Source organism: Cyprinus carpio, chromosome A1, assembly GCF_018340385.1.
Source record: "Cyprinus carpio isolate SPL01 chromosome A1, ASM1834038v1, whole genome shotgun sequence".
Lineage (NCBI taxonomy): Eukaryota > Metazoa > Chordata > Actinopteri > Cypriniformes > Cyprinidae > Cyprinus > Cyprinus carpio.
The window spans coordinates 12,739,574-13,027,931 of NC_056572.1; the positions used below are offsets into that span (position 1 = coordinate 12,739,574).

The 288,358-nt window shown below is 35.0% G+C and overlaps 1 protein-coding gene and 1 pseudogene across 2 annotated transcripts; one reads left to right on the plus strand and one right to left on the minus strand.

Moving 5' to 3' along the window:
* The first annotated feature begins 12,901 nt into the window (after positions 1-12,901).
* Positions 12,902-222,589, plus strand: LOC109112091 (glypican-5-like). 2 transcript variants are annotated; one of them, XM_042744560.1, is made up of 9 exons: positions 12,902-14,460; positions 14,682-17,756; positions 27,776-27,937; positions 74,340-75,034; positions 77,473-77,609; positions 78,649-78,774; positions 120,104-120,224; positions 153,102-153,252; positions 221,807-222,589. In XM_042744560.1, the coding sequence occupies exons 2-9, from the start codon at positions 17,606-17,608 to the stop codon at positions 221,947-221,949; spliced, it is 1,686 nt and encodes a 561-aa protein (XP_042600494.1). In that variant the 5' UTR covers positions 12,902-14,460; positions 14,682-17,605; the 3' UTR covers positions 221,950-222,589. The 2 variants fall into 2 exon arrangements, with proteins under 2 accessions (XP_042600494.1, XP_042600420.1); XM_042744486.1 differs by having other exon boundaries at positions 12,902-13,309.
* Positions 222,590-258,709: 36,120 nt separating this feature from the next.
* Positions 258,710-288,358, minus strand: part of LOC109065683 — a 196,628-nt pseudogene continuing 166,979 nt past the window's right edge.

A 288,358-nucleotide genomic window follows, 5' to 3' on the forward strand; every position in this document is an offset into this window, starting at 1 on the left:
ATAGCGTGGCGTCGTTCACACTGAGGTGACGCGGAAGGGAAGAAGCATCATTCGTCTTGCGTCTGCCAGTGTGGAAGATGCATCCTGTCACTCTGAAGGGGGTAGATGAGGGAGACAGATGTGATTATTGTACTGAAAAATAGAGCGTCTCATGCTCTCAGACAAATGAGTGCAAACGAAGGCCCTGCCAGAATTCCTAATGCTCTTTTAAAAGTGAAGCCCAGCGCAGTCAAACTTATTTGATGCTGTCGTTGCATTTAATGCTTGTTTGCATTGCGATGCTCAAAACGGACTCAATCGTCTGAACTGGCAGAGGAGCGAGTGATCTTTGTTGACAGTATTTTTCTTTACATTGACACACAGATTTAATGAAAACGTCATTCTAAATAGATTTAAAAGAATAATTCACCACAAAATGAAAATTCTGTCATCGTTTACTCTCTTTCGAGTTGTTCCAAACATGTATTTCTTTCAACTGTTAAACACGAGAGAAGATGTTTTGAAGAATGCTGGTAACCAAACAGTTGATGGTAGCCATTGACTTTGATTATATTATATTTCGTCTATGAAATTCACCACGTTGGCCAACAGAAAGCTGCTTTGGAAGTGACTTCTGTGTGAGCTGTGCTTCATACGTTGCTACACAAAGTAATAGACAATCCCAGCTAACAGGAAACGTTTCCAGAATGTTATCACCTCAAAGTTATAACCAATTATTCTTCCATTAACCAGAATAGAACATTTGTTCAAAGTTATCTTGTCTCTAATAACGTTCTCAAAATGTACATTGTTTATTTATATAATTTTTGAACTTTTTAGTTGAATGTTCATCTTACTTTTTTAAATGTTAATAATTATTAGTTTCAGATGGTTAAGAGAACATTCAAAAGCATTATTAAATAATAAATTCAGAAATAACATTTTCGTAACTTAATAGGAACCTTAGCAAAATGTTCTTAGAATGTATTTTTTGTGAGCTGGCACAGACCTTTTTTTTTTGCACCACAAAACTTAATTATAAATAATAAGACAATAGGGCATAGAACATAATAATTTAATAAAAGGTACAAGAAAATACCAAATAGAGCGAGAGAGAGAAAAGGGGGTTGCCTTTTTTAATTTCCTTTTATATACATGTGTATGTATTTATATATATGCTGTTGGGTGCTCTTTCACTGATAGCCTTAAATTCAAATGCATTGTCAAGACTCCAGATTATATGCATCAAAATAATGAATTATGTATTTTTTGTGGTACAAAGCTTGTAACTTTTGGCAGATGGCTTCACTGTAAGTGCCACTGACCTTCGGTTTTGAGCTGTTTTAAAGTGAATGGCTCCTGACTGTTGTCCAGGTGATATTGCCAGGAACGTTACAGAATCTTGCATCATGCTCAGAGTAGAAAAGCAGACCAAATCGCAAAGTTGCTCTTCCTCAAAATGTCTGCAGTGAAATCCAATTTTAAACGAATTTGCAGAATAATTGATTAAAATTATATGAGGGTTGCATAAATAGGAAAAGATTAATGTTCCAAAACCTAGTGAGCTTCCTACATAGACATCATTTTAAGGCATGCATATTTTAATACATGTAAGTGTGTCCCCTATGATGCCCAGAGTCTGTTGTATCCTTTACAGGGATGGCAATCCCAGAATGCATCTAAAATAATAAATAACATTAGAGAATAATTCATTATAAATGATCAGTGACTGTTCATTGCGAGCTTGAACTTTAAACTTTTCAGTTCCTACTTAATAATATTATTATATTAAATTATTAGTATTATTATTATTAAGGAACTGTGTGTGTGTGTGGTGTGTGTGGTGTGTGTGGTGTGTGTGGAACTGTGTGTGTGTGTGTGTGTGTGTGTGTGTGTGTGTGTCAGTGTCTACTTAATAATAATAGTAATTATCAGTATTATTTAATTAAATAATTCTAATTATTATTATATTAATCGTTATATTAAAACATAACATTTAAGTAATGAATTACAGAAGCTTTTAATACCTTTACTCTAAAAGTGGATCATTATAGTGAATCGATTCAATTCCTTGATTCATTCAAATAAATGATTCACTGATCAAATACATGACCCAATCATTTAACGGCCTGCTTTTTCTGCTATAAAATAATGAGTTTTTGTACTTCTATTGGTGATATTTATTGTCAGTTAATATTATCTGTTCTTGTTTTTTGTGACATTTATATTTATTAATAATTCTATAACAGAAAGTTTCAAAGTCGCTTTCCCAACACTGTACCACTCCGTAATCTCTTTTTTGGACTTTCAATATATTTTGACTAAACTGTGCACATTTTATCTCCTGAATCCAGTTTGGATGTTTTCTGTGCTAGAAAACAGTGCCAGCATTTCTGACTTCTGTTCTGTCACCTTTGACCTGTTTATTTCTGTATTTTAAGTCCAAGAGAAGATGCATATTAAGGTTTAGCTTACAGCTATAAAAATTATGCTTAAAAAAAAGTCAGGCATAAACTATCAATAAATATCATAAAATCTCAACTCCAAGATGGTAATAATTTACAATAAGGTCTCATCAGTTACTGTTGGTTAGTGTATTAACTAACAGTGTAAGAAAAATACATTTGTTAATGTTTATTAATATTTGTTCGTGTTAATTTATAAAAATACAACTTTACTTTATAGTTGTTAACTCAGGTTCGTTAAAAAATATTGGAAAATTATTTAATTTTGTCACGCATTTTGTAAAACAAAAGAAAAAAAAGTTGTATTTTTTTGTGAACTATTCAATTAAAATGTGAACATATTATTTGCTCATAAATATATTGTGCAATCCATTGAAAAGTTGATGCACACGTTTAACTGAATTTCATTGTCATATTGTCCTGTTGCATCAGATGCGTTTAGTTTGATTTCATCAGGTTATATTGCAACAAATGCATTAGATTAGTTTGTGATTGCAATATAAATACCCATAATGTTTAATCAATAACATTTCATGCAGAGTATATAAATATTGTATATATATATATATATATAATATATATATATATATATATATATATATAGTGACATAAATTTTGTGTTTTCCAAAGTTTGCTGCTTCAGTATTTATAGATTATTTCTCCACGTTTCTGTGGTACACTGAAAAACCTTGAAAAGCATATAAGGTTTAAAGGCTTTTATTAGCAAAAAAAATATGATTCAATATTTAGTGTTGACCCTTGTTCTTCATAACCTCTGCAATTCACTCTGGCATGCTGGATTTTAACTTCTGTGTCAAATCCTGACTGATGGCAACCCGTTCTTGCCTTATTAGTTCTCAGAGTTGATCACAGTTTGTGGGCTTCTGCTTGTCCACTCACCTTTTGAGGACTGACCACTGGTTCTCTCTGGTATTGTGATCCGGGGAGTTGCCTGGCCACAGATCCAAAGTTTCAATGTAATGATCTTCGAGCCACTTCTTTGTCACTAACTAGTACTTATTCACACTTTCACATGTGCTGCTGTTATGATTAGTCAGTTAATGATAGCTGGTCATTTTGTGTCAAGTTGTGTTCATCATTTTGGCCAATGAAGCTCTTAGCAATTATTTAAAATGCATCTGATCACTCTACACAATTATCTAGAAACAATGTGAATGAACACCACAACAGCTTAAGCAGCATACTTTGCAAAACACAAAATTATGTCACTGCCATATAATGTATCTGTAAACATTAGTGCAGCTATCATACTCATGGACTGCTGAAAGTGTCTTTTTATGGATTTAAAAGTAAACACTTGAAGGCACTTGAAGATAGCAGGATATCTGCTGAGGATTATGTGATAATAATCAAACGCATCTTGTTATACATGTTACCAACCTGCTATCTAAATTGTCAAATATACCTGTCTTATCTTGAGTTTTTCATGTGCTCTTCAGAAAAAAAAAAAGTATGTGGTGGACACTTTAAAATTCAGAGATAAGTCAAAATAAATAACCTTGAGAGATATTTATTTTAAATTACATTAATGCATTTGACAGATGCTTTTATCCAAAGCGGCTTCAAGTGCATTCAAGGTACACATTTAATTAATCCTTGCCTTGAGAATCGAACCTATGGCCTTGCTGCTGCAGCATTGCACTTAAAAAAAAAAAAAAAAAGTACTACTTTGTTTTTTGGATAGGTACCATTCATGTAAATTCTACTCTTTTATTGTCTGATGATACTTTAATATAGTATCAGTGACAAGTAAACCTGCAAGATTGATGATCATTGAAAAAATAGCTGAGTTGAGATATACAAGATGCAAAGTGTATGTCACCCTACAGCTGCTGCAGACATTCTGTGAAAAAAACTCCTAGTTGGTGAGATGATAGATATTGATTTAAATGCTAGTACAGCAGCATGCTATGGTAAATCTGTCTAAATGAAATAAATTGAGGCGAATGAGCCAAAGCTTTAGACAATTTATCATTCTTTTTCCCTGATGCCAAGCCCTCCATCTCGCTTATTGAGTCTGCTGCTGCTGAAACAAGTATCTAACATGTATAGTGCACAAGTTAAAATCATTTACAATGTGAGTTTGTAGTCATAGTCAACGAGTAGGGCGTCCACAGAACATGAAACAAGGCAAAATTATTATATACATTGTATACTCATTATATAAACAACCAGTCAAACGCTTAAACACATCCATGATGTGCAAAAAGCTGATGACCTTCTATCACATTTTGACTGAAGCAGTGAATGCTCACGCAAAAGCAAAAAGATGGGACATAATAATAACAATTTGTTATTAATGCAAATATTGTAAAGAGGTTACAGTAATAAAACATATAATAAAATACGTATTAATTGAGCACAATGTATTGGTTGCATAACTTTTACAACGATTGATGGTGGGATTACAAGACAATTGTGATCTTTCAGACTTCAGTACCCAATAATGACCAGAAGAGGGGGCCATTAAACAGAGATTCATTCCCACAATAATCAATGGAAATTGTGGCCAATGTGTATTAGACAAAAACACATTTATTTCATAATCTGATTCATAATGTCATAATGTTATCTCATAATGTGTGATTTTACAATGCCATATTTAGCAAGGGTGCCAATCATTCTGATCATATCCTCACAAGTATAGTTAAACATGTACACACACACACACACACACACACACATAAATACTGCTGTTCAAAAGTTTGGGATGAGTAATATTTTTGATGTGTTTTAAAGAAGTCTATTCTGCTCATCATGACCAAAAATGCAGAAAAATATTCATATTGTAAAATATTATTGCCACTTAAAATGATGTTTTTCTATTTTAATATACTATAATAGAGAGAGAGAGAGAGAGAGAGAGAGAGAGAGAGAGAGAGAGAGAGAGAGAGACAATATAATTTATTTCTGTGAGTCATAGCTGAATTTTCAGCATCATTACTCCGGTCTTCAGTGTCACATGATCCTTCAGAAATCATTCTAATATGCTGATCATATCATCAGTGCTGGGAACATTTGTGCTGCTTAATTTATTTATTTATTTTTTCTTAGATGGATAAAAAGAACAGTGTTTATTTAAAATAGAAATCGTTTCTAACAATATAAGTCTTTATTGTCACTTTTTATCAATTAAACACATCCTTGCTGAATAAAAGCATTAATTTCTTTAAAAAAAAAAAAAAAAAAAAACTTTTGAATGGTAGTGTAGATTGTTACAAAGATTTCTATTTTGAATAAATGTTGTTCATTTGAACTCTTTATACATCTAAGAATCCTGAAAAAAAGTATCACAGGTTCCAAAAAAAAAAATGAAGCAGCACAACTGTTTCCAATATTGATATTAAATTAGCATTTTAAAATTATTTCTAAAGGATCATGTGACACTGAAGACTGGAGTAATGATACTGAAAATTCAGCTTTGACTCACAGAAATAAATTACATTTTAAAATATATTAAAATAGAAGACCATTAGTTTAAATTGCTATAATATTTCACAATTTTACTGTTTTTCTGTATTTGTGATCAAAAAATGAAAAAAAAAAAAAAAAAAAAAAAAAAAATTACAAATATCACTGATACCAAACTTGTGTGTAGCAACTCAAGACAATAGTTAAATGTCTAACTCCAAACAATAGTTTAAATGTCCAAATATCTGCATAGTACTGTATATTTACATGTTTAAAGTGTGTTCGTAGTGTCGTACCGTTCTGTACCACTAGGTGGTAAAATGGTTCAGTAAACTGACTAATCAACGCTCACTTACATTAAATCCAGCCAAAAGATTTCTAAACAAATGCAACTCACATCAGCACAAGGCTGCTGCATTTTTACAGTCATTCATAAAACAAAATGAAGCAGTTTTATATACTAACTGGAAAATAATTACACCAAAGTTACTAAAATTTAGAGTCTAATGTGCAATACTTAGGCTAATTGTTTTCTACCTGTGTTCATTTGAAACACTGTGTTCAAAACGGTCTTGGATTAGGACATTTTTTGTAAATTTTGTCCTCCAAACTAAAATGTCACTATTATAATGTATGTATGTTTGTATTTTTACTGAAAGGTTAATTGTGTTGTTAGGACAAGGATAATTGACAGGTCTGGGTTTATACAGATTATAAAAATCATTAGCTGTTCCTTCTTTTTATCCATGTTTATATATATATATATATATATATATTATAACATTTTTGTATGCTCTCTTTATAATTTCATGAATTGTTTTCTGTTTTCTAATAATTTAAAATGATAATAATTAATTTCATTGATTATAAAAAAAAAAAAAAACTTTAATACGTTTTAATGTTAATGTTTTTGTCAAGAATTATGTCTTTATTTATTATTATTTATGTCTGTGAATGTACATAACAATTTATATGTGGGAATATGTGTGTGTTTTTTAATGATTATTTTAAGGTTCAGTACAGGCACTGAAGAAACATTCAGTGTGACAACTAACCCCAATTTACCCTATTGTAAATGTTATATGTTGGAAGTACTGAACTGAAAATGACAACCACCAATTCCTTGAGTAAGAATTTGCAATAGCAAATGACAAATAAAGGAAAACATACAAATGAGATAGAGACAATAAATAAATTAATTAATATTTTAATTTTATTGTTTCATTTCTGAATTCAATGTGAACTGTTTTTTCTGTTCCTTTGAGCCTAGCGCTCATGTTCTGTCGCGGTCTTAAAGTATTGGATGCTGTATGTAAAAATAATAATAGTAACTTCAAAACTGACATATTATTTTCCTTTCAAGTTGTTTACTGTTCCTCTGACCAAAATCTAAATCCAGTACAGATAATGAAGCTTTAACCATTTTGTTTTGATGAAGTAGATCAAGTATGCTCTAGTAAATGACATCTTAGCATGTGAAAATCCATACAATCTTGTAAAATAATGTTCTAGACTTGTCATTTCAAGCATGAAATTAAATTTTTGTGTGCTTGCACTGATTATAAAGTGTTCATAATCAGTTTTCATAAAACAAATAGCCCCTTACTTTGATGTTAAGTTTGATCTTAAAAGGGGTTTGTTGTGTCTCAGATGCCAAACAGAACATAAGGATTCTTGGGAGAATCATAGGATCATTCCACTTCTGGAAAGTGTCCAGTTCCTTTAGTCCTCTGGAATGGACTGGAATGCTTCTGACAAATGGTGGCTGATGACGTTGCTCTTCAAAGTACATGCTTATGGTGTTCAAAAACATGTTTGATCACAAAATGTTCCTCAGTTATGGAATGTTAAAGGCTGAATATGATCTGGAAATCACTGATAAGGGTGGATTTCTCATTGGCTCGAAACTCATAAACACTGACCAACTCACTGTTGAGTTTCTGACACAGAGATTGAAGTGGGATGGAGAGAGTTCAGATGCCATTTCTTCATTCAAACCTTAAAATATTTCAATAATGATAATCTGTTTTTTTTTATATATATACATCAGGCTTTTATGGCTCATATAAATTGAGAATATGGAGCTCACCTCAATTTTATTCAGAGACCCAAACTGTGCAAAAAAATATACCGTTTGGTGCAGATGCTGATATTTATTTGGCCAAAAATGAGATGAAATTTAGATTTTTTTTAAATCTGCTTTTAATGTAAATCAGTGAGATCTTTATAACAGTATAGCAGACTACTTACATAAAATTACATAAATAGCATCACTCTAAATCTCACAATAATATGTCTTGGTGAGATTTTTTTTTTTTTTTTAATGCTTAGTTTAAAAACATGTAATGCAATGCAGTACAATGATAATTGAGAGATGAACAAATAAACATTCTTCAAAAGCCTGATGATCATACATAGCTGATACTCATATTTGAACATGATTTTTCTAAAAAAAAAAAAAAAAAAAAAAAAAAAAAAAAAAAAAAAAGTATGAATATTCAAGTAATCCTAAATTGCTTCAGTCCAGTAAATGTTCATCTTGAAATATTACAAATAATATTTTTGTTATTCTTATGTTTACTTTATAAAAATCCGATTTCACAGCAAAAAGCAACCATGACTTGAAGGTGGATGTTTTAAATTTTGTATTTTAAATGATGTATATATACATCAAATGGAATCTGTGAATAAAGTCAAGTGATCATATCATGTTGTACCCTTTACCCAAATTGTACCCTTTTCCCAATTACCCTTTTAAAAATTATTTGTAAATCTGTCCTTAGTTCTTGAGTGAAAAAACAAACAAACAAAAAAATAAAAATTCAAAGCATGTTCCCTCAAAAACCTAGGTGCATAAACTCAGATTATTGTGACCTATGATCAGTCAGTTCCAAAAAGAAGTACAAATTCTGTGCTGATTGAAAAGTTGACAAAAAAAGAAGAAGATGGAATCCAATATCTGTTGATAGTACAGTATGAGAGATTTACAAGTAATTTTTATAGGCCTGTCCTTTTTAACCAAAAACACTGCAAGGTGGGGAAATAAATTTAAGTCCACCGCTTAACTACCATTTTAGGAAAAAAGAAAATCCTCTCTAGGTCAAAATGACTGTAACGTGGCTCACTTTTGTTCTGTTTGGTGGAAGGGGAGAAATTCTGAAATTCTGATCTAGTGAGATAATTTTTGTTTTCAAATGTAAATAACATACCAAACACATGACATATGATTACTCCCAAAGATGCTAAAATACAACAACACAGTTATACAAAGAAACAAGTTCGAACAGGAAAACTTCCTTCACCCTCTTAGAAAAACTACATTCTATAATACACTTTGCATTGAATAGAAAATACAATAGAAAAGAGTTGCAAAACAGTACCTCAAAAGAGCATGGTTGATATTTAAACTGCAAACATTTACAATTCCCATTTGTTGTTTTAACCTAATGTTGTCAGTTTGATTCAATCTAAACAATAGCTATGATTCAAATAAAACACAATGAAATAAGGGACCATCATGGAATTTAGCATTTACTAAAAAATTTTCTTTATTAAAGATCAATAAGATAATACAAAAAGTAACATAGAAACAATAACATTTGAGTTTCTATCATTTGTGCAAAAAAAAAAAAAAAAAAAAGAAACTCCATAAACAAATGCAGCCAGATTACAATAACAACGTTGCATACTGTCTTCATAAAAAACAAACAAACAAATATATTTTGTAAACACTGACAGATCAAATACCGCTGCCATGTATTTACAACTACTTGCAAAATGTATTTGAAGTGCTTATAAGAACAATGAAATCCTCCATACAGTATATATATTTATATAAAATATATAGTGCCTCTTCAGCAGATGGTATTTGCATAATAAAGATTTAAATCTTGAAAATAACTTTAGGTTTTATGAAAAGCTGCTTCACTTCTAATACTAAGATGAATTAATACAAAAGTTCCTACACTATAGAAAAAAAAAAAAGAAATAAAACAAAAACTACTAGAGTACATTTTACAAGAAAATAAACTAAGAAACAAATCTGCAAAATAACAGAAAAAAAGTACTGGCAACTCATTACCTGGACATTATCAATTAAAGCTATGATTCAAATAAAATAGTATTTACTAAAAAAAAATGTTTAAATTTGTGCTTTTATTAAAGATCAATAAGATAATACAAAAAGTAACATGGAAACAATTACATTTGATAAGTTTCTTTCATTTTGTGCAAAAAAAAGAAACTCCATAAACAAATGCAGCCAGATTACAATAACAACATGTTGTTTAATGTTTTCTTCATAAAAAAAAAAAAAAAATATATTTTTTGTAAACTGTGAGAGAGAATATACCGCTGCCATGTATTTACAGCTACTTGCAAAATGTATTTGAAGTGGTTTAGCAGAGACTTATAAGAACAATGAAATGCTCCATACAGTATATATATTTATATAACATATATAGTGTCTCTTCAGCAGATTGCATAATAAAGATTAGGCTATTTAAATCTTGAATATAGTTTTAGGTTTTATGAAAAGCAGCTTCACTTCTAATGCTAAGATGAATTAATACAAAAGTTCCTACACTATAGCAAAAATAAATAAATAAATAAATAAAACAAAAACTACTAGAGTACATTTTACAAGAAAATAAACTGTAAGAAGCAAATCTGTAAAATAACAGAAAAAAAAGTACTGGCAACTCATTACCTGGACATTATCAATTAATTTACTGGACATTTCCATTAACTCTAAAACACAAAAGAAATGCAGTGTAAATTTCAAAATACAGGTAAAACATAAAAAACAAATAGCCAAATTCCTAGTACATTGTGCCCTTTTTTTTTTTTTACATTTTTTTCCCAGAGTGTACTATTTCAGTCTTTCTACTTCAAAATTTCACACAAGTACTTGCAATTCTACATGAAAATAGCATGAACAATTTCTAAATGAATATCTTACACCGTTTTTTTTTGTGTAAAATATAGTAATAAATTTTGTTCTTATCGATACTCTCTCTCTCTCTCTCTCTCTCTCTCTCTCACACACACACACACACTTTTTTTAATAAAATTCAATATTTTCAATAAATATAATATTTTATCTTTTGAGCAACACTGCCAAAATACAAAAATAAATATTAAATACAGATTATACAACTCCATTAAAAAAAAGCTAAATAATAAAACCACATTAAACCCTCAGTTCATCAACCTAAATAAAATTACAATAAAATTTACACCAACTGTTTAAAGTTTATACACCCATTTTTCATATTTTGAAATTTTGTTGATTGAATTTCTCCATCGGAGATGACGTCTGTAATATTTCTCAGTTGAATGGACTGTGGTAGAGAGAGGTGAGTCTGCTTGACCTCAGGTCACCAACAGTGACAATTCCTGGCCTTGCTTTTCTCAAGACAAACAACAAATTTTGCCTGGCCCCTGAAGTGGGTGGAGTCTGCTGCCATTTTAAGAGAGGAAGAGACAGAGAGAGGGAAAGAGAGAGAGACATAAGGAAGAAGATACAGTGAGGGAGAAAAGGCAAATACAATAGAAAAAAAAAATAAAGCAAAGAAACAGGATGGTTCCTCTTCCTGCTTGTCCACCATTCTTCATTCTTGAACAATGAACTTCCTTCTTCATCCTCCTTTTCTTAGATGCAATCTCCGAAATGGTTGAAATCATCTATAATATCTCTTTCTTCTTCCTCTACTTGTATTTTTTCGTCTTACATCAGTTCTCAGAACTATGCGAATGATTTTTTTCTCTTCTCTTTTCTCCAGGACTCTGAGCTTCATCATATCCGCCCTCCTTCCCTCCCTCCAAAATGGAATTGCATCCTTTGTCCAGAGACACAGGGGAACGGGGTGTTGACCAAGAGGCAGCCTTAAGCCAAATGTGACCCCCACATCCATGTGAGGCCTGAAATCTGTCCCATTGAGCAAAAGAGCCTGTTCTCAAAATCCTGAATTGGAATGGGGGTTGGGAAGGTTACAACCCAGCGATCAAGCACAAGACCTGCCCGAAACTCATTCCAACTCTTGCTGTCTGAAGATTTTGTGAGGAACAAAGAGGAAAACATGCACTTTTTCTCCTTAATCAAAAGGAATTCCACCTATTTAACACGAACACGTTATGTTTAAACAGTAGAGCAAGATGCACATCATGAAGTTTTATGTTGTTTCTCTCTTTGCATGTCATTGCAATCCTTGCTATATTTACAATTAACTAAAAACATGCCATACAAAAAAATAAATAAATAAAAAATAAATAATAATAATAAAAAAAATTCTCTCTCTATTATTATAGGGTTATAAATATATAGGCAAACCAAATATTTACATACATACATACATATATATATATATATATATATATATATTTATATACATATATATATATATATATATATATATATATATATATATAAATTTAATAATCAATTTCCCCACTCACTGAAAACAGATTCTCATCTAATTTAATGCACTAATTTCTAATTTCATGCTATGAATGTAATTGTTCATCATCTGAAAATAAAGGGGTATAAAAATAAGAGGAACAGTTATATTATTGCTCATTTTATTATACATTTTATGATTCACTTAAAAAAATATTCTGATTCAGTATACATGCTATTGTTAAAGAAATTATACACCCCACAGAGGGGTGGTCTTATTTTATTTTTCATTAGAAAAGCTGTAAATGAAACAAAAATTATAGGAGTAGGCCTGTGTTTTACAAGAAAATATTTTCAGTCTTTCTACTTCAAAATTTTCATGTTTAAGTCAATTTAGAGTTTCTTTGTAATTAACAGCGAAACTAGCAATTTCGGAGTGAAAATTGTACACCAATATTCGATTTCTATTAAATAAATTTTTTATAATACACAATCTGTATATATGTTACTCAAAAAACTTATTTGTACTTTACTATTATTATTAGTGGTAGTAGTATTTACATGAAAACTTTTCAGCTGGGCTGCAACCACTGATCACATCAATTCTCCGCATTTCAGGTTTAACTTTGATTTTGGATTATTATTATTATTATTATTATTGCATCCAAGCGGTCGTGCCTGTTCGCTGGTTTTTTTTCCCCTTCGCCAATGCTTTCTTTTCGATTGGTTGGAGGGCTAAAGATCGGAAGTAGTTTATTTATGCTAATGAAGGAGTTGGGGGTTGTAGATATTTACGTTCAGCGGGAGCCGCCCTTCATTCACCCACATGGTTCAAGGCAGGTCGCGTTCGCGCCACTTTTGCAATTTCACTACGATTAAGAAAGTCGTTTTAGCAGAAGTTTCACTTTGCTTTGGATGCGCGCCGCGTGCGTTACGTTCGACCGCGGTCTACTTTTAAGTTTACGCACCAGTTTCGCAGATTTGTCCAGAGCAGTGGCAGTAAACGGCAAGTGAGTGAAGATGGTGGATTTCACTGGTGAGTGTCTTACTGTGCGTTATTGACTAGGAACCTGTTGTTACATTTTTCTGGCTTAGTCTCACAAACTCAACCGCGTTTTCCCGCTTAAACACATAAGAGGTGATTTCCGCGCAGGATTGTGTAACTCTGTTATTGCAAGCGACAACGATGGTGATACAAACAATGTAGTAAGTGGCGCATGGTAGTCCTCTCCACCTCCATACTTGGGGAGAATGTGGGAGATTTGAAAAGCATGCTTGCTGCAATGCAACTACCAACTCTTTTATTTCACCGCACGCCTGCGCAGTACGCTTAATTTCGCATCGTAAATACGCGTTCGCGTAGTCAAATGCGAATTAAGTTGTTTTTAGACTTCTAGAGTGATGTTTTCTCGTTCTGTAGAGCGTGCGAGTTAAAGTGCCTCCAGAACAAAGCAGCAGCACATGGGGGGACGCGTAGGCCGCGCGCGCACAGGCTAGCTTAGCAACGGCGCGCTGGACAAAAACATCCCCCCTTTTTGCTATCACTTTCTGCTTTAGGTTTTTAAGGATACATGTGGAGAGGTGTTAAAATTATTAAAGTGAATTAGCCACACAATGAGCTTGTTGGTTTTTATCGACTTCTTTTAATGGGGAATGGATTGAGCTAGCAGGACTAGTCATTGTAGTTTAACTATTAACTGACTAGTTTCTCTCAGGAAACGCTTCGTGTAAATACTATGAGCGCCTTATTCGTTGACGTTAAGACATTTAGTTGTTTTTGTATTCTGAGTGCACGTTTAAGCCACAATCCAAGCCAGTTAGCTTAGCATTAGCAGCTATCCCTGTCCTCAACATCGGCTGAACGCTAAAGCAACAACCCGCCACTTTATTTCCCAGACCTGTTTTGTCGCTTCTACCTGTTTGACAAAGTGAACATATTAATTGTTGTCTACTATAGTAGTTTTTTAAGCGAAGACTGATCCGGTTGGTAAACTCAACGGCGCCATGTTAGTGCAGTTTGTTTTAGGTGGGGGGAGGGGTGACCGGGGAGCGCCTCAGTGCGCATGCGCTACACAGACCCACGGCGCGGTCCGCAGGCTGCGCAATTCATTCACCCGCTCAGCTCTAGTTCTCATAACTTGGAGATTGGTAGTGAAATGCACCTTTAAAACGGAGAGAGCGAAGTAGGTAATGATGGTCTGGTGGAGTTGGCTTTTTTTTTTAAAGAGCGATACACCGTCAAAGTTGTATATGAATAGTACCGCAGTGCCAGAGTGACATGTGCTTTGCCATGAGGCCCTCGCTTTTGTATTATAGAAAGTCAATCCCATTTATTATTTTGCATTTAAATTTGTTTTAAAATATAGGCAATGAACTAATTCAAATATTTCTGCCCTTTCCCCTCTCAGAAACCTCAAGAAAGATGGGAGTAGTTTCCCGCAAGTTCTTTGGAGGCTTTCGTCCATTGGACTTTGTTGATGGTGTGGACATGGTTGGAGTCAATGTATTGTCAAAGTGCTTACAGTGCAGGTAGTATTATGGAATATCTACTGCAGTGGAGGCACTTCTAGCAATATACTTGGCAATTGCCTTTTCCCTCCGCCAAACATCCTTCACCAAGACACCATACTAACGGCTTTGTGCTAAGGTGCATCTAGTGCAGATAGTGAAGTAGACTAGCACCTACTGCCCTAAGTGCTCCTTCTGGCACGAGGGACTGTGACTTTCATCCTTGTATGCGAATGAAGTCATTTTTTTTTCTTCCTTTTCTTTTGGTGCAGTTCTCTGCTAGTTTTGCATAGTTGCACTACAAGAAAACAGGAGTTGTGCAAATCTATGCAAAACTGATGGTGGCCTGCTGCTTCTCCACGTTTCCCAAATTTTGGTGTGAAATCTGAAAGGAGTTGCCCCCCCATTCTTTTAAATAAAACCTGGCATTGTGTTAGAGTTTCAGCAGTGCTAAAGTGCTTATAGTGCAGGTAGTATTTCTATAATCTACTGCAGTGTGAGCACTTGAAGTACTTCTAGCTAAATGCATCTGGGATCTAAAGACTTCTGCGAACACTCCTGGGTCTCTGTACGCTGTGTAGCCTTGCTGGACCCCAGTCAGTTTTGCTGGTTTGCATTCAGCTTAAGACAGTGTGCTGTGCAAATCCATGCAAAACTGACAGTGGCAGCACATCCAAGAACCTCTTTTGGAGCGGTTTGGTCCCTTTCTGCACAGGTTGGGATTGGTAGCAATGCTGTGTGTTTGGAAGGTATTGCACTTGTCCCGGCCTGTAGAGGATTGTGGAGATTGTACCCCACAAGTAGGTTTTTTTTTTAAGTTCCCCAGAATCCCCATTCTTTTTCATAAATGCAATTGTATTGTTATGGTGTGTTTTTTTTTTTTTTTTTTTTTTTTTAATATGAATGAGATTGAATATTCATGAGGTTTGCTATTATTATTTTTTTTAAATGCATCAAATGGTATGTATTTAAATGAAAGAATTGTCAATAAAAGATTAAGATATGCATTGTCTTACTGTGTTTCTGAATTCTATCATATCTTATCTAACACTAGTCACTTACCGCATGTGAGACATACAGGTGTAACTTGGGGCTGATAACTTTTAACCTCAATGCTTTATGTGGTGCGATTGGTATCAGCTTGGATATTGTTTTCTGGGGTGCAAGAGTTTGATGTTGTTCTTAAAGAGGTGACCTTTTGTTTATTTTGTACCAATTCCATGGATCCAGACCGTTTTACTGGATCAACATGAGCAGACAAATTCAGCACTGTCTATCAAGCTGTTCATTTGCTTTGTTAAATACAATTATTAAAATGCAGAGCAAGTTGTGAACCTGCTTAATGCAGAGGGGTGGTCTTAAAATAAATATAACAAAAGGAGTAAATATTTTAGCCTTATTTTATAAATATTTAATTTGTATTGATCATTGTACATGTGCTATGAGATGAGAAGAAAACTCCCTCTAAATCCGCAGTAACAATTCTATTGTGCATTTTCAGCTGAAGTTCTTTCTAATGAAACATTACCATGGTGTCCAGCTACTGTTCAGAAGAATGTAGGGAGGTTTTCTGTAACCCACTGTAAAGATGAACAAGTTTCCTTTTGAATAAAACAAGTTCTCTCAATGTTTAAAATTTAAAATGCATTTTAGGTTTATAAGGGAATGCAGCAGACCTATGAGTATCCAAAACCTTTAGTTTAAATTCTGATCAGTTTGTGTCGTCAATGCGTTTTAATGCTCTCTGCAATATTACAGATACTAATCAAAATGGAATGAACTGTGAGGTTATGGTTGTTTACCACTTATGGTTATAGTCATTTAGGAAGTATGACCACGTGAATAGCTGTTTTATAATTTATTTTTGTCCAGACAAATTATTACTATTATTATATTAACTAGATGCCAAAGTCAAGCTCGAGTTAATTGAACTCGAGAGTTGAGATGTCTGTAGTTTCAGTATTTGTCCAATAGATGGGTCTATTGCAACCCTTTTGAGAGACTGCTCGCACTTCTCTGGAAGTTTTTCTTCTTACTAGCACGCAATTTGATTAGACTTTTCAGTTACAGCCCTCAAAAAATCACTAGCATTACCGTGTAAGGTCTAAAACATTTTTACATAGAAAGCCAATATATACAATAGACAGGTTTGGGCATCAACTTTAATTAAAAAAAAAAGTATTTTGGGGGGCGATTCTAGCTCGGTAACAGTGTTGTAGTCGTAAAACACATAACTAAACAATGACAGTATGTTGGTATATCATCCAAACGGGACTCGAGGAGCTGTTGCTATGGTTACAAGCAAACGCGATTTCTGTTTGCGCGCGTATACGTTTAGCGCACTCTATATGTAACGTATAGTAAAATAATGTATCTGACTCATCTCAGAAGTATTTTAACCTTTAAGACTCCCAGAGTTTCATGGTACAAAACGCGCCAATTATTCGGAAAATGTTGACACGCGACAAAACTAGGTAAAAGCTCTCGAAACTGTAGTATTGTTGCCCGCTTCGTTAGTGTAGATAGTGTGTTGAAGGGCAGCGGCACTGCTTTTGCAGTCTGACTTACTACACTAATGATTCCGCCCATCCTCTCTTGACAGCTCCGTCTTTCACTAACACACTCTTTGAACACTTTTTTTTTTTGAAGGTCCTGCGTGAAAGCCTTTCCAGGCGCGTGACAGGCACAATATCTCGCAAATGTTTTTCTTCACCTAAATCTGCGCTGTTTTCATCAAGCAAGTTTTCTGACACCTAAACAACGCCCGCGTTTCTAGTAACGTACTTTACTCGAACGGACAAACTCTCCTGGTCAGCTTCTGGAGATGGGGATGCGTGGAGTTTTGTTCTACGCGTTTTTAGCGGTTTTCATCGATCCATGTCGGGGGACTTTAATGAACTGCGAGGAAGTGCGCAAAGTTTTCCAAATGAAGGAAATCGGACCAGTAAAATCAATACCTGAAACACCGAGAACAGGTAAGATCTAACCGAATCTGACAGTGACTGGGACAGTGATGATTTTATGTCACCTATTCGTTTTTTTCCTTTCCCAAGATACCACTGTTGATCATACAAGATGATAATTTCAAATATAAAATTCCCAAAACAATCTAAAGCTCTATGATGTTAGATTTGTTTTTCTGTCTATCTATCTATCTATCTATCTATCTATCTATCTATCTATCTATCTATCTATCTATCTATCTATCTATCTATCTATCTCAAAGATTTAGAACACTCTTTGGAGATTTATGCATTTCTTTTTCTGTATCGTAGTGGAAGAATAGCATTATTGATGCGGAAGTCTTGAAGCAAAATCCAGTGGGAAGCCTGTAACGTTTCCACGTATCGAACATGTCAAAGATTTGAATTATTTTATTAACTGCGCGATATTCACCCAAAGTATTTAATCGCTGGATATAAGTACTTCAAATGACGCTTTAGATCAGTCATAGCCGTAGGGCGCGTTTACCGGCTTCAGGCTACTGAAAGACTGACGGGCATTACTTCTTTTCAAATAAACTCCGGTAATGAATGGTGTCTCATGCAGGAGTTAACAGCTTAAACTTGTTTCACTTCCCTCGAAAGACTTAAAACCAAAGATTTTCAGTTAACTTTAATGAAAATCACATTTACGTGTAACGTTAGAGCCTCTGAAGCTGGCTGAAAGATTATGCATATCGCTGCTGTTTCAGGATTTGCACACGATTTCTCCTGACAGGAAATTGAGATGAAGGGTCCCTTGGAAATATTACTTGAGTAGCCTAATATTTTGAGCATATTTTGAACTTTGAGTAATAGGCCTATTGTGAACACTTAATAGCCTATAACCCTTTCACTCATCAATCCCAGCAGTTTAAAGTGGTTTACTTGGCATCTTCTAGCTGAGTTTTAAAATCAGCTGTTTTCTCAAATCACATACTGTATACAAGGTCGGAAACGAACTTGTGCCACTTGACTGCAAAACACAGCTGTAATTAGTCATGAGAAGATGTGCTGTTTGGTTTAAACAGCTGTCATGTGTATCTCTGAGGACTGTTTGGTTTGTGACCTCTGAGCCTCTGAAATGGTCTTTGTCAGCTTGTTTAGATAATAGTCCCATTTTGCTGTTGCTCTTGTGATCTGAAACTAGTTTTGTGATCTCACAAATAATGGACATTGATAGTCTTCAGCTGCTCATATCAGGGGAAAGGCAGCCTCTAACCAGTTTGACAAACTTTGCTGCGTTAATGGATGTTAAGTGGCTTGAGGAGAATGGCTTGTACACTGTTTCCCACAGAGGTCATCAAATGGAGATCACTTCAAAGTGCTGCTTGGAAGATGTTAGTTTTACAGGAATTTAGAGCTAGAGGTTGTGTGGATTGCTTTTAAAGTCTTGTGCTACTTAAAAAAAAAAAGCTCCAAAGATTTTGGTTGAGACTGGGAGCAGTTAACATTTTCATCCAGTTTTCAGATTAAGTTTTAGATTAAATTTTTTGCTTAAAAGGAGGTCTATTTCTTTCTAGCCTCATAGTCACTTTTTTAGTTACTTTTACTTGTGTCCTCTTTAATTTTGTTTGGTTTGCTAATGATCTTTTTGGAAAATAGGTAAGTGTTCACAGCTTTAGAGAAAACATCATTAATAAATTAATTGTTAGTCTTATGTTGAGGTCAGTTATGCTGCAAAAACAGGAACATTGTTTCTTTCTTTCGTTATGCAGAGACCATAACATAAATCATTACAGTCCATGTTTGACCTTGTTGAAGATGTTCATTAAGCAGTTTTCCCACCTTAGGTGTACTGTCATCAATCTTGAGATGGAATTGCTTTCTGCTTCTTTTGATTTGCTGTCTTTCCCATCACAACACTTTTTCCTTCAGGTTTCATTTTATGAAGCAATATGTTCAAAGCATGCATGGCTTGTTTGGTTTTATTAAAATGTTGCGGAGCAAATAATAAACAATCTTGAAGGACAAGATTCTATTGCAGTTTTCTAAATGCTGTAGTGTTTTTCTTCTCTCTGCTTCCAATCTTGGATGTTAGTAGCAATGCAAACGTTTGATGTCCAGCAATTTCCAGGCCAATTCAATGACCCGTGTGAGAGCTTTGGTCCTAAAACATCAAATAATAAACTGACCACCGTAGTTGGTAGGTAAATAAAAGATTTAAAAATAATCATGTTGATATTTAAAAAGTCCCTCAAAGGTGTTTATTTCTGTAAGTTAGCATTACTCTAGCCTTGGCATGTGTGCCAGGCATTTTTCTTGTCAGAGAAGCTTGTAAAATGCAGTGACTGTCTTTTCTGAATCACGCTTTTCATTGCTTTGCTCAGACAACTGAAACACAGACTTGCATGTCACTGCCAGCAGATTGAAAGCCAAGGCCTCAAATTGCATTTGTTTTGATTTGATCAATCATTGGCTTTGTGGGAATTCCTCTGTAAAGCCTTCATGTAAGAAAGTTAAGCGGCTTCAAAGAAGCATGAGCTTTAGAGCGTTTTCTCTTTTGTTTGATCATAGAACTTTTATTAACAAACCGAATAAAATACACCATGCTATAGGCCTAATATAAAATAAACAACTTAGGCTACACAAAGTTTATATATATATATATATATATATATATATATATATATATATATATATATATATTATATATATATATATAGTCACGGGGTGGAAGGAACACACGACAAGGAGAGCTCAAAATAAATACCCCGGAGGGTGGATTTATTCACAGTCGAGGGTTTTAGTGAGTAATGTGCGTGCTGAGTGTCCGAGTGCTCTCCGTGTGGGTCTCCCGGTGCTGGGTGCTCTTCTGTGCAGTCTCGCTCTGGCATTCATCTGTCACACACTAGTGTCAGGAGAAAAAAGGGAGCAAATACAGGTTAGTTATCAGCCGCTTTGGAGACATTAGACTCCCCGTTGTCGGGCCTTGCATGGCTTATCTGGCCGCGGGCAAACGAGTCTCAGGTGTGGCCGATCAGCCTGTGATGACTTTCTGCAGGTGCCTTGTATTCGTTTCCAGGGCAACGCTGATCTGTTCTCGGGATGCTCGTCACAATATATACAGGTCCTTCTCAAAAAATTAACATATTGTGATAAAAGTTCATTATTTTCCATAATGTAATGATAAAAATTAAACTTTCATATATTTTAGATTCATTGTACACCAACTGAAATATTTCAGTTCTTTTATTGTTTTAATACTGATGATTTTGGCATACAGCTCATGAAAACCCAAAATTCCTATCTCAAAAAAATAGCATATTTCATCCGACCAATAAAAGAAAAGTGTTTTTAATACAAAAAAAGTAAACCTTCAAATAATTATTGTTCAGTTATGCAACTCAATACTTGGTCAGGAATCCTTTTGCAGAAATGACTGATTCAGTGCGGCGTGGCATGGAGGCAATCAGCCTGTGGCACTGCTGAGGTGTTATGGGAGGCCCAGGATGCTTCGATAGCGGCCTTAAGCTCATCCAGAGTGTTGAGTCTTGCGTCTCTCAACTTTCTCTTCACAATATCCCACAGATTCTCTATAGGGTTAGGTCAGGAGAGTTGGCAGGCCAATTTGAGCACAGTAATACCATGGTCAGTAAACATTTACCAGTGGTTTTTGGCACCGTGAGCAGGTGCCAGGTCATGCTGAAAAAAACGAAATTTTCATCTCCATAAAGCTTTTCAGCAGATGGAAGCATGGAAGTGCTCCAAAATCTCCTGATAGCTAGCTGCATTGACCCTGCCCTTGATAAAACACAGTGGACCAACACCAGCAGCTGACATGGCACCCCAGACCATCACTGACTGTGGGTACTTGACACTGGACTTCAGGCATTTTGGCATTTCCTTCTCCCCAGTCTTCCTCCAGACTCTGGCACCTTGATTTCCGAATGACATGCAAAATTTGCTTTCAAAAAAGTACTTTGGACTGCTTCTCTGTAGCCCAGGTCAGGCGCTTCTGCCGCTGTTTCTGGTTCAAAAGCACACGCCTGTGCACGGTGGCTCTGGATGTTTCTACTCCAGACTCAGTCCACTGCTTCCGCAGGTCCCCCACGTCTGGAATCGGTCCTTCTCCACAATCTTCCTCAGGGTCCCGGTCACCTCTTCTCGTTGTGCAGCATTTTTTTGCCACACTTTTTTCCTTCCCACAGACTTCCCACTGAGGGTGCCTTGATACAGCACTCTGGGAACAGCCTATTCGTTCAGAAATTTCTTTCTGTGTCTTACCCTCTCGCTTGAGGGTGTCAATGATGGCCTTCTGGACAGCAGTCAGGTCGGCAGTCTTACCCATGATTGCGGTTTTGAGTAATGAACCAGGCTGGGAGTTTTTAAAAGCCTCAGGAATCTTTTGCAGGTGTTTAGAGTTAATTAGTTGATTCAGATGATTAGGTTAATAGCTCGTTTAGAGAATCTTTTCATTAAATGCTAATTTTTTGAGATAGGAATTTTGGGTTTTCATGAGCTGTATGCCAAAATCATCAGTATTAAAACAATAAAAGACCTGAAATATTTCAGTTGGTGTGCAATGAATCTAAAATATATGAAAGTTTAATTTTATCATTACATTATGGAAAATAATAACCTTTTATCACAATATGCTAATTTTTTGAGAAGGACCTGTATATATATATATATATATACACAAACATTCATTTCCAAAAAGAAGCTGTCTGTTCAAAGAGTGCTGTATACAAGCATGTTAAGCGAAAGTTGAGTGGAAGGAAAAAGTGTGGAAGAAAAAGATGCACAACCAACTGAGAGAACCGCAGCTTTATGAGGATTGTCAAGCAAAATCGATTCAAGAATTTGAGTAAACTTCACAAGGAATGGACTGAGGCTGGGGTCAAGGCATCAAGAGCCACCACACACAGATGTGTCAAGGAATTTGGCTACAGTTGTCGTATTCCTCTTGTTAAGCCACTCCTGAACCACAGACAATGTGTCTTACCTGGGATAAGGAGAAGAACTGGACTGTTGCCCGGTGGTCCAAAGTCCTCTTTTCAGATGAGAGCAAGTTTTGTATTTCATTTGGAAACCAAGGTCCTAGAGTCTGGAGGAAGGGTGGAGAAGCTCATAGCCCAAGTTTGCTTGAAGTCCAGTGTTAAGTTTCCACAGTCTGTGATTATTTGGGGTTGCAATGTAATCTGCTGGTGTTGGTCCATTGTGTTTTTTGAAAACCAAAGTCACTGCACCCGTTTACCAAGAAATTTTGGAGCACTTCATGCTTCCTTCTGCTGACGAGCTTTTTGAAGATGCTGATTTCATTTTCCAGCAGGATTTGGCACCTGCCCACACTGCCAAAAGCACCAAAAGTTGGTTAAATGACCATGGTGTTGGTGTGCTTGACTGGCCAGCAAACTCACCAGACCTGAACCCCATAGAGAATCTATGGGGTATTGTCAAGAGGAGAATGAGAAATAAGAGACCAAATAATGCAGATGAGCTGAAGGCCACTGTCAAAGAAACCTGGGCTTCCATAAAACCTCAGCCGTGCCACAAACTGATCACCTCCATGCCACGCCGAATTAAGGCAGTAATTAAAGCAAAAGGAGCCCCTACTAAGTATTGAGTACATGTACAGAAAATTAACATACTTTCCAGAAGGCCAACAATTCAGTAAAAAGGTTTTTTTTGGTCTTATGAAGTATTCTAATTTGTTGCAAGACCTGCTTCTCATCCTCCTTGACCTTGCACAGTGTCTGTGTGAGAAGGTTCACTGGGGGAACGCATACTTGCGCAGGCCCTGCGGCCAGCTGTGTGCTAGTGCGTCTGTGCCAGGTGTTCCCTCGGTGAGGGAGTAGAACATCTAGCAGTGAGGGCTCTCTGGAGAGGCAAATAGTTCTACCTGAGCGGCTCCGAAACTTCTCCAAACCAGCTGGACCGTATGGGGATGGAGTCGCCACTCTCCTGTGAGCGTAGCTTGAGACAGCTTGTCGGCCATAAGGTTGAGCAGGCCCGGAATGTGAATGGCTTGAAGTGACCTCAAAACCTTCCGACTCTAAAGGAGGAGGTGGTGGGTGAGTTGCGACGGGAGCACGGACCACCTCGTTGGTTGATGTATGCAACAGTCACTGTGTTGTCCGTTCGGACCAGCATGTGCTTGCCTCGTAAGTGCTTTTTTAGATGGTTCAAGGCAAGGCGCAACGTAGAGAAACGTAAAATCTGACCATGGGGTGAAGGTTTGGCGACAGGCCGATGTAACTTGGACCTGGTGAGTGCTGTGACGCGGAAGGAGAGACACATGAAAGACATGCACTTCAGTGACTTGCCGCAAATCGATCAAGATTTGGATGGAGCAGAATGATGCTGTCGCTTGGCTCCGAAGCGAAAAGCTGGTATGCATTGCACTTGCTGCCTCTTAATGCTCACACTGTGATCAGCTGCAGCTGGATGCAATAATTGCATGCCAATGTGCATTGGTTCGTTTAGTTTACACTCAAAGTAGATTGGTATCTTGAAGCGAGATCCCATTTCGTCTGTCAAAGATGTGAGGTTGAGAGTGACCGACTGAAAGGAACCAGTCTCCTCTTGGCTTATATCGAAATCCTCTGACATTTTTCTTTACAATCCTAGTTTTGTACTTCGTATTCATGACCGATGTTTTGTTTTGTTTTCTCCCCTGCACTTCAGCATCTGTCACTTCTCACTGGAGCTTACACTACTACGACTACGTCCTATTTCATCTGCTGGAACGCCACTCTCTTGTGATCGCACGTATGACAGTTAGCAGAAGCTAGAGATGACAGTTTAGAAAATTTTAAATATGGATTTTTCTTACACAAAAGAATCAGTTCACTTCAGGAGGCCTTTATTAACCCCCCGGAGCCATGTGGAGCACTTTTGTTTAATGATGGATGTATGCTCTTTATTGGAATTCTATTGGACTATTGAATATTACACAGTCACTGCCATTATAAAGCTTGGAAGAGCCAGGATATTTTTAAATATAACTCTGATTGTATTTGTCTGAAAGCAGAAAGTCATATACACCTAGGATGGCTTGAGGGTAATAAATCATAGGGTAGTTTTCATTTTTGGACTAACTACCCCTTTACATTTTTAAGTGAATGGAATAGAAATATGCATTAATGCTAAACATTTCAAAAACACTAATGTTGTGTAACTATTTATTTTATCTTAGACTTACAGAGCTTTAATAATGAAGTTATAGATAAAGCACTACTTTCTCAAAATATATAACATTGAACACTTGAAAATAGTTCCAAATAGTAGGCTAGTTTTTATTACATCTGTAATCAGCATCATAAACTAGTGATATATGACTAAATTGGCCCCTGCCAGAAAGACTTGTAATAGGAGTCAAATGGTGTAACTGGTTACACCTCTTGACATTTCGATTTAAAAATCAAATTGACAGGCATTATTAAGGGCACCTATGTAAGCACATGGCCTTAGTGGGAATATTTAAAATGTACTTTTTAAAGTTCATACAAAATTTTTTTTAGTAATGGTGAATTATCAATGCATTTCTGGGGTCATACCATTTGACATGCATACCTGAGAATAACTGACCATACCCTAAAAAATGTCAAATTATATCACATTTTAAAGAGAGTTACTAACTTTTGAATGCAGAAGTTAGTGTCACCAGGGGTCCTTCTCTGTGATATAATTTCCTGTCACATGGTCTTCTTGCACAATATTAACAGAATGGCTCATTGAATGGTGGTTACACCACCTTGACACTTAAAGAATTTGACTTGATTCACATGAATCCCCAAATTAATTATAATATTCAGAACAATGGTGGTCCATTTACATTTGCTTACTATTAAATAGTTCTAATGTAAGATTTTTTAAACAAGATCAATTATTTGGTCCAAAGTTTTTATGGTTACAGCAAACTGACATTTTTGCAATCATCCCCTGAATATTTTCTCAAAATAAATGAAAACCAGACATTTTAGAAAAAAAAGAATGTAAGCAATTTGCAAAATTTATTTTGAAATTTTAACCCTTGTATATTTAATTAAACCATATGGACACACACACACACACACACACACACACACACACACACACACATAATTATGACACACAAAAAACACAAAAAAAAAAAAAACACAAAATAGAGTAAATTGATTATAATCTTTATATAATGAAAATATGGGATACAATTGATTAAGAATAAATAAGAAACAGAACGTTTATTAGCAAACAAATAAGAAAGTTTGGAGGCACAGCATACTCCTTGATGTAAAATAAAATACATAAATTGCACAAAGTTTAATGTAAAAATCAGCAAACACTGTGGAACCAAAATAAGGGGGGAAAAAAACCCTTGCAAAATCACCTTAGATAAACCGCAAAAGTCAACAGGCTTTACAAAATCCAAAATAGCCTATTGCCAAGCAGCTAGATGCTTTTGCATTTAGTTTCAAAACTAAATTTTCCATCATCATTGTCTTTCTCTCCTCACTCTCCTGATGTGATAAATGAAATCTGACTCCTGCTGCTGATCTGTGATGTGACTGTCGTTCGGTGTCTGTTCTCTAACTGAACTAAATGATTTTAACACCGCAGACTATCGCAGCAAACCTACTATACACACAATTCACTGCAGTTTCAAGCTGAAATGAATGCTATACAGTTAAATACCAACAACCTTTATTCCTTTTCACACAAATTATGATAATTAATCAATAATCTGTCCTTGCAAAACCTTATTCTCATGCAGTTCCTTGCATAATACATCAAAACACTTTTATCGAAGTGCATGATTTGTAAACTAATACATTTTGATATTTCTGTCACATAACCAGGATTGTTACTTATCAAACATGCACTGAATGCACTTTTAGCGCCACTAATTGCCATTTCACTTTGAAAATGTCATGAAATATGCAAAAGGAATGTAATATTTGCCCCCAAAAAAGTGACACCATTTTGAAACCATTTCAGCAAGGAAGTTCTCTATCTGTGGGATGACCTACACAGAGTACCTTCTTTCAGTCATCTATAACAATTCCAAAATCTCACAGCCTGTTGAATCATTTGAAACCGGGGGAAAAAAGAGAGGGTGGAAAGTTCACAGTTGGATGCATTTATTCTCTCAGGTGATTACACTGAAACGTCTAGTGAGCTGTGAGTGAGAAATAAACACTGGGGCACTTTCATTTCATTTTAGTGAGACAGAGATTAATTCCTTTCCTCACGCCATCTCCTTTGCATCTTGCTCAGGAACTCAAAACATTGCATCGCGGCATGGTGATAGTGTCTTTAACAACACTTGACTCGTCCTGGCATGTCCCGTACTGATTTCCAAGAGCTATATCCCCCTAGGTGCTGTCATTTGATTTGACCTTTGGGGGGGGTTTGGGGGGGTTTGTAGTGATGGAAAGTTTTCATCGGCTCTCAGTAGGTTAAGAATTTTGAAGGCTGGAGATATCAGTTCTTTCTTCCTCCCCACCCTACTGGCCTGCTGTGGCTTGTAACCTGGAGATTCATGACCACCCTGTGGGGGTATGAGTCTGATAATGGTCCTTGAGTGGATTCGTAAATGTAAATGTAATAAGGTTATATCTTATATATCAAGTTTTTTATCACTCAAATATCAAGTTTTTTTAAATCAAGCTGTGTTTGTCCATACACAACCACTGCTGCAACCCTGTTTAAACTGTTTTGGAAAATGTGTGTGTGTGTGTGGAAGATTTTTATTATTTTATATATATATTATTATTATAGTATGTATAATTATAGATCTACACACACACACACACTCATCACTATGGGAAATATTACTATATATTCTTTTGGGTAACTCCTCTTTGAAATCAAACTATATAATAAATCTAATATAACCCTCCCTCTATAAATAAAATAACGTATTTTGGAATAAAATTATTTAGAAAAAAAAGTATATTAATAGTGATGCTGGCCTTCACAAGTACCTCTAATTGTTGTAGTTTATTCAATAAATCCAAGGAACAAATCTGTAAAAACTGACTGTACATATCCATCTTTATTAACAATCCCATCTTTCATCCCAACAGGTTCAGACCTCCAGGTTTGTTTGTCAAAGAATCTAACGTGCTGCACCAAGAAGATGGAGGAGCGTTACCAGGTGGCGGCGCGACGGGACATCCAGAACCTTCTCCAAATGTCCAGCTCTAGTCTGAAGTTCCTCATCTCACGCAATGTGGCTGCTTTTCAAGGTTAGTTCATTGATTTTGGAGACTAGAACTGGTTTATTGTCTGCAAAGCTCAGCAGATGCCTTCTCTTACCACAGAACGTGTGTTTCTACTAGTTTGAAAGATCAACAGTTTATCCAAAACCTTAGTCACTTTCTACCTAGCTGTTTGTGGTGATCTTGTTTGGTATGATATCATATACACGGTACAGTAAAGCATTGTCAGTGTATACTTTCCCTGAGACCCACAGTATGTGATTTAGTTCCCTGGTGGCTCTCCAGAGGCTTCTTTCTGCTGTCTTTTCAGTACATTTCAGGTCGACCAGTTTTCATTTAAGGTTTGTGAATTAATGGCTTCCTTGATGAGTTGTACACCAAGATGCTTGCTTTGTGGCCTTAATGAAACCCTTCACAGCTTCATAATATGAGGATTATGAGGAGGAGGGTATCCTTCATCTGAACCAAATGACAAACCTGGATAACCTGTAATCTCCTATAAGTGCTGTTCAAGAAGATGCACTGCTCCTGACAAAAACCTCTCTGTCGCCTATACTGCAAATTCTCAGCAGAGGCTCAGTTTCTGGTTTCACAAAGGTGGTTAATCAGTGTGTAGCGGCTCATGATGGGCCAGTTTACTGTGAGTGTGTTGAGTTCTTGGATTGCTGCGAATGTGCTAGGAGAGTAAAGATTAACAGTCTCCGTTACATTAGAAGTGAAGTGTCACTTTTTATGCTGACTTTGAGAGTTATGTAGTTTTTCGTTTGAGTAAGATGATGCTTCATGTGACTTTTTTTGTATACTTTAGTCAATCATTATTTTCATTTTTTATTGTTTATTGTTTTTATTTTTATTGTTTTTGACTGTATTTTGAGTTATCACACACTGAATCTGAAAATAGTTGAGTCGATTCCATCCGTCAATAGCCAGATCATAGTCTAAGAGATATGATCATAATCGCCCCCCCCCCCCTTTTTTTTGGTAACTGTGTTTTCCCTTTGTATCCCAATTGTAGGGCAAAAATTTCTAAATTAAATTTTATAAGTTATTATATATATATATATATATATATATATATATATATATATATATATATATATATATATATATATATATATATATATATATATATATAAAATACTTTATACATATGTATATTATGTAATTTTTATATAATATAAATGTATAAATCTAAAATATAAAAATATATTTATTATAATAATAAATGAGTAATATAAAATAATAAATATAAGTAATATAAATAATATCATAATAATGATCCTACATATATTTCAGTAGTAGCAGCAGTATCTCTCTCTCTCTCTCTCTCTGTGTATATGCACCATTTAAATCAAAAAAAAAAAAAAAAAAGATTATTGTCTGCTTCCAGTATTAGCCCAGTCTGACCAAAGCTGAAAATGTCCCGATATCAAAATGGTCACTGATATATTTTGCAACCCTTTCTCTCACTGAATGTATACAGATGTGAGAAACCTCTTGTTTTCATATCTGTTATGAGAAAACAACTTTCAGTTTCAGTATACAGTACAATTTATGGCATCACAAAGCTACTCATTTGCATGGTACTTGCATTTCTGAGTTGTGACTGACAGTTCAAACGCAGGTGTAGACATGCTTCTGTTTACTGCTTACATTGGTAGACAACATCACTGTGAGAGTTTCCCTCAAATTTGAGACTTTGTCATTAAACCAAACCTCTTGCGTTTTTTCTCTTGTGGTTTGGGGCCTTTTTTTATCTCAATTTGAGACCTGTTATATCACATCATTTGGAAGAATGTTATTCAGGTGGCAGTTACCATAGTACTTTAAACATTTTGCACATTTTGTTGGGCGTAGACTCGGGGAGAGCCCTGATCTAGTGTCTAATCACAAGACTCATTTTATGAGATTAGGCCCATATTACAGGGCCCAGTCCCAGCCTCCTGCTGTCTAACTAGCTATTACCTCTTGCCTATGATACTGAACATTGTTGTCTTGCAACAGATAGGAAAACAAGGAATGAAACAATATTTAGGTGTTAAGTCTTGGCTTTGTTATTTATAATTAGAAAACTTGCGTATATACTGCACAGGTATATCCAGTGAACACAAACCATATTGATATTGGCTATATATATATATATATATATATATATATATATATATATATCGAAAATATATATATATATATATATAAATATATATATACATTTAATGTAAACATTTAATTTAGAAAATGCTGGAAAAACACATAACCAGAATCAATCAAGCAATCTTTTACGCTGTATTCTGTCTTTTGACATATGGGTTTGACTCAAGTATTTTCTAATTCATAGAGTGTGAAAACTGATGTTAGATCAATCAAAATACTGCCAAAAGCCCCTTTCTCTGTTCCAGTGTTGCTGTATTTCATGCATTTGTCTTTTGTAGGTAAGTGTATGTTTATAATATTGACAATTGCATTGGTTATCATTGGCTATCAGTATCTGCAGAAAAATCCATGCATCTATTAGTAAAAAGTCATGCTTCCCAATCCTTCCCGTCCTGTCACTTTATTTCTCTTTTTCCATGTGTTCTACTCTCTTTAAACAATGCATGTGGTTTCTGTCATTTGGGTTGTTTGGAGCACATCACCACATTCATATAGTACAGCGCTGGAGAAATTACAGTGACATCTTGTTTCACTTGCATTGATTTCGGTGGTCCATTGAAATGCAGGTTTGCTACCATTTTTATGAGGTTAGACAGAACCCAAATTATAATGTGGTTTATTTTTGAGAAGCATGGATAGTTTGGTCTTTGAAACAAATGTGCACCTTTTCCTAATTAAGCTTCAGTTTCAGTTGGAGGTTTATTCAGTGTACATGTTGGGAAGATTCCATTGCTAGGAATTGTCTTTTCATGCACATACTGTGAGAATTTAACCACAAGGTGATGGTCTGGTAACCTACAAGACTTGTTAGCATTTTAGAGTGTTCTACTTCCCTACTATAAATCATGCAGTGGTGTGCGTACAATGAGGACCATTTGTTTGCACAATTGTTACTGAAGCTGTGTAAAATTTCCTCTATAAAGGTGCACTGCTTGTCACTACATATATATATATATATATATATATATCAGTGTTGTCAAATGATTAATCACCATAAATCGCATCCAAAATAAAGGTTTTTGTTCACATAGTATATGTGTGTGTACTGTGTATATTTATTATGTATATATAAATACACACCCATGCATGTATATATTTAAGAAAAACATGTTACGTTTATATATTAAATATATTTATATATAATATAAATTATATGAATATATATACATAAATATTTTCAAAATAAATGCTGTATGTGCCTGCCTGATAAGTAAATAACTGAGCGCAAAATATTAATTTGAAATATTTTAATTACCTCAACATGACTCGCAGTTCCTGCTTGAGCGTTTATCCATTATCAGTTGTGGTTGTATCAATAACAGACCACTAGATGGTACGACTGAATCTGTGTTTTACTCACCCCAGAGGCATCCTAGGTGTATATGACTTTCTTCTTTCAGACGAATCCAGTTGGAGTTATATTAAAAATTGTCCTGGCTATTCCAAGCTCTATCATTGCAGTCAGAGGGTGTTACAGTGCTTCAGTCCAAAAAGCGCCCATCCATAAAACAAAGTGTCTCACATGGCTCCGCGGGGTGAACAAAGGCCTCCTGTAGCAGATCGATGAGTTTGTTTAAGAAAAATGTTCATATTCAAAACATAATAATCACTTTTATCTAGCTTGCGCTCACTGTTGTAAACGGAAGCAGTTCCGGGCGGATGACATATGAGTTTGGCTTTGCGCATGTGCCGCTCAGAAGTGACGCACACGGAAACGGAGTGGAGAGATCAAAACAAAACAACGGTCAATAATCAGAAGTACAAAATAAGGATTTGTAAAGAAGAATGTCAGAGGATTTCTATATAAGCCAAGATGAGACTGGTTTTCCTTTGCAAGACTTTTTTTTATTGATGGGCGCTTTTTATTTCACCTCTTTTGGACTGAAGCACTGTAACACCCACTGACTGCAATGAAAGAGCTTGGAATAGCCAGGAAAATTTTTAAAGAGCAGGACATGTGGGTTTTCGAAAAATATCTCTTTTGCAGTTTTTAAGGTAGCTATCCTTCAATGTAAACAGTCTGCAAAGTTGTTAATCAAAAAAGCGCATGATAAATAAAGATATTGTCTCTCAAAAGAGTCAACTCAGAATTGGCTTAATGAGTCGTTATATTTTAGAAAATTTTGCCTGTATACGTCACTGGGTAACACATTAGCATAAACCCCGCCTGCCCACGAAATACGAACATCCTCTGTGTCGAGAAGATGCTGTGTTCCATGATACCACAGCAATACAATTCGAACCTTTTGTTGTGCTCGTCATTTTACAGAGGACTGCTTCTCTAATCTTGCCTTTTATCTTCGTTGGCTTCTAATCTTTTTTATTTGGACTAACAAGCTCTCCAAACCACAACCTGTAAGTACGATTGATACGTTATGTATGTGAGTGCTCAAAATATCTAGTTTTTTTTTTATGCTAATATGTGATGCATACCTAGTGCAGCTTTAGGTTTCCAGGTAAAGCACGATATTAGTTTTACTGAAATAGTTCTGATAATTCGCTGTGAACCCACTATTTCCTAAGAATGTGTCGATTAATGTAGACTGTCATTGTTCTAATTACTTTGTTTAATAATAAAGAATGTAGTGTAGTGCACAGACTTTATAATCATTGTGAAGGTGCTGTTTATGTAGTTAAAGGGTTAATGCAGGGAGTAAAAGACCCGGTAGAGAGAGGAGTTAGGCTGGTGCACATGATACAGCTGTTCTGCATTATAATTAAAGGTTAAGACACGGAGCATCTGTTGTCTGTTGTTCTTCAGAGATTACATATTTTGGTTTTCGAACTGTATTGTTTTATCAGTTAGTCACGTTAGCACTAGACTAACATATCCACCATTATTGTTTTGTTAAGTGTTTACAGTTTAGCAGCTAAACTTTAGCTGTGGGCATGATTCGCTTGTGTAAGTGTTAAACAAAATGTTTTTATGTCATTATTTTAAGAACTAGCCCAATCATGTTTTGAGGGTGGTCCCCCTTTGAAAAATCACATTCTGGGATTACACGATTTCAGTCGGGGTTCCCCTGATAAATTTGCATTCCAATGCCTAAATATGACCTTATTGGGGTTGCTACAACCTGCGACATCAAAATCAACCGCGGACATGGCAACACGTAGGTAGCGCTCGCTAACTTGCTCAAGTGCTCCTCTTTGTGCCAATCACAACAGGCTTGGCCAGCTGACCAATCAGAGCAGAGTAGGCTTATGGAAGGGAGGGGTTTACAGACATTTTGCTCAGAACTGAATCGAATGAACCATTTCGAAATCATGGACAAATGACTCTATGTATAAATGTATATTCTGGGAAAATTACAGTGTTTTCTGACCTTAGATGCATTTAAACCTGTTGTAGTGGACTCCAACACAATATTAGGACACTTTAAAAAACCATATGACCTGCTCTTTAATATAACTTCGACTGGATTCGTCTGAAAGAGGAAAGTCATACACCTAGGATGCCTCTGGTGTGAGTAAAACACAGCCTAATTTACATTTTTGGGTGAACTAACCCTTTAATTTTCCATAACAAAATATCTAAATCAAGAAACAGGTTTGGGTTGCCTGATAATATTAATAATAATAATATCATGTTTTGTCTCTTAGAAATGCACATTTGAAAGTAGCTTGAGTTAGGATGCCGAGGTAAATATTTGTTCATTAGCAAAATCAGTAACATCTGTAAAAATTGTAGCAACCTCAGTTTTATTTGGTTAAATTTATTCTGACCAATTTATTTATTTATTTTTAAATTAAGCATTGGTCTCCCATAGTAGCATACATTTAAATAATGATAAACATAGGTTAACACCACACATATAGCACCTCAATACCATGGTAAAAATATAACTATATGGTTTTTAGGTAGCCTATTTGTATGAAAAACAGTAGCCTAAAAACAGTATAAATGCACACATGCTAAAGCTTAATCACAAATACATACTACAATTGTATATCATTACTCCTTTAATAAAATTCAGTGTGAATATTCACAAATTTATGCCACAATACCATGGTGCAGTGAGTGTTACTACAATAAATCCATGGTGAATGAAGACGATGTGTAGATTAAAAAGCCTTCTGACTGTCTCGTTGCACACAGTGTTTCTCCTGTTTGGCTTTAAACTAGTTTAAATCACTGAGTCATTTGTGTTCATCGCTGAATTCAAGCACTGGAACTCACAGCACTGTTTAGTGTCACGTGACCGAGTAAACACATCTGCTCTAGTGAGATTATTTACTGTACCCTTAAATTAATCACAATTATATGATGAAAGCCATAAAAAAAACAGACAATTAATGGTGATAATCGGCATAATGTGTGTGTGTGTGTGTGTGTGTGTGTGTGTGTGTGTATATGTGTATAATATATATATATATATATATATATATATAAATATATAATATTAAAATTAATAATAATATAAAAAAATAATACCCACCTGTTACCCATATGTCTTCTGATACTTTTTTTTCATATTTTTTATACATATAGAGAGAGAGAAATGTGTTGACATTTTATACATTTAGAATAAATGAATTTATAATTTGAAGAGCTGGTGTATTTTTATACATTTTTTATAAATATATAAAATGTTATAAACTCAAAAGTTAAATTTATATTTACATATTGCCTTTTTAAATATATATTTATAAAATGTTTAATTTTCATAATGTCACAAAAGCAAATGCTCTGAAAAATAGGGCTTATTTTCTTTATGCAAAATATTTCTTCTTTAAGTGTGATTTTGAGGTAAATACAGTTTTCTTAGTCATATTGATAGTGATTTGTTGTACTTTGTTGTTTGTTTTCTTTTGAATTACTGCCTAAAAGTCGTAGAGCTGTGGATGGTGGTTTATTCCTAACCGGTAAGATTAATAGTTGTGGTTGCCATGGAATGATGGGAAAACTTTCTCAGAGCGAAAGAAAGAGAGTTGACCGCCGTCTCCCTCAGTGGGCAGCAGCATATTTGCACATTTGACGCAAAGACCCTTTACGGCTCTAGGTTAAAGACAAACAAACTCCTGTGGAACTGGAGTCATGGCCTCTCAGTCAGCTGAAGGTTGCTTGTTGAAAAGGCTGCTGGCCAAACTTATTTTTGCCTTATTTTATGTATGTATTTATTTATTTTTTACAGCATTGCCAAATGACATCAAAGTGAGCTCTGCTTCAGTGGAGAGTTGATATCGTGAAATGCCCATTTAGGTGATGCTGAAAACAGCAATCTATTGCGAGGCGGAGGCTGGGATAAGTTAAGAGCCCCTCAACTAGTGAGAGTGAAATTACACTGTTGAGTGAGCAAAATACCTGGAAGCCAGTTGTTGAAAGAGTATTCGAATAGGCATACTTTTTAAAGTTGAGGGGGAAAATGAGCAGAATTTGTGCAGAGGCCTTTAGCTTATTCAGTTTGATTCAAAGCGAATCACTTTGAAAGTGTGTGAATCATCATTTTTGAGGTGTTTATAATGTTTTTCTACCAGAGTTACTGCAAATTTATTGATGTTTTGTGGTTTACTAGACTTACCTTTTCAGCTGTGAAATAGTCCTTTTCCCTTGCTACTAATATCTAATTTTTTCTTCCTAGAAAGCAAAAACATTGCATGTAGGAATAGTTTACCCCAAATTATCAACTATTACATCCTTGCTCCTCTGCAGTGAATGGGTGCCATCAAAATGAGAGTCTGAGCAGCTGAAGATGTTTTTCATCTTTTTGACTTCAAACCTTTCCTTCCGGCCAAAAAAATACCAGTCCATAGTACATAATAACGCTTCCTCCAGTGAAAAAGTAGCCTCATTTGAATAAGATCAAGCACCGTTTAGAAGCGAATACAGTCCAAAACAGTTCTAAACAAATATGTTGGTCGGTTTTGAGGTGAGAGGTCAACATAGGTTGGACTTTTTCACTGGAGGAAGCATTATTATGGATAATGGACTTGCATTTTGGCCAGAAATGACAGTTTAAAGTTAAAACTTCTTAATGATGTATTTGTTTCTTACAAACACCAAGCTTCACAAAACATTAATTGATGGACTGGAGTCATGTGGACTCTCATCTGACAGCACCCATTTACTGCAGAGGATCCATTGGTGAATAGGTGACGTGATTTTAATTTATCTATTGGATATAAAGTGTGACTTAATCGGGCTCTTTCTTCATATTTCTTCAAAGCTATCAGATGCAGATATCAGATGCTGATGTCTGCATACTCTTATGATGATAAGATGTACACTAAAAGACAAAATGTGTCAATTGGTAGTCCACTGACCCCTAGTCTTGCGTAGCCAGACTGAAGGTCTGGAATCCATGGCAGATTTCATTGGCCAAGGCCCGCCCATGAGGCCTTTTGACGGACATGTCAAACAACCAATCACAGTTCGTTTCATTCATCGTCACGTTTCAGGGCGTGGAAATGTTGCCACAATAACAGACCTGTGTGTAAAACTCATATTTTAAAGATTCTATGCCGCAAACTTTAAAAATTTCACATACTTTTGAAAATCCAGCGTTTAGTTGATCCTAATAAGCGCTTGTCGTCACAGTTGTAAACACGGCGGCTTTCTTCTTTCGTGAGGGGGTTTGGAGGAATGGTATCTTTGATTCCAGGTGGAACGTTAAAGAATGCGACACACACACTTGTTGCGGAAATCCTGTAGAATTCAACCAATCCGATGACGACTTTGACACTCCTGAAGTGTTTCCACTTTTGTGACCCATATGCATCAGACATTTGGCCAATCAGCGTACACCTCGCTTTTCAGAACGATGAGCTTTGTAAAAATCGACACGTTTCAGAAAGGCAGGGCATGGAGGAGCAACAATAATGTACAGTATGTGGAAAATTTGTTACACACAAGTCCTTCAATTATGCATTTTTATTTGATACAGATGGATACAACTACCCAAAAGACAGTTTTATTGCTCATATGTTGGTCTTTTGGATCAAGGCTAAATAGATTTTGAAACTGTGCTTAATTAGGAGTCATAAATTAAATTTGTAAGCAATTTTACAAGTAATGAACCACGTGCTTGAATGGTACCTCAAAATCTTTAATAATTTATATGTATACATTATTATTATGTACAGATTCATACAATTTTAGAATTTTTGTATATATATATTATTTTTTTTTTTAAATAAAAATGTAAAATCTCCATTTCATTTTTTTTTTTTTTGTAATTTCTTTATTGACTCATTTATACAAACTATTTAAGTATGATTAATTCAGATTTATCTTAATTTAAATTCAGGTTTTGAGGTGATTTTAAACAAAACTGCTTGGAAAGAACTTGACATCAAACCAAAAGGTAGAAAAAAATGTGCATCTGTGGTGCTTGGACAACAGGATGAAAGATGCAAAGCCTGTCAATTTATTCAGCTGTCACAGGCCACTTTGAGCTCATAAAACACGTTATATGCATGACTTGTATTTCCCAATGTCTCCTGGTTAACTTGCATTGTGGTCCCTTAATTCCTCTTTGTGATTCAGGAAGTCATCTTGGCAGGATCGAAACGTCCCTCCGTGCCTTCCATGCTTATGTGGCCATAAACATTTTCAGTGTGGAAAGTGGAACTTTTTGACTGATTGTTCTTAATAGCAGGAAGATACAGTGCCATGTGGGTGGTAGTGTACGCTGTGATGGGCTGAATTTAGAATGTTTATGTCACAGATTGACATTCCCTGGAGGATGTGGTCAGAATCCCTTTATCTCACATTTAGAGTAACAAGTCATTTGACATGTTTGATTGGACAGCCTTGCTATGTTGCATCTTGTTATTCTCATAAATAATGAACTGGGATACATTTCCAATCAAAATTTTGGAATAATTAAGATTTTTTTTTTATGGTTTTGAAGGATTACTCTCGCCAAGTCTGTATTTATTTAATTAAAAATACAGCAAAAACAGTATTATTGTGAAACATTATTACAATTTAAAATAAGTTTTCTTTTTGACTGTATATTAAAATATAATTTATTCCTGTGATTTACAGCTGAATTTTCAGCAGCCATAAAACCAGTCTTCAGTATCACATGATCCTTCAGAAGTTTGAAGTCTAAAAATTATCAGTGTTGAACGTTTTTGCTACCTAATATTTTTATCGAAACTGCGCTACACCAAACATTTGAATTGAAATGCAAGTAAGATATAAGATAAAAAAAGAAAAAGTTTTATTTTTTATTTGGAAAGTTAAATTTATATAGATTAAAAGTGACAGTACTACACATACAATACTGTTCAAAAGACTTAGTTTGACAAAAGATTTAATTTTCAATTTAATGCTGCTCTTTTGAACATTCTATTCATCAAAAATCCTGACAAATCAGTTTCCAAATAACAAACAGACAAACAAAAAAACAATAATAAAGCAACAATAATAATCAGAATATTAGAATGATTTCTAAAGGATCATGTGACACTTAAGACTGGAGTAAAATCTTAATTATTCAAAATTTTGATAGTGTATACAACTGGATTTTTTAATTTTTCTGAAGAAAACTGTTGTGCTTGTTCGTGCAATACTCTGCCACAGTGCTAGGATGTTTCCAGGGTGTTGCTGTTGATTTCCAGGTGATATCTAGAATATTTTAGACTCTAAATATGGCTTCTTTTGCCTGTTTAATTATCTTGTAGTTGATAATCACATTCAAGTTTTCAAAAACAAATCATATAATTTGAGGTCTCATTCATATGGCACAAACAAAGCCATTTTAGATTTTCATTAGCTCTTGCATATGTTCTCGTTTTACCAACAGGACAACAGTGGCATCGTTGCATTTAGATAATAACTGTCACACCATTTGCATGAAGAGCGCTGTCCACTGCATTCCACTCACATGAACTTGCCCATGATTTACTATAGACTTCAGGCAAATGACCAAGACCAGCCTCTCCGTCCCCAACCATTTACTAATCAGAACCTGTCGCTGAAGCGGGTAACTAAGGCAGCTTAATGAAAACAGAATGCCACTGTTTAAGACGGCTTCCTTGTAAAGGACTCTGGTTAGAGGGCAAAGACATGCTTTTGTCCCATTACCGCTGCTGTGTGGTCTTTGCTGCATTTTTGCCTTCTTTAACTCATGAATCAGAGGTTGATGCTGAAGTGCCATTCACCATCCACCCTATTAAGATTTCCCATCTCCAGTGGGTTTTGCACAGAGTTAGCAGGGGGTTTGGGTAGTTGTGACATTATAACCTGACATTGGCTCATCATGTGTCCCCTTAAGGGTCTTAAACTGCAAATATTTGGCAAGTAAACAAACACTGGAAATTAGCAGATGCATCCGTATGGATGTTTTATTGTTTGTCAGCAGGCTTTGAATTTGATTCACTCCAATCTGTTAACTGGGAAATCTGTTCAAGAGCTCTTTTCACAAGACTAAAATCCTAGACTTGTTATTTATATTCTGGATGAGAAGAGCATGCAGTCTGGTTCTCCGTTTTTCATGTCTAGTATTGCTATCACTGCAGATGCTGACAAAGATAAGCCATATTATGATTACAATGTTAGTTTCTCATTTACTCTATTTATATACACTACTGTTCAAAAGTTGAGGTGGGTAATACATTTTTCGAACTAGTCTTTTTATGCTCAGCAATGCTGCATTTATTTGATCAAAACATGTAGTAAAAATAGTAATATTGTAAAATACAGGGCTTAAAGCTCTCCGGCGTGCAGCGATTGGCTGCGGAAAAAAAATTGTAGCGAATCAATGCGTTTTTGTAAGAAAAATATCCATATTCAAAACTTAATGATCACTTGAATCTAGCTTGCGCTCACTGTTGTAAAAGGAAGCAGTTCCGGACTGATGACATATGGGGTAAGTACCACTGCGCTGGTGAGTCTCGTGAAAACCAACGTTTGTTAACAGGAGCGAAGGAAGCAAAGTTTCCTTACTTTAGCAAAGGAAAACAAGTCTCCTTTTGGCTTATATTAAAATCCTCCGACATTCTTCTTTACAAATCCTCATTTTGTACTTCTAATTAGTGACCGTTGTTTTGTTTTGATCTCTCCTCTGTGCTTCCGTGTGCGTCACTTCTGAGCGGCGCATGCGCAAAGCCGATCTCATATGTCATCCGCCCGGATCTGCTTCTGTTTACAAAAGTAAGCGCAAGCTAGATAAAAGTGATTATTACGTTTTAAATATGGTTATTTTTCTTACAAAAATGCATCGATTCGCTACAGGAGGCCTTTGTTCACTCCCGGAGCCGTGTGAGACACTTGTTTTTTTTTTTTTTATGGATGGGCACTTTTTATTAACTTCTTTTGGACTGATGCACTGACACACTTGCTGAGTGCCATTAAAAAGCTTGAAAGATCAAAGACAATTTTTAATATAACTCCGACTGGATTCGTCTGAAAGAAGAAAGTCATATACACCTAGGATGCCTTGAGGGTGAGTAATTTATGGGCTAGTTTTAATTTTTGGGTGAACTAAGTTGGTTATGTTCATGTTATGTATACGCATATTACATTATGTATTTTAACAGTGTTGTTCAATAAAACCATGTAATTACTTGGTTTTGATATTTCATTTGAGCCAATTATTAATGCCTCATTGGTAGTTTATGTATAAATAGTTATACTAAATCCTGGTTTTCACTTAGGTCTCTTTGTGTTACTAAAAAATATCAGATTACTCAATTGTCAAAAATAATCAGTAGATTAATTGATTACCAAAGTAATCATTAGTTACAGCCCTATATTAGATCAAATATTTCAAAATACAACTGCATTGTTTTACTTTTTGTAATTAAAAGACAAATATTTTGTCATTGAAAATTTCTTAAAAATAGTATTAAAATATTGTCTTGTTCTAGTGAACCAAGTATCTGTATAACTTTGCCATAGTATCCTTTCAAATGTTTAAGAAAGGACCCACCTAGGACCCGTGTGGGTGGTGAAATAATCCTTTGACATGGTTAAAAATAATAAATGTTTCCTGTCCCTGATTATGATTACGTTTCCCTCCAGTGGGCTTGGTTCTCAGAGTAATATGACACGTTGCACTCTACTTTTGTGTCCTAAACACATTTTTTTTTTGGACCAACAGCTTATAAAAACGTAGTTCTGTTTTTGTTTTTTTAGCTTGTTTCCTGTTGCCAAAGTCCAAAGTCAGAAATGAAAAGGAGGCAGCTTCCCGCAATACAAAGGCAATAGAGAGGGTTTGCTTTGATTGGGTTGGATTGTTTTATATTTAGTGTAGCACTTACACTGCAACCTATCTATCAAGAATAAAAGTCTAAATATTATTAGTTTGCTAATATCTTATGCAATTAGATCAAACTTTACATTTCTTGTTAAACATGTTGATTTGATAGAAATAAATTACTTAATCACATCTGATTATCATCACTTTAACATTAGCATGTTCATGGCAAATCCTTAAACATTTTAAGTTATTGTAATTATGTAACAATTCATTTTGTTTGTTTCCAAAAGTTTGTTGACAATATTGAATTTTTAAAACTACACATTCTTCAGCTTCCCCTCAAGTGAAGATAAGCAGATTCTACTGTATGCAGAGCTAATCAGCATGTCTGAGGATATTAGTTAAGGATATTATTAGTATGCATTCTTGAGGAAATAAATGCTTTTGCACAACCATTATCACAAAGTGTGTGTCATGACTTTTGTTTGTAGGGCCCCTAATATACTCTTGTGTTTGTGTGTTTGGCTCACACCCCTTTCAGAGCCGCTTCTAATAGCCCTGTAGAAGTGCATGTTGTTAAGTGTGGTTTGCTCATTACTGCCACGTTTTGACCACAAACCAGACCTCTGCTGACAGACCCCGGTGTGAATACGTTTGGCTTTTGACACACATGAGCTGTGTCCGAGCTGTGCTCTTCGAAGGACGCAGACTTCAAAAGCCACACCTTTGAAAGCCGCAAAGGTTAGACTGAGCATTGTTAAATGGGATGGTCTAGCCTACAAAGGATTGATCTTGTTGCCTAGTAACTGTGACAGCCGCCGTTGATGAGTGGCAGTAATGTTTGTACTTGACTTTTTTGAAAGTGATATTAAACAGTCTTCACAAAACCCATCTAAATATGCTTACCTTGGTCTATTTATGTACAGTATATAATAATTAGTATAAACCATGTATAAAATTGCATCTCAGTAAGATATGTCAACATTTAAACTGCTTTAAAGTTGTTGTTTTTTCCCTTTGTGTCTGTAGATATTCAATAAAGTGGAAAACCCAATACTTACATTTAAATGTGTAATCCTGCATTTTCTCTCTCAAAAAAATAAATAAAAAAAAACAAATCCTGTCGCCATTAATGTGCAATGAATCTCGGGATAGCATGGGCCACGAAGGATCCATCAGTTGTACCATGCCAGGTGGTTTAAAGATGTTTTAGGTGTTGCGATGCTGTTGGAAATGTTTTGTGCATAGTTGCTGAGTGCTTTTCTAAATGTGGTTGATAGGGAATTTCTGTGGTGTTCTGAGTGGTTGCTAGGTTATTTTTAAAGTGTTCTGGGTGGTTCTGGGTATTGCTAGAGAGTTTTGGGTAATGCTAGGAGGTTTCAAGAAGTTGGGTGAATGCTAAGGTGTTGCTATGCAGCTATTTGAGTGTTCAGGATGGTTGCTAGGCAGCAAAGTTTTTGGATAGTTGCTGGGGTGTTTTGGGTGGTTGCTAGCTGGGGCATTGCTATTCAATAGCTAGACTGTTTTCTGGGTGGTTTCTAGGGAAAATTGCATGTTTGCCATGATGTTGCTAAGGTGGTGCTAGGTGGTTTAGGTTTTCAGGTTCTAAAGTGTTTCTAGACAGTTGCTAGTGTGTTCAGCTTGTTTTTATATTAGTGTTCAGCATGGTAGGGTGATGCTAGGCAGTTGAAAATGCTTTATGCATAGGGTGTTCAGGGTGGTTGCTAGGATATTGCTATATGATCGCTAGACAGGACCATGCGTTTTCTGGGTGTTTGCTAGGAAGTTTTGAGTGGTTACTATTACTTTCTAAGTTGATGCTAGGTGGATTCAAATTCTGGTATTGCTAGGCATTTGCAAAAGAGTTTTGCATTGTTGCTAGTGTGTTCAGTGGTTTCTAGGGCGTTGATATGTGATTGATAGACAGTTTCCGGTGTGTTCTGGGTTACTAGGGGGTTTCTAGTTGATTGCTATGGTGGTCTTAGATAGATAGACAAGCTGTAAGAGATATTGTCAGGCTGGGATTTATGCATATTTTCCTGTCTGTGTCAGTGTGTTGAAATCTAAGCTTGCCCATAGATTTAGAGGCTGTAGACGGAGATGGGGTGAAAGAGTCCTGAAAGAGACTGTTTTCAGCAGCCGCGCAGTAAATGACAGGTTTCAGCAAAGACTGCATTCTTTTCCATTGAGAGAAAAAGAGAGAGACACACACACAGAGAGAGAGAGAGAGAGAGAGAGAGAGAGAGAGAGAGACAGACACTGAGAGAGAAAAAAAATGGAGTTGTACTTTAACATGTTCAGTTGTTAGAACAATTAAGATGTTAATGAGATCTAATCATGACTCTTTTGTTTCCTGTGTGTAATAAGCTGCCAGGAATTCCCAGTCTTGACTTCTTTCTTTTCTTCATAAATGGCTGCTTCAGGATTTCTCTCTGAAATAAACTGCCAACTGGGAAAGTTAACAGGCATAAATAGTAACACAGTGTTATTCCTGTGGTTTTATGTCTGAATGTGTCTGGTTTTAGCATCTTCAAAAGCAGAATACGGTTTGTGCAACTATCCAACCCCTTCCTCTATGTCTCCAAAGACGTGGCATAATGACCACGTAATTATACCACAAGCAAACAAAAGACACAGACTTGGTGGCAGAGTAGCTGATTGCTTGCAAACATGGGAAGTGTAAGTAATTTAGGAAGAGCTGATGTTTTGTGAGTCTGAAATGTGAGCTGTAGGTTTCCTGTGAATAAGAAAATATCAGCTCACTTGGTTTCTGTTGTACTGCTCTATAAAAATATAAACTCTTGAAGGTTTAAGTTACAAACAATGAAATTCAAGATCCAACAGTCACAACTGTTTGAAACACTGATAATAATCAATAATGTTTCTTGATCAGCAAATCAGATCGTGTGACATAATGGCTGCTGAAAATTCAGCTTTGCATCACAGGAATAAATTACATTTTAAAATATATTCAAATAGAAAATAGCTATTCTACATTATAGAAACATTGTGAAATATTATGTTTTAACTGTTTGTTTGTTTTTATCATATAAAGCAGCGTTGGTGAACAAGAAGATACTTTTTTCCCCTTAAAAATATAAAAAAAAATATTGCCAACCCCAAACTTATGAATGATAGTGTTATTGTTGGATGATACAACACTTTATATAACTGATAGTCATGAACACCTATTGTAGTGCAGGAATTCAGATGAATTATCTTTTTGTCAACCAAATTACTGACATGAACTGTCCAGATCTTTGTACACTTTCACATGCTTTTAAATTCACGGTCTTGGTGTTATGTTTTTCAAGAAAATATAATTGTCTGTTGCGCTTACATCTTTACACCTTTCAATTTCTAGGACTAAAATGAATGATTGAAAGATGGATTTATTATATTCTTAATGAAAGGAACAACAACAATAAAACAGTACAGTCACAAAGTAGCTTATGTTGCAGTGGGCAAGCAATGCATTCGGTGTACATACAACCGAACACCAGGTAATACCGGTAACACTGACTACCACAGCAAGCCTACTGTAATTGTTATGTTCCTGAAAAATGTTGTTTTGGTTTGCTACTTTTTAGTTAGATGCTCCACGAAACTGACTTCAGATTCTTGCTGCATCTGCCCTTGGCCTGATTTTCTTAAGATTGGCCCTGATGAACTATGTTTTACCGGTTCTTTCTGAGTGATGTTTATTTTAGAGTAAAGACTATCTGGTCCTGTCCTGCTGTATGTTCGTTAAATATCCACAATGCTTTGCTTTTTATATTTGCCACTGTAATATAGTCTAGGAAAGCTGAAATAAAACATAGTTTTTTTTTTTTTTTTTTGCATTTCTATGCAAGCTTAGGTCAGGCTAGCATTTGTAGCCATTAGGCATGCTAGTGTTTTATTGTATTAAATAGCAAAGCATTTCTGTGATCTGACAGGACACACTCATGAACCTGCTGCTTTCATCTTCATTCTCTGCGTCTCCGTTTGGCTAAATGAATTCTGATTGATCAGGTCCTCTGTCGTTTAATCCTCTTCTGTTTCTGGGGTTTCCCAGACTTTATTGTGATTTGCTATAAAATAATAAAATATGTGTGTATCTGTTTATAGAGAGAGAAACCATTATTTTAGGTCTATTATTGCTTCCTTTCGAACTGAGAAGTGCCTTTATGACTTGTCTGCCGGGCTATAGCATTTTATTTTATCATCATTATATAAGGTCATTGTTCAATCAGAGCCATCATTTTCTCACCCTCATGCCATTTTTAAACCCATATAGTTTGCTTCTTGTGGATGAAACTTCCCTTTTTCTTGGGATTAATGTCTTTCTTGCAGTGGTATGATAATTTATAAAACTCTCTCCTCCTCCTGTTGACCTCCTCCTCCTCTCTCTGGCTCCATTACTCAAATGCTTCCTCCAGGTCTTGGGCATATTGAAGATATAACGACATAATTGCTGTCGTATACCATTAGAGTATCCGTCCCTGAGTGACAGATGGATATTACTGAGCAATTACAGAGGAGCTCCGGGTCCTCCCTAACCTGTCCTGTGTTGATATTCTGATTGTCTAAACATTCCTGTGTTCTCCTTCACAGAGTTACAAGCCTTGATTTGTTTTTCCTGTCTCTGAAAGTCTTGTGTATATATATATATATATATATATATATATATATATATATATATATATATATATATATATATATATATATATATAAAGCGTGTATTCAAATTGTGTTTCAATTTAGTTTAATTTTTTAAAAATGCATCATCAATGTCAATGCTTTGGGTGTGTGAAGGCTGAACTACTGAATAAGGTCAAACACAGTGAGATCCAAACATGGACTGGCATAAGAGGTCAAAGGTTGTAAAGACAAGGTGTGAGAATGGCTACATGAATAGGATATTGATGAACAGCAAATTATAATTAAAGAAACTTTAAAGCATAGCTCTGTGCTTCATTGGCCACTGGTCAAGCATTCCTCTTTCCCATTGTTGCTCCGGCACCATCTGGGAGCTGTAATACCCCTGAAAGCTGTAAGGAGTTTGAGTCTTTTTAATCATTTATCAAGATTCTCTTTGAACCTGTAAGCCTTTGCTTTGGCTCTTGGACAAGACTTTGTTTTATCGGACTAAATCAGCCTTGCACTGCCTTTTTATGACTACAGGGTAGACCTGTTTAGAAATACAGCATGGATGGTTCATGCTTTATCACGCCACACGCAACCCTCTCTATCAACAATAAGGTGCCATCAGCTTAATGCACAGAACAAATGTCCTGCATCTCACGATGAAGCTTTGAAGTTTACTTGATAAACAGATTGTTCTGTAGACAGAGCTGGGCTATTGTCCTGCACAGTGAATTATAAGGATGTAAGGGCTTTAAAAAGGACAGATAACATCTTCTATTCATGTGTTTTTCAGCAGAGCATCATTCAGGAGAGCAGGAGCACCGCTGGCCTACTGCTGTATGTTTCTTTATTTAGAGGGATAGTTCACCCAAAAATGAAAATTACTCCATGATTTACTCATCCTCAAGCCATCATAGGTCTGAATGACTTTCTTCTTTCAGACGAATACAATTGGAGTTAACTCTGGTGAGAAGTGACTAGGCATGGAGGCTTCAGGACAGCCCACAATTCAGCAAACATTTCAGAAACCAATCAAAGAAAAAAATAAACATATACTACTGTTCCAAATATTCTGTATGTTGCTCAAAAACTATATATATATATATGTATATATATATATATATGTATATATATATATATATATATATATATATATATATATATATATATATATATATATATATGTATTTTACCCAGTCATTGGAAAATAAATAAAAATAAATTTTGCTTAAGGTTATCATACTGTCAAAATGTCATACCGACCCATGCCTAGAAGTGACAAACGTGGAAACACAGATGAGAGAGCAAAACAAAACACTGGTGCCGAATTAGAAGTACAAAAAGAGGATTTGTAAAGAAAAATGTCGGAGGATTTTGGCATAAGGTTTTCCTTCGCTGTAAACAAAACTTGCGAGAGATCATATTCTCACCAGAGCTTACACTTCGTCCTACGTCATCCACTGGACGGCACTCTCTCGTGCACGTGCATACAACAGTTAGCAGAAGCTAGAGATTAAAGTATATAAAGTTTTAAATATGGATATTTTTCTTATACAAACTTATTGTTTTGCTTCAGAAGGCCTTTATTAACCCCCTGGAGCCATGTGGATCACTTTTTATTATGTATGGACGCTAGACTTCAAAATCCCGACCCCCATTCACTGCCAGTATAAAGTTTAGAATAGCCAGGACATATTTTAATATAACTCCGTTTGTACTCTTCTGAAAGAAGAAAATCATATACACCTAGGATGGCTTGAGGGTGAGTATATCATGGGGTAATTTTCATTTCTTTGGGTGAACTATCCCTTTAAAGCTGTGCAATAGTGATGTTTTCCTGCATATCACCGAATAGGGTTTGAGTGTATTTAATCTCGTTTCAGAGGATACTGTGATACAGTGTCTGTCTTTCTGATGTGACATGACAAAACTTCGATTTTATTTCCACAATATAACATAAATTATAATGGCATGGGATGTTCAGTGAGGACTATTATTGCTGTTATAATAATGAGCATGTGTCTTAAAGGGATAATTCACATAAAAATGAAAATTCTGTCATAAAATTTTCATTTACTCACCTGAATTATTTTATTTTTTTATTTTTATGTTTATATTTTTTATTGCTATTTTATATTAACAATATTTATTTGTATTTTTAATTAAAATATATTTAAAATGTATTTTTTTACCCTGTCAAAAACAGCTCTTTTCAGAGCAAACAGTTTTGTAACATTTTCCTTTAAATGCAAATTAGCTCTGCTGACCCCGCCCCTCTCTTGCGAGCCGCTCTCAGAGTGACTGTTTACTTTAGCCGCATTCATCGTGAAACTTGCTAATTAGCACATTATTAGGAAAGGCGATTTGCAAAGATTCATTAAAAAAACGTACTCACTTTTTCTGTTGGTGAAGCTGGACCATGAATGTAGGTAGATCGGGGGCGCATTCCCTTCAGAGACAAACGTAATCTACTGCGTCTTCAGCGGTCAGGAGTAAATGATGACTGCTATGTTCATCATTACGTTAAACATTATGACATCACACAGACAGGCATCTGAGATCGGCTCGAGTTGAGAAAGGGGAAATGATTTAACGAGATTAAAAAAAAAATACACTGTGTGGAATTTTATAATTATAGGGTGGTTGTGTACAAACACTGCCAACACACATTTCAGTTCAAACAACTTGTAAAAGTGCATGTAGCATCCGATGACTCCTTCAATTGTGTTCCGAAGATGAACTAAGCTTTTATGGGTTTGGAACGACATGGAGGTAAGTGATTAAAGACAAAATTGAACCCTTTAAGTAACTGTATGGCTTCAGAAGTAACACAGAATAATACACACAATCTCAGATATGGATTGGCCCTCTGACCGATACTCAATCTGACAAAAAATGGCGGTATCGGAGCCGATACACAATATGAATATAGGATTGGCGCATCCCTATTCAGAAATACTAGCATTGCTTGTCACAGTCATTCGTAGGAGGGTGAGAGCAAGTTTTTTTTTTTTCTTTTTTTTTTCATGTGCACACAAAATAACATTTTATCTGTGATCTGAGCAGCATACCTGTGCATTTGAGTTTGTTTATCGTGGACTGTAGAAGTCAAACACTGAGTGAGATTTAAAAGCTCTCTAGGTTTTTTAGAGGCTTTATTGTTTTTCTGTACACAGTGGAGACTGGGCTAATTTACTGCCACGCTGCTGCCCATGGATGAATATGTTGATATGCATCCAATCAAAGAAACACTGACCAGTCAAGCAGCATTGTAACTGCCCACACAAACTCTGTAGTTTGTGACTTTTTTGTCTTCTTTCTTTGTCTTTGTTTGATATCCCTACTCTTCATTAAAGTCAACATGAAGTCAAATTTGACCTTATTAACTTTGCCCAGGGCTTATTATTTCAAAGGAAAATTACTTTAATTTCTTTTTAAGGTTATTAGTTAATGTTAACTTGACTCTTTAATTTGACTCCATGGCAAAATTTGCATTGTAATTGTGGGTTATAAACACTGCTTCATGTTACTTTTTTTTTCTGTGACAGGATAGTGATCTTAAAGTTGATAAAATATTAAAATGCCAACTGCTAAAAAAAATAAAATAAATTGGCATAGAAATCAGTCAAATCAGTTTTGTGGTTGATTTTATGCTTGCATAAGATTATCTTTAAAAAGATAAAATTGCATATCTGTAGCCATTAGAATGGTTCTGTGATCTAAATGCTGTTTAACTATAGGAAACATTCTTAGATAAGGATTTGGACACCAAACAAACAACACAGGCAACTTAGTTGATAGATATGGGAAAGAACTTTGCAAACTAGCATTTCCCTGCCTTAAAGTTTGTAGAAATTTTAGAAAAGATGATGTTTTAGTTTTATGATCTTTCATTTCTAAATGATAAAGCTTTTCCTGTGTTATAACCATAGATTGTATAAAAGCATGGACGTAATGTCCGTGATGTCACCCATAGTTTTCTGAAGGGCGTTTTTGAAGCTTAAATTTGGCGAGCCAGCCGTCGCTATCTTGGCAGAGTGTCACCATGCGTCACTCCTGGATAACTGAAAATGGGCAAAAAGGTGGGAGCTGGTTGCTGAAGCCACACCCACATAGCTCGATGGCAGTGTCAGCAGCGGCAATCCACCTGTCACTCAAGTGGCCATGCCCTTAATTAGGCAGAACTTTAAGGCTTAATATAATTTAAACGGATAAGTTCTAAAAAAATTCACCCCCTTCACAGTTTTCATGAAGGGCAAAATTTGCTATATAGATCAAAATCATGTTTTGAACCAGGCTGTAAATATGTTTTTTGTTGTTGTTTTTTTTCTGCTGTTAAGTTGGGCATTTTAACATGGGGAGCCTATGGGATTGACTCTCTTTTGCAACCAGCCTTTAGCGGCCAGCTAACGAATTACAGTTTAAGTCACTTCCGTGTTGGCTTCATGAGAGAGAGCGGGAAGTTGCCGCTTGGTTTTAACTGACGAAAACAAAAGAAAGTCAGAAAGCCAATAAGGTTTGGTTCAGAGCCATGTTTAATGCTTTTATATTAATATTATTGATGGATCATTCTCAAAAAGACCAGAAATGTGTTTTAAAGGGATAGAATTTACTCTGTTTATTTATTTTATTTTTTATTTTTAAATATTGATGTTACATAAAGCAACAAGTTTGATACACAGTGACCATTGTAAATAAAAGGATACATACAAATAAATATTGTTAATGTACTATATTAAATTGTATGTTAAATTATAATGTATTAACGTACATATTCTGACATTTTGAGTTGTGCACTTTTGGGCAACAAAAATTTGAATACATAAAATATATAAATATTAAAGGATAAGTTCACTTTCAAATTAAAATTTCCTGATAATTTACTTACCCCCATGTTATCCAAGATGTTTATGCATTTCTTTCTTGAGTCGAAAAGAATTGAAAATTTTTGATTAAAACAATCCAGTATGTAGTAGACGTCATGGACTCCAAACGGTTGAAGGTCAAAATTACAGTTTCAGTGTAGCTTTAAAGGGCTATAAATCAGACAATGAATAAGGGTCTTATCTAGCGAAACGATTGGTCATTTAAAAAATAAAAATAAAAGTGTATATGCTTTATAAACGCTTTTCTCTCACTTCTGCCGACTGTCAAAACCGGAAGCCGCTCCAGTGGATGATGTAGCATGTTGGCGTTGCGTGATTATTGACGAGCGCAGAGAGAGTACAAAACAAAACACCGTTCACGAACTAGAAGCACAAAACGAGGATTTATTAAGGAAAATATCGGATGATTTCGATATAAGCCAAGAGGAGACTGGTTTTCCTTTGCTAAAGTAAGAAAAAATAGTTTCCTTTTCTCCTACATTTCCCAGAGGCGCATGCGCGACCCATATGTGCTACGGCTTCCGGCTTCACGTCGGCAGACGTGAGAGAAAAGTGTTTATAAAGCATTACATTTATTTATTTTTTTTAATGACCAATCGTTTCACTAGATAAGACCCTTTTTCATCGTCTGGTATCGTTTATAGCCATTTGAAGCTGCACTGAAACTGTAATTTTGACCTTCAACTGTTTGGAGTCCATTGAAGCACATTATATGGAAAAAAATTCTGGAATGCCTGGGGGTGAGTAAATTATCAGGAAATTTTCATTTGAAAGTGAACTAAGCCTTTATATAAATTGGTAACACTTTACAATAAGGTTAATTAGTTAACATTAATTAACTACTTTAGTTAACATGAACTAAGCATGAACAATACTTCTACAGCATTTATTAATCTTTGTTAATGTTAATTTCAGCATTTACTAATGCAGTATTAAAATCAAAAGTTGTGCTTGTTAACATTAGTTAATACACTGTGAATTAACATGAACTAACAATGAACAACTGTATTTTCATTAACTAACATGGAACATGGGACCTTACTGTAAAGTGTTACCAAAATATCATAAACCCTCATTAAAACTTTCAGCCAGAATTGCAGTCCACAACACCCTCTTTTTTCTCTTTCCTCACCTAACTTTAGCTACTCTATGCTGGTGAGGTGAAACACGTCTACAAGCAACAAAAAGACATTTTGTGTTTGACTGCTCTCTCTTTGACTAAACAGTGACTCATTTAGGCAGAGCAGGTCAATGCTATTGAGAGGGACATTGAGACACATTCATACACATATGCTGCAGATATTAGAGCCAGGGGAGTGTTTTTGATGTTTTGTTTTGAATATATTTATTTATTTAGATATTTAGATATCATTATTAATATTATATACAATAGTAATTATAGTTTAGTGTTAATATTATTAATTTACATATTTTATTTTATGGTAAATACTCTTAATGACTGAATGATTTTGAAACCAGAGGCTTACTAATATTGCAGTAGCATCGCTGTTATATTTGTTCTCTAAATATATAATAATATAAAAATATAATAATATTTTTTTTATTATACAATTTTATTATATAAAATATTACTTATAATATGTATTAATATGTGTATATATAATAGTAATTGTTATAATGTATTAATTGCTAATATTATTAGTTAACATATATTATTTAAAAACATTTATGGCAAAAATTATTTTTATTTATTTATTTTTTCCCAACCACATGATTTAGAAACTAGAGTCTTAATAAGACTGCAGTATAGCATCTTTGTTACATAATAATAATAATAATAATAATAATAATAATCATTTATTTTATATATAATACAATGATTGCAGTAGCATCTGTGTTGGTTATATTTGTGGTTAGGGGTTTACTGAACCATGATAATTAAACTTATGCATGTAACTTGTCTCATACCATTTGTTTTATGGACTTTATAAGCAACCAGGCTATGATTTCTGCTTGGCGGGTAATAAAATGGGCCAAAATCCTAAAAACCCACTCAGAAATGCCAAGAGCCATCACATTTTTTGTGTATCTTCCTCCTCTTTTATTTCCAGTGTGTTTGGTCTTCCAGGTTGTATGTGTTTCAGATACAGGCAGGTCACTGTGGTCGCAGCTCCAGGTATGGCTGGTATTTGTTTTCGGCCATGTTCTGGTCAGCGCTGGCAGGACTGCTGTGTTTTGGTTGGATGGTAGGAGCAGCTTCTCTAAAGCGGGTGATAATGGTGATGCTTGCTCAGGCTTCCCTTTTTCTACTAAGTCCTCTCCAAAACCAACATAACCCCCCAAAAATATACTAACCACTCACTAGTAGTGATACCACTCCCTCTTTGGAGGAAATAGACGTTTGGTGAATGGTTTGGAAAGCTGCTCTTGTAGAGGACACTATGAATGGCATGTCTCTTGGGTGAGAAGGGTCCTCAAACGTTCAGCCAGATCTGAAAAGGATCTCTAAGCAACTGTCATAAAATGAGCAGAGCCAAATGAGGTAAAAGTGCAAAACTGTTTTCCTTGTTCGTTCCAAAATATGACAGGTGATTAAAAATGACTTTATGGGGAAAAACAAATGTTGATTTGATTTTTAGGTAACACTTTATTTTAAGGTGTCCTTGTTATACGTTACATGTACTTACTATTTTAGTAACAATAAATTCTGCATAATTACATGCAAGTAACCCTATGCCAAACCCTAATCCTAACCATATATTAAGTACATGTAGTTAATTAATATTACTCTGTACTTAAATGTATAATTACACTGTAACAAGGACACCTTAAAATATAGTGTAACCGATTTTTATGATTTGATGGTGACTGGGACATTATCACCTGGAGCTTTTGCATCAATGTCTGTAGTTGTTTTATTTTTTTTATATGTTATTTTATTTTACTTTATTTTTTTTTCTTTTATATTTTTCTTTTTTTATATATTTAATTTAATTATTTTTTATTTTATATCTTTATTTTATTTTACTTTTTTAATGTAACTTTATTTGATTTATTATTATTATTATTTCATTTTTTTTTTTCATAGAACTTCTTATTACTAGTTTCCATGTCAGTGGGGTCCAAAGTAGTTTAGGCTATAACATTCTTCAAAATACATAGTTTTTGTGTTCCAAAGAAGAAAGAAATGGCAACAGGTTTGAGACAACATGAGGTTGATTAAATGGAAGTAGAAAATTTGGGTCTGTTTTGAGTTTACATTGACTTTAAAGCCTTGATCTGTTTGGAGAACCTTTTCAGTGCTTTTGCAGGAGGTAGAAATAATCTACTATTATTTAAAAAAAAAAAAAAAAAAAAAAAAAATTAGTTTAGATTAATTTATACTGATGTGTGATATTGTGAGTACTTTTAATCTCCAACAAACCATATACAGCCAAAACTGGATAAACAGCAGCTTGTTTGCTTTGACCTTTATTTGTAATAGTGTAGGTTATTTCCCTCACAGCTGAAGATTCATATGCCAGCCCTGCTGTCATTTTGCTTGAATGAGAACCCTCACATTCAGACCATTTATTGCCTTTAAATAGTTTATCTCCCCTCGCCTGCTTCTCTTCTCTGCATAAGTGGGTTAGGCTAATTTAATTCTACTTGACTACTGCTGTCAGATTGTTGTACGTCCTTATTTTGTCCTTGTGAGCATTGGTACTCTTCTGTTTTGTCTCATGTGTAACATTGATGAATTGAGCTAATGTCTTACCTGAAAGATACCTTTAATCGCATTTGTCTGGATTCTCTTCACAGTGGCTCATGAGTGTCAGGGCTCTTTTGTACAGATACAACCTCGTTGGGTTCTTTAAGAGCATCTAGATTGTGCCATTAATCACAGTTTCATGCAAATAATAACTTATGGTTTTAATTAAATGATGGCCAGAGCAAAATGACTAAAGACAGTATATACTGTAAAAAAAAAAAAAAAAAATTCCACCAATTTCAACATAAAAACATAAGCTCAGTTGGACTTAAATTCCTTACATTTTCAAGTATAATCAACTTGGTTGTAGAAGTAATTTCAACTGAAATTATATTAAACTGACTTTAAACTGACTGGGTTCAATCTTAAATATAACTTACATAAAGTTAAACTTAAGTTTCCATGGCTTACTGATCATATATCTATGTGAGCTATGTGCCTTGCTTTCAAGCATTGTTGCTTTCCAAAATTTCTTGATGATGTTATACGGCACTGTGCACTTGCAATGCATTGGCCAAGGATCTGAGTGTGTTCTGACTGTCTTAATAAAGGTTGAACCCAGCTACAGAGATGATCACTCACGTCTCCCCTGGGTCTCAGCAGTATCTCATGTCACTAGTGGTTTTTCTTGTGGTCTGAGACCATTCAGAAGAACTGAATCAAGCCAATAAGAGTCATCTTTATGTTTCTCAACATCGAAGATGGCCAGGTGGCACAAAAAGTACTTTGAACTCTGTCTAAACGCAGTAACAATGAGGGGCCTCCCTTGGAGCTCTGGAGCCTTTCAGCGCGGATTAGGCCATCCCGGGACAAACGGCGGATCACAGAACGATGTTATAAATGGATGTGGAGATTGGCACGACCGAAGTGGCATTGTGACAGGCAGCATGTCTACTCTCACAGTAAGCTAAAGAAAAAGAGAGTCGACACTATTGTCTCCTCGCTGTTCTGTTGCTGTTGTGGGACGCTGTTTTAGGGGAAAGAAATGGAAAGGAGCTGGAGGCTTTGGGAAGGTGACACTAATGCTACAGCATGTCTGGGCACAGTGCTCTTTGTTTGCCTGTCTGTGTGAGTCAGAATTGCACCATATTTTTCTGTTTGTATCATATACTTGTGTACCACAACATTGTATATTTGTGCATGTGGTTTGTATGAGTCACAAAGTGAGTCACATCTTTGGTACTTTAATATTCGGAGAGTTTCGGTGTCAAATACGACATTAACTCAGAGAAATCATCTCAAGCATGTTATATGCTTAAATTCTGATACACTGGTACACTTTTAAGTCATTTCAGTATATTATATTATATTATATTGTATTGTATTGTATTGTATTGTATTGTATTGTATTGTATTGTATTATATTATATTATATTACAGAAATAATTTTTTTTTTTTTGGGACAATCTGGAATTAAATACTTAAAATCAAAGGCGCTACATCTTATCTGAAATTGATGGATGTAAACCAAATGATACCAAATGAATTTGACTGTCAAGCAGTACATACAGTCGTACTGTTGAGACCATGCCATGTAATGTCCAAAAATCATGGCATTTCCGTGGCACCATAATGATTTAATGTGCACACAAACTCCTACAGCAGATCACACACATCCGCACGAGGAGATTTATGGATCTGACTGTGCTTTGATTAGTATGAGCAATGTGCTTCATATGGGGGAGATTTTCTGCTTCATTTTTCAAACATGTTTTGACAATACTTTTATACCACAATGCGATTATTTTTATATTGGTTTTCTTTTTTTTCCAGCAATCCCACTGGAAGCAGAAGTTGTCAGAAATTAAGCTGTCGCACGAGGCCTATATCGCTTATCGAATTTCACTTGCTGTACAATCATGCCATTGATAGCTGTGAATTCCCCTCCCATTAGATGTCAGACCAAACAAGTATGATACTGATTCACTCGTTTAACTCTTTTACTCCCATTATTTATTAGAACATGTTCTGTTTCATTTCTAAACAGTGCATGAGGTGTGAGATCTGTAGGAAAGAAGCACCGCAGACTGTTTTAGGATATTATTTATGAGAATTGATTGTTGATTTAATTATTTATTTAGTTTGATTCAGTCCATGATGGAGGTGACTTTCGTTCTTCAGTAGAACAATGAAGAGGATTTTTTTTTTAGCTGAAACTGTGGTCCTTGGCAATAAAATGCAAGTCAATATCTACTGTTACTTTGGGAATCAAAAAACAACAACAAAAAAACAAGCCCAAGCACAACAAAATGAATACCCTTGGCTCCGTGAAGTGAATCGATCGGTCTATGCAAGATTCTTTTCTGTGAACTGGTTCTTTTGGACAGTTTGAATGAACTGGTTCAAATAACCGATTCACCAGTTCATGTAATAACACAATGACGTAATGTATGTGCAATTATATTATTAAAGCACACAATAATAATGTGAAAACATGCTGATGTTTTACATGTTTAAAGCATATAAAGTGAATGAACTCTTAACCAACCCAACTTTTTACATAACAAATGAGAAATCATAAAATGTGAATTTCACCCCTTCATTCAAGTGTTTGTTTCATGCATGCACTTATCACCCGCTCATCAGTCTTGCCTGTATGCTTTAAAGTGACAGTAGCCAATGACTTAGATTGTATGAATCACCAAGGACCAAGGTTTCAGCAAAATAAATAAATAAAATTATGTTAAAAAAGGCATCTACATCTTGGATGGCAATTGACAGCACATTTTCATTTTAGGGTGAACTATTCTTTTAATGAAATTAACTTAAAATGGGAACACATTTAAGTCACCTGAGCAAAGAAAGAGCATCATCAGACCGATTAAATGTTGGTTAGGTGTGTTTGTGTGTTTGTGCATTGATGGTTTGTTGCCCAGATTTGCTGGTGGGCGAGAGCAGCAGTGTGAGTTGTGACCTCATAACACTGCACTCACTGGCCACTAATTGGTGCCACACCGCTGATCTGTTATGATGGGAGAAAATCCATACTGACAATGATTTGATGCGCTTGTGTGGGCGGACGTGAATTAGAAGAGCTTCATCACCCAGGATGGCTTGTTGGTGTCTGTAATGAATGTAGGAGTTTTTTTTTTTTTTTTACTTTTTTTTTTTTTTTGGTGCAATTATTCCTTTAATGCTTGTCTTGAAATAATGGCCTTTTTTAACTACAAAGGGTCAGTGGAGTCATGTAGACAAAATATTTAATAATTCTTGTAAACTTAGTTTAAACAAAACCCACTTCAAAGCTTTATTTGTAAATATTGTATATGACATTACTCCTCATATAAATAACCACATTAGGCAAATATTTATGAAGTGTAGCTCACAGAGGATGTTTTAAGTTCAAGTCTTAATGTGGAGGATATCTAAAAGTATCTGTGGGATTTTTTTTACTTGTTTTATGTTGTGTCTGATCAGTAAAGCTACTATTTGAGGAATCATTCATGTCTGGAGCATACAATTGTCAGTTGTGCATCACAGTTTAATACTTAGGGTTAGAGGTTTGTTTGCAAGCACAACAAAATATCCTTGTTCATGTACAAGCACATGCAACTCCCCCTGGTGGACAGATGTTTAGTTTTATTATTTTAATATTACTTATATTTTAACAAGAAAAATTTCAAATATTTAAATATATTTGAAATATGCAATTTTATATTAAAATGCTTTAAGTTCTAAATTATTTATTTTAAAAAACATGTATGTTTTTTTTCTATTCAGCATTTAAGTATTTTTGTACTGAAACATTTTGCTAAACTGAACTCTGGAACACTGACATGTAATACTATAAGTGATTGAATCATTTGCTTTGCCATTTTAGTTAAACTTCCCCTCTGTAAAAAATTTATATTAGGACATTTTTATTTAATAAAAAATAATAATTTACCTTTTCTTAAAGGGGTCAGATGATGCGATTTCAAATTTCCCTTTCTCTTTGGAGAGTTACAAGCTGTTTGTGAATAGATAAGATCCCTAAAGTTGCAAAGACTAATGTCTCAAACCCAAAGAGATATTCTTTATAAAATTTAAGACACGTCCACGCCCCCCTAAAACAACTAGTTTAAACACGCCCCCACATGTCTATGTCACGATGTGGGAAGGTTTGCATAACACCGCCCAAATGTTCGCGCAAAGAAAGAAGGCGTAACTTTGATTCTTGCTGTTGCTGCCGGTGCCATGTTGTGGAGACGCTGTTTCGTTGTGAAAGCAAACATACTTTGTTTGGCCTTCCAAATGAGGACACAACTAGAAATCAGTGGTTAAGTTGTATAGGGCTGTGACTAGGCCTGTCGCGATAGTCGCTAAATCAATTAATCGCACAATAAAAAAAAAAAAAAAATGAGCTCGATAATTTTTCCGGACACGATTTCTTTTTTCATTTTTTATTTTTTTTTAAATGTAACATTTCATGATGTGGGGTTAGTCTGGAGCGCAGCCTGTGGACACCCCGTGGCAGAAAACCCTCTCCGGTGGCACAGATGTCCCGGGAATAAAGAGATAATGTCTCGCTAGAGTGGCCAGCTTTGGCAAGTGCTTTTCATTTGCTTGTGGATGTTGCGTCGCAAGTGATATTGCATTGTACTTGCACTACTGCTTCATTTAAATACCGCGTAGCATATTTTGCAAGTAACTTCGTTGCCCTTTCTGTCGAAATGTTCCCACATAGTAGCCTACTTTTCGCTCGCTTCATTATTTCAACATAGAAATATAGATATTATTACCATGCAGCAAAAAAGAAAAGAAAAAAGAAACAAAATGTTCACATCACGCATAAAAACGCGTGGAAAACGCTAGGCGCGCCACTTTCTCCACCTTTCCAAAGCGCTTGGGCAGTTGCGCTCCTGAGGCATCTGTCGTTGCTAAGCATCCATCAGCTGCGATATCTGTTACAAGCAAATTTCAGCATGGATTTCCACCACCGAAAAACCCTTGCTGTAACTCTGCTACAAGATTTATTTACGAAGAAAAGTAAAAAACTCCGCAGTGTTTGGGTGCACCCCATTTAAAAAAAAAAACGGGAATTTAACCCCAAAGAAAGCTGATTCTTGGTTCTGGTGCTCTTGCATCATTCTGAAAAGTTGAGATGTTTTTGCGCGTCGCTTCTATTATGTTCGTGTTTTGAGCGCGGTTTATGTTTGTAATTTTGAAATTTAGGAACTTGAGCACATCACTTCCTTTATGAGCCTTCATTGGTCAAAATGATTACTTTCGATTTACGGTTAAACGGTCAATATGAGCATCCCTAACTGGCATATAAACATTGCTTGGAATCTGCCATAAAATCTCTCTCTCTCTCTCTCGTCCTTGGTGGACATAAACGGTAATTCACTTTTGCTTTATTTGAACAAAGCTTTATGCTGGAGAAATTATTTGTTCTGTAAAGTTTTTTTGCATATGGGCTGTTGAGGCTTTGTTTGTTTACAAAGGTCATAACTGGCACTATTTATGTCTGAGTTTAATTTTTTTTTTGAAGTGCAATTTTGTTTACATCCATTTCATTTATTGATTTTGGTTGTTTTTGGTATTTATTCAAGTGCATTGTTTTAACAGAGACTGACAGTCCATTGCTTTTGTTTTGTTTTTGTTTTTTTTTTGGTTGTTTTGTTCATTTATTGTGGATATTTAAAATGTTTTCCCTTTTCAGTGTTAAATATTCTTTAGAAATAAAAGTTTATTGATCTTTGAAAAGGTTTACCTGCATTAGTATGCCGTTATCATTATATTAGTTGAAACTGGTCTTAGAACGACAATATTATCGTTTATCGCAATAATTTATTGGACAATTTATCGTCCAGCAAAATTTGTTATCGTGACAGGCCTAGCTGTGATGGTGGCAGATTTTTACGTTTTTTATGTATAAAAAAAGAGTATATATATATATATATATATATATATATATTAAACACAACTAATAATAAATGAAGCTCAATCATCTATTAACAAACGTGCATTTTTATTTTAGCACTTCCGTCAGTGAATACGCAGCCTGGAAAACACTAAAATAAATATCATAGAAATAATAGTTAAACAAGAAAGTAGCCTAAATAAGAAAGTTGAATACACCTTGTCTGCAGGACACGAGCGGCGTGGCGCAACTATGGGCGCAACACGACAAAATACAATAGAATTCATTATAATCGATCGGTGATGCTACACTGAATGCAGCACTACACGACATGACAAATCCCTGACAGTAAACTGCCTCGTCCTATTTATGATGTACTGACACAGAGCTCAAATTTCCTGGGTAGACACTAGACAAACCTGTTGAGACGCGGTGTCATGTCTGGTGTAGACACAGTTCACTGAAAAAAACTTGTCCGTTTGGAAAGGTGTACACGTAGTCAGCGGAGGCTCACGAAGCGGAGACAGGCAAAAGTATAAATCCCACAGGCACATTAATTCCTCGTCTGCATGCACTCTCTTTGAAATAGGAATTGTTGCCACATTTATTGTTAACATCTTTCATTTATCACAGTCTCGTTTGTATCTGGCCAGTTTGGAGAAACTAAGCCTCACCAAACCTGACCAGACAGGCGTTTGTGATCACGGGAACTCTAAGACACTTTGGGTTGATGTGTGATGTGGATTGGAGATGGAATATGGAGTATAATGGTGTGTGTTTTGTGTTTAGTTTGAGACTTAAAGTCTAAATAAAACAAGAGTATGCCAGTGGTTTTCAATCCTGTTCCTCGGGACCCACTGCTCTGCACATTTTGCATGTCTCCCTTATCTGACACACTCATTTGAGTTCATGGAGCTCTTTCCTAATGAGCTGATGATCTGAATCAGGTGTGTAAATTAGGGAGACATGCCAAATTTGCAGAGCTGTGGTCCCCCCCCAGGAACAAGTTTGAAAACCACTGGAGTATGGCATTAGAGTATGTGTAGAGTATGTGATGAGTAGACAACCGCGATGGCACCGGCCACCGTCACAGCCCTAAAGTTGTATTTACAACACTGTTCCAGAACAGTCCAACCCAAATATTCAGATGTGTGCAGCGCATTTTGTGGAGGACGGTTTTCTGAACTTGGGAGAGTAGACTACAATGCCAGCTGTTCTGACTCACAGCCTGTAAGTACGTTTTCATATGTAAAGAATTTGCCACTGATGATTCAAACATGAGTTTTGAGCAGTGTAGAGTAGCGCTTGTTGTTTGTTGTTTCTCTGATCACAAATGCAGATAAGGTTTTATGTTTATGCGGCGTGATGCAAAAAGACAGTATAACTTATTATAATCCGTAATTATGTCCCCACTGGATGCAACAAATTGTTTGTAATGGGTTTTATTGTTTTTGTCTTGTTATGCCGGTGTTCTGACCGGGACACACATCACAGTATGGTTAGGGGCGTAACATTTCTGTCAAGCTTGAGGCATTAGGCCAATCACAAAGCACTGGATAGCTGGCCAATCAGAGCACACCTCGCTTTTCAGACCGAGGAGCTTTTTAAAAAACAACTCGTTTCAGAAGGGGGGGGGGGGGGGGCATAGAGAAGTTTTGAATTATTAGAAAAATAATGCACACCCGTGGTGATGCGGCCACGACGCGAAGCGGATGATATATTTAAAGGGATTTGTCCGGTTTTTGTACTTAAATCGCTATTGTGAGTAGGATTATTTCTTCCCACCCCTCATTTGCTTGTTCCAAAACGTTATTTTAAAGCTGATAATGGAGGCTTGAGCCATCGATAACATTCTAATGCAGTTATTAATGAAGTTATAAAGAAAGAGAGTGAAGAGAGACAGAGACACACAGAGAAAGAGAGAGAGAGAGAGAGATAGAGAGAGAGAGAGAGCTTGTGTATCAGGCTACCTCTGTGCGTCCCTCAACAGTGTTCTGCAGCAGCGTCTCTAAACAGCACCGTTATTACTTCGTTAGTGAGAAATGTCATGTGTATTTACTTTTGGAAAATCGTCTGTCATGTTGTTGTTTTTGTTAGTCCTGTAATTTCCGTTATTACAGTTTTACTATGCGAAGTGATATGGAACTGTAATGTGTCAAGAGCGCTGCCTGGAACTACGTTCGCTGTGCGTTTCCCAGAAAATAATTGCACACCTCAGAACATTCGTCAGCCAATCAGATTCAAGCATTCAACGGCCCCGTAGTATAAGAAACAATAATGTACTGTATGTGGAAAATAATGTGTTTTTTTTTAACCTTAAACCACATAAACACATTCATTACACCAAATACACAAAATAATGTTTTTTTTTTTAGTAACATCATATGGCTCCTTTAAGATATGTGAAGTTAAATGAATGAATTAATTTATTTGTTAATTTAATTTTTTAGGTGTCATTATCAAATAAGTTATTATTTGTCAATTTTAGTTTAATTATTTTATTAGTATTATATTATTTTCTTTAATTCAAGGTTAATACATTTCATTTCATACATTTATTTGTAAATCATTTTAATTATTATTTGTTAAATAATGTTTTATTCTTAGAACATTTATACTTTTTTTTTTTTTTTTTTTTTTTTTTTTTTTTTAATCCTTCAGCTCCGTTTTGGTGAACTGAACTCTGTAACACTGACATGTGATCCTAACAGGGGTTGAATCATTTACTTTGCCCACAGCTTCACTTATTGCAATTCATCAAACACTGATGTAACACAGCTTATGAAAGCGCCTGTCCCAGACGTAACCCCAGCCCCTATAAAAGCATCAACATGCACACCATCCGCTGTGCTAAATAGGGGTGAAAGGTACCAGCATTTCATCATCAGACACATGTGAGTTTTCACTACAGTCCAAAGAAACCCATGCCACCTTTCTGTTATCCCGTTCTTTTTGTACTTCAGTTAGGATGGCGTAATCCCAGCCAGCCATGTTGATGTTTGCAGAGGTCAAGAAGGAAACTCTGTGCCAAGAGCTACTCCTTTGCAGTCAAACCCTTGTGAGAGAAGCAAACAGAAATGCTGCCAGTGAACAAGTGTTGGTCCAACTCAAACAAACGTAGCAGTCAAGCCATACAAAGCTGCTTCTTTCTTCACACTAGAGCTCTGGTTTCAGGTCAGACGATTACAGAAGCACCTTTAGTGATGCCTCGTTAATCAGACCATCCTGAAGCCGACTGATGTATCTTGGCTGTGCTAGAATGGGTTGATGAGACATATTTAGTTAATTCATTTCTAAGCACAAGTAGAACTTTAGTAGTTGTAAAGGATAATATAACAATGTTAAATCTGGCCTCTTAAACATTATAACAGTATATATATATATATATATATATATATATATATATATATATATATATATATATATATATATATATATATATATATATATATATATTTATTTATTATTTATTTCTTTATTTTATTTATTTATTTTTAACGAATTGTAAGTTTTGGCCTGTCTAATTTGGGCTGTTAAAATTTTGTCTTCCCCTCTATAATAAATCCAAGATAAGTCATTTTTTGTACATTTTTTTAAATCAAAATGTGAAAGTATATACATTAAAACGATAATTTGTTTTAAAGTGTGTGTGTGTGTGTGTGATTATATTTATTTATTTATTTTAGTTTTTCAGGTGTCATTACCAAACAGGTTTATGTGGTTTATGCTTTGCTTAAAATTTTCATTTATAAATTAGGGATGCACCAAAATGAAAATTCTTGGCCGAAGCCCAAACTGAACAAAATGAAACACTGGGCTGAAGACCGAATACCGAACACAGTTTTACGAGTTTTTTCCCCCATTTATTTTGCCTTTTTTTTTCACTATTACACAAATTAAATAGCCAAAATGTGCTTTTTAAGGTTTTGTCTTGCTTTTCAAAGAAAAAATCAAATACAAAACAACAATTTAAAAAATATTTAACACTTAACATTTTTTTTTTACATTCTAGCAGACATACCAACAAAGCACAATTTAACTTAAAATTAGGGCTGCCCCCGACTAAAGATTTTTCTGGTCGATTATTAGTCATTTGTTTTAAGCATTAGTTGACTAATTACACATTTATTAATAAAGCATTTAAATCTTGTAATCTCACAAGGCTCCGGGGGTGAACAAAGGCCTCCTGTAGTGAATCGATGCATTTTTGTAAGAAAAATATCCATATTCAAAACATAATAATCACTTGAATTCTGTCGCTGAAATCTGTCACTGAAATCTGTTTATTCTGTCTTTTCACTTATTCGGCCAAAAACCGAAAGAGCTTTTTTTGCTATTTTCAGCTGAATATTTTCGGTTACCAAACATTCGGTGCATCCCTATTATAAATTTAAAGTTCATCGATTTTTTTTTTTTTTTTTTTTTAACTTGTAGTGCTAGCACTATGTTATTTTTGTATTTTAAAATTGATAAAGATTATTGTAAAAAAACATTATTAGTTTTTTATTTTAACATTTATAATAAAAATACTATATAATTTCACACGTTGTTACCATTAGCGATTCTCAACAATTGCATGTACATAAGCATAGCTATTTGATTTTATAAGTATAGATATTTGATTTAACCTACTGTACTGGTCCTGCGAGCCGTGCCGTGCCATGCCTCATAACTGAATTAAATAATATGCTGTCATGGCTAAGTGGATTACTTAGCATTATTGCAAATGAGTAATGCAGCAATTATGGGTCGAGGGATGAGAATGGGGTCTGGAAAAGTCTTTTAGCAGCCAGTCAGATTCATGTGAGAGGGAGGAGCTGCACCAAATAGGATGAAATGCATTCCTGATTGTGCTACGATGGACAAAGATGTCAGGCAAAACAGCTGCAAACATCTTGGATGGGGCAGAATGTCACTACGGCTAATTAAATGTTGTAGAACGTGTACACGTATGTGAAATTGGTTGACTGGAGTTGTAAAAAAAAAATTTTTTACAAATGCCACGACAAGGCTTATTTTGACATAAGTCAACAAATCAAAATAAACCCTTGTTACTGTCTTAATGCACATTCCTGCTCTTACTGTGAACAATTTGTTGTGCACATTAAACTATAGAAAAAACAAGCTTGTCTTTGTAATTACTTATTATATAATTGAACTTTTTTAACTTTTTGATCTTATTTGAATAGCGCTTTTTGTACAACAAATTTAGCTCAAAGTATTTTGAAATAAAAAGCATGACAATAAACACCAAGTACTTCAACTGAAAACAAGTAAAATGCCATAAAAATACACAAGTAAATACTGTATTAAACCCAATTTATAATGTTAAAATAAGATTACAAAATGGATAACAAAAATGTAAATTAAAACCAAAGACAACTTAATACATCTTATACGTCAAAGTGTTTTTATTGATTGATTGATTTATTTATTTATTTATTTATTTATTTATTATTGGTTAAAAGCTGAAAAAAAAGTTTTTTAGATATCTTTTTGAAAGATTTAGCTTGCTGGTGTCCTTATCTGTTTTGATTGTCTGATTTTACAGGTTCCTCTTATTTAGCCGTATTTGGATATTTAATGCCCATTTTACATAAATTAAGCATAAAAATAAAGTCTCCTCCTATATTTTTCACATGTAAATGCATTAGATTACTGAGCTAAATTAAGTTGTAAATTTTGCTTTGTTGACTTTAAATGTTGTAAAACAGGTTTCTGAACAAAGACAAAGCCATCTCATTTGTAGCATATAGTTCCTTTGACATTAAACCACAGGCCTGATTTTTCAGTAGCCTATTGACTGTTCTTTTAAGAGCTCACATGCTGTTTGTAAATAAAAATCAAGTTTCCACCTGGTTTTGTGGTATTTTATGAAGCGTCTTTATGTCCTTTGACTGTCCATGTCATAGTAGCATTAACCTACCCTTTTTACGAGGCCTTACAAACATCACGTCATCTGTCTGTATGAAAGCTCGGAGAAAAGATATTTGGTCTTTGCTGCGGTTGTGCCCTTTATCTGATGAACAATGCATTAGGGCAGCTAATGCAGTATTCATGCGCCCGTCTGAGCATCGATGCATTGTTCTTCTACTAAAGGCCACCTGTAAAGATCAGTCCCGTTTGGGACATGCACGCTGCATTGGAAGATCAAAAAAGCACTCTAAGCACATTAAGAGGCAGAAATACAAGAACCCAGGCTGTTTTATGATAATTTTTTGGGATAATTAGCAACAATTGAACAAACAATGCAACTATGCAGACTCCATTTCATGCATCGTTTTAAAAGAATAGTTTATCCAAAAATGAATATTTGCAGAACATTTACTCACCATCGGGCCATGAATTTGTTTCTTCATCAGAGAAGATTTGTAGAAATTTAGCATTACATCACTTGCTCACCAATGGATCCTCTGTAGTGAATGGGTGCCGTCAGAATTAGTCTAAACAGCTGATACAAATATTACAAGAATAAACAACAAATAATCCACATAACTCCAGTCCATCAACTGACATCTTGTGAAGTGAAAAGCTGCATGTTTTCAAGAAACAAATCTAAAATGTCACTTCTAGCCAAAATATGAGTCCATCAAAGTCTCACGTCTCACATCAAAGTCGAACTGTTTTTGCTTGTAAATGGTGCTTGATCTGTGCGTGTTTCTCTCTGATTCTGATGAGAGGATCCATTGGTGAGCAAGTCATGTAATAAAAAATTTATCAGAATATGTTCAAGTGTGGCCTAAGTTTTCTGCAAATTAAAATTAAGTATGTTCAGTTACAGTTAGTTAAACGGTTTTGCTTGGAGGATTCTCTTCAAACTGGTCCATCAATGACTACATTCACAATATAGCATGTCTTTTTTTTATTATTAAAAATGAATGTTTCCGAGCTCAAAACACACACATTATATCCTCCTACCTCGTTTGATAACTGTCAGCAAAGGCACATAATGCAGATTAAACTCACACACAATGAGTTAAACTCATTGTGGTTAAACTCACAGACAATCCTCACGTTTCTTCTCAATCCTGCCCCCATTTGTGGTTTGCAATATGTATAGCTGCGGATGCCTGTCAAAACATCAAGGGGATTTTAATGACCCTTGAAACCTCCGTAAAATGAGTGCGTCGTATAAAGCCTCTGATGTTTGTTAGAGCTTGTATTGTATGAATCATAAATTAAGACAGTCATTGAGAGTCTGTCTCAGAAAAAACTGGGATGATTCTGCTAAAAAAAAAAAAAAATAAAAAAAAAAAAAATTGTTGCTGAGTAACATTCTGTCTGGATGCTGAAAAGATAAAGCTGTAATGAATTTATAATATTATAGACTTCTAATATTGTAGAAGTTATAGATATATAAATATACAAACAAAAATGTACAATAAACATACTTATAAATATAAATAAACAAATTAAATGTATATAATGTGTTCATTAATATGCATTTCTAAGTATACTATTTATTAATTTCATTATTATTAATTATATATATAATATTTTTCTAATATATATATATATATATATATATATATATATATATATATATATATATATATATACACACTACCACAGATGGTCTTAGAGCTAGAATATATGCAATAAGTGTTATAAAACTTTATTTTTTTATTTAATTGGATATTTAAATAAATCCCCAGATTCTTATTTAACATTTAAAAGTTGGCAAACTTTAATTTCACAGTTGGGATCATCAGATGCCAGCTCTTAATTTGGTCCTGAATTTATATCGACCCACGCAGAAAGAATAGGAATGCTGTTTAGTAAATAGTTGTGACATTTTCTATGGCTGCCAGTGGATTGGTAATGAAAAATAGTCCTGTGATATTCACGCTTGAGATGGCTCCTGTTGAAACTCAGCATAGCATAGCCATCCTTGAGTCTTTCTCATGGGCTTTTCTTGTCTAGTGTCACGCTATGAAGCACTCATATGGTTCCAATCTGAGGTGACACGAATCTCCTCTCCCTCCTGCCTTCCTGTCCTCCTCATGCTCTGAATGAAGGAAATGCCATGGTTTTACCCATCATGAATTGCAGGTGTGCTTGCCACGCTCTCTTCGTCTCAGTTCTGACCAGTTAGCACTTTTGTCACAATTTAGTTTGACCTATCCCGTAACTCTTTGTGGGTTTCCCTGAGGTGTCCCCTCATGGAGACATCAGCAGAAAATGTTGGAGCCATCGGCCAGGATTCAGGGCAAAACAGTTCAAGGTCTCTAGTTCTCTAGTTATCCTGCTGTCATGCTTATAGTTTGCCTCGAGAAAGCAAATGTGTAAAATGAAGGCAAGGGAATGGCGGTGACCGTGATTTCACCAAGTACAACATGTTCTTGGATCAACATTCCAATTAACCAATCAGAACTGAGGGATAACTTTTCAGGAAATATTTGTTTTAGGCTTACGATCAGGGTTAGGTGCTTTTACACCCTTGTTAATCAGCTATCATTTTACACTGATTTTATGAATAAATTATGGGTAGGGTTAGGTTTAGAGGTAGGGTTTGGGTTTAGTCTATATTTATGGACAGTAATGTTGATCCAGGAACATGTCTTACTTGGCAAAATCATGGTGACCAGGGAATGGATGGAGTCAGAGATGTTAATCAATACATCCTGTTGTTATGTTGATCATTCATGAAATATAATAAACTAAAGGTACTATGCTTTTTGGAATTTTTTTTTTTCTAGTTATGCTCACTTTTTAAATATGAAATAAGTTAGAAAACATTCTGTGTTAGCATAATTTTTTATAAATTATTTTTAAAAACATGGAATTAAAACCTGAAATTGAACATTAATAATAATAATAATAATAATAATAATAATAATGACATTTTTTGTGTTTGTTTATTTATTTATTTATTAGTTAAAAATGATGGAAGTCCATATTACTCTCTGTTTGTGTCATTTGTATAAGATTAATTTGAAAAACCTGTAACTATAGCCTATTTTTTCATTGAAAAAACACATGTGCTTGTTTAAAATAGACATTTTTATTATTATTATTATTATTATGTTATTGTTAATAATTATATAGTATGTGTAATAGTTTGTTAGTTTAAAAATTAGGGAAATCCAAATTTCTCTTTGTTGGTGTCATTTATGTAAAATTACATTTAAAACATGTAACTGTAAAATTTTAACTATAGAATTGTAAAAATGTCAGCCCTGGAATTATTTATTTATTTATTTACAGATGTCAGCAATAAATATTCAAATGACTTTTTGTTAGTGTAATTTTTGTAAAACGATACATATAAACTGGAATTTTAAAAATGTCATTTATTTATTTGTTTGTTTGTTTATTTATTTACTTATGGATGAACAAACATATGCAATAAGGGAACCTACATGTGACTGGGAATGTCAAAAATAACCAGAAAACTCATAAAAACTCACTGACCAGAGAGTGTGGGAAACCATGGTACCTTTAGGGGTGGTCGCTTAAGGTTTTGACTCTGGATTAACCACGAGAGCAATGAATTTCTTGGAAATAGCCACTCAGCGTGTCCTGCGAGTTTGGTTCTCCTTGACTACGACACGTAATGAGCCATTAAATGAGACTAATAGCCACAGAGAATATAATGGGTTCTACTCTAGTCACCTCGTGTCAGTTAACTCACTAATCTTTTCATTTATCCTTTCATTCTCAGACTTACTTCTTTCTGGGGTCTAGTAAGGAGGATCCATTAACGCTCAGTGGTAAACAATCTTCGGTGACCTCTCTCAAGCAACCAGCCCTTAATCAGCTGTGTCTAATCCCTGTGAACCCTCAATAGTCGGCCAAGACCAAATGCATCGAATGCGTTTAATCCTCACTGCATGACACCTGCTGATTTGTGCTCTTTTTGTTCTGCTACTACAACCACTTGAAGGGATACTAGTATACACTTAAAAACTGAGGTTCTTTATTGGCACCAATGGTTCCTTGATGAACCTTTAACATCCACACTCCAATAATGTTCCAATAGGGGTGTGATGCCATAGTACAGTGGTTCTCACTTCCAGTCCTCGCATGCCACCACTCTGCATATTTTGCATGTCTTTCTTATTTAACACACCTGATTCAGGTAACCAGCTTGTTACAAGAGAGCTCCATGCATAAACTGTGTTCCAATTGACATGGTCCCTACACTACTCCCTGAGCACAGAAATCCGAAATCCACTTCGGAACATTCATTCATGGATTTGCGCTACACCATGGCCTATAGCGTCTTCACTTTCAGACAAAACTTACTACAGAAGTGTGACATAATATAGCCCTGTAAATAAATCCAATTTAAATTCATGTCTTGCACACTTTTGAACATATACTGTACACTCTGTTCAAACTGGAATTATGACGGAATATCCTGTGATGTCCACTTCACAGGGAACTTACGGTTGAATAGAACAAATGTCAGAAGTGATTAGAGATACTTACAAAATGTGCAGTCCAGAAGCGTGGACTGGAATTGAGAACCACCGCCACAGAATTCAATTCAATTCAATTCAGTTCAATTCAATTATAGAAAAACCATTTTTGGTTCCCCAAAGAACCTTTCAGTGAACAGTTCTTAAAAGAATAATTTTTTCGTGGTGTGAGGGACATTTTAATTTAAAGAACCTTAAAGGGATACTCCACCCCAAAATGAAAATTTTGTCATTAATCACTTACCCCCATGTCATTCCAAACACATAAAAGATTTGTTCGTCTTCTGAACACAATTTAAGATATTTTGGATGAAAACCGGGAGGCCTGTGACTGTCCCATAGACTGCCAAGTAAATAACAGTGTCAAGGTCCAGAAGAGTATGAAAGACATTGTCAGAATAGTCCATCTGCCATCAGTGGTTCAACCGTAACATTATGAAGCAACGAGAATACTTTTTGTAAGCGAAGAAAAAATAACAACTTTATTTAATAATTCCTTTGTCAACAGTCTCCTCTGTGTCTGTCTATATCTATGCTGTGTATGCTCTTCTGTATCATCCGCGCCACAAGGATGCGTTGTTTCTACGTGTATTTAGCTTTGATTTGAAAGAAAACAGCGCATCCTTGTTGCTGAGATCCCGGAACCATGCCATTAAATAACCTTTATTTTTCAGAGTGTGGAATCTTTCCATTGCACAAAAGGTTCGTAGAAGAGCCATTTTTGTTCCCCAAAGAACCCTTCTGTAAACAATTCTTAAAATAAACTTTTTTTTTTTCATCTAAACAACATTTTTCTTTTTTTTCAATATAAAGAACCTATGGTGGAATGGAAATATTCCATGGATGATAGAGGTTCTTAATGGAACCAGCAGTACCAATAAAGAACCTTTAGTTTTAAATGTGTATAGAGGAAAAAGTCATCATTAAAATGTTGACACTAAGAAAAAAAAAGAAAAAAAGAAAAGGTTATTTTAAGAAATGATCATGCAACTTTGTATGGGAACCCAAAATGGATCTTCTGTGGCATTGCTGCAAAAACTCTTTATCTTCAAACCTTTATTTTTCAGGCTATGGAAACTTTGAAAGTGAAAATGGTTGTTTAGATTTTTAGAATGGTAGTTTGAATAAATGTTTGTTTGAAGAACTGTTCATTTAAAGGTTCTGTGGCAAACCCAAAAATGGTGGTTCTATGGTTGGCCTATTGCTATGAAAACCCACTTTCAGAACCTTTATTTTGAAGAGTAGAGATGATTCTGATGACCTGCTCTCATGATGCAGCTAGTAATTCTTTTACCAGTCAAGGGGATTGATAGCCTCTAGTGCTGAAGTGTGCTTGTGGATTGTTGTCAGAGAAGGTAAAATTACATTAAGGTCTCAGTTTGTACTGTATGTTCTCAGGGATGGAGATGATACAGTAAAGTTATTTAAAGAAACACCACCACCACCACCCTATTTTACTCTCTCAGATCTCTCTTTCTTTGCCCTGGCACACTCTTTCTTTACTTGTCTCGTCCTCATCACATACTTACACCACAACCCATGATAGGCACATGATGTGCTCGGCTCTCAGACAGACATATTTCTCTGTGCAGCGGTATTAGGGCAACCTCTCACCCTTCTATGTGATTTGGCTCCAGTCTCCCTGACCTGTCTTACCCTGACAGATCTCCATAGCAAATCCAAAGCTGCAGTCAGACATTTATTTAAAAAGAATCATGCCATGGATAACATGCTAGCAGTGTAATGTGCAAAGCTTTAATAAGCTTAATAACATTAGCACTTCTCAAGCACTTCTCAGTGTATGACAAGGGGGAAACCTTGGGAGAAACTGAGACTCTACAACATTTTATAGTATTTCCATTTAGATAAATTATTCTGGTGTTAACAAGGAGACGCAGGAGGTGGTTCTGTGTCAACTGAGGTTCTGTTTTCCTTCAGGTAGTTCTCGGGGCTCATAAAAAGCACAGCAAGGATTTTGCTAACTCTGCAAGGCGTGCTTCATCCATAGACAAAAAAAAAAAAAAAAACACTTAAGCAGGAAATTAGATGTCCTGCCGCGCTGATCCTGTAACCTGCATCAGGTTATTTCTGCTTATCTGGCCCTTCTCCAGTCTTCCACTCTGTCTTCCTCATCCTAAATGGCGATGGCATGTGTTTGTACTCTATGTAGAAATATCCTCCCAGTGGTCCTCAGATTGTAAAATGTGTTTAATATAATTTATTGGCTGACATCAAAGCTGAAGGATTTAATCCAAAAATATCATTGGCCTCAAGTATACAAGTCTGAAATATCTTTTGCCAAGATTTATATACACTACCCTTCAAAAGTTTTGGGTCTGTAAGAGTCATGTTTTTGAAAGATGTCTCTTCAGCTCACTAAGGCTGCATTTATTTGATCTAAAATACACATAACAGTATATATATATATATATATATATATATATATATATATATATCTATATATATATATATATATATATATATTAAATATAATTACAATTTAAAATAACTTTTCTATTGTAATTTTTAATACATCTATGCTGAATAAAATTAGTAATTTGTTAAAGGAAAGAAAATAAAAATACAGACTTTAAATGTTTGAACAGTAGTATATATTTCCTCAAATTTTTCAAAATTATAAAATATCCGCATTTATTTATTTATTTTTTAAACAAGAAACTGCAAACAGATTTAAAACTGAAGTAAGAAAACTTACTTAAGTAAGAAAACCCATTAAAACTACAATAGCTATGAGTTATTTCCAGCATAATGCTCTCTCAGTTACTGGAAATGTAATGGAGTGTTTGGAAAATTTGCACAAAGATGATTTTGGGCATCATAAACAGAGATAATAGAGAATAACAAAAAAAGACAGATGATCTTTCAATGCACTCTTTAAACGCAGAGATATGGAGAATGCTTCAAGGCATCATTGCACCCTTGTATATTCAAGCGCTCTGTGTCTTGTTATCAACTTTTTTATTTCTCTATCTCTCTCTCTGGACTGAGGAAGCCCTTTAGATCTTGTTGCATACAGATAAAAAAACATTTCGTATTGGGTTTGCCTGCAGGAAGAGTCATTCTCTGATCTGCTGCTTTAAAAAAGGGCCTGGGACTCATTTCTGTGTAGTGGGCTTTTATACACTCAAAACACAAACAATATTGCAAGAATGCCACTAGCTTTATGACATTTTTATGCAAATTTCAGAGGTACACTACTGTTAAAAAGTGTAAAGTTTTTTAATGTGTAATTCTCTTCTGCTCACCAAGGCTGAATTTATTTGATCAAAAATATTATTACAATTTAAAATAACTATTCTATTTTTATATATTTTGAAATGTAATTTATTCCTGTAATGCAAATCTGAATTTTCAGCATCATTACTCTAGTCTTCAGTGTCACATGATCCTTTAGAAATCATTCTAACAAACTGAATAGACAAACTTATGTATCGTGTGAACAATTCTGCTTTATTAATTTCTAAACATTGCAAGTCAATGTGAAATCGAACAAGACTAATTCTAAATGGACCAGGGCTTATTGCCTATATTTTTTCCAATCAAAAATCATGTTTTAAATGTAATAACTTTCCTTCGAACTGTCTTTCACATCTTTGTTGTCTTTCTTCCAGAAACCGTGGACTCCCTGGTCCATCAGGCGGAGAACCACACTCATGCCGTCCTTCTGCAGACATACCGTGACCTGGCCAGTCCCGCGGCGGCTCCGATCGGGGAATTTTTCACAGACGTTGCTCTCTTTGTCTTGGGCTCCGAGCTCAGTCTGGAAGAAGCTTCACACCGCTTTTTCAACGCCCTTTTCCCCCTGGTTTACGAGCGGCTGGTGGAGCCGGGTCTCTCCCGCTTGTCTTTACCATACGCGGAGTGTGTCCGCGCGGCCTGTCGGGATCTGGCGCCATATGGTGGAGCCCCAAGCCGCCTCGCCGCGCACATCTCCCGTGCCTCACTGCCTGGCCGGGTGTTTCTCCAGGCGCTACACTTGGGCGTCGAGGTCATCAATACGACCGACCACATTCAGCTCAGCCGTGAGTGTAGACGTGGGCTGCTGAGGATGAGCTACTGCCCGCACTGTCAGGGTCTGACCGCCAGCAAGCCCTGCATGGGCTACTGCCTCAACGTGGTGCGAGGGTGTCTCGCCAGCCTGGCCGAAGTGGATGCCCATTGGAGGGAGTTTGTGCGATCGTTAGAGATGCTCTCCACCCGCATGCATGGAGCACAGGACCTGGAGCAAGTGCTTCTGGGAGTTCACGAGCTGGTGAGGGATGCGGTGGCCCACGCGCAGATGAATGCACCGCGACTTTCTGCTCAGGTACGCAGAATATCTGTGAGATAGTTTGCAGAACGGGCATATATTTAAAAAATAAAAAAATGATCTAAAGATCTAAAGTGATCATGCATATGCCAGCACTTATTTTTTTATTGGTTTATTGTCTTTCAGATTATATTCTTTGATGAGCAAATATTTACATTTACTTTTATGCATTTGGGAGATGATGTCATCTGATGCAATTTCAAGATATACACTTTTTCAGTTCATGCATTCCCTGGGAATCGAACCCATGACCTTGGTGTTGCTAGCGCCATGCTCCTTATTGAGCAACAGGAATGTGTATTTACTACATTTATTTGGCTATATTTACTGTAAATTAGGAATATTTACCGTATGCATTTTTTTTTTTTATATGTAGGCAATTTTGCTGCATGGACTTCTAGAAAATAAAATATGTATAAATTAAAATGCCAAGGCTAATTTCAAAGCTATCATTTTAAATAGTCTAACTAAAAAGTATATATATATATTTATATTAAGTCCTCCAGAAAAGCCCTGCTTCAGTGATTTTGGCTGGAATAAACTGATGCATGTGCTAATTAGATACATATTTATGTTTTTTACAGAAATTATAACATTCTGACACGACGGCAGCATTTGACTTTGAAATTTTTAATTTCATTTGGTGTATGAAATCCTGAGGGCTCAATGTTTGTTTACTTTTATGGCTGTGGCATGTTGAAAACCTTGCATTCACAATTAGGTGAACCAGAAACATTTTTCTTCCAAACCCAAACATTGGCCTTTGCCTTTTTGCGATTTTCATTTCAGAATTTCCTAAGCAGCATCTTAAACCTGTGGTGTAGCTACTATATGGACGGCGTGGAATGCGGTACAGCCTGAGCATGAGTTGCTCACAGTCACACATGCCATGCTTTAGCCAGAGAGCCCAGAACATTCCCAAAATACTCTCAATGTGGGCAGCTGCAGCGGCACGGCTGGCCACGCTGATGTGTGCTGGACGCCTGCAATCATACTGGGCTTCTGTGGGATTCAGTACGCATGTTTTCAGATAGTTTTGTGGTGTTGTTGAAATGTGAAGGTTTGCAGATGCAGTGTCATGTGTGTGTGTGTGTGTGTGTGTGTGTGTGTGTGTTGTGTTTGTTTGTGTGTGTGTGTTTGTGTGTGTGTGTGTGTGTGTGTGTGTGTGTGTGTGTGTGTGTGTGTGTAAATAAGCCTTTAAACCGTATGGCTTTGTCAGCGATTGAGTGACACTTGATCAGCAAGGGACGGGTGTGTGGATCAGAATCTGGATCAGAATCAAGTCTCTAATAAGGTTTTCGACATTGGTTAAGGTTGGTTGGGGGGGTCACAGCTAGTATTAGATCAATAAAAACCTGTTTAATTCCAGACAATCTCGGTTGTTCTGGAGGAATAGATCTTTATAAAATGAAACGAGTGTGTACATTATTATTAGTGTCTGAATAGTCTCACATTGTTTTGGATGGTATGACCAAAATATCAGTTTGTTTATCATGATGTGCTTATTTTTGTTGGAAATTAAACAAAAATTTACTCAAAGTACACAGCCATGTGGTAATACCTATTTTTATACCTAAAGTACTTTAGAATTTAAATATTTTATTTATTTATTTTTAAATCAAAATCATTATAAATTGGTCTTTTATATATATATAATTAGTAATATAATATATATATATATATATATATATATATATATATATATATATATATATATATATATATATATATATATATACATATACACTAAATTAACCATAGTTGTATTTTGAAAACATCTGTTAATAATAATTTAAATTAATGTTATATTTAATATTGATATTAACGCGATAATAGTAAAAACAACTTAAAATTCATTACATATTAATTTGAATTAATTATAACAAATTATATTCACACATTAGCCACTTGCATCACTGTACTCACACACACACACACACACACACACACATAAAATAACATTTTACACACACACACACACACACACATAAAATAACATGAATTTATTATATCTACTTTATATATGCACACACATATAATACAAAACTGTGATTTTTGTCTCCAAACAATCCATGGATGTGCCTTCTGGTGCTGAAACTACTGACTGACTCATGGACTGTTTACTGGATATATTGACTCAATTACGTTTCTTCTTTTCTTCTTTTTTACCACCTCTTTCCTCTTGAAGAAAGAATTGCTCTCTATTTCTCTTACGTTTAAAGTCTTGCAAATGCTTGTATCCCATGACTTAAAAAACAGCATCATCTACTGGCTGATCGTGCTACTACAGGCACATCGACCCCTTTTGACCTGCAAAAAGTGCAGGTTTTACCAGCCCTAAACTTCAGCCCCTATTAAATATCATAATCATTGTAATAATAGATATGCATGTGGATATGTTTGTAATGGTGCTGGTGCATGTGTAATTTGTGCAGGTGCACAGGGTGTGCGGTCACCCCAGCAGACAGCCGGAGCAGGTGAGCAGCGTTCAGCATGGTGGCGCCGGCCAAGACTCTCTTCCTTTGAAAGGAATGGTCAGAGACGCAGAGGACACGCTCAGCAACAGGAGGAAGTAAGTCTGGAAAACATCTGCAATCATCAACACACTGTATACTGCGGTGAAAGCTCTGGACACATCTCCTCACCTTCTGTTTTATGATGACTAGCTTCACAGTTTAAAATAATGTTTGTAACATTTGATTTTACTCTCTTCCATAGAAATAACTGTATAGACTGGACTTTGTACATATATAATGATTAAGAATATTTTACATGTTAATATATTTAATCAAGCAATATTTTGTGTAATGGCATTTTAAAAATATGTCTGAAACTCTTATTAATAGTAACTTATTAATATGTCATACATAACTACATAATACTACATAATACTACATAATCGTACATAACTAATTCATAATATGCTACATACTGATGTAGTATTTTTAATTAATTAAAAAAGTATAATAGTATGTTGAAAACATGTCTTAATAACATTAATATAATAACATTATGTAACATTTGTTTTTGTTTCGAATAAAAAATAAATAAATAACATTTAACAAAAACAGTATAAATTGTCTTTGTGCATATATAATTAATAATAATAATAATAATATAAAGTAAAATATGTTAAAACTGTGTATTAAGTATACATTTTTGTACATAATTGCGTTATATATTATATTTATAATTAATAATTAGTAACATTTTGTATAACAGTATTTTGAAAATGTCTTAATATTAATAACATGCATATTAATATTAAATATGCAACATTTAATATTAATATATTGAAAAAAATATATATACTTTATTTTAATAAAAATAAATACAGGAAAAAATGGTATTTGTACATATATCATTAATGATATAAAATGTATTATAATTTATATATTAAAATAGTATTTTATATAACAAGGGGATACAAGATATGCAAAATAAATTACTCACACTACATTAATTTGGTAATTGAAAGAATTTCTTCTCATAACATTTCTTGAAGCTGTGTTTCCAGAGCTCAAATGCAGCTGTAGACATGAGTGTTGAACAGCTGTGTTAGTCCACCATCTACTGGACAGACAATGAAACACTCTTCTGTGTCTCTCCAGAGAGTTCATCAGCAGTCTGCGTCTACACCGCGCCTTCTACGGCGGCCTGGCCGACCAGCTGTGTGTGAGCGAGTTGGCCTCTGGAGACGGACTGGCCTGCTGGAACGGGGCTGATGTGGGCAAAAGGTAGATGTCTGAAATCTCCTGCAGTTCTTCTGCCACTTGTTTCTTCTGCCTGTAGCTGCAATTATTCATCATCGTGTCCATAAGCGTTGCATAAATCATAAAGCTTTCGTTCTGTCAGCTTTCTTTAGGTGTGAATAATGACCAAGATCCAGAAGGAGTTGCTTATACTCATGTCCTTACTTGAAGCTTTCCATATATTAATGCAGATGTGCTATAATCTTTCTATATTTGTGATGAGGGTGGTCTGTTGGGAAGTGATATTTTATTTGTGATTTCTGCACTTGTTGATTTTATGAGAAATCAATATGTTGCTTGTTAAATCTCTGAAGATTTGAGTCATGAACCATCGTTGCTTTGTTTAAGACACTTAAGCTCATGTTAGTCCAGGGCAATATACCTATAATTCATGTAATATAAGTTGTTGCGTATAATTGTGCCTGCTGAATGATTACTATCTCCTGCTGATCAAATGATTGATTGATTTATTGATTGATTGTTTGATTGTTTGATTGGTTGATTTATTGATTTTTTTTTTAATGTTCTGATGAATTACAATTCTTTATGGAATATTTTTACTTTGTGTAAATAAGGTACAAATTATTTCTAATAATACAATTATTAGAAATTATAAATAATAAATATGACATAATAATAACATAATGAAAACTAATTATTAATTAATTAAAAATGAATTTATGTGATCCCCACATTTCAAGCAAAAAGTGGAATAACCAATAATAATAATACAGTATTGTTTTGTTTATTTTTTCTGAGGCAAACAACTAGCTAGTAGCTGTTTAACTATTATTATAAATGATTAATAAATGACACAGATAATAATAATAATAATAATAATAATAATAATAATAATAATTGAGTTTTAATTAACCAATAGTAATAAAACAATATTTAATGAAACAATTTAATACAATTAAGTATTATTATTATATATATATATATATATATATATATATATATATATATATATATATATATATATATATATATATATATATATATATACTTTAATAAAAACTATTATTTCTTGTTTTATTTTTATTTAGTTCAGTTCTGTTCAATTGTACATTTCTTTTATGATCTAATAAATTCCTGTAGAGAATTTTGGGAAGTCCTGAGTTGCATTTCATAAACAAAGCACTTTATTTCATGGAAAATTTAAGCTTGAAGTTAAATTGTAAATCGTGTATGGCCACTCGTCTTTGCACAGGAGCCTGTATGGACGCCCGTGTAATTAATGAGTTTATATCTGTTGGCGTTTTTCCCACTCACCATAAACAGCTTTATAAGTGACAGGCCAGCTGTTTCTGGATCCGCAGCATCCCCCGTTTCCCTCTCCTCTCCTCTCCTCTCCTCTCCTCTCCTCTCCTCTCCTCTCGCTGCTATCTCACCTGGCCTGTCAGTGCCTCAGCACTTCCATAAATTCATCCCCGGTGGTATTTCCTCTCAGCCGTCATCCGCTGTCAGCACTTCCAGATGGCAGGTGGGACCATATTTCAAGAGGAGAGGTTGGGCAGGATGGGTTATCGTCCACCAGTAAACGCTGAAGGGAGGTGACGCGGAGACGGACGGTAATTACTGCCAGAGGCGCCCTCTATCGGACACTGAGGAACATGGGATCTCGGGGTTTAAAATTATAGCAAAGTAAATGAATTTGCTTATTGATTAAATATGCTGTTTTTTCAATTTAAATGATAATTTGACTGACTTTGGTAAATTATTAATCTGCTTGTTAATTAACCAAAATAAATAAGGGTACACTCTGGAAAGTTTATGTAAATTAAGACTGATTTTAACCTAATTTAAATTACCAAAACAGTACAAAAAAGGAGTAATTATAGTTAATAGCTAAAAGTTTGCTTCAGAAAAACTAAACTAAAATAATAATGTACTTATATAAACTAAATATAATAAACATTATAATGTATTTTATTTTTTTTTTTTTTTTTTTTTAATTATTACTGGTTTTTACCCGGCTTACTGTAGCAATCATGCTAAGAGTTTGTTTCAAATAAATGAACACAGAAAGATGAAGGCTAAGGAAAAAAGACAGATATTATGAAGATATTATGATGTTGAAGATGTTTTTATTTCAAATATGGATTTGAAACATGGCCACTACCTATTTAATTTGTTGTAAACACCATGGTACATTGTGGTGGTAATACAGCACCATGATATGCTTCAAAGTGGTCAAAATAGCATGTTAACATCTAAAACCATCATTTGACCATGCTATTACTTTTTAAGGGCAACCCTGGAATAAAATGCATAATGAATCAGGTCATGAATTACTTTGGAAATATTATAACATTCTCTCAAACAAAGGCAGTATCAAACACTTTTAAGCCTCTATCTTCATCTCAAAGATGTTATATAAAAGTCTATAGTACTCTCTCTGATGAATCTGGCCTTTGCTTTACTGCAAAAGATGGCCCACTTGTCTCACTCTGTACTGACTTTGTCACAGAGGTCTACTTATGTATGGCAGCCTCATCCTCCATCGTACCATAGGCCACCGCTTTTAGCGCTCAGCCCACCAGAGGTAACGGTGATAAATAACCACGCACCCACAGGCTCCACATCTGCCAGCAGTGAGGGATAAAAAAGGACAAATAAAACAGGACGGAGGGCGACAGACTGATTTACCAAGGCCATTCATGCCTGAAGTGAGTGGTTTGGGGCCCTGGTCACTTTGAAAGGGCTATGGTGCATGTCCGAAAGCCAGGGCAAAATGGCCACAAGCAATTAGGATGGGGGAAGCTGTAGCTTTGATAAATAAGAGCAAACACAGAGGCAAAGGTGAAAGTGTGACCTTAAAGTTATTTAAGGAAACTTCTCTCATTAGCGGTGTAATGAAAACAGAAAGCTTGAATTTTGCTCTTCTATAAAAACCATTAGCATGTCTAGGTGATATTTCACCTCAAGATGGGGTCAAATGTTATTTATTCTTTTTTCTTTTTATGTTTTTACATTTATGTTTTCAAGCATTATCTGTGCTACTTCGTACTTGGTGTGATTATAATGCATGTTTATAATAAGCCAAAGATAATTTTACACTTTGTGGACAATCAACAAAGTTTCTGAAAGTCGAAATGATAAATGATTATTTTTTATTTTTATTTAAAAAAAAATAAAAGTAAAATTGACAACCCTAATATATATATATATATATATATATATAGAGAGAGAGAGAGAGAGAGAGAGAGAGAGAGAGAGAGAGAGAGAGAGAGAGAGAGAGAGAGAGAGAGAGAGAGAGAGAGGTGAGAACCAGAAGGCCATAAGTGACATTTCACCAACTCTACAGGAGGGCCAAAACAAAAATGTACTATAGTTTGATCTGAATTTATGTACTGATTTAAATCGTTTATAATAAAAATTTGTACACGCATGGAGGACAGTATACTTATTGAACACTATTTTAACATTTATTCAAAAAAAAAAAAGTTTTATTCCATTTCGTGTATAAAAACATGGGCTCATTTGATGAGAATTTGAGCAAAGCATTATATTAATGAATTTAATACAAATAGCAATCTATTTTGATAAAATAATAATATCACATTAAAAAGTCCTTATATCAAATTAGTTAATTGAATGTGATTAATTTTACTAAAATAGTAATCCCAGCCACTTAACTATTTGCCCAAATGGACGATTGAAAAGCCTTAACAGATGCCTTCTGTAGTGAAAAATAAATATATTAAAAAAGTATTTTTTTCAAAATCATTTGTTTCGCACTAATTTCGGAACTACTGTATATCTGTGTTAAACGTGGAACTATTGCAAGTATACTTTAGGTACACTTTAAATATCTTGCATTTAAATATTATTCAAAGGTCATACAATCCTCATCAATAGTGACATTAAAAAAACATTTTAGGCTTAATACTGAGAAATGTCCATTGTGCACAAGTAGTACTCCAAATAAAGTTTAATTAAAAATTTTCTAATTAATAACTCCAAAATGATTAAGAATTCACTTGTGTCCTTCTGGCAGCAGAAAGAGCTCATCAAGAGCTTTTATTTGATACAATTACCTTAAAATAAATAAATAAATAAAAACATATCCTGAATATGTTATCCTAAGATTCAGACTTGTATTAATTATGAATGTCTGTGTTGGACTCATAAAGGTAAAGAGGTTTTTGTCTTCAGGTGTTATGTCTGTAAGCATCTCCATGTATCTCTAAAGTCAGTGGAAAATGACAAATGATTCAGGTATAATGTGATAATAGCAATTTTGGGTTAACCTTGAAGGTGTGGTGTGTTTCTATGGAGAATGTTTTTAGTGCACTTTTAGCATAGTTGCTACAGTGTTGCTAGGTGGTTGCTAGCATAGATGTGTACAGTATAGGTAGATTCCTCCTTCGACCTTTCCATGCAAGTAGACATGTCCGGCATCTTGGAACGGTCTATATGCCATCACTCACAATACAAATCAATGAGTTCTAAGATGCAACAACATTGCGCAGCATCCGGTTGTAAAAACTGTCTAAATTTAAATTCCTGAAGAAACTGGATAAGTTTTCACAGGTAAGAATGTGTTGGTTTGTGTTTTTGGTGTTTATTATATGTTTATTTTTTTTTTTTTTTTAATTAATGATTTGTTGTTTTTAGGCTTTTTATGTTTGTTTTTTGTTAGTTTATTTGAATTGTATTTTGTTGTCTACTGAAGATATATATTATTAACACATGAGTTTAAAAACAGTTGCAGTGCAGATGCATTGCTCTCGAGTATTTACGGACCGACTTTGACATTCCAATATGGTGGACAGCTTATGTATAGCGGCCCATAGAAACAGTTGCTAATGAGGAATCTACCTATACATATCTAATATGGTTGCTAGGGTGTTGCTGTGCAGAATGTTTTAGTGCACTTTTAGTGTGGTTGTTACAGCATTGCTATGTGGTTGCTAGGGTGTTGCTATGCAGAGTGTTTTTAGTTGTTACACCATCGTTAGGTATTTGTTAGGGCAATCTCAGTGGCTTTTATATTGTCCCCAAGTGGGGAGAAGAAGAAAAAGGTACCTTCCATGCATGTTTTCTCAGTACTTTCATGCAAATGTGTTCTGCAGCCATATTGCCTTGAGTAGCCTCCAGCTGCAGACTGATCAATGGATATTACAGAGTTATTTATGATGTGTATGAAAGCATAAAATGTAAACTTAGGATCTAGTTTCACGAACGTTTCATGCTGCTTGTGTACAGCTTCTGAGAAAACGGTTCAAAATTCTCCCAGTCCTTTCCTCCGGCTGACATGGACCTTTGTCAGCAGGAAGGCTGCTTTCCCAGCAGGAGTCCTGACACGCATTGTCCTGTTGAGACTCATGACATTATAGGAAAGAGAATCACAGGCTCTTCAGTCTGTTCCCTATGGTGGTCAAGTGTATGAACATTTGCTTTGGGCACTTGCAGACGACAGGTGGCTCTGATGCAGTATTTGATGGATAAGAATGCTTAAAATCCATTTTGAGGGTCTTGAAGGAGGCAGGTCATTTTGAAATCAAGCAGCCATAAATATTTACTCTATTTAGGGATAGTTCACCAAAAAATGAATACAATGTCAGTGTCGTCGTTTATTCACCCACATGCTGTTCCAAACTTGTATGAATTACTTTCTTCTGTGGAAAACAAAATTTGTATTTTTTTGTGTGAACTGTCCCTTTAATATCATGTTGATATTATTGTGCATAATCCATCAGATCATACATTCATTTTTTTTTTTAATTTAGTATCAAAATAATTTATATTTCAAGTCCTCTTATTCAGTTTTTTTTTTACCTACTATATTAGGACCATGAAATTATTTTTGCAATAAATATTTATCACAGTTCTAAAAGAATTGAAATGCAGTTGCTATGTAGTTAATGGCGTTGTTAAGTGAAATTGGGAATTGAAAACTTTAAATATATTAAACACCTTATGATTTTTATTACGGATGTTGAGTTCTGTTGAAATGTTCATGGTTAGCACTGCTTAATGCTAAAGTTTCGAGTCTCAGGCTGTTTGTTTGTGGCTTGTTTGCAGCTGGAGATGTTTGTGTTTGTGCAAAATTATAATTCCTGCCCAGACGATCCACAAACGCTCTAACATACAGAAAATCAACAAGATCACCATGTTTTATTCATGATGATTACACTCTGTGCTGCAATCCTCCTTCCCGCCCATTTTTCACAATCTTTCGCTTTCCCCAATGCTTATTTATAGTTATTTATAAAGTAGCCCATTAAAATTTTGTCAAACAACTGCATTCATATGTTAGGCTAATAAGCTGCCTGACCTTGAGATCGATGTGCGTTTGAAACACATTTGGATCTTCCACCGGTGCAGTGGCATGTCATCTGTCTTCACACGTTTCATTGAATCAGTTTTGTTAAAAAACTAAAGTTCTGCACCAACATGGCTACTATTATGACAGACAAATTGACTATTTTAACCTGTTTTGCACACCACAAATATGACAGGACTGCGGTGAAATCCAGCTTGCCAGACTGGATGAAAAGAAACAAGAATCCATTCTTCTGGAAGCTCCTATCACCAGTCAACACGTATATATATATATATATATATATATATATATATATATATATATAATATATATATATATATATATATATATATATTAGATTTTATTATTTATATTTATTTATTATTTTACATTTCATTGCTATTGGTAATGGTTTATGTTTTAATAGTAAGTTAAAGAAATTTGTCAAGTAAAAAGGTACTTGCCTCAGGAAAACTCGCAGCTCATGTCTGGCGTTCCACTCAGAAGAGACGTCCGTCACTGGACACAAACCTCAGTTTATATAACCTCTGTCAGGTTGTTTACGTGAATAAAATTTACATTTTGTGGGTAGTAAACAAAGTTTATATATTTTATTTTTTAATCATTAAAAAATCTAATTTATTTTTTCACCACACGCAATGCCCACTAGTTCAAGCATGATTAATATGCTCTAATGTTGTGTCAGCTTATGATTTTCTGTGGACTGTCATGCTCGAGTAAAAAAACAAAACAAACAAACAAAAAAAAAATCATAAAATAATCAATATGACTTATTCTCTACAGTATATTGAATACAATTCAAAATTGCTTGCCTAATAAATAAACAAACATGACACAATAAATGTTTGAGGTGAAATTATTTTATTAGCTTACTTCTAGAGGTTGCAGATTGATGCATGACAGTGAAAAATGTATTGAAATAATTCTAAACGTAGGTTAAAGTGTGCCCCCATTTCTCCTCCTCACTTTGTTTAGTTTAAATTATTACTGCTAACATGTGGGCGACCACATCCACTTCCAGGATTAATGACTCACTCTCCCACAGACACCGCACTCCAGCACCTGGCTCTCCCTAGGGTCCCTGAGCTCCTGTTTCCTCAGGGCAGAGCAGTGCGATGTGGTGGGATGTTGGGAAGTGCCGTTACCCCTGATTACCTTTCCCAGGCCTCATCGACCCATTTACTCCTAGGAGGGATGCCATAATCCCGTATTTGCGCATAACAGCTAATGCATTTTATTTGTAGCAACTGGAATGAACACATAACAAACTAACATTTGAAAAGAAATTGCTTTTTCATTAGTAGATTTTGGACAATAGGTGGTGCTAATGTGTCCTGTAATTTGTCAAGGAGTGTTAATGTTAATATTTATCACCCTAGTTGATAGGCTATTTTTAGGCAGGCACGACAGCCTGTCATAATGTTCAGATCGAACATTTTGATTGGATGAACATTTTATGGTCCTACACCTTCCGCAGACAGTATAAATACATATAAATACATTTAGAACACTTAGCTTAGTGATTGCTATCGGGATGTCAAGAGAATTTCAACCAGCATAACAAAAAATGTTTTTGAACCAAATCACCTACCCTGCCTTTAACTAGAAATAAAAAGTAGCAAATCATCTTTTTGTCAGGCATCGACATAAACTAAAGGTCATTGTCTTTATAAAAGGGATACACCATCCCAAAATGAAAATTTTGTCATTAATCACTTACCCCCATGTCGTTCCAAACCCGTAAAAGCTCTGTTCGTCTTCGGAACACAAGATATTAAGATATTTTGGATGAAAACCTGAAGGCTTGAGACTGTCCCATAGACTGCCAAGTAAATAACAGTGTCAAGGTCCAGAAAAGGTATGAAAGTCATCATCAGAATAATCTGCCATCAGACGTGCAATCTGGGTAATATGAAGCGACGGGAACACTTTTTGTAAGCGAAGAAAACAAAAATAACGACTTTATTCAATAATTCCTTTGTCATCGGTCTCCTCGGTGTCTCTCCATATAACCGTATGCTGCATATGCTCTTCTGTATCATCCACAAGCCACAAGGATGCGGTGTTTCTACGTGTATTTAGCTTTGATTTGAAATAAAACAGCGCATCCTTGTGGTGCGGATGATACAGAAGGGCATATGCAGCATACAGTGATATGGAGAGTTTAGCTCCAACCCTGAAAAAACCTCACTTGTCTGTAATCCTGAAGACCCTGATTAGCTTGTTCAGGTCTGTTTGATTAGGGTTAGAGCTAAACTCTGCAGGACAGCGGCACTGCAGGGCCGACGTTTCCTATCCCTGGTATATCACATTTAAAACAAAACAACCACATTGAAGCAAAACATTTTTTTTTTACAACCACAATATCAAAAAAAAAAAACCTCAAAACATCATAAGACAACAAACACTCCCCCATCTTTTTTTAATTACTTGTCCTAGAATTAATCAATGCATAACTATACAACACACGTTTAGGTACAAAACAAGACTGTATCAACAACATTCACCTTTAAATACAATAGTAATAATAATAATAATAATAATCAATAAGAAACAAGAGTTAAAGTCAAGTTCTAAATTCAAGCCCTTAGTGGAAAGAGTATTTAGTGTATAAATATAATAAGCTTCTCTTTTTAATAAGATATTGTTGACATCGCCACCTCTCCTAGGCACTTTAACATGTTCAGTTCAATATACGTAAGTGTGGAAAGGTTATGCCTTTTTGAATTAAAATGTACTGCTACTGGTTTTTTTTTTATCATTTGTGCGTATATTGCTTTGATGTTCCGCAATCCTAGTTTTTAAAGTATGTTGTATCTTTCCTATATACGCCAACCCACATGGATATTTTATATAACATTTTTAGTAGTACAAGTGATGACACCCTTAATTTTAAACTCCCTTCCTGAATGACGATGAGAGAAGACATTTTGTTTTTATAGTGAAATTACACTGGGCACAATGACCACGACTATAGTTACCCGAAGGGATAGATAAAAAAAAAATGAGTGGGTCGTTCAGATAAACTAACATCAGCTGTTACAAGATGATCACGTATATTAGGAGAGCGTTTCTACACAAACCTTGGTGTTTTTTCAAAGATATCGCTGAGGGAATGAACAGATTTGAAGATATACCAGTGTTTATCTATGATCTTTTTTATATCTGAACAAATAGGAGAATATTTAACAGGACATATAATGGTTTTATTTCCTGATTTTAACTGTTTTTTATTTAGAGATGTCTCTTGATTTTCATTTCCAAATCTCCTAACTGCAGACTGTATCCAATCTACATTGTAACCTCGCTCCCTAAATCTGTTAACCAGATCAGTGCTTTGTTGTGTATATGACTGTTCAGTACTACAAATTTGACGTAGCCGGTTAAATTGACTAATGGACAAGCTACGTTTCAAAGTTGTAGGATGGGAGCTCTGTCCATGCAAAAGTGTATTACGATCAGTGGGTTTTCTATAAAGATCTGTGATTATTAATTTTTTTTGCCATTCCTAATGATACGAATGTCCAAAAAACTAACACATGAATCATCATAATTAACTGTAAAACATAAGTGTTTATCAATAGTGTTAAGGAAACTGTGAAATTGTAGCAGTTGATTTTCAGTACCTGACCATAACATAAAAATATCATCAATATACCTTTGCCAAATTATAATATACAAGTTTTCATAATTTGGGGCCATTAAAAAATCAAAATCATCTCAAAATCATACACTCATTGTTGGAAAAGGTTCAAAATACACAAAAATGACCTGAAGGTATTATATTATATGATAAGGTAATATATGTATTATATTATATGTTTATAAATTTGGTTGTATTGCTGGGTTTTGGCCAGATGGAGGAGCTGTGTTCATTTCATTTCAGCCATCTCTCTCGCTCGCTCTCTCTCTCTCTCTCGCTCTCTCTCTCTCTCTCTCTCTCTCTCTCTCTCTCTCTCCCTAGTCATCTGTGTATTCAACACGTTCACAGCTCCAAATGATGCATTAAAACAGGCATCAAAATCGGACAAAGAGGAGACTAGTTATGCAAGGCAGCACAGGTAGTTTTTGGTTGGTTGGGGTTGGGGGTTTGGTTATCAGCAGAGACGAGTCTCAAACATTCATTCACAGGTGTGAGTTTCCTCAAGAAAAAAACAAAAACCTTGGCCTGAGGTTATTTTGACGAGGGAATCCAAATGGGAAATGTTTAAGGTCAAGTTATTCACATTGTTTCACATATCTGCAACTTGGCAGCTCTCAGTCCTCACACATCAGTGTGTAAAGATGGTTTGACGTACAACAGACGTGACCTCATGTTTCTCAGTCCCAGACCTGGAATGTCTGTGTTAAATCTTAGTTTGACATGGAGACATTGTGAGCGAGGGCAAATCGCAGCAGTTTGCTTGGGTTTTCCTTAAACAATTGCCATAGGGGCCATATTGATGAAGGCTAAGCAAAATACACAGTAGCTAGCTAGTCATCAATTATTGGACTATTTATGATGTGCAGTACCTCAATACAGTCTGCTGAGCATGGATATTAATTGCATATTTTGGTGTGAGCGTTTTATTCAGTGAAATTCAACATAAATACCATCTGCCAGAGTGCAGAAAAGCAGATGGTAGAATCAGGTGTGGAGATACTGCGGTAAAACACTGCTTCACCTCTGTGTGAGAGTGGATAGAGAGGACAAAACGAACAGACTCCTTAAACCAAGTCTAAATTAGCCATGTAATGCATCAAATGCAGCGAAAATGGCCTTTGGCAAGTAATGTTGGAACATTATAAATGATTTAACTTACAATGAGTGCCTTTATATGCAGAGCAATACGGTGTTAACTATAAAAATAATCTCTTTATAAAAACCTTTCAAGTGTAAATATGAAATGATCTTGTGCTACAGTATATTGAAATATTATATAAACAACAAACCCAATTTAGACTGATCAGTGTCTTTAAACTTTAAACTATTGAAGAACACAGCTTAAGGAATTTACATGATGTGTTGCAAGATATTAACATTTTTAATTGTTATTTAGGAATGTCCTCTGAATATTGAAATTTTCATTTTTTCTTTTTTTTTCTTGGTTATGCAAGCATTAGAGAAAGTGCTAAGGTTCTCTGAATGATGCATAAATAACATTTTTTAGTTAATGTTTTGAGTGTTTCTAAACTGGATAACTTTAAACGAACGTTCTATTAATGTTACTGAAGAACATTTGTTCATGACATCAAGAGAACCTTGCCAGATTGTACTCTTTTAGCTGGGAAAGTTGCTTTTTTATTAATCATAAATAATTGTCATATTTCTACTAGTAAACTATCAAAACAAACATTAGAGGAATAAATCATGAAGGGTCCTGAATGTACCATAGTAAAATCATGGTGGTTTACATGCATGTCATGTAACCATTAACCAACGCCAGAGAACTGTGAACATGCAAATGTGGATTATTCAAATATTAATTTTAAAACCTCAAGGGTACTTCAAGGAAATATATTAGGTGAAAGAGGTTCAGATGCCAAAAAAGTTTGGGAATGCCTGTATTACATGCAAATACGAAGTAATGTGAATCTGTGCATTTTAATGTGTTTGAAAAAAACAAAAGCCTTTCAAAAAGACAGTAATACATGGTTAACCCTACTGAAGGGTAAATTCAAATAAAAATGAATTTGTCCATCAGTAGTTTGTAAATCCATTGGTCGAATGCTGTGTAGCCACCTGACTTTCTGAGTGTATGAGCAGTAGGCTATTTTAGAAAGGAACATTTAAAAGATGAAAAAAGGAAGAAACAATAATTTGTGAATTATTTATTGCTATTGTGTAATTAATATATAATCATTTAATCAATAAAAAAGTAACTGTAGTCTGATTATGAGTTTTTTAAAATGCAATTTAATCTAATTACAAGCACTTATTTTATTTTATATATTTTTTTTTTGGATTCTGATTATGTAATCCAGATTACATGGAATCAGTTACTACCCAGCTTTGTGTATATAGACAGATTTCTGAAGGATCATGTGTCACTGAAGACTGGAGTAATGATGCTGAAAATTCAGCTTTGAATCACAACAAATAAATTCTATTTTAAAATCTATTCAAATAGAAAACCGTTGTTTTAAATTGTAATAATACTTCACATTATTACTGTTTTACCATATTTTTGCTAAAAATAAATGCAGCCTTGGTGAGTAGAAGATTTGGATGGTAATATTATATATATATATATATATATATATATATATATACACACACACACACACACACACACACACACACACACACACACACACACACACACACACACACACACTTTTGAAAGTAGTTTAGCAGAGACAAAGTTGTGACAGATGTAGTAATTGTTTTTTTTTTTTTTTTTTTTTTTCTTCCAGTGTTTTTTTTACAGACCCTATTTTTAGATTGTCCCTTGTCCACCCTCATTAAACCAGGTTAATTCAGTCCAGCAGCCCAGATGAAGAACTGCTGCTCCGGCTGATGTAGACGTTTCTCTTTCTCTGTGTGTGTGGTTGTGTTTGATTTAGAGCAGCTCAAAAGCTGTCACGCAAGGCCAAATGAAGCCACAGGTGATCCGAGCTGCGATCGATCCACACACGGATGTGAAAACCAGATTAACTGATGCTCTGACCGTGGTACAGCTGTGTTGATGAAAGAACGAGAGGACAGGGAAAGCGCTTTTCATGTTTTTTCTTCCTGAGATTGAGGAAAAGATTGTTTGTTGTGTGTTGGACAGGTCTTGTCGAGTGCCAGTGCTGAACCACTGTTTTGAGTTGAGATGGAAATGATTTTGATTCCACTCAACAGTTCCATAAACAATTATATTTGTATTTTTAATAAATCACCAAATTTATTTACTTAATTTTTATTTATTTATGAATTAATATGCACACACATTTTTTTTTTTTTTTAAACATGAGTACTATTAATTTAATTTCAAAATGTATTATTATTATTATTATTAGTAGTAGTAGTAGTAGTATTTTACATAACAGTAATAGTTCTTGGTTCATTTTAATTATGAAATAACCATAAATAAATCTTATTGTTCAGTAAATGATTCAGATGTTCATTCGGTAAATATTCTGACTGATTCAGTGAAGGGAGTCATTTTAGACCACAGGGTTTGGAGCTTATTTGTGAGTCGTTTTGATTGATTCATTAAAAGAACCAGATCAAATGACTCATTCGGTCATGGATGGAATAAAACTAGTTTTGTGTAGGGTTTTTATTTTTATTTTTATTATATATATATATATATATATATATATATATATATATATATATATATATATATATATATATATATATATATATATATATTTTTTTTTTTTTTTTTTTTTTTTTTTGTGCAACCTTTTTTAAAAAGATGGGTCTGTTTATCATGTTTTATTATTCTTCCATATTTGATCCAGACTTGATCAAAACCTCAACTTAAGATAAGAAGTTACAATATGTTTATTGGTGTGGAGCTGTGGATTCAGTGGTTAAGGCCCTATGATGTTCGGAAAAAGGGCAGGTGTTCAAGAATCATTATCAAGTAATTTGTAACAATATGATTCATTTATTTATTAATTGAACTGAATTGGATTGAATTTAGAGCCAGGTATTGATTCTTGATAGTTGTGAGAATTTGTGGGTTATTGATTATGATTATGTTTCTGTATCCACTCCTCATTACTTTTGCCTCAGACTCAAGTAATAGAAAGTCTGCTCTCAATATATGATTGTGGACCTTGTGACCCGTTGACTCTGACCTACAACTGAGGGTTCATTTCACTGAATGCCGCAGATCACACCCACATTCTCAGAGATAAAATCAACAGTGATCATGGACTATTCCATTGCCCTTCCTCCAAAATAAAGAAATATGACACTGTTTTTGAGGAGGAATTATGTAGACCTAACATTATCAGCTGCTCAACTACACCCAAAACCAAAGCAGTGCAACCACAATGACGTCATATATCGGTATTATATTGCTGTATTCTACACTCTAAAAAATGCTTGGTTGTTTCGTCCCAACTTTGGGTTAAATGTGGACTAACCCAACTTATGGGTTAAATTTTTAAATTACATTTTTAACCCAAAAGTTGGCTTAGTCCATATTTGACCCTTAAGTTGGGTTGAAACAACCCAGCAATTTTAGAGTTTACAACACATGTCAGCCCTGTAGTCATAAGGAATGTTGAGAATTTCAGAAGATCTAGACATTTTTTGTTTCTTGACCGATCCCTTTTTTTAAAAAAATTTATTATTTTAAAAAGATTTTTTAAAATTGTTTTATTTATTTATATTTTATTTCCATTGTTCAGACCCTATAGCCATGTTATTCATTAATAATATTATATTAGGGGTGTAAGGTACACAAACATGACAGTTCGGTACATACCTCGGTTTTGATACAGTTTCGTTACAGCAGGGGGAAAAACTAAACATACACACACACACACACACACACACACACACACACACACATATATATATATATATATATAAATATATATATATATGTATATACAGTATATATATATACACACACACACACACACACACACACACACACACACACACACACACTAATTTTTTTTTTATTAAACATTGTTTTTTTTTTATTATTGATTTTTTTTTTGAAATTATTTTTTTTTTTTTATTTTCTTATGGATAAAAATCTTCTTGGGCTTATGCTCTAAACTACAGTGAGTCCTTTTACATTACTATAAGGTTACAATTAACAACAGAGCCCACACTTAAATTTAATTACTATTTATTTTTGAATATAACAAGCAACACTCAACTTAAAAAAAAAAATTATGCAAACATGTAAATTGCACATAATGCAGTTTTTAAATTAACTTCCAAATGAAAAAAATTCTATTTGTTGTTTAAATATATTCATTTACACAAGTGCCTCTCATAATTACTTTCATAACAGATTTATTTAAACAGTAAATAATAAGACATCACTAGCAGGTATTAATAAAATGATAGTCTAATGTTTCACAAAATGAAAGACCCATATGAAGAATATTCAAAATGAAAGACCCATACCGAGAATATTCACGAATACCTGTACCGTTACACCCCTATATATGTGTGTGTGTGTGTGTGTGTGATTATAAATTATAAATATTAAATATTTTTATATATATATATATATATATATATATATATATTTATATATATATGTATAGATATATAGATAGATAGATAGATAGATAGATAGATAGATAGATAGATAGATAGAGTTATTTTATAAATATCAGAGGAATCTTATGTATATCCGAAGTGCGGAGGGAATATTGCTGTATTTATTAGTTTTCTGTTTTGGATATGATACTGTATCACTTTACTCTCTAATGATGCTTGCAAACTCATGCTGTGCCAGAATCAATCTGTTTTAAACTAAAAGACTGAAAACAGAGGTTTTCTTATGCTGACAGATAAGCAGATGCATGTGTGTGAGAAAATAGCATACATGGTGTTAGAAAAATAAATGACACAGCGGATAAGAACAGTTCCTATTCTCTGTAAAATGCTGGTAACCACTGACTTGCATTTTATGAATTGACAAGGGCCACAGTTAATTTTTTGAACACAAAATGTTCTTTACTTTGTAAATCGGAAAATAAGAAGAAAATAATTAGTTTTTTTTTTTTTTGCACAATAATTGCAATAGTTTCTTGAATACGGCCTCGCTTTCATTTAATTTATTGGCGCTGTTTGTTTCTGTCCAGGATTCAGATTCAGTTCCATAATGAAAATCAGTGGAAGCGCTGCCCATTTATTTAGTTCTGATTCAAGAAATGTACACATTTAGATGGCTTTTATTTGATCTGTGTGGGAGCAGCATCAGAAGCTCCGCTTAATGTCATTTGTCTCGACACCTTCTTCAAGCTGTAACATCACTGTGAATCACACTGCAGCATCATTTTTCAGTGAGCCAATTGTGCGATTATGTATTCAACCCTGGGTTTCGACAGTCTGAGGGCATTGAGGATGAATAACCTCTTAGTAATTAACTGCAGCATCCATAAGACCATGTGTTATGTGTCCCATCACACGAGCACTGCAATCTTCTAATTAAAAGCTCAGGCGTAAATCAAGCGTTAAACATAGTGCCGTCACCTTTAAACTTGCAGCATCCGCCAAAGCCAAAGGTCCTCTTCAAGCCTGTTTGTTTGCACTTTTTATTTAAGCAAAATGCGTTGAATACATTCATAAAACTGTTAGTTTGGAGCCCGTGCCCATGGCTATTATAATGTACACATCATTGCTCTGACGGCAGTGTGCGCTTCCTGTGTAACCTTCATTAACTGCAGATAGAGGCTAAAATGTGTTCTTCAGTTATAAGAGTATTGCCCCAAGATATTCAGTTTCAGTGAACAGTAAACAATGAAAACTCATATTTAGACATCTGCACTCAGCATTTTGTACTTTTGAATGTTAAGTTATATGAGAGGTTAATCGAATGGGCCATGATAAATACAAGCTGACATGCTGATAATTATCAGTGAAAAATGATAATTCCTTAAGTTTAAGTAAACAAAAATTGTGCTTAAAGTAATGCATTTAAAAAAGAATACAATTGCAATCAGTGTTACTTTATTTTTTTATTTACTATTGTGCTCTGTCAGTCGATCAGGTCATGGAATGTTTTCCTCAAGAATCTTAATTTCTTTGCAACTGAAGACATGAGCATCTTGGATGACATGGGGGTGATTAAATTATCATGCTTTTTTTATTCTGGAAGTGAACTAATCCTTTAATCATGCATTTTTTTTGCTTGTTGAACATATGATTGCTTAGAGTATAACAGTTTTCAAAAATGAATAAAGCACTCATTAGCTATGCTTGCAAATGACAGGCAGTCCTCAAGGTATCCTGAAGTTTGAAACTTTGTGATTGACACAAACCAACAAGGTTGTCCTACATCATCAAGAATGGTTTGATTGCTTGTATTTGTCAAGCTCTTATCTAAAAGGAAATGATTAAATGTGCATGAAGAGTTTGTTTTTGTCTGTATGCATGTGCAATCAGTTAGGCTTGCTGCACGTCACTTTCAAAGAAGTTGTGTGTGGTCTTGAAGACAGCAGGCTTATTAAATAAGTAGTTGGGAGAGAGAGAGAGTTTCACCTTTTCGTACATTGCCCTTTGCCTGACAGCCAAGATAAACGAGCCGGTGTGCAGAGAGGTACGAGAGCGCAAACACGTGTTTCTGTTTGCCAAGCCATGCAGACTGACCGCCACAATCCTTATTTATTGGCCAGCATGATACAGACTTTCTAAAGCAGAGCCCTGACACATTATGGGGAAAATAGGCAATAGAAACTGAGACAAAATGCACACGGATTGAATCTACCTGTGAGCTGAAGACTGTGGGAAGCTTTTATGAGCATTTAAAAGGATGGAGGAGAAAAGAAAACTTTGTTAAACCTTGAAGTCTGAATGATATTTAGTTTGAATACATGACCGTATGGTTGCCAAGCAGTTTTAGGTGTTGCTAAGCTACTTTAAAACAATGCCAAGCTTTTGCAAAGTGTTCTGAATGGTTGCTAGGGTGTTGCTAATGTGTAAAATAGTTGCTGGGTGGTTGCTAAGAAGATTAGTTCAGCAGTTGAGCCACACCTGGCTCTTTGACAAAAATCATGTGGTACGCCAGACTTCGGTAGACTTCAACTTTCTGTCAACTTTTTTGTACAACCTACCAAAGTTAATGAAGTTCAGTGCTGTTGGCGAGTGTCATGACAGCCATCAGCGGCAAACCACTTACATAGGTTTTTATTGGAGCCTATGGCTCCTGCACTCAGATTCAAGCAGTTTTGTTGATAATGGCGAAAATAAAGATTTTTAGAAAAGCACCATAAATTTAAAAGTATATAAAAAAAGTGACTGGACTGAAACATATCCTTTTATTGATACTGGTGCTCTGATGTGCCATTTCAAAACATTTCAACACATACTTATGCTTTTGCCGCAGATACCTTTTATGTTCTGTAAATATGTCATATTTATGATAATGTGCGCAACTTTGGTGGGACTGTTTGAAATGATTAATAAAGAAGCATAGATGAATGAGAAAGTAAAGCAGGATGTCAGTGAACAGTTGCTTAAAGTTGTATATAGTTTAGTTGTTGCTACATATGTGGTTGGTATGGTTTTGGTTGCTGGGGCATTGCTAGGAAGTTGCTTGGATGTTCTGCGTGATTACTAGGTGGTTGCAAAGGTGTTCTGAATAGTTTTTTAGGATGTTGCTAAGTTGTAAAATAGGTTTTAGGTAGCTGTTGGATGGTTGCTAAGATGTTTTGGATAGTTTAGTTGTTGAAAAGGTTGTTGATAAGGGTTTTGAATGGTTTTTAGGGTGTTTAACCGGTTGCTAGGGTGTTGTTAAGGTGTAAATTAGTTTCTAGGCAGCTGTTAAAAGTTTTTATGGTTTAGTTGTCGACCAGGTCTTCTGAATGGTAGCTAAGGAAATTCTGGGTGGTTACTAGGCATTGCTAGGGGAGTTCTAAGGTGTTCTAAGTGGTTTAAATTCAATTTCCATTTAGTCTCATTGCTATCGAGGAGAAAAAGTTGCAATATTGCAGAAGTCTCAAATTCCCTGTTTCACCTGTTTGTCCTCAGTCCTATCTATTTTTTTTAGTTTTTATTTATTTATTTATTTTTTTAGATAGCGTGGTTATCTGCCATGCATTTGTCATACCCATTTCTTCTTGTTTCTAGCTCTGCAGCTTCCAATAATCTCTTCCTGATCTTAAGACACACTCCAAAGAAGAACAGATAAGAGGAGAACTTCTTGTGCACTTTTTCTCTGACAGTTGCTCTGAACAAAGCCACACATACTGTCTGTGTTTGGTATACAATGCTAGCATACTCCTTTCTGAATACTGTGCAGTATAAACACTGTATATTGATCATATGACCTCCTCAGGTTGCATATGCATAGCATTCACCAATCATCTTGGAAATACATACAGTGACTTTTGTTTTTGTAATTCAGTTTTGTGAAACTTTTGGCAGATAATGATTCAAAATAATGTTAAAGATCATGCATTCAGTGCTTACAGAAAGTTTTGGTACAGTGCGCAGCATATATACTGCATACTCCTGAATTTCTAGAGTAGTATGTTAGTATGCTACTCTAAACCGTTAAAGTCGCCCTTGAGAAGCTCTGTTGAGTTCGGTCAAGGTACTGTACAAACATCCCGTTGTTTGATTCATTAACTTTGGGACCTCTCTCAAACTGGCCCACTGGAAAATTACATTCATTATCAGTGAACAAATCCAGAATGCTAATTTATTTGCTTTAGCTTGAGTGAGAGAGAGTTGTACAGTGCTCTGTGATACGTGATTAACCCTTGTGTTCTGTTAAATTGAATTTACTTCTGTTCAGGTCCCAGATATCCCAGTGTTGCACATTTAAAAATATTAGTAGTAATTAAACCAAATTTGCATTTATTTATTTATTGATTGATTGATTCTACTTACTAATCCAAAACCAGTAGACATGTTACTGAAATCGTAACCCCATGGTAGGCATGCATTGTACAGAAAATACATATAAATTGCTGTGATATTACTGCAGCATTCTTTTTTCTACAATGTTAATATTTAATATTAGAAGTATCAACAAATTATGAATAAAAATAACATATCAGAACTTAGAAGAAAAAAGAATTAGAATATGTAATTAAATTAAAAATTAAAGAAAATATAGTTTTATATTGCAGCTGTTTTATTGCCAAATTATTAAGTATTTATTGCCAAATTAATATTTAATAATTTACATTTATACTGTTATATTTGTATTTTTATGTATGCATTTTTCTAAATCTGTATATATATATATATATATATATATATATTAGATATATATATATATATATATATATATTATATATATATATATATTTTTTTTTTTTTTTTTTTTTTTTTTTTTTTTTTTAATTTTTTTTTTTTGTGATATTTATTTTTTCTTACAGATATTTAAAACACCAGGGTCAAAGCAAAATAAATCTGCAAGCTTAGGACAGAAACAGTAGTCTGTACCACTACCTAAATGTGATGAGTACATTTGCATGTACCAATTCTGCAATCCTACTTCTACAATTTGTGACACTCTACGGGAATTCAGTTTTGTTATTTTCAATATTTAATGTGCCTTTGTTGAAAAAATAAAAAATAAAAATGCTCAAGAGAAGTTTTCATCCATATGCATGTTGTGATAAGACAGATAGACATCACTGCCAAAATATCCTGTGTCCCTGCTGATTATTCCACGTCAATCAGTGGCCATTGGAATAACACACTGAGAAGAAAAGCTCCTGCATCTATTCCACACAGAACACACAGGTGGCTTGGACCAAAGAAAGAGCATCAGATAACCTTAAATTGGGATGGTGCCATACTGTTTCCCGAAACCAAGCATTTTTCTTTTTCTTACTCTTGCTCATTTTTCCTCCTTGTTTTTGTCATTCCTCTCTGAGCCTGACATTCTATCTGATGCCGAAGTAATTTAACTGAAGTAGATAAAGGGGAGTAGAGCAATCTGCTGTGATTCTTGTTTCAGATGCTGTCCTCTCAGCCCAACTCTATAAATTGGATCAAACAGAATGCAGATGCGTAGAGACCGACAGCTCTATGATCCGTGCCGATGAGACAGAGGAATAATTGCAGGACACTTGCTGGAGATTTTGTCTTTACTTCTTGTGTGGTATTGATGTTTGGTGTGGAATAATAATGAATAGTCTTTTTGATTTTTGTTGAGCATTTTTGACATCTGACTGGTTACAGAATAAAGTTTTGACTAGTTTGGTCCAGCTTAGATTCTAAGATGGTCTGTTTTTTGTTTTGTTTTTTCTCCACAAGCTGATTAATTAGGTTATTATAACAGACCTTGCCATTAAGATTAATTCATAATTTGTTGAGACATAATACTAATATATAAATAAACATTAATAGTGTATTTGTAATGTGTTGATGCATATAAACACTCTGCAGAGTAATACTACCAGGAAATAATTTAATATAGTAATTGGGAAAACCACTGGAGAACAACACAACCACTATAAACAATGCGGAACGCAGGACAGAAGAAACAGGGCTTATGTACACATTACAGATAATAGATAACACAAGACACCTACTAAATCTAATCAGTTACCATAGAGACAAATTAACTAGTGAAAATATTCAAACAAGCTCATAGAAACAGATAAGAAACCATATATGTTACAGTATTTTTTTCCCTTGAAAAATTATTGCAGTCAACTTTTATTGCATTAATGTATTATTTCTAAAATAACATCAAATATTTTTTTTTTAATATTTAATTTTGTAAATTTATTTATTTATTTATTTTTGTTTAGTAGTTTTAGTACTTCAACTTTAGCTTTTTTTTTTTCTTCTTTTTTCAGTTGGTTGCCAAGACACCATTTCATGTTTCTTAAGTTTTTTCTTAGAATTTTATTAATAAATAATAAATATAAATATTTATTTTAAAATTTGATGTTATATATATATATATATATATATATTGTTTTGTTTTAGTTAACAATAACAACGGTAGTTTATATATGTATTTTAATTTTTTTTAAATGTAATCTGCATGATATATTTTTTTTTTTTACATTTATTTTACTCAAACGATTACAAATATGAGTTAAAGCAAAATAAATGCATAAGAAAGGACAGACAGAGAATCAGCCCTGCTTCAAAATGAATGAATGAATGAATGAATGAATGAATTCACTTGAATGAATACACTTAGACCAGTTTGGTCTACTTGAAACTCACAAGGTTTTTGGCACAAGCTGGCTGAGTCAGCTTTACCACTCTATTCATGTGAATCCAGCTAAAACCCTCATTAATCTAACCAAAAACAACCACCAACAACTGGTAGAGTCGCCCATGCACAACTATAGTTGCTACGGTGTTGCTTGGTGGGTGGTTGCCAGGGTGTTCTGTGTGATTGCTGCATTGTTACTTAGAGTTCTGAGTCAAAATTGTCAACTCTCAAATCCAGATACAGCTCAGGTCTCTCCTTAAATGAAGTCTAATACATTTTTAGCTTGTTTTATCACCTGCTGGTCCAAAATCGCAAGTCTGGTTGCTTAGAAAAGTAATAACAAATTTCATTTTCCACCTTATTCTCTGTCTCACACTGTCTCGCTAGCTGTAGCTGCAGTCATATGAGGAAATGTGTAGATGGTAGTTGGAGTAGGAACTGTTTGAGTTCGTTGTGGATTCTCTGTTTCATTGACAGTCTGGCGCTGGCACAGGTTTGAAAGCCTGGAGGGGTCAGAGACTGAGATTGAACACTAGTGCCCAAGGCCATCTGTGGCTGCATAAGTGAATGAGACCATACAGATTAAACAGAAACTATTTTAAATGTTTTTTATGACATGAAAGACAATCTGCACCAAAGTCATCTTGGGTAACATGAACCGTATGGAAATATTTCAGATAGTTTCATGTCATAATTGCAACTGTCTATTCATCAAAGAATGCTTAAAAATTAAATGTATTATGATTTCCACAAAAAAAATATTTATCAACACAACTGTTTTCAATATTGGTAATAATAAGAAATGTTTCTTGAGCAGCAGATCAGCATTTTAAAATGATTTGTGAAGGATCATGTGACAATGAAGACTGGAGTAATGATGCTGAAAGCATTACAGGAATAAATTACATTTGAACATATATTCACATAGAAAACTATTATTTTAAATTTTAATAATATTTTACAATATTGCTACGTTTACTCTAACAAATAAAATCAGCCTCAGTGAGCATAAACGTGCCATATTCAGAGTACGGCCAAGCCAAGTTTCAAAAGCAGCAGTGCAGAGAAGTAAAAGAGAAAACATTATTGTATTTATTTTGGTTGTTGCTGTAGTTTCAGATAGCATCATTGCGATTTTAGTTTTTTTGTTAAACAAATAATTAAAAAAAAGATAGAAAGCAAAGAATGAGTGTAAATTTCTCTTGTGGGTAATCAACATTTTGCTGTTCGCCAGGCAGGAATCAAGATCTGCGGTACCTAATGATGCCATGAAGATGTTTATCCAGGTTCGAAAGTCTCCCAGCTTGCCGTTTTGAATAAACATTGTTGTGTCACAAATTCAATGCATAAGTAAGTAGTAAGTATATTCCCACCAAGCCACTCGACAGCCGGCAGCAGGGCAGGGATTTTATCGGCATCCAATGAAGAGCACTTGTGTGAGTGTGTTTCCGTGGTAACAGAAGCATTCTTCCGTGATTGTCCACGTGAAAATGACTCCGTTGAGATGCCATGTGGAAACATAAATACAGACAGCAGACAGGGGGAACCAAGCAGTCAAGGCCTAAGTCCGCTGGACTATAAAATTGACTTGGAATCAATAAGAGGAGTGCAATTCTTGGAGCAGGGAAAGATGTATGAATGGGGCATAAAATCAAAACGGAGAATAGAGGTGAACTTGCGTACATAACGGCGAAACGCTAGGGGCCGATTCACTGCGAGCGATAGAGCCAGAATGTGGTGTCTATTATAGCTGCTTGATAGAGAATTCACTACACAGCAGCTTAACAGGAGAGAGCTCATGTGGTGTGACAATTTTATTTTGGCTCAGTCCATAGATGGCTTCCTTTAAAAGGCAATGTCAGTCAGGATCCACCTGCCCTCGAAACCCCTAACACTCATTACGCACAACGTGAGTCATGCGCACTCACATAGTAGGTGTTTCTTTATCACGGGACACTTTCTGCACCTGTATAACCACTTCTTTCTGGACGTAGATTGTGTGGTGTTCCTGTAGACCAGAGTATTGTGATGACTGGCACCCGTAAGTCACCTTTAACCCTTGCACGCCTCTCATTCGCTTGTCAGTTTGACGCTTCTGTTGGAAAAGCTGTAGAAGAGATGAGGGAAGTTCATGTCCCACCAGGCCCAAAGCAAGCAGTCGTTTAGTATTTGTTCAGGTAGACAGGAAACGCAGATCATAAAGGGTCAGCGAAAGTGGAATGATAAAACATTTCTGACAGTGCAAATTGAGGGTCAGAAAAACAACACAAATGACAAAGATAGGAAACGGAGCACAGAGAAGCACAATCACTTCTGTTTACATCGATTTATGTCAGATGAATGTTATTGGAGACAGTGAGCTGTTTGTTAGGTTCTCAAAACAGGGTTTTTTTTTTTTTTTTTTGCTCTACTTGATACTTTATGTATCTGGATAATGTTATTAGTGTTAGTGTTTGCCACTATTATTTTTGCAAAATTTTGGGGTTTAGAATTAGAGTGTAAATCAGCACATTATATACAACACAATAAATATTTACAGATATATAGTTTCATAGTGGTGTACCGTTGTGAAGGAATCAGTCCTTTTGAACAAAATGTTTTAATAAATGATTTATTGATTTATATATATATATATAATATCTATATATATATATATATATATATATATATATACACACACACACATACATATTCTATATTAAGAGTTCAGATGCAAAAGACTGAGTGCCATCTGAAATTTTCTTCTAAAATTAGCATTTTCTCAGGCTCCTATGTGTAGGTTCAGTAATTTCACTTTAATGGCAATGAATATATATATATATATTTTTTTTTTTTTCATTACCATTAAAGTGAAATAACTGAATATAAACAGAAGCCTGATAAAATGCTTATTTTAGAAAAAAGATTTTAGACAGCACTTAGAGGCTTTTGCAGCTGAACTCTTCATATTATAAATTAATAAAATATAGTATATACAGGTGCATCTCAATAAATTTGAATGTCATGGAAAAGTTCATTTCAGTAATTCAACTAAAATTGTGAAGCTCGTGTATTGAATAAATTCAGTGCACACAGACTGAAGTAGTTTAAGACTTTGGTTCTTTTAATTGTGATGATTTTGGCTCAAATTTAACAAAAACCCACCAATTCACTATCTCAACAAATTAGAATATGGTGACATGCCAATCTGGTAATCAACTCAAAACACCTGCAAAGTTTTCCTGAGCCTTCAAAATGGTCTCTCAGTTTGGTTCACTAGGCTACACAGTCTTGGGGAAGACTGGTGATCTGACAGTTGTCCAGAAGACAATCATTGACACCCTTCACAAGGAGGGTAAGCCACAAGCATTTATTGCCAAAGAAGCTGGCTGTTCACAGAATCCAAGCATGTTAACAGAAAGTTAAGTGGAAGGAAAAAGTGTGGAAGTAAAAGATGCAGAACAACCGAGAGAACCGCAGCCTTATGAAGACTGTCAAGAAAAATCGATTCAAGAATTTGAGTGAACTTCACAAGGAATGGACTGAGGCTGGGGTCAAGGCATCAAGAGCCACCACACACAGACGTGTCAAGGAATTTGGCTACAGTTGTCGTATTCCCCTTGTTAAGCCACTTCTAAACCACAGACAATGTCAGAGGCATCTTACCTGGGCTAAGGTGAAGAAGAACTGGACTGTTGCCCAGTGGTCCAAAGTCCTCTTTTCAGATGAGAGCAAGTTTTGTATTTCATTTGGAAACCAAGGTCCTAGAGTCTGGAGGAAGGGTGGAGAAGCTCATAGCCCAAGTTGCTTGAAGTCCAGTGTTAAGTGTCCACAGTCTGTGATGATTTGGGGTGCAATGTCATCTGCTGGTGTTGGTCCATTGTGTTTTTTGAAAACCAAAGTCACTGCACCCGCTTACCAAGAAATTTTGGAGCACTTCATGCTTCCTTCTGCCGACCAGCTTTTTGAAAATGCTGATTTCCTTTTCCAGCAGGATTTGGCACATGGCCACACTGCCAAAAGCACCAAAAGTTGGTTAAATGACCATCGTGTTGGTGTACTTGACTGGCCAGCAAACTCACCAGACCTGAACACCATAGAGAATCTATGGGGTATTGTCAAGAGGAAAATGAGAAACAAGACACCAAAAAATGCAGATGAGCTGAAGGCCACTGTCAAAGAAACCTGGGTTTCCACACCACCTCAGCAGTGCCACAAACTGATCACTTCCATGCCATGCCGAATTGAGGCAGCAATTAAAGCAAAAGGAGCCCCTACTAAGTATTGAGTACATGTACAGTAAATGAACATACTTTCCAGAAGGCCAAGAAGTCACTAAAAATATATACTTTTTTTATTGGTCTTATGAAGTATTCTAATTTGTTATGAATTGGTGGGTTTTTTTTAAATGGGAGCCAAAATCATCACAATTAAAAGACCCAAAGACTTAAACTACTTCAGTCCGTGTGCATTGAATTTATTTAATACACAAGTTTCACAATTTGAATTACTGAAAGAACTTTTCAACGACATTCTATTTTATTGAGATACACCTGTAAATATACTATTAACATTATATAAATTTATAATATAGATTAATTCCTGAATGAATCAGTGTTTTTGAATGAATCGTTTTAGTGAGTGATTCATTGATTTTCTCATATACCATTTTTTCCCTGTGTTTATCAGTGTTTTTGTTTTGTTGTTTATTGTTTTGTTTCTAAATGAATCAGTGTCTTTAACCAATCGAGTGAGTGACTCATGTAGACCGTCACTTGATTTGTTCCAGAATTAATCAGTCAGTGTTTTTGAGTGAATTATTTGAGTGAATACTCTCAGGTAGTGAGTGAAGACGGTAACTTGTCGCCACTTATTGGCGTAAGAATAAAACGTGCAGAAAGAATGACTGAAACATCACCACCACTACTGCACAGACTGTTGTAGTAAATTTTCCAGTGAGCCAAACATATTCTTAAAATTTGATTTTAGCCATATAGTGTTGCAGTTTCCTAATGGCATCACTGGCTGAGTTTTATTTGTTCACTTAGCACTGTAGCAGTGTTCTAGATAAGAGAAAGTTATGGTATTTAATTTTAGGCGTCTGGGTTTTGACTTTGCCTTTTTGAAAGCAAATTAATCGAGTCAGATTCATTCTTCTTTTGTGCAGAGCAGCCAATAGAAATTATTAAGTCAAGAACTTGGAGCCTAAATATTCTGGGCTTAGTAATGAAAAAGCAGCTTTCATATCATGATGGAGATGTTTTATAATTTTACCCAGTCAAAGCTTTTAAGAGAGTTATAAATCTACATGCTTTTTCGCCACAGCTTTGGGTTTTTCATGGCTGTGTAGTGCTGCTATATTTCAGCTCCATGTAATTGTACTGGGAAATGGGCAAAAAGACGAGGCTGACAGATCAACATCAATAAAAAAAGTTTTTCCTGAGATGAACAGCGACATAACAGCAGAAAAAATGGATAATATCTGTGTCTTTGTATTCTCGCAAGTAAATGTTAAGACTCAGTTCTTTGTGGGGGATCAACTGCTTGTAAACTGCAATATACTGTTTCTGAGAAAATAAGTGCACACAACTATTGCATTACTTCAAATGTGGAAATGTGGGAATTCAGAGGATTTGTTAACTGTTGAGTTTCTGTTATAAAACACATGTAAAACAACTCTCTTTAAACATTTATTTAGCGATGCACTGAATGTTCGGCAACCGAAATTATTTGGGCGAAAATAGCAACAAAAGCTCTTTCGGTGTTTGGCCGAATAAGCAAAAAGACAAAATAAATTGTACCGAACAATGACGTGACGCAATCACATAGTGCACTAATGCAGCAAACATGTCCGAAAAAGACACAAAAATCATTACAAGCACAGACAGCGAGAGACTGTTTAGTACTGAATTGCATGTCTTTGATGAGAAGAGGAAGGGGTGGTTGTTGGTGGTTACTGTATGATGACTGAAATCACGAAATGCCCTTAAACAATTAAATAAACTGCAGAACGTTATGTTTTCTAATACACGAATGAATTGCATGTATTCAAACAGTGCTGCATTCAGTGGCACCAGGGTTTAAAGTCCAATGTGCGAAGTGCGCTGAAATAGTCTTATTCGTCAGTTGCTTACTAACATTTTTATGAATTTTAAAAGGTACGTGAAAATGCGATACGTACAACAAACTTCTTCCCAAATTCGTAATTAGAATCATTTATAAATCTGCTGTTGTCAACAAAAATAATCACTGAGGTCTTCCTGCGGGTTTCTGCCAAAATAAAAGCATAGAAAAAGCAAGAACTCAGTCAACATTAATAAATGTTATTATTGTAATTTTACTGTTGTTCTGTAAAATAAAATTAAAAAAAGAAAATAATAAGGATAATAATAATTACAACAGCTCTATTAATACATTTATTATAGCATTCACACATAGTGTTCAGACTGGGATCAGTGATATTTTCTAATGTTTTAAAAGAAGTCTCTTTTGCTCAACAAGGCTGCATTTATTTGTACAGTAAAAAATGCATGCCTGATTCAAGAAGGGGGTCTCAAAAATGACCAAAAATATTATTTTATAATATTTTATAATATATATTATTATACTAACTTTTTAATATTTGGTTAAATTGTGTTTTTTTTTTGGTATAATGTCTGCTAGAATGTAAAAAAAAATGGTCAGTAAATATTTTTAAAGCACATTTTGGCTATTTAATTTATGCAATGGTGAAAAAAAAAATTGGCAAAATGGGTAAAAAAAAAATGCGAAAAAAACGTCTTTGGTATTCGGCCTTCGGCCCAGTGTTTAATATTGTCCGGCTACAGCTTCGGCCAGTAATTTTCATTTTGGTGCATCCCTACATTTATTTTATCATTAGGTATGTTTAGTATTTTAAGTATTATGTTTATATTTGAAATTGCAAATATATAAACTGTAATGTTCTCTTATTTATGGATATGGATGCAAATCAAACTTAAACAAACCAACACACGATAAAAAAAAGATAAGTCTCACATTCATCACAGTTACAATATATTGCATGATGAACTATTTTATTTAATTTATTTTTAAGTATATTTTAAGTTAAATTTAGCTGTAAATTCAACAAAAAATAGGTTGTTTATTTTCTGTTTTTATTTAACATATAAAATATTTTTTTAATTAATGAATGTAAAGTGTCACATTCATGGTGAAAGTAAAATTATTTCACTGTTACAATAAATCATATGCTAAATAACATTTTTTTTTTTATTATTTATTATAATATTTATTTTTATTATTAAATATTTTTGTTTATATTTTGCTGAAAATAATAAAACTGTTTATGTTCTTTTAATTTATGGATGCACAACAAATACAGTATAAAGTAAACTGATATAATTCTGGGCCCATATTCACAAAACATCTTAAGGCTAAAAGTAGCTCCTAACTTGCCGATTTAGGAGAAAATCTTAAAAATAGTGGGCGTGTCAGTCCTAAATTTAGGACTCCAAAATTTTTGCTCTAAGAGTATTTCACAAAGCATTTTAGTTCTAAAACTAGCTCCTAAATCTGTGAAACGTTAGGAGTAGTGAAGAGGACTCCTAAGTCACTAAGACCAAATCTGAAATATCCTAAAATAGCTGTTGACAGCAATCTACCTCGGAATATAAACATTTCAGAATTTTTTTTTTTTTTTTTTTTTACTAATTGGTTTTGTTTGGAGGTTATCCCAAATCCAAATGTTTGATTATATCCTTAATATACAGGTCCTTCTCAAAAAATTAGCATATTGTGAAAAAGTTCATTATTTTCCATAATGTAATGATAAAAATTAAACTTTCATATATTTTAGATTCACTGCACACCAACTGAAATATTTCAGGTCTTTTATTGTTTTAATACTGATGATTTTGGCATACAGCTCATGAAAACCCAAAATTCCTATCTCAAAAAATTAGCATATTTCATCCGACCAATAAAAGAAAAGTGTTTTTAATACAAAAAAAAAAAAGTCAACCTTTAAATAATTATGTTCAGTTATGCACTAAAATCTTGGTCGGGAATCCTTTTGCAGAAATGACTGCTTCAATGCGGCGTGGCATGGAGGCAATCAGCCTGTGGCACTGCTGAGGTGTTATGGAGGCCCAGGATGCTTAAGCTCAGGCCTTAAGCTCATCCAGAGTGTTGGGTCTTGCGTCTCTAAACTTTCTCTTCACAATATCCCACAGATTCTCTATGGGGTTCAGGTCAGGAGAGTTGGCAGGCCAATTGAGCACAGTAATACCATGGTCAGTAAACCATTTACCAGTGGTTTTGGCACTGTGAGCAGGTGCCAGGTCGTGCTGAAAAACGAAATCTTCATCTCCATAAAGCTTTTCAGCCAGATGGAAGCATGAAGTGCTCCAAAATCTCCTGATAGCTAGCTGCATTGACCCTGCCCTTGATTAAACACAGTGGACCAACACCAGCAGCTGACATGGCACCCCAGACCATCACTGACTGTGGGTACTTGACACTGGACTTCAGGCATTTTTGGCATTTCCTTCTCCCCAGTCTTCCTCCAGACTCTGGCACCTTGATTTCCGAATGACATGCAAAATTTGCTTTCATCCGAAAAAAAAAAGTACTTTGGACCACCGAGCAACAGTCCAGTGCTGCTTCTCTGTAGCCCAGGTCAGGCGCTTCTGCCGTTGTTTCTGGTTCAAAAGCACACGCCTGTGCACGGTGGCTCTGGATGTTTCTACTCCAGACTCAGTCCACTGCTTCCGCAGGTCCCCCAAGGTCTGGAATCGGTCCTTCTCCACAATCTTCCTCAGGGTCCGGTCACCTCTTCTCGTTGTGCAGCGTTTTTTGCCACACTTTTTCCTTCCCACATACTTCCCACTGAGGTGCCTTGATACAGCACTCTGGGAACAGCCTATTCGTTCAGAAATTTCTTTCTGTGTCTTACCCTCTCGCTTGAGGGTGTCAATGATGACCTTCTGGACAGCAGTCAGGTCGGCAGTTTTGAGTAATGAACCAGGCTGGGAGTTTTTTAAAAGCCTCAGGAATCTTTTGCAGGTGTTTAGAGTTAATTAGCTGATTCAGATGATTAGGTTAATAGCTCGTTTAGAGAACCTTTTCATGATATGCTAATTTTTTTGAGATAGGAATTTTGGGTTTTCATGAGCTGTATGCCAAAATCATCAGTATTAAAACAATAAAATACCTGAAATATTTCAGTTGGTGTGCAATGAATCTAAAATATATGAAAGTTTAATTTTTATCATTACATTATGGAAAATAATGAACTTTTTCACAATATGCTAATTTTTTGAGAAGGACCTGTATAGCTAGCTGTTCTCACGTCCAGTTTAGTTTTCTTTTATGTTTGCATTTCTTACTATCAGCCATGATTATTCTGCTAATTAAAAGGCTATTTACATGCTTATAACCAAAATTTTATTAGTTGCAGAAAAAAATATATAAATAAAACTCCACATGAAGTGGTGAAATCACTCAGTTCATGATGGACAAATCGTAAACAGCTGGTCTGTGGTAATAGTACATTGGGCAGGACATCCATATGCTCACCTAACATTCATCGACCTCAAATATGGCTTATCATTTGAGATATGTATGTAGTAGTAACTTTACATGGCAGCTCAATCTAATGTTAGCCTAGAAAAAAGTGTGCATGTTTGTGCGGAGTGTGGATGGTGAACAGGCCTACTGCAGGACAGATGGAGGCGCCGCTGCGATCATTTGCTCTTAAATACTTTGTCATGTTTGTTCATACAGATAAGAGTAATGCATCGTTTGTATCTGTAAAGACTCTACGTTTATTTGTGTGCACTCAGAATAGCAACCAAATGTTGCACTTTTGTAAAATAATTAAAGCAAACATTATGCGTTTTCTGCCGTCTCGAACTCTGTGAAATTGAGCACGTCACTTCGAAACTCTGTGGATGCTTGCCTTATTACAGACATGAAAAATATATCTATAGAGAGTGAAACTTTTAAATGAACCAATTCAAACAGAAAACAAATATTTTCACATTATGTAATTCGTATAAAACATGCATACAGGTGCTGCGGAGATGAGTCACTGTCGCAGACTTCATCTCTTAACCCGAAAACGGAAAGCACTAATGTAACAATAAATTACGACGTTACAATAAATTAAAACGTTAATGCAGTGTACTTGCTGTTTTTCCCAAACAAATTCATAATTATTATATTTGCCGGTGTGCTGTGCCAAGCCTTTTTTGTGTACGCTTGAGCTGTTGTTGGGATATTTTTTTGATTGTAGGCTCATTATTATGATTTATATGGTTTATCAATAAAAGTGCGACTAATAGTCGACTAATGCTTAAAATGAACGACTTCTAGTCGACCAGAAAAATCTTTAGTCGAAGGCAGCCCTAATGCATATTGACTAATTGTTTATGAGAAGCTTACATATAAGAGGCTGACAATTAGCTGAATATATAGCCTACTTGTTTAATTAGTGACACTTAGCTGGATTTTTTTAAATCTTTATTTGAATGTGGCAATTAACATTTTTATTTTAAAACCTTTATTTGAATATGGCAACATAATATTGCGCTCTAAAATATTTATAATAATAAATCTCTGACCGAGACTATCAGCCAATCAATGTGTGCATAGTTGACATCATCCATAGCAACGAGGTCAACCCTGCCCTTACTCTTAGCTTAAGACTTCTGTCTATTCCTTAATAAAAGTTTGCCTCAGCAGCTTTGTGAATAGGTTTTAAGAAAAAAACTCTTAGCTAAAAACTTTTACTGCTATTTAGGAGAACTCTTAGTGGTAAGATAAAATGTTCTGTGAATACGGACCCTGATATGATTCTGAATTGAAGTCATTGTAACACATTGTAACTGTACATTGAAATTATTTCCTCTGATTATTTCTCACTCGTAAATTGTGTAAGAAGCCCTAATATATGTTATATATCATTAGGAAAACCTTTCTTTTTATTGCTGACCTCAATACAAAATTCTGTTTTCGGTTGTGTTGTGGTTCTCGCAGCAGGTCATTCAGTTAAAACAGAAGCCGAGGCGTTGTTGCCTTTAGTTGCTGCAGTAAAGAGCTAAGTAAGGATTATACACAATAGACATTGACCTTTTCAAAAACAGAGAATGCCCAGAAAGCCTTGCTTCCCTGGATGCCCATGCCCACACTTTGCCCCTGGCACAGATCGATGGGCGTTTATGGCTCGGAGGGTTTCATTGATTGGAATGCTGGAGCTGCAGTTGTTGGATGACTGTGTGTTTTTTGTTCAGGTCTCATTCTCTTTGTACTGCAAAAATATTAACTTTTTTTTTTTTTCCTCAAAAAATAAATAAATAAAATAATTTAAAAAATCAGTAAAGTGAGATCAACTGTGAAAAAACATTGCATTAAAAACTTCAGTTAAATAGGTCTTGGCCTTTTTATTGTTGTTTTTGCTGCTTTAAGCATACATTAAAATTAGTAAAGATTTCACTTAAAGGGGTCATATGACGTTGCTAAAAAAAGAACATTATTTTGTGTATTTGGTGTTTATGAAATGTGTTTACGTGGTTTAAGGTTCAAAAAACATATTATTTTCCACACACTGTACAATGCCCCGCCTTTCTAAAACGTTGATTTTTTACAAAGATCATCCTTCTGAAAAGCGAGGTGTATGCTGATTGGCCAGCTATCCAGTGCATTGCAGACCTATCAATCTTTACGCATTTTGCGTAGCGGCTACGCATTTTGACCTCAAAGTACGCTGGTACGATTTGTCACTCTAAACTATGCAAAATCCTGGGGACGCCTCTGTCCACGCGCAGTATTCAAAACAAGCAACAGAAAAAGATAAAGAGGTCAACCAATCAGATCGTTTTTTTTTTTTTTTTTTTTTTTTTGCATTTAAATAATTTATGCGTTTTATTTCTTTACTAGTAGCCTATAGTTTATAGTTTCAGTTCAAAGTGGCTCGCGCTCGCCCCTTCAGATGATCTGACAGAAAGGCTGCGTGTGATGCTGACAGAGACGTGCTGTTTAATGTGTTTGATATGTGCTGTTTTCTTTAATACATAACTTACATTCACAGGTATATTCTCCATCTATAAATGTTAAAAAAGCCATGGAAATATTTAAATTTTTCTTTCAGAAGTGCAAGAGCTTTTGCTTTGCGAATCTCCGCTAAACTCCACAGACTTAATTTAGAACGAGCAGAGCTCAATGAAATAGAAGCTCATTAACCCTGACTAAAATATACATTTTACTGAAATATTTGTAGTTGGACAATAAATGTGACATGTTGAATTTTAAACCTACAAGTAAGTGTATTTGTATGATAGCATAACTGTAAAGTGTAATGGGGTAATCAAAATAGCATTTTTACTCAATTAGTCTGTGCTTTTTATTATTTTCATTTTTAGTTTAGTAACTTTAACTCCTGCTTTAAAAGGATTATTTTTGTTTTTAGATTGCAATGTTACAATTTAATGTGATTTTAACCCTTTTTTTGCACATAATATATGTCTACATGCTTACATTCACTTTGTTTAATCCAAATACAAAATACCGAAATATATAGGCAACCGTATACCACAAATCAGCCAAAAAAATACAGAGATATACATTTTTGCTCATATCCCCCAGCCCTACACTGATGTGTACTGGAGTTTTTATTTTATTTTTTTACATTTTTTAAATGGCATTAAAACAAAAAACTATATTGCAAAAATTAACTAAACAGTTATGATAAACAGTTACGATAAACGGTAAAAACCAGTGGTACTCAAAAAAGAATTCCAAGCTTGGCAGGTCTGGCATTGTGATTGGCTGAATATCTCAAGTGTGTGATGGAAATGTCAAACAACAAGCACTACTCTACACTGCTCAAAACTCTTTGAATCGTCAGTGGCAAATTCTTTAAATATGAAAACATACTCACAGGCTGTGAGTCAGAACAGTCGGCACTGTAGTCTTCTCTCCCAGGTTCAGGAAACAGTCCTCCATAAAATGCATTGCACACATCTAAATATTTGGGTTGAACTGTTCTGGAACAGTGTTGTAAATACAACTTAACCACTGATTTCTAGTTGTGTCCTCTTTTGGGAGTCCAAACAAAGTAGTTTCGCTTTCACAACGAAACACATCATCTCCACAACAACAATACTACAGCGAGAATCAAAGTTACGCCTCCTTTCTTTACGTCAACATTTGGGCAGTGTTATGCAAATCTTCCCACACAGTGACGTAGATGTGGGGGTGTGTTTAAACAAGGCGTTTTAGGAGGGCGTGGACGAGTCTTAACTTTTATAAAGAATATATCTTTGGGGTTGAGACTTTGGTCTTTAGGGATCTTATCTATTCATGAACAGCTTGTAACACTCCAAAGAGAAAGGAAAACTTGAAATCGCATCATATGACTCCTTTAAGATAAGACAAAAATAATTTGCCAAAAGAAACAAACTTTATTCAACAGACTTGTGAAGAAAAATCAGCTAAAATATAAAGACTTCAATATTTTTCTTGTTGTTTTTCCCATTTAAAGCAAAAATTCAGGTATTTTATTTTACAAGATTACACCTAAAGACAAAAAAGTAATTTGCCAAGAGATATAAATTTCAATTCAAGATAAATATACTTGTCAAAAAAAAATTGCATAAGATATTAAGACTTCAGACTTTTGTTGTTGTTGTTGTTGTTTTTCCCTGTTTTAAGCATAAATTCAAGTACATTTAGTAAATGTTTAAAATAAGAGACAAATAATTTGCCAAAAGGAAATATAAATATACTTGTGAAAGACTTCAGAGAATACATTTTGTTTTAAGCATAAATACGAGTAAATTTAGTGAAGATTACACTTAATATAAGAATTCTATTGAAGGTAAAAATGTTAAGTAAGAAAAACTGATTAGTAAAGATTGCATTAAAAATAAGACAAAAAATACCAAGAGAAATGAACTTCAATTTAAGTTAAATATACTTGTGAAGAAAATTTGCATGAGATATCAAGACTTCAGATAATACATTTTTCTCAAAAAAATTGTCAAGAGGAATAAACTTTATTTAAGTTAAATATCCCAATAATATTACACAGTTTTGCTTCTCAAGTATATTAATCTTTTTGTCTTTCTTTTTTTTGTACTGAAAAGCAAGGCGGATAAAGCAAGCAGTTTTTTTTTTTTTTTTTTTTCGTAATGCAAAGCACAGTGCACCAAAGAGTCGCTGTAATTATGTATTTAATCATCATATTCATGTTTGTTTGAATGTTGGCATCGAGCTTCGGGGTGGCAGTCATGCTCCATGACGGAGGCGACAAGTTTTGCAGCATTTTTGTGCCGCATGCGACGTCCCTCTTCCAAACTCCCCAACCCATTTCCTTTCACAGCAATTGCATTCAATCTCAGCCATTATTTCTTTTAATTAACACTGCTGTCTCGTTGAATTTTTGCAGAAGAACCGAGATTCATTTAGATGGTTGTATTTCCTGAGGAGACCCAGGGGGCTCTTGAGATGTTACAGATGAGAAGAGATGATGAGGAAACAGCTGCTGGAGTGATTCGCTTGATTTCTTTCTCAATTCTGCAATCACACCAAAATGGGCACAAATCATTATTCCTTCATCTTCATTCTCAACAATTACATATTTCACGTCCTGAGAAAAAGGGTCTGGCGGGATTCTAAGTGCTTATGAGCAGAGATTGTAGTTCACAGGTGGTTTGTTGGATGTACAAGGCCTATGCAGTGGCCCAGTGTTAGTGTATTTCTTAGTGTGTGTGTGTGTGTGTGTGTATATTGTATGTATATATATATATATATATATATATATATATATATATATATATATATATATATATATATATATATATATATATAGGTATATATATATATATATATATATGTATAAATATATATATATAATAACTTTAAGACTGCAGCATAAATAATCTCTATTGAATACTAGATTAATTATTGCAATATAGGTTGTGAAATCATAAAAAATGCTGTTTTTTATACAATCTATGCAGCTTACTTTTCATAAATGTATATTAATTTTTTGAGTTTAGGGTTCAAGAAAAGCAACCTCTGTTTTTATTCTGAAACATTATAGTTTTGTGACTGTAGACCTTGAGATATGCAGTATATAGAGTAAAGACTCCAAAAAAATACATAAAAATAAGTAAGTCCTACACTGAAATTTTCTCTCTGATATAAAAGGACAAGACACTGGCGAATGATTTGAGTCTCTGTATTCCAGAATCATTACGTTTCCACAAATTAAAAACCATTTCCCTTCTTTTGGACACAATTGCCTCTCATTTCTCTTGTACCTTTGACTCATTATGATAACTACCACAATTTCAGAGTAAATATCCCACAAATCATTCTTCAATATGTGAATCTGAAGGACAGCACTGAAAATGAAGACTACAAACCATATGAAGATGTTAGAGATAAAATGTCTAAATTATATATATATATATATATATACATATATATATAGATATATATATATATATATATATAATTATATATATATATATATATATATATACATATACAATAATATTTTATTAGTAGTAGTAATAGTAGTAGTGGCAGTAATTAATGATTATTTGTAAGAAGAATCATCACCATAATCATAATAACTGTGTCCACAAATGATATATTCTAATATATTAGAATATAATAGAATAGAATATATTAGAATTAATATATTCTATAATTTTTTATGTTTGTCAATCAAATCTGCTAAATATAGATTTCACATTTATAGAATATATTTATAAATAAATAAATAAATAAATAAATAAATAAATAAATAATGTGAGCAGTCAGATTTGCATCTTTTGTTTTATTTGCTGTTTTATTCATCCAATCAGATTTCAGATGCAGGGGTGGGTTTTTATTAGCACAATTATTGTTTTCCAAAACTCTACAATTCCTGCTTTTCCCATAAGAGCATATAGCTTGTTTTGTTTTTTTTTTATGCAAATGAAATGGCTTTGATTGTGATATGCCTCTTCTGTTAGCCGCAGTTACATTTCTCATTACACAGATCGTTTGGTGGGTGGTTTGTTGAGCAGTAAAATGCGAAATGAGCCGTTGTGCACCACTGCAGTGTAAATTTGTAAAGTTTTATGATTGATGTCTTTAAAAAGACAATCCTGCTCATATATATGTACACCCACACAATCCCATCATTCATAGGCTGTGGATTAAAAAACACTTTCTTTAAATGATCCATCTGTGGCGCTGAAGGATCCGCACACACCAAAAAAGCGATTGAAGAGCGTTGTGATTGAGAGTGCTGTCTGTCAATTCTTACCAGATAGATACTATCTCTGATCTATTTTCTCTTTTGTAAAATCAAGTGTTGTCACAGTTAGCGGATGGCATGTGCATGTACGGAGGAGCGTTGAGCGCATGTTGGTAGTTTTTATTATTTAACACCTCTATTATTCAACATATATATAAAAAACTACTCCATGTTCCCCGGCTGCGTGTCATCTTGTGTGACTCTTCCATGAGGCTTGAGCGTGTTATGAAATATTAGTGAAACTTCTGCAGAGCGGCCCTTTGCACAGTGAAAGATGGCTTTTAAATGGAGTGTGTGAGTGCGGTGCACACATCCGCTCTGTAGTCATGGCTCCTGTTCTTTTGAGAGCACATGCAGGCGTCCTCACAGTTTTATTTATTTATTTATTTATTTTTGAAGTGCACTTAGCAGCATGTTTGTAAGTGACCTGTGTGTTGATGATTCGGTATTAATCAAGTCAGACAGAGCCGACTGTTAAATGAAGGTCTTAAAAGCATTAGACTGTATCAAAGGGAGGAATATTATACAAAAGTCCTTGATCTGCACAGCAAAGGTTTGATTGCTCTTCATTGCAACTTTTTATTTATTTTTTGGACAGCACCTTGTTTTAGGCATTGCATAATGACACATGAATCTCAATAAAAGCACAAACTCTTTTCTTTTATTTGTTTATGTCTTTATTTTGGTAATTTTTGTTATTGTGTAATTTGGTAATTTTGTAATGTTTAACATACTATAATAGTAAAAACACTATATTATTGTAAATCCCAGAGTGTGTTAGCATTTTCTGGAGAGACTGTATGAGAGATAAAAATGCTGTGGTATTGTTTTCATTGTATTGTATTTTATTATTATTATTATTGTATTGTAATTGTATAATTTTATTTGTATTTTTATTTATTTTGTTCTTTTCACAGTGATTTCATTGCATTGCTATACAATTGCTAAGGTGTTTTGTGTGGTTTTAATGTGTTGCTACGCCGTTTCTAAGGTGTTTTAAGTGATTTAGTGTGTTGCTATTCCATTTCTAAGGTATTCTGAGTGATATTAATGTATTACAATGCAGTTGCTAAGGTGTTAGGAATGATTTTACTGTGAGGTTACTAAGGTGTCTTCCATAGCTAATTTTGTTAAGCTGATGACAAGCTGTAAGCTGGTGTGATTTTTATATCCTTATGAAGACGAAACATTGAAAAAAACAAAACATTGAAAAGTCTGTATTTCATTTTTGTTGTTTTATTTGAGTCCTAAATTTCCCACTCAAAACCCTTAAATCAATTTGTCTCCAAGCTTCAAGAACACAAAACCCACAGTGAGACTTAACGGTGTATTTCTGGAGCATTTGCATTCCACTGAAGTGCGTCTCTCTCTTTCAGAGCGCCGCTGCGGGTTTGAAAGTTATTCAGATGAGTGTGTGGAAAGTGGCGGAATGGCTAAGTGACAGCGCTGAGAGAACGCACCTCTCATGCCTTAAGTTGGAATCAAAGGAGCAGAGGAGATGGCTCAGTGCTGTTGTGAGGGGTTTTTTGTCTCACATAAACCCATTCAGACACATGCTGAGGTGAAACTACAAGCTCATGCACAAGGGGAGGATGAGTCTTGAGGCTTAACGTGACAGAAGATTGGGGTTTCCTCCCCCCATGTTATTATTTGAGTCCTTAATTTCTATACTTTTAAGCTGACTCTCTTACAGGACAGGTACTAACAGGTCACATTGCACTTTGATATTAGTTGCTGTACTGAAGGGTAGCATATTCAAATAAAATAGTACATGGTACACCAATTGTGTGCTTCAAGGAATACCATAGTATTACCACGGTGCTGTCAGATTTCAATCAAATTATAATTAAATCGGTATGCTAATAAAGTTATTTTATGGTTTACTGGAACTATAATGTAGTGACAAAAAGCAAACAGTTTAGGTTTTATAATCATAAGAATTTGCAATAATAGCTGCTCAGAATTACATATTAATTTTGATAGTAACATTAATGTCATTATCACATGTGGTATTATTATGGCAATCAAAATATTATACTAACTACTACTACTACTAATAACAATAATAATAAATATTGTTATTGTTATTAAATGTAATATGATACAGATATTATTTTACATTTACATTTAGTCATTTAGCAGATGCATTTTTTTCCAATTTTTATATATTATGCTTATATATTGCTTTATTTTATATTAATAATAATGATCATAATATCAATAACATCTATTATAGTAAAAATAATAAACTTATAATAATAAACTAATAAAACATATTAACAATAGTATTATGATGATGATAATAATAATTATTATAATAATAATAATAATAATAATAGGCTTCACTATACTTACTTAAAATTCCATAAAAAAAAAATTATTGCCTGAAAACAAAGTTGATTGTCTGAGCCCACTGCGGATTTTCCTATTCATTCATAAATTGTCCCTCACTGATTGAAGACTTTACTTTTTATGTGTCCTTCTCAAGGTGATTCTCAACAGGACAGGCTGATTTTACCATTGGTGTAAAATGAATTCACCCATAAAGAATTGTAATATTTCATGTCATTTGTCAGCGGTGCTTTCTGTGCACTAGTGCGTCTTATCTGCGGCCCATTGCAGCACACATCCATTCTGCCCCACATAAACCCCAATCTGTCTCTCAGCCTGGAGTCCTATCGCTTTTTACTGTGGCTTCAGTTATTCATCCCATTGCAGGCCCTTGTGTGTTTTTCAGGGATTTTTTTATGCCTCTTTCTTCGTTGTGCTGATAAATGTAGTTGGTTCATATAAGGCCTTCCTCATCAAGCCAGCAACAAAGCTTCAATCGCCTTTGCTCTGAAAATTGGAAATGAATCAAAAAAAAAATAAAAAATGACACCCACTCACTGCAAACAACCGTCTCTCATTCTTTATCCTTTTTTTTTTTTGTCTTTATAGCTACACTCTTCGAGTGGTTGGCAATGGGATTAAAGCCCAGGCTGAAAACCCAGAAGTCAAAGTAAAGGAGGCCGACCCGGTGATCAGTCAAGTCATTGATAAACTGAAGCACGTCAATCAGGTGAGTCTGGCCAAGGAAAAAAAATACGGTCAAATGAAACAATGTAACGTGTTCCTAGATGTCCCACAAAATCCTTTTTCAAGAGTAGCTGTGTTTTCATGCCAACAGACCAGAGCAGATCTATTCAGCTCTGCTCATGGATGTATAAAACGGTACGTTGTGTAAATAAAATGTGTTAACGTTATTTATTTTTTTTTTCTGTTGAGAATAGTTCAAGGATCTGAGAGTCACAAAATATGTTACAATTTTATATTATGTTTTTGTGTTTTCATATTTTCATTTTAGTGAAGGTTTCAGTAATTTTGTTATGTTTCATAATTTTATTACTTAATTTTAAAACTTAATTTTATGAGAAATGCTGCCTTGGTAACTAGCTGAAAATAAATAAGTTTTTTTTTATTTTTTTTTTAATAAATAAATAAAAAATAAGTAGTCTATAAATCAAGTATATAATATATATATATATATATATATATATATATATATATTATATATATATATATATATATATATATATATATATATATTATATATATAAACCCGATTCCAAAAAAGTTTGGGACACTGTACAAATTGTGAGTAAAAGAGGAATGGAATAATTTACAAATCTCATAAACTTATATTTTATTCACAATAGAATATAGATAACATATCAAATGTTGAAATTGAGACATTTTGAAATGTCATGACAAATATTGGCTCATTTTGGATTTCATGAGAGCTACACATTCCAAAAAAGTTGGGACAGGTACCAATAAGAGGCCAGAAAAGTTAAATGTACATTTAAGGAACAGCTGGAAGACCAATTTGCAACTTATTAGGTCAATTGGCAACATGATTGGGTATAAAAAGAGCCTCTCAGAGTGGCAGTGTCTCTCAGAAGTCAAGATAGGCAGAAGATCACCAATTCCCCCAATGCTGCAGCGAAAAATAGTGGCGCAATATCAGAAAGGAGTTTTTCAGAGAAAAATTGCAAAGAGTTTGAAGTTATCATTCATCTACATTGCATAATATCATCCAAAGATTCAGAGAATCTGGAACAATCTCTGTGCGGAAGGGTCAAGGCCGGAAAACCATACTGGATGCCCGTGATCTTCGGGCCCTTAGATTGCACTGCATCACATACAGGAATGCTACTGTAATGGAAATCACAACATGGGCTCAGGAATACTTCCAGAAAACATTGTCGTGAACACAATCCACCGTGCCATTTGCTGTTGCTGGCTAAAACTCAAAAGGTCAATATAGGTCAAAAAAGAAGCCATATCCATACATGATCCAGAAGCGCAGGCGTTTTCTCTGGGCCAAGGCTCATTTAAAATGGACTGTGGCAAAGTGGAAAACTGTTCTGTGGTCAGACGAATCAAAATCTGAAGTTCTTTTTGGAAAACTGGGGCGCCATGTCATCCGGACTAAAGAGGACAAGGACAACCCAAGTTGTTATCAGCGCTCAGTTAAGAAGCCTGCATCTCTGATGTTATGGGGTTGCATGAGTGCGTGTGGCATGGGCAGCTTACACATCTGGAAAGGCACCATCAATGCTGAAAGGTATATCCAAGTTCTAGAACAACATATGCTCCCATCCAAATGGGGAAGACCTTGCATTTTCCAACATGACAACGCCAGACCATACTGCATCAATTACAACATCATGGCTGCGTAGAAGAAGGATCCGGGTACTGACCAGGCCAGCCTGCAGTCCAGATCTTTCACCCATAGAAAACATGTGGCACATCATAAGGAGGACGATGCAACAAAGAAGACCTAAGACAGCTGAGCAACTAGAAGCCTGTATTAGACAAGAATGGGACAACATTCCTATTCCTAAACTTGAGCAACTTGTCTCCTCAGTCTCCAGACGTTTGCAGACTGTTATAAAAAGAAGAGGGGATGACACACAGTGATAAACATGGCCTTGTCCTAACTTTTTTAAGATGTGTTGATGCCATGGAATTTAAAATCAACTTATTTTCCCCTTAAAATTATACATTTTCTCAGTTTAAACATTTGATATGTAATCTATGTTGTATTCTGAATAAAATACTGAAATTTGAAACTTCCACATCATTGTATTATGTTTTTATTCACAATTTGTACAGTGTCCCAACTTTTTTGGAATCGGGTTTGTGTGTGTATGTATATATATTTATTTATTTTTAATTGTTTTATGGACGGCTACATGTACACACATCTGGGCGTGAAGCGAGAGTATTTTGTCAGGAATGATTATAACGCTGGTCATAGGGTATCTCAATCTGTGTTGCTGTTCTCTTTTTGCATCCAGTTCTGGTGTCCTTTAGATTGTGGTTTCACATCTAAACATTCATTTTCATTCATTCTCTTATTTCCAAATTTTAAATCACTGGCTACATTTACATGCATCCATATAATGTGATCAGGGCTATCCTATGATTAAGCTGGAGATCATGCAAACAAAATACTGTGATTGTTAAGTGATGATTATGCTCATAAAAGCCACAGTAACCATAATCACAGTAAAATATGTGCACTATGGTTTTAATCACACTATTGGTGTTTTAATCGAATTTCTTACACAAGTGCTGCAGATGGAAGGTGTGTTTTGCTCATGGAGGGAGTAACACACATGGAATGTTGCCACTGTGAGCAATTTATGTAGCTGTTTATTTTAGAAATGTCATCCCTCATAATACCTATTACTGTAATCTGTTTTAGGATTTCATAGCAGCCTGTTTTATAAGCTGTAATGGACGACAAATGCGCCAGAAATGAGAACTTGGACTAAACATTGTTCGTTCACATTTGTTTTAAGTATAAACTCAATTAAAGCTGATGCATTTTTCAGGCAACAAGAATTAATAAGTTGTTATTTTTAAGTATAAACTCAATTCTACGGAAATTTAAAACTCCACATCATTGCATTTGTTTTTATTCACAATCAGTACACTACCCAACTTTTTTGGAATCGGGGTTTGTGTGTGTATGTATAATATTTTATTTATTTTTAATTGTTTTATGGATGGCTACATGTACACACATCTGGGCGTGAAGCAAGAGTATTTTTACCTGATCAGCAGCAGCGTCAGCGCTGTCAGGAATGATTATAACGCTGGTCATAGGGTATCTCAATCTGTGTTGCTGTTCTCTTTTTGCATCCAGTTCTGGTGTCCTTTAGATTGTGGTTTTCACATCTAAACATTTCATTTTCATTCATTCTCTTTATTTCCAAATTTTAAATCACTGGCTACATTTACATGCATCCATATAATGTGATCAGGGCTATCCTATGATTAAGCTGGAGATCATGCAAACAAAATACTGTGATTGTTAATGTGATTATGCTCATAAAAGCCACAGTAACCATAATCACAGTAAAATATGTGCACTATGGTTTTAATCACACTATTGGTGTTTTAATCGAATTTCTTACACAAGTGCTGCAGATGGAAGGTGTGTTTTGCTCATGGAGGGAGTAACACACATATGAAATGTTGCCACTGTGAGCAATTTATGTAGCTGTTTTATTTTAGAAATGTCATCCCTCATAATACCTATTACTGTAATCTGTTTTAGGATTTCATAGCAGCCTGTTTTATAAGGCTGTAATGGACTGGGGGACAAATGCGCCAGAAATGAGAACTTGGACTAAACATTGTTCGTTCACATTTGTTTTAAGTATAAACTCAATTAAAGCTGATGCATTTTTCAGGCAACAAGAATTAATAAGTTGTTATTTTGCTTCTTGAAACAAAGGAATAGTTCACTCAAAAATGAAAATTTGTTGCTTATGTACTATTCCTCAGACTACCCAAGATGTAGATGAGTTTGTTTCTTAATGGGAACAGATTTGGAGAAATTTAGTCACTTGCTCACCAATGGATCCTCTGCAGTGAATGGGTGCTGTCAGAATGAAAGTCCAACAGCTGATAAAATCAGCACAATAATCCACAAGTAATCCACATGACTGTTCCCATGAAGAAACAAACTCATCTACATTTCTCCAATACATTTTCAGCAATGTTTCATTTTGGGGTGAGCTTTTGCTTTAACTCAAAGGGAAAACTAATGTTTCTTAGTTAAAGCATTAATTCATTTTTCAGAAAACATTAAAAAAGAACAAGTAAGATAAAATAAGATCAAAGATATACATCTTTGTTCTTATTTTAAAAATACACATAATTTACAAATAAAACAAACTTTATTTTTCAAGTACAGTATTTAGCAGTAACATTCAAGAAATTGAATGAACAAATATTAAAATAAAACACTATATACACTATATACATCAATTATACATGTTTAAAGCAACTGTATTAAAGTTCATCAGTCATGGGCAGTGAGTGATATCTTTTTTGTTGTTTTATTAACATTAAAATAATAGTTCACCCAAAAATGAAAATTCTGTCATCCGTCTGTTAATTCTGTCATAGTGTTTTATTTTTATGCCATCATTTACTCACTCTCAAGTTGTTTTAAACCTGAATTAGTTTCTTTCTTCAACATTCTGTTGAACATCCTGAATAACTTCTGTTGAAGTTATTTTGAAGAATGTGGGTAACCGAGCAGTTGCTGTTCCCCAGTGACTTCCATGGTATTTTTTCCTACTATCAAATTCAGTGGGGACCAGCTACTGTTTGGTCACCTACATTCTTCAAAATATTATTTTGTGTTCAGCATAAGAAAGAAATTAATGCTGGTCTGGGACAACATGTGAGCGAGTAAATAACAACAGATTTTTTTTTTTTTTTTTTTTGGTGAACTATCCCTTTAATAACAAGCGGCAGCATGTTTAGCTCTGTCTCTTTAAGAGATGCACACATCAGTTTCTCTCTCAACTGTTTACTTTCATTTTAGACATAACTGTGTTTACATGTAAACAGTACAGTATTAGATGCAAAATCAATCAGAAGGAAAAAAAAACTTAATCTGGTAATCAGGCGCTGTTTGACAGGTGTGTGCGTGCGCTTCAGGTAGGCGCTCAGAAAAAGCGTACGTCAGAACAGCACATGAATTATGTTCAACCGGCAGATGCAATTAATACACTTTTGTGATTTTGAATAAGTGCAGTGTCCAGTGAGTGTATTTATTTTTTTTTTATTTTTTTTTATTTTGCTGTGCATATAAATTACTTACATTTACATTTGGCAGATGCTTTTATTCAAAGTGACCCACACTGCATGCTGTACATTTGTTCAGTTCATGCATGTTCTGGGAATTGAACCCATGACCCTAGCGTTGCTAGCATCAGCAACACCAAGGTCATGGACTTGAATCCTGGAAAAATGCATGTTCTGATAAATTACACACCTTGAATACAATGCAGATTGCTAGAAACCAGCATCTGCCAAATACATAAATGCAAATATATTTGCATTGACTTTTTTATGATGAATATTATTTGCACTTTTCCGTATGTGATTCTCAATTATTATTTAAAAGCTTTATGTGGAAAAACTCCACTTTTGTATGGATGAATAAACATCACTGTCTAACCTCCACAGCCAAAAGTACTGAGGTTCCCTGAACAAAGAAACGTCTGTGTTGATTCGATAATTATTGTCATCAATCTCAGTTTGGAGGACGGTAAAAGCTCAAACGCTGACTCACGCTTAAATGTTTTGCTTTAATTAATATGATTGAAGGCAAATTAGTTTATGCTTCTTTTCATATCCCTCTGTTTTTCAAAATAACACGTCACAGCGGAACACTTAGAGACCAGAAAATCAATGAATACATATTTAAAAATCCATTTTCAGTCTTAACACGCTTGCGTTTATTCTATCTCTCTACCACCCGCTGGCCAAATCAATGTTGTTTTACCCTCCTGAAGCAGCAGTGTCAGGCTGATGCTGCTGTCCTGCCTGCTGGAATAGATCGTGTTTCTTCCCTCCCTGCTGGATGTGCTTCAAGACAAAAACAGACAGATCTTGATCTATCAGAAGTAGTCTGGCATGTTCTGATCTTGAGAAACATTTTGTACAAGGTATCATCACTTCTTTTGCTTTTCATTTGTATTTTTGGGAACACAAGTTCATGCGTTTCAAAAACCTGGCCTCTATGATGTTCTGGTGGATTTTTATACATTTTCCATAATGGGGAAAAAATGCATTTATATATAGTTTTTATTAACTTTTGTTTCAGTTTTAGTTATTTTAGTGCATCTAGTTAAACTAAAATACAATGACAAATGCTGCCTTGGCAACTAACTGAAATAAAATACTTTTTACATTGGGCTACATTATTTTACCATATCCTACACAAATATGGTAAAATAAGCTCCATGACTGTTGATGATGGGGCTGTTTTTTTTTTTTTTAAATGCATGCAAAGAAGCAGCAAACTTTACTTGTTACAACAGTTAAACAGGATCTGTTTCCAGATATTGCTTAAAGGTGCGCATAAACAGTATACATTCATGTTGCTTACGTATTATTGTAGCACAGTTTGTGCCGAATACAGTGTAATCAGACTTTAGCCATTAATATGTTAATGTACTACTGTGTTTTAAATCCTGCAGATAGATAAGTCATAGGCTTGTTCTTCTCTGGATATTACCAATAGCGCATCTCAAAATTGGGAAGATTGCAGTTAAGATTGTGGATCGTGATTGTGTGTTATAAAATCGTAATATGATATTTTGGGCAGGTCGCCCACCCCTAGATAAAGGCAAAGTGTTTTAACATTGAAAAATTGCACACCTCTATGGCATTAGAGCAAAATTTCATCAGCTTTAAGGATCAGCTCTTTCTTGTCACTAGAAATATTTCTCATAATCAAGGGCGTCTCACCATATAGTGATGGTAGCAAGGTGTTGAAGGGGAAAAAAGAGGGATGAGATTGAAAGAGACCTTCAGAGAAAGCATTTCAAGACGTTTCATCACAGCAGGTTCACTTCAGTGTTTCTGCTTGGAGTCACTATCATTTTGTGGGCTGGTGCCGCCATCATCTCTGATAACACGACAAAGTGTACTCCTTAATGATGATGAAAACTGGATCACAGAGAGGACATTTACTGGGAATCTCAGCGTGAAGCCACTGGTCCTCTGACTGATCCCGTGGGACTCAATGCCCAGAGCAATCAGAGAAACCTCCTCCTGTTGAGGAAATGGATCGATCGGTGGGGGTATGATGACTTTTTTTAAATGTGATGATATCCAATTACGGGCTGTTGGAACATTTTGATTGGGTGTTAGGAATTAAATTGTGTTGAATTGGACACTTTCAGAGTCTTACTAGAATTTGTACCTTTGACCGAAAGAAAAACTCATTCTCATCACAACTCATCACAAATTCAGGAGAGCAGCATGAGCTGTCTTCACCAGATCAGACAATCACTATTGTGACAAGAGTAATGTGGGAATACCATGGCACTTTAATATATACTGAATGGTCCTGATTATATTGATATTGCTATATTTTTAAAATGGTTCTACCTAGGGTTATTACAGTAAAACTAAAACCATAAAAACCACATTAATTTTACTTACTAGAAACGAAATATGAACTGAAATTGAATAAAATATTTAAAAATAAAATAAAAAATAAGTTGCCATGGCTACAATTTTCTTTTAGTTCAACTTGATGTAATAGCTAAAACTAAACAATGATATTAGCTTTGTCAGTCGATTAAAGTTTCAATTAATTACATGATGTGTCAATTAATTAATCTAATTAATCGCATATTATTCACACATCAAATTTGGCAAAAAATAAAATAAAATAAAAAATGGTTAATGAGAAATGGTTTGATTTTCGTTTTTTGTTTAGTTTAAGAAATAGAAAACCAAAACTAAGCTAGAATTTTTTTTATATTATTTCATGGGTAAAAAAATAGATTATGCTTTGTCTCGAATGTGTGGATGGCCCTAAAATGCCCCTTTTGTCCCCCATCTTCTGTACCACAGCAACTGCAAGCTCAGTTCATTTTCAATAGGAGAGACGCAGCGTTTTTGAAAGTACTTTTGCAGTACTTATATAAACACCATAATACATAATTTCAGTACCAAATATCAAAAATATTGTGTCATTACCATACCATCCCTATACCACTGTATCACCATGGTACTATCTTTATATTTTGAATATATACCATAGTAGAACTATGGTATTCTTGGAAGTATGTTATGTGTTACTTCGTAACACATAAAAACCATAGTAAATTTTCCATGAAATGGTAAATATCAAAAGTACCATGGTATCATACTTTTTTTGTAAGGAAAAACATTGTTACTAGAAATGCATCATGGTACTACTGTGGTATTTTGGACTTGTACCACAGTAGTACTATGGTAAACCATTTCTGTGACATGATAAATATTAAAAGAACCATGGTATCACCACAGTGCTCTTTTATATATAAAAACATAGTTTTCCAAAAAGTACCATAGTACTGCTGTGATATTTTTGAAATTTTTTGCAGTACAATATAAACAACATATGGATAATTTCAGTATGATGGCAAATATCAAAAGTACCATGGTATTACCACAAGTAAGGGAAAAACAAACCTTACTTAAAATAAACCATGGTAATACTGTGGTGTTTTGGACATGTATCATAGTTTTGCCATGGTATTTTTGGAAATACTTTCCTGCCTTGTATGAATAATCTGGCACATTAATTTTAGTACAATGGTAAATATTTAAGTAAACTGTTTACTATTTACCTGTTATTGCAGTACCAGTATAGTTCCAAAAAAAAGAGAAAAAAATCATATTAGCATGGTAGCATGTTTGGTCCCTTTTTTGACAGCAATATAAAACTCCAGGGCAGACTCAAGGAAGAATCACAGAGAATCAATGAGTGAATGAAGTGGGATAATGGTGTCAGTATTCTGGGCTAACCATCACCCATGATATCGAGCGGCCCAAAGCCAGCACAAGCTTTCGGTACAACTTGCCTGTGGCAGAAAGCCACCCATGCAGCTTCAGTTTGCCCAGAGCATCAGGATAATGAGCTTCTCTTCTTGAGGAGACTTAGGGAAAGAAACCCATGGTCTCTTTTTCAACCCATGAATCCTTCAGAAATGTTCTTGTAATGCAGGGCTTTAGTTCTGGTCCATGAGGGGTCAGTTCAGCACAAATGCCTTACTTTCTTTGTCCAAGAATTACTTTCCTGTTTCAAGTCTAGCATCTTTCTTAACCAAATGCATTTGTATGTGTACCTATATGCATAAAATTATACAATATTACAATGTACAATTGCACAAAAGGCTGCAAATGCACAAGCAAACTTAACTGTGCTGGTCATGAAGGTGCAGCTCCGTTGTGAATGCACTCTTCCCGTAAGGCGCTTAAACACGGACACACAAAGATTCCATAACATTATTTAACTGTAATGTTCTCATTATATTATGACAGACTTGCCCTGCACATGTTGCACTTCACTGTATTTAACTTTTCGAAGTGATTCCAATAATATTTCAAGCAATTAAAAACCATCATGATGAACAGTGCACATCTGAAGTGTCTCTGCAGGAAATAATGCATTATTTATCTCAATGGTTTATTATGATACTTTTGGGACAGCAGTGAGCGAACGCTCTTTGATTGATTGGTTCTGACTTGCAGTATTTATGTGTGTTCAGATGAGCAGGAAAATAGTTCTAACCTACACAAGTATTTGCTAACAGGTTATTTGTCCAATTCAAAGAAAAATACAAAGTTTTTTCATGAAACTCTAGATGGGGTGGGCTGATAGGTGCATAACTTAATCTACTAGTAATCATGTTATTTACATGGTGCAACTATTTGGTTTCTTTAGCATCAGCACCCAATGAGCTTGCTGCTCAGCATTCAAATACTTCTTCCTTCCCCAGTCCCACCTGTAGATCTGCTGTGAGTAAATCCATGTATGTTATACAAATTACCATGCAACTCTCCAAGAGTTGTAATGACAGAACTGTAATCAATCAACCTAGTTTTTTTTTTTTCTTAAAAACTATTCACTTGCATTTGCTACCCATTTGACTTCTTTATTGTGACATATTTCAAGGTGAAACCTTTCATTTTGCAGCACTAAAGGTGCAGAAATGACATTTCAGCTTTAAAAATAGTTTTGCCCAGCAGTTTTTTTTTTTTTTTTTATTTTTTACTTACTTTTGAATTTTGCAATGAATCACCATGCAAGTCATACCCTCTCTGTCTGTATTCCTTCTCGCCTGTCTGCGTCTCGTTCTTTGTGTCTCGGTTCCTTTCTGAGACTGTCTCTCTTTCTCTCATGTTCTGCCTCTTATTCTCTCTCGCGTCCCTTTCGTTTATGAAACGGAAAAACTTCATGCAGGCATATAGGAGTTCTTCATTCCTTGGAGGACTTGAATACATTGAGTATGATCTGCATCTTTCAACACATCTTAATTTACCATTTTGGAGCTCATCTGCGACTCAGACTTCCCAGCAGGCGGAGCAGAGGCTGAGGTAATCTCTGTTGACCTGTGCTGGCACTGCGGCCTTATCCACACCATCTGTGATGTGTCAGAGCAGCAGATCCATAGAGCTCTCTATGTCAGTTAGATACATGCATCAGATATATGCATGCTAAAGTGTGTTTGCTTTCATAGGGCTGTAGCTCATACTGTGCTGCAAGGGATCAAATGCTGATGTGTGAGACGTAAGCTGTGTGCATCTAAGTGTATACATCATATTTATGATGAGCAGTAATTATTCAGCAATTATCAGTTTCTCAAGCTCTGCTTAGTATGAAGTAATATAAGATGAACCCACTGCTGTAATTTCATGATATAACAAAACATAACTTTAGCAGATTATAAACAATAGCAAAAAAGTACTCTTGCATATGTTCCTAAAGCTGAATTGGATGAGCATGATGCTAGAAATGTCAAGATCCTGTATTTTGATTGAGGCTTTTAACTGCTCTTATTTTCATGTGCAGTAAATAAATAAATATATATATATATATATATATATATATATATATATATAAAAACATTTCAGTATGTTAATATTCAGGAACAGACAATATTACAATAAACTGGAAAATATGACATTTAATTTAGCTGAATTATTTTTAAACATTTTGTCAGTCTTTTTTTGCTGAATTTGGAACTGCTTACTAATCTTACTATTTTTACTGTATCTTTCTGTGGCAGGGACAGTAGAGTAGAATGCTAGTAAGCAGTTCAGAATTCAACAATTTTTGCTGTTCATTTGTTTTTGAATGAATTAGTTGAATTAATGATTTAATGACTCACTCATAAAAATGTTCACTTGTCACTACCTACTGGTGTAACAATGTAGCTTTCAGAAAGAAACTAATGTACAGATATATAAGTATTACATATACGTATACATAATTTTACATTTTCAGAAGGAGAAAAAAAAATATACTACATTTATTTATTTATTTATTTTTTAAATGCAGTATATTTTTTAAGTGATGCATAGTAGTGCACATTGTAAAGATCACCATTAATATTGATTTTGTGCTGGAAAACCACTAAGACATTCATACACATGATGTTGTTTCTTTTTAAATAAATGTCAGAATAACCATGCATGTCTAAAAAACTCTGTCTGTCAGGTAAAACATAAGCTAATTTTTGTAATCCAGTAGTTCTGTCATCCTATTCCAATATTATTCCTGGTCAGAGGCTATACTTATATATTTATTTTATATGTAATTGTGCTTTCAATACTTCTTCTATAATGTGAACACTACAGATTATAGACCTACGAAGCAAACCATTTTCACACTTCTTGAAACCCAATGGAAAGTTTTTCCAGCTTCTCGGTGTAATTTCCTGCATAATAACTGGCTAATTTATTATTTCAAGCATGCATCACGGTTTCTCTTCTGTACTGGAGACTGTCCAAAAATTGAGTTCAACAAAGTTAGAGCTGTCGAGAAACTCAGACAAGTGGACGCGCCGATAACTGCTCTCATTTATATGGAAATGGAAATGGTAACCAATCAATTTCTCTCATTTGAATGACTCTTACCCCTGTGTGGAACGATCGATTTAACTCCAGCCCTGGTCAAAGACACCTCCTGAGAACTCACCATTCAGCACAGTAGCTTTGCAAAGAGATTCCGCTTGGCTAAGTGGTATCAATACGAGGTCACATGATCAGTTTTGCAGTATACAGACCTTTGCCTTCAAGTCTGACTTAGTTAGAGCTATGTTTCTGTTCATGCAAGTTTAAATATTCAGTTAAGTTCCAAAAGTCTGACATACTTTTGTTTCCTTAAGGCTGGCATATACTACATGACAGTGTTTATGTTAACTGCCGAAATTCAGAGCCAGTCTGCAGATTTGAGTTGACTGATTTAATCAAAAATCATGTAGTGTATGATGGTCACAGTCTCAGATTTTTTATCTTCAGACGATGAATCCATCCAGTCGAAGGAGATCAAACATCCCTGTGTTTGAATAAATCTTTTAAGAGAATCAGTCATTCTATAAGTCTCTTAGTAGAGTTGTGGACACTTGCTGAATTAAGGATAGCATACTAACATACAACTCATACTATTTTTGACATATAATAATAAGAGTTCATTTCAAATAAATGTTCTTTTGAACTTACTGTTCATGAAAGAATCCTGAAAAACCATAAATGACAATAGAAAACTTTTAATTTTACAATATTTTTACTGTATTTTAAATTAAATAAATGCAGCCTTGGTAAGCATAAAACATAAAAAAAAAAAAATTACATTAAAAAATCTTACCAACCCCATACAATACTGTAGGTTTTTCTGATTATTAAATTTTTTATTAGCGCACTCCAATTTTACGTTTATTCATTTTGTAGATGCTTTTATCTAAAGTGACTTTCAAATAAGGAAAAATCTATGGTATGATTTTGTTCCTATCCTCTGCATTACAACCAGTAATTAGCACATCTCCTGTTTCCTTTCATTGAATGCATTTCAGATCATCATAACAGTCCATCAGCTCTTTCCCGTCAGTGTTTCTGCATAGAAATAACTCACCATCAACCTCCCATCACCTATGGGTTGAATTATTTACTGTTCATTGACATGCAGCTTTGCCAGCCTATTTGTTGGTGAATTATTGATACCTGCCCATTACGGGTTCAAAGCCTTAACAGTAAAAACATGCCTCACTCTTCCACAGTCACTCAACGTGTATCCAAACAAATCTTAATTTGTGATACGTCTCACGTGCACTCATTGAACACAGAGAAAAGCAATTAAGTATACAGTATAATGTGTGTATGTGTTTGCACAAGCAGTCAGAAAAACCTCTGTTAGTAAGAAGGCCCCAAGCCAGTCAGAACAATGTCTGCCTTGGTGGGGAAAGCTTATACGGCAGCTGGTCTGACCAGTGCATGTCTGCACACCATGGTGGTGTTACAGGCGTACCAGGCCAAGAAACGGTCTTTGGGTCTTCCAGAGAGAAGATGGATCTGCGGACCGTCATTCTCTCAAAGAAGAACTCGGCTAAGGGCAGTCCCCTCTGGGGAGGAGAGATGCAAACCTTTTTATATGGTACCCAATCCTCCTCAGTGCCATAACAGGGCCGTTCTGTCAAACCTGCCACCACTGGTGCTTCAGTAGACTTTTTGGCAGTGTGGAAGCTTCTGCCGAATGTCTCACAGTGGGTCCAGCAGACTGTAGAGAGAGGCTACAGAATCCAGTTTGGTTCTCGCTTGCCTTGTTTCAACTGAACGTCCGCATACTGAATTACATCGACAACTGGCCGATATTACCATAGTCTCAGTAGCAGGTGATTCAGGAACATTCAGGAAATGTCTCCTGCTCATATCAGTTTGATTCTCATGGCAGTAAAGTGAGTGAGAGAAGGCAAGTCACTCATTCTCAAACAGTTTCAGAGACTATTAGTTCTGATGGCAGCTTCAACTTGATACCTTTTGGCTTGCTGTACATGAGACCTTTGCGGTGATGGCTCAGGACCAAGGGGTTTTCCCCGAGGTTAACTTTGCATGATTAAGGTCATGCGGCAATGCCTTCGTGCCTTAGACATGTGGAGGAAACCTTGATTCTTGTTTCAAGGCCCGGTTTTTGGGGGCTCCTTGTTGTTGCGTAACGCTAACAGTGGATGCCTCCCTCACGGGCTGGGGTCATATGTGGCTGCTCTGCCCAGGGTCTGTGGGAAGGACATCATCTCATCATCTCATCAACATACATTTCCTGGAGATGCTGGCCGTGTTTCGTGTACTGAAATACTTCCTTGCAGACCTAAGGGGCCATCATGTGCTTGTCCACACAGGCAACACATTGGTGGTCTCCTACATCAACCAGCAGGGGGGTCTGCGCTCACGCCCACTATACAAGTTGGCACACCAGAACCTCCTGTGGGCTCAGGGAAAATTTCTCTCACTCAGAGCAGTTTCTGGTCAGCCCGAGTATGGTTCTAGGACCTTATATCCCTTCTCTACGACTCTCCCTTGAAGATTCTGATCAGGAGGGACCTCCACTCTGAGGCGGGGGGCTCCATTCTTCATCCCCACCCGGACTCTCAATTGAAGTTGTTGAGACCATACTCATGTCCAGAGCTCCTGTCATGAGGAAACAGCATGCTTTGAAATGGAAGCTTTTCACTTCTTGGTGTGGACAGTGACTGCATGACCGTGTCAACTGTCTGGTCGGTACTGTTCTGGAGTTTCTGCAGGAGCGTTTCTCCGCAGGGTTATCTGACTCCACTCTGAAGGTGTACGTGGTGGCCATAGCTGCTTACCATGCCCCTCAGGGTGGTCAGTCATTGGGAAGGGACCCACTTGTTACTCGTTTCCTCCGTGGCACTCTGAAGCTGAGTCTCATTCCCTTTAAGGAACCATGGTTACATATATGTAACCTGAGACATTCTATTGTTCGTTCAACCATTTGTACTAGCATTCATTCTATCTTTCAATCTATTTGTCCATTATCCATCAATTGTTCTATTTATTCATCTATTGTTCTGTTGTTTTATCTGTTATCTATCCGTAAACCTTCATGATTTTACCCCCACCACCACCACCAAATTTTCCCAACAAGCCAACATTACGGTTAATATTGACAAACTTTGCATTTATAATAAATGTATACTTTTATATAGATAACAATTATATGAATTATATTCCTTGAATTTTTATTTCATAGCATTGCTTTTAAGTACATTTGTATTATTTATTTATTTTTTAATAATGATTAATGATCTATATAAACTTATCTTACAGTGTCTTTGTGTCCAGTTACTTTGTTAATTTTGCAATAACCTTGTAAAAAGCATCCCCAGTCCTTCAGCGCCCTTTAAAAAAAATAAAAAAATAAATATGAATAAGTACAAAAGCTTAATTAATGCAGTTTGTGATGCTGTGTCAGGAATGGTATGCAGTCTTGACAAATTTTTGCCAAAACTCAAGTTTCTTTTAATGTAATAATTCTGTTAAATATACAATGAATAAACATTTTTGCATACATTTTTGCATTTATGTTTGAATACATTCTGCACATTGAATAACTATGCACTAAAATTTGTATACTGTAGCTAACTGTACTAGGTAACTCCTAATGCAATAATTAAGTGACTTTTGTTGGATTTTAAATATAAAACAACACAAAATTTAAGAAATTCAGGGTGTAAAAATCGGGAAAAAAAGGTCTGTGAAATTCTAGTGTGAGTGAAATGTTCACATTCACACCACAAAAACCACAGCGCCTGATTCTGTGCTCACATTCAATTTCTTGTGAGGTTGACCTTTTAAATGTGACCCATATTCAGAATGTGCAAAACTAGCCAACTAATCGGTCGTAAGGTAGCCCAGTATAATTAGACTGGTTTTGAGTTCAGCTGACCCCGATCGAGTGGTTTTCTCAGGGGGCGTTTGCATAAGATGTGTTCTTTTGTTCAAAACAGATATAAGGAGCACAACGAAATGCAGGGACTGTTTTTATCCTCTGCTTCACGTCTGGGTTTATTTTGCGATAATGAGCTACTCGCTGTATATTATATCCTTTATTTTGTGTGTGAGAGTATATGCCTCTGTTTCGAGTGTGTAAGAGAAAAATATGCAAACAACAAAGAAGGTCAAGAAGACACTACAAGCAAGTTTAGAAAGAGATTCAGAAAAAACTGAGCAAGTTGAAGAAAAAGAGGACGGATGTGGCAGGTCACGGCTGCCACAGGTGAGTGGAGTGAGCGATCTTTCTCTGGCTGCTTACCCCTGTTCATTTATTCTGAATCAATTTTATTGAGTTTCATCAAGTGAGCTGCCAGAGACGATGGCTTGGCACAGCGGGCTGGATGGCAGATGCTGGATTCTGATTGGCAGCTGTGCCATTCCACAGACGTCCATGCTGACAGAACATTGGCTTTGGTTTGGAAGAGCAGCATCCAAAGTCGTGCAACTGAAGCAGAGATAACTAGGTCTGTACAGACCGCAATCGCTTTTCACAGCTCAAGTGAGAACGGATAGAGACCAGGACATTCACACACACACACACACACACACACACAATGAAACACGAGCAATAGGGCTGTGCGATTAATCGAATCGCGATTGCGATTTGTGATGTTGCGGTTTTGCTAATCGCATAGCCTGCAATATGGACGTAATATTACTCTGTGGCAGGCTTACTACCCAATAGAGTGAGGGCACCTCCATTCTCCTCAATCAGCACTGCTCTAGCCAACTGCGTAAATGCCCACAAAAAAAAAAAAAAAAAAAAAAAAAAAAAAATTGGAAACCGGGAGAATGAGAGAGTCTGTGATTATGGGATCTACAGGGTCAGATCGATAGTTGGTAAATTAATACTAAAGAAAAACTTATGTAATATGAGATTACTTTGCCTTCAAATTGACAGACACCAAACAAAAAAAGCAACATGAATTTGCAAGAGCTGTGTCACAACACATATCAAGAGCTCCTTTATCAGTTCTGCTTTCAGTACTGGAGAATAAAAGATACATTCTTATATGTTTTTATTAATACATGAAGATTATCTTGCACATTGTATCTGCCCAACAGATTCTAATTTGAAATAAGTTTATAATGCATGTTCGCTATTCCCAATTCAGAAGACCGCACACACAGCCTGTGTCTCTGAACGCCTCTCATACTCGCTCCTCTCTGCCGCGTCTCACAGAGGAGCCATTTACACTTGCCGTCTGTCTCGTAATGCTCGGTTATACTCGCGTGCGGCTCCGCACCGCACATCTCCATGAGCACATCTGGCAATATGGATGAGGCTTGACGCACACACACAACCTGTGTCAACTCGCGCCTGGCTCAGCATTTAAAACGAGTGTAAATTCAGTCAAACTGCTTTGCTAATTTCACTTAGATGAAATGAAACTTACAGCACATTTTCCACTTGTTCTTAAAATCCCAAATACTTAAAAATTAATAAATCAGCCTATGTAACCTGTATAATACTTCAATAATTGACTAAAGTTATACAGTTCTTTATTTGCAAAAAATAAACTAATCTTTCCTGTAAAATTCAGTAACTAAGCAAATTCTGTAAAAGTAGTAATACCATTACAATATTCCCTGCTGAAAGACAAAACAAAACAAAAACAATAGAACCCCTTTTTTTGTAATTGTTTTAATGGAGACCACAAGAATTTATGTGATACTTTCTATTGTTGTTTTGTTTTGTTGTTGTTTTTTTTTTTTTTTTTCAGCAGGTATACTGTGCTGCACAATATTAAGCTGAGGTTTGACTTTGCAAAATTAAAATTGCAAATCAAATCGCAATATCTGCAATTAGATATTTTCCCCAAATCGTACAGCCCTACTGAGCAACATGTCTTAAAGGATGTTGTACCATGGTATTATCTCAGCATGGTCTTTACCATAATAGTACAGTATACCATGGTATACTTCGAAGAACCTTGGAGTAAAATGTGAATTCTATTTCATAGACTGTTCATAGATTACCATATTCATGTGGTACTATGGTAAACCAAAGACCAAAACCAAAATACTTTTTGTAAGGGAAACTAAATGCTTTACCATGGTAAATATCTGTGAAGTATATTTTAAATCTGAACATGTCCTTACTTGAATTTTCCAATGTAGTTTTTCAGAAATCCATTAATTCTGTTGAAATAAAATGATAGATAGATTGCTGTCCAAATAATATAATTAAATGTTATTTAAACAATATTATTCTAAAATAAAAATAACAAATCATTACACATTATATTAATATATGAATTATTATGTTATATATATATATATATATATATATATATATATATATATAATATATATATATATATATATATATATATATATATATATATATATATAAGTGTGTGTGTGTGTGTGTGTGTCCTATAAATACTATATGTAAAATAGAATATTATAATAATAATTATATAAGAATGATTATATAAATATAAATAATTGAATAATAACATATTTATTATAAATATTAATACAAAATACATTTATAAATAGCATACAAAAATATTTATTGTTATATAAACATAATAATAATATTTTATTTTAATATTTATTAAATTATAATTTAAATACACGTTAATTATTTGTGATTTGATGATTTTTGTACTGATCTCAAATACCATCTCGTTTGTGTGACCTAGTTTGAATTAACTGAATTTGAATTAATCACAGGATATAAGTGTGCTCACTCAAGGGCCTGCACATAATTATAAAAACACTCAATGACCTCAGTGTCTGAATTTCTTGCTGTTCACATTGGGATGCAGGCAGCTCTGTGAATGTTTATGTGCTTATTAGACTGCTGATTGTGATTTGTACACACTGTGGACACATTGACGGTCAGTATGACCTTTTCTCTCAGTACTAGTGCTGATGATGACTCTATGAGCCTAGAAAGTGAAAGTCTGTGTGTTTGTGTCCCATGAGGTAAATAAGGGCCAGACAGCTGTCTTCAGTCAATCAGTACTACATGACCTTGTTTTTTAGGACACAGGGAAGACCATCTGGAGTCCTGCATGCCTCTAAACAACAAGATACCTTGATATAATGAAGAATTAGCCTTAAATAGATAGTTTGCTATTATTTATCTGCTATCATATTAGTATAACTTGTATTAATTTCTTTCCTCAGTGGAACACAATAGAAGAAATTTGGGATTTGGGAAAATTAGGGATAAGTACTTGTCACTTCAAAAAGGACACATAAGTATCATACAATGATACAACTCTTTAGAATGATGCAAGCGCACCAGGTCATGTGAAAAGAACCAACTCAATCAGCTTCCTTCGGGGTGAAATTCCCCGTTGTTTTTGCAGAGTTTTTTACTTTTCTTCGTAAATAAATCTTGTAGCAGAGTTACAGCAAGGGTTTTTCGGTGGTGGAAATCTATTACTGAAATTTCCTTGTTGTAACGGATATCGCAGCTGATGGATGCGTAGCAACAACAGAAAACGTTGCGCGTGTGTGTGTATTAACTCACTGGGCGCGTAGACACACGCAACCACACTCCTACAGGCATATTTAGCTGAGCAAGCCAAATGAAGCGAGCGAAAAGTAGGCCTATCTCGACAGAAAGGGCAACGAAGTTACTTGCAAAATATGATACGCGGTATTAAAATAAAAGCAGTAGTGCAAGTACAATGCAATATCACTTGAGACGCAAACATCCACAAGCAAATGAAAGGCGCTTCCCAAAGCTGGTCACTCTAGCGAGATGTTATCTCTTTATTCCCGGGACATCTGTGCCATCTGAAAGGCTGTTTTCTGCCGCGGGCTGTCCACAGACTGTGCTCCAGACTAACCCCACATCATGACATGTTACATTTAAAAAAAAAAAAAAATGAATAAAAGAAATTATCGCGGCCGAAAACATTTTTTTTTTATCGTGCGATTAATTGATTTATCGACTATCGCGACAGGCCTATCTTCACATCCAGTGAGCTGTTAACTGCTGTGACTGGGTCATTGAATCATTTCCGAATGGGATCGGTTTGATTTGTAAATGAATCATTCAGATCGATTCTGTGAACTGGATAAATCGATTCATTGGGAAGATCTGATTCAAAACAATAATTCATTCATGAATCATCATGTTTGCTAGGTGTGCAGATCGAGCTTTGTAGTGAATATTAAATTATAAGTATATACCTTACACAAGGTTCCCTTTCAGTTGGTCACTCTCAACGTCACTTCGGTGACCGACGAATTAGGATCTTGCTTCGAGAGACCAGTCTACTTCGAGTGTAAACTAAACGAGCCAATGCACACTGGCATGCAGTTATTGTATCCAGCTGCAGCTGATCACAGCATTAGCATAAAAAGGCAGCAATGCATACCAGCTTTTCACTTCGGAGCCGAGGGACAACTTCGTTCTGCTCCATCCAAGTCTCTTCAGTGAGCTACGAGTTCAACATGCTCTTGGAAGCTTCTGGTGTTGGCGATACAGTGCTTCAGTGGTGGTTGTTCCTGTGTCGAGTGGGTTGCATACTTCAGGCTGCACTACCCCCTGTTGTGCTGCAAGCGGCCATTCCTCTGTGCGCCTCAGCACTAAAAGAGCATTTCCCTGAAAGAGCAATTTCTCTAAAAGAGCTTACACAGGTGCGTCTTTGTAAAGATGATGGATCATCTTTTTAAAGATGCCATTTCACCCGTGTGTTTCTGGATGCGGTCGTTACCTGGCAACAGGTGATGGTCACGATCACTGCCTCATGTGTCTGCCGCCTAGAGGGTAGGGCTCGAGTGGAAATCTTCACCACGTCCCAACCCCTTGAGGCTGAATGATTGGTTTCTCGGGGTGGCTTGCGCTGTCTCTTAGTTGCCCTGCCTCGGTTTCTTTCTTCCTGGAGGTGCATGAGGAGCTCACCAGGTCAAGGACAGCACCTTTTACTGCCAGAAACTGATCTGCTGGTTCCTCCTCCCTCACCACCCTCGACGGTGGTGCAGCTAGGGGGTATACGGGGGTCCCCTGGTGGAGGGGTCTGTTGTGATGCAGTTGTGTCCTAATACCACCTCCACCCGGCAGGGTGAACCGTGCCTCCCCTCCTGGGTCTGAAGGTACTCGTCTGGCCAGCGATGCTTATATGGCCTGTGGAGAAGCTGCTTCCACCTTACATGCTACGGCATTACTACAGGTTCATCAGGCTAAGACACTGAAGGACCTGCACAAGGGTGGTCACGATCCGGAAGCTCTGAAAGAGCTCAGAACTGCTACTGACCTCGCGCTCCGAGTGACCAAGGTCACCGCGAGCTCTCTGGGTCATGCAGTGTCCTCACTTGTGGTCCAAGAGCACCTTCCCTGGCTGTGTCTGGTAAATATAAGGGACGGTGACAAGTTCGGTTCCTTAATGCTCCTGTGTCCCAGACCAGCCTCTTCGGTGACATAGTCGAGAGCCTGGCCCAGCAGCTCTCGGATGCACAGAAGCAGACTGAAGTGCACACCCTGCCCCGGCGGGCAGCTGTTGCCTTGTTTAATTTGGTTTTGTTTGTTTATGTTTTTTTTTTTTTTTTTTTTATTGTACGTTTTAATACAGTGTATGTTTTAGCCGTGATTCCAATTCACATCCATTATAAGACTGACAGACTGCAATGGTTTGAGTTAAAAACCGCAGTTTGTGTTCTACTGAAGAAACAACGTCACCTACATCTTGGATGCCCTGGGGGTAAGCAGATAAACATCAAATTTTCATTTTTGGGTGAACTATCCCTTTAAAACACTACATCAGGGTCCATTTGAGCCGGTGCACTCAGTCGAGCCGAAGTTTCTTTCATTGAAAACTCTGCTCCTGCTTGCACTGGACTCCATCAAAAGGTTAGGGGACCTGCATGTATTTTTGCTTTGAAAGCAAAGATTAAGCAATGGTTAGATGTGACTAAGAAATAACCAGGTATGAATTAGATCTTAATGTTCTGAATCCTAGAACGATTTTTCCATTTCCTAATTAGCCCTGTCCACCATGAGATCTCATTGGTCTAAAATCTCTCTGCTCATTCTACATGAAACATTTCATTCTCTTATTTGGCTGTGATTGTGTCATGTCATGCAGTGGCAGCTAGTTCAGCATAAATGCAATTTATGCCCCTTCATACTCTTTGAATGAACAAACATGCCAAGTGTTGCTTTTGGTTTTACATCGTCCAGTTTAATCCTGCCTCTGTATGACTTTGATAAGACATGTTGATTCACACGTTGATTCACGTTGATTCTGTCTCGTTTAGAGAACATTTAACATTCCGTTGTGGGATTTCCAAATGTGACTGCGTACGTCTTGTTAGCGAAGCCGCTTTAAAGACATCTGTGCATCTGAAAATATCTCAGCTATTTATTTGTGTTCCAGGACACTTTTATGGTGTTTACCTCCTCTGTTGCCATTGAGATTTAGTAGGGCCATTTTTCACAAATCGTAAATGTTTAATGACACATTTACGGGAGCAGGGAAAGCTTATAGACTGTGACATTAATCTGATTTTTTTTTTTAAATCAGTCGGTGCTCATATCCAGTAAACGCTTTTTCCCCTCACAGTTTTTTTTTGTGAAATATATGAGAACATGAATTACTGAACTTGCAATTGATGTCCACTTTTAACTCCTTTATAAGTAGGTTTATGCATGTTTTTGTTTAGGTGTGTGTATGTTTTTGTTTAGGTGTGTGTGTGTGTGTGTGTGTGTGTGTGTGTGTGTGTGTGTGTGTGTGTGTGTGTGTGTGTGTGTGTGTGTGTGTGTACAGAAAAAAAAAATCTCACAGTTATGCCTTTTTTTTCTCGAATCTAGAAATTCTGACTTTTCTTTTGACTTTGTATATTGCAATTCCAAGTTTACATCTTGAGTTAATGTCTACAAATTAGGTGTGTAACAATACTCAAACCGAACCTAAAAACTGAGATACACCATCCGCGGTGTAGTAACTTGGTGTAAAAGTCTGAATTGTGGGATAAATAATATCACAATGGAAAATAAATAAATAAATAAAGTAAAGTTTCATGTTACTTATTTCAAAAATAATTTTTGGTTAAAATGAATGAATGTTCTTAACCATTTTCATGAGATTCATGACTTTTGTAACTACTTGGATTTTATATCATGTTTTAAAATTCAAATGTTACAATTTAAATTTATCAATGAAAATGAAAATGAAGTTGTTTCTACTTGTAACAGATTTCCTGACACCAACCGATTATTATTATTATTATTATTATTATTTTATTTTTTTTAATTATTTGTTTTGCTACAGATTGTGCACAAATATGCTTCGTAAACTGTTTCTGTGAAAGTACAAATAATTTTCAGGCTAACATAAGCAGAATGAATTAATTTGTTTCAGGATTCCTCATTGTGTTCTCTCAACAGCTGTTTAAAAAAAAATCCAAAAAAGTCCTTGATCCCTTACTACCCAAGCGGCCATCAGTTTCATGCACTGTCAGGCCTGTTATCCCAAATGTCAGTGGCCTATATTTGCATTTATGCTGTGTTGCGAGGTCATGTCTGGCTTCCCTGGAGGTGAATCTACTTCCTTTACAAATCAGCTTAATCCTGGAGGCATCCCGATCAGCCTGTGTTTGCCCCGAGGAGCTGCTAGATAAGCAGCCAGGAGTCCCGGGCTCCGACATTGTTAATTACACAAGAGAAAGTGGAGCGATCTCATTAGATATGCAGAAAAAGAGGGGCGCAATGTGGCTTTAAAATTGTGTCTCTCCAGCTGTTGTTTGCTGTCAAAGGTGGGGCTGGACATGACAGATGACAGAACAACCAAAATGTCTTTTCAGTGGTAAGGTTGTGAATTGAGAATTACATTTTATACTGGCACTAGTTGATTTTCACGACATTTAATGGCTGCTGAAAATTCAGCTTTGCATCACAGGGATAAATAACATTTAAACATATATTCAAAAAGAAGATTATTATTTTAAATTGTAATAATATTTCACAATATTCCTGATTTTAGTGTAATTTAACACATAAATAATAAATAAATGCTAGGTGAGAGTAAGAGACCTAATAATTCCAAACTTTTGAATGGTACTGTATATTGCTATCTATTCTTAGGAAAATAATGGAAAACCTGGAAATTTCACAAAATTGCAAGAAAATGTTAAAACATTTTACAAGGAAATGGTCAAGGCATGGAAATGATATAGAAATTATCATTTTTTGTAGCCACTCTAAAGTATTCTTTTCCAGATATACAGTACCTGTTGTCACAAACAGTTTACACACACAAATAAATTGTGCTTGTAATTCACAAATGAGGCTGAATGAATCGACATTAAAACAATGACAGGTATAGGGTTTCACGTTCTGTTGATCTTTATATGCAAGCAAACATTTAGTTACCGATAGCTGGATGCAACCATTATTGCAATGTGTGTTTATGCATTAATACTACAATAATACAATAATAATAAACTCTTCAGACTTTTCATAAGGCATCTTGTAAGAGGTAAGACCTTGAGAATAAGATAAAGCGATCCATGTTTCATCCATTTATTCAGCCTCCTCAAGGGAATAAAATTGTAACTGTGGTGGGAGTTTTAATTGGCCGGTTGCATTGCAGCAAAACCTTCCAGTGCATTTCCTACTGGAATCTTCATATGTGCGCACGGCAAGGTGCACGTCCTCTTCAGAGAGCTCTTTGCCTTAGCTAATGGGGTTATTGATCATTTTGACACAGCCGACATTTCTATAAGCCCCATGAAAGGCCCGTTCAAAGTGTAGCGCATCATAACCGGAATGCATTTAGATTACTTCATTGCAGCTCTGAGCGGCCAGTGCTTGCAGAAGATAGCATTCTCAAATGTCCCATCATTGCTGGCCTTTAAAGGACACTTTTTAAAAAAAAAATAAAAAATATTTGTCACAAAACTCTTTATGCTGCTTCTCTTTTTCCTTTCGCCCAGCCCTGCTGCCAGATTGCCGTGAGCTCTGGCTTCAGGTGTAGAAAAATCCCATTGGCCAAACTGATGAGGTGCCAGCAAGGAAATTCAAGTTCTTCTGAGAAGTAATGAAGCAATCTGAATTTCATCTCTATATTGGCTTTAGAGGTTATGGAGAACTGTCCCACAGAAAGGCCGTAGCCACTGGCAAGTGTATAGAGTAGAGTTCTCTAGTGTTGATTTAGAGTGCTGTGTATTTAATTAGATATTGGTAAAAACAAAACAAACAACAAAAACAACAACAAAAAGGTATAATGTTAGCCTTTTGTATAAAACATTGTCAGTTTAGATATGTTTTGATTAATTGATTTGTTCACTGATCCCGTTGGTTGTTTGGATGGATGGTTATCTGTTTCATTCATTCATCAAAATGGATTGTTGATTCATTCATTCATTTATTTGATTGTTTGGATGATGGATTTTTTTTTTTTTCATAATACAGCAGTAACCCATTTTTTGGATTATGTATTACATATGATTTGTACAAACCCAATGTTATTTGAAATCTGATTTAAACTTTTCATATCAAATTAGATTATTTTATTGGATTTTTTTTTTTTTTTCATTCAAGTTGTGCATGTTATGTCATTGTCTCAGAATTGGCTGCAATGTGAAGCTAAAGCACATTTGGATGGCTGCTTGAAATCCAGTTTATGGAGATAAATTTCAGATTGATTATGTAAGTGCTCTTCTGCACCATGGCGTAAAGCTATAATTCACATAAGAAAACAACAAATGTCAAGCTTACTGTCTGCTTTCTCTATTATGTTATTGAGGCATAAGCTGTAGTTAATAGTTAGTTGATACCGAGAATTGGACCTTAAAATAAAGTGTGACCAGTCAAGGTATAATGATATCTCTACATTATACTGATGAAATGTCTGAGAAGGTAGGTTCTTGAGCAAAAAAAAAAAAAAAAAAAGACATGCAATTTGTGTCCATTATTTGAAATGCACTGTTTTAAGGTCTAAAAAAAAATACCCATCATGCATTTCATGCATTCAATTTGCATATTTACTTCTCAAACACATTTCATAACATAAGCAAAGTAACTGATAATTTACAGTCAGCCAGGCATAAACACAAAATAAACCCTGACAAGACCATTGTTACACAGGGGCTGGTGTGCTAAGTAAAACGCTCGAAGAAGGAGATATGGAAAAGGGTACTTTAATAATCCACAGGAGAACCAGGGCACAACCAAACACAGATCATCGAACATAAACATCAAACGCTCAACACTCAACAATAGCGGACAAGGAGGAACTAAACAGACGGGGTATTTAAACACAAGGAACGTAATCAGAGGAATGGAAACAGGTGGGGAGTAATCTTCCTGCAAGCTAATATGAATCAGAATCAAATCCTGCAGCTGACCTGTAGTTTGTATGCTGTACTTCATGTTCAGATCATTCTGAACTCTCCACCCTGTAGAACAAATCAATGTACCTGCAGCCAGCATCATAATTAAGGCTTTGACGAAGCTCTTTCATTTACAGACTTAGGGCTAATAGGCTTGTCAGACTGTACGATAAATCAGCCACGTCAGACCCAAGTTCTTTGCCAAAGTTGTCCGCCGCAATCAGCCTCTGTCAAATAAAAGCCGCTTTGTTTCATGCCTTGGGGAAAAGGGTGGAGATTAGGTCTTTGTGCTCTTACTTATTAAAAGCAAAGTCCGGGTTAAGATATTCATGCTGACATATAGCCACTGAAGACAATTAAAAAGGTTGTTCATAATTGATATATTGATATATCAAATCTGGCAGCTGACCTGTAGTTTGTATGCTGTACTTCATGTTCAGATCATTCTGAACTCTCCACCCTATAAAACAAATCAATGTACCTGCAGCCAGCATCATAATTAAGGCTTTGACGAAGCTCTTTCATTTACAGATGCAGGGCTTGTAGTCTTGTCAGACTGTACGATAAACAAGCCATCAGCCGCGTCAGACCCACGTCATGCTCTTCTAATTTATTGCATTGAAATAAGACAAACTTTTATGCAATCTCCCATCACTGGTTTGCCAAACATTTATAAGTGCAGCTGTGTTTAGTTTTAGTCTGTTCTCATAAAGAATAAAGACTAATAAATAAAGCAATTCTGTGAAATTATAGATCAAAATTTGTATGCCAAATAAATGTTTAGCAATGAAAGCCCTATTTGGTTGGAGAAGAAACTTATTATCCTGTTATAAGATGGTTTGCAGAACATGAAAAGAGAAATGTGTGAGTGTTTCTAGTCGAATGGCCTTTATTAGGTGTTTAATGCTCAAAAGTTGCTCTTTCATGACTTAATGGATCTCAGTAAGGTTTATTTTAAGTAACAAGTTTGTCTCAGATTTTCTCCTGAATATATTTAGGCAAAAAAAACAAAACAAATATTGGGATTTGGGATTGCAGTAAATTGAGATGTTCTTTTTCCAACTATCAGAAATCTGGTGTCTTTTTCTCTGAGGAGATCAATCTGAGAAGCATAAGACTCGACTTGCTCTCTAGAAGACTTATGAGATATTGAAGGGATCTCATGTGATATGTCATGTGTTACACGTCTAAGGGGCCATTTACACAAGTTTGACTGCATTTGAGGGGCGATTTGCCAATGTGCCCTTCATGACTGACAGTCAATGGTGGCCTGTCATAATTTTCAGTCTGTTATTACACCTACAAAGACTGTCCCATATACCGCCTGATAATAGTAGCTTTACTGACAGTAAATGTCAAGCAGAGGCCTACAAAGTGTATGGGAGGGCACATGGTCAAGGCCAAGGCAACAGAAATTTGTAGACCTTAACCTGTTTACAAGCTAGCAGGCCTGTAAGGTGTTCTTATATTTAACTCGCTTCTCTGGATCTTACTGGATATAATTAAAGTGCTGCTTTTTTTCATTGATGTTGTCCTTAAACTCTGATTATTTGTAAGGATTGTTGGGTCAGCACCTTCTACTATCTTTGTCTTCAAATGAAGATGAATAGCTTTTTTTTTTCTAATCTGACCGGAATCTCTGGAGCAGATTCCAATGCCACATAAATAATATATTAAAGTATTATGATTCTGCTCAAGAGAAGCAGCTAGTGTCTCAATTATCAGCATAGTTGTTTTTATAATTGTGTCTTATTTTTTATTTTTTTTTATATATATACATATTTTTTTTTTTTCACCAAAATGGCACACAAAATTTGATTTAGAATTCTATATTTTTTTTATATTTATTATCATTTAAAATAATATTGAATTATCAATTTTTACTTTTTAAGTGATAAATTAATTACATTTATGTGATTTATACAATTGTTAAATAGTTAAAATATTTAAATATTTTTAATTTGCCAATGTCAACATTTAATCAATAATTAATAATCGGCTTACTTTTTTTTTTTTTTTTTTTCATTAATATTTAAGCCTGTTGCAAAGTGTCTAACATAAATGTAATTCACCCCACCAGCTCTAACACAATTTTGGGGATGTGACAATACTACATTTTCTGGACATTTACTTTTTTTTTCTTTTTTTTCCAGTACCTAGTAGTTCCATGTACTGTAAATGGCATGGTGCATGCATAACAGTATTTTAAAAAAACTTCATAGTAATATCATGTTATCCCATCACTGTACCATGATTCTACCACAGTACTTTGTTGTAAGGCAGGCTGTAGAGTTGTGTAGTGCTTACATTAGCGCACCGCTCAATACCACACAATAGCCTGTACAAGTATCCTGAATTATAGAACACACGTATAGAGCCTTTCTGGGCGTTTCATGATGTGCAGTTCTGGTTTTATAAAGATCTGAGTCAGACGTCAAAACCTAAAACGAAATTTAAGCCCTGTCTCAAGAGCTCAAAAGAGCCGAAATGGATTTTTGAGTTGTGAAGGGTGCTTCATGAGAAAATAGAGGCATTACTTTAACTTTTGTTTGAATCTCAGTTGAGTGTTTCAACAGTTCTTCCACTGTTCTTCACTCTCCTCTTAATTCTTTCTTGGGTGCTTTAGCTCAAATAATGACAAAGATGTTCTCCATCAGTCTCTATTTAGAGAAAGAGAATTTGAAATCAATACCCTGTGTGTTTGTGTAATTGCTGGTCAGTTATATTATATGAGGGTCATGTACACTTATGCATGAACTGATAGAAGTCAGACTTCCTCATTGCTATTTGACAAGCATATCAGACTTTCTGTTCTTGTTTTATGCACATATGCACATGCAAACTGATTTATGTGCAGGAGTGTGTTCCAGTTTCAATGTTTGCAACCCATTTAATTCAGTTATGTGTAAGACTAAGGTCTTGGTAACTCAGATTTCACACATTATGAAATTAGAAAAAAACAATGACTCAATCATAAAGTCAGTCACTTGTTTTGTTCCTGAACCAACCAGTGTTTTGAACGAATCTGTAAAGTGAATGAATTAATGTTGTATGGAATGAATCACTGTTTTGGACATCAGTTGAGGGAGTGATTTCAACGACTCAGTCCTAAATACAGTTACGTTTCATTCCTGAATTAATCACTGTTTTGAACATATCAGTTGGAGGGAATGATTCAGTGATTAAACATAAAAACATATTTTGTTTGAATCATGAATGAATTGGTCTTTTGAATGAATCAGTTCAGTCAATGAATCAATGATTCACTCATAAGCACATTCACTTTTCGCCACTTTTCATTACCTTTGTAACCTGCAGAAAAAATACACTAATTTTAGCAACACACTACTGCATATACCACTATATAGCACAAAGATTGTAAATTCTGTCTTAAACTGCTTTTATGGTTCTTTTATGTAGTTTTGAAGCTTGACAGCCCACTTACCCATTCACATTCATTGTACAGATAAAGCAGCTAAGACAGCCTGCTAAACTTTCTGCAATATCTCTGTTTGTGATTCCCGGAAAAAGAAAAATCATAATGATTTAAATTTTGGGGCGAGCTATTCCTTTAATTTATTTCCCATTAATTTTCTGTTTTTTATCAGCATTTTTCTCTTGAGATAATAAAGGAAGATTGTAGCCAAAAATTCAAGAATTACCATAAAAAAAAAAAAAAAAACCACTTTAAAATAATGGCAGAATGTGTGTGTGTCCGTGTGTGTGTTTTAATAACTTATTATGTATTAGAGTAGTTTGTCATGTATGTGCTGCTAAAAGGTTCATGGCTGAGCTTTGATCTTGTCCTCTTTTTGATGTTGCCGTTGGTATTTCAGTGACATGAAGGTTGTAATGCCAAAAGCAAAGCTATTTCCTGGAAGACAACCAGACCGCTTAGAAATGTAGCCAGGATTCACAAAATCTTCACACAAGATGGCAGTCTTTAAACAGTGCTTCTCCAGAGATATAAATTTCACGTTCAGGTCTTCAAATCATTCCTAATCTTTTTAACAAGCTCTTCAGAAACGTATAAAGTCATCTCAAAGATGAATGGAATGGAAAAACTTCATACTAGCATGAACGTCAGTGGCAGCGATGTTTTGGTTACTAATAAACATGAGAATCAGTTTCATTCCTGATATTTATGGAGATGATTGCTGTGTTTAAATAAACTTAGTGGCCAGCATGCTTGTCATACCTGCTGAGTCTTGTTCTGCAGTGAAGCATAGTGAGAAAATTAGATTTTAGAGGTTTTCAAGCATGTTGCAAGCTTGAAGTGATAATCTTACTAATGATAGGTGCTTTTTGCTATGGTCTTTTATTAGATCAGTTAGCACTACTGGGTGCACCTTAGATTACATAATTAATATTCATGAGCCAAGCTGATAACTACTACATTATGCTCACATTTCAGATTATTTCTATGCCTCTGGTTAGAAGAAATAATGAACTAGAGCGGTTTGCCTGGCAGGTAAATAAATGCATTCAGATTAAGATAATTAATCTACTATGCCTGGTCACTTTCCAATTTTTTTTTTTTTTTTTTTTTTGCCATTTCAAACATGTTGTCTGTTTGAAAAGTTGCACGAAAGCTGGATTGTGAAGTTTCAACCACTGCAGGTAGCCAACTAGCCTCAGGCAGTCAATCAAACTGTAGAGGAACATTGAGGATTCCTCGAGGAACAATGCACCTCACCGTTAGAGGAGAACGTGGTCATTCTACAGATAAGAGACAGAACATTTTTACCTCAGTGAGATAAAAGGCCTTCTGTGCTGCAGGCTTTCTGGTTATGGTCGGAAAGAAAATTACAGAAGGGTAACATATATTTGCTACAGGCCTGACTGAAAGTAATTTATGCATTTGAAGCATGCTGCTGTTTCTGTATTATTTCTTTTTCTGCCTGCGTGCCTCGGGAGAAACATTCAAAACACTTTTTTTATAGTAAAGGACATATACCATACAATGGGAATAGACTGAGGTTGTTGTGAAGAAACCATTTTATTAAAGTGAAATGCAAGTAAAAAAACAAAAATAAAATGAAATGTGTGTGTGTGTGTGTATGTATATATACTATATATATATATATATATATATATATATATATATATATATATATATATATATATATGTATATATGTATATATATATACATAAACTGAAATAATATGTTTGCATAGTAAAAGCATAAAATAACCATTATAATAATAAATTACTGTAACATGAGCCCAATATGTTGCATGTTTAATTCAGTGAGTGGGGTCCATATGTAATGCCTTTTGCAATTAAAATTTTCTGTAAAAATATTGTTATTTTTACAGTCTGTTTAAATAATGGGCCAAGAAAGAGAAAATTGTGATTAGTATCACTTCTGAATAACATTTAGTTATAATTTTGGAAATAAATATGGGTATGTTGCATTTTAAGCAATTTTTTGTAAAAAAAAAAAAAAAAAAAGAAAGAAAAAGAAAGAAAAAGAAAACAAAAAAAAGGAATTGAATTATGAAGTTGCATGCATTGCATTGTGGGATAAAGTATCCTGAACAATGTGCTGTGATTGAGTACTGAACATGTTGGCAAATGTAGTCATCCATGCATACAAAAAAAATAAAAAATCCATTCTGTGTCCATTAGCAATTTAATTTTTTTACTTTTACTTTTTTTTTATTCTTTTTTGTTGTTGTTGTTGTTTGGTGTCAATTTGAGGTGACCTCTAAGCGTGTGAGTAGCAGTCACTCATCTATCATGGCTCTGCTAATCCATTAGTTCAGCCACTTAATCGGCAGATATTGAGCCACTACAGCTGCTAATTACCACAGACAATTGCAACGGCCCAATGCGCTCTAACTGATAAATACAAAGCGCTTCCAATATCTGAGAGGCTGTCTTCCATTTCAGTTAGATAATTAAATGTTCCTGTACCCTAAGTGGATATTGCTCAAGTGCACTCAGAGTTTGCAATGTATGCTAGCCGTCCTAGCTGTGCAAAAGTTAGTTTTAAGGGTAATTGAAGGATATCGTGTTCAGGAACAGATCTCAAGCGATGGAGTCATGTTGCTGTTGTTATTGTTTGAATGTCAAATATAACTACAATTGATGCTACAAAAATTACTCAAATTAGCAAATGTTTCCATTAAAAGCTTAATGCAATCTGGAAATGCATGCCTGTTTGAATAATATCAATATAAAATACATGCTTTATGTGTTTATAATTTTGTATTTTCAAAAATGCAACTTGATAATTAAAGGTTAAACACTTTTTTTTTTTTAATTATTATCCAATAGGTTTATGTCTGATTTTTACGTACCAAAGCTTTTTTTTTTTTTTTTTTTTTTAAATGACAGGAAACTTAATCAAAATGTAACAATAGGGGAAATGAACATGCACAATTAAAAGTCCAATATTGATAAATACTACTAATACTACTACTAATAATGCCTCCAATGTCAGCCAGTAACTGGTTCAGTACCATTATATCTTGCATTCCAATTTATTACAGGTTTGTTGAGATAAATAGCAAAACATTTTTGGTGTATCTAATTCAAATATATTTAATTACTTTATGGTCTGAACAGCTAAAGAAACACATGAAAATCAGATTACAAACCCGATCCAAACCACTTTCATGTGTGGTTTGAAACCTGATTACAATCAATCAAAATAAATACCGAAATAATAAATACTGAAATTCAAACATGTTTTATATGTTTCAGCTGTTGCAGGGCAAGTCAATACCAAAGCTTGGCACCCTGGACCAAATCGAGACAGGAAGTGGAGACGGATACAGTGGAGAGTGTGACGACGAGGATGGATGCTGGGGATCAGGGAATGGAGCGGCCAAGAGGAGAAGAATAGTCACTATATGTGAGTATCAATCTTGAATGGATGTCTGATAGGTTTACAGTAGCCAACTTGGAAAAGTGAGATAGAACACTTCCTGGGAACACCTCTTTCTTCATGGGAACAGATTTGGAGAAATTTAGCATTATGTACATAGTTTGCTCACCGATGGATCCTCTGCAGTGAATGGATGCCATCAGAATGAGAGTTCAAATAGCTGATAAAAGCATCACAATAATCCACAAGTAATCCACACAACTCCAGTCGATCAATTAACATCTTACGAAGCCAAAATCTGTTTTTGTGAGAAACAAATTTTAACTTCAAGCCATTATTTCCATCTAAAATATGATTCCTAATATTGCTTTCTTCAGTGAAAAAGTTGTCTGAATCAGGAGAGAAATATGCACAGATCAAGCACTGTGTACAAGCAAAAACAGCTCTAAACAAATATTTCTTTGGATTTTGATGTGAGAGTACAGTAGAGGGTGGACTTTTTCACTGGGGAAAGCGTTGTTATGGATTATGGACTCATTTTAGTTTTAAGAAAAGGTTTGATGTTAAAAACATTTTAATGATGTATCTGCTTTTCACAAACACACAGCTTTTGGCTTCACAAGACTTTATTGGATGGATTGGAGTCGTGTGGATTACTTGTGTATTATTGTGATGCTTTTATCTCATTCTGACGGCACCCATTCACTGCAGAGGATCCATTGGTGGGCAAGTGATGTAATGCTAACTTTCTCTAAAAGAAACAAACTCATCTACATCATGGATGGCCTGATGGTGAGTAAATCATCAGCACATTTTAATTTTCAGGTAAAAAACCTTTAACACAGTAAAGAATGTCCTTTCATTAATTGTAGACCTGCTAATCAAATGCCAGTCACTTTGTTCCTTTGTACGTCATAGTTTGACCATCATAAGTCAGAGATAACAAGTAGGAAATACCACATCTGCTATTTGAATGGAAGGCAAAATTAGATCAGACTTCCAGTGGTGCTTGATATCAGAGTGTAATTAAGAGGTGGAATTAAGGTCAAGCATATAGAAACATTTCTCCCTTATCCAAATGAATTATGCAACCACGAATAATGTGGTTGTAAAAAAGTGGAACAAATCAAAGTGGCCATCTGGTAATTACTTCATCTTCTGGAGGGGATTGGATCTCTGACCCATGGCCCACTAAATCAACCTCAAGGGCTGTGTGCTTCTCTCTCCAAGCCTCCTCTATCTCCTGTATGCTTGTCTGATTAATTGCCCCGCTCTTTATGTCTGGATAGTGCATTCTGGGTCATCTAAATGTGCCGTTGCATCACGCAAGTGTTTCCTTTTCCACCTGTCAATCTGCCGTAGTGTGTCAGAGCCGCCTCATACTCCTCTCATAATTCATGGAACGCAGTGACGATGCGCTCATTTACCACCGTCTCTCCCTCTCATCCGCTGTTTGGTTCTCCAAAACCACTTCACGCTTCAGCCACCAATGTGCCACCGTGCAACTGTCAATAAGTCACTCAGATGGGGGCTCGGCAGTCAGCAGTCACACTTTGTGTTTGGATCTAGATATGGAGGCAAAATGACAACTGCTCACTTGACAGAGTTAGTGAGGGCGACATCGGCATCTTCATGCTCACTTACATGCGTTTGTTTTGTGACATACTGCTTGTGTGTTATGATCATTGCCTTTATTTCTACCTAGGAAAGTTGTGGCCTAGTGGTTAGAGAGTTTGACTCCTAACCCTAAGGTTGTGGGTTCGAGTCTCGGGCCAGTAATACCACGACTGAGGTGTCCTTGAGCAAGGCAACGAACCCCCAACTGCTCCAAGGGCGCCGCAGCATAAATGGCTGCCCACTGTTCTGGGTGTTTGTTCACAGTGTGTGTGGTGTGTGTGTGTGTGTGTGTGTGTGTGTGTGTGTGTGTGTGTGTGTGTGTGTGTGTGTTCACTGCTGTGTGTGTGCACTTTGGATGGGTTAAATGCAAAGCACGAATTCTGAGTATGGGTCACCATACTTGGCTGTATGTCACTTCACTTTTCACTTTTTAGCTACTTTGCTAGTAAATAATATAATTATTGCAGTAAATGTCATTAAAACAAGATACATTTACTTTTATGCTTAGAAGCAAGATTGCAAAGCATATAATTTTGTTTTCAGAGAATGTATGATTTACATTTTGTGATGAAAACATGTTTTTTGCCTGTGCAAAACTTGCTGTCATGGTGCTGGCATGTTCATAGTCTCAGCCTCCGACATCACGCCCACAGACCGTTGGCTGAATGTCTGATGCATACGGCACACAAAATTGGAAACACTTCGGGAGTTTCGAAGTCGTCATTGGATTGGTTGAATGATACAGGATTTCTGGGAGACGTGTGTGTGTCGCATTCTAGAAACAAATATACCATAAACATACCAAACCCCCTTATGTTAGAAGAAAGCCATCATGTTTACAACTGTGACAATGAGCGTTTATCAGGATCAGCTAAACGCTGGATTTTCAAAAGTATGTGAAATGTTTAAAGTTTGCGGCATAGAATCTTTAAAATACGTCCAAGAGTTTTACACACAGTCTGTTATTTTGTGTGGACATTTCCACGCTCCTAAACATGACGCGGCACAAAACGAAAGGTGATTGGTTGCTTTATCTGTCAGTCATATGGCCTCTTGGGCGGTCCTTGCCATTCAAAGCGGCCAAGGTCCAGACCTCCTGCTGTGAGTCTGAAGGTCTGGCTACGCAATACTAGGTAGTTCAGGGTGGAAACTGGTTGCTAGTGTGTGCTGACTGGTCACTAGGCATTGCATAGTGGTTGCTATGGTCTTCTGGTTGGTTGTGATGTCATTCTAGGTGGTTGTTAGGCCCTTGCTTTGGTGTTTTGGGTGGTTGCTAGGACATTTTAGAGTGGTTGCTAGGTGGTTGCTAGGGTGTTCTAGGTGGTTGTTATGGTGTTACTGGTCACTGTTAGGGAGTTCTAGGTAGTTGTTAGGGTTTATTTGATGAGATGTTATGACGCTCTGGTTGGTTTTCTAGAACTTTGCCAGGTGGTTGCTAGGGTGTTATTGGTGGTGGATTCTAGGGTGTTGTAAGTGGTAACTATGGCTTTTTAGGTTGCAGTTATACTTCTCTGGTTGGTTGCAAAAGCATTGCCAAGTGATTGCTAGGTATTGCTAGGTGGTTGCTAGGATGTTCTGGGTGATTGCTAGGGCATTGTAGATGGTTGCTATGTTATTGATCTTTGCTATAGTGTTTTGAGTAGTTGCTAGGGTGTTCTAGGCAGTTGCTAGGGTGTGGAAAGTCTGATGTTATGAATTAAAAAAAGTAACAACATTTAAATGTATTTTTTTTTGTGGTATCTAAAGACAAAGTGACTGTTCATCCTTTTTTCACCCTTTGAATGTAAAGTTTGCAGCAGAAGAAATTTGTTTTGTCTTTACCTCAAAGATTGAAAAGTAGCCATCATTTCAATGCAACATCACCATCAACAACATTATTATCTTCGTGAAATGCATGAAAAAAGTTTCATTTGTTTTCTGTAACTCTCAGTTTGTCCTCCAGTTGGGATATAGCAAGCAAACTCAGTGCAATGTACAGTTTATCAGGACACTATGTTGTGGTGCAGTTGAAGTTTAAATGTTTTGTTGTTCAGCAGGAGTTGCTGAAGTATTGAAAAATTCAGTAGTTTATGGTCTCCTTCGATTTATCAAACCCTAAAGCTGCTGAGGTACAAGAAAGAAAATAAAAACAGAGGAAAAGAATCAGTCTTGCCGATACTCACCTGTCACTTAAAACCATTCGCTGGCGATACACAAAAATCACCACTCACTTCCAGATTCAAATGACTCTTTTTACCACTAGCTTTTGATTAGTATTAAGCTCCTGCCTCAAGAGCACTGTCGCACTGAAAGATATCTTTGAGTGCTGGGACCATGCTTCAGAGGGTCACGTCAAGGGGAAATAAATAAATAAATACAACAGAAACAAACGTGAGCGTTGTCTTCTCTCAGTGTGAAAGTAATAAATAAAATATTAACAGACATGAGGCATGTGATTCTGGCTCAGTCTGCTGGAGTCTTCACACAAAAGGATGCGGGCTCCTTGTCAATGTCACCAGCACACGATCTCGTGCTTGCCAGCGAATCCAGACGCTGTGTACTTGGTATGGAAAACAAAAGGCGTCAGCGAGACATATCGGCAGGGAGTCGCATTGATCTCCAGTAAGGAGACACAATGAGAGGAAGTGGAGGCAGGTCCCTTCAGTGAGCACTTGTTAATTAATAGCCTGTCTCAGAACGGGATTACATGATATCACCCCCCAGCTTTCATCCTGAGCTATCGCTTGAAGGTGATCTTTTGCACCTGATGAGCTGTAATGATCCTGTTGTATTTAAATGGGTCCTTTAATGGACCGGGCGCTTTTGGGGCACCTCTGTGGCCAATTATGGCATTGGAAGCTCATGATACACTGCTCATCAGTGGTTATGTAGCATGAGAGGGTGCTGTGACACCGATTTCTTGCTGAAAAACAACAGGCATTGTCGGTGGGTTGGGAATTGTTCTGTAGTTGTTTTAAAGAAGCATCCGTTAGCAATAATAAGGTGTAACTTAATAGCCCAACAACAATACTAAACAACAACAAAAACAACAACAACAAACACTACTAGTAGGCATCTTTAAAATGAATTGACATTTATTGCAACAAATTAATGTTAAATTTAAATTCAGCAATTGACACTCTTAAGTTTGATGTCATGTCCAAATTGGCAGAAGAAGAACCATGAACAGAAGTGTACATTAAGTTTGTTCCAATATTTTAAAGATATTTTTCATACACAAGCAGAGGTCAAAGTAGGTTTTTAATGCATTATTCTCCGTGACTGCATAGATGCTCTTTTGTCAGAGCTGACTGAAAGCTAGAACTTTAAAAGTTTGATCTGCTTGCTAATGAATCTAAAAGAGGCCAAGCGGTCCAGACGACATGCAGATCATCTAAATGAGGCGTCGTGGTGAAAACCTGCTGGCTGTGTGACATCAAGAAGCTCTGAATATTACCGCAGCTGTCGGTGGTCACAGCTGGTAGGGAGAGGGAATCTTAACCAATGCAGGAATTAAAATAACATCCATATCCTGTAGTCTGATAACGAGAGGGACGTACAGATGAAGCACTGCCATTGTGCTTGTTTAACTAATGCTCTGCTCTGAAGAGGCCTGCCGAAAATGACCTGCTGTGTCACAGAATGATGAAAATGAACGATAATGATCCTCGTCAGAGCGCCCTGATGCTCAGTGAATCATAGTGGGGAAGCTCCTCATAGGACTAGCCTGTCATCAACAAAATATTGCTTATAGATGCTTCAAATCAAGCAGGATCTGGAGGTGGATGTGTCTTATGCATCACTGATGAGATGTTAGAGAGACTGTTCACTAGCTGTCAGTGCCGTTCTTTTCTGCTCTATTACCCAACTAAATGTACTGGCAGTACTAGGTTAACTACATTTTATTTTAGTCTTTAGACAAAAAAGATGACAATTCGTGGAGTTTTGTTAGTTTGTTTGAACCTGGAATTTATGCAGGTTTAAGTCTCTAATCAAAATATACTGTTTTATATATATATATATATATATATATATATATATATATATATATATATATATATATATATAAAAAGATGACAATTCGTGGAGTTTTTGTTATATATAACTATATATTTTATATATATATATTATTTTTTGTTAATTCTATCTTTTGTTATATCCATCTTACCATACATCCATTATTTATCTATCCATCCATCCATTCATCCGTTCATCTGTCCGTCCATCTAAAGGTCATGTCCCTCAAATCAAAATTTATGATTATTTTTGGGTGAATTATCTCTTTTTTTTAAAGCCATATAAATATTTTAAAGTCTGTTTATTATTGATCTCACATAAAATCGTATCAATTATGGTATAACATTTATTGAAAGCAAACAGCTGGGAACCTGCCAAAGTACAGACCCTTAAATATGAATGACTGGGACTCTAGGGACGAGCAAACTCACTCACAGCTGTTGCAAAGCCCAAATAAACCTGCAACCTCCAGCTTAATGCCGCTCCGAACAACTAAACCACAATTTCCCCAGTCAAACTGGCTTTTTTTTTAAAGGTAAATTAGGGGCTAACTGTCCCCCTTGAGTGACTTCTTTCAAAACCCTGTCAAACATGAAATCAGTGTTGAGTGTCTAAACACTTTATTATTTACTTTTGACTTGTCCAGGATACAAACACAGATATGGCAGCCATTAGTCTGGCCATTTGCAGGCATTAGAGCTCTGAGTGTGAGATGAGTTATGGCACCCTGCAGAAAAATAAAGTGCTTCATGTGGGGAAACCAAATGCTGATGCTATCTCGGTGTTCCACTGCTGCTGGGAAATAATACATTTACCCCTCTTTTATACAAGATTAATTTAATCTGATATTTTCCTCTATTAAAAATTATTTTATACATTGAAATCTTTTTTTTCATGCAAAGTATATCACAGGTTGCTGCTGCATAGCTGTTTTGCTTACTTAGACTGCTGGACTGAGACCCAAAACATACTGAATGCATTTTGCAAGTTCAAATTTCTGTAAAGTTTGTTGCTATGTGGTTGGTAGGGCATTCTGGTTGGTTGCCAAGGCATTGCTGTGTGGTTGCTAGGGCATTCTAAATCCTGTGTGGTTGCTAAGGTGCTCTAGGAGGTTGCTAGGGAATTTCTGTTTGGATTCTAATGCTTTTAGCATTTTTATATTTGGTTTCTAGGGAAGTCAGTGTGGTTTTACCATGTTTCAGTGAGGTTGTTAGGGTAATTTATTTGTTATTTGTTTATTTATTTTTAATTTTGCGCATTTCTTGCTTTTGTTTCTGGCGTTACACAATACAGACACGTCCTATTTCCAAAACATTCACGTACATGTAAACCAATCATATTCTAGAATACCTAAATATGCAAACATGACCGACAGGCAGAAAACGCCAACATTTCTGATTGTCTGACATGTGCGAACCACCATTAGGTTGTTTTAAAGAGGTATTAGAGTCATTTTATGTGTTGTATTTAAATTTTAAAACACAATATTTAAAAAAAAATAATAATAATTCTTTCTCTAAAATGGTATTGTTAATAGCATCTACCAGCTAACTGACCCATGCTAACCCAATATCAAATTCCGAAGCTGCATTATGCAATGTAGTTTATGATAATCAGTTAACCAATACCATAATTGTTGTGTTTCTGTGGTTTATGAAATATTGTCTTTTATTCTTCGGATTTGTTCATTGCAGTTCTTCATCAAACTCTCTGTCCTCTTTAACACCATGTCCAGTTCCAAACCTCAGTTTGATTACATGTTCATTTCCACAATACTTGTGGTCAATCAATAACCATGTAATTTTCCAGCATTTGCCAGCAGGGTGTTGGAAATGTGAAGATATGTAGACATGAGATGTGTCAGTGCATCTGAATGTTGCAAAGAGGAATATTAAATCTCATCTCCTTTGCTCAGACAAGATTTCTCTAAATGTAACATATTGAAAAGCGTTTATTATAAATACTCCCCTGTAATATGTAATGTATTGCAATATTGTGTTTATAGGCTAAATATGCTCACATTTCAGTCAGACATAATTTACATAAGGAAACTAGTGTTAAAAAAAAACATTTCTATGTGTTGTATGATGTGTTATATTATGTGCAAAAAATACTGCTAAATGAATTAATGAATTTAGCTAAATAGCAATGATTGAAGATTTTTTTTTTGGCAGTTTTTGATATCTGGTTTTGTGAAAACAGCACCATTTCCACCTGGCACAGTGCAAATAAATGCGAACGCACTCCATTTCAAATGATGATAGTTCATTAATCCTGTAGAAAAGAAAACGGCAAGTTTCTAAGATTGAATTTCATTCAAAGTATATATGAAAGATAATTAATATTAAATGGTCATTCTTTGATTTTTGAATGCAGGTAGATATTGTGCATAATATTATCCAGTTTTGAAAAGCCTCTTTAGAAGCCATAACATACATGAATGAAACTGAAACCATTCATAATTCAAGCTTATACAGTATGTGCTTGCACCAACATCTTATTGTATTAGTTATTTTTTATTTTTCCTTTTTTATTTATTTTTGTGTGTGTGTTCTTTTTAATTAGGCACGGAACAATGCAGAACAGTCACATTTATAATGAAAAACAGAAACTGAAATTCTGTTATTTTTATTCTTTTGATTTATACTAACGTCGATTTGACCCACACACAGTAAAATAGTCTAATGTTCTGTCCTGATCTCTTTGATTACGTTTTTGTCTGAAGGACATTGCGTGTGCTTCATCTTTGGCTCAGAACATTAGATCTTAGGATTATTTTAATACATGCACACTTTATTGATCTGTTATGTTCAATTTACCTGACGTTTCCCAGCCGCTAATGGAGGTTTTATCCTCTTGAGAACCGTCAATTAAGTTTATTACTCTGAACCCCCGTAAACTTTACGAAAGCCAATGTTAACATCCGTTTATCAGGTAAATGAGGAGGGATTTCAGCTTAGGATGTGAAATATGTTAGAATTTGTTGATCCTTGTTTTGGTAATTTACAGTTAAAATGTCAGTGATTTATGTTGTTTACAAAGGGATTGATGGAAATGTAAAATTATGAACTCTCTCTCTCTGTGTGTGTGTGTGTGTGTGTGTGTGTCTGCAGTTGTTTTTCACATCATCCAGATCATCTGATGAAATGATAACTATCATAAATTATCAGTAATTACTGGATATTCTGTTGAACAACACATTTGAATTATCAACAGTTCATTGTTCCTTTTGCGTTTTATGATATAAATGAGATCAGCAGCATTTATCAAAAAAAAAAAAAAAAATCCTGATATTGTGTTATGTGGTTACTAGGGTATTCTAATTGCTTTTAGCATGTTGCTATGTTTTTGCTAGAACTTCCTGGGTGGTTGTTATGTGGTTGCTGTGGTATTTTAGCATGTTTTTTGTGTGGTTGCTAAGGTGTTTTGTTTCTTTTTATTTAAATGTTATATCGTCTGCCAAGAAAAAATTGTAAGTTTGATCTCCTAGAACAACAGTAGAGCACTTTTCCTTAGGGGTTCACTCTGATCTCTAACCCCAAATCTGAGTGTGAATCACTAATAAATAAACATGTAAATGGCTGCAGACGGTCCAGTTCATATTATCCTGCTCTGGTACTGGAGTGTTATTAATGGACGGCTCTGCAGTTCCTCCCAGACTTTGCATCCAACATTATTCCCCTCACTGACTTAATGAGCTGCGGCGTGGATGTGGCAGGTTGCCTGATTTTGTTAATGAAGCATGAAAAGGCCAAGCACACATCATTCTGCTGAGCACTTCTATAATCAGCCGCTGTGACGGCGATACGTCAGCCCCTCTGCCAAGAGCAAAATAAGTCAATTCCCTGAGTGGTTCGAGGTCCCATTAAGATCTAATACGCCCACACCTGTCCTTCCTTCCCTGTGGTCACTCTGGCAGACCTCTTATTTATGAGCACAACCACCATTAGATATCTGATGGCTGATTTGCACTTTAGGGTTTTACTGTGAAGAGACCATTATTGTATTGTGCTAGTATTGTGCTAGTATTAAAAGAAACTCAATTTGCAAGCGTACATATATGAGCCATATCACACGAGTACCCATGTTATATCACTCTATATAAGAATGGCTGTGATTCGGCTGTAGGCATGAGGCCGCAGGCCGAGTGCTGTAGGTAATGTTGCATTTCACCTAGGTGATATTGCATTTATACAACAGTTCGATAGCACAAGTGTGTAAAGAACAAACAACCATGGAGTGTCTTAAAAAAAAAAATGTATGTGGAACTACTTCCTTCTGCCACGGATTCAAATCTCAAGTTGACAGTTTAACAGATGAGCCCAAGACTCCATTAATTCAAGAATTAGTAGAACTAGTAACTGAACGTTTGGGTTGCTTCATTGAAAGCTTACTGTATTATGTAGTTTGATTTAGCATTTATTATTCAGCTCAATCTCATTTTCAGAATAAAACATCAGTTTGAATGTCCACTGAGGAAAGCAAAAGCAGTACTATCCTTTTTTAATCCTTTTTTCATCTGTTAAGGGTGATTTCCGATGACAGAGCTGCTCAGTGCATTTGTTGGTTGCATCTTATAAGGTGTTGTTGAAAGTGAAAATAACTTACTTGTTTACAACCCTGTTTCAGTCTCTTTCAGTATAAAAGTCTTTAGTGCAGACGCACTCATAAAAACAGTGTCTTGTCGCTATCTAATGGTGTATCAATGTAACTACAATCACCATCACAAACACACACACACACACACACTGTTTCTCAATACCAAATACTATAATTAAATACTATTTATATAAAATATTGTTTATTGAATAATAATATTTAATAAACAACAACAACAACAACAGCCATCAAATTGCTAGTCAACTCAGGCAAGAGTACAAAGGCAGTGCTCTGATATACAGCATTAAAGTTATATAAAATATAAAGTTATGAGACTTTACCCTCAGCCAAAAGTATTCTGGAACAAATAATAGATTAAAGAGACCAAACATTGCCTGTTAGATTAACCCAAAATGAATTAGGATATATCTCATGTTTAACCACTATAGAGTCATCAGAGCCAGCGGCAAATTTCTGAAGATCTGGCCAAGGTGAGGCTGCTCTCAGCGAGTTCATTAGCGCCAATGGTGTCAAAAGTATTCACATTCATTACTCAAGTAGAAGTATAGATACTAGGGTTTAAAAAGACTTTTGTCGAAGTTGAAGTATCAACTCAAGCTTTTTACTCAAGTAAAAGTGTAAAAGTACTGGTTTCAGAACTACTTAAAGTATAAAAGTAAAAGTAATGTAAGGAAAAAATAATGCCATTAAGAATAAAAGCTTAGGTCGCGCCACTACCCCACCTCCTCAAAAAAACATTTTTCTAAAAATTTGGGATGCACTAGGCTACCTGTTTCAGCCGCATATATGCCCATTGAAAATGAACGCACTTTAGTACAATGCAAATACATTAAAGAACTAGAGATATGATGACTAGTTGCCTATAAGTATTGTAATGGTGCAAAAAGTCAAACTTCAGAGGCATGTCATCCATAACCTTTAATGGAATGAAAATGTACATCCAAGCTTAGCTGCAGGAATCTGCGAGGGCAATGGACAAGAAAATTGGTGTACCCAGGGCAGGCTTTAGTAACAATTACCCTTGTATGGTTGTCTATATACTATAAACATTAGTGCTGTCAAAATGAATGATTAATCCAAGTGATTAATCAAAAAATAAAAATGAAAAATAACTCATAATCCTGATACTTCTTGACTGATACCTTCCTGTATTCGCTACATACGTCTGCTATAGGGCTGTCAAAATGGCTGAAAAACTAAATTCGAAGTTTTTTTACTTATGTATTATCAAAATTCGAATTATATTAAAATTTAAAATGCATAATTTCAGTTAGGGTGAAGAGAAGCTTTTGGCTTTTCTCCTGAGGTCACAAGAGGGTGCATCGAGCAAAATATTACTAATGTACGTTTATTTCAAGCATTAGAATACATGACTATTAAGTGAATAATATTTTTAAATAATGTTTATAAACCAATTATAATTAAGTTGCTTAAACAACTATAAACAAAACAGCATCATGTATGCATGCATAGTTTAATACAAAGCGCGGAAAGCCAATCACACAATAAATTTTTTATTTAAAAACATGAGAGGCAGTGGGATGGGGGAAAACCCACCATAAATTCTCGAGATATGTTTTTAAAAAGTTGAACGAGGGGATAACGAGTTACAAAGTTGGTATAGCCTACTTATCACAACATTGTCAATTGCGTTGTCAATCGCAAACCCTAATTTATTCAAACGTCTCGCTACCGAACTACTTACAGTAGCTTAATTATCGGAGGAAGAAGAGAAAGCACCCATTTGATAAATCAGCCAGTAGTAAGAAATAATATATTTTAGGAAATATATTTTTTGATAAACGAACCCAACACTGGCTATGTCCTTGCTGGAGTGTGATGTGATTTGTGTCATGTGCAGGTGCGATGGATCGCGTACAAACCAATAGGGTGTCGGAATGGTTTCTCATCCAACCACAATCAAATTCACTTCATCCGGATGGCGCGATTTTTCTTGATAGGTTTTTATTTTTTTACATTTTTTTTTTTTTAATGAAAACAAATCGAAATGAAATAGGAGTAACGAGGCTATTTTAAAAATGTAAGGAGTAGAAAGTACAGATAATTGCGTGAAAATGTAAGGAGTAGAAGTAAAAAGTCGGCTGAAAAATAATTACTCCAGTAAAGTATAGATACCCAAAATTTCTACTTAAGTAAGGTAACAAAGTATTTGTACTTCGTTACTTGACACCTCTGATTAGCGCTGAACGCCTGCTGACGCCCTGGAGCTCACATGTCCGAAAACATTGAAGCAAATTTTCAAACAGGTCTTATTCTTTACTAACAATTTGCATATCTGAAGTCTGAACAATTACATGCTCACTTAAAACTCTTAAAACTACATTCCGTGACACAGAAACAGTATTATTAATAAAGAAGTTTATTTGGGCATCCACCATACTGCAAGCGGAGTGATACAAATGGTGAAACGGCATTACTGGGTGAATATCTCAAGGGTGGAAAGACCTCTCAGCAAATCCGATTTGAGGACCAGAAAGTTGTATATATTACATTTTGTTGTGTGTGTGTGTGTGTGTGTGTGTATATATATATATATCAGATGTGTTACACCTCGGGTGAGGATAATGCGTGTGTGAGTCTGTGTCTCTCAACAGTGATCAGCAGCAGCATCTCCACTAATAGCGAAAACGTTTAGTAAGTTCAGAATGTTTCAAGAACAGCACTGTATTACCTTGCTAGTGAGAAATTACATGTATCTTTAAAGTTATTGAGCTATTTTTACTGATAAATTCACCAGAGTAGTGCTGACAACACGTTTCTGTGCATGTGTATGTTTCCGTGCATCTGAGTGTACACATTCATGGGAGAAAGAGGAGAAGAAAGAGAGTATATGCTTTCCATAATAATTAAACAAAATGTCTTTTTAATCATATTTTTTACTGTATTTATTTGTTTGGTCAGTGCCATAAATGTAAGGACCTTTGAAATAACTGAAATAATTTGGTGAAGTGATCTGGACATCTAATGCAGTCAAGACCTGCCTGGAAATATACTTTAGCTGTGCATTTCCATGAATATAATTGCACACCTTAGAACATTTGTCAGACAATAAGTTTCAAGCATTCAACAGCCCTGCAGTATAATAATATATCATTATATATAAGATTATCTTTCTCTATATAAACATATTACATATATGTGTGTGTGTGTGTTAATAACTATATTAATTTTAATATTTTATTCAGTACAATAAAACACTTGTAGTGTGCATAGCATTGATATGATTTGTCCTCTGTCAACACCTTTTAATGGTTGTTTATTTCTTTGTCCAAGACTTAAATGTCGTCTTGGAGAATTGGTTGTTGAGAACTGGCCGATGGTTTACATCTGTGTTTCGTGAACTCTCCCTTCACTTATCTTGCCCTTGAATGTGCAGTGACTCAATAGCTGAACCCAAATGACAGTCTCTGTCGTCGCTCGACTTTCCCTGCCACACTAGGCATAAAATCTTACATCCGGCGATTGCACTGTGAAAAAGCACTCAGCTCAGTAACGGCACAGTCACTGCACCTCCTGAGGCTGGGACCCTGTTATCCCACTGGACCCTTACAGTAAACAACTTATCACCTCTCTGTCCTCTGTGAGACAGTCAAGATAATGGAACGGGAAGGTCAGGTATAGGGCTGCTTCTGGCTGAGTTTTAATTTGTGAAGTTTGAAGGGGGTCAGAAGAAAGCAACATTTTTCAGCAAATATTTCAACATTATATATATATATATATATATATATATATATATATATATATATATATATATATATATAATTATTATTATTATTATTATTATTATTATTATTATTATTATTTAAATAAGAGTTTAATATTTCATTCAGCATAATAAAACACCAAACATCAAAATATGATTTTTGTCCTAATCGTGCAGCCCTAGTTAGAACAAAAAAATTTAGACTTTAAATTTTCTGTCCTCACTGAAATCAAAATGCTGCATAAATCAATAAAAGATGAAAGATTATCAGATCATATCAGACATTTAATATGAATATACTCATTGCTTGTTGTTTTTTTATAGTATTTTGAATTAGCTTTTCATTTTTATATTTTCAGTTTTCTTTTTAATTAAAGTTTTAGTTTTTTTTTTTTTTTTGTTTGTAATTTTTATTAGTTTTTGTTAAATACAAGTTATACATGTATAAATACATTTTTATTTCAGTTATAGTTTTTAGTTATATAGTGCTTTAACTTGCATTTTAGTAAGCAAAGCTAAATGAAAATAAGAATTGGTACCTTAGCAACATGTTGAAATAAAAAGGTTCATTTTTTTTTTTTTTTTTTTTTTTTATGTAGACCCCTGACAATCCAAGTATTTTTTTATTTATTTTTTGTTTGTTTTGCATCACCAGTTACAGTCAATGCTGGTTTAAAAAAACGCTCAGATTAAACTGAAAGCAATGAGATTTATTACATAAATAAAATACTTTTTGGTTTGGAAACTCAGGATAATATGGAAAAGATTGTGACATTTTGTTTGTTCAAATCCTGTTATAAATAATTATATACTGTATTAAAAGTAAGTATATTTTTTTTTATGGGCAGGGCAGGGAATGAAGGAAGGAAGTCAGGAAGGAAGTCTTTTTTTCTCTACAAAGTGTGTCAGCATTTTGCTTTTGGACTCTTTTTTGTGGCAGGATTACATTACTCAGGGACATCGTCTCTCACGTGGGACTCACAGCGGATAAAATGTCTGTAATCCAATGCTCATTTCATGCCAAAAATGCTAGGAAGAAGATTGCATCATGGTATTTCCCTCCATTGAATCTGTTTAGCGTGTATAATGGTGTCGTGATTCATCTGTTCCAAACAGTCAAGACTAATGAGTAATTAGAAATGCGATCATACACACTGGCCCATTTTTTGAGGCGGCTCTTGCACGGCAAGATTAACATGCTAATTGTTTTGTTTGCCGCTGTGTAATCTGGAGATATGCACATACAATTGCAAATATTTATTTATTTATTTAAATTTTTTGCTTGAGAGGTAAAATAAATGCTCAGTGCCAGGCCTCACGGTAATGCATTTATCATTTAATATTTAATCTGCCAGTCTATTCATAACAATCTCCTCATAACGCATGGCTACGGGTCAATAGCCAAATACTGTGAATAAAACTGTGGGAAGCTACTGTACATAAGCTGAATGTTGATATCACGAGCTGTATTTCTCTCCAGCTTAACTTTCTTAGCTGGAAACTGAATAGCTTTTCTGAGCCGTCAGAGGCTCTTTACAGCATTATAAGAGGGTTTAGAGTTGCATTTGTATGCGTGACTGTCTTTGTCTGACTCATCATTTTCGTCAAAATTTTTTCACCAAAAAAAATGTTGAAAATGAGATAACGAAATAAAAATTAGCTCCGAATGACAAAAACTATAGACTCCCATAGACTGCCAAATAAATAACAGTGTAAAGGTCCAGAAAAGTATGAAAAGCATTGTCAGAATAGTCCATCTGCCATTAGTTATTGAACCGTAATGTTATGAAGCGACGAGAATACTTTTTGTACATGAAGAAAAAAAAAAAAAGACTTTATTCAACAATTCCTCTCCTCTGTGTCTCTCCAAATCAGCGTAGCGCCATTTTGACAAATCTGAGCAGTACGCATGCAGCTTACCCTCTTCTGTGTCAGCTGAGCCACAAGAATACATTTTTTACATGTATTTACGCTTTGGTTTGAATGAAAACAGCGCATCGCACAGCGCTGTTGGCACAGAAGAGTGTACGTGACCTGCGTACTGCTCAGAATTGCCAAAATGGCGCTATGCTGATTTGGAGAGACAGAGAGGAGAGGAATTGTTGAATAAAGTCTTTGTTTTTGTTTTCTTTCTGTACAAAAAGTATTGTCGTCGCGTCATAACGTTACGGTTGAATCACTGATGGCAGATGGACTATTCTGACGATGCTTTTCATACTTTCCTGGACTTTGACACTGTTATTTATTTGGCAGTCTATGGGACAGTCTCAAGCCTACTGGTTTTCATCCAAAATATCTTAAATTGTGTTCTGTATCGGAGAAGAGCTTTTATTTTTTTGGTTTGGAATGGGGGTAAGTGATTAATGACAACATTTTCATTTTGTGGTGGGGTAACCCTTTAATGTTGATTTTATTTTTTAGGAGTTTGGAAAGTCTTGGTGGTTTTTGTTTAATGAATAAGTTTTATAAAGAATTGGTCTTTTCTTGAAAATAAGGCCAGGTTCTTGTTTCCTTATGAGAAGTAGTTTTATTTAATTTTAAGAATAATAAAGACATGTCATGTGTCACAGCAGTAAAATCTGCAAACTGTCATAATATCAGTCTTATTAACAGGATTTCTCCAGAAATATATTGAGTTTGGAAAAGTTCAATAAATACTTAATTAATGAATTAATTAAGATAAATAAACTAAACCCATTAGAATTAATTCAATTTTAGTCAATTAAATCTTAGATTTTATTTGACTATAGCTAGATTAAAATTAAAACAATTCAGATGACTAAAAATTGACTAAAACTAAATAGCATTTTAGTCAAAAATGTATGACTGAAAATCAAAATTTGCTGTCAAAATTAACACTTCATCTAATGCTAGTGGTTCAACAGATCACATTATGGTTTTTGACTCATGGATCGGATAATTTTTCAGATCAGCAAGAAAAGAAAAATATTTCAATATAACTTGCTTTCCATTTTTTTTTACTTAAAATTAAGTTCTTTTTTTGATACCACAGCAAATACTACTAGCTTAACTAAGAAAGTTTAAACATGATTAAAGAGACAAAAAGAACAGCCAGTAAAAATAAGAACAAATACACAAATTGCAAGCATAGATAAATACAACAGAATATGTTACAAATAAAATAAGGTTGGTAGTATTCAAATACAGTAATGTATTAATTAGAGAAAAAACCCTGCAGCATGTTCACTTTATAAATTAAATATAGATTTTTATCACAGCTGTTTTGTTGTTTGATGATCATTAATGACAGCAGCAGTATTTATAGGCCACTGTCCATTTAAGACCTGATGCACAGATCTGATATAATGCACATCACATCCGATTTCTTTCTCAGCTGTTTTCATTCACTTGAGACAGAACTGACTGTGTTTACCCGAATGATTGTCGAAATGGGTATTTTGTCATAATTTAATGTGTATGTGTCTATTCAGAAGATTTAAAAAGAGGATTCAGTTCGGTGTTTGCGCGCCATCTAAAATGTGCGAGGAACGAATCGAGTTCCCTTTCACCTTTTCTCTCTGGAATTGTTTAAAATTCACTTTCTTGTGTAAATATGAACGAATGATAAACTTATTTATGGGTAAATTTTGCAATTAATCTGTGGATCACATGCGTGCCGTTTAACCACTATCTAATGCAGTGGTATTCAGACAGTTTAAGTGTCAATTTTGAGGAATCTGAAGTGTGCATGTTTTTTCTTATTTTAACAAGACAGTTTGAACCCCTCTGTCAAAAGGTCTCTATATCCATCCAGTCATCCAGACATTGAGAAGGTTTGCATGTTTGCTGTCAATGTCTGAGACCTTTAACCGGCTCTTCGCTTTGTGACCTTATGGCATGTGCAGGTTCGAGTTTTCTCGCTCTGGTGTGAAAGAGATTCTTCTAAACTATCTTGAGAGCCAAAATGCATGTGCACTTTACCTTATGAAAACCACATCAGCCATGATTCAGTGTGTGTGTGTGTGTGTGTGTGTGTGTGTGTGTGTGTGTGTGTGTGTGTGTGTTAACTACTGTGCAGTGTGCAAAAAATTCTGCCGGTCTGAAATGTAGTCACTGGTGAACAGTTTTCAAGAGTGCAAATATGTTTTTACATTTTAAGCACCTTTAAGGCTCGCGTGAGGTTACCAGCAACAAAGTCCACTTGAAGAAACACTTCACTACATTTAAAGGTGCAATGTGTAATATTTACAAAGATCTATTGACAGAAATGCAATATTATATACATTACTATGTTTTCAGAGGTGAATAAAGACCTTATTTAATAAACCGTTGTGTTTTTTATTACCTTTGAGGAATTTCTATCTACATACACCGCGGGTCCCCTTACATGGAAGTCGCTGTTTGTACAGTAGCCCTAAATAGACAAACTGCTCTACAGAGCGCGTTTCGTCACTTTGTTGTTCTAGCGAATAAAACACTGACACAATTATGAATAAGTAATAATATTCACAATAACATTGATTTATTGAATAATTAAGTAAATATAATTCATTAATTTACCTTTGTAAAGAAATCTCATTGCTCTCTGCTGTCATTACCAACAGAGAGAGAGAGAGTTACGTTTAATAGACTAATTTAAACAACTAAACATATATATCAAATTTTACCTCAGACTGTAACCAAGACCGCCTTACATGCTAATTAACTAACAGGAACTTATAAAATTGAAATTAAAATTAATCTAGAGCAGGGGTTAAATGCAGAACAGACAAAGAATAATGTATAGAGCTTAAAAAAAAAAAAAAAAAAAAAAAAAAACTGACTATTTTACCCAGTATTTGAATGTGCTACATATTACTAGTATTGAGTTTTGTGTGAGCATGCTAGTGTTTTCCTTCCTTATGCATACACTACAGATTAAGTTCAACTTAATCTTTAAACTCTAAACTCTTAAAAGCATTAGACATAAAGGCAAGTACAATAGCAGCCTGATTGTTTTGCAGATGCTTTACTTTCAACGCTTTTTAATAATAATTTACATATGTTTATATTGTGACTCCAGCAGGCGCAGAAGCCAATAATTCAATCTGCAAAACCATACTAAAATGAGTCTTTGTGTGTCAGCGAAGCCTTCCGATACACCTGCGGTTAAACCAGCAGACATTCACCGTGCAATTTGCATTACACAGTTTATGTGGGAAGTTCAACACTGAATGTAAGGTATATCTAAACAGAAATGGAAAGCTGGCATGATATCAAGTCATGTACATGAGTTAAAGTTGAGCAGATGTCCCCCGTGGGTCATATCAGAGATATAGGAAAAAGTTGTGTCTTACAGTCAGCGATCGTAAACTCACAATTTCAGTTTAATGGGCCTGACATAAAGGAATTACCATATGAGAGTGCTTGGAGCCCAATAGTAACAGTTTATCCTCCAAGGAGATGTAATTCAATGGTAGATTCAATTTATTCCATTCAGATGGTGTATGAGAGCCAGAGAGATGCATCTGTAGCATGAACAGAAACAAGAGGGCTGTAAAACACATACTTGAAACAGATGTTTGCTTTGTGCTGAGGCGTATGAATTGTGTTTTTCTTTTGTTCTCATAACTTAGTGCTGTTGGGTGGGAGAGTTGTAAACAAGCACACAATGGGGCTGGTCCATCTTGACCTGAGGATCATAGGCAGGATCAGAAGAGTAACATGGCCATTTGTGCCCCTCCTACCTCTAGGAGCTGGGTGCAGAGGCGAGAAGAGGAAGAGAGCGGAACACTTCTTGATGCTTCCCCTTAAGCTGTCTACTTCCTTTACTCCTTAAGCTTAGTCAGATAGTAGGGGTGGGCTGCCCCCCACAGGGTTTTTAAGTGGGCAGTCCCCCTGGGCCTTGCATGCTGCTTTAACACAGACATTTTTCTTATATAATGGCTCCGCAAAAGGAAGGTTATGTAGTCCTACTGTAAATTAAACTTTAGTAAGTATTATTTCTTCAGAGCCGCAGACTGTAAGAAAGATGTTAGATGTAAGATTAGCTGTTTTATAGGCTCTATGAAATAAAGTATTCATGACATGGTACATATTTCTGCGTTCATACTCAAAAAATGATTTAACGGTTAAAAAAGAAAATATGTGTGAACCTCTTTTATAAGACAGAATTTGTCAAAATATTTTGTTGTAAAGTATAATGATTCTCATTAACAGATTTAATATTCATTAACAGATTTAATATATTTAATATTTTATTAAAATAATTCAAATACTACCGTGATGTCTGTATTTACAGTGTTCATTATTATGAGATTGTGAAAGAAAATGTATTTCTATCTGAAATATTAAAATTATTATTAGTATTATTTGCTTCACTGAACTAAAGAGTGTTCTTTAGACTGTCTCTGAGTGCTTCAATATGCTTGAGTTTTCGATGAAATGAGAGATAACAGGAAATCTACTTGATGTGTGTGTGTGTACAGTATGTGCGAGACAAGTGTGAGACAGAGATTTATTTTAGTTTCTTAGACGTCCTGGCTACTTAGAAAATGATTTGCATTAAAAACCCATTTGGAGGACTTAGTTGGACACCTTAAATGGACATATATGTTGAATATGCATTATGATTGGATGAGATCAAAGCATTCACATTTGATGAAGGTATAAATGTTGAGTTTGGGTGTTTCCTCTTTGTCGCACTCTGCAGTCAACTTGGATGACTGCATGACCGTCACCTTTTCTTGCAAGAAAATAAATCTTCAAATGACTTTTGTCTCATACCTTTATTGAAATGGAAAATTGCCTTCATGATCTTCATGATCTTCAGTCATAATTATTATGACTTATGGTGTCACACTAATTTAACTAACTGAGACATCCATTGTAATGTGCACATTTTTAGTTTTAGTATGATTCACCCAAGCTTACTTTTAGAACAAACTTGTAAAAAAGTTGATGAACTAGATCATTAAAAGTATTTTAATTAAAACACCATGAAGTCAAGGCACAATCGTTGGTGTTAAATTTAATCAGATGTATTTTTATAGTATAACAGTGTACTTTCTGGCTCTTGTGCCACTTCTCTCACTCGTTAGATGTGAATGATTTAAAGTCTTGCATGGATTTTGGCAAAGATGCTTGTAAGCATTTGAGTTACAGTCAATATAAATGAGGGAAGTTAAAGTGAGTCCTAATTTAGACAGAAAGCCTGTTGTTTGCATCCACGGAAATTAGCCAAGAATTACTTTACCTATTTGTTTTTTCTTAAAAGGCATGCAAGCAAATGTAGTGACTGTCAGGATTAATTTAACTTAAAACACCAGAACTTTAGAAGTTAAAATAACAGATAAAGAAGAAAATACAGGTAGACTTCATATTTACACAAATTAAAAGTGCTCGTTATAGCCTGTGTCTCAAAACTTACTGTGCTGCATATTAAGATTGCGACTAATTTTTGTGAGCGGTCGCACTGGCGCGACCACCGCGTTGTTCATAAGTGCTGTCATTTCTGTTGCATTTGAGAAACATCAAACGGCAAACGAAACAAAGGGAAACTAAATCGCGCTAAGTTTCAGCTGCGCACCGCGGACCGTTTATCAGCTCGGACCGCGTCGCAAACAAACTTGTCCAAGTTCAGAACAGCTTTACTCGGGAGCCAAAGTTGATTTCGCGACACTGTTACTACACAGATGCAACAGTGCTGCGAGATCCAGTAAGAAGCGTTTGAATTATCCGCACAATGACAAGGTTGCTGCGAGATTTACTGAGAATCATTCAAATTCTGCACAGAAATCTCTGTCATGAGCAGCGCTGACATACATCAGGAAACCAGAAGCGGTAACACTAACTGTAACTATGGTGTTGTGGTAGAAATAGTCGAATGCATTACATCATTAATTTCAGGGTTTGTGTAACCTTTTGAGAGAGAAATTCAAGCACTTTTCAATGACTTTCAAGCATTTCACACAACTGTTTCCAGCACTTTAAAGCTCTAAAATGATCCAGTTTTAATGTTATTTTTAATGGGATGAACAAAATATACTTTGTGGTAAACAAACAATGAAAATGTTAAAAAATACATCAAATCACAATTATAACCAGTAGACAGCAGCAGAGGAGCACTTATTGGCTTATCAGTCATTCATTTCTACTTTTTCTCTACATTTTGAAATTATAAAATCACTATGAAATATAAAATCATCAAGAAATCAGATTTTGTCAGAATTTTTGTGTGTGTAAGTAATAAAAGTCACAAACTTTTCTTCAATTTGCTACTAAATCACACATAATCACTGAAGTTGGTCAGTTCCGTATGCTAGGAGAATAATGGTACATTTAATAAGAGTGGAATATATAAATTTTTTTAATATAAAAATTGGATTTTGCACCTGTTACTCTTGTTAATAAAAGTAAATTTTGTATGCATCTAAACCAAGCTTAGTGCTTTACAGTCAAATCTGTATAAACAATAAACAAAAGAAAAATAAACAAGAAATTAACATGAAATATTATTAGTAACTGCACTTAATGCAAAACCATAAAGCACTACCAAATCTACTCCTGGTGCCACCATCTGTAGATCTTAGTGGTGCTGGTGCCACTGCTCTAAAATGTTAATCTGGAGCCCTGGAAGTCTTCATGAACTGAAACGGTTCGGTTACTGACCAAACCAGTTATTATGATTTTCCATTTCATTGTGGATGGTGCCTCTGCAGACAGATGTAGACATGTATATTGCCTAGACATTTATAGTACATCAACTGGAAAATATTGCATTTTATTTGAAATGTCATATTTTTGTTCACAAGCATCTGTTAACATTTTTGGAACAGCCAAATCACATATGGTAAATTTGTCACATATTGCAGATGGAAACACTGTACAATTGCGGAAATTAGAGATGACTAATAAATGTCAGATCACCAGGGTTATTATTGTTAACTAAACCTAAAACCATAAAAAAAAAGTTTATAAAATGTTAAATAAAATGTTACAAAAAACTTAATCTTTTATCAAGTTGTCAAGCCAAAATAAAATTTGCAAAGATAAATCTTTAAAAATAAACCACAAACTTATAAAATAATATAAGCAAGGCCGTAACCGTGTCTTGAACATTATATATGTGTGTGTGTGTATATATATATATATTATATATATATATATATATATATATATATATATATATATATATATATATATATATATATATATATATATATATATATATATATATATATAGCCTATATTTCGTGACTAAAAACTACTGCGTGCGACTATGAAAAAAATGTTTAGAAGCACCAGTGCGACTGACCCGATCAGCATATTTGTGTTTGCAATCGGGAGTCTATGGTTTCTACTTAAAACGTGTTTTTGCACATGTAGGCTATTGATTATAATGGAACTTTGTGAGATCACGATGAACTATGAAGAGTGGCTGCTTTTATTGATTATTAAGGGAGTTGTGAAAATGATTTAAAACAACAGTTCAATAAACAAGAAATATTAAGTGACTTGCATTGTCTGACTAGAAGACTATTGCCTGATTTTGCAATGAAAATAGATTGAAACAAAGTCACAGCTGAGCAACTGCGCAGCGGTGTTTTGTTTATGAAAGAACGTGTGTTTTTAAAGTAGTCGTGATTCATGATTACCCATTCATAATTGCTTAATTTCTGGACGAATCAGCCATTTGAAAGAATCAAGTGAAATAATTATTCAATTATAAAATTAGTGACCTGCCGCCACTACTAGCAGTTTTAATCAGCTCAGAGCCCTGAGAAGTGATCACAAATTATGTCAACACTATCCCTCACCGTTTATTAATAAAAAGCTTTAAGACATTACTCAGAAGCAACAAGGTGTTTCTTGAAATAACAGAGACGAACAGATAATTCACATACACAGTTTTTATACTCTCTCTCAAAATGGCCATACAGTATTTAAGGGGAAAAATATGGCATAATGGCATATTGGCCATTTTTAATTATTGGGGGGGGACTTGTCCCCCTCAATGTCTATGGTGGTAACGGCCCTGAATATAAGAATTAATAAATACTATAGACATGCTAAAATAATGACTAAAATTAACAAAATATTAACAACGTTATCAGAAACTATAACATTATTTCAGTGATACTAAAATAACACTCCAGCTCACTACAGTTTGAGAAAGTTTTACCTTTGCTGCGCTTCTCGACTGACACATAAAAAGTTGAACATTTCCATCTAAGTTCATTACAGACCATCTATGCTTCACTGGAGGATGTGACAATGGAAGCCATTTACATTATGTCGATCGGAGCATGGCGTGTCTCTCCATTAGATTCAATTGATTATGGTCTTTACTTATCCCTTCCTGTGACCAGATCTTAATTGGAGGTGGTAATTATCTGACCACGCACTATTAAATGTCTCATCTGAGGTTGTGTGGTAGCTGAAAATGAATAGCCATTGATTAGTAGCAGAGCTATTCCACTGCTCTCCTTTCACAGATTGCTCTAGCATTGATCCATGGCAAACAATTTTCAGCTTGCCATCACAATCAGTCAGATTGTCATGCGCGGCTTGAGTTTGACCCTTCATTATGAGCTTACAACAGGCCTCTACAAGCGCCACTGGTGCTCTCAGAGACAGATGTAGATTAGTGTCACACATCCATTCACTCGTCTATTTGTTTGTTTGGCCTCAACACTAAGTAGGGTTAGCTGTTTGCTCAGGTCTAGAGGCAAATTATTCTGTGGTATTTTGTGATAATACAACATTTTATATGAAAGTGTAAGTGAGGTGTCCTATACTCGAAATTTGTGCTCTGCATTTAACCCATACAAATGAACACACACACAAATACACACCTGGAGCAGTGGGCAGCCATACTTGCCTCAGTGCCTGGGGATTCGGTAGACCTCATTCATGGTATTGAGTGTGAAAGAGAGCACTGTACATTCACTCCCACCATTTACAATCCCTGCTAGTACTGAGACTCAAACCCACAACCTTTGGGTTACAAGTCTGACTCTCTAACCATTAGGCCACAACTAATGAATTATGAATGTGTTTATAAAAAATTATTGTGCATTGTGATTGGGTGGACGAGTGCAGATTTATGTGCTTAGTTGCAGAAGTGTTAATTTAGTTTCAAGATACAATTATAGTTTTTATTAATATTTAGTTTTTATTTTCATTTTTTTTTGTTTTTTAATATTTTTAATTGTAGTTACTATTTTAGTAATTTTGTTGTATATTTTGTCATTTTTATTATTAGTTTTTTTTTTCTTTTATTTTATAATTTATGTAGTTTTTATTCATATTTTGAACAAGTTTTTATTTATTTTTTAATATATTTTTGCAACTGAAATCAAATGTTTATTTATTTATTTATATAGTTTGTTAGCATCTATATACTACTATGGATTTTATTTTTAATACCTTTTAATAATATTAATATTTAATAGGTAAAAATATAATATGTACAATAATAATTACGTTTTACTTCAATTATATAAGTGATATTCATATTTAAAACACATTTTCCATTGTTTAATACTAGTTTCTCTTTTTAATTAAGATAATTCCCTTATCTGACAGCATGACCGTCCATCAAATTTTAGCAAACATTAGCCTTATAGTTTTGCAGGCATCTTGTTAAACATTGTCAGCAGTGCAGTAATGAAGTAAACCTTCCTGGCAGTTTAATCAAGCCAAATATATTATTCCTTAAGCTGTTGTCACACATTTGAGTACATATGGTACCTGTTGGTAGCTTATTTATATGAGCATATGCTAATAGCAATATCACAACAATGGTAGCACATTATAGCCACAAATGTCTACAGCAAACGCCTGTAACATGTACATTGTAATTTTAGATTTTCATGAAAACACGAGGAAAACAAATACCAGAAGTTTTTAATCATTCATGCAAATTAATAAAACCTTTAAAAGTTGTAGGATTATTTTATTATCAGAATACTTTTTCCTAGTTACAATCTTCTCTAAAATATTTTTGGATATTTTAATGAATATTTTAAGAGCTAGAAATATATATATTAACACAAGCTCAAAATGATTGTTTTTGTTTGTTTGTTTTTAAATCATCATCTACTGGCACTTTCTGAAATTTGAGCTGTCTTTCTGAGTGAGACATTGAGTCATTCATTCAAACAAATCTCTTAGAAACACTGATCAGTACTGGATTCAGGTCTTTATGAGAGAGTCATTTATTCATTTGAAAATGCCACTCCCTTTAGGAACTAAACTAGTCTTAATAAGTGAGTCATTTAATAATTCATTTAACAGATTTATTTCAAAATGCTAATTAATTCAGGAACTATACAAATTATCATCTTAATAAGTGAGTTATTAAATCATTTGTTTAAACATTTAGTTCAAAAATGATGCTTCAGGAACAGTTCAAATATTTTCTTTGATGAAGCAAAAACAAACAAAGCAATTGGCATTACTTTGCCTAAGTTAATTATTATTATGTTCATGTCTATTGATCGGTTGTATAAAATCGTTTAATTCACCGCTAGCTGTGCATTATCCCTTACTTAATGCATACCTTCCAGCCAATCAGAATCAAGTATTTAGGCAGACCATGGAATAAAAGCATTGAATTAATGAAGCCGAACATGACGTTTAAGTGCTGAAGTGCTACATTCTCATCTGGCTTTCTTTATATGTGTTGCATGAGAACTCGCAAAATGATTGACAGACTGTAAGCACCTCAACCTTCTGACAATGACTTTCTGACCCAACAAGCTAATTCCACATTAATTTAAGCATAATTATAATAGCAGCAGCCAGACTCTGAAGTGTAAAATAAGATATGAAGATAATGCAATTAGTTTAGTGTGATTGCCAATAGTAAATGAAGCACTTTGGTTTTTAAGGGAATAAATGAACCCTAGACAGAGAGCAAGAGCACTGGCTGGTAGATCAGATCCTAAAACAGTCAGGAATTCACTTAAAACAAACTCATTACAAACTGTTGATGTCCATGCATTGACTGTTTTATTACTTTACCCATGCTGCCTGGGCTCTGGAGGGTTTTTGATTAATTGCTCCTATCAGCTGCAAACTCAGTTCATTGTTTGCAAGAAGACTGACTATGGCAAGGCCAGTGGATTTAACTCAACTATTCACCGCAGCTTTCAATTGCAGAGAAGAAAACTCAAAGAGCATGGAGATTCTGGCAGGATACCTCCACACTAGTGCCAGCTTGACATTTCCAAAAGTGATGTGAGAAAGATTAGATTGGATCTTTTGCAAAGGTCCAACACAATTAACTGAGCAAAGGCTCTAGGGTTTGTTCGATGTTATATTTAATATTTTATAATGCGTGTGTGTGTGTGTGTGTGTGTGTGTGTGTGTGTGTGTGTGTGTGTGTGTGTACCTATTTAACCATATTTTGGGGACAAATCTGTACCCAAAAGTTAGCTAAAAATCTCCTAAAACCTCCATTTGGGGATGTCCTCATTTGTAAAACTGGTATAAAAATCAAGTAAACGAAGGTTTTTTTTTTTTTTTTTTTTTTTTTTTTTTTTTTTTAAATTCCGTAAGGGGTAGGTTTAGGTGTACGGTTGGTGTAGGGCGATAGAAAATACGGTTTTGTACAGTATAAAAACCATTACGCCTATGGAATGTCCCCATTTAGATAGCTACGTGTGTGTGTGTGTGTGTGTGTGTGTGTAATATTTTGCATTTGCCTGTGTAAAATCTAATTTCACAATGTTGGTAGTGGTTGCCAGGGTGTTGCTATGCAATTGCTTCGATGCTCTGAGTGGTTGCTGGGGTACTGGTATGTGGTTGCTAGGATGCTGTGAGTGGCTGTCAGGTTGTTGCTGTGGTGTTCATATAGTGATTGCTATGACAGGCGGTTACAAAAATCTTCAAAGGGTTGCAGTTGTGTGGTTACTAGGGTGTTCTGGGTGGTTTCTAGGACATTTCTAGGTTATTGCTATGTGTTTCCCGACCTTTGATTTGTTTAAATCATTAACCCCGGTTCTTAAAAGTAGTAATAATAATGATTGCAAACACAAGACATACATGTACAAGGGTCAACAGACTCTGAAAAAAATTTAAATAAATAAAAATTTTAATTTGTTCGATCACACCATTGTGATTAAAAGATTCAACCAAATAATGCTTATTTTAGGTTTCAGACAATCTTAATAGACATAAGTACTAGCAAAACAATACACTTATAGTTTATAAAATACACATTGATATCTATGAAAGCGGCAATAATAATCCTTTCAATTGTAAATAGATGACATGTTTTATTGATAACATATACACAATGGGCCTCATTCATGAAACACGAGCAGAATGATTTTTTGTGTAAATCGTTCGTAAAACTGTTTTGAGATAAACTTTCAAATTCATGAAAATGTTCATATTTTCAAAATGTTAGTTGGAACAAAAGAAATGTACACCTGCTCCATACCACGTGTACAGAAAATGGTGCATAAAATGTTCTGTGTTCTTTTCGGCAAACTGATGACACTGAATTTTGATGCACTGCCATAATAATTTAATTTGCCCTTGCCCACTTTATTTTTATTTTTTTGAGTTGATAACTGTAAAACGCAGCACTCGTCACTGTCACTATTTACCCAGCCGTAAATAGAGGACGGGTGGGAAAAATAGCGACCAACCATCCTGCTTGTACAACGACTACCTACAACAATGAAGAATTCAATATTACTGGTTACTGCTTTTTTATATTTAGAAAAATTCTTTAAAATGAGATACTATATTAATACGTTGTCGGCGTGGATATTCCAAATCATAGCAACTAAAGCATCTCAGCTGGAAAAACGCTGAGCCACAAAACCATTCTCAAGCACCAGCAGCTGGTCATTTACAGAAGAGTGCCTGACATTTTTTTTCTGTTTTTTTCAGAGGAGTTTTTTTTTATTTATTTTTAGTCCCTTTGGTGTATTAGTATTTTTTTACATTTATGTATTTTTTTGGTGGGAATATTGGTTATTTTTACATTTATGTTATATTGTGTTATTTTAAGTGGAGTTTTTGCAGCTGTAATTTACAGGCGTGGATTATGCTAATTGTGAATGAACGTGCACAAGCGCCCTATTTATCAATGATTGGAATTCATTAACATACACGTTTAACTAATAAATCGGACGTTTAATAAGGGTTTGTGAATCCAGAGGAAGATTTTCATGGAGGTCTGTTTTACATGCAAATTACTCAGAATTTACTCATATATTTACGAATGTTTCATGAATGAGGCCCATTGTGTAGGTAACTATAAAGTTTATTCTACTCTTCTCCCAGTTCACCGGAAACTTACTTTAATGTCTTTCAGGAGTAAATGTTGTAAATCCCACGATTTTGTTTGGGAGTGTATATGCATGGTGTATTAATTATAATATTATAGATATTTTAGTTTGGTCATTATAAAGGTGTGTAAACTACCAAATGCGTTTACTTAGATATATTTAAGAATCATAATTTTAGATATTTCATAATATAGTGAACCCGTTTGTGAATATTTTGAATAAAAAAAGGGAAAGAGGAAATAAAAGCGATGCATGTCATACAGTGATATTGTGGCTGTGGTGTGTCACGTGACAAACATGACACATCGCCATGGAAACAGTAAAGCATACATTCTAAAATAATGCTTAAAAAATCATGCTGCAGCTAGAATATTTTAAACTGAAATGCGAAAGAGTTTAACTGTGTTCATGTGCATGTAGGCACCTTGTACACAAATGTACAGATAATTATGATCCAGAATTACAATATGTGCTCTCTCCTCCTCCTGAATCTCATTCATCTATTCTTCTTTTCTTCCACCCACAGCTCTCCCTCTCATATTCTTGCTCTGTTTGCATCCCACATTAATTTCATCACCCATTATTCTGCTCTACGGCCTCCATTTTTCTTCATCACTAATGTTGAGCTTTTGCCTTTGACTGTTTTGCCTCTCCTTTGGTCTTTTCTTCTTAAATAAATGACTTTTTACTGACACCTTTCTGTAATAAGGATGTTTGAAAAATCTCAATTGGACACATTTACATATGACTCAATTCCCAACTACTGCAACTTTCTGTTAGAAAGTTGAAGATGAACGCCCACTGGCTGATGGTATGAAAATGATTTTTGCTTTGAGCAAAAGAGTTAAGCTCTTACAAAAAGAAAATCACAATTATGGTGTTTCTAACCATAATGAACTATTAGATTTTTTTTTTCTTGTTCACAGAAACATGCAGATTAATTTTTTATTGTAAGCATCATAACTTTAATAATGGCTCTCTTTTGGGATACAGGTTGATAGGTGACAAATGAAGGCTAGACAGCCATACGGTGACAGATATAAATTAATTAGATGCAAAAGCAATTAGATTTCTTCCCAGGTGCTCTATAAGTTGATACATGAGCTTGTTAGCGCTTTTCTTTAAGTTTGACACATTCCATTGAGCTCCGTGTTCACCTATGATTTTTCTTGTAAAATGTCACACTGCGCTTGACACTGTTGTCATTTTCTGTGATTTTCCGATGCGTGTGCTGCTGCTATGTAACATATCTCGTAAGAAGCAGTTGCATCAGGTATCAAAGGTCTCACATTTCTTGTACACAAGTACACAAGTTTAACTTTTGTGTTTATACTGCATACTATATGTATATCTCGCTGAACGTGTGATCACAGAAAACAGGAATCTTGCTTTTGTTTTTTTTGTTTTTTTGCTCTTGTCATAAGGACAATGTGCTTATGACAACTTTCACAAAATACGTCTGGACTATACTAGTAAGCTTAGGTTTGCAAATCATAACAGAGGTAATTGACATATATGAGTCTTAAAGGTACAGTAAACTGAAAAGATTCACTCAGAAATTGCAAGTAATTCTTTACAAACAATTAATAGAATTGGCAAGTAGCACATTGAATTAAACATGACATTTTAAAGTAGAAAGACTGAAAAAATATTTTCTTGTGTGTACTCCAATTATCTTTGTTTTATTTACTACTTACAATTAAAAAATCATTTTTACAGCCTAGCAGGTTTATTTTTGTTGTTAACTAAATCTAAAACTAACGCATAAAAACATACCTATTACTTTAAATAAAATAAACATAAAAATATTAAAAAAAGTTTTATTTTAGTTAGTTGCCAAAGCAACTCTTATTGATGTACAATAAAAAAAATAATTATTTAATGTTTTATTACAAATTAAATGAAAATAGAAAATGTTTTAAATTTTATCAGTTATACTAAAACAACACTTTACTGCAGCAAACATCCTGTTCATATATATATATATATATATCTATATATATATATATATATATATATATATATATATATATATATATATATATATATATATATATATATTAGTGGTGGGCCGTTATCGGCGTTAACGTGCTGCATTACCGTGAGACTCTTATCGGGCGATAAAAAAAATATCGCCGTTAATCTATTCTCAAAGTTGGGAGCTGGGTCTATGCTACACAAGCTATGATGATTTCACCTTGATGTTTTAGCGTGGATGTATAGGCTACCTAGCTGAATTGCACTGTAGGGGGCGAGAACGAGTTTTCGAACCTGTGTGTATGCCTACTGAGAAATTACCACATCAAACGTGACGTGCTAACATGGATGCAGCTATGAAGCCGCCGGGTTTGCTTCAGGGAAAAAAAAATCTTTTAAGAAGCTTCCCAATGGAAACGTCAACAAGACTGCCTGTTTCACACATAGCCTACTCTGTCTGCAGTGCGTATGCAGTCCGTGTGGTGTAGAAGCAGCACGGACTCATTGTGCTTTCACACAGGACGCGTTTGAACTCGGTACTGATCCGCGGCTGTTTAGTCCACAAACACAACATTTAAACACAACAATTAGCCTACTTTTCTTGTTAGGATATCGCAAATATTTAAAATTAAAACACCGCCAGCAGAAACAGTCGACTCTCGTGCCTTTTGCATTTAAATCTTTATTACAAGCAATTGCACGGTTCATTAACTTTGTTTTTCTGCTTCCATAAAAGTGCATATATCATGTTGCCTCGTTTATCTAAAGGTGCTCTTTTTCTTGTTTTAAACCTAGCCAAAAACCTATGTGTTGCATGTGAAACACAGTAGGCTTTAATTAGTATACATTATTGTGAAAGTACTGCATTTCCGTGTCAATCCATGTTCATTTTCTACCGCGAACAATGAACTATCACTTTAATTCAGCGCGTGCAGCACAGCAAAAATAGACTCGGTACGTAAACGATCGCTGCACCGCTCCTGGAACGCACTGACGGACCACAACCACGTGAACGCTGGAATCCGGTAACATGGGTGCGTAAAAAATACGCAACTGCAGACAGAGTATGTGTTTGAAACAGGCGTAAGGTTGTTTGCACCTTGTGCAATGTGGAATTAGTTTACTGTAGGAGGTCTTCCAGTCTCAAGTACCACCTAAACGCAAAGCATCCCTTAGCTAATGCGGAAGATCGATGCAGGGCCAAGCACTGATAGCGCAGGGGAAGAGTCCTCGTCAAACTACTAGCCTATGTTTGAGTGCAACCGGGGCAAGCCCGTCAGCACAGCTCTATCAGTACTAACAAGTACATCTTATTGAACATAATTTATTTTCATCACCAATTATTATAGTAGAACAGCTTTCTCAAGCAGTTTGTGATGCATTTTGGAAACAGGTGATGAGCCCCTGGTCTAATGCGCCACCTGGCTTGAGAAACCTGTTTTCAAAGATTTACTTCAAATTAGCCATTTTAATCTAGATTAATTCCAATCTAGATTAAAAAAAATAATCTATGCCCACCACTAATATATATATATATATATACATTTAACAGTTCTCTCTGGTCCTCAAATCTGATTGGCTCAGAGGTCTTTCCAAGCATGATATATTCACTTAAATATCACCACAGGAACCATTTCACCGTTTTTATCTCTCCACTTGCAGTATTTCTCAGCGAGTGTCATGGTGGATGCCCAAATAAATATTACTTTTTTTGAGGCACGGAATGTAGTTTTAAGAGTTTTAAGGTAAGGATGTAGTATTTAGACTTCAAATTTGTGGTTTGTTAATAAAGTTCAGCGCTCATGAACCCACCAAGAGCAGCCTCACCTCGGCTAGATTTTCTGGAATTCGTTATGGGTATATATCAGCGGTTCTCAACCCGCGGCCCGTCACGAATTCAAATGCGGCCCACCATGCTGAACACAATTAAAAAAATAACTTTCAGTTTTACAATTCATTTTAGTTTTTACATTCATTTATAAATGTACAAAAGAAATATATGCTATAGCCTAATGTTTATATGTAAAAAATTTTTGTTTTTCATATACTATTTTCAGACATGAGCAGACCTACTCACATAACGTTCCGCATTTTATGAACACATACAAGCGCGCACTTTGGCAGAATTCAATTCAAATAGTCATCAACAGCCATTCGTTCGGTAAAATTGAGCATCAGAATTGACAAATTTGTTTTTTAAGGGAGTAAAAAAGAAGTGTGGAAATGCCAGCAAATGAACACATACAAACAAGAATAGTCACAGTATCAGCAGTGAAGGAGAGTGCTGGATTTTCGCTTTGCGCCGTAACTCACTTGAAGAAGTTCAGGCAAATAGAAACACCCATACTACACAGCAATCATCCTTAATTGCAGAAATGTGGCAAAACATCTCTGGAGAGAACCTCATATTATTAAATTCGAAAGTGCTTTCCATATTTAGATCAACATAGATTACATTTGTGAACGCACATTTTCTGCAATGTCGCGCGTCAAGTCATGCTCCCGTGCGCGTCTTACAGACTGCAACTTACAATCGCAACTTCATTGTGCTGTTACTCCTTTCGAGCCGAATTTCACAAAATTGGTCAGCTCCTGACAGCATCAGGTGTTTTATTTATGGGGAGTAGAATTATTAGTTTATTTCAATGAATGTAATAGATTATATATCATAATAGTTAGGCTATAATATTATAAATCAGGTTGGTTTGTATTGCTGACGTAATAAGTAAATTATATGCGTGCGGCCCGCGAGACTTGCACTTGGACCATAGTGCGGCCCGTTGGAAAAAAAGGTTGAGAACCACTGGTATATATAATTCATGTGGATAAATCTATATTATCCTCTAATTCATTGCGGGTAAATCCAATGGGCAATCTTTGGTCTCATTAATCTATGATTCGTTCCAGAGCAAATAGTTTTCGCAGATGGCAAAGTAACTCTATATTCTAGAAAATTTCAGTGCTGTATCAGAGTGCTGCCTTTGTATTTTTGACTGAATTTCTTAGCAACTTTCATGATGGCTGTTGTTGTTTATGAAATATTATTATTAAATAAATAATATTTTTATTTAAATAATAGTGTTTAATAATAGTATTTGGTATTGAGAAGCAGTCTGTGTTTAGTTACATTGTTATGACTTTAGATGGTGACAAAAGGCTGCTTCATGAGTGAGTCAGCAGTAAAGATTTTTATATTGAAAGAGACTGAAACAGGGTTGTAATCAGGAAAGTTATTTTTACTTTCAACAACACATAAAAGGCAACGAACAAATGCACTGAGCAGTGTTATTATGGGAAATCACCCTAAAAGTGGCCGTTCACCCAAAATAACTTTTGTGCACAAAAAAAAACAAAACAAAAATAACAATTTTATTCAACAATATCTTCTCTTCCAGTCACTCTCCGTTGCCATTCATGAGTATCATGATGCATGCGTGTGCATTCCTCTGCTTGTAATCAAGTCAGAACGCCAGATCCTGTGTCAGCAGCACCACACGCTCACGACATGCGGAACAGTTGCATAAACGCAGTATCACTACTTGTGTGGTATTGCTTATCTATATGGACAGTAACAATGATAATAATAATAAATAAAAATGACAAAAACACAATAAAATTACTAAAACTTGAACTGAAATGATGCTAAAGACTGTACAGGAGCAAACAGCCATTTTAATTTTTAGGTTTCAATGGAGTAGCACCTGATTTCTTAACTCACTGTTACCTTCTTCTCTCCTCCCACATTGTTCTTGACACTCAGAGAGACTTTTCCATTTCTCCATACTGATGGCCTTCACAAACAGTCTTTAGCATTTTCTGCATGTGTGCGTGGCGTGGCGGCTGCACTGACTTTAGCTGAGATCCATCATCATAACACAGGTAGGCAGCTTATTAATGCAAACTAGGCATGGAAAAGAAAGAACAATACTATATATATATATATATATATATATATATATATATATATATATATATATATACCTGTGTACCCGAGTGATAGCATGCTGTGATTAACTGTAAGCACAGTTTGAAGGCACAAGTGTGTAAATAAATAAGAAATAACCACAGAGTGTTAAAAAACAAAACAAAATAAAAAAAACTAAACAAAAGAAAAAACAACTTTGAATGCAGAACTACTTCCTTCTGTCAGGTATGTAAATCTCAAGTTGACAGTTTAACAGCTGAGGCCAAGCCACCATTACTAATCTAAAAACGTCACTTCAGAACTAGTAACGAAGGAACGTCGAGTTGCTTCGTTAAAAGCTTATTGTATTACTGTAATATGTAGAGTATTATGAGAGAGAGAGAGAGAGAGAGAGAGAGAGAGAGAGAGATATGGACTGAGCAAGTGTGATTACATGCATCTGATACAGCATTCATTCTTCAGTCTCATATTCACAATAAGACATTGTTTTAATGTCCACTGAGGAAACCAGTATCTTTGTCTAATGTCTACTATTCTTTCATCTGTTAAGGGTGATTTCAGATGACAGCGCTGTGTAGCAGTAAGTACAGAATATACAAGGTCTACAATATGTACAATAACTATACAGATAAGTATTATGGACAAAATGTACAGATTTTTAATACTATCAGCGTGATATACAGATAGGTGTACTATGAACATACTATACAGATGAAATATGTGAAGTGTATGTACACTATAGGCAGAACTATGAACATATGAACAATTTACACTATTGCAATGGAAGTAAAGTGCATAGAAAATATTTCAGTGTGCAAATGGGTTATTCAGTGTTCCTGGATGAACAGACAGTAGTGCAAGTAATAGCAAGTTTGCTGTTTTTGCTTGTTGTAAATAAATAAATAATAAATAAATCAGTCAGATGTAGTGATGAAGTGGGGGAGGAGTCTGTGTGTATGGTGTGGGGGGTGTCAGAGGGCAGAGTTCAGTAAGGAAACAGCTGTAGGGAAAAAGCTGTTCCTGGATCTGCTGGTCCTTGTCCGGAGGCTCCTGAAGCGCCTCCCGGAGGGCAGGGAGGTTAAACAGTCCATGGTCAGGGTGAGAGGAGTCCTTAAGAATGCTGCGAGCTCGACGTAGACAGCGTTTCCTCTGGATGTCCTCAATAGCAGGAAGTGGTGTCCCTGTGATGCATTGGGCAGTTTTTCACCACCCTCTGCAGTGCTTTGCGGTCAGCCACCGAGCAGTTCCCATACCAGACTGTGATGCAGCTGGTCAGGATGCTCTCGATCGCACACCGGTAAAAAGTTCACCACTATGGCTTAAGACAGCTGGTTCGTCTTTCAGTGTTCTGAGGAGGAAGAAGAGGCGTTGGTGAGCCTTCTTGACCAGGCTGGAGGTGTTTGTGGTCCAGGACAGGTCCTCCGTGATGGTGGTTCCCAGGAACTTGAAGCTGGAGACACGTTTAACAACCATCCCGTTAATGTGGATGGGGTCATGCGTGCTTCCTTTCTTCTTCCTGAAGTCCACAATGAGCTCCTTTGTCTTACTGGTGTTAAGGAGCAGGTTATTGTCAGCGCACCATGTGGCCAGATGCTGTACCTCTTCCCTGTAGGCAGTCTCATCGTTGTCACTGATGAGGCCAATCACCGTGGTGTCATCTGCAAACTTAATGATGGAGTTGGATCCGTGCACAGGCTTGCAGTCGTGGGTGTAAAGGGAGTAAAGATGTTGTTGAAAGTAAAAATTACCTCCTTGTTTACAACCCTGTTTCAGTCTCTTTTAATATAAAAGTCTTTACTGCAGACTCACTCATAAAAACAGTGTCTTGTCGCCATCTAATGGTGTAACAGTGTAACTACAATCACACACACACACACACACAAAAAAAAAAAAAAACATTTTTTTTTTCAATATAATTTTATTTTTTTATTCTATTATTTTTTTAAAATATTATTTATTGAATAATAATATTTAATAACAACAGCTTCAGGGCATCAGCGGCCGTTCAACACTCATGAACATGAGTAAATAGTTTTGGCTGAAGGTAAAGTCTCATAACTTTATATTTTTATATACCTTTGATGCTGTATATCAGAGTGCTGCCTTTGTATTTTTGACTGAATTGCTTAACAACTTTTATAATGTCATTGTTATTTATTAAATTTTATTGCTCAATAAATATATTTTTATACAAATAATAGTAGTATTTTATAGTGGTATTTGGTATTGAGAAGAGGTGTGTTATTGATGGTGATTTTGGTTATATTGTTATGTCTTTGGATGGTGACAATAGACTGTTTTTATGAGTGAGTCAGTAGCAAAGACATTTATATTGAAAGAGACTGAAACAGGGTTGTAAACTAGTGATGGGAAGTCCGGTTCTTTTCCGTGAACCGGTTCTTTCGAACAGTTCGTTTCAAGGAAAAGGTTAAAAAATGGTTCACCAGTTCTTTTATGTCATCATGTAATAAATACAGATGAAAGGATAGTACGACAAAGATAACACTTTCTTCAACGGACATTTAAACAATATTTCATTTTAATTTTGATATTGATGCAGGTCAGATTGATTCATCAGATGCAGGAAATCACACTCACTCAGTCCATCTCTCTCTCATAATACTGTACTCTACATAAGGTAATAATCTTTCAATGAAGCAACTCAATGTTCCTTCATTACTAATTCTAAAGTGACATGTATATATGTGTGTGTATGTGTGTTTTAAAGAAATGCACACATATGTACAGTGGTGCATATATAGTGAATAGTAGCACTAAACCATGTATTAATTTAACTGTAATTTAATTGTTTTTAATATAGTTATAGTATATAGTATATCATTACTTTTCAAACAAGAAATACATTAATCAATGCATGCATTAACGATATATTTAAATACATTGTCTTTAAAATGTCTTTAAGTTTATTTAAAATCATATTATATTTATTTTTATTATAGTTTCATTTTTTTTTTTCATTTTAAACTCTTTATTAAAACTATATATACAATTTTTTTTTTTTTTATAAAAAAATATAAGACAACATTTTAAAATATAATTTACTATGATATTATTTATTGTTTATACAGTACAGTATGAACTCACCGCCTGACCTTAATACTGGTACTGTTTGAAGTGTAACCCACTGAACAAAACCACATTTACGAGCCGCAAGTGCTGAGCTGTGATGTATGGGATGCTTTGAGTCTGTGACAGATTGAACAGGCACTTCCACTGCTCTGGCTCTCTTTAGAGGAGGCCGCATCAGTGGCCAGACGATCACTTAATCACTGTAGCTTCACCCAATCCTATTGACTTCACTGAGCTCAAGATTAAAGGTACCATTCACTGATGCTCAGCCATCGATTGTCTGCTGGAATATACATGCCAGCCCATTAAGATGTAATTGTGATTCGTCACTAGCGACCCACACAACTGTAAGAGATACTGACGATAACTGGGTTCATTGGTAATACCTATTGATCTGAGTTTAGAGTCTGGAGTTATTTATGCAATCATTTATTTGGGGTTTTTCCACTTTTTTCGTAAATAGTCTTCATGCAGTCTTATTCTTGTCTTGGTGAAACAGTGTCGAAAAGGGTTTTATTTTTTTGTAAAGATTGGAACTTCAAAAAGTAAAAAAAAAAAGAAAAAAAAAAAGACATTAAATAAATCTCAGTTTAGCTCATCTTATTTAATGTAGTGCAGCCAAACAAATATTTATTTACTGAATATATTTTCCAAATACCTTAAAATATTTTGGAATAAGATGTTGCCATTTTATCAACGCATTTGCAGACTTGTTACAGTATATACATGTACTCCATTATCTTACCATTAAAAAAATTAAAAATAATAAATATTTGCTACATTAAATATAATTAACTAAAATTAAATTACAATATGAAACAATTAAACATTTTAGCTAGTTTATTATTATTATTATTATTATTATTATTATTATTTTGAAAATATACTCAGGATATAAATACACATTTAGCTGCACTGTGTGAAATAATGATACTGTGAGCTTAGATAAAGGAGTCCATGTGTTTCACATAATGCAGCTAAATATGTACAGTGGGGAAAATATTTATTTGATACCCTGGTGATTTTGTAAGTTTGCCCACTTACAAAGAAATGATGGGTCAGTTTATTTTAACAGATAGAGACAGAATATCAACCAAAAAATCCAGGAAAAAAAAAACAACAAAAAAAAAAAAACATTACATTAAGGTAAGGTTAGAAATTGATTTGCACTTCAGTGAGTGAAATAAGTATCTGATCCCCTACCAACCAGCAAGAATTCTGGCTCCCACAGATTGGTTATGTGCCCATGTAGAACACAGATTGGTCCTGCCACTTTAAGAAGTTAATTATTAATGACATATAACTAATGTCATCTCCTTAGGTGTATAAAACACCTGTCCGCAACTGTATCTTCCATTCCAACCTCTCCCACCACCTTGAGCAAGACCAAAGAGCTGTCAAAGGTTGTAAGAGACAAGACTGTAGATCTGCACAAGGCTTGAAAGGGCTACAAAACCATCAGCAAGAAGCTTGGTGAGAAGGAGACAACTGTTGGTGCGATTATTCAGAAATGGAAAAAATACAAAACAACCATCAGTCAGCATTGGTCTGGAGCTCCGTGCAAGATCTTGCCTCATGGGTTGAAGATGATCATGAGAAATGTGAGGGATCAGTCCTGAACTACACGGGAGAAGCTTGTTAATGATCTTAAGGCAGTTGGGACCACAGTCACCAAGCAAAACATTGGTAACACACTACGCCTGAAATCTGAAATCCTGCAGCGCCCACAGCATCCCCCTGCTCAAGAAGGCACATGTACAGGCCCGTTTAAAGTTTGCCAAAGAACATCTTAATGATTCAGAGAAGACTTGGGAGAAAGTGCTGTGGTCAGATGAGACCAAAATTGAGCTCTTTTGTTTTTTCAGGTTTTTTAGGGGGATAAATTGAAAGAACATTATTGTTTGTTACATTTGTTACAGTTACATTTATTTGTTACATTTATATTATTTACATCAAGCTTTTGAATGGTATAGTAGTGTACAGTATATTGTTATTGAAACTTCATAATATTTCACTTGATTATACATTTAGTCAGGAATAATATTTTGGAAAAAGTCTTTTGAAAAAGTCTAACTAGTAAAATGTTTACACGTTATGTGAAAACTAGTACAAGTATATAAATAAATAAAAAAAGACTTACTCATGTTTATGATCTCTGCTGAATAAAGTGCTTCATTCTTTTTTTCTGAGGAAATCCAAATCTCAAATCCTCAACCACATCACATCTTTTTGGGGGTGAATTATGTCTCATTACTTTCATCGCGAAGCAAAGAGTAAAATAAAAAAACTTGAACAGTCTCGCTGCGTTGTTTTGTGTTGTACAGGCTTATTCAAAAGCCGCGCGCTTCAGTGAAACATTTGAATCTCAATAGCGCGCTCGCCGCGTGGGCATGGTCGCATTAGAAGATAATGAAGGGAGACGTGAAAAACGGACATCGCGTTGTTTTCATATGGATTACTTTATCACAGAATATTGTTTTCGGCAGCACTTGTTTAGTTTAAAAGTAGACATGTCCGGCTTTCTATAGATATCTCTCTCATGTCTCTGTGTTGAGTATTCACTGAGTTACAGTTCATTTTAATGACGCATTTGTAAATGAAGATCAGCGCAGACAAAGGCTGCGGACAGCGCTCCTTGCTTGTTATCTTTATTTTATAAATGCACAAAGTTTTGTTGTTATTATGTCTGTATACAAAAAAAAGTAGACCCTTTACAGATTCGATTGATGTATTGCTCTTATCTGTACGATCAAAACTGAAAGTGTAATTTAAGTTCTTTTCGGGGTTATCAGGACAAAATGCCTCAAAACGCGTATACGCGTTAATCGACTTCAGAGGGTTTGGAGAGAGAGAAATGCTGACTATGTCCCCAAGAACACTTTTCCTACAGTCAAGCACGGAGGTGGAAACATTATGCTTGGGGCTGTTTTTCTGCTGAAGGTACAGGACGACTTCACCACATTGTGGGGCAAATGGACGGGGCCATGTACTGTAAAATCTTGGACGAGAACCTCCTTCCTCAGCCAGAACACTGAAGATGGGTCATGGATGGGTCTTCCAGCATGACAATGACCCGAAACATACCGCCAAGGCAACAAAGGAGTGGCTCAGGAAGAAGTACATTAAGATCATTAAGAGGCCCAGCCAGTGTCCAGACCTCAATCCTACAGAAAATCTGTGGATGGAGCTGAAACTTCGAGTTGCCAAACGACAGCCAAGAAACCTTAAGGATTTAGAGAGAATCTGTAAAGAGGAGTGGATCACAATCCCTCCTGAGATGTGTGCAAACCTGGCGACCAACTACAAAAAACGTCTTGCCTATGTGCTTGTCAGCAAGGGTTTCTGCACCAAGTACTAAGTCATGTTTTGCTTGGGGATCAAATACTTATTTCACTCACTGAAATGCAAATCAATTTCTAACCTTTATATAATTTTTTTTTTTTTTTTCAGGATTTTTTTGTCTCTATCCGTTAAAATAAACCTACCATAAAAAATAACAGACCCTTCGTTTCTTTGTAATTGGACAAACTTACAAAATCAGCAGGGGATCAAATAAATATTTTCCTGACTGTATATATATTCTGAATATATTTCAAAATGCGTTAAGAATATTTTTGACAGATTTGAAACAGGTATTTTCTTTAACGAGAAGGAATCAATCTGCAAAGAGAGAACAGATTCGATTTTATCCTCTGCTGGTCTTTGACAGCGACTTACATTAGCAGGCCAGCATTGAGCAAATATTAGAGATTTGTTGGACACAGTACCATCCTTGTGCTCTGTTTAGTCTATTAGCACCAGGTTTTGTGCATCTCAGTGTGTTTACAGGACAAGGCCCTTGAAAACCATGACTAGCTTGTTCTGTAATCCACACAAGCAGACCACAGAGATTTACAGAAGTCCCTGGAGATGGCCAGATGGTGAAGCACTCGTCTAGTCCCTAACCAAACACACACACACACAAACATCTTTAACCTGAAGTGTTTATCTTGTGAAACATTCCCATTTATAAATATTTGAAATAGTCTGAACCCACATTTTTAATAATCAAGGGCGTTGTTGGTATTTCTATATGGCAAGACGTTCAACATGTCAAATGTAAAGATTACAGCCCCTCATTAGTCCCGTTTCAGCACTAAAAAGTCATATCTTGAAGTGTTTACTTTTTAAAATGCATTTGATCTTTTTAACCGAATGCATATGTGTGCATTGAAACAGCAAAAACTTCCCATGTTCATCCATACTGAATGAGACGAGCAGCGAAACAAGCTTGACAGCACTGCATTAATTAAACATCACACAGCCAGCCATCCGAAGCTCATTTCATGGCACCTTCTCGCTTGTGCCGAGTTTGTAAACGAAGGCATTGTGGTCTAACTTTCCCACACAGCTTCGCACCTAAGTGGTCTCGTCAACGCGCTGCCATCTGCCCCAGTGTCTCGCATCCCTGCATTTGAGACAGAAAACTTGTTTTTCCCACACGACTCAGATAGGAGTACTGTTTGGATTTCATGCTTGATGAAACTGGAACTTACAGACATACCACTAGAAAAAGAGTTTTACCTTAGTTGCTAAACACTGTAATAAGTCACGTTTGAATAGCTTCCAATTAGCAGTATGTTTCAGCTGACAATTCCAGTTTTCCAAGCATCATGATGTGAGTTGCAAAAAGCTGAAACACAGATAGAGGTCATCAAACAAACAAAAAAAAAACAAACAAACAAACAAAAATTCAGAAAGGGGAATAACCAAAAAAAAAAAAAAAAAAACACTTTTCATGAATCAATGTATATTTCAAGAAAATATTAAATGAAAATATTCCCACCTCAAATGTCATTCATGCATGTAATTTAAAAATGGCACCAATACATGGCATCAAACATTATGGTTTTTAATTATGATGCATTTAAGTGTTAATTGGGGTCCTACAGTTTAATAGAAGTAATAAAAATGGAATCGATAGTATAATATCAGAGAATTTGGAAAGTTTGGTCAACCTGTCAACATAAAATTTTGGTTCAACCTGAAGAAACTGTGACAGAAATATGTTGCTAATTTACAGTAGAATACATTTTTTAAAGTAATAATAATAATCATAATAAAAATCATAATAAATCTAATAATAAATAATAATAAAAAACTATTCAATGTTTTAACTTTAACCGTAAACCAGGAATTGTTACAGTTTCATTTGATTACATTTTAAGATAATTAAATTGTTAATGTTTTATGTCTTTATTTAATTGCCACAATTTTGATAATACATTTGTATTATTAAATCATAAATCCAGAAAAAAAGAAAAGAAAACAGATAACACAGAATTTCTGAAAATATAGAACACTTAATACGGCCCTGTTATTGTAAAATGTTTAATAAATTAATGAATTTGTTTTTTGAATTACTGAAAAATTTTACTATTAAAATCCAATCCAGAAAAAAAAATAATAATAATAATGAAAAGAAAACAGAATCCAGAAAAATCGAAATCATTAAGAAAGAAAGAAAGAAAGAAAGAAAGAAAGAAAGAAAGAAAGAAAGAAAGAAAAATAAAATGGAAAATAGAGTTTGTGTAAATGAAATTTAATTGCAGCAGGGTTTTTTTTTTGTTCTCAGGAAATAATGGCTTAAATTTACCATTTAAAACAGCTTCAATCTTCTGTTGCACACTTTGTATCTCCTTTTGTCTTCCACAGAATAAAGAAAATTGTATGAGTTCAGAACAAAAATCAGGACAAATTTTAATGGATGATATATATTATGATTTGATTAAACATCTTTCATATGGACTGGTCTAAATTGACAGAAATCAAGCGATGCCTTCAGCCAACTAGGTCCGTTTCCAGCTGATTAACACTGCTGGAGATCTGTAATGGTATTGGCTGCCATCTTTCCTGACTCATTAGTTTTGGAGATTGTTTTGTGTAGTCATAACAGCAGAGGAACATGAAGCTGAAGAGCAGGTGCATCAAATGGAGGTGAACAATTTCACTTCATAATGTTTCTGGATTCCTGGCAGAAGTGCAAACATTGTTGTATGCTGATGATATGGCCACTGTAGCAGATACAATTGGAGGGTTACAGAGACAGATTGAACAGTTGAAAAAGAAAAATTCTGTAAGTTTTATGGTATGAGAGTGAACTTGAGTAAAACAAAAATTATGGTCTTTAGAAGAGGGGGACATTTGAACAAAAATGAAAAATGGTATTTTGCTGAAGAACAGATAGAAGTAGTTGATTGTTACAAGTATCTTGGTATGTGGTTTACACCAAAATTGTCATGGTGGAAAACCCGTCAGCATTTAGCAAGCCAAGGGCAAGAAAGCAATGTTTTCCTTGCTAAAGTTTATCCGTAAACAAAAAATTAGCTACACGCAAGCTCTGTTTTTTGTTTGATCGCATGGTTGCACCTATACTGTATTATGGTTGTGAAATATGGGGCTTCGAACCAGTTGAATGTATTGAGAATGTTCAAGTGTCTTTTTGTAAAAAACTTTTGTGTGTCAGCACAAGTGTAAGTAATGTAGCGGTTTTGGGTGACCTGGGAAGATTTGCATTGTCGACCTCCTATATGAAAAGATGTATTATGTATTGGATAAAATTAGTGTCAATGCCTGATCATCGCTATCCAAGAAAATGCTACAATATGCTTTTAGAATTAGATAAAGTAGGTAGAAAAACTTGGGTTACGAATATTAGAGTATTATTGAATTTTTTATGGCTTTTCAGCTACTTGGGAGGCTCAAGTGTAGGTGATATAAGAACATTTACAGCTGTTCTAAATCAAAGATTGAAAGAAAAAGCACATGAGGCATGGTATGCATCAGTTTTAGAAAAATAACAAACTAAACATATACTCACAATGCAAGTCTTTGTTAATACAAGAGAGCTACATTACGTCTGTGTATAATAGGCAACTGGTACGATCATTATTCTTGTTCAGATGTTCAAGCCATCAGTTAGCTATAGAAACGGGTAGATGGAGTAATACACCAGTTTGCAGAAAGAATCTGTCATTATTGTAATTTAACAAATATTTCTGTGATTGAAGATGAGATGCACTTTTTGTATGTTTGTCCTTTGTATAGAGATTTACGCAAGAAATATTTTAGTGAACTTGTCCTTGTGGGTGATGTCTGCAAAGATGTGTCAAGTATTTGTGATTCTGAGAATGCATGGCGGTTAGCACTGTATATATATCAAGGAACGAAAAAGAGACTATCTGCCATGTCATGACATTTGTGGAACTATGGGCCGAGAGGCCATATATTCCTGAAATAAATGAAACTTGAAACTTGAAACTTGATTCCTGGCTGGTTATGTCAGGATGATGTCTAACATCTCGTGTGGTTCTTCAGTAGCATCTGAACACTGCATGATGTTTTCAATAACATGTTTTTCTTCTAAAAGACGTTTTATTCTTAAAGAATGCAGTACTTTGAAGGATTTATTGAAGAACTGTTTAAAAACTCCATCCCTGTAATAGTGTGTCTACAGTATTTCTACTGTCTTTTCACATTTTTTATTGCATTAAAAACCTCTGACCCTGTTACCGTACATCATGTCTTTCTTCCATCTTCTCTATTCTTTATAGACCTTTTCGTCTGTATTCTTCCAAACACAGGGCCATGTTCTATGTCTTTGATTCAGTTAGATAATGGAGGAGATTTCCTTGATCTTCACTCTTCATATAGCAGGAGCAGGAAGGTTTCTCTCTTTCTTTGTGTCATTTTTTTCTGTCTTTAATCAGGCACAGGGTGAAGGAGAGTAAAAGAGCGTATTTCATTCTTCTGTTCTCCTCATAGTTCAGAAATGACACCCAGATCCCAATGGTCTTCCACTTGATACTGTATTCAAGCTTGTATTTTAGTATTAGCTGTGTTTTTTCTTTCTTTCTTTCTTTCTTTCTTTCTTTCTTTCTTTCTTTCTTTCTTTCTTTCTTTCTTTCTTTCTTTCACAAACAAACAGCAGTTTGTTTATTCAATTTGGCCCTTTGCACAAGGAAAACATCTTTTATGTATCATTTTGTGCTAAAAGAGGCACTGAACGTATTAATATTAAATGTACAGTTAAAAAAAAAAAACATTTAGAAGTGGATGCAAATAGGTTGGCATTCAGTTATTGTTTTAAAGCACCAAATATATGAGGTCGGTTTAGTATTTACAAATAAACAAACTTAAGTTAAACTAAAGTTTAATGCAATTAATGCAGCAATGTTTTTTTTTTTTTTTTTTTTTTTTTTTTTTTTTTTTTTTTTTTTTGTCCTGCCATCTTTAGCTACTGGTGGTACTGCATCTGTGAAGCAGCTCTATGTGAACACAGGCATCCGACTTGTGCACAGAAAGCCAATTCAGACAGTATACTGAGCTCTCTTTCACGCTTCAGCAGGCAAAAACACATGAAAATTCAATTTTTGCCATGTGATCTTGTAAACGATATCTTAAATAAGTCTTATCAGTCTTAAACGAGTTAAAAAGTAGGGAGAAATCCGGATGTGTGTCAGACTCCCATCATGTGCATCAGGTTTTAAAGAGACAGCACTGCTTTTAAAGTGACACCGGTTACAGTCTGTGTAATTTATGTGAATCAAAGAACAAAAGAAAAAGAGAAATCACTCACTGCTTTTTGCTTATGTAGCTTAAATAAAGATGAACTTATATTTTAATGTATAGTTTATGCATATACAGTATATAGTTTATGTGAAGATTATTTTAAGTTCAACATTTTTTCAAAGCCTATTAAATGTTTAAAATAATGGCTTTCAATTATACTGTAATGTTGAATGGCTGTTATTAATGTCTAAAATTGAGGGAAAAAACATTTACTAGAGACATCAGTAGTATTGGCATCAATGATACTGGCCTTTATTAACAACAGGCTATTTAGTCAAAAGATGCCATTAAACACATTTATAAAATATGCCATCTTGATGTTGTTTCTTTCATTAAGTTGGAGATTGAATGTGAAATTATGACCGAATATATATATATATATATATATATATTATATATATATGTGTGTGTGTGTGTGTGTGTGTGTGTGTGTGTGTGTGTGTGTGTGTGTGTGTGTGTGTGTGTGTGATTAATAACAGAGAAATGTACAATTAATTAGTTATTTTATTAATTAGTTATTAGTCAATTATATTATATAAGGACTATTATATATTTTATAATGTCATATTTTAAAGTAAGGAAGAGAATACAGTAAAACTTTTAAACGTTTAAATTAATTTTGAAGGGAAAAAATTATGGAACATTTTTAGCAAATTCAAATTGGGTTGCTGAAAAGTTGTAAAACTAAGCACTAATTATTTTAATTTATTTAATGTTTTCTTGAGAGGACATTTTGTCAGTTTTATAAGTGGAAGCAAAACTAAATTACTAAAGTTAATGCTAACAAAGGTTAAATAGATTAAACATTTTCTGAAATTAATGCACACTGCTTTGATGTAGTTAAATTCCAAAATAAAGAATCTATTAATTTAAATCAATTTCATTTTTTTTCTCCATTGTCAGAAAATATAATTTGTTCATATAAATCAAACATAACAGAATGCTGTTAATTGTAAGCAACCATTTAATTAGTGATTTTATATGTGCTTCTGACATTGTTCATGGATTACCCAATTATACACTATTACAAGCTTCTACTAGCTAGCCACAGCAAATATTATCATGTAAATGTATCTTGCTACGATGTGCCATGCTAGGAAGTTGTGTGTGGTTGTTATGTGGTTGCTAGGGTGTTCTGGATGGTTGCTAGGTGGATGCTTACAGATATGTCTCTAAATATGTCTCAGATCCCTATATTTTATTGACTTAACCCTGTGCTGCACTTTCCATGGTTTTTAACAGTAGTTCTGCTGGACACTAATCAAGCAGCATTGCAGAGCTCTCAGAGGTTCTTGCTCTGGCAGTCATGGCCTAGAATGGTCAAGACTTGAGGGCATGGGATGGATTTTGTATCATATGGAATTCATTTGCTATCTGTGCAGACTTCAAAGCGAGAGCTCTCCGGTCCGGCCCGTACCTTTCTCACACCATAAATGGCCTCTCAAGGAATGTCCTGAATCAAATTATGTGCTTCTGAAATTCCCACTTGTAGGGCAGCACTACATGAAGACGAGGGCTCAACTATTTATAACACGCAGAGCTCTGGCAGCTATCAGGAACATGGCCACCAGGATTTTCGGTTTACAAGCTCTCTAAAAATCAGCTGCTGACCCTGAAAGGAAGTGTATATAAACACAAAAATGTCGGGAGGTTTTCCAAGAGTGTGAGCGTAATATATGATTGTGATTGTGATTGTGTGTGTGTGTGTGTGTGTGTGTGTGTGTGTGTGTGTGTGTGTGTGTGTGTGTGTGTGTGTGTGTGTGTGTGTGTGTGTGTGTGTGTGTGAGGCTGTCTGTGCTGGGTTGGATAAAATGTGATGATAATTGCTTTAACCAGTAGATAGTTTAAGCGGTGAAAAAAACAAAAAAACAAAAAAAAAAAACTTGCACAGCTTGAAGTTCACTATTATATAGAACTTTTATAATTATATGAAGTTCTACAGTATATTATATTATATCATATTATACAACCGTTCTTTCTGGTCCTCAAATCTGATTGCTCTACTCTACTGATTGCTCTATTCTTTTTTCTATTATAATTATTATCTATATATATATATATATATATATATATATATATATATATATATATATATATATATATATATATATATATATATATATATATATATATATATATATATATATAATGTATTGCATTAAGCTAACTGAGGCTTCTTATAGCACTTGCATATCATTGCTCTTCTGGTGATTTTGATTGCTTCATTGTCCTCATTTGTAAGTCGCTTGCTAAATGACTAAATCTTTTATATGTTCCAGAGCAAATAGTTTTGGCTGAGGGAAAATTATATTTTATATAATTTTAATGCTGTATATCAGAGCGCTGCCTTTGTAATTTGACTGAATTGCTTAGCAACCTTTATTATGGATGTATTTCTGTATTAAATATTATTAGTTAATAAATAATATTTTATAAATAATAGTATATATATATATATATATTTTAATAAATAATAGTATTTGGAATTGAGAAATACCTCGGCCTGCAGCCCCGTGCCTACAACCGAATTACATCCATGCTGATATAGGGTGATATCACATGGGAACGAGTATGATGTTGCTTATTTATATTATATTATATTACATTATATTATATTATATTATATTACTTGTTCACTTACATATATTGAAAATAAATAGAAGTCTGTTTATTAAGTTTGTCTCTTTGCTAGCTGAAAATGTCTTTTATGTGTTATTATTTATATCATTATTATTATTTTGTTATAAGAGGCACCAAATAAATTAATAATTTACAATTTTAAAAGCAAAAATACTGATTTAGGTGCAGATTTTAATTCTTCTTCTTCTTCTTCTTCTTCTTCTTCTTCTTCTTCTTCTTCTTCTTCTTCTTATTATTATTATTATTATTATTATTATTATTATTTTGCATTCATTTATTGTTTTAATGACAAATAAATGTTAAAAAGTTCATTATGTTTCCATTGCTTTGTTATTTTATTTTTTTTTGTTTGTTTGTTTGCCACAAATCAAAGGAAACATAATGAACTTTTTATATATATATAATTCAAAATACAGGTAACATTTCTTTGAAAAGTTGATACAGAAAAAATTTGGTTGTAATAAAACAGTACATGGGCCATATTTTATTGACATTTCTTCAAATACTGTAAGTCATTTTGTGCTTAAAGACTTTTTAAACTTTTCTGTAAGTCATACGTTTCTTTCATCTATTTTTGACTTTGAATAAGTGTTCAAAAAGAAGCAGAGACAATATGAAACATTCATTGAAGCCATTCAGAATTTTAGTTGAAGGCTAAAGTGGATTGAAATAGATGAGCTAAACCCTATTTAGTTGCTTTTAGTTATTTGCTCAAGTGTTCTGTTTGTTTCTCTCAAAATAGCATGGTTTTGGAGCATTTAGAGTCCACCGTCTGATGGGTTCATTATGGACGAGGCAGCTTGGAAATTGCCCGTCATTAAAAATCAGAACTTTGTAACTTACGAGGATGAAACAGAATCGCAGGCTTTTGATATTTTGCTGGTGCTGGAGATGGAGTGAGGATGAGAGACTTCTTGGTGAGATAAATAAATCAGGTTTGAGTAAATAAAAAATGACACCGTTTCTTGCACAAAATTTAACTGTACTGGAACTGCAAACTGTTAGGCGTAGAAGTGGCATGTATTCATTGAAACCCAATAGATTATCGTTGATCTGCTGCACGATTGCAGATCATGTTTTGATGCTTGATGGAGCAATTTCCAATAAAGACCAAAAGTTTTCCACATTGTGTTTTTGGGAAAATAAATAGAGGCACTTGTGGTCGATTTTATCCAACAGTTCCCCATCAGTCCAGAAAACATTAGACTGAACTTTAATAGCAACATCATTGGTTTTCAGTTTAATGAGGTGAGTAAGAATTCTGCCCTGTTGTTTGATGAATTTGGGACAAGTCTCGGTGTGATCCAAGTGCCAAGACTGTTAATAAAAGGTTAATGAGAGGTTAACAAGAAAAAGAACTAAGTAAATGGGAAAATCTTAATTCATTATGCAAATGTAATTTTAGGCAAAAACATCCCGCTGAGGCAGATATGCTAATGAGCTGATGAATATCTTTTGGGGTGGAACCACGTTCGCTTTCGATGTGAGACCAGAGGAGACTGCATTGCTGTTGAAGTGTTAAAACTGTCCTGGATGTGTTTGCTGTACTTTGTGCTGGATTGTAAGAGGTTTGGATGAACCTTTAACATCATAAAGGTATCAGAAACAAGAAGTAAGAATAATTAATGGAAGGAAAATAAAAATTCTGTCACCAATAACTCGTGTCATTCCAAACCAGGTTTATTATAGCTAAAAACTGAAACTAAAATAAAAACCTAAAAAAAAAAAAGTCATATTGTTCACTGAAATAAAATATTAACAGGAAATTTCAGCTAGTTGCAAAGGCATCATTTCTAAAACTGCACTTAGTAAAATGAATTATATATATATATATATATATATATATATATATATATATATATATATATATATATATATATATATATATATATACAGTACACAATAAAAAAAAATACTAAAAATGACAAACACACAAACACAACACAATTATTACACTTAAGTAAATTCACGTAATTTTCTCAGTGATTCTAAAATAACACTGTTCCAAACGTTCTTTCTTTAGAAATAAATAAATGAATAAAATAAAATAAAAACAAACAAACAAATACCTTTGTATTTGAAAGAGATGCAATGCAGAACCAACATGAGATTGAGTAAATGATGACAGAATTTCATGTTTCAGACTTGATGCACCTCTAGTGCTCACTGGGTTTGTAATAGTTATTGTGTACAGTAGCTGTGCTTGTAGTCAGTTTTTACTTTGTGTTTCGTCCATCTGAAAGTCTTAGAAGACCAAAGTTGTGTCTTGCTTGTCTGAAGTTCAGCGAGCAGTCCGGCATGAAACACTCTCAGACATGCTGAACTTTTGTTGTGCGTTGCTGTTTTATAAAAGTAGTTTCATGACTCTCGAGTGTATTTCTCATGCTCTGTGCTAAAACAAACTTTTACTTTTTGCATGGTTAGTAGGGCTTTATAATTCATAATCCACGGTGCAAAAAAAAAAAAAAAATGATTAGACGTGTTTTGATTATTTAAATTTAATTAAGCCATTAAAACAGAAAAAAAAACAGATTTGGGGGGAAAATAAAGCAGAATTTGTGAATAAATAAATACATAAATAAATAAAATATTTAATAGGATCCTAAAAATTTAATTTATGATGAACTTTAAAAAAAATTGTTGCATGAGTTGTATTATTTTGATTAATTAGACATGCTTTGATTACCAAAATTTTATTTAACAATTAAAACAGAATCCAGAAAAAAAGGAAAAAATAAAATAAATAAATAAATCCTGGAAAAATAAAACAGAAGGGGAAAAAAGAAAGAAAGAAAAGAAAGAAAAAAAACATTTAATAGGGCTCTAAATTAGAAATAAATGTTGATAATGTGCAAAATAAAGACTTTTCAGAACAAACCACAGGTGTAAAAATGCTCAGCTTGGATTCTTTCGGCTTGCAGTAAAAAGTGCAATAGCAGTTCATTAGATACGGGCGCAGATGTTTTTGTTTCAACAAGTGAATGTGATGTTCCTTTGTATTGAGTAAATCTGAATGAAAGCGCTGGGAGCTGAACCCAAATGGTTGCAGTCCAATGTGATTTTTGATTAGGAGGGGTTGTCGGCGCCGGTATCAGGGGAAGTCAGTCTGGTTTGACCTGGATTACTGGATCTCATGAAAGATGCAACGTCTCTGCTTTCCTCTGCCAATCAACCTTCCCGCTATTCCCCACTTTTGAGAGGGTCATAGCCTTTGAAGGTCCTTGTTTTTATCGTGGCCTTCAAACACGGAGCCTTTCAGAGCTGCTTTCCTGCTGTTGGGCTTTTAGACCCCCATAGACACCAGACTTACGCTGTCTTCATGTCAAAATGATTGCATTTAAGAGATGAGCGCACTTGAATGTCATAGTTTCTATTGGGGAAACCTTTTTTTTTTTCCAGAGCTGGTCATTTGCCAACTAGATGTAGTCGTGTTTAATATTGTTGTATTGTTAATATTATTGAGGCCTAATGCACATCACATGCTTTTCTTTTCTTTTCTTTTCTTTTCTTTTCTTTTCTTTTCTTTTCTTTTCTTTTCTTTTGTCTCTGTTGAGAAGTGAAAAAGTTAAATTAACTTTAGTGTCTATTTTATTGCCATCAAAGCTACTTAAATGCATCATGAGGGAATTTCCCAGGAGTAATTTAATCTAAGTACCATGTTATGTGTTTGTAATCATTAGCTGGAATTGTGCGTTCAGGACAACTCATAAAATCCACCCTTGTTCTGCTATTCAGCGTGAGCAGATGTCCATAATTTCCAAGATTTTCCCATTTCCAAGCAGCAGGTCCCGACTAATGTTGTTCTAAGGAAAATGATGCATGCTCTAGAATTTGAATATAGCCTTTCAGTGCTTCCCTCTGGCGAACGTGACCCATGCTAAACTGCATTGGCATGAGTCGAGGACCGGATGAATGATGTGTCCCTTCAATCATCTATCAAACCCTAGAAGTTCGGTCATTTCTCTCATATTCATCAGCAAGGTCAAGACTAACTTGGCTGCGTGGGCCGTGTGATTGACAGTGATGTAATGGCTGTATGGAGCAGTATGTGTGTCACGTCTCTCGGCCTCTGCCTCGCCAGAATAAAAGTGTGTTGCAGCCAGGTATTTATTCATTGTGGATTGTGTTTTTTTTTTTTAAACTATAGCCTACTTTACTTCCTGAACAGCAGAAAGCCATATTGCTAATGACGCAGCTGCCCTTGATGTGGCTCCTGTGACAGATTGTGTCACAGAAAGTGCAGAGATTGTATTTTGAATATCAATATTGTATGATTCGCCCTTTATTTTATTTTATTTTTTTCTGGGCTTAATAGTGACTGACCGCATCATCACAAGCAAATATAGGCGCTTCCATACCGTGTGAACATCTAGTGTTGCACACGAGTTGCATCATTCATCCATCCCGTCTACATTTATGTTGTCAGTTTAAGTGTCTGGAAACATTTGCATTAATACAAAATTATGGATTCATAAAGGAAATGTTTGAGCAGTTGTGCATGTTTGTAGGGATTTTGTTCACATGAACAAAGTAGTTAATCAGAAAATATTGCCTAGACTGTGAATTATGAAATGCAAATGATATTATTTCTAATTATTCTAAATGTAAAATATGTTCCATTTTGTGTAAATAGCTAGAGAATAAAGCATGGAAGGAGAGGGGTTAGTGATGTCATTTCTGAAGGTGGAGCAAGTTATTATTATTATTACTATTACTATTATTATTATTATTATTATTATTATTATTATTCATATTTACATACTATTGTAGTACTTATTTTGAAATAGCTTTCATTTTTATTGATTTATTTTTTCAGTTTTTAATTGTAAGTTTAAGTAATTTTGTAATGTGGTTTTGTCATTTTTATTGTTATATTTTGTTTACTATTTGAAATTTACGTGAATTTTTTTAATTCGTTTTTTTATAAAAATTGTGGTTTCATATTTTTTCATGTTTTTTTTTATTTTACTTTTGATAATTTTAGTACTTCAGCTTATTTTATTTCAGTTAGTTGTTAAGGCAACATTTCACAATTTTAACATAACCTTTCAATTTTATCTGATATTTATAATTTATTTTATTTTTAGCTTCATTTCAATTAATGAAATTTTAAGTGGAAGGGGAGGAGTTAGTGATGAAATTTTGGAGGCGGGGAAAATAATTCAAATTTGATTGTTCACAAATCATTGTTATTTTATTATTATTTATGTAAAAGTATCTGTTGACATTTTGAATTAGCTTTTTTATTTCTATTATGTTTTTTTGTTAATTTTCTACATTTTTTTACTGTATTTTAATTTTAGATTCAGCTTTAGTAATTTTAGTACTTATTTCAATTAATTTTTATGTTTTTTTTTTTATAGTTTCAGTTTTAGTTAACAATATCATTAATGTCACGTTTATAGCATTTTAGGCATGTGATGGTATCATGTTTTTTGAGAGTTGCAAAAGCTTTTATCGCGGTATACAGTATTATCACAATATTTAAAAAAAGTTGTAACACCTTACAATAAGGTCTCATTAGTCAATCTTAGTTAATCCATTAACATTAACAATGTGCAATAGCTACATTTGTTACAGAAGGTATTATTATTTGTAAAAAAAAAAAAAAAAAAAGGCAGAGGCTATTTGCACTAATTGTAAATAGCAAAAGAGGCTATATACACTAAGTGAAAATACAGTAGCATATTTTCTTAGCAATACCTGTAGATGCTATTACACTAAGTACAAATAGCAATGGATTCTATTTCAAATAGCAATGGATTCTATTTACAATAAGTGAAAATAGCAGAATTTTTTAACAATGTGCTATTTACACTAAGTGCAGCTAGCGATAGATTTTATTTACACTGTTAAAATAGCAGGATTTTCTGCTATTTACACTTATTGCAAATAGTGGCAAGTATCTACACCTCATTATTATAGTACATTATGAAACAGTATGCAGTAATAACATATTGAGTGTAAATTATCATTTTAATTCAAATTATTAAATGGATGTCACCTTATTGGGACAATAAAACGCTCCCTACAACTACCCTAACCCTACCTGATACTCTATTTTCAACTTTTTGATTATTTCCTTAAATTTTATTGAAAATAAATGCTTTTCCAATGTGATATGAGATTTTAAAAGGAGGAAAAAAAAAGTTTGGTAAAAGGCGGATTAGAACCCGGGTCGATCGCATCAAAAACAGCCCTCTACAACACACACTTTACCATCTATGCCACTGAAGATGACATCTAATAGTCATTTTTTGTTTTAACAGTGTTGACTAGCCCTATAACACGTTTGTGGGTGGAGCTAGTGTAAATAGCCTCTGCCAACAAGGTGTAAATAGACACCTTGACCCCCCCCCCCAAAAAAAAAAAAAAAAAAAAAAAGTTTTTTTTTTTTTTGTAAAAAAGTTATAAATAGCTTTTTAAGTCTAATGCTGCATCCCAATTCGCCTACTTATACTATGCTCTAACAGTATGTACTCTTTTTATTAAGAAAAAGTACATACTTTTGAGTATGTAGAAGAATAGTAGGCAAGCTTTGGGACATACTACTTCTTCATAGCTGCTTCTTTAACGGACACTCTGTTGCTTAGTTACATGCATTCTGTCACAGTTTAAACTGCCGTCAAACATCTTATCACAGTTAACATCATCCACATTTCGTTTAATTTGATTTCCTGCCATATTGGAGATAAATTAAGAGGTACTTTGATTTGCCAGTCGCGGGTCTATCATGCCGAGAACTCTGCTCATGTGTTTGCATAATGATGCACTTAAAAGTTAATGACCAAACGTATCATTATAAAAGTTCACAGTGTTGCAGCAGATGAAATATAAGGTGGATTACATTAAATTTATATTTTTTCATCAGGTTAGACGTTGATTATTTATCACTCAAATCCATTTATCTAGTAGTATTTTTATTAAATCCTCTTCCACTGCACAATGTGTTGTGGGCAATATTAGCCATTAGAGTCTGCATCGATCTTCACTTCGAATTCTAACCGGAAGTAGTAGACCATCCGGGAATCTTTGGCATGCTTTTTTAAACATACTATGATTTGGGACATACTAATTCTATTTTCGAATACTATTTAGGACAGATAGTATGTGAATTGGGATGCAGCATAAGTATTTAAGTATTTAGTGATGTGATGAACACCACTGCAAATACAAAAATCTGAATAGTTGTTTAAATTATTTAAATATGTTCCAGAAAGTAGCGCAGCTGCTTTGTTTACTGGGTTACCTGGGTAACGGCTGCATTTCTGCTGTTCCATCAGTGCTATCTGCTGTCAGAGAGTGAATGTGCATTTTCATTCATTCTCTTTTACTCGTTCCACCATGCACTTCTTCGTCCATGCTGGGCTTGTTTTCGTCAAAGTTCGCATGCCTATCTGACGCAGCATACAGAGGTGTTGTGCATTTTATCCAGTTGATGGAAAAAGTATTCTTTCATGCATTCAAAAAATCTGAATAATTTGTAATAAATAACTATTCACAGTATTTATAACAATGTGCATAATAACAATAATATGTGTAATAACAATACAATAGCATGCATGTTCATTATCGTGATATATTGTTGCTACTACCAAATACCAGCACGTCTATAGCATTTTATGTAAATTGAATACCGTTTTTCCTATCGGGTGTCAAACTCTTTCGACAGTCACTAAAGCAAAAGAGCTTCTCTACACCTGAGCGAATTAATAAAAATTGTTTGCAAACATGTAAATTTTGCATAATTGTGTTTTTAAATTAATTTATTTTTTATATTATTTTTTAAATAATAACATTTCTAAATTCAATAACACAATGGCTGTCATAGCATGTTTCATAACAGATTAATTTAAACATACTGTACATTAAATAATTAAGACTAACATGCTAAGTAAAATATAATGAGTATATGGTGTAATATTTCACAAAATGCTCCTCCCTAGACTTAATTTCTCTAGTGAACTTAAGAGTTGTGGACACTGATGACTTGCTGAGGTAAATTAAATGCTACGTGACATTTTATTTCCACACTGTATTGTTGATTTCTCTCCATGGTTGAAACACTGATTGAGCAATTACAAGAGGAATGAGATGTTCAGTCATGTTTATTTGCGTTCAAACTAGTAGGACAGAGGAAGGAATGATCGCGTTCACTAGCGCTCCACTCTGCACAAATGCATATTAAATACACACGCGTACCGAAACAAAAGACCAGTACTGAAACGGTTCAGTACGAATATGTGTACCGTTACACCCCTAATTTATATATATATATATATTGCTGTATTTTAGTTTTAGTAAATTTTAATACTTTAACATATTTTATTTCAGCTAGTTGCCAGGGCAATGCTTCTATTATTTATTATTATTATTATTATTATTTGTTTGTTGTTTTTTTAAGACCACAAGTGGAAAGCATTAGCTGTCAACTGCTAGAATAATAGATTGTCCGTTTTAACCTCTGTTCACACCCATTACAATAAATGGCACATCAACAAAGCTGCTGGAGCAGAATTAACTGAATCGCAGCACGCACAGGAGACAAAATGCATCTGCGGTGCCAGCGATACTCGACAGTGGCAATATTGAGCTCTGTCCTGCAGGGTCGTGTGAATGAATTGAGCAGAGACTCCAGAGGCCGTGGAGTGGGCGAGCAGGAGTGTTCTGGCAGCTTCACACGGCTCTCAGGTGGCATTGATCTGCATGGCTTCCTCTCCACTCCCTCCTCCCAGCAAAAACACGCAGCGCCAGCACTCCCCTTTCATTCTGTCTTCTCCTCATGTTATCCGTCTTCATTAATAAGCCTCAGTCTGCTGAATGTAGGTTGGTGCGTTGTTTTCTAACAGCTGATAAAGTTGATAGTAAATATTTAAGCTTGTAACATACTTTCTAATTAATAGATGTATAAATGAGTGCTGTTCTGTGTAGATGTCTGTTCTCTGCAGTATATCCTGCAGTACGGATGATACTTTGATAATATAGCACTTTCTACTACTAAAGCCATACAATAATTGATCATAGTAACCATAGTTTCTACAGAAATACCAGTTACTATGGTTACTTCATTAAAACCGTGGCACCTTTGTGTTAGTACATACCCAGGATTTGTGGAAAATGCCTTATTTATTCATTTGTTTCTTTGTTTAAATCCTCTTATAAACCTGTGTAATTTTTTATCTACAGAGAAAACTGATTTGACCATTTAAAATAAAAATAATAATAATAAATCCAGAAATGCAGTGTTCTTGGTAGAAGCTTTCCGTTTGTTTAGCTAATAAAATATTAAAACTTGATTCAAAATGGTGTACAATTGTTTAATTATTCATCCTGGTATCGCGGACTCGCTCTCGTTTTATACAAACCCAGCTGCTGCCATTTTGCTGCGATTGTTTTGTGCGCTGTAATGGATTATAAGAGAACTAACAAACTGGTAAGGTTTTAAAACATTTTCGTCTTCATTATTTTATTGCCTTGATTATTTAGTGGTGAAATGTTGTGTAATACGTGGTTTGTGTAATGCCTGCACCGTTTCCCTTAAATGTCCGTTTAGTTTGAATTTGCCGCTTGCTCGCAACTGATGTCTTTACTGAAGCTTTGCATTCGGTTGTTCTCACAGAATAAACCCCTTCAGGCTGATCACACTGTCAGTGTTTATTCTGCGAGAACAACCGGCTGGATGTACATTATCCCTTACTTAATATAATTTAATGTAATTTCATTTAAAAATAACACCAAAATGAAACATCTCTACTTTGAACCACAGAGTGGCAAGTATACATCACAAAGAAGTGAAAAGGAACACAGACTAATCTAGTCAACCTTCAGCTTTTCCACCCTGAATAGTGTTTGGCTGCTTTTGTATTGGTGTTTGAATGGAAGTGCTGTGGTTCGCAGTCTGTGGAGTGTTTTCCAGCTGCCAAGTGAGAGAGTTCAGCGCTGTGAGCTTACAGTCACTGATTCCACTGACCTTAAGAGAACAGCAGTGCTGATTCCCAAAGCAGATTCACAGCTGCCTGCAGAACATATTTCACTACCATCTGTTTTCTTAAGATACAGAGTCATATTTTGTTTGTTTTTCATTCTTTCACATTGCCAAAACAAATTTTAACATTCAATAAAAATAAATAAATATTTTTAAATTATTTAGGAAATGCTCTTAGCCAGGGCATCCAAATAAATGATATATGACAAAAGAGAGCAATTATTTTGGCAAAAAATGTGCATAAATAGCAAATTGATAATCTGTCAATGACTTGCTGACTTGCACAGAAACCAACAACCTATTGGACCCCGAAATAACGTCTCTCTCTCTCTCTCTCTCTCTCTCTCTCTATTTATATATTTATCTCTCTCTCTCTCTCTCTCTCTCTCTATATATATATATATATATATATAAAATTCTCTCTCTCTCTCTCTGTAAAGTATAATATTATACGTGTAATGAAAATATTGTGTGATTGTATTAAGTGCATTTTTGGGAAACGCACGTGAAACAACGAACGATCGCAAAATGACTCGCAGAAAACGCTCTTAAGCTCTAAGATCAGTCGTTATCGGGAAACCTGGCCCTGGATGTTGTCACACCCTTAAAATTTATCATAAATTATTTCCTTTTTTTTCTTTTGCTATGGAGCATATTTTCTGAAAGGGTGATACCATTTGTGTTTTGTTCGATTGGCTGAATTACTTTTACGTATCTAAATGTTCACAGCTGTGGAGTTTTTTTTTTTTTTTTTTTTTGGGTCTGTGTTTCATACTGAGAGATTGCATTTCTGGAACCGTAGCACGTTATTTAATGGAGAGCATATGAAGAAATCTATCAAGTCAAGTCAAGTCTGCTTTATTGTCAATTCTTCCACATGTACAGTACATACATACAGAGAATCGAAATTGCGTTACTCTCAGACCCCCGGTGCATACAGATAACACTAACAGTAGAGCCTAAAAATCTAGATCAAATATAAAATATAAGATAAAACTATACAATAAGGGAATGTAAAAAAGACATAATAGAAAAAATAAAATAAAAATAAGGTTAAATAAAAGCAGCGCAAGGCACATTGCAGATAGAGTGCAAACCAGTGAACAAACAGTGCAGATAAAAAGATTTTTAGTTCATTAAAAAAAATCTTATTCAGTCTGATTAAAGTGACAAAGGGCTCAAGAGCAGTTATTTTATTTAAACTGACTGATGGTGAGGTGGTAGAATGACGTCAGTTCCATGGTGAATGAGGTAGTGAGCAGACCAATGCTGCACAAAGTGACTGGTGCATGTCATCGTATGTTAGAGGGAGGGTGGGTGGAAGGAACTGGAGATGTGGGATCTGGGGGGGGGGTTCATAGTTCAGTGGTGCCTGGGGCAGAAGAGGGAGGAGGGGCAAGTTCGGGAGCGAGTTCAGCTTCCTGACAGCCTGATGGATGAAGCTGTCCTTCAGTCTGCTGGTCCTGGCCTGGAGACTCCGCAGTCTCCTCCCTGATGGCAGCAGACTGAAGAAGCTGTGTGACGGGTGAGTGGATCACCTGCAATGCAGAGGGCTTTGCGAGTGAGACGGGTTCCATAAATGTCCTGGAGGGATAAGAGAGAGACACCAATGATCTTCTCAGCTGCTCTCACTATGTGTTGCAGAGTCTTCCGGCAGGACGCGTTGCAGGCGCCATACCACACAGTGATGCAGCTAGTTAGGATGCTCTCGATGGTGCCTCTGTAGAAGGTGTACATGATGGGGGGTGGGGCTCTGGCTCTCCTCAGTTTGCGGAGGAAGTAGAGACGCTGCTGTGATTTCATGGCCAGTGCTGCAGTGTTGTCGGTCCAGGAGAGGTCCTCTGTGATGTGCACACCCAGGAACTTGGTGCTGCTCACTCTCTCCACAGTCGCACTGTTGATGGTCAGAGGAACATGCTGAGTGTGCGGTCTCCTGAAGTCAACAACAATCTCCTTTGTCTTCTCCACGTTCAGAGAGAGATTGTTGTCACTGCACCACCCGGCCAGGCGGCTCACCTCGTTCCTGTAGTTTGTCTCATCTCTGTTGCTAATGAGACCCACCACAGTCGTGTCATCCGCAAACTTAATGAAGAGGTTGGAGTTGTGTGACGGTGTGCAGTCGTGGGTCAGCAGAGTGAAGAGGAGGGGGCTCAGCACACATCCTTGGGGGGCCCCAGTGTTCAGTGTGATGGTGCTGGATGTGTTGCTGACGACCCGTACTGCCTGAGGTCTTCCAGTCAGAAAGTCCAACAGCCAGTTGCACAGCGAAGTGTTGAGCCCCAGCTGGACCAGTTTGTGAATGAGCTGTTGAGGGATGATTGTGTTGAATGCTGAACTGAAGTCTATGAACAGCATTCTAACGTATGAGTCTTTTTTCTCTAGATGTGTGAGTGCTGAGTGGAGGGTAGTTGAGATAAATCATCAACAAAGAAGTTTTTAAGATTAAAGTTTCAGTTTGGGAAACGTTTACATTGCTCCCATGAAAGAGCTAGACGCATTGCTTTTAGAAAGCATTGATGTAATTTATATACAGTTAGGCATTTGTGGATCAAAAAACTTTGACAAACTTGAGTGTATTGATGTATTTGCATATTTAAATTGAAAGATTTGCATGTATATTTCTTTACAGTTATTGTTTGTGTTTGTTTCTGTGTGGAAACTCAATGGGCATGTAGTGTAAGAGAAGACACAACTCACTTCCTCTATCCTCACCCACGACAGCCTCTTTATTCTGCTCTTTTTCTTCCCGGTTGTTGTGTTATTGATCATTGTTCTCTGAGGTCTGAGAGATTTAACTTGGATTGATTTTACATCAGCCTCCAACTTTGTCTTTGCTGCATTATCTGAGTCTCTTCTGGTGCGAAAGCTTGCTTTATAGCGTTTCTTTATGCCGACACAGAAACGTGTTTTTGCATTTCTGTCCCTGAATAGACTGTAGAGAATCAGCTGGGGCAAAAGGACATCAGGTTCACTCACTAAGGATAAACAGAGACAACTGTATCACTACATAAGCACAGCGAGGCACTGTCATAGTTTCTGAAATGCTAGGCTATTTTATTTTTTTTATTTCTGGTCATTTGCCATTTTGTAAGACATGTTTAAAGCGAATATGACAAGAGAAAATTATGCAATTATTGTAATATTTAATGATTAAATTCTTTAAATAATTAAATTGAATAATTAATAATAAATAGTTAGCATTCAATAATAATAATTTAATAAATGATTTGCTATAAACATTAAATAAATATAACAATTTATATCTAATATAGACATAATAATCTATTAAAACTTTGTTTTAATAAAAAATAATACTAAAAAAAGTTGCTTTTCTTATTTTTTATATAATATGAATAATAATATATTATATAATATATTATAATAGTATGTATTATAAATTTTATTTAGTATTGTTAATAATTAAAAATTAAATATGTTATTAATAATGGATATTTCAGTTGTTCTTAATTGTTAGTTATGTAGTATTAAATAATAATAAACTATTATTATTACTATTATTATTATTTTATTATTCCAAGTTTAGCTAATCTAACTGTGAGAATTATTGCACATTGCACAAAGTTTTCTTGCACAAATGTCACTTTAGGGGCTCTGAAACAGTCTATATATATATAGACTACGTAGAGAATTGTAATATTTCATAAAAAATTATATATATATATATATATATATATATATTTATATATAAAATAATAAAATTGAGTATTTTTTATGAAATATTACAATTCTCTATGTATGATAATTTACGAACTAAATAATGGCAATAATGGTAACTCTGTAACATCTGTGCACAAGCTTACGCAAGTTTTTTTACATAAGCATTTTTCGACATTAGACATTCGTTATAAACAAGACAACATTAAGGTATAATGTTTTCTATGGTTAGAGTTTAAAGACATTCCCCTGACATACATAACACTGTGCTGTATGTGTGACTGAGATATCGAGAGACAATACTGTTAGTTGACATTATCGAGTCACAGCTGCGAAAAATAAATAAATAAATAAATCAACAAAATAATAAAATAATAATAATCTTGCGAGTCCAAAAGCATTTACTCCGTGATGAGGCCTATTAGATTGTAGTTAGAATGTCTCTATAATTCAAGTTATGAAAGAAAAAAATATCCCTTTTTTTTATATTTATCTCACAAGAAAGAGTGCTTTCCTGAATATCAGCACATGTGCGTGATCGCAAACGTGCCATTAATTTTATACAACATCACAGAGCAACACTGTAGTGTTCCTGAATGAATCTGTTTTTGAACGTATCAAGTGAGCCAACGATTCAAAGTTCGGTTCATAAAGACTGTCACTTGCTTCATTTCTAATTGGATCAGCCTGACTGAATGATTCAGTGAATCATTTATTATTTATTAAAACAGGGACTTTCTGCCACCTACTGGAGGTTTTAGTTTCATATTTATTTATCCATGACAGGCCTAAATATAATCCAATGTACCAACACAAAAACACATTCAGCAATATATTGATTAATTATTATCAACAGAAATCACTAATTTCAGGCCCAAGAAGAAAACAGCTTATAATAAAGCATAGTTTTAGAAAGCTCAATTTAGTAAAATTAAAATGTATTTAAAAATTATACAAATTTTGTAATCATTGTGTAAAGTTTCCATCCTTATGAGGACTGCTGCCCAAGTTTTTTTTTTTTTTTTACGTTTAGAAATGTGACTCTGTAAATGTAAACTGACAAATGTAAATGTGACTGTAATTGATTAATAGATGATTAAAAAAGATCACATAGGCCATTCTTTCAGACTCCTGCACTAAATTCTAATTAGAAACAATATTGATCCATTTGTCGTCATTCGGTTTCCTGCCCACATCTGAGCATGTTTGTCTTTACCCTCGGCCTGATATGCATTCTGTCCATGTCCAGAAAGCAATCAGCAGGAGCTCTCAGATTACGCCTGCCAATCATTGGTATTCCTGCGCCGCGTGTGCTGAGACGGAGGAAGGCAGGGATGCATCGGAGGAGACGGGTCATCACTTTTGTCTTCCTCCCCCTAATGGGGTCTGACAAGGGTCCGGAGGGACAGAAGAATCAGGCCAGCACTCACAAAGCACAAAGCTAATGACCAACACAGCTGTGCAACAGTCAAGCATGCTGCATCAGAACAGAAACTACAGAGATTTGCTTGAATTTGTGAAATTATCTTAACCATTGGACTTCGAGCCAAACATGTTGTCAAAGTGGCTCCGATTTTGCTTTGCATATTTTATATTGGACTCAATGCGGAACCATGATTGTATGTATTTTACTTTGTGCAGTTTTGAGGTTGAGTGCATGTCACACAACCTGTCCATGTTGGCATCTGTCTAATTTAACTGAGTGACTGATTAATTTGCTCAAGTATCGTCATGTTTGATTGGACACGCAGCCCTTGACATCATTCAGAGAGATGAGATGAGTGTCCTCCTCCCTTATAAAAATATTACATAGATCATTGCATTTTATTTTATAAAATATTATTAGATAATGTTACTATTGTAGTTCACACGCCCCTGGACTCATTATGTTGTTTTCCCACCAAATGTGATTTGTGTCCCTGTTAATTAGTTATTCCATGCACCTGTGTTTCCCCAATTATCCTGTGTTTATGAGCCCTAGTCCTTTTAGTTTGTGTATGTTTTTATTGTTCCGTGCATTCCTGGTTTCCTCGTTCCTTGCTCCTCGACTTTAGGCAAAGTGTGACAGAATCTCTGACCAAAGAAACAGTTTATTGCATGTTTCCCCTCTGTTTTGTTTCTGTTTTTCTCCCAGTGTTTTTCTTTCCGTTATGCCCTTATGGATCCCCTCCTTCACCCCAAATTCATCCTCCTCCTGCTGAAGCAGGGGAAAAATTAGCTCAAGGGTCATACCAGACTGTTTCTGGCTGTGGCCCATCTCACCACTTATCCGGACGACGCGATCTGCACGTTCTATGACGCCAACGAGGAGGGGGATCTCATGGACTGGGAGTCTGATCTGGAGATCGAACTGCCCCCTCTCCTCTCTTTGTTGCCTCCGCTGGTCCCGTCCCGCCCTCCTTCGTCCTTGGTTCCCTCGTCCAGCCCTGAGGGGGCTTCCAATTCTCCAGTGCCCGCTCCTCGAAAGTGCCCTCCAGTGCTTGCTCCTCGAAAATGCCCATTTATGCCATTTATATTAAAATAATAAATATTTATATATACACACAATACTATTTATAAATAATTTTTTATATTTAAAACAATCAAAATATCAAATATATCTTTTAATATATACACAATATTTATTATATAGATGTCTATTTTAATTATATATGACGATTATAAAATATATATTATATATTTCTAGAAATTGTAGATATTTTTTTTTCTTTTGATTATAAACCCCTTGCAGAATTTAAACAAATATAAGGTATTATATATATATATATATATATATATATATATATATATATATATATATATATATATATATCTATATATATATATGCCCTTTGGAAACTACAATACATGGTATTTGTTTATGTAGTCATTAATTAATTAATTATGTTTTTTTAAAGATTTTAACACTGATGTTCATTTGCAGCAACAATTCATTCATTTTAATGTTCAGTGAGGGTTGATGAATTGTAGAATTCATCTTTTGCAAATGAACATAAATGACAAGAATACATCTTAAAAGCTGACATACGCATATGAGGTTATTGTTTATCAGATCACATAGTCAATTGACAAAAAAATCATCCTGTTTCTGCTTTTGTTATTCTGTTTTGAAGATCTATCAGAATCAGCAGTGGTGCAGATGAGATGCTTGGATTGTTCTGTTCGCCTTTGTTTGTTCTGTGTGTTCACAAAGCTGCGGTGGACTTTGAAGAGCCCCAGCATGGGTAGGATTTGTACCTCGACCGCCACTGGCATGTTTTTTCTCACAAGTGTCACATCGGATGCAAGCGTTTCTCATTGAGCCTCTTCTGAAGATGCACAAGGATCAATTTCTTGAGTCGGACCAGCAGGCTGCCAAATACCTGACGTGTGTCTCCGATCAGCCCTTTAAAATGGCCGTCTGGGGACATCAGAGCAGCGAATCGATATCTGCTTAATTTTACTCCACACAGATTTATTTGACAAAAGCTCAAACATGATTTGTGGCTTCTTGAGGGGGATATGTCAATGGTTTTCGCTGACCCAAGCAAAGGCTGTATGTCTAACTCACAATACCTTCTGTTTGCTCTTTGAATATGCATAGTCCCTTCCAAATTTGTACGTGTTATTAATGGATTATGTTTCGCCAAGCATATTCAAACATATCAGAGTTTCATAAATATTCCCAAGCAGTCCAATGCCAAGAAATGTGAGCAGTTCTTGTCTTGAATGATTCCTCCGTTTTAAAAAAGTTTGTACAATGTACTGACAAAATTTTTGCAAATATTTCATAGCTCTTTTGTTGAGAGCAGGATCTTACTGAGGGACAGTTGTGGTTTTTGGCTCGTGAAGCTCCTCTGGCAAGAACGATGGGAAACTATGCATTGTGCACTTTGTTACAGTATATGCAGCATTTGTTACGTACATTCATTTGACTATAATACCCTAATGGATATGTGGAGTGTATGTTGAAAACTGCTGATTTATTTTTATTTTTTATTTTTATTTATTTTTTTGACAAATGTTTTCAACTTGTAACTAACCAACTGCATGATGTTTCTGTCAAGCCTTGTTGTAATGAGCTTATTTATGATTACTAGCAAGCCAGTAATTTTGACTTTTGATTTTATGTAAGCCCCGACTTTTAGAATTAGGGAACAGCAATTTGAAGAAATGCATGCAAAAATTATGAATACACAATGGTTAGCCTAACTACCTAGATATTACCTAGAAGTGCATGGATTTTGTGTTGCATACTGTGCATGATTTAGTTATTTAAAGGAATAGTTCAACCAAAAGTGAAAATTTGAGTAAAATTGATTCACCCACAGGCCATCCAATATGTAGATGAATTTCTTTATGGGAACAGATTTGGTAATTGAGCATTACATCACTTGCTCACCAGTGGATCTTTTGCAGTGAATGGGTGCCGTTAGAATGAGAGTCCAAATAGCTGATTGGGTGATGTTAGTATTAGAGTAGTTATAGAGATGGAATCATTTAAATTATTGTGGAGTGAAAAATCTGTGTTTGTATCCATCACTAATGCATTTTACTTTTAAACTGTTGCTTCTGTCCAAAATCCATAATCCATAATATTACTTCCTCCAGTGCAAAAGTCCATCCCCTGTGTTTCTCTCACATCAAAATCCACCGACATGTTTGGTTAAAACTGTTTTGGGCTATTTTGGCTTGTAAATGGTGCTTGATCTATGCATATTTCTCTCCTGATTAAGATGAGACAACTGGATATTATTATGGATAGAGGACTCATATGTTAGCAAATGATGGATTTGTTTGGACTCTGACATTCTGACGGCACCCATTCACTGCAAAGGATCCATTGGTGAGCAAATTATGTAATGCTGTTATGTAACGCTATTTCTCCAAATCTGTTCAGAAATTAATAAACGAGTAAATTGCTCAACCCATGCATTTTGTTCTTAAAATCTCTAGGACACAAATCCTGCCTTTAAGTGCTACTATGAAGTTCCTGTTTTCGAGTACAAAAATTTACTTTGAAATAAAACTGATGCATATTGCCATTTCATTTTTTTTTTCTTGTTTTCACTAATATACAAAGAAAGGCTGATTTTTAGCATTCAGTTTATACAACTCAGATTTGTAATTGGTGCTTTATCTGTATTAATGATGGGAAAGTTTAGTCATGCAATCATGTTGCCTCATGAACCAAATAAATGTTTATTCTTTGGTGAGTTGTATCGCTAACAATACAATATACAATAACAATACAAAACAGTTGTGCATTTGTTCTTGAAAATGTGATAATTTCATCATGACTTGAAGTTAGCAAGAATTACAACTCATAAGTAGGAACTTCCCAGGAACACCTGATAGTGATGTTCATGCTGACTTGTTTTTGAATTAGTTATTTCATTCCTCATCACATTGAAAACACATGCTTTAAATAAACCCATCAGACCAGTTCACATCCAGTGGAATGACTTACATTTTTGTCTTTTCTCTTGTAGTGACATCAGAAAATAGCAACAATCACCGATACCATCACCCACAAACCAAAGACTTTGATCAGATGAATTCTGGCACGAGAGGAACACAAACCGTCCTGCTGGTTCTGGTCTCGATATGTGCGTTTGCTCTGTTGTCAGGGTAACGGCAGCCAACTGGGTCTGAACCCCAGCCTCAAGACTGCTTTTCACACTGTTTCGTAGAAAGAAAAGAAAACGTGCCAGCTTTTAAAATGTCGAGGGTGAAATTCCAGCGAGGAGATGTTCTCGAATGGAAACGGATCGTAAAAATTGATGCATTGAGAACTGAGGATGAACTGAGAGTGAAAAAAAAGAAACAAATCTGTCCTTTTATCATAACCTTTTTAATCGTAAGTGTTTCTATCATAAACATAACAGGCTACTAAACATTCTGCCGACACTTTACTGCCTTGAAAAATGTCTTTTCTACAGGGTTCAGACTAACACTTTTAGAGAGAAATTACTTAATTAAATTCTTTACTGATGTATATTCATAACATAGTTGTGAGCTGAAATGAGCACTGCACATATCAGCATTTTTTTATAGGAATGATGCAATATTTCTGATGTCACGTACTGCTTTTTGAATATGTCTTGGTACCATGTACCTAAATGACCTCTTTTTTTCAGCATTTTTAAATGTACTGTACTTTTTCTTTTCATCTGAAATGGCATACGACGCACCTTAAAATGTATAAAGATGTGTTGATTTAAATGTATTTATTCTTGGTTACAGAGTGACATTAAACAGATAATGAAACTAAATATCTGCCACATGAAGTTAATTTTGGTTAATTATGGTAACACATTACATCAGTTAACACATATATATATACTAAATAATACTTCTATAACATTTATTAATCTTAATGTTATAATTTCAACATTTACTAATACCATTAAAAAAATAGAAAAGATGAATAAATTCTGCATAAATAAATAAAAAACAAAAACAATGTTTATTTCTTATGTTAGCTAATGTATTAAATAACATTAACAAAGTAATAAAGTCTATAATTCTGTCTCAACTCAACCTGAGATCCCCAGCTAAAAATTGGAAAAAGCTTTTTTTTTTTTTTTTTTTTTTTTGATGGTTACATGCCTGTAACTCAAGAAGTATTAAATATATCTTAATATCTTTTTAGATTTTGGTTCTTAACAAACTTTACTTTTGTAATAATTTTTAAGCCCTTATATGTTTCCATTCCAGAGATGCAGGATCTCAATGCAGCTCCATGTCCAAATTGTTCACATTTACCCATTTTCAATGGTCGAAAACCAAATGTGGGTCATTTTGAAACTAGAAATGGATGTTCATTCCCTTTATCAAAACAACTGCATACAGTAGAACATAGAGTAACTGTCTAAGTGCTAAAAATACATAGCACATACAGTATAATGCAACAAAGAAGTCAACAGATTTTACTAATAGACCAACCGATCCATGTGTCAAAATAATATAATAATGCTGCCATCTTTCTGGAGTCATTTTTACCCCACTGTAATTTGGCTCTGAATCAGGTGAAAATTGTCTCTTTTTTTTACCTCCATCTACAAAAGTTGATTACTATATAAATAATCACCCACAACATTTAATATTTTGGCTTGTATGACTATGCTTGTCTTTCTTCAGAAAAAAAAGAACATTGACAAAATCAAAAGTTTAAGTTGGGGAGGTTTCTGAAATTTGGTTGGTTTGACATGAAATTAGCCCTACTGTATAGTGTTACCTGTTTTTGAGCTTGTTATATAAATGGTGTTTTCTAGTTTAAAAGGTTGTATTTATTATAAATTCATGCTTTGTTTTAATGTGTTCACGCTCATCATGGAAGTAAAATGTGATATGAATGTTGTTTCTAAAGTTCATCTTTCTGAAATCATTTTTACTCTATGTACAGCAAAAGCAGCAAATCGTCACCTTGGAAATATATGAGCTTGAGAAATATCACACTCGTAGATGTGAGATATGGCTGTATATCGGCACGGCTGTGAGGCCGCAGATAATCACAGTGTGCCATTATACAGCCATATATCACATCTACGAGTGTGATATTGTGTTTATACAACAGTTTGACGGCACAAGTGTGTAAATATATAAGAAAAACATCAACAGAGTGTCTTTAAAAATGTAAAATCTTTTGTGCAGAACTACTTCTTTCTGTCACAGATTAAAATCTCAGTTTGACAGTTTAACAGCTGAGCCCAAGCCTCAGTTACCAATTTGAATATGTCACTTTAGAACTAGTAACAAAGGAATGTTGAGTTGCTTCATTGAAAGCTTATTTTATTACTGCATTAAAAGCTCACTGTATTATCCTTCTGACTACCAGAAGAAGAAAAAAGATGAATTTAATATTTTTTGCATGTCATTACATTTTTAAGAGCATAAGAAAAAGAATGGAAAAATAACATTTTTGAAAAATTCTATTTTATTCATATGTTATGCTACGTCCTCTGTGGAGGACACCAGGACTTTAAAAAGTCCTGCTTTTAAATAAATAAAAATACATGAATAGACATGATAAGGCAAAAACTGAATTTTTTTCTTTTTCTTTTTTTTTTTTTTAAATCCCCAATACATTTTTATTTTCTATACCAAACTTTGTATAAAAAGGATTCTCAACTATGTTATGAAAGATATAACAGAATGATTTGATAAACCATTTTGCTTTATGCAACATGTGCGTAAAATGGCCATAAACGGGTTGTCCCATTATGTGCAATGTAGCTATACAATATATATAATTTGTATAATAATTTATTTTTGAGGCAACATGTAAGAAAAAAGAAGTGTAATAATGGGAATAATAATTGGCAAGATTTTCATAATAGTATCTAATATTTGATAGGAATATTGAAATATAATTTATTTCCCTGTTCATTTGTTTTGTCTCCCAAAATGTATAATAAACATGCTTTTAGTCCTGGTATTCTCTACATGAAATCTAAGTCCTGTTTGGTAACAGAAAGTCATGTTTTGATTTGAAAACCCCATAACATTTTCATGAGATGTTGATTGATGTTGACAAACAATTGGAAAATTAGCGAGTGAGTGTTATTACCTGCATCTGATACAGCATTCTTTCTTCAGCTCAATCTTATATATATTAGATTAGATTAGATTAGATTCAACTTTATTGTCACTGCACATGTAAGGTACAAGGCAACGAAATGCAGTTAGCATCTAACCAGAAGTGCAATAAGCAGTAAGTACAGAATATACAAGGTCTACAATATGTACAATAACTATACAGATAAGTATTATGGACAAAATTTACAGATTTTAAATACTATCAGTATGATATACAGATAGGTGTACTATGAACATATTATACAGATGAAATATGTGAAGTGTATGTACACTATAGGCAGAACTATGAACATATGAACAATTTACACTATTGCAATGGAAAGTAAAGTGCATAGAAAATATTTCAGTGTGCAAATGGGTTATTCAGTGTTCCTGGATGAACAGACAGTAGTGCAAGTAATAGCAGGTTTTCTGTTTTTGCTTGTTGTAAATAAATAAATAAATAAATCAGTCAGATGTAGTGATGAAGTGGGGGAGGAGTCTGTGTGTATGTGTGGGGGGTGTCAGAGGGCAGAGTTCAGCAAGGAGACAGCTGTAGGGAAAAAGCTGTTCCTGGATCTGCTGGTCCTTGTCCGGAGGCTCCTGAAGCGCCTCCCGGAAGGCAGGAGGTTAAACAGTCTATGGTCAGGGTGAGAGGAGTCCTTAAGAATGCTGCGAGCTCGACGTAGACAGCGTTTCCACTGGATGTCCTCAATAGCAGGAAGTGGTGTTCCAAGATATAAAAATGGGTCAATTGTATATATCAATAACTCGGCTCAGCGTCTCTCCAGTTTTTGCAATTTTGCAGTATTTTTCCTGCTCATCTCGGGTCTGTTCGTACTGAACAGCTTTGCTTTAACATCATACACCCGACGGGAGCTTTTGGATATCGGTGAGGACTTTTCCAACAGTTTTATCACCAATCTTCGACTCATCCCTGAGATCGCCAGAACACCCGAGGCTTCGCACTCTACCCGGCCGGGCGGAAGTGCTCGCAGGCGGCGTCGAGATCGTAAACAAAGGCGGGGGGAAGCGCGGAGGTCTAAGAGCTAAGCTAAAGCTAACACCGCTCCGGCTCTCTTTACCGAGCATTTTTCCTCGCTAATGTGCGGTCACTGGTGAACAAAATGGATGAGTTACGACTTCGCATCACCCACAGTAAGAGACTTTTGGACTGCAATGTCATGGTTTTCACAGAAACATGGCTACACAACGACGTACCCGATAATGCTATTGAGCTAACCGGACGCTACACGCTCCGGGCAGATAGAACAGCAGATGACTCCGGCAAGACAAGAGGTGGTGGATTGTGCATTTATGTTAACAAAGCTTGGTGTACGAACACTGTCATTGTTGGGAAACACTGCTCAGCTAACCTAGAGTTTCTCATGGTTAAATGTAGACCTTTTTATCTGCCGCGGGAGTTCACTTCCACCATAATAACTGCAGTCTATATTCCACCGGATGCTAATGCCAAGCTTGCTTTGAACGAACTTCACGCAGCCATTAGTAAACAACAGACTGCTCACCCGGAGGCTGCTTTTTATTGTCGCGGGTGATTTTAATCACTGCAAATTAAAGACAGTGCTCCCCAAATTTTCAACAGCATGTTTCCTGCCACACCAGAGGAGACAAAACTTTGGATCATGTTTACACAAACATTGATGGAGCTTACACCGCGACCCCCCCTCCCCCACCTCGGACAGTCTGATCACCTTTCTTTGTTTCTCACCCCTAAGTATTCACCCCTCATCAACCGTGTGAAGCCATCAGTGAGAACCATCAAAGTGTGGCCAACTGGAGCAGACTCTTTACTTCTGGACAGGTTTCAACACACGGACTGGAGTATGTTTGCTTCTCAGGCTGCCTGTGGCTCTCACACGGACATTGATATCTATACCTCCTCTGTACTGACTTACATCAACACCACCATTGACAGTGTTACATCAGAAAAACAGATCACAACATACCCTAATCAGAAGCCATGGATGAACAAGGAGGTGCGAATTCTGCTGAAAGCCCGCAACACTGCCTTCAGGTCAGATGACGCTCAGGCCTACAGTAAATCCTGGGCTAACCTGAAAAGGGGCATCAAAAAGGCCAAGTACTGCTACAAGCTGAAGGTAGAGGAGCACTTTTCCAACTCTGACCCCCGACGCATGTGGCAGGGCATCCAGGCTCTCAGTGACTACAAGCCAAGCAACTCCACTCCAACGGTCACGGACGTCTCCTTCCTTAACGAGCTAAATGACTTTTATGCTCGCTTCAACAGCGACAGCAAGGAGACGGCCACCAAAACCACACATTCAGCAGATCACCAACCTCTCAAACTCACCTCCACAGATGTCCACACTGCATTGAGCCGGATCAATGCACACAAGGCTGCCGGCCCGGACGGCATTCCTGGACGTGTGCTTAGAGCATGTGCAGAGCAGCTTGCAGGGGTCTTCACAGACATTTTCAACCTGTCCCTCACCCAAGCAACTGTGCCAACATGTTTTAAGTCCACATCCATTGTGCCAGTACCGAAAGCACTCCTCCCCGATGTGCTTAAATGACTACCGCCCCGTAGCACTCACACCCATCATTATGAAGTGCTTTGAGCGATTGGTCCTAGCACACCTCAAAGACTGCCTCCCACCCACACTGGACCCCTCATCAATTTGCCTACCGCAGAAACAGGAGCACAGAGGATGCAGTATGCACAGTGCTGCACTCTGCACTCACACACCTGGACAATAACAACACATATGTACGGATGTTGTTTGTTGACTTCAGTTCAGCATTTAACACCGTCATTCCCTCCAAGCTGACCACAAAACTTGGAGACCTGGACATTAACACCTCCCTCTGCAACTGGATCATGGACTTTCTGACCAACAGGCCTCAGCATGTTCGGTCAGGCCACACCCACTCCACCACCATCACACTTAACACCGGCGTACCACAGGGCTGTGTGCTGAGCCCATTCCTCTACTCCCTCTACACCCACGACTGCAAGCCTGTGCATGGATCAAACTCCATTATTAAGTTTGCAGACGACACCACGGTGATTGGCCTCATCAGTGACAACGATGAGACTGCCTACAGGGAGGAGGTTCAGCACCTGGCCACATGGTGCGCTGACAATAACCTGCTTCTTAACACCAGTAAAACAAAGGAGCTCATTGTGGACTTCAGGAAGAAGAAAGGAAGCACGCATGACCCCATCCATGACTTCAGGAAGAAGAAAGGAAGCACGCATGACCCCATCCACATTAACGGGTTGGTTGTTGAACGTGTCTCCAGCTTCAAGTTCCTGGGAACCACCATCACGGAGGACCTGTCCTGGACCACAAACACCTCCAGCCGGGTCAAGAAGGCTCACCAACGCCTCTTCTTCCTCAGAACACTGAAGAAGAACCAGCTGTCTTCAGCCATAGTGGTGAACTTTTACCGGTGTGCGATCGAGAGCATCCTGACCAGCTGCATCACAGTCTGGTATGGGAACTGCACGGTGGCTGATATATATATATATATATATATATACATATAAATAAAACATTAGTTTGAATGTCCGCTGAGGAAAGCGATATCTTTGTCGTACTGTCCTTTCATCTGTTAAGGGTGATTTCTGATGACAACACTGCTCACTGCATTTGTTAACTGCATCTTACAAGCTGTTATTAAAAGTAAAAAAATAACTTCCATTTCAGTCTCTTTTAATAGAAGTCTTTACTGCTGATGTGTAAAACAGTCTCTTGTCACCATCTAATGGTGTAACAATGTCACTAAAATCTCACACACACACACACACACACACACACACACACACACACACACACACACACACACACACACACACACACACACACACACACACACACACATTTACTTAACTATCTAAATGAGGACATTCCATAGGCGTAATGGTTTTTATACTGTACAAAGTGTAGTTTTCTATTTCTATTCTAATGAATTTTTGCCCTTAGCCAAAACTATTTACTCTGGAACAAATTGTTGATTTATGAGACTAAAGACTGCCCTTTAGAATTACCCAAAACAAATTATATCTCATATTTAACCACAATAGAGACATCAGAGTCAGTGGCCGAGGTGAGGCTGCTCTCGGCGGGTTCATGAGTGCTGAACGACCTCTGTTGGTCTGGAGCTCACATCTCTTAAAACGTTGATGCAAATTTTCAAATAGACGGTATCTTTATTAACTCTTTCCCTGCCAGCATTCTTGAAAAAAGTTAACAGCCACCGCCAGCGATTTTGATCATTTTCACTAAACTTTGATGGCCTCCAGTATATTTTGCTGTATTAATATTTGAATATGCAATTCACCAAAATAAAGATCAGAGCCTCTACTTTTAAACAACAACAACAACAAAAAAAACTGTTTTATTCTAGCTTAAAGCATTCTTTTGTTATCAACACTTGAATATAGGTAGGTTTCATATACAAAATGCATAATTTTGAGCAAAAATGTGAGAAAATCACATTTTTATCAAAAACTACATCTGGATAATATTCAGTACAATTATCAAAGCATAAATCCAGTAAATCGCTTCCATCAATACCTCCAAAGCTTGCACAGACATATATTTCTTGCAGTTTAAAGTCTTAAAATGTCTTAAATTTTACAATATTAAGTCTTAAAGGTCAAATAGTCAGCAAATTAATTGATGGGGTCTTATTATTACATTAACTGGTTATCTCGAGAGAAAGCCATTTTACCTGTCCCACTTTCTATAAAGTCCTGGTCAGATGTATTACAGTTACTGCTTAAACTGTTCCTGCAATAATGTTTAATTACCCACCATATTACTACCTAAAATTAATATCTGCCCTGGACAAAATATTTAACATTGCCTTTCATGCTGAACTTGAACAATAAAATAAAATAAAATAAAATAAAATGTCCCATATTAATGTCAAAGAAAGCATTCAATTTACCTTTCACATACATGTTGGCACGTTTGTTGCAACACTAATTTTATGTTTTAAAACAAACTAAAAGTAAACTATTTGTGTTTCTTGAAAATAATTGCTTCAATTAATGTTTTGCAAGATAGAACCTTATAATTCCAAATGGAAAATTATTATTATTATTGGATGTTCTGCATTTGACCTGATCCAAAAATCTTCAATATCCAAATCCTCTCAAATTTGGAAAGGATTTATGGTCTCTGTCATTTTCATTTACGAAAGAGACTTGTTTCCCATATCATTTTTGCTAAATGGAATGCAAAAACTTTGAAGTTCAATATCTTAAAACCACTCAGAATGCAGATAGAACCGTATAATTACAAGGTTAATGAAATAACAGTACTTAAACAAAAAGTGTGGCCATTTGGAAACATGGAGAAAATGAGGCATTAAGTCAAGTCACAAGTCCAAAGTCATTATTTCTCATTGAATATCAGAAATATGTCACATTACAGAAATAAAATGTGTAGTTACAAGACTGAACCAGACAAAATGCATCATTTATTGTCACTCCAGACACAGTTTTCTCCAGTGTTTGTTTACAGAACAGCGCTGAAGAGGCAGGAAAGGCTTTTAGACTTTGAAATGTGCCCCTTCCTCTTGTGTGTCACAGTCTCAAAAGTCCAGAAGAAGATAAATACAGAGGAATCACTCATTTCATCTCTTGTTCTCTAGTAGCTCTTTCTGGCAATGAAAACTGTGCCCAAAACGGTCAAATGAACTCATTAATGTACTGCCAAATCTCAGGACACTTGAGTTTTTTTTATCTTTTCTTGAAGAGCTTCAAAGGGCTCCTCAGAGGACTGTGAAAGATCTTTCCTTCTGAGTTATTTCTACCAATGTTCGGGTTCTTCAAATTATTTGTGCACTCTGTGGCACATCTGATGAAAAAGTAGAAGACTCGTGACATACATTTAAAACAATTCCCACATGTAATTTTAATTTTTGTATTTTTCTTCATGTAGAACATATCCACCTACAGTCCTACACATTTACAGAGAATCTTCATTTCAATTGATGCTCCTCCTTCTAAAACCATTTTCAGAAATCTAAAATTTAAAGCTGCACTTAGTCATTTTTACTTCATTAACAGGTACTCAAAGAAAAAAATAGTACTTCAATTTAAATCAGTTATGTACACTCTAAAAATGCTGGTTTAAAAAACAGCAATTTCAGGGTTATTTGGAAACCCAGCACTAGGTAAATGTTGTTAATATATATATTCAATGTCAAGTCAGTCTTTTACAATAATAAAACAAAAACATTCAGTTAAAGTTTTAGTACGTGACAAGAGAAGCAATGGAATCTGTGGGTAGAAAACTGCTTATCAGTACTGTAGGTTGTTCCAGTTCATTAATTAAATAACTTATGTTCATCGTGACTTATCTTATAGCCTATTCATGTTTGAAAAGTTACATCAAAAACAGCTTTACCTCATGCCATCTTGTCTGTCAGACATTTAAAGAGCAGGTCAGATGGGTTTTTGAAAAATCTCTCTTTTGCAGTTTATAACGTAGCTATCCCTAAATGAAAACAATCTGCAAAGTTGTTAATCAAAAAAGTGCATGATAAATAAAGATATTGTCTCTCAAAAGAGAGAGTCGGTTCTGAATCGCCGTAACGAGTCGTTATATTTTCGACTCTTTTGCCTGTTTGCTTTTACGTCACTGGGTACACATTTGCATAATCCCCGCCTGCCCGCGAAATACGAGTAGGTTCTGATTTGCCCACAAACACTTTTGCTATTAGTGCATTTACATCATGTTGAGAAGACGCGGTTTTCAAGGATACCACAGAAATACAATTCGAGTCTTTTGTTGTGTGCTTGTCATTTTATCAAGAACTGCTTCTCTAATCTGGGCTTTTATCTTCGTTGGCTTCTAATCTTCTTAATTTGGACTAACAAGCTCTCTGAACCACGACCTGTAAGTAGTACGATTGATACGTTAGGTGTACATTTTCAATTGAGTGCTCAAAATATAATTTTTTTGTGCCAATATGTGATGTATAGTGTCCCTGTAGCTCAAGTGGTAGAGCATTGCATTAACAAGCGCAAGGTTGGGGGTTCGATTCCCCGGAAGCACATGATAGGTAAAAATTGATAGCCTGAATGCACTGTAAGTCGCTTTGGATAAAAGCGTCTGCTAAATGCATGTATACCTAGTGCAGCTTTAGGTTTCCAGGTAAAGCACGATATTACTGTCTTACTGAAGTAGTTCTAAAAATTCGCAGTGAACCTAAGAATATGTTGATTATTATAGACTGACGTTGTTCTAATTACATTGTTTAATAATAAAGAATGTAGTGTAGCACACAGACTTTATAATAATTGTGAAATTGCTGTTTATTGTGCTACACTGGCAGTTACAGGGTTAATGCAGGAGAGATGAGTGATTTCGGCTGGTGCTCCTGTGATACAACTGTTCTGCGTTCCGATTAAAAGTTAAGACCAAGCGTCTTTTGTCTGTCGTTCTTCAAACATTACAGTAGACATATTTTGGTTTACAAACTGTATTGTTTCATCAGTTTGTCACGTTAGCACTTGGCTAACATATCCACCTAGTGTTCACAGTTTAGCAGCTAAACTTTAGCTATGGGCACGATTTGCTTGCAAAAGTGTTTTTGTATTTTATGTCATTATAAGAACGGATTGACTATATTATTGTTTTATGTAAAGGTGCTTTGTCAATGGTAGTGCTGGCTAACTGGCTCAAGGACTCATCTCTGTGCCAATCACAACAGGTTTGGCCAGGTGACCAATCAGAGCAGAGTAGGCTTGAGGAAGGGAGGGGCTTGATCCGAACTTGCTTGAAACGAATCATTTCCTAATCATTGGCAAATGACTCTAATATTAAATGTATATTCTGAGAAAATTACAATGTTTTCTGACCTTAGATGCATTTAAACCTGATGTAGGGGACTCCAATACAATATTGGGACACTTTAAATTACCATCTGACCTGCTCTTTAAGTTTCAACCCGTCAAATGCATAGTGCGACCACAGCTGCAACAATGGCGCACTAGATTAATAGCGTCCCTGTCAGTGGAGCACATGGAAACTTTGTTACATATAACAGCGAAGTCACGTCATATTTCAGCAATGGTCGCACATTCGTTTGGCAGAAGGTGAAACTTCCACGGTGGCACCGGCACTTCGTTCACTTTGAGTGTTGATCCGGTGAATGCTGCATTTGTAGTAGACAATGAGATGTTAGCTGGGACCTGCATTTAAACAAATAAAAGGAAAAATGCAAGACCACAGACGCTTTCCTATTTATACAGTAATAATTTGATAGTAATATATAGTTTTCTCAGTCAAGTTTTCTGGTCACACAATGACCATTGACTAATCCAGTTTTAACCGGTTTGGCACAGACTACCCAACATTGGGTTACACTGACCCAGCGCTGGGTAGGTACAGTATGTTAGGTGGTTCATCATTTGTACAGGTCCTTCTCAAAAAATTAGCATATTGTGATAAAAGTTCATTATTTTCCATAATGTAATGATGAAAATTAAACTTTCATATATTTTAGTTTAATTGCACACCAACTGAAATATTTCAGGTCTTTTATTGTTTTAATACTGATGATTTTGCCATACAGCTCATGAAAACCCAAAATTCCTATCTCAAAAAATTAGCATATCATGAAAAGGTTCTCTAAACGAGCTATTAACCTAATCATCTGAATCAACTAATTAACTCTAAACACCTGCAAAAGATTCCTGAGGCTTTTAAAAACTCCCAGCCTGGTTCATTACTCAAAACCGCAATCATGGGTAAGACTGCCGACCTGACTGCTATCCAGAAAGGCCATCATTGACACCCTCAAGCGAGAGGGTAAGACACAGAAAGAAATTTCTGAATGAATAGGCTGTTCCCAGAGTGCTGTATCAAGGCACCTCAGTGGGGAAGTCTGTGGGAAGGAAAAAAGTGTGGCAAAAAACGCTGCACATCGAGAAGAGGTGACCGGACCCTGAGGAAGATTGTGGAGAAGGACCGATTCCAGACCTTGCCTCCCGAGGGCCGTGCAGTGGACTGAGTCTGGAGTAGAAACATCCAGAGCCACCGTGCACAGGTGTGTGCTTTTGAACCAGAAACAGCGGCAGAAGTGCCTGACCTGGGCTACAGAGAAGCAGCACTGGACTGTTGCTCAGTGGTCCAAAGTACTTTTTTCGGATGAAAGCAAATTTTGCATGTTATTCGGAAATCAAGGTGCCAGAGTCTGGAGGAAGACTGGGGAGAAGGAAATGCCAAAATGCCCTGAAGTCCAGTGTCAAGTACCCACAGTCAGTGATGGTCTGGGGTGCCATGTCAGCTGCTGGTGTTGGTCCACTGTGTTTTATCAAGGGCAGGGTCCATGCAGCTAGCTATCAGGAGATTTTGGAGCACTTCATGCTTCCATCTGCTGAAAAGCTTTATGGAGATGAAGATTTCGTTTTTCAGCACGACCTGGCACCTGCTCACAGTGCCAAAACCACTGGTAAATGGTTTACTGACCATGGTATTACTGTGCTCAATTGGCCTGCCAACTCTCCTGACCTGAACCCCATAGAGAATCTGTGGGATATTGTGAAGAGAAAGTGGAGAGACGCAAGACTCAACACTCTGGATGAGCTTAAGGCCCCCATTCGAAGCATCCTGGGCCTCCATAACACCTCAGCAGTGCCACAGGCTGATTGCCTCCATGCCACGCCGCATTGAAGCAGTCATTTTTCTGCAAAAGGATTCCCGACCAAGTATTGAGTGCATAAACTGAACATAATTATTTGAAGGTTGACTTTTTTTGTATTAAAAACACTTTTCTTTTATTGGTCGGGATGAAATATGCAAATTTTTTGAGATAGGAATTTTGGGTTTTCATGAGCTGTATGCCAAAATCATCAGTATTAAAACAATAAAAGACCTGAAATATTTCTGTTGGTGTGCAATGAATCTAAAATATATGAAAGTTTAATTTTTATCATTACATTATGAAAAATAATAATTAATAATAATAATAATTTATCACAATATGCTAATTTTTTGAGAAGGACCTGTATTGAAAGTAAAAAAATGACCCAGCTGCTGAGTTATAGAAAAACTACCCCACATCAGGGTAAAAAAAAAAATATATATTTAAGACTTAGGCTTAATTGTTTCTAAAAATTAATTTGATTTTTTGAAAATGTAGTATAAGATTTATATGGCTTCAGAAAACTTACAATGAAAAATGCCCAATTACATTTCATCATTGTAAGAGAAAATTTTATCTAATTAGCATGGCAGAAATTTTAAAAAATTCTTAATGATCCTAAAAATCATATTATATTATATTATATTATATTATATTATATTATATTATATTATATTATATTATATTATATTATATTATATTATATTATATTATATTATATTATATTATATTAGTTAATCATCATTATTATTATTATTACTTTTCATACTAGGTTGAAATGTAACTCTCTCTCTCTCTCTCTCTCTCTCTAGACAATATTTTTGTCTTTTTTTTTTAGAGAATTTAAATTTTGCCTGAACTTTTCCTTTAACGGCAGCAGTCACAGAGGTGTAATTCATGACTGAACAGAAATGTAGGATTATTTGACATTATGCCTGAAAGTTGAGCCAAAGCACAGGATTTCTGTCCTGTTCTTGTGAATTAAGGTCAGACTGGATGAGCTTGAGAGGTTTAGACTCTTGCTCTTGTTTACGACAAGCAACTGAAGCTCACTCAGATGACCCAAGACACTAGATGGATGTTTTCATGCAAGAAAATCTGTAGTTAAAGTGTGCTTACAAAATAAAGCTGGTCTTGCATGTATTTTAAGTAATGAGGCGAGCGAGGCTCTTGCGGGACTCTCCAGGGGCCTCAAACTGCAGGGCAGTAACAGCCCACCGCCTGCAAGGTTGTTGTGTAGTTCCCCATGTGTGCGTTAGATATATCTTTTCCCTGTCTGTCACTGATGTATCTGTAGAAAGACACTCAACCTTAGACTGCTTTCAGACCTCTGGGGTTTTGCAGGTCTTTTTCCAGACGTCTCCAGCCCACCTGTTTATCGAATACATACAGGAATGTTACGGAACAGAAAAAAATGGATCAGCCTCAACATTTCTCCAATTTTTTTCCAGTAGTTTTTTATACTGCTGTTTAGTGATGTATTACTAACAAGTTGTTTACTTTTAATGACATTTAGTGATGTCACTAACCAGTCATTTTTGATAGTGACTTTTAGTGATGCATCACTAACCAGTTGTTTATTTTTCTAGTAACGTTTAGTGATGTCACTAACCAGTTGTTTTTTCAGCTTGAGTTTATAGCTCAGTTGTTTTGACTTCAGTGTGATTGAAATGCAGTGTTAGTTACTACAGCAAAGTATAGTGTGGAAACATAATGGAAATATATTTAAAATGAATTAAATATATTTTCTGGTGCACAGAAATATGAATCGCAAAACTGCATACATTTTTGAAGGCATTTTGGGAAATCACATCTTGAATATATTCTTGCATTGTATGTTGAGTGAAGGTAACTTTTATGCGTGGCAAAAGTTTGAGTGGAGTGGCGTCATAATGATCCACTTCCAAAGATCACTTTCACAAATTCACAAAACGCCCTCTGTTTTGTTTGAGAGGTGAAAAGCTCAAGTATTTAGATATTATGTTATTGTCCTCAGAGGAACCTTCCAAAGCACCATAGTGACATGCCTAATCTATCTGCATTTTTGTTTTGTTTTCCAGAAAAAAAAAAATTATCTAACATCTGGCCCGCGTGAAATCCATGCGGGCCAGATGTGGGTCGGATCTGGGCCGAAACTGCTTGCTGTCTGGGAAACATGCTTAAAACAAGATGCTTTTTTAGGATGGAAACTGTAAGATGAAACTTCAAGTGTTGTTATTATTAACTAAAATAATAACAGTAACAAAAATAAAGTTGAAATGAAATAAAATGTACATACAAGCTGGTTTTTGGGGTATAGTTGGTTTATTACTTGACGATGATCTACCAGCTAATGGAGCAACACACACAGGATGCAGGTATATCTGGGAGAAGGAGAAGGAGAGAGAGAGAGAGAAGTGTGTGTGTGTGTGTGTGTGTGTGTGTGTGTGTGTGTGTGTGATTGCTTGACTCCCCTGCTGTGTGTGGATGAGAGTTTGTGCTGTAAAGTGTGGGAGCCGTGTCAGAAATGGGCAGTGCTCAGCGATAGCCGTTGTTTTCAAATGCTTTCTTTCCTTGCTAAATTCATCCTTGTCCTCCTGCGGTACAGTAATCTCATGTTCCTCTTTGATCCTCCTCCTCTGGGTTGTGATTTTGTTGTGGTGTTTGGTTTGTTGTGCATTAGTTTTGGTCTGATGGGTGTTGTGTTGTTACACCTTTAAGAAACGAGCCTGTTTTTCCCTTTGTTTCCTGTTCCTGTGCTTTAGTTCCACTTCTCTGCCAGAATGACCAGGAGCAAAAAGAAACTTAAATACATTCTTGCAGCCTCAAACAGATGCAAATGTAATGTAATTACTGTCATGAGAAAGTAACATGCAAATAAAATATATAATCTGAAATAATATAAAATAAAAGATAAATATTATAAATATATGTATAGTATATATTTCTAATATATTTCTAAACAATTTCTCATAAAATACAAGTAAAATTGTTTCAAATGAAGTTTACCTATATACTAATAAATATGCATCATATTTTTGGTGGTGAAAAAATCAATACAATTTGCTTAAAGGGAATTTATATATACTATACTATTTATATATAATATACTCACTTCCCCCACCCCTGGCTTTATTAGTTAATTTCCACCCAGACTGGCTGCATTGCATTGCACACTTCATCAGAACAAAGGAATGCCTTATAAAAGCTGCAAACTCAGGCCCATACTTCAAAAATAAGATTTTGTTTGCAGATTATTAGCCTGAGTCTGTCCCTCTTGGCTGGAGTCGCCAGCTGTTCAGTTTCCTCACAGGTGTGAGCAAGTGAACAACAAGCCCATCAATATTAAACTTTCCTGCTGTTACTTGCCCACCGAGTTAAACACTTCAGTTTGCCCAGAGTTACTGTATCTGTCTGTACTGTTGCACGGCAAATAAACTGAGCCGTCCGCACGTGTGCATCTCACACACAATTGGGTGACTTCCCTCATAGAAATCCTCATTTCATTTTAAAGATGAAAGAAAATGCACAATCCCATGGCATCAGGTTAATAGAAATAAAACATCAGAAAAATCACCATTCTGGCTAAAATTAGTACTAAATTAAATACTAAAATCTAAAAAGTCTATATAGTTGTTATAAATTTTCTTTAATATTTTGTTATGGTTTTATTTGTGGTTAACTATAATAACAACGGCACCATGAAGTCACAAGCATCATGTAGAAAAAAAATGGCCCAAAAACAGAAGCAGCCGTTAAATGGCCGTGATGGTGGATGTGCCTCAATCCCAAATGACAGACACATGAAGCCAGAGAAAGGCAGATACTGAAAGGCAGAGCTAGAGAGAATCATCGGAGTCAAAGCTGCGGTAGATCTGCCATTGATAGAGGCTCCTGGGACTGGAAGAATGGCTTAAACAAATCCCAGGATATCTGGAGTCAGAAAAGTGCAGTCTGATACTGCGCTCAATCCACAAAGCCCAGACCGGCTGGAGCTTAAACCAAAAAGATCACTGACAAAAAGGATGAAAATATATATTTATTTCTGTCTATGCATTATAAAATTAAATGTTTGATTCACTTGTCATGCATACACTTGATTTAATTGCTAAAATGCACAACACATTTTAAGAGAATACTGTTTATGTAGAGAAGTGCTTTTTACAAATATGCAATCAAACATTTTCATTTATTATGGTATATATTCAAGGTTTTTATTTGTTCCACCACTTATTATTATTATTATATTTTTACTTATTTTTTTTATTGTATTCAAATTGTTGCAAATAAAAGTTTACCTTTTTTTCAATGCCATGTCACTTAGTTCTTGGTATTCGGTATGCACAGATATCCAAAAATCTGCCAGTGGTTTCTCCATGAACCTTTGCTTCAGGCCTGTGTCTGTTGCTACGTCAATCAGTGACTCTTCCAATTCATTCGGCATTGCTGTCAGTGATATCTCTGTAAAAGGGTTTCTAATCCACTCTTCTGTTACAGACATGGCTTGATTTTCAGGGAATTACTCACAGAATTGCATTTCCATTTCACTTAGGTGAGCCCCGATAACCAGATGTGAACTGGCTTTTGGCATGGTGCTCTTGTTCAGAAAATCATCCGGTAACATTGAAAGCATCAAAGTTATCATTGTCCAGGTGAGTTTTTCTCCAAAAGGAAGATCCTTAACTTTTCTCTGAGCTCATGGAGTCGACTGAGAACTTTTCCTCTGGAAAGCCAACACACTTCACTATGAAACAGCAGCTGCTGGTGTTCTGCGCCCATCTCTTGATAGAAAACTTTGAAAAGTCGTTTGCTTGTTGCGCTCATTTTTATTGTGTTGGCTGTGTGTGAATTGCTTCATCCATCACTTGTTTCATATCATGTGGCATTTTCTTATCTGTGTATCATGCATGTGTTCACACTGCAAATGGAGCGTTGGCCTGTACTTTTGTCACCAATCCACTGTTTACCAGTCATTGCCCTCACTCCATCGGAGCAAATTCCCACACAGTTCTTCCATTAAATGTCATGTTCACGTGCAAATTAATCCAATGTGGCAAGAAGTTGCTCACCTGTGCATGTTCGTGAAGAGGGCGACAGAAAAGAAAATCCTCCTTAATTTGTCCTTCATCAAAAAATCTAACGTAAACCAATAACTTCTCTTCTCTGGCAATATCGGTCCACTCATCAAGTTGGAGAGAAAAAAAAAAATAATAACTTGATTTAATTTTCTGATTAACTGCTCTTTCACATCCATTGCCATTTGCCCAATATGGTTAGTCACTGTATCCTTTGACACTGGAATCAGTGCTAAATGATCAGCAGTGCTTTGTCCACGTATAACAGAAACAGTCTCTTTGGCGGTATAGGAAAACAAGTCTCACCTAAATTGTGTGGTTTCCCAGTTTTGGCAATCGCATGAGAGATAATAAACGATTTTGTGGAGAGCCCTCTCATTCACCATAGTGGCTTTCTGTAGTAGTGACTTTTGACCACATACCCTGCTGTAGGTTTTGCTGGAAAAAACTCAAGCAGTTGACTGTAGTGATTTGTGTTTAGTTGTCAAGTGTTTGAGCATTTCTAGTTTAGAGGGATTTTTTTATAAAAATTTTATTTAAGATAATTTTATGAATAAATAAATAAAAAGATGATGTTTTAGTAACTATTTAAAAAATAAAATAAAATAATAACAGGCCTCAAATCATTATAAGCCTCAAACAAATATAAGCAATATCTCATAATATAAACAAGTTTAATCATTAACAAATACGAATCGTAGTTTTTTTTTGGGGGGTGAAGAATCAGCACAATTACTTTGAGTGATTTTTATTTATTTTTTCAGAAATATTTCATAAAATTGATCATTTTCTGATAATAAATACTAAAAAGAAGATATTTCACACACACACACACACACACACACACACACACACACACACACACAATAACACACACACACACTAACACACACACACACCAAACAACAACAAAAAAAAAAAAAATCATAACAGGCCTCAATTCGTTGTAGGCATCAAACAAACATTAACAATTTATCTTAAAATATAAAAATGGTTTGAAAATGAAGTGTACTCACTAACAAATATGATGTGAAAAATCAATACAGATTGCTTCAATGGAATTTTTAAGTATTTTGTCATAAAACAGACAATTTTCTTTTTTACAATTACTAAAATAATAACAATAATAATAATAATAATAATATTTTTTGATAATGAGAAGTGAAGAGAAAAAAACTATAAATAAAAAAACCATTACACATGATCATAGGTTATACACACACACACACACACACACACACACACACACACACACCACACATAGATAGATAGATAGATAGATAGATAGATAGATAGATAGATAGATAGATAGATAGATAGATAAGATAGATAGATAGATAGATAGATAGATAGATAGATAGATAGGATAGATAGATGCACAGGATGATATGCTCTAGATATTCCCAAAAATTGCTTGTAAGCCTCAAACTAATGTAAGCAATTCATCATAACATACAAATTACCTATATGATTCATAATGGTCTCAAATGAAGTTTACTTACTAACAAATTTGAATCAAATTTTTGGTGGGAGAAAAGTCAATACAAAAAATAGCAATGAGGGAAGTTCTCCAGAGAGATATTCGCCCTCTACACAGTTAACAGTGACAGACAAAGACAGAGTATGACAAATAAAAAGCATTGTAATGGTTTATTCAGAATCATCAGTTCATTATTAATCATTTTATTGACATTTTGCTTGCATCATGTTCTTAAAGTGTAGAGAGAGTCTTTGTGGGGCTTTATGATTGTATAAAATGTGATATTATTTCTTATTATATGCTAAGATGATTTTTCTGAATTTCATAGCTGATATAAGGAGTAAAAGAAAAGAATCAGAGCAGTGTTTTCCTTTCTCAATTAAAACTCAGCAAGTCATGTTTATAATTACTCACTTTCAATGGAAACCTGCTGCACAGATCCTTTTACATTTTGCTCTTCATGAAACATCTATTGTGTTCCTGCGTCGCAAATGAATTACCCAGAGTTCACAATTAACCAGGCAACACGCTTTAGCCCAAACTGACTGTCATTACCACATAACCACAGTGAAGAATCAAACTCGTGGCATGTTAATTATCTGAGCAATGCTTTTCACAGGTGTTTTGATTCTTTTCTTTTTCTTACTTTTTTAAAATGTATTATTATTTATTTATTTTTTTCATTTATTTTTTTATTTTTTGGTCTTGAACTTATTGAAATAGAAAGTTTTGCTGCATTATCTTACAATATTCACAGAAAATAACTTCACACCTTGAGCGTACAGGTATTTACACATGATTTGCATTTTAGTGAAGTGATAATTTAGGTCCATGACTAGCTGAGAAAAACAACCTGAATATACAATGCAGTGTCAAAAACACTCATAAAAAACAATAAATCTACACTTCCTTTTGCAAGCCAAGAATATGTACATGTAAACACAAATCTTTAACACCAAAATAAGTATCAGCATTGCTCCATGTATGTTTAATGTCAGTTCTTTTGTTCCTCAAAAAGTAGCAGTTCCTCGTCTAGTGAAATGAGCCAGAGGCAGACTAGAAGTTCACCATGACAGGCCTGTCAGGCTAGAGTTTTTAATTGCTATTTCTCAGGCTGAGTGATCGCTGAACCACAGCTTTCAAAGGCCACTCTATATTTAACGGAGCACCTCGCTTTCCTCCTGCTGCTGCTGCTTTTATAGACCGTTGTTTTAATGCGCCATGCTTAAGACCTAAACCTCTCTTGACCTCTGGCACTCTCGCAGTAAACGTTGAGTTCAGATTAGGTTGCTTTACTGCTGGGACCCCCCCCCCCAAAAAAATAAAAATAAAATAAATAAATAAAAAATAAAATAAAATTCATAAAAAAAGGTTATTTATTTAATAAAAACTTTTTTTTTCTTGTTTTATTTTTGTATTATTATTTATGCATTTATGAAGATGATGATTATTATTTCATATATGTTAATCATTATTTATTTATATTAAAAATTTATAAAATATAATATATATATTTCCCTACAAATATTTTTAATAATTATTAATTATTTTAATAGATAGTTAGATAGATAGATAGCCTTCCTAGCACAAAATATAATGTTTAGCCTAACCATAATTCATAATTATAGAATTTACAGCCTGTTATTAGAGTTTTGAAAAAAATTGCTTAGAGACTAAAAGTAGTACTTGAGACCCACTCATTGACACCATTCACTCATATACTAATCTTTAGACAAAGTCTGCAAAACGACAAGTACATTAAGTGCTTTAAACTCAGTCTGCTATTGTAAAACAAACTTTTTGCAAAACTCTAAACACAGTTCTCTACATTACACACATCATTAAAAAAATAACTGCTCTTTTGTTTCATTTGGTAAACACTGCCATTTAAATGCCACACTCATTTACTGATGACCTACAGCCAGGTATCGTGTGTGAAAACCTAAAGCTTTCGTACATGAGCTCCTATGTACATTTCTGTTCAAGATTGAAAGTAACTGGCAGAAAGATGTTGAAAAATTCATGGTAAACACAAATGCAAAATTGAAACCATTTTTTTTTTTACTGTAAACATTTGTGGTTGGGAATACTGTATTACAGGACATTTGCAGATTTTGGTGTGTGTTTCTGGTGTTGAGTGTCAGGTTTTTAGAAAGAAATTGTTTGACAAGTAATGATTTTGTGTGTAAGCAGCTAAAAAATTCTAAGCAGCTAAAAAAACTGTATATTGTTTAAATTATGTGAATAAATGAATGAATGATTCATGAACATACATAATAAGTCTTTGTAGCACAATACTATAATTTATAGCCTAAATTAGACCACAAGCAAATTTTTATGTTTTGTTTTAAATTAATACAAATAAAAAAAATGTCCGGGTACATTTTACCCCAACCATTCAAAGCCATAGCAAGTTTATTTTTTGAATGTTTGCTTCTCTTCATGATCACGTTCATTTAAGTTCATCATATTCAGTGTCCAGATCCTCTGTGGGGTTTTCTTTTGCCTGTAGGTGCTTTTCAGTGGTTTCTCATCCAGTGGGAGCTGCTGTGAGGGAGAGGGTGGAGGAGGTAGGAGGTTTTGGGACACACAGCGAGTCTGTCATGGGAAACAGTACGAGGAATCATGGAAGTTCAGTAGTCAGGAGCACGAGTGCGGGGGAACTGGATGTCCAGGACTGTGAACTGGGTTGTTAACAATGTTGTCACATACAGTAGGTGAAAGTACCTTGCAGTTGGCATGTTCGCGGAATGTGATCTTGTCTTCACAGGGACATCCTGTCTTAGAAAGGTTCCAGAAGGACCAGCAAATAAAAAAAAAGAGACAGGGTTTCTGTTAAAAGGATCAGTTACCTACACTTACTTGCAACTTCATGTCATTGCATTTTACTCACTCCATAAGATAAGTGATGGTGTGTGTTGTGTGTGTGATTTAAAAAAAAAGGCTATTTCTATTTTAAAAAGAAAATTTGATAAAATTGGGTGAACGCACGAATAAATAAGGAAATAAATAAATAAAATAAATAAATAATAGTACTATTTGGTCAGATATTGTACCTGCTACCCTTAGGTAAATACAAAGAAATAAACTACTGTGAAAGTGAGGGGAAAGTCCTCATTATCTATCTTCTATTTTGTGGTTTTATTTTCAACTATTTTTGTTCTTCGTGCATCTGCTTGCTCTATACACATTGGCCACATAAGCTAATGGTGCCCCCCCCTACATTAGTTCCAGCTACTTATTTGCATAAACCTCCTTATGCCAAGATAGACAGCTCTTGAGTCCTGGCCCACTTCGCTATAATGCCCTGATGATTTGGAAGAAACGTCTGAACAAGCGATCACGAGAGGCATTCCTGATCATCCAGTAATTCACCCCAGATCCTTCAGATTTCCAGACTCCATCGCTGTTGCTTCTCTCCTCTCATTCGTTCAACACCAACACTCTTTTTCATATAGGGTTATAGATCAGAGGACTGAGAGTGGCCAGGCTGGTTGTTGTGCTCAGTTCAGAAACCATTTTTGTTTTGTTTTTTGTTTTGTTTTGGATTTGGCTTTTTTAATCTAGCATTGGTAATTCTGGTAGAATCCTTGATATAATCTGAACAAAATGTCCAGGACGCTCCAGTGGAAAAAATAGGCCCCACAATTTTAAAGATCCAGCCTGTAATATTTTATTTAACTTTTTAATTCATTAATACAAACCCGTGTACATCAAGCATCGATCTTGGGTGTTTGCCTGCTAAACGGCTCTTTTTTTTTTTTCATCCAACCATAAAACCAGTTCTCCAACGTGGATCCTTAATGGAGAGTCGTTGGGGCCACTCCAACTATCCTCAACTTGCTTTAAGACAACATTCACACACAGACAACAAAGTCTCTCTTCCCAGGGCTCGATTTTGTAACATTTTCTGTTAAAATTCGTGATTTATTCTTTTCATATTCAGTATTTCATTGTTCTTTTGAGTCCTGAGAAATGCTGCTCTAATTTAATAAGTAATGAGGTATATTATAGGGTATATTATAACTTTTCAATTCAAAACATTAATAATAATTTTCACCTACCGTGGCTTACTTTTGATAAACAGAGCTTGGTTTGCTCAGGTACACAGAGCAAATTCTTATGGAGCCTTTAGAGGACCATTGTGTATTTTAAGAGCTGGCAAACAGTGTTAATGTCTCTAATAATAGGTTTGCTTCTTACAAACACACAGTTTTTCACTTTAAAAAACATTCATAATGATGGACTGGAATCGTGTGGATTACTAATTTTGTAAGTCGCTTTTGGACTAAAAGCGTTCTGCTAAATGAATTAAATCGTAATGTAAGTGGAATGGATATACTGTGATGGTTTTATAATCAGCTGTTTTTGGACTCTCATGTCTAACGGCAAACCCACACATTCAATACACGAGGTATTCCACTGGTGAACAAATGATTGACTGCTAACTTTTTGTCCAAATCTGATCCCATGACAGAAATAAACTCTTTTCACATTGGATGTCCTCAATGTGTGGATTGCATTATTAGCAAAATTTCATTTAGGGGAAACTATACCTGCAATATCCAACCATATCAACCCATCCATCCATACCATACCATTAGACATCCCACAGGAGTAGATTGACAATGTTTCTTTGACTACATAAATGTTAAGAGAAGTTCTGGCATTGTGCAACCATTTGTGTGGTGGTAAGTTTTAAACTGAAGCACAAGAGATTGATGCATACAGTAGGAGGACTAGATTACAGCACAGACAGTGCCTTTTTTTTGTGTTGTTGTGGTTTTTTTTTTTTTTTTTTTTTTTTATTTTTTTTGTTTTGTTTTAGTTTTGTCCCAGCTTCGAGACTGCTTCACATTTCACTGGTAACTGGAAAAGTGCAGGTTGGAGATTTCTCACTAAAAGAACATCAATTTTGTAATGTCATGAGTGCATGAAAGAATCACTTTGGGCTGAATATTCCCTTAAAGATATCTCACTTTGGAAAAAAATAAAAATAAAAAAAAAGCTCGCTCATAATGTCTTTCAGATTGCTTTAAGAATAGCACTTTCTGAAACACATATAACCTCATCAATTCAAGGTATCAAAGTGAATTGTTAATACATTTCCAGCTCTCTCATTCATTAAAAGAAATTTATCGAGACGTCATCCAAAAGCCAAACTTATTCTCCAAAAAAGTTGGATCATGCATAACAGACAACAACCTGACTTTGGTTTCATATAGCCCTTAATAGCAAGTGTGTAACTGCATATTCAGAGAGAAAACCGATTGCCGAAGTCATCTCGAGGGTATATGGTATCATTTAAAAAGAAATACAGTTCTTTGTACTAAATAGCACAATATTCGATGAAAAACTTATAAAACTGATGTAAAAGACACAAATGCTATGATTCACTCAATCAATAAGCATTATTATAAAAAGGTATTGGTTCCTAAACAACCGAGGGAGGAGGCTATAGCTCAATGCTTTAGAAAGTCAGAACGGCCACTGCACTTTAATAGGTCCAATTCTCACTATTAACGAGTAGTGCATTGGGGGTTTCAGTCAGGGCCTTCAGTAAGCACCTGTAAGCTGCCATACCCCCACACATCTATCTTGGCTACCACAACTCTTAGAGTTACAGCTTAGCATGGCCTAAGGCGTATTGCTAATTTGCATGTTACGCCCTTTACAGGCCTCCTTCAGCGGACAATGACAGGCCCGATCAACAATTTCACCGAGTATATAGATGGGGGTGGGTTAAAAGCGAGCAAATTTCCCTTCATGGATCAGTAAGAAGCCATCCCCGGGTCACGTCGGTCACTTTGAACACATTCGTCATCCGAAATTAATGACGCTACCACAGCAACAAAAACTGTACAAATGTTGGACATCCACAATACCACTTAGTATTTTCAAACAACACCGCAGCACCTCATAACAATGTGCATGAGTTAATGCCTAGATCAAGCCAGCCAAGCACTCATCTGTCACTTACAAAATAAGTCGTGGAGTCTGTCATTTACATGTCCTCTTTATTAGGTATTAAAAAAAATAAAACGCGGATCAGTCATCCTTGTTGTCTTTCGGTGTTAGCCGTTAGCCACTCATAGATACAAAATCCACAGTAGCACACACAAACCTGTTGTTATAAAATTGTTCAGTTTAAGTAGTTTATCCTTCAGTTATTCCTCTTTTGTTTGGAAAAATTTCTGAGTAACTAAGTAGAGGGCTACCAAGTGAGAAAAGCACCTTGAAATTCCAACTAAAACGCTAATCCCAGTGTTGCCAAGTTCGAGGCTTCTTCTTTAACACTATTTACTGTGGTTGTTTTTCACATGTCTGCCGGTTGAAGCAACCTCATTGATGTGATATTTAGCCCCTGGAATGTAAATTTTACCAGGAGAACCCATGCAAACGTGTAATGAACTCATTAAACTTTAATGGGGGACACCTCGCGAATGCATAGTGCGTGGAGTTTGTCGAAAGAAAACCTTTGTAAACCTGGCTGGGATAGGCACTGAGCCATCATGTGACCTAGAGGGGTGGCTGCCCGCGGAACGATCAAAATCCCATTGGCTGATTATCTCCGTCACTAATGCTGGGTTACAAAATGCTGGTTTGACCGCTTTGAACAAAGGCAAAGCAAGCTACCATTCAGTGCTTGCCCTGTTATTATTAGTTCATGTACTGGCTTCATAGATTTTCAGATTTCTATATAGTGATATTACAGTTCCAACTCAAACTTAAAACTAATCATAGCCATTTTGTGATTATTGTCAAAATGATAAGTGATACCTAAATAATAATAATAATAATAATTCTTTTTACACAATTTAATTTTTTATGAGGCAAACAGAGAGAGAAGGCTTGCTTTAGCCCTGACGGCCCACCACTGCTATTAACTTATTATTAAACTATGTCCCTGAGAGCGGTACAAAGGGGCCTTACTCTGAGAAGCCCTTATTTATAAGACATTAGAAGACTATTCACAAGGCATTATAATGTGAATGCATGTAATGCATTTATATAAATATATATATATATATATATATTATATATAATATATATATATAAAATATATATGATTATATATATTGGGGTTAGGGGGGGTTATAGCTTTTAAGAGTATGTTGTTTTAATAATACACAAGAACACGAGACCCATTAATTTACAAGGGGATATTTCCCATATTTATAATGTTTTAAATAAATTCATATCCTTCCTTTGGGTTAATTTGTTGCTTTCTGTTGCTTTACTTAAACAGACAAAGATCTTTTACAACAACGGAATAAAAATAATAAAAAAAAATAATTTTTTCTTAAACAGCCAAAAAGACAGAATTTTGATCAGAATCATGAAATTGTATTATGGCACATTTGATTTTAACATATTCATTTTCATTAAGAAAAGTTTACTGTGCAGACCCTTAAATAAATTTTGTAAAAGATAAAACATAACCCAAATTAAAAAATTAAAAGTGGATTTAAAAAGGGGTTTTTAATTGCAGGGTTAAAAATCATATCAAAAAAAGTTATAACCCAAATAAGTAATTTTTATTGTTTATAATTTTTGTTATGATTTTTGAGATGAAAAAACGTATTTTTTTTAAATTTTTTTATTTATTTTATAATGAAAAATATGTTTCCCTTTTAAAATCCTTAGGGTACCCTTTTTTAATGTTTAGAAAGGAAAAGGTTTCATAAAAAGTTTTAAACCAAAAAAAACCCCTTTTTTAAATGGTTATTAAGGTAGTTTTAAATTTGGTATTGGGGGTTAAAGGCATCTAAATTTGTCTTCAAATAAGGCATTAATATGTGCTTTATAAGTTTAATAAACAGCCCATATTCTGCATGCTAATAAGGAATTTCCCCAAAAGTGAAAAATTTGGGCCTTAAAAAAACTTTTTAAAAATCAGAACCCAAAAAATAATGTTGACAAATGAGCCCTTTTTCCCAAAAGTGTTCCCAAAGTTTTGTATTAGATTTGGATTTAATATTTTTTACCTATAGAAAATTAATAAATTGTTTTTTGAGAAAAAAATAATGAAAAGGGGGGTCTTTTTTCCATAGTGGGCAAAAGAAATTAAAAAAATAAGTTGGGGGGGTTTCTGTTTAGTTAAAAAATGAATAAACAAAAAAAAATTAATTTGTTTTTTTATTTTTCATCGTTGTTTCCAAAGAAACGTGTGGAAATTTGCATTTTATTTTTTTTAATAATTTTTTTCATTATTTTTTGTTATCAAAATTAAATTGTGGTTTTGAAAATTTAAAATTGTTTTTATTGTAAGTGTATTGCAGTGAAATAATAAAAACCTATTTTGATTCATCACCAAAAAATTCCTTTATTTACCTTCTTCATATTTTTTTTATTTTTTTTTTATGGTATTCTTTTATTTCTTTTTGAACACCAAGTCATGGTTTCAAATTCTAAATCACAATCTTTTATCATCTCTTCAAATCAGTCTCGGTGTGCATGATGAAACAAGGACAAGTTTGTATTGGAACAATCTTCGGTGAAACCTCCTTATTTTTTTATTTAAGATTTTTTAGCATTTTTTTTTTTGTCATTAGCCTGCATGTGGAATCAAGACCCATTTTTATTTAGCAAGCTCTAATGGGACTGGAAATTGAAAACATTCGGTTTTTTTTTTTTTTTTTTAATTTTTAATTTTAATTTTTTTAGAATTTTCTTTAAAAAAAACCACTTTTTGTGTTTTTTATATCCTGTTTTTTTTTTTTTTTTTTTTTATTAGCTGTAAGTCAAATTGCCATTTTTTAAAAATTTTTTATTTAATTTAATTGAATTATATTATTTAGAGCACATTTACTTTTTTAAGTTTTTATTTAAAATCCTTAATATTGTGCCTTCCCTCTTTACCACCCTATTGTCTTAAATACATGTATTTGTTTGTTTTTTAATTGGGTCTTTTTTTTAAAATAAGGAATTTTTTAAAATTATTTTTAAAAAATTTTTTTTAAACCAGGAAAATCATTTTAGAAAGGCAGATTTTTTATTTTAAAAATACAATGGGAATCATCAAACAAGTGTATAAGCTTAGATGGGTTGCTAATATCTGTAACTCCTGTTTAAGTCATAAATATTTGCCTTACAGCAACAACATAATGCATGACATTCTATGAGCAATTTCTTTGTAATTTAATAACAGTATTTTTTAATAAAAAAGTGGGATTTTTTTTTTTTTTTAGGCAGTTAAAAAAGTTATTTATTAAAACTTTTTTTTCTTTTTTAATTTTTTTAATTTTGTTTTTTTTTAGCACAGGTGCACAGATATGTTTAAGCAAATTTTACATTATTTTTAATTTTCAAAATTTTTTATTTTTTTATTAAATAATTTATTTTTTTTTTTGAAATTTTTGAAGCAAGAGTAAAATTATTAAATTGAAATTTTTTTTTTTTTTTTATTTTTATATAAATTTTAATTTTTATCAAAAAAATTTTATATTAAATTTTTTTCTATTGTTTATGCTTTTTAATTAATTCAGCGAACCAATTTTTCATTTTTTTTTAAATTTTTTTTTTTATGTCTATTTACCTGATGTTTTTTATTACCGATGGGATGTTTTTAAGCTATTTTAATTTGTCTGCTTTGTATTTTTTTATGAGATTTTTATATTTTTAATGGGGTCATGGAGTCATTGGCTTTAGTTTTTTAAATCCTTGTTTAATTTTTTGATGTTTTTTCGGTTTTTTAGGACCTTTGTTGTAATTTAATTATTTTCCTTATTTTTTTATATAAAATCGTATTTCAGTAGTTTTTCGATAATGTTTATTTGCACCCCTTCATTAATTGTTTTTTTTATATTTTTTTTTTTTATTTAATTTTACAAAAGATCAAATATGCAACTTTTTTTTTGTTTTTTTCTTTGTTTTTTATTCCCAAACAAACAAAAACATAAATATTTTTTAGGCATGTCTGCTTTACGACATAAGCGTCATAATAAAATTTCCGTATGGTAGCTCAAAGCAATTAGCTTCGGTAGGAACAGCGTTCACTTTCATGCAACAATCTTCTCCAAAGTCTTTTAAGTATTGTGTTTGACATGGCTTGTACTTGCTTTTTTTCTTGTTTGTCACTCGCTATGAGGGATCTACAAATGTGGAACACAATTTAAAAGTGCAAAACAGCGGAAAAAGAGAAAATGGCTTCGGGTTCATTTACTCCGGTGCTTGGAATCTAGTTTGTATCCATCAAACACATTAAAAATATGAAAATTAAAAACCATTCGTCCATCTCCACACAAACGAAAAATAAGAAATACAGCCTAGAAACCGCAGTAGAAACACTCAAGCTATTAGGAAAAGTTTGACATGACATGCGTTCAGCTTCAGTTTCTGACAGGGCTTCACAAAAGAAAGGAGGGCAATAGGAAAAAGAAAAAAAGTCTGTTTTTGCAGCTAATGTGCTTGCTTACAGCAGATCTATATAACAACCAGCCCTTTTGGGTCCCATAGACCACTTTTGAGACTTAGTCAATTTTGTCTTCCTTGCATTTACATCCTAACACTTCAAATCAAACATAAAAGTGACCATTTTTACCTTCTGTAATTTCATTTTTCAAGGAAAAAAAAAAAACTAAAAAAAACTAAAAAAAAATAAAATGGATGTTTCATTTAGCCCTCATGTTGTGTTCCCATCATTTTTTTTTTTAATCATTGATCTGAGCTTATTCACACTCAGTTTATTGTGCAAGCGTTGCTTAAGCGATATGTTATAAAAATTATGTTTGCTTAAAGAAAATGCTTATGAGCTTATGCACCACAGTTTTTTGAGTGAAAAAAGCATTTTCTGAAGTAATTTTTGGAATGCATGCAGCTCAGATCATGTGCAGACCTATGATCAATCAGTTCCAAGAAGAAAAACAAACGTGAAGAAAAAAAAACTGATAAAAAGAACTGAATCTAAGATTAGGGTGATAATACAGCAGAGAATGACAGATTTAGAACACAATTTAAAAGGCTGGTCGATTTGTTGACTGGGAACACCAAGTTATGTATAAAAAGAGTTTTCAGCGATACAACACAGGGCACAAGGACCATGATATAAAGTTAACAGAGGTTCAGAATCTGACTTCCATGTTGAACTTAAAACACGCTGCGTGTTCGACCTTTCCTCGACGTGCCCTCTCTCATTGGCTCCACTGAATTTCCTCATTTTCAAACCCACCGAGGTGCTTTTCTGAGCCGTTTCTGAGAAGACAAAGTACCCAGGCATGAGCAAAAAGCACATAGTCTCTTGCTGTCTGTCCCTACCTTTCAAAACGCAGATCAGCGAAAGCATCAGCATCTTCCTTCTCTCTCTCTCATCACGTCCCAGTTCATTTTTTTTTTTTCTTTTTTTAAAGCTGTCTGTGTTTCTATATTCACACACCACCACCCGTCCTCAACTGATGCTTCAATTCAACCTTCACGCATCTATGAGAGAGAGGACATTAGAGGGATCTTTTAGCATCTTTTCATTTCGATGATGAACGAGTGTTTTAGCAGCGCGGAGGCGCTTGAAATAAGCAACAGCTTTTACAGCTCTGGATGAATGCTGCGTGTGTCCTTCCATAAAGGAGAAGTTGGTTGGAGAGGCTGTCATAAAATTTATACGATAACACATGCCAGCATTCATACTTGGAGGAGCTGTGAGCCATGTTTTTTAAACTGGTAATTCTGTCAGTTTGTTCAATGTATAAACAGGATTTGAATTGCACTGGATTGGGAACATTCCTTAACTACATATAAATCAGATCAAGTCAAATCAGAAATATTGCCCTTGTAAACCCATTTCATGGTGACGCAAAAACTTACTAGGCCTCATTAGTGAAACGTGCATAACAGATTTCTGTGTAAATATTTCATAAAAATATATTCTTACATGCAATTTGAATTAAAAGGAATCGTTCACCAAAAAATGAAAATTTGCTTTTTAAAAATTTACTCACCCTCAGGTCATCAAGGAAATTTAGATTTTTGAGAACTTTTAGGAAATTCTATCACTTTTGCTCATCAGTGGATCATCTGCAGTGAATGGGTGCCAGGTCCAGAAGGAGAGTCCAAACAGCTGATTAAAACATCACGATAATCTACTAGTAATCCACACGACTCCAGACCAACAATTAACATCTTATGAAGCCAAAGGTTGTGTGTTTGAAACAAATCATCGAGACTATTGTATTGGACTATTGTGGATGTATTTTGTTATTTTTTTTTTAATCGGCTGTTTGGACTCTCTTTCTGACGGCACCCATTCACTGCAGAGGATCTTTGGACTCTCTTTCTGACGGCACCCATTCACTGCAGCCAAATCTGTTCAAAATGCAAATAAAAAGAATCATTTTTTATTATATATCATTATATAAAATGGATGTATTTATATATTGTTTATTTGATCACATTTACTGCTAATTTTAATCTGCTATAGTTTCATGATTAGGCCTGTCGAGTCACAACAAAATAATTTTACAAATCTACACAAACATGTTTCTACATGAAGGAGGGGTGATATGGTGAGCTACATATATATAAAAAACTAAAAAAAAAAAACAGAAAATTCGAAGTAAATGAGGGTTGTGCATACATAATTGATTACAATGACAAGTATATAAATGAGCGTCCAGGAACATGACTCAGGGTTTAACACTGGCTTTCAAAGACTTTTTGATAGAGAAACAATCCCAAATCACAATTACATATATTGGTGCAAAGAAAATGTCTCAGTAAGAAATGCCAGATTTTATAAGCAATTTTAGAAGTCTGAATCCAGATCGAAAAGCAAATATTTGTAAAATAAATTAATGAGTTTGCACTAAAAGAGACAAATTTTGGTTAGATATGGCGCTTTTGAATAAAAAGTTGCTAACTGGTAAAGCCAAAATATATAATTATATTAGAAATATAAATAAATCTTTCTCTGTAAGAAAAACATTTTATAACTAAAAACCTTTATATATTAAGATTAGGATAATGTTATTTTGAATTAAGCAGGAGCAGCCCCTCTAAAAAAAACTACGCACCGATCATGCTCACCTTAAAACCATCTAAAGTCTTAAATTTCATTAGCCTAGCAAATAATAATAAAAAAAAAGAAATAAAAATTAAAAATAATGAAAAAGAAACAAACAAAAAAAAGAGTAAGCGTTACACAATTCGTGTGAAAATCACAGTTACTCCAACATTTACTCATGACCTTCCTATACATTCTCACAGTGTGTACTCAAACAAGGTGATTTATATATAGTTATATTGTTTCTTTTTTTCTTTATAGCGTCTGGTGTTTTTTTTTATTAATTTTTTTTTTCTTTTTTTATCATACAATGATTAGGGATGGGTGTGAAACATTAAGAAAAAAAAACACCAGAGCGTATTATTTTTGGTGTCTCATTTATGCAGTATAAAGGAACAGCAAAAATATAGATTTTCATATTTTCCCATTCTCTTTCGAAAAAGTAAAGCAATCCCATTTGCATTGCGACCACTTTTCATCCAAAAAAGTTTGTTTTTCTCTTAAATTCATTTAGAACTGAGAGACAGATTGGCCAAAAAGAGAAGCTGCTTCTGATTGCACCTGCATTCTTTGGTAAACAAGCGGGATGCAAGGAGTTTCTTGCTTCCCCCCCCCCCCGGCTCCTTTCCTTCTCATCACACCTAGCTAGTTGAGCTTGCTCTCCTTTTTCATGGTTATGTCTCAATATTTTTATTTTCCATTGTTTTTTTTTTTTTTGGAAAACTTCCCGTCGCAGTTACGAACGGAAGGCTACAGCGCGAGCGACGCTGTGTCCTTGTCGCAAACGTCCGTGTGGCTGCGTGCGCCTACTGCCATTTACTCAACCACAGCAGCAGCCATGGTGAGGGCCGTTACTGCCACTAGTACTGCAACAAGGCTTTTGCATGATGGCCGCCATGTCCTGTTGGTGGTTGCGGGTCACATTTTGTCTGCTTCCAGCATCGGGGCGTTCGTGTGGACCACTTCATGCTCAGTCTCCCTAAAGCCACATCCGCTGCCCTAGCCGCTCTCCTCATCACCGGATAGATCATAAAAAACAATTGCTGAACAAAATGCAGGTTCGTTACATGAAAAATCAAAATATTAAGGAAAGTTAACGTGTCTGCTATAATCAATTTAGAAAAATAATATCAAACTTTAGCTAAATGTAACTGAAATGTAAATAAATAAAATCAATTTAGACATTTACATTTAGGACTTCTAGTTTTCACTTTTTTGGAAACTTTATAAATTAAAACGCTAATGAAATGAATGAATTGATGAATGAATGAATGAAAGTAATGTTTTATATTTTATGCTTTAATTGTGAAATAGTCAAAAAAAGACAAATATTTTCACATATTATCTATTAATTGTAATTATCTATTATTGTTTTGTATTAGTATGTAATAAATAATCATCATAATAATAAATTATATTAGTTAAATATTATTTTAACATTAACATTTTACATTATATGACACCAATGTTTTGCTTATGAAAAATGCTAAATGAATTTAACTGATCAATTGCTATTATTTTTTGAGGCATTATTTCATAATTTCTATTTTATTTTTTATATTTCAAAGCTCATCTACTACACACATTGTGTGTGTGTGTGTGTGTGTTGTGTTTATATACAGAGATCTATATCTATATATATATCTATATATATAGCGATTATATAGTATATATATATATATATATATATCCACCATGGGCAAGACCAAAGGAGCCAAGAGGCTGTTCAAAGGTTGTAATAAGACAAGATTGTAGATCTGCACAAAAGCTTGAATGGCTACAAGACCATCCGGAAAAGAAACTTGGTGTGAGAAGGAGACAACTGTTGGTGCGATTAATCGGAAATGGAGCCTGTGCAAGATCTTGCCTCATGGGGTACGGGATGCTAATGAGAAAGGTGAGGGGATCAGCCCCAAACTACACGGGAGGGAGCTTGTTAATGGATCTTAAGGCAGTTGGGACCACGGTGAAGGTCTATAGCAAACAAAAAAAAAAAACACATGGTAACACACTACGCCTGAAATCTGAAAATCCTGCAAGCGCCCACAGTCATCCCCCCTGCCTCCAAAGAATGCGACACTGTACAGGCCCCTGTAATGTTTTGCCAAAGAAAACATCTTAATGATTTCAGAGAAGACTTTGGAGAAAGTGCTGTGGTTCAGATGAGACCAAAATTGAGCCTCTCTTGGCATTAACTCGACTCGCTGGTGTTTGAAGGGTACCCAAGAAAATGCGACATGACTGTACCCAAGAACAGCATCCCTACAGTCAAGCACGGAGGGTGGAAAACATTATGCTTGGGGCTGTTTTTCTGCTTAAAGGTACGGACGACTTCACCCCAGCATTGAGGGGCAAAGGACGGGGGGTCCAGGGTACTCGTAAAATCTTGGACGGATAACCGCCCCCCTCTTCCTCAGCCAAGAACACCGAAGATGGGCCATGGATGTGTCTTCCGCATGCACAATGACCCGACACATCCGCCAAGGCAACAAAGGTTGTGGCTCAGGAAGACAGCACATTAAGGTCATGGAGTGGCCCCAGCTAGTTGTGCCGACCTCAATCCTTATTAGAAAATCTGTGGACGGCAGTTGAAACCGTTCGAGCTGCCAAACGACAGCCAAAAAACCTTTAATGATTTAGAGCAGGATCTGTAACATCTCACAATCCCTCCTGAGATGTGTGGCAAACCTGGTGACAATTACAAAAAAAAAAAACGTCTTGCCCATCTGTGCTTGCCCAGCAAGGGTTTCTAGCACCAAGTACTAAGTCTTCTACTGTGTTTGCTTGGGGATCAAATACTTATTTCACTCACTGATAATGCAAATCAATGTTTCTAACCGTTATATAATGTGTGAGTGTTGTTTTTTTTTTTTTTTGTTTGGTTGGTTTGATATTCTAGTTCTCTATATGTTAAAAATAAACCCTACCCACCCAATTGGTGTTGATATAGTGTTATTTGTCTTTTATGATTAATAGCATGTTGTCATAATTTGTCCCTGGGCTTACTTAATGATAACATTTTTCAAAAGTATGTTCACATATTCTCAATTGCTAAATTCTTCTATTATATTATCCCAAATGTATTTTTTTATTTATTATTAATTCATATTTATTTATTTATTTATTTTATTTTACATTTTATTTTATTTATTATCTTTATTTTATTAATTGTTTTTATTGATTTGTTGATTTCTGAATTCGATTTTACTGATATCTTGTATGATCAATTACTGAGTCCTCATATAGGGTTAAAGTGTAACTCACGGACTACAACTCAAACCGCAGCAAAGATAACGGGCACCTGAGGACTAAATATTTCTGGACCATCTAGCCGTCATATGTGACCCAACACCGCCATTATCATAATTCAGCTTCCTGTTGGGTGTCAGTCGCGGCCAGCTCTATGGTTTCTGGCAGGAAGCGCGGGATCTCATTTCACTGACTTCTGGCAGAGGGTCTAGCCGGGCGTGTGGCAGCTTTTCTGACGCCGTCTTATGATTAATGGGAGCCGGCGGCCCCGTTTGAGGGATGGGGCTGGCCTCTTTACAGGGAATCATCACATGCTGGAGAGCTTTTGGATCAGAACAGGGTGTAGACATTACATGCCAAGCCGTTTGGGCTTATTTTTACCTGTGCAATTGAAATCTCTATTTCATCTATGCTTTACAAGCTTTAAGGAAGCCAGCATCTAAAGTAGGTTGAAACTTGACTTTTAAATCAATGGACTTAAATTACCAATGATCTCCTTGAGATCAGAGCGTGCATTTAGAGAGTGAGAACTTGCTGACTTTTACACACCTTGGAGCGGTGTTGTGAACCACAAAATTTCACAAAAAAAAAAAAAAAACACTATATAGGATGTGAACTTTCCAACTTCCAAAATCTGACTTATTCGTACCAATTGCAACATCACAGCCCAATACATGAGAATACATTTTATGTATATCTTGAATGCAATGTTAAGTTTATATTATTTGACATTTAATAGTGTGCAACCAGTTTCTTCTTCCTAAACTACAAAAAAAAAAAAAAAGAAAAAAATGTAAACTGTGATACTACTAATAAGAAAGTGTAGTCCACAATTGTCCTTCATTGTTAACTTCGTGTGGCAGAAAGAAGACTAAAATCATCAACAAATGGAAAGTTTATAGAGTCTTTCTTGATTCACCACTGAAATGAATTACATTATAATTTCTTTATTGAATTTCTGCCTCAAAAACCACTATTGTAAGTCACTTTGGATTAAAGCATCTGCGGCTCAATGCATGCAAGTAAATCTTTGTATTTATGATGGCATCTCAAGTATGCACGTTGTTCCAGGTTTAATTGATTAGGATGGACCAAACAACAACACAACACAAAAAACTAATATGTAGTTTACTTTAATGATTTGACAATTTGAATACTTTACATTTTTAATTATTCATATACTATCAATTGCTAAATGTAAATATTTTTTTCAATTTATATTTAATGATTTTTTTTGTCAATAATTAAAGTTATTTGAACATCTTAGTTATGTTTTGTCTTATTTAAAACGTGTTGTACGTATTTTGGAAATTTTTTCTTGACAGTTTTTTGCAAATTTTAGGCCTTTTTGCATATCAAGGGTGCCATATATCTAATCTGATTTGACTTACTGGAGATCTTGGAAGTAGACGTCTTTGCCATTGTAGTGCGTTTCGGGAGCTTGTGGGGTCATTCACTCGCAGAGTCATGATCTGCTGTCTGATGAAGGTGTCTGGTCTAGTGATGTCCACTTCCACCTCTGGGTTATTGAGCTGGTTCGTAAGGCCGTCTTTTACAACTTCAGGGAAATATCTGGAAATCAACAAGCAAACATTTGGTGGGGTTATTTTAATCACAAATGGTCACAGTTGTTGTTGTTAAAAAAAATAAATGATTAATTTTTTTCTTTTTTTATGTCTTTGATTTTATATTATTATAGACACAAATGAAAAATGCATTTGTGTTTATGTGCAAAAACAATAAATTAAACAAAAATCCTAATTTATTCAAACACATGCCCAAATTACATGATTTTGAAATGCATTTTCTTTTTCTTTTTTTAATTGAATTTTTAAACAGGTTGATTGTTAATGGGCATTTGCGGCATGTTCACGTGCTCACTGTGTTGTTGTTGACTCAGCCATACTGCAAGCCCGGAGCGCTTCAGCAGGATCCACACCTCTCACATTCACATTAACATGCCCTGCCAGCTACAGTGCATTGTGTGCAGCTGACGTCCTTTGCCAAGTGATTTCACTTGGACAGTTGTCGCATTACAAGTCGCGGCACGTCCGATCGTTTTTGCGAGCGCGCCGGATGGCGCCCTCGCGCTTTGCGATGTCGACCACACACACGCATGCATAATGTGAGGCGTGCAGCGCACACTGCACTTTCAACGTGCTATAGCGTGAAACAGGGGCAACCTTGATTGTAGAGAAGTCTGCAGTCCATTAAACTAGATCTGCATTTTCTTGAAGGAAATGTAGTGCTTGCAAGGTAGCTAATAAATAGTTAACGTTTGTTAAGCAAATTCAGAGCTTTTGATTAACATGTATTATAAAAACGGATAGTTCTGCGTACGTTTATATAAAGAGGGAACATTTTGCATAGGATGAGATTTTCATTTATTTATTTAATCTATCTAGCTATTTAATTTAGTAGCATAATTATTACTCTGCTTGGCCAGGGCACTCTTGCCAAAATAAAATATGATTTTTAAATTATTATTTTTCTGGTTAACTAAAGTTTAACATGAAATAAAACACCCACCACACACAACACAAAATAAAACACACACACACACACACACACACACACACACACACACACACACACAAAAATAAAAATCTCAATGATTGATAACATTGTATTGGAGGTCTCGCACAAATAAATTGAAATCACAATGCAGTATGCAAATGCTGTACTAACAATGTTGTAAATTAATGGATCATCATTCTAATAATGTCAGTGCGAGTCAGACTTTCCAATTTTTTCAAATTATTGAATTTATGTTAAAAATAACAGTTACTTGAATTTATGTAAACGTTATGAATCCACGCAACCAGATCCTGGCCTAAAAATAAAATTAAAAAAGGTAGCTGCAATAAACGTTAAAAATGAAATATTATAATTAAACTTTATTTATTTAAAATATCATTTCTTTGTTGAATTTATTGAAACTCTATGCAACCAGTTTCTGTCTAAAAAAAATTAAATAAAAAGGTAACTGTGAACAAGATTAAAATAAAAAAAATTATAGTCAAAACTAATTTATTTAAATACATTTACTTGAATTTACTGAACATTATAAATACAAACATTACCAATTTCTACCTAAAACAAAATAAACAAGTATAGTCATAATTATTCTTTTTGAATTATCCACATAGTGAAGTTTTGTAGAGTCACTGTGGATTCACATTGAAATTATTGCATGGATCAATTTGGCTTTAAACTGAATTTCTTCCTGCCTCTTTTATCTGAACCCTGTGGTCAGTATAAAACACATGTACTGAGCATTATGCATGCATCGAGCTCTATTGAGATCTAATCTCCTAATAAGCGCTTTAGCAGGAGGTAATTGTTTGTGCCTAATTAATATTTCAGGTGGTGCTTTGTGGAAAAATAAATGAAACTTGTTGAATGCTCCCAGGTTGCGGCATCACAAATGTGCTCCTATTCAAATTCAATCCATGTGGTTTTTAAGCAGTAATTAGCCAATAATGAGACTGTTGTACTCCGTAGAGAACAGATCTGGCAGACAAAAAAATAAATAAAATAATAATAATATTAATAAAAAATAAAAAAAATAAAATCACATGTATTTTAGCTCCACCTGCTCTTATCATTTGTGTTAATTTGTCTTTTAGGTACTTTATATATATATAGTCTTCACACAGTAAGGGTCATTTACATGATGAGGCCGCATGAAAAGAAAATGAAACACATCTTAGATGGCCACACCATGTCTGCTGACTATTATACACTCGTCAGGACGAACAGGAAAGTAGACTCGTGGACGACTGAAAAGTAGAAGGGTTTTCTGCCAAGCCGTCTGGCTTATTGTCAAAGGCGGGCAGACGGAGTGACAGACATCATGGCATATTCCAGTGAGATGAAGTGATATGAACTGAAGGGATGAACTGAAGCTACTGTAAAACCACAGGTCTCTCAATCCATTCAAAAGGTTTTATTGCTTTTTATTCCACACACACACACACACACACACACACACACACACACACACACACACACACACACACACACACACACACACAAATATTGTTATGGTAAAGGAAAGGTAAGATGCAAACTGATGTCTTTGAGCATTTCATTCTGTCTCATTATATTTTTCTGAGTCTTGCACCATTTTATTTGATTTTTTTAAATAATTAATCACAATAAACTAATTTGCTCAGTAACCGCTTGTCAATGTAAATGTTCCAAACAGCTCAACTTCATATTTTATTAATATACACAACAATTCAAAAGTCTGGGGTTGGTAAGAGTTTTTCGAGGAAAGCATGAAATCGTTTCAAAAATTATAGTCTAAATTCACTTAATAATGTGTAAAATACGTGTGATTTATGAATTTAGTAGAATAGTGAATTGTATAACTCACACCACTATGCCACCAGTCTTCTTTCTGCCTACCTAAAATAATAATAGAATAAGTCAAAATAAATTGGTAAAATTATATTTGAAATTAATTGGTGTGCTCAGTATACGAAGTCTATTGTGGGATTTAATTGGAAGACTGTAGAATAAAATTATGTTATAATGAGATATGTCCATTGCACATGTTAAAGACAGCTATATTTCCTAATTGACTATATTTTAAATGTATTTCCTTGTGCTGCCAAAGCTGAATTCTTATTGGATGACATTGTCGATATAATGTCACTTTATGATCAATTTAATGCATCTTTGAACTGAATGAAAGATAGATGAATTTTCGTTTGTACTGACCGCCAAACACAAAATGTTGAAGCAGGAGATAAAGTTGTTCAGAGAATGTGTATTGTAATAATTATTTAGTGAATTTAATTTAATTTAATTTAATTTAATTTAATTAATTTAATTTAATTTAATTTAATTTAATTTAATTATGCATTAATTCGTGGTCGACATAAAAAATGTTACAGGCTGTTTCTTATTTTTTATGGAACAGACAGCAACACTAGTATGTGAGTGCCAAAACCACGTGCGTTTGAAGTACGTGCAAATGACCTAATATCGCATTAAAAACATTCCAATTGGAAGGTGTCATTGAAACACAACAATCTGCAATGCGACTCAAGGGGAATCTGTGTCTGAAGCGGACCGTCGTACCTTCCCTTTGTGTGACTGTTCCCAGCACTGCTCCTCATCTGGGTCAGTCACTTCGTCCTCTGCACAGATGCTGTCTGGCAGCGATGACCAGAATTTCTTCGACTCCTTCAGCTTCTCCTTAATGTCGATCACCTGGAATCACGCACAGAGAATCAGATTAGCATATGCAACACCACAAAAATACATACAGAGAATGAAGATTTGGACACATTTTGAACTGAGGGATGGATTGAGTTGGGATTATTATAAAGGAGGGAAAGATGAGGCCAACAATTTGCATGGAAATCTCATTCTGGCTCACGGCACAGTTCACTTTCTCAGTTTCAACACTGTAAGATAATTCATTGGGGACCAGGTGGAAGTCTAATCCTCCACTAAGCTGTGTTGGTATTTTCTGTACCAACCAGAAGGACAGATTTTCAAACTGACTGAACGGGATCTCTGGAATCTCTTCTCAACCCATGCACCAAGGCGTAAGTTAGAGGTTCATAAATTGGACTTATTTGCAGGCATTATGCCAAGATTTATCTGTGAAAAATTGCCTAGAAATGTCTAGTCAGTTGTTAGACGTGTCACTGGTTGTATATTTCACTCATTACATGCCTTATTAAATGGTTGCTGTTCTTCAACTTTCTAGACATGCACAATATGTACTGTATACTATTTATTGGCTAGCCGTGTTTGTTAAGGCAAGAATCAGTATTATTATTTCTTAAAATTGGGTTAACGACAAACACCAAATTCAAATAATACAACATTTGCAATGTTTTTATCACTTTACAGTCTTTTCAGAGACTCTTTCTGTGAGTTACATCATTGCACCAGTAAGTGGAGACAAGTGACCCTATTTGAGTGAGTCAGTGATTAATTCAAACAATTTGCTTAAAAACACTGATTCAGTAATGAACAAAACAACTGGCCATCTTTATTAGCCTATTATGGAATCATTCACTTAACTGATTAAGGGTCATTCATTTTATCAATTTGTTCAATTTGATGATTCATTCAAGAACAAAGATTAGCTAGAAATGAATGTTCAGGTTTTATTGTTAAAATGTGCTGGAAATGTTCAAAACATACTCACACACAAATGACAAATAAGATTAGCCACATTATGCACTTTTTGTTTTCATAAACATGAAAATAATAACATTCAAAATGATGGCCAGATTTTAAATTAACAAAAATATATTGGTTGGGTGACATACAACTTGTACTATCCACTAACATGTACTATGTAAAAAAAAAAAAAAAAAAAAAAAAAACGTTTTATAAAATGAAAAGGCATTCTAAGGCTACCTTATTATTTGAAGTGTTGAGATTTTCAGAATGGACATTAGCTTGTTTTCATCAACCGTTTTACAGATTTTTACAGCAAAAAATTGCTGTAGATTTCCGATTTACAGCAAAAAAAAAAAAATTAAAAAAAATTGTCCAATTGAACAAAAATGGCAGACAGGCTGAATGAAAATGTAAATCAACTGTCTGACAGTAGGTGGCGCATATGGAACAGCAGGAATACAGCTGTTTTCTAGAAACCTCTGTAAACAAAGCAGTGCTGCACTTATAAAACATTACTTAAATTTGAAAAGCAAACCTTGAAAACTTTTCTAAAGACTGTCAGCTCCCCCTTATGAATTCATAGAATTAATTCATTGAAACATTCTTTCATATTATTTCTCTCTGCACTTTGCCTTCCATCATGTTTTCAAATGAAACCTATGCTGCATGTTGCGTCTGCGTGCGAATGTTACTTTGCATTTGCTGAGCAGTATTTACAGTGGGTTTCTCAAAAATGTGAAATGTGAAATGGTAATACTAACTGTCAGGACTTTTTATCGTGGTTTATTGTCAAATTGGTAATCATTTCATCCCTACACTTAACCAATGAACTGAATCATTTACAAACACAGATTCACTTAAGGACAAAATACCTGACTGTAATTGTGAGTGAGTCATTGAATCGTTCATTCAACTGATTCGCTCAGAAATGCTGAATCATTCAGGAAGAAAACATGTTACGCTTGCTCTGAGATACACAACTCTGGAACTACTTTCTTCAGTGGAGCAACAGTATACAAACTAACTGGTGGTAGTGTGCCAAAACAAAATATTACAATAAATACAATAAAATCACCTTGCAAGATCACCCAAGCAACAGCCTAGAATCATGGTGCAAGTTTTTCCACAGAAAATTTGCTAACCTGATCCATTCTGTGTAGCTAAACCTAGTGAAGATGAATAGATTCCTTAAAAAAACTTCCATCAAGGGTTTAGTAGATAATTGATGATTGTATGAGGTGTATCTTCTAGGTCAAAGTAAAATGGCCCCAGACGGTCTTCACTCAACCAAAGGCATATTCTATTATTTATCTGAATTATACGGTTACTACCTTTTGTGCAAGAGAAAATTAGCTTGTGCTGAGACATTACAGAATCATCGATAAAATCTTGCCTTCTGGTACATCACCAAATCTGGGCCCAGAGATTCAGATGTGTGCATATTGATTTTATTAATGAAATGTACCACACTCCAGAAAGCAAACAGATTGATGCTTATCAGTGCAGGGTTCTGACTGATCTTATGGAAGATACTGTATATGCTACACTAATTGTAGGAGATAATAAAGGCCCTGTTGCGTGACTCAGGTTTCAGCACAATTTTTATTTTTTTTTAGTTTTATGTGTGGTATTTTTTTTTTTTATATTGTTTTTAGTAATTGTTTTTAAATTTTTTATTTTTATTTTTTTTTATAGATGTGTTTGTTTCTTCATGGGATGGAGAAATGTAGCATTACATCAATATGATCTTCTGCAGTGAATGGGTGCCATCGCAATGAGACTCCAAACAGTTGATTAAAGTTAAAAACATCTTGATGGATTTGCCTCTTACAAACACACAGCTTTGTTAAATATGTTTATTAATGGACTGCAGTCATGTGGATTACTGGTGGATTAATGTGATATTTTTATCAACTGTTTTTTTTTTTAATGGAAAACAAGTACTTCATTACTGTGAGGAATGTACTATTGTATTTTTATTGTGTTAAATGCAGCTTTGATCCTTGATGTGTATTTTTTTTTTTTTTTTTTTTTGGTGTTATTTGCTGATATTAGACATGTTTGAGTACCAGAGCCCTGGAATAATCATTATGCAATTCGCCATAAATACCCCATGCTAAGTGACATTAATTCTTGTTGGTACACGAAATCTGTACACATCCTGTATGTGTCATCATGCGAGTATATTAGGTTTCTGACATATAATAATGATATAATTGGATTAAAAGGTGCTGGATGTCACGTTCTGCAGAAATAAGCTGTGCTAAATGATGCCGAGGTTATCTGCGGAGTCAACAGCAACAGCCAGAGGCACGACATTAAAGAATGTGTATTGACGGCATGCCAGAGTTGGAGACCGCTTTGCCCTTTTTGAAGTGCTAATCTGTGAGCATGGGCTGCAGAGATCTGGAGCAGTTTCACACTGTGCTTTTGGTTAGCATTCATAAGGTGTTAGGCTGGATACTGATATTAACACCTTAGCATGGATGCTTTAGGAGGGTGTCGAGATAAACATACAACAGTGAAATGCACAGAGAAGGCGGCTGAGACATATATGGCGATGTTTTTGTTAGACTGGGTACATATGGGATTAGATTAACCTTATGTAACAAATAAATGGATGATACGTTTCTCTTTACAAAATAATAATAATAAAAAATAACAGAAAAAAGAATGCTTCTCACAAATCATTTACGATTTTACAGTAATTAAAAATATTTTGTAATAAAAATGAATACAAAATTAAATAATAATAATAATAAAAACTATTTTGTAAAAAAAGAAACAGAAAAATTAATGCTTCTTCAGTTGATGCATTTACAGTTATTATTAAAAATCAAAATGAAAAATTGTAATACAAAATATGAATATAAATAAAACAATAAAAAAATAACATGGCTTTTTCAAATATTTCACACAAACTGTAAAGTACATGCCTCATGTATGAAGGATGACTAAAATGTATTTCTGCGCGAACTGTTGGTATAATGATTCACAAATGGTCAAATTCATTATCAAACATTTTACATACTTTATTGCATAAATGGGTAAATAAAGTATCACACCATAAATGGTAACTATATTAGCATCCACACCAGGCAAGGTAACATTTTGTTCATTATAAGACAAGTACACACTGCAGTTTTGATGTCTGTCACTTTAAATGCTTGAGTTTTTTAAAGCAGGATGGATTCTGATTGACTCATCATCTGGAAAAAATAAATAGTAATAAACGTGATTCCCATCAGTTTGTTCCTGGGTGTCATTATCATCATATTTGTAAAACTATATTTTTATCATTATAGTTATTGTCCGTGTTGTGAATGGGCCTTAAGACGAATCATTTTAGCGTTCTACATAGATTGTTAAAAAATCTTTCTTACATAAATTGTAGCCATCTGTTTTATAGGTATGTGTTAATTCATAAAACCATTATAATGTAAATTGTGACATCACGTAGATCGTTTCAACATATTCAAGCTCTTTTTCTATTGTTTGTAAAATTCTTGCATTACTTTATTGCATTCATCTAGCTTCAATTCATGCATTTTTATGATAAATTCACACAGAAGTTTGTTCTGCCCGTGTTTCATGAATGCATGCAACTATACTTTTATTTATTTGCATGTATCCAGAGCAAAACCTAAGAAAGCATTATGATTTGAGAAAAGGTACCATTTAGCAACTACTGTTTTGAAGGACGTTGCATAAACACCACTAAGGCAAAGGTGAGAAAAATACATTTTATTCACGTACACATTTCTTTCTAGCAAAGACCACTAGATGCTGCTGAACCTCTGAGAGAGAGAGCGATATAGAAAGACTCCCTAGACAGTAGAGAGCGTGCCAAGCATGCATATGAATAAATAAACCAACTCATGTTTCAAAGGTGTATTAAAATACGTGCTGTGTATTAAGAGAAGCCTTATGTTAGTGGTAAGTGAGTGGCTGTATATTGGGCAAGAATTGCGCGCTGGGACAGGCTGCGGATCGTCTAACCATTTGGCCACACAGATCATTAGCACACAGGCCTGCCAGAAGGGATGAGTTAAGGGCAGGAACTGCTATTCGCTTGGGGCCCATTGCTCAACATGAGTCCGAGCTCGACAACAGCCGGACAGCAGAGTCTGAATGCTGGGCATCATTCCCTACATGTGCCACGGCTCGACACGTGGGTTACGAGCAAATCTACAACCTCCTCAATGACAAGATGTTCTGGGCTAAAGAGGTTTAAAAGGAATAGTTCAAAGTCTAAAATTACAATGTAAATAAATAAATAAATATGTCATTTTATACTCTGTCACATGTCACTTCAAATCTGTATGCTTTTATTTCTTTTGTGGGAAAAAATAAAGTCATACAGGTTTGGAATGACTTGAAGGTGAGTCAATTTATTTGCAGTCAAAAAATGGAAAAAAGGTGGTGTAGTATTCATCTGTAGAACTCATTCAGAAAGCAGCAGGGCACTTTCTGTAACAGTCTAGACAACAACAGCTGAGATGTCATACTGTGTTATCCTTGGAAAAGCATCCTTATTTTCTGTGAATGTGTCGCTGTAATTACCATGCCAGTTCAAAAACACTCTAAGTATGGCAGTAACTAGTCAGAGTATAGCAAAAAGTCAGTAATTGATTTATTTTGCATGTAATGTATTGTAATTAATTCAAGTCTGTTCATTGCTTAACCAAAATTAGCTGGTTTGGTTGAGTAAGCAAACTTTTTTCAAAGTGTGTGTGTAGAAAAAATATACATTACACAATTAAATCAAATCAACACACAAATGTACAAAAATATAGTGTTTTAAATAATTTCTGGTTCTCTGGCTATATGTCTTCAATTGGTGCATGTTTGCTATCTGCTATTTGTTTTTTGAACATATGTCATAAGAATAAATGGGTCAGAACTGTCTGTTTTATATCAAATGGATATAAATGTGACTATATGGAGTTTAGCCACTGGACTCCTTTTCACTTAAAATAGGAGATGTTTGGTACAATCCATCATTGTGGTTCTAAATGTGCTCTGCACCATTTAGACCTGATAGTTCTCTGGCTCACAGGGGAATACAAGCAGGACCCATCATTGCTGGCCAAGTCTACATTCGACTTTCAGCCTTCAAAATTCCCCTGCAACTGCCCTCTATTAGAAAGTTTAGGATATATGTCCCAATTTATAATGATTTTATTCCCTGTTGAATCCCCCCCACCCCAACAATCCTGTGAGGTCCTTACCTACGTAATGATATGTTAAGGATAGCATGATTCGAATAACAGGAGAATTTATTATGGAGAAGACTGCAAAGGGCATGCAATAATCATAGCAAACAAAAGATCCTTTTGAAATGATTACTATGTTGAAGGGTCGTTCACATTGCAGTGTGCAGATGATTTCAGTGCAATAAAACACAATATATTTTCTGATGTTATTGCCATCGTTACTGAAAGTCAGTATGATTTTAAATCTTCTCTTTTCCTGTGGCATGCTAATGCACATTATTTAAGTTGTTATATAAAGTCTTTGTAAAAGTACTTTCATAATATATGTTCTGGTTCGTATCATGCACAGTTTATTAGTGCACATTATTCTGTAATTAAATAAATACATCACACTGCAGTATTTCACAAGCTGACCTGAATTAAGCATTTACAATGTTAAAAGGCACTTCCGACTTCTGTAACAGTGAAAACCAAGTTTACAGCCTTGTCTCTTGTGTTTACAGCTCACCCTTTCCTGAAGCCTGAGATCTTTGAAGTGATGTCAAATGCCAGTTGAACCAGTCATGCAAGCCGCTTGCTTTCAGCTCCGCATACCAAATGTGCCCTCGCCGCTTCATATGGGGTCGGCTTTGGTGACCCTTCTTAGTCGTCTGATCAAATGGCTGGTGAATCACGTCCCCTCAAGCATTCCTTGTGAAGTTCGGGGGCCCACCACGACCCCTCAGAATAGTGTTAGCAGGCCGAGTCGTGTGAAAATCTGAGCCCCGTATAGGTCAGAGCGCCTAATTAGGACTATTTGTTCTTGCACTCCTTCCTCTCAACGGGAAAGAGCACAGTTGTATTAATGCGCTCCTCTCATGCTGCTATAGATTAGAAGTGTGGAGTGGATTTGGCTAATTGGACGGGGGATTACGCAGCGTGATGTTTCACTGTTTGTGTTATTCACAGTGAGGAACACATCCCATGGCGTTCTGTATACAAACAGTATGCGAGTGACATTTTGTCCAAGATGATATTCGACTGATAAAAACCCGAGTTATGATATTTGCTCAACAGAAATCAATTGAACTCCAACTGAGTGCATTTGCATGTGGGTGTTGACTTTCCTGCAGTGTGATATGCTAAATGCCATCTAAAACCAATTTAAACTGGATTTACAGTTTTTGTCTATAGTTTTTTTCTTTATTTTTTTAAATCATTTTTTAATAAATATTTTAAAATATTTTTAAAAAACTTATTAAAGAGACTATATTGCATGTACACAGTAAAAAAAGAAAAAAAATAATTGTGTAAAAAACAATTATTGGGGTACTATTTACTTCATAATTTCACATTTAATTCAGTGTTACTTGTTTCTTTGTAATTAATTGTGAAAGTTACAAGGAATTTCTGAGTGAACATTGCTTCTACACCATTTTTTTTCAATGCATGTGTATATGTATTTATTTATTTATTTTTATAATAATCTGTCACACTGCACAACCACTTCAAATTAACTAGTGAAGTTAAAATGCCTAAATTAAAAATGGTAAACCAATTTTGTCATCTAAAAATATACACTTTCCCATATATCTACATACATATAAATTAAAATCCTGATCTTAATTATAAAGAGTTATTGCTTTAATATGAATTGCAAAGAGTTATTGCTTTAATCAATTACCCAGGTGCAAAAATGAATAAAATTCAATGTAAAAACTTGCTGGGATTTATTTTTTTATTTTCCCCAAACCCCTACCTTAATCAGAATCATGTCAACATGACTGTTAGATATTTATTTGAGTTTCCAGTATGTTTAGAATGAAGATACCATGGTGAAACCATTTTCTTCTTGGTACTCTTCTTGACTTTGTGAACAAACTCCTGAAATGAGCACTGCAGCTGCTGGACATCCCGATTAAGAGCATGACTTAGAAAGCTGCATCACTATGTCAAAACACCTTTATAAACACATGCATGTATCCAGATGAGATGGTCCTCACATTGCACTGTCTAGTCATCTGCTTTCTCATGAAAGCACCACTGAACTGACTGACACCGCTTACCCAACCCTCCACATTAATTCAGCGCTTTTTAGAACCCGTCTTCTTGGCGTTCCCTGCCAAGAGCTGAAAGCCAACCCAACAGGATGAGCTGCACGTCATGTAGCTTCTTTCTTTTTAGTGACTGTCACTGTGGACGCTCATATATCAGCACAGAGCTTTAACATTTAGCTGAACATTTTAATTACTGCCACTTTCACTAGCAAAACAGTAAGAGTTAAGCATATGAGAAGAGAAAACAACTGCTTTGTTGTCAAGTGCATCAACTAAATTATCTGGTTTCTCTTCACAGCTTTCGGCATTGTTGATCACAACACTTTAAAGGAGGATTAAATAAAAAATACAAAATAAAAAAATGTTTTCTTTTACACGAGTGTCTTTCTTCATGGGATCAGATTCGGAGGAATTTAAAATGACATCACTTGCTCAACAATAGATCATTTGCAGTGAATAGGTGCCGTCAGAATGGGAGTCCAAACAGCTGATAAAAACATCACAATAATCCACACAACTTCAGTCTATCAATTAATGTCTTGTGAAGAGAAAGGCTGTGTATTTTTAAGAAACAAATCCATCAGCTAAGACGTTTTTAAATTCAAACCATTGCTTCTGGTTAAAATACGAGTCCATAATCCATAATAATCCTTTCATCCAGTGAAAAAGTACATGTTGTCCTCTCACATCAAAATCCACCCACATATTTGTTTAGATAACACTTAACATCTAAACGATACTTGTTTCCCTGATTCAGATGAGAAATCGTTTTCACTGGAGAAAATTATATTATGGATAGAAGACTCGTTTTAAGTTTAAAGTTAAACGTGTCTTAATGTTACAAACATGCAGCTTTTCACTTCAGAATTGATGGGCTGAAGTTGTGTGGATTACTCTTGGATAATTGTGAAGTTTTTATCAGCTGTTTGGACTCTCCTTCTGATAGCGCTTTTTGCATTTTAACAATCTCAAAAAAAAAATTTATATATATATATAAAATATATATATATATATAATATATATATATATATATATATATATATATATATATATGATATATATATATATATCTTTCTGTATGATTTTTTAAGCTTCCATGGTGACACAAGTCCCCATGAGTTGGTGTGTATTCAGGTTTAAGTCCCCACCAGTGTAGAAAAACCTGTACACACACACACACACACACACACACACACACACACACACACACACACACACACACACACACACACTTTTTACAAGCAGTACTTTAAACGGCATGATTTAGAGAGACAGCTTCTCACAGATGGTTTTAGCGTGCTAATGTTTTAGCATTTTTCACAAAGTATTAGGCAGTACAATTGTTTTCAACACTGATAATATGAAATGTTTCTTGAACAGGTGTTTCTTTATATTAGGGAAATGATTTTTTAAGGATGATTTGTGAATGATGTTTTGAGTATTGATTCTGGAGTTTTGGTTTTGAATATTTAGCTTTTAATTAATGTAATTTAAGTCAAGTAATTTCAACCATGTTGGGTATTGTGAGATATTTTAATGTGAGCAACAAAAATCTCTTAAAATAAACACAAGAACAATACAGGCACTATTATGAGAAGTCCAGAAAGAAGATAAATTCAGTGCGTTCAAATCTTGCCCTGAATACCCTCATTATTAAAAATACTGTGTACAGTTTGATCCAAAATTGAATTTTGAGCTCCCCGTTAGGCTTTTCTTCTGTAAATAAACTTGTTCACTGTTCCCTGTTGGAGTACAGACATGAAAGATTGATGTATGTTTTGTATGTATTAAAATAGTCAACTGTTATACTTTCTTGTCTTGTATTCCAACCAAACTCAAGCTACATTGCAAACTATTCTAAACACTGCAGCACAAACACAGACCTTTCATTGGTGTCATTACACAGAAATTTTGCCAATCGACTTCATATTAATTTGTACATTACTGTTCAAATGTTTGGGGTTGGTACGATTTTTTAAAATATTTTTAAAAGAAGTCTATTCTGCTCATTAAGACTGCATTTATTTGATTAACAACAGCAAAAAACTATGAAAGTGCTGAATTACATAACTGTGGCATATCAACATAAAGACGCTTTCAGGATCTTCCCAAAGGTTCTGTGTGCACATGAAAAAAGCCAGCGCTGCATGGTTGGGAGCTATTTATTATTCATGCAGAAAAAAGCTATCCCAGACTGCTAGAACAGAGGGGTCAGGCCCAGAGGAAGCGCACACATTGCCTCCCATGATGCCGCTGAAATGAACGCCTCATCTTCTGCTTGAGCAATGCCGTCACATGCTCATGTGAAGGAGTTCCCCTCGTCTCGCTTCTGCTGCTGTCACAGATGAACACATTTGCATGATGCTCAAAGGAAACCAGTGACACCTGCTTTCTGTTGAATGCTAGAGCATCTGATTTCTAATACTTAAGAGCAAATGTTGTACATGCATTGGTCCCTTTCATTTAAACATTTTGTTTTTGCTAATCAAAGACCCAGATGGTCTAATGAAAGGATCCTGCTTGACCTGTGAGACTTTACAGCATGATTAGTTGTTTTTCCTTACTTCATTAGCAGTATATATTATTTTGTTCTCAACTTTCAAGTATTGCCAAGGGTTGTTATTCCATACCAAGATTTAATATATTCTTTTTGCACCTCAAACTTCAGGATCACAGCCAAAGTGAACTGCCACATTAATATGGCATCACTATTTAGTAGTTTAATTATCTGCCACAATATTGCACATTACTTAATTCATTAATTAGTATATGATTTAATTCTTCATGTATATATACTGTATACTTATATAGCTATAAATATGTGATTAAATATGCTCAGAATAGATCAGAATATTATATTAGAATAGTGCAAGTTCTCATTGGATTGCAATGACTCAAAGGTATATATATATATATATATATATATATATTATATATATATATATATATATATATATATAATTAAACTCAAAAAGTTCTGAGCTGAGTTTTCTGTCTAGAGATTCTCAATATATATAATATATATATATATATATATATATATATATATATATTTTTATTTTTATTTTTTTTTTTTTTAAGTCGGTGGGGTTTAATATTTTGGACTCCACTGACTTGAAACAACTTCTGTCTATATAGGCAGCTCACTATGGTTTCCAACAGAGTAGGAATACATTTTTGTTCAAATACAAAAATGTAAGATTAAACTTCTAAGATTAAAATTCATGATGGATTTAACTCTGTTAAAGTCTTCTGCGTATCATCAATGTCATTATTGTGAGTTAATGAAAAATTGAGATAATCATTGTAATTGTCTTTCTTGTGAATATTTTAGGGTGAACCAAATTCATAAAAGAACAGTCTTATAACATGAGCACAGATGGGACAGTGAACACAGTATCTGTCTGAACTGTCCTTTGTCTGAGGGACTTTGTGGCGCAGATGGCACATTCTCACAGTATTGTTTATTCACCCTCTTTTTATGACATTTAGAATAGTGATGCTCATCGTCCATAACATCTTGAATTGCTGTAGCTCCGCCAAATATTTGATGGCATCTCTGTACTTGTTTGTTTTCGTCTTCCCGAGTGCAATTGAAGTTGTCATAAAGATAGATCTTATTGCATTGTTAAATCTGCATTTGTGGAACACATATTTAGTTGGGTCATCCTGCAAAATGGGTGTCGTTTGTGTTTGTATAACCATGTTTTTCTATTTATGTAACAAAAGGGAAGAATGTGTGTGTGTATGTGTGTGTGTGTGTGTTTACTTATTTATTCTTTTATAGTTTTTTATAGGAATTAGTGATTTAAAAAAAGAGACATCAATATTATGTATAGTAATATACTATTACATAAATAAAAGAAACAGTCATAATAACATCATAATTTCAGATCAAGCTGAAGTTAAAGTGAGCTTTTTATTTTGCATAATTGTGGGCAAAATGCAATTCATGAAAACTGTTATATGATGTCATTGTTATATGATGTTTAAAATCAACAAATAAAATTAAATATAAAAATAAAATAAAATAAAATAAAATAAAATAAAATAAAATAAATTATACCTTATCTAACAGCAAAAAAGTTTGGACTGGCCTTTGTATTGATTTGCTCTGTATTGGATTGCTGATGTCAGTATGCAGTCATGATGGCACAAGCGGTGGTGTTCACTGGCTTACCAATGCCTCGTTAGCACTTAAGCATTTTTACTCTACGCTCTTATTAGTGGAGCCATTTGTAGATAGTGCTTAACATTATCCATTTCGTTTGGCACTCTAAAAGCTTGCATTACTTAAAGCAATCATAGTCTTCCAATCAATACTATGCAAAAAGCCATTAAGGCCTATCAGGACAGCTCGCTTTTTGAAATACTTTATAGGGTTAAACTGGACAAGCTCTCTGTTGACTTTAGCCAGACTGCTTGTCTAACACACATGTATGTCTACAAAAGCTACGTGATCACTGACAGCGGCTTTGCATGCAGTTTTAGGTTAACCAAACAATGTTAAATTACTTCAGAATGCTAATGTATATGCATATCTAAATTTATATATTTTAATACATTTTTACATTATAGAACTTGGATGAGAGGTAAATCTGCAAGTGGACAATTACACCAAAACCTTATAATAAGTAGAAATGTTTATGGTTAAAATATTTAATATGTAATACACATTTATTATTATTATTATTATTATTATTATTATTATTATTATTATTACACACACACACAGTAATTATCATTATATATCTAAAACATTTTTTATATATTTATATTTATATACAAACTGCTTTTTATTTATAAAACCTATATAATATAATATAATATAATATAATATAATATAATATAATATAATATAATATAATATAAATCATTAAACATAACTAAATATTATCAGGTTTCAAAGAATATATTGTTTTCTAATTATAAATGTGTGTTTATATGTGTGTGTGTATTAGGGGTTACATAGACTAGTCGAGTAGATCACTCGACTACTCGACTAGTCTATGTAACCCCTAATACACACACACATATAAACATATACTTTAACCACTAGTCGGCGCTGTCGGAAACAATCGACTACTCGAGCGTGCATTAGCCATAATGCATGCACAGTTTGCCTACAACGCAAATTATAGGATTACAATATTGCTTGTAGCTGTTACTTTCTATCACTTTCTCTCTGTTACATGTCAAATTAAAATATGTAATTTAATAATTAGAGGTGTGCCCGAAGCCCAAACGGCACGGATAATGGCTTAAAAAACTTAAAGGCTGGCACAGTCTGCTGTTTGCTAGATAACAGCTGAGTCAGGGGATAAGCGCAATATTATACACAGACCTCTAAAGTCACGCAACAGAGTGTGTGAAGTGAATGAATATAAACTTTATGAACGAAAAGGGCACAAATCAAATACCGCATTGACGTTGCCTCTCCGTGCATCTCTCAGAAATCAGAGCTTGACGAGAGTAATATCACCCATAATAATACATAGTACACGGTCTATTATTTGTATATATTTAAAAGGCAATGATTTAAACCGTAGGCTACGAAATGATACATGAATGAATGGAATAAACAGCGCGCTCACCAATCAAACAGCCGCGTTGCGTGCCCCAGTCTCTCAAAAACCAAGCCAGTTCTCTCTCTTAAAAGTAGGCTAATAATCAGCTTAGATGCAGATACATTTTCTATGTTTGCTTCTTTATCTTTTGCTGGTTTGCGTGGCACACGCACATTTGTTTAGTAGGTAAGTTCAAAAAGACTCGCTTAGAGAATTCTGCGTAATGAAAATGTGCGCCTTGAATTCATTCAGTTGTGTTCAAATGATCATTAAACGTTTGTCTTGACATCTCTGCTTATATGATTAATTTATTTTTTGAAATTAATAATTATTTTACTTTAACGCAGCATATTTGTTCAGTGATAACTACGGAAAAAAAGATAGTCATAACGGTCTTATCAAGTAACTGTATGACACCTGGTTTTATCCGAAAACAGATACTAATAATTTTGTGACTTAAAGATACAAATACTGGTTACATGAAAATTAAAATATGTAATGTCATAATTATAAAGTTTTGACAGTTTACGTATGTTTATGGTAATTGTTGCATTAGGCTAATAATTAATTTGTTTTTATCAGGTAAACGTTTATTAATTAACTATTTAATGTCTATTCATTTACAGTAGCATGAACCACGAGTAGTCGAGTAACTCGAGTATTTTTTAAATAAGTAATCGACTAGCAGAAATCAGTAGTCGTGCAACCCCTAGTGTGTATTAGTGGTCGACCGATATTGGTTTTTTGACAGCCGATGCTGATATCTTAGAGAGCGGGGTGGCCGATGGCCGATATAAAGCTGATATACAGTACGTATATATATATATATATATATATATATATTATATATATATATATATATATATATATATATATATATATATTATATATTTTTTTTTTTTTTTTTATTTATTAATTTTATTTTAATTAATGTTTGAGAAACTTTAATTTGAAAATTAATTATATTAAAAATAAATGTGTAAAATAAACATATTTATACTTAAGATTGCAACTTCCTTATTTTATATTTCTATTACAGTATTTTTCACATAAATAAATATTTTAAAATATATAAACAAAAAGAATAACACTGTAACCAACAGGCACTTGGTAATCTGGGAAGTTTGTGTGCATTGGCAATCATATTTTATCAACTAAATCCAAGGTAGCACTCATTTTACATGCACAAAGTAAAAATTACATGAATATGACAAATTTATGCGCAAATGCATAAATCAGCATAGTTTGAAATCACGAGTTTAAAGTTGATCACACATCTCCAGTGAAGCTGAGATCTTCTGCTGTTGTGATGATATATTTCGCGGGTATAATCTCACGCGAAGAGCACACGATATGGGGATATACAAATGCACATTTCACAAGATCTCACAGCTGGATTCGACTAAGTCTGCAAGGTTTGTGAAATTAAATTTTCATTAGTGATTTAAAGGTTTGTTTAAATGATATGCGTATTTGCTGAATGCTGACGGCAAACGAGCAAGTATTATGTTTGCCTTTCTGTTACTAATAATATAAAAGCAATCATTATAATACTTTTTGTATACCTTTTAATTCATTTGTTCAACAGTTCTTTTTTATTATTATTAGGAATACTTATATGTGTTTTGGGGAGATGATGGACGACTAAAGCGAACAAGAGGGAGTATGTGAAGTGTTTTGTATTGTGGTACTGGCTTTCTTATAAATATAAGAGTACCTCAAACACAAGCACAAAAACTTATCTGCCAATGACGATATTTGAAAGATGTCAAATATCGGCCGATATATTGGCCGTGGCAATATGGTGGTCAAGCACCAGTGTGTGTGTGTATATATTATATACCATATATATATATATATATATATATATATATATCTATATATATATATATATATATATATAGTGATTTTTTGTATGTGTATACACACACACACACACACACACACACACACACATTAAACTTTTCATCATTCATTTTCATTACTAGAGGTAATCTCCACTTTAAATTTACTTCTCATCCATGTTCTGTTATGTTAAACATCATTCTGTAATATAATTCTATAATTATGATTGTTATGAATTCTAGTGTACTTGTTAGAAATAAAGACGTTTACTCCTGAACAGTAGAGGTTATTGTAAATGATGCTCTGACGCTGGAAAACAGTAATACATTTATTTCAGCCAGCAAGACTTTCCATGTCAAGTGTGTGAGTGTGTTATTGGTTTTATGGGCTGTTTTTGCTAATCCAGTGTGGCCTAACACTCCACCAGAGGCCCGTTACCACACCTGAAGGTCCCATCTATTCACCACTCCTCTCTGTTTGTCTTTTATTGCCATTTTAGCTGTTCATACTGCAGCTCAACTGCAATTGTGAAATTTTAATGTAATTGTGTTTTTATTGTGTCTTTTCCAGGACTTAATGATAATTGATAATTGACAATTGACAATTGATAACTGATAATAAATTCTGAGCATATTGAACATATATGATCGCTATTTTCTTGTTTTATGGATTACTGAATGGCTGATGAATTACCTTGGAACAGTGCTACTTTGTCCAAAAACCATACTAATATTATGACAATTTGTATTAGTAATTTTGAAAATTATTACAATTATTACAGACTGCTTCATATACCATAGTATTACTGCAGTGGATGTCAAAAAAAAAAGGAAAAAAAAGGTCATTCTGTGGTATTGTGCCATGATAAATTTCATGTTAGTGAATGATTACAATATTATAACAATTAATAAATAATTCTAATCACTGAATTATTTTGATATTGTTGACAGGCTGATTGTGAAACTAAATTATTACCGTAGTGAATGTCCGAGAAAAAAAAAAATGTCCAAAAATGTGAATGGTCCCTCTTAGGATATCAGTTGTCAGTAAACTGGTTAACACAAGTTAGACTGATATAATCAGGCACAAAACTCACATTGCTTCAGCATTTTTATCTTTAGCAGAAGCATTAAACTCTCTGCAACTTAGCAGAGAGCTTTGCCTTATTGACCTCCCATCATGCCTTTTAAGATGACCCAGAGAGTGAGAGGGAGGTACTTTCGAGCTGACAAATGACTAAACAAGAGAAAGTCAAAAAGAGATTAAGTAGACGAGGCATTTTGAGGTTCTTCTGAACTTCAGAGGAGCAGGATGTCACTTGATCAACAAAGAGGGAGGAATTTTATTGGCCCCCTTTGCAGGGACAGGAATGGATTTTCCACTGGAATGACAGGGGGAATACCAAGTTCGGGATACACAGAGACCATGAAGAGGAAGCTATTGAGATGCACTGCCAGTCGCTGGCATTCGCTCCATGTGACATCAGGGGTAGCGCGGTTCAATTACGTTAAATTAATTTACCAGGCACTTTTGAATAACAATACAGCTTGCATTAATGAAGGGTGAGTTTGAATGGATGAGGTGACAAATACTTGGTCCTGAAATCAACCTAAGTGCTGGGATTGTGTTAAAAGGGATATTTCAGCCAAAAATCACAAGTCTGTCCTCATTTACTCATTTCGTAACTTCAAACCAGTATGACTTCTGCAGAATGGGAAAACTGCAAATGAACCAAACACTCTTTTCAATATAATAAAGTGTTTCAAAATGACAAAAAGCATAATATCTGTAACATCTGTAATCCATATGACTTATGTACTGCAAAAAAAAATATTAATAATTAAAAAAATAGGCAATTTTTTTTCTATAATTTTCTCCATGTATGACACATCATTAAAATGAGGAAACACACAAGGTGTAGTTGTTTGTTGAAATATGGCACAATAACATATCCATAGTTATATGATTGAGCTGAAAGGATGTTCGTTTAGAAAAAGCCCATTTCATAAGTCCTCTCTTGAAAACATCTTCTCCGAGTTGGTTAGGAAATGTCCATTTTATGCCCGTTGTGGTTATTCTGTTCATAAAAGAATCTGCTGAATCTGCAAAACAGCATGACGCAGTGGCATGCCATGGTGTGGAAAAAAAAAAAAAAAAAACAGCCCGCTGACTGCACTGGTGTTTTATTCACCCTACTCAGCCGCACGGTAATTGTGGCTTTGGGGGAATAAAATATAGAGTGGACGGATCTGAATGCACGGCTACATTAAAATGTAACTTAAACCCTCTGATGGAATGTCTTTATGTTTAAAAGCTATTCAAATCCTTTACTGGCATAGGCAGTTGGACGCTGTATCAGCCAGTGCTCGACTAACAGACTTTGGGTTTGCTTTTTTTTACAAGTGCTTCTTTCTTTCCAGCCACATCCTTTGTATTTAACACAGATTTAGCCTGGGATGCTGCAGCCTAGTGATCATAAAATGTCAACAACCACCACCAACAAATGTGTAAGGAGCAATAAAACAACAGAGTGAGAAACAGAGTTTATACAGCCACAAAAGGAAATTGTAGGATGTCACTTTTCAAAACTTTGATTGCTAATAACAATCTGAAATATATAGAAGAGCATCTAAAAAAGTCAGAGAATCCGTGGAAACTTCCGAAATTGTAGCAGAAATAAAAGCGGCTGCTGTTTATTTTATTTATTTATTATTATTTTTTTTAGCAACAACAACAGCACAAAGTAAAAGTCACCAGTATACTCTAATATGTATTTCATAAGAAAATAATACTTTTATTAAACAAGGACACATTCAATTGTTCAAAAGTGACAGCAAAGACATTTATAATGTTGCAAAATATTTCTATTTCAAATTAATGCTGTTCTTTTGAACTTTCATCAAAGATTTTTTTTAACAAAAATATGAAGCTGTTCTGAAACAGTTTTTAACATTTGATAATAATCAGAAATAATTCTTGATCAGCATATTAGAATGATTTCTGAAGGATCATGTGACCCTGAAGACTTGAGTAATAATGCTGAATATTCAGCATTGCATCACAGAAATAAATTCCTTTTTACAATGTATTCTTTTCGACAATATTGCTGTTTTTACTGTATTTTTTTTTAATCAAAATTAAATTCAGCCTTGGTCAGCAGAAGACTAACAAATATTGAATTTAATATTGAAATATACATTAATGTTCATTAAGTGGAAACTCGTTACATGTCATCCACAATGCTTTGGAAATTTCTGCAAGTTTGTATGGAAAATGCAACTTCTCTGATGAAAATGTTTTTGAGAAACTTTATATAACCATACTTAAACTGAAGTCATGTTGAACCTCTTTTACACTATACAAAAAAAATTAAATAAATACAAAAAATAAAAAAATAGCGAGATAAAAAGAATGAAGAAATATTTTGCAGCCTGAAAGAAAATCCTCTGCTAAAATATTAACATCTCTGTACTGTAAGACACTCGGGCCAGCACTAGTGATATTAAAGTCAGGAAAAGTTTTTCTATTTATGATGTTATGAATGTATTCAGGGCACAGAATCCTAGAGCTCTGGCTGACCGAGGTTATAAAACGTCTTCATTTTTTTCGCCGGATAATTACGCTTGGCATTAACGGACAAAAATGCACCACTGGCAGCCTATAAGAGAACATGGATCCAGTTGCTTTGGTCAGAGCCATTTTTTGCCAAGTCCAACATAAAATCCTTCTGACATATAATTAAAAAGCTGCTGTAGGAATGCATATTGGCATTTTACACTTACAAGTCCCCTAGCAGGCGTTTATACACCTGATTCACATGAAGCCGATGGTGTAGCATGAGAATGACCTGGCAGATGTTGCTCACTTATTCATCTTTCTGCTAGAGTTATCAAAACCTCTTCATTTATTTCCATTTCTCCTCTGGCTGCTGTTAAAAGCCTCCTACATGCACTGAAGATGGAGAGTATATGGAAATGGCATTTATAATATCCAATAAAGGCGTATCTGTTTGGATAAGAAACAACTATGGGTTAAATTAAAATATTTTTATTTCTGCTGGAACTTTATGGCCGTGTTTATGGGTTGACGCAAATGCAACGGCCATTTTTCTTCGGATGCCCTGCCATCTTTTTAGATGTTATGATGCAAATTAGAAGCAATCGGTACTTGGAAAACATACTAAATCACAGTTGATGATTCATAATGTAAGAAGACAGCTTTCAGTTCATGCATCAGTTGGCATGAGCATGTCAAGCCACTGATTAGTAGCCAACAAAAGCAACTTACATGACATCTTACAAATCACCTGCAACCATGGGTTTATCTTGAAACCTATGTCATCCGCTTGACATTCTGCTGTGTCTGTACACATAAGCCAGAGACATCTGGAAGTCAAGTAATTAGTCAGACGAGCCTTCAACCTAGATGAAGAACAGTCCGGTTAGACGCCTACACACAAGTGGGCCTGCAGTGAGCGAACGCCTCCAAAACATCCTCCACAATGTGGATTACCACAAATTCAACTGCAGAACATTTTATCATCTGAAAACACAGTTGAGCATGGCTTTAACTTCTCAAAATTTAATGTGCATTTCCAAAACACTTCCTAGAAGATTTTATTGAAGGTTTTATTATTATTATTTTCCAATAGGAGTGTCTTTAAAGAGAAACATATATGGTAAGATAAAATTAACAACACTTGTCAGATCATTTAGTGTATTTTTATTAATTTGGTTGGATTTGTTTTTAAGTGTTTATTTAGATATTTAGATTTAATATCATTGCGGTGGGATTAGAATGTGTAATTTAAGGATTTAGAAAATTATTCATTTATTTAAATTTAATTAAGCAAAAATTTTCTTAAACTACAATTTATTGTAAAAATTTAATATAAATTTTTAAATAAATAATAGTTTAATTATCTTGCATACTGAGATTGCTAACTTAAAAATAAAACTACTGATGTCTGTGATGTGTATGATGTAAGACATAAATCTATCAGTGCTTAAAGAGTATGGCAGCTTATGTTATCTACATGTACTTTAACACACCTCCAGCTCAACTTCCTGACACAATTTAGTGTCTTATACAGCATGAAGAGCGTCATTACTTTAAATGGCTTGTTCTCGTGTTCTCATTCACTCTGTTCCCGAGAGGACATCTATAAGTCTCAGAGCTAAGTGCTCCCATTAAAACTTCAATGAGCTATAAAACCTATGTAAATTCATTTCCTTAATCATACTTATGATACTTGGGTCACGTACAGCGAACGGCTTTTAGTTGCAAAAGTGCTACCCTTAACAACTTTCCTATATTCACAGAGAGGAAGAACCTTCCAGGTCTCTGATCCAAATCACTTCAGACATTTAAGCTCCAAAGATCAAGAGAGCTGCTCTCACAGCAGGCAGCCTTTTTATACTTAAAACATTTGAATATTTGATTTTGAGAAACTTTTTGTTTACTTCTGCATTCTAAATAATTTTGGTCGCCACTTGAAATGCATAATAATTGCCAGAAAGGAAATTCTATAATACTAAATGCATTTAAAGCAATACAATTAAAATACACTTTTCACTAAATAAATAAGTAAATAAATTCAGTTATTTTAAATAAATACTATAAAAAACATACAAATTTGTCTAAAATAAAACTAAAAGCTAAAATAATTTAAAATATATACAATTTTAAATATTAGTTTGTCTAAATAAAAACTAAAAGACTAAACACTAAAATAAATATTTTTAAATATGTTCTATTTGAAACATATATACTATTTTTGTCCAATCAATCAATCAATCAATCAATCAATCAATCAATCAATTTATATAAAATTGCATATATATGAGCATATATATCATTTTGATAATTTCAAACAATATTTGATTTTAAGGACATTTTTGTTTACTTTCGTATGCGAAATACCACCGCTTGAAATGCATTATTACATTTAATAATTTAGCAGATGCTTTTATCCAAATTGACTTACAAATGAGGAGATCAACAGAAGCAATAAGACCAACAAGAGAGCAAAAGTGCTGTGACAAATCTCATTTAGTCTAGTCTAATTAGAACAGAACAGAACAGAACAGAATAGGTAAGTGCTAGTATTAATTGGTCAGGTGCTGACGAAAAATGTGACTTTAGACGTTTTTGGAAAATTGCTCAGCAGCTTGAATTGAGATGTCATTCCACCAGCTGGGAACAGTCCGGGAAAATGTCCATGAGAGAGTTTTGTGCCTCTTTAGGATGGCACCACGAGGCGTCGTTTACTTGCAGAACACAAGCTTCTGGAGGATGCATAAGTCTGAACTAGCAAGTTTAGGTATATTGGTGCAGTGCCAGTGGTTGTGTCTTGTAGGCAAACATCAGCACCTTGAATTGAAATGCATTGTAAGGTCCTCATTAAAACGTTATGTATTGTAGAGGAGTGGCGGTCCCTGGGAGGTTGGATCCTTGGAGGGGTTGCCACCACTGTGATCCTCAAACTGCCTGAGCTACTGCCAGAAGTAGTCCTCCCCTGATTTCTGCCGGGAAGAGAACTAGATTGTGGCAAAGGCAACAGAACTCCACCCCTTTCGAGGTAGTGGAGCCTGGTCCGCACCTCCGAGATGGTCATCTTCCCGCAATGGGAACATGACTCATCCATGAACACTACTTCAGCGCGCTTAATGCCCTTAATGGGCTGTCTACTTATACTCATCCTGTGATCAGTGGCAGCTGGATACCATAATCGCATGCCAATGTGCATTGGCTCGTTTCATTTACACTCAAAGTTGATTGGTCTCTCTAGAGAGATTCCCAATTCGTTGGTCACTGACGTGACGTCGAGAGTAACCGACTAAAAGGGAACAGTTGCTTTAACAGTTGATGTAAGCATAGAGAAACAACACAAAAGCATATTGCTAAAATATCTTGCTGTTAAAATTATTGACTATAAATATATATATATATATATATATATATATATATATATATATATATATATATATATTTGTGATTAACTTTTTTTATTGATTTTGATTCAACAAAACAACATCCATTCAAACAAACAAAACAGGGAAGGGGGAACAACAGACATATTATTATTTGTGAATCAATTAATGCATCGATGGTACTAGGATTAGCCTTGTTCATTTGTGCTGTTGTATATTCACAATAAGTCACTATTTTAAGGAGGCTTTGAATCCAAAATGTTTTTGCACACATGTTCGGAGTAAACCAGTTTTGATTTATTGTCTTCTTTGCAGCTGTAAAACCAGCAAACAACATTCTCTTCTTTAATGAACTTATCCAGGAGTTAGAATCGTCATTGAGAAGACATAAACATGGGTTAGACATGAAATCAAGTTGTAGTGAAAGTGATAAAACAGAATTCAAATGTGTCCATAGGTTGACAACAATTGGACATTCCCAAAACATGTGGAGAAAAGTACCTGATGATACAATGTCACAGATATGACCGTTACAGGTCGATTGCAGTTTCATTTTAAACCTCTTGTAAGGAGTTATGTATGCTCTATGGATGACTTTGAAATGGATAAGACAATGAGCCAAATTTTTAGAAGTTAAGATTAGATTAGACCACACCCTCTCCCAGTCAACCGATAAGTCAATATCTGTTAATTGACGAGTCCATATAGATTTAATAAACATTGACTATATTGATAGAGAAACACTTCATCATTATTTTATGAAGGATATCCACCCTGTTCTTGCTTAAACCCTGAGCTTCAGCCTCCTATAAACATCTGTTCTCTGAGATTAGCAGCAGTGGCTCTTTTACGACTCAAGTCATGTACCCATGAGTATGGTTGCCAGACACGCACAGGAAGAATCAATGTAGCTGCAATGCTGCATTTGGATGACAGCGCAGACAATGCATCTTTACATTTCAGTCAGATGGCCAGCGCGTGTTTACCTGCTGTTATCAGCCCACAAGCACTGGCTCATTTGCACTCTTTTGTCATCAGTGCCACTGATTTCTGTAGATGGTGCAATGTTTGCATCACAAAATGATTCATTAAAGCACAAAAAAACAAGCAAACAGGGCAATGAGCAAGTTAGCAAATGTTGTATGGTCAGGCGTCTAACCTTGTAAGATCTCTGGTGTTTGTGTCTGTTAGCCAAGTATGAAAACGGGCCTGTGGGTTGAGAGTTTTATTGCTGAGAACTTAATGGATCTCTCATGGAGTCAGATAATGTTTAACTTGCTCAACATTGTTATTTATAAACATCAGAAGGGAACTGAAACAAGGAATGTTTAAGATACTACTCGTGCAAGTATGCAAAAACATATGGTGTATCCAATAAATTGTAAAAAAAAAAAAAAAAAAAAAAAAAATTATAAGGACCACTATCACAATTCTGACCAATAATTCTACCAATAGGGCAAAAATTATTTAACATTTTAGCCATATGCCAAAATGAAAATTATATGCTTTTATATATTTTACAAATATAATAATAGTGAACGAACTCCATCGCACACCTGTAAGTAATAGGTGCGTAGAAAAAATAAGACCTGGTGGGTCGTATAAACATATAAGGATCTCCCGCACACTATCTTAACTTGCAAAATAAATTTTTAATCACACAACGTTTCGGTCACACGACCTTCATCAGGCGTCTCATGGTTACAATCATAACCCCTGATGAAGGTCGTGTGACCGAAGTGTGATTAAAAATTTATTTTGCAAGTTAATTTTGTTGGTTTATAATAATAAAAAAAAAAATAAAAATAAAACCTAACAAGTACAGGTCCTTCTCAAAAAATTAGCATATTGTGAAAAAGTTCATTATTTTCCATAATGTAATGATAAAAATTAAACTTTCATATATTTTAGATTCATTGCACACCAACTGAAATATTTCAGGTCTTTTATTGTTTTAATACTGATGATTTTGGCATACAGCTCATGAAAACCCAAAATTCCTATCTCAAAAAATTAGCATATTTCATCCGGCCAATAAAAGAAAAAGTGTTTTTAATACAAAAAAAAGTCAACCTTCAAATAATTATGCACTCAATACTTGGTCGGGAATCCTTTTGCAGAAATGACTGCTTCAATGCGGCGTGGCATGGAGGCAATCAGCCTGTGGCACTGCTGAGGTGTTATGGAGGCCCAGGATGCTTCGATAGCGGCCTTAAGCTCATCCAGAGTGTTGGGTCTTGCGTCTCTCAACTTTCTCTTCACAATATCCCACAGATTCTCTATGGGGTTCAGGTCGGAGAGTTGGCAGGCCAATTGAGCACAGTAATACCATGGTCAGTAAACCATTTACCGGTGTTTTGGCACTGTGAGCAGGTGCCAGGTCGTGCTGAAAAACGAAATCTTCATCTCCATAAAGCTTTTCAGCAGATGGAAGCATGAAGTGCTCCAAAATCTCCTGATAGCTAGCTGCATTGACCCTGCCCTTGATAAAACACAGTGGACCAACACCAGCAGCTGACATGGCACCCCAGACCATCACTGACTGTGGGTACTTGACACTGGACTTCAGGCATTTTGGCATTTCCTTCTCCCCAGTCTTCCTCCAGACTCTGGCACCTTGATTTCCGAATGACATGCAAAATTTGCTTTCATCCGAAAAAAGTACTTTGGACCACTGAGCAACAGTCCAGTGCTGCTTCTCTGTAGCCCAGGTCAGGCGCTTCTGCTGCTGTTTCTGGTTCAAAAGCACACGCCTGTGCACGGTGGCTCTGGATGTTTCTACTCCAGACTCAGTCCACTGCTTCCGCAGGTCCCCCAAGGTCTGGAATCTGTCCTTCTCCACAATCTTCCTCAGGGTCCGGTCACCTCTTCTCGTTGTGCAGCGTTTTTTGCCACACTTTTTCCTTCCCACAGACTTCCCACTGAGGTGCCTTGATACAGCACTCTGGGAACAGCCTATTCGTTCAGAAATTTCTTTCTGTGTCTTACCCTCTCGCTTGAGGGTGTCAATGATGGCCTTCTGGACAGCAGTCAGGTCGGCAGTCTTACCCATGATTGTGGTTTTGAGTAATGAACCAGGCTGGGGGTTTTTTAAAAGCCTCAGGAATCTTTTGCAGGTGTTTAGAGTTAATTAGTTGATTCAGATGATTAGGTTAATAGCTCGTTTAAAGAACCTTTTCATGATATGCTAATTGTTTTGAGATAGGAATTTTGGGTTTTCATGAGCTGTATGCCAAAATCATCAGTATTAAAACAATAAAATACCTGAAATATTTCAGTTGGTGTGC

Bases quoted from the DNA above. Each gene is read 5' to 3' on its own strand.
- LOC109112091 (XM_042744560.1), top strand. From the start codon at position 17,606: ATGGGGATGCGTGGAGTTTTGTTCTACGCGTTTTTAGCGGTTTTCATC. The intron at 75,035-77,472 runs GTACGCAGAATA...TAATTTGTGCAG, and splicing joins CACCGCGACTTTCTGCTCAG to GTGCACAGGGTGTGCGGTCA. The intron at 120,225-153,101 runs GTGAGTCTGGCC...TATATGTTTCAG, and splicing joins AACTGAAGCACGTCAATCAG to CTGTTGCAGGGCAAGTCAAT.